The sequence below is a fragment of the Nomascus leucogenys genome, chromosome 22a, assembly GCF_006542625.1.
Source record: "Nomascus leucogenys isolate Asia chromosome 22a, Asia_NLE_v1, whole genome shotgun sequence".
Taxonomy (NCBI): Eukaryota; Metazoa; Chordata; class Mammalia; order Primates; family Hylobatidae; genus Nomascus; species Nomascus leucogenys.
This window is the reverse complement of record NC_044402.1, coordinates 123,058,285-123,316,889: the sequence shown is the minus strand read 5'-3', so window position 1 is coordinate 123,316,889 and position 258,605 is coordinate 123,058,285. Positions and strand designations below refer to the sequence as shown.

Genomic DNA, 258,605 nt, shown 5'->3' with positions numbered 1-258,605 from the left:
ACCAGCTAGAGAGAGGAGCGAGACTTGTTTCTTAGCTTATTGATATGTGTCCCCCGGCCACCTCCAATTTCCCCGGGGAGGGGGAAGAGGACCTGGCTTCCTCACTCTTGGGTCCTCAGTTCCCTACAGGAGCTCTGGGAACCTTTCACTCATTCATTCATTCAACCCACATTTATTGAACACTTGCCACGTGCTGAGCACCATCTGGGTGCTCGGATAACCAAGCTGTCAAGCGCATCCGTGTGAAGAGACCACCAACAGGCTTTGTGTGAGCAACAAGGCTGTTTATTCACTTGGGTGCAAGTGGGCTGAGTCCGAAAAGAGAGTCAGTGAAGGGAGATGGGGAAGGGGTTGCTTTATAGGAGTTGTCTAGGTAATGGAAAATTACAGTAAAAGGTGGTTATCTATTGTTAGCAGAGGAAGGGGTCACAAGGTACAGGGTGGGGAGATCATAAGACTCATTGTCCAGAAGAAGAATGTCACAAAGTAGATTGATCAGCTAAGGTAGGGCAGGGACAAGTCACAATGGTAAAATGTTGTAATGTTGGTTAATTAGTTAAGGCAGGAACTGGCTGTTTTACTTCTTTGCGTTTTTTTTGGCTGCTCCAGGCTTCTCAGCTCCTGCAGGCCACCTGGATGTGTATGTGCAGGTCACAGAGGTTATAATGGCTGAGCTTTGGCTCAGAGGCCTGACAAAAGCTATTCATTGTCTTGTTCTCAGAGTACAGGGAAAAGAGACATAAGCAAAACAACTACACAATTTGGTGTATAATTACAAGTAAGACCCTACTGTGAATGACTAGAAGATTCCAAAACCAAGACTGCTGCATGGTCAGGGAAGTGTCTGAAGAAGTGCCCTTACTTGAGCTATAGCCAAATCTAGTTAACCCAGGAGTCATCCAGGCAAAGGGAAGCACATATGCAAAGGTCCTGTGGCTGAACTCCAAGAAGAGCTCAAAGAGTGAGAGCTTAGGGGACAAGGGTGAGATTGGGGTGACATCAGACAAAAAAGGTGGGCAAGGTCCAGACCCTTGCAGACTGTGTTAGGGTTCAAGTTTGAACCCCAAGATCAATACAAGACACTGAAGGGTTTCAATTACAATGTGTTAAATGGATGGCTGGATTCTAAATAGTGCCTAGTCCTTGGGAGCAACACTGCACTTTATTTATAAATATTAATTACCACATAGTTGAAAAACTCAAAATGATGAGTAGCTGTCAAGTTATTGCTGGAGAGGACTTGGAACAGGGCAAAACAACAGAGTTGGCCCTCCCTTCTCCCCCATCTTATGCTCTTTTCTCCTTCAACCTTTTAATACAAAGGGAGTTGGATTAAAACAAATACCAGGGCCACTTGGAGGAGTTGTTTGTGATTTTTTGTATGCAAAACTTGTTTGGGTTTCTTTTTCCTCCTACTTAAGGAGTCACTTTCTTCTTTCCTTTTAGATTTCTCCGTCGAATCTTCCCCCAGTGCTAGGTGGGGACACTATGAACACACACTATGTCAGGCACTCTGCAGAGCCGTCACAGGCATAATCTCAAAAACCCTACAAAGTAAGCATTCACTTCAACTTTGCAGCTAAGGAAATCAGGGCTTAAAGTCACACAGCTGGTAAATGGCAGAATCGAGAAGATTCAAATTTCTATAAAACCTGGAGAGGCGAGTCATCCCTTCATTAACTGAACCAAACATAGAACAAACATTTATGGAGTGCCTGCATTGCCTTGGGCATTGTCCTTGGTACTGATGACACAAACGTGAATTAAGATGAGGTCTCTGTGCCTTTGAGAATTTACGCACATTTACTCATTGACTATTTGTGGAAAGCTTTCTATGTATTAGGCACTGGGTAGGGAAAGGAGATGAGCTACAATGGTGAATAAGAAAGGTCCTTGTCCTGCTGCAGCTCACAGTCTAGTGGGAGAAACAGAAAATACCTACCTATGTAGACAACCAAATTTGTGACAGTGCCCTGAAGGAAACACATAGGCTGATACAGAATAATGGGCACCTATTTAGAACAGATTGGAGGTAGCAAGAGTGGAAGTAGGCATATCCCCTAAGAAGGCTATTGTAGGATGATTGTAGAGGACATGGAAGCTTGGGAAAATAGAGATAGACTTGAGATATGCATGGGACATATAAATGGCAGGACTGTTTGATTAGTTGGATTTCGAATCTATTGGTAAAGAAGACCAAAACACCCAGAACTCCTGATCCTGATCACTTGGAGTTTGTTTGCTTAGTAATGTGTTTGTCACTTTCCCAGAGCACTAAGCTGTTAGATAAGAACTGTCATATCCTGTCACAGCCATCATAGCCAACTGACACAAAGCATGGACTCACCAGTACTCAGTCAATACAACAGTCCATCACGATTTTAATCAACAATTAAATTATTTACTCATCCTTTTGACATTCAACATGTATTTATTTGTTTACATATTGCGTGCCAAGTTACTAGAGTTAAGTGATCATTGGATTGACATAGTGGGAAAGTTTTAATTCATCAAGCTATTCAAAACAATTCTAAATGAGCCTAAGATTCCAGAGCCCAACTGCTATACTAGGCTGCTTCTCAAATAATATAAGGAAGAAAGGGAGTGTTGTCACAACAGAGGAACAAGTCATTGAAGGGTAAGTAGAAGAGTGCTGATGACTGAACCTGTCATTTGGGTTGAGGTGTAGTTATCCATTCAGTCAACAAATATTTTAGCAAATGATTACAGAAAAATACATTTGGTAGAAGCGTCAGCTTTGTTCCTATGGGCCTGGAATTGGCTAAATATGAGTGAATAAAACATATATATGTTTACAATAATTCAATGAAAAGGTATCAAGCACCACAGCTGTGGCAAGTCCTGGGGAAGGAACCAACACAGTCCCTTTGAAGATCTGGGATTCCACTGATAGGTATGGTTCCTCTTTCTACTTCTCAACTCTGATGAAGAAATAAGAAGGTCACAGGCCAGATTGTCTCAACAATTATGAAAGGCTACTCTTGGAATTGAAAAATAAGAAATCGTTTCCTTGTTCTACTTATTTCTTCCCGTGCACTTTACTAAAACTAACTTCTACTAGTAGAAAGGTGACAATGTCTTTCTATAACATGACGTTTTACTGTAACTTAAGTAAAAATGTTCTCATTGTTAGGTTAAAAAGGAAATAGTATTCTGTTAGTATTCTGTCTAGACAGAGTCCTTAGAGGGGATAGTTTAGGGCAAAGGTCATGGTTCTGATTTTCATAAGATGCATTAATCATAAAAGTAAGTATTCTCTCTCTCACACGCGCACACACACACACACACACACATAAACACACACCACTGAGAGCGACCAGCTCTGGTTAAAGTAGAATAGAACGCCATCACTATGGTAGTTTCAATGGAATGTCCTTTAAGAAGTTCTATTTTCAAGGCTCTTTGGAACAAAGTTTAAGAAATTTGCTGTGGTCCCTCTGCATTCTTATTGTCTTCTCAATTAACTATTTGATCAATCTGACAAGGCTCGGGTATGTTTGCTCTGGGGAAAGTTGCAGGAACCTTGCCTGAGAAGGTGAGGCTTCGTAGCCCCATGGTTACAGTCCAAGGTTTCCTTTCCTCCATATTTTCTTATTGCTACAAGTACATGCAAGGTCTTAGACCCCATGTACCATGCCTGCCTTCCTTCCTTTCACATTTTCCTTCGAAAACTCCATTCATAGAAGTTCAAGTGTTGTCTCTCCATTAGTTAATTTATGTTAATATGTGATGTTTTCTCTACAAAATACGTGCTTCCCTAATTGTTCCTTTTGTGTGTTTGTCTGTTTTTTGAGACAGAGTCTGCTCTGCTGCCCAGGCTGGAGTGCAGTGGGGCGATCTTGGTTCACTGCAACCTCTGCCTCCCAGGTTCAAGCGATTCTCGTGCCTCAGCCTCCCAGAGAAGCTGGGACTACAGGTGCAAACCAGCATGCCCGGCTAATTTTTTGTATTTTTAGTAGAGATGGGGTTTCACCATGTTGTTGCCCAGGCTGGTCTGAAACTCCTGAGCTCAAGAAATGCACCTGCCTCAGCCTCCCAAAGTGCTAAGATTACAGGCATAAGCCACCACGCCCAGCCCCTAATTGCTCTTTTAAATTGTTATAACATTATGACTGATTACTGTTAGAAATTATGAGGATAGTGACTAGTATTTATTAAATGTCCTTTCTCTTCCCATGACCCTCACCCACACCTTAATTTGCATTTGCCCTGGGACAGTAATTGGAGGTCCAGCAACCCACTCAAGGTAGGAACAAGAAGAAAGGGATTAAGAAGGTTTACTGCAACTGTCCTGAACCCAAGGCAATCTTATAAAAGAGGCAGTCAGCAACTCCAACAGCAGTGCCCTTGGGGACGTGACAAAGCAGTTTCCATTACTTAGTCCCAGTTTCCAAGAAGATCCAGGCTATGGTCTGAATGTTTGTTTTTTCCCCAAGTACCCCCAAATTTATATTAGGTGAAATCCTAACCACCAAGGTAATGGTATTAAGAAGTGTGGCCTTTGGGGAGTGATTATGTCATGACAGCTCCTCCTTCATGAATGGACTTAGTGCCCTTATAAAAGATGTTGAAGGGAGCTCTTTTGCTCCTTCTGCCATAGGAGGACCCAGCAAAAAGTCAGCTGTTGCAACTCAAAAGAGGGCCCTCACCAGAACCCGACCATGCCAGCACCCTGATCTTGAACTTCCCAGCCTCTAGAACTGTGAGAAATAAATTGTAGTTGTTTATAAGCCACCCAGTATATGATATGTTGCTATAGTAGCCTGAATGGATGAAGATAGTCCAATCCAGTGGATGTTTTGTTTTGCTTCAACACATGCCATCTCCCCAGTCCTGACTGCTGTCATTTCTCCCCTGCATTATTGCAACCTCCTAACTGATCTTCTCGCCGTGAGTTTTACCCTCCAAACCACTACTCCTTATCTCCTTTCTACAACGTGCCCAATGTCATCTTTTCCATTACTTTTCAAACATCGTTTAAAATCTTTGAATTTCTTCACAATTGCTGTCAAGATAAAGTCCAAATTCTTTAATATGGTTTTGGACTCTGCTTTATAGGTCATCTACATCTCACCTCTTGAGTCTCAGCTATAACTTTCCAATGCTCACACTCTAAGCTTTAATAATTCTGAACTTAATTTGTTGTTGAACAGTCAAGTTTCAGGACGAAGAAAGAGACACATGGGTCTCAAGAACAACCAGTCACTTTGATGTGTCTAGGCCCTCTCTCTCCTCTGTCTTCTCTCTTGCTGTGAGAGTCGTTTTACCTTGCTGGAGATTAATTTTCTCCATGGGGTGGGAAGCATGGCCACTAATGGCCCCACACTTGTACGTTACAGCTTCCACTATTAAATCAAATGGACTTAAGTTCCCTACGGTCCCAAGTCCAAAATCCAGCTGGCATCAGGTGTCAACTTCTGTATCAATTCATTCAAATGAGATACAGGGTCCCATTGCTGTAACATGGTGGCTGTCAAATTTGCCCTTGTGGCGGCGAATGAAAATTCTGGGCAGATGATGCCAAGCTTCTGCAATCAAAACGAATCAGAAGGGAGAAATGAGTGAGGAGGAGTTAAGTTGACTTCAGTATTTCCGATTTGGATAACTCAGTGGATGGTAGTGACATTGAAAAGGAAAGGCAGACATGGGAAAAAATGAATCTTAGGGGAAACTTCAGTTTTTGACATGTTGAGTATGAGATGCCAGCATGTTGGACAGCCAGGTGCAGATGTTCAGAAGCTGGTAAGAAATATGTACGGAAGAGGCTGGGCACAGTGGCTCACGCCTGTAATCCCAGCACTTTGGGAGGCCGAGGCAGGCGGACCATGAGGTCAAAAGATTGAGACCATCCTGGTTAACACGGTGAAACCCCGTCTCTATTAAAAATACAAAAAAATTAGCTGGGCCTATAGTCCCAGCTACTCAGGAGGCTGAGGCAGGAGAATGGTGTGAACCTGGGAGGCTGAGGTTGCAGCGAGCCAAGATCGGCGCCACTGCACTCCAGCCCGGGCAACAGAACTATACTCCATCTCAAAAAAAAAAAAAAAAAAAAAGAAAGAAAAAAAAGAAATATGTACAGAAGAGAGATAAAAGCTGAAGATAGGAAGGGAGCCGTCTGTGTTTAGGTGGTAGTGGAGGCTGCAGACCTCACTCGGGGAGAAGATTTCTAAGCACGTAACTCTGGATAGCACCCCACATAGAAGCAAGGGAAAGTGCAGTGTAGGAGGTAGAGGAGGCCGCAAGAGAGTTAATATTTATTCAGTGTTCATGATAGGCCAAACCCTACACAAACTATTTCTCTTAGAATTCTCACAACCATCACATGGTATAACTACAAGGTAGGTATTGTTATTCTTCACATTACAGATGAGGAACTGAGGCTCATCAGTATTCTGTCATTGGTCCAAGGTCTCAGTGAACAGTAGATCCAGGATTTAAATCTGTGACTGATAGAACTCAATACTATGTTGTATTGCTTTTGCCTATCGCATAGTGACAGTAGAAAAATCCAAGGAGCCAATCAGGAGCCTGGAGTCAGGAAAACTAAGGAAGGAGAATATCAGGAACGAGGGAATTGTCAATACTATAAAATGTGTAATGAGTTTATTTTAAAAATCCAATTTAGGCCAGGTGCAGTGGCTCATGCCTGTAATCCCAGCACTTTGGGAGGCCGAGATGGGTGGATCACGAGGCCAGGAGATCGAGACCATCCTGGCTAACACGGTGAAACCCCGTCTCTACTAAAAATACAAAAAACATTAACTGGGCATGTAGTCCCAGCTACTCGGGAGGCTGAGGCAGGAGAATGGCGTGAACCCGGGAGGCGGAGCTTGCAGTGAGCCGAGATCACACCACTGCACTCCAGCCTGGGCGACAGAGCGAGACTCTGTCTCCAAAAAAAAAAAAAAAAAAAAAAAAAAAATCCAATTTAAAATGACCATCGTTTTGACAAATTCCTTAGTGCTGATCAAACTGATTCTTGTGAGGTCTTGCAGACCTTCTTGATGCTAGATGGATCTAGCAATAGAAACCCAAAAAGATGTATGGACTGTGGTTATGTCCTAAAAGTTTCAGAGTAATCTACAGAGAGATTGGAGTGCCCTCACAAAATTTATAGGAAAGGCATATAAGATTATGGATAGAACAGAACCAGTTTTTGATACGCAGCAAGTAAAAGCAAGGCCAGTTACAGTAAATTGTATCATCCATTACCTGTATGGAAAGCCCTGCCTCACCCTCTGGGAGATAGCAGCTCAAGTTTGACTAAACTTCACACCAGAAAGAGGTCATAGTCTCAGATCACTTGGGTAATTTATACTGAAGGTAATATACTGGGTAATTACTTTCAGTATAAATATCTACTAATCAAATAGCACTTTGCAGGTTTCAAATTGTCTCCACATACTTTATCCTCACAACCATCAGATGGAATACTATCTCCATTTTGTGAATGAAGAAACTGAGGCTGCAAGCGGAGACTGTTTGCTTCTGGAGAGGAAAGCACTACACAGTATCAGCATGCCCCTTTAAGCTACCAGTGGCTCTAGTGTAAAATGTCATCTGATCCCATACTGCAATTTAGGACCTGTGTGAGAAGAACTTCAGACCTGACAGCATAGCTTTCACAGTTACTGGCCAACCCACAAGCATTACAGGAAAGTGGCACAATCATTTCAGAAATTTTCTCCGAGCTTATTACACATTTTATAGGCAAAAACAATCCACGGGTGCAGGCTCTGATTCCAGGTGATAATGAGAGAGCTGGACAATCTACCAATGTCTGATTAGTCAGGGAAAAGGAGTGAGCCTGATTGTGTTTTATGATAGCCTTGGTTTTATTTTCTCATAATAAAATAATACTTGCTAGTTACAATTCTGTAAAATATAAGATACAATTTTAAAAAATCTCAGCAATCCAAGAATAGTGACTGTTAACATTTTGTTGTATATTATAGTAGCCATTTTATTTTTGTTCACACTCATACATACCTGCGTTTTTTTTTTCTTTTTTTTGAGAGGGAGCCTCACTCTTATTGCCCAGGCTGGAGTGCAATGGCGTGATCTCAGCTCACTGCAACCTCCACCTCCCAGGTTCATGTGATTCTTGTGCCTCAGCCTCCTGAGGAGCTACGATTACGGGTGCCCACCACCATGCCTGGCTAATTTTTTAAATATTTTTAGTAGAGATGGGTTTTCACCATGCTGGCCAGGTTGGTTTCGAACTCCTGACCTCAAGTAATCCAGCCACCTCAACCTCCCAAAGTGCTAGGATTATAAGCATGAACCACTGTGCCCAGCTATACATGCATTTTTAAAACAAAAAAATTGGTCATTTAAAGTATATTGTTCAGCCCGGGCAACATAATGAGACCCTGTCTCTACAAAAAAGTTAAAAAATTTGCCAGGTGTGGTGGTGTGTGCCTGTGGTCCCAGCTATTTGGGAGGCTGAGGTGGCAGAACACTGGAGCCCAGGAGATGAAGGCTGCAGTGAGCTATGATCATGCCACTGCACTTCAGCTTGGGTGAAAGAGTGAGACCCTGTCTCTAAAATGAAATAAAATTAAATAAATAAAAATAAAGTATATTGTTTAGTAACTGTACTTTCATATCATAAAGTTCACTTGTTGTGAACTTTTTGCCATGTTAAAAAATGTAGATGGCTGGGCCGGGTGTGGTGGCTCACACCTGTAACCCCAGCACTTGGGGAGGCCGAGGTGGGCGGATCACGAGGTCAAGAGACGGAGACCATCATGGCCAACATGGTGAAACCCTGTCTCTACTAAAAATACAAAAATTACCTGGGCGTGGTGGCGTGTGCCTGTAGTCCCAGCTATTCGGGAGGCTGAGGCAGGAGAATTGCTTGAGCCTGGGAGGCAGAGGTTGCAGTGAGCCAAGATCACGCCACTGCAATCCAGCCTGGATGACAGAGGGAGACTCCATCTAAAAAAAAAAAAAAAAAAAAAAGTAGATAGCTAACATCATTTTTAATGTTTGTATAGTATTTTACTGCATAAAGGTATCATACTCTATTTAATCAAGCTCATCTTGTTGAATGTTTAGGTTGTTTCAAAATTTTCTACATTACAAAGAATTGTTTCATAATTTCCTTAGAATAATTATAGGAGTGGAATTTTAGGATCAAAGAGAAAAAATCTTTAATATGTTGATTTATATTGTCAAACTGCTACTTATATTCCTAACAGGAGTTAAAGTGCCAGCTTTCTAAATTTTTGCCAATACAGGGTTGGTATGATTTGTTTCTTTAATGCCTGCCGGTCTCCCTGGAGAAAATATCCATAACTTGCATTGTTGTTTTAATTTACATTCTCTTCTCTTCTTGTTTTTTTGTTTGTATTTAATTGGTGCTCACTTCCTTTGCTCATTTTTTTAGTTCTGAAGTATATATTTGTAAAAAGAAAAGGTAATATACCAAGTATTCCTAACATTAAAGCTTCAAATATTTATTGATGGTCTGCCCTCTGCCAGGCACTGTTTGAGGTTCTTGGCATGTGTTAGTGAACAAAACACAAAAATCTCTGCCTTTACAGGCTCATGTTTTAGCAGAGAGAGACATATCTATCTAATAACCATAACTAATAGTATAGTCAGGGATAGGCTTTTCTGGGAAGACTTCAAGGAGCCAAGGGATCTAGCTCTATGGGAATCTATGGGCAAGAACATTCAAGCAGAAGGCCTAAGGGGGACCACTACCTGGTACACTTAAGAACTTACATGGAGCCTGTGGTTCTTAGATGGAAAGATTCCTAAATTAATCCATAAATTATGTTTGATTCCTAATAAATGATAAAAGAATGTTTTCTAGAACTTGAAGAAATCTTAAAGTTCATCTAGAAAAATTAACATGAGATAAAAGTCATGAAAGTTTTGAAAAAGAAGGCATTGAAGGTACACTAACTTACTAACTTTTCCAACTATTAAAATGTATTATAGTACTATAGTAATGGAAAAAGCTTCATACAGACAATGGAATACATAGTTCAGGAATAACCCTAAATATATAGATATATATATATGGAAATTTAATAAAGAACATATTTCAAATCCATGAGTAAAAAATAGCTTATTTAATAAATAATGTATTAACTGAATTGTTTACAAGCCAAAATAAAGCTGGTTCATTTGCTCACTCCAAAACCAAAACAAATTTCAGAAAGATCTGAGATTTAAATGCAAAAGAAAAATAAAAACCCATTCAAGTACTCTGAGAAACATACTTAAAAAAAAATCTTGGGATTAAGAAAGACCTTTTAAAACATAACCTAAACCCCATAACATATAAAGGAAAAGAATAATAAATTAGACTAAAGTTTTTAAAAAGCCCTTTATCTGGGCCGGGCGCGGTGGCTCACACCTGTAATCCTAGCACTTTGGGAGGCCAAGACAGGTGATACACCTGAGGTCAGGAGTTTGAGACCAGCCTGGCCAACATGGTAAAACCCCATCTCCACCAAAAATACAAAAATTAGCTGGGCGTGGTGGTGGGCACCTGTAATCCCAGCTACTCGGGAGGCTGAGGCAGGAGAATTGCTTGAACCCAGGAGGTGGAGGCTGCAGTGAGCCAAGATGGGCCATTGCACTCCAGCCTGGGCTAGGAGTGAAACTCCATCTCAAAAGGAAAAAAAAAAAAGCCCTTTATGGAGGAAAAAGAACACCTTAAAGCGAAATCAAGTGTCAAGTATTCCTATTGTGTTTCTGCTCATCTATCTGCCACCCACCATTCATCTCCCCACCCCCGAAATAGAGTGCCACACTCATCTGTTGTTTCCCACCTTCATCTTCTCTTTCTTAAAATACATCCACAAAGGTATACCAGATAAAATAGAACATTACCAATATTTTTGAAACCCTTTGGGTACTGTGTTGGTTAATTTTATGTACCAACTTGACTGGGCTAATGGGTACCCAGGTAGCTGGTTAAACATTATTTCTGGGTGTGTGAGGGTGTTCCTGGAAGAGATTAGCATTTGTTTTTATTTTTTTGAGATGGAGTCTTGCTGTTGCCCAGGCTGGAGTGCAGTGGTGCAACCTCGGCTCACTGCAACCTCCGCCTCCTGGGTTCAAGTGATTCCTCTACCTCAGCCTCCCAAGTAGCTGGGACTACAGGCGTGTGCCACCATGCCCAGCTAATTTTTGTATTTTTAGTAGAGATGGGGTTTTGCTATGTTAGCCAGGTTGGTCTCAAACTTCTGACCCCAAGTGATCTGCCTGCCTCAGCCTCCCAAAGTGCTAGGATTACAGGCGTGAGCCACCGCACCCAGCCAATATTAGCATTTGAATGGATAGACTGAGTAAAGCAAATGGCCCTCCCCAATGTGGGTAGGTATTATCCAATCCATAGTGGGCCTGAAGAGAATAAAAAGGGGAAGGCTGAATTCACTCTCTGACTACTTGAGCTGGGCCATAGATCTTTCCCTGCTCTCAGTTCTCCTGGTTTTCAGGCCTTGAGACAGCATCTGTACCACTACCTCGTCAGCTCTCAGAGCTTCAAACTACTTCACTCATTTTCATGGGTCTCCAGCTTGCAGATGGTAGATTGTGGGACTTCTCAGTTTCCATAATGATGTGAGACAATACTTTATAATAAATATCTGTCTACCTATTTCCTGTTTATTTATCTGGAGGACTCTGAGTAATACAGGTATTCCAACACTGCAGGCTGCAGCCCTTCCATCTCACTCAGAACTAACTGGTCTCATATTTTGCGTTTGTCACCCTCTGCTTTTTATTACAGGCTTACCATTCTATTTATGTATGCCTAACAATATACTCTTCAGGTTAGCCTGGTTTTTAGTGTTTATAGTAACGGCATCAAGGATACATATTCTTCTGTGATTTACATTTTTCCCTCAAAATTACAATGTAAGATTTATCCAAGTTGATACATGCAGGTGTAGTTCATTTGTTTACATAACTGTGTGGTGTTTCACTGTATAAATTTATCATAACTGTCTACCCATTCTAGTATTGACAAACATTGGGTTGTTTCTAGCTTTCTGTTATAACGAACAATGTAACCATGAAAATTCTTATTTGAGTCTTCTGGTGCACATGGGTAAGAGTTTCTCTGGGGAATATTCCTAGCAGTGCAGTTGCTGGGTAGTAGGATATGGACATGCCCCATTTTTCTAGGTAAGGCCATATTTTCCAAAGAGATTATATCAATTTATACTCCCAAATTCTTGCCAAGATCTGATTTTTTTCAGACTTTAAGATTTCTACCAGTCTCGTAGGTATACAAACGTATGTCCTTATAATTTTAATTTGCATCTCCTTAATTTCTGCTGAGCTGAGAGTTTTTCCATGCCTTTTGTCCAGCTCGTCTTTCATTCCTAGGAAATGCTGCCACCTCATTCCTGCTTTCAGTCTGGCCCCAAAGTTAGATGAAAGAAGCATGTACCTACATTTTGTGATATACGATCTCATCATTTTCCATGTACCTTTCCTTTCAGTTAGCTAATGCCGTTTGTGATGAGCCCTAGTGGTCTAGTTTCCTCTTTTCCATTAGCATCTTCTAACAGTTTAGCTTCTCACAGAGAAGGGACAGAGTACCTGTAACATGTGCAATGATAAAAAGTAGGATGGGTCAGTTGGGGGATGTGAGAGATGGGAACAAAATGCCCTTTGGTGGTCTGAGACTAGCAGAAAACTAACTAGGAGGATTAAAAAAAATAATGACAGTTGCACTATTTCCAGGACCTCTGATATGATAAGAACTATACTAGTTATTTATGAGTATTATTTCAAATTCTTACAATAATTCTTTTTTAGTTTCTAAGACAAGGTCTCACTTTGTCACCCAGGCTGGAGTGCTGTGGCACGATCACAGCTCACTGCAGCCTCAACCTCCCGGGTTCAAGTGATCCGCGTAGATGGGATCATAGGTGTGTGCCACCATGCCTGGCTAATTTTTCTGTTTAGAGATGGGGTCCAACTCTGTTGCACAGGCTGGTTTTGAAATCCTGGGCTCAAGTAATCCTCCCGCCTCGGCCTCCCAAAGTTCTGGAATTACAGGTATGAGACACAGTAATTCTTTAAGGTGTATATTATTATCCCTATTTTATGGATGAGGAAACTGAGGTTCAGAGGCCACAGAACACTTTGGAGTGCCCAAAGCAGGTCAGCAGGAAGTCCTTTGGTTATTTATCATTATTATTTTGTTGTTGTTGTTGTTATTGTTTTTGAGACAGAGTCTTGCTCTGTCACCCAGGCTGGAGTGCAGTGGCATGATCTTGGCTCACTGCAAACTCTGCCTCCTGGGTTAAAGTGATTCTTAGCCCTCAGCCTCCCCAGTAGCTGGGATTACAAGTGCCCACCACCACACCCAGCTAATTTTTGTGATTTTAGTAGAGATGGGGTTTTATCATGTTGGCCAGGCTGGTTTCAAACTCTTGACCTCAAGTGATCTGCCCACTTCAGCCTCCCAAAGTGTTGGTGTTACAAGTGTGAGCCATCGTGCCTGGCACTAGTCCTTTGCTTATTAATTGAGCACAAAGCACGAATTTTCGGTGGAAAACTTTATTTTGCATTGGGGATGTTTGCCATTTATGGGGTGTTGCCAATCTGTTACGTTGGTCACTGGGAAGGGACTGCCTTCCCATGGAGGGGAGCTAATACCGTATAGTGAAAAACTGCTTGATTAAATAGGGTGGCTTACATCTGGCTCAGCTTTTCTCCCCTCATGTGAAGGACTTCGGAAGAAGCCCTTACTCACTGTACAGTAGAAAGGATTAGGGCAAAGCTCCCCCTGGAACTGCCTGTTTGTGCCTTAGTTTCATTACTTGTAAAACAGGGATAATGGTACCTATCTTAATGTATTAGTTTCCCTTGGCTGCTGAAACAAATTACCACAAACTCGCTGACTTAAACCAAAAATTCATGCTCTCACAGTTCTGGAGGCCAGAAACCCAAAATCAGTTTTACTGGGCCCAAATCAGCATGCATTATACGGCTGCCCCACGGGCTGGGCGTGAACTGTCCTTGTCTCTGTTTATTTCAGGGGTACATGTGCAGGATGTGAAGGTTTGTTACATAGGTACACGTATGCCATGGTGGTTTGCTGCCCAGATCATCCCATCACCTAAGTATTAAGCCCAGCATCTATTAGCTATTCTTGATGCTCCCCGCTCCTCCACCCCCTCACCCCCCGTGTGTGCTTGTCTCTTTGTTTCTGGTGGCTGCTGGCATCCTTGGGTTGTGGCTGCCATACTCCAATCTCTGCCACCGTGGCTAAATCGTCTCTCTCGACCTCCCTTTTATGATTTTATGAGGATACTGTGATTCCATTTAGTGCTCGTTTTTCGAATCCAGGATAATCTTCATCTCAAAATCCTTAACTTGATCTGTAAAGACGCTGTTTCCATACAAAGTTACATTTAGAGGTTGCAGGGATTAGGGTCTGATATTATTGGGGGCGGTTATTCAGCCTATTACACTCAGGGTTGTTTTAAGGAGGAAATTTAATGCTGGCAGAGAACTGAGCACAGCCCACTGACAGCAGAGAGCACTGAGCAAACAGACTAAAAAGAGGTCTCTTACAATGCCTCCCTTATAGGGCTGCCGTAAAGTTCAAACAAAACACAGGTATATCACTTATACGAGTAGAGGAAAGATTAAAGAATGAAGTAAAAACTGAGGTCTGTCAACAGCCCCTCTCCCGCTGCCAGGATTTGCACACCTTTCTCTGGAGGAAGCCTTGAACCCTCTCCACTCGCATTTCCACCACCTCCAGGCAAGATTTCCCACGTGGAGGCCCCGACCCCTCCCTGACGCGCCCCACTCTCGCCCCGCCCACCTGGTGGGCGTCCCCGGCCCTTAGCGCGCTGGAAGCATCCGGGACTTCAGGGTCAGTACATTACAATGCCTGACAAATCCTAGCAAGTTCTATCAAATTATATCTCTCTTACAGGCTTTTAAGCGATTAGTCCCAAGAAAATACATTTAGTCAGCGAGACAATGGCAAGGTGAGTGTTTTTAGGTTAAAAAAAGAAAAGGAACTGTTGGCAGCAGAATGGCGATATTCAAGACAACACGCACAAGAAGAGGCGGGTCCTACGCGCTTCACTAGGGAAGCCCGAGTCAGCTCGCCGCGCAGGCGCAGTGAGTTCGACCCGCCATGCCGACTGTCAGCGTGAAGCGTGATCTGCTCTTCCAAGCCCTGGGCCGCACCTACAGTGAGTGCCGGCCCTATACATTGGGCCCTACGCCTCTTCTCGGAGGCTGGGCCTCCCTCCAAAAGGGCATTGTGGCGACATTCATGCCTTCCTGAAGGTTTTGGCCCCGGGAGGGCGGGGTTTACACGGGAAGGCCGATGATGGTGGCGGTCCGGCTGGGCTGTGGTAGCCTCGGAACCGGCATCGCAGCGGTGCCACTGCTCGTGCCCGGCTTGCCGTGTCATTCATTCAGCGATCTGCCATCGAGTGCCTACAGCATGCCTGGCACCGACATCCAAGCCAGGGGATAGAACAGGAAGGAAACCCGGGGTTGCATCCTGAGCGTAGCCAGTTCATTGCAATAGCAGCGCTGTGGGAACTCAGTTTATAAGGGGGTAGGAGGAGAGATTTGTGCAGCGGGGTGGAGAACGGCATTCCACCTGTCTTCGTTTTATTAATGTTTCCTGAGCGCCTGTTATGTGTCAGGCACTGTTCTAAGAGCTTAGGACTAGAGCTGTGCACATGACACGTCAGGTCCACGTTCTGTCTGATGGAGGCAGACAATTAACCAGCACATTAATAAAATGATTTCGGAGAATGTTAAATGCCATCAAGGAAAGAAAAGGTGTTGTGCCAAGAACAACTTTAGATAGGGTGGTAACATTTGATCTGAGACCTGAATGAGGAGTATTCAATGGGCGTAGACTTCATTCTACATTTCATCTTTTATTCAGTTCTAAAAACACAACCATTGAAAAAAAGGAGGGAGATATTAAGTGCCGTTATCAGTTACCTCACAGCCGTAGCAGCTGTCCCACCCTATTTTTTTTTTTTTTTTTTTTGAGACGGAGTCTCGGTCTGTCGCCCAGGCTGGAGTGCAGTGGCGCGATCTCGGCTGACTGCAACCTCCGTCTCCCAGTTCAAGCAATTCTCTGCCTCAGCCTCCCGAGTAGCTGGGATTACAGGCGCCCGCCATCGCGCCCGAGTAATTTTTTTGTATTTTTAGAGAGACGGGGTTTCACCATCTTGGCCAGGCTGGTCTTGATCCGCCTGCGGCGGCTTCCCAAAATGCTGGGATTACAGGCATGAGCCACTGCGCCCAGCCCCCACCCCATAATTTTTGGCTTGTATAAAGGCTGGACCAACTGGTTCGTGAGAGCTGTTTTTTTGTTTTTAGGGCTCAGTGTGTTAACAAAGGCCTAATTGGTTTAATGACAGCCACCGCTTCCCAGAATAAGATATTACTGTTACAGTGAAAATAAAGCTGGCTTTTAAAAATCTTTCCTAAGTGTATGCTTTTAGATAGTAGCTATTCTCAATGTGATATTCTTCGTAAGTTCTGCCGTAAGTCCCCGAAAATAAAGTAAATACAAGGGTATTGTATTACTCTTACCCTTTGTACTTGGCTCTAATCGCCTAATCGCTTTGTTTTATAATGAGCTTATTTATATTTCTTAGCTGCCCTTCTAAACCATATTCTCACTAATGGGATGTGGTACAGGTTAATAATTCCTTATCCAAAATTCTTGAGACCAGAAGCGTCTTGGATTTTGGATTTTGGGATATTTGCATATAGATAATGAGATATTTTGGGGGTGGGACCAAGTCTAAACATGAAATTGATTTATATTTCATATATACCTTATATGCATAGCCTGAAGTTAATTTTATGGAATACTTTAAATAATTTTTTTTGCATGAAACAAAGTTTCGACTGTGTTTTTGACAAGTCACATGGAGTCAGGTGTGGAATTTTCCACTTGTGACATCATGTCTGCACTTTAAGGTTTTGGGTTTTGGAGCATGTCAGATTTCAGATTTTTGGATTAGGAATGCTCAGTCTGTATACCTGAATTGCCTAAGATGGTAGGTGGCAAATATTTGTTCAAAACATCTATAATCAGTTCCCATCCCAGTCTCCATTTCTAGGGAGGTAAGAAATAATCCAGATTTTTAAAAATGGTGAGATTTATAACCTATTTACTATCATCTGATGTTTTAACGTATTCTGTCTGCTTCCCTTTTTTTTTTTCATATTGTCAGTGATCAATTAAGATTGATTTTTTCACAAATACGTGTTTGTTAGCTACTGAGTCTTTTAAGGGCCAGGTACATGGCTGATGCTTGTAAATCACAGCACTTTGGGAGGACGAGGTGGGCAGATTGCTTGAGCTCAGGAGTTGGAGACCAGACTGGGCAACACGGCAAAACCCTGTCTCTACAAAAAGTAGCTGGGTGTGGTGGTGTATACCTGTAGTCCCAGCTATTCGGGAGGCTGTGGCCAGAGGATCACTTGAACCAAGTAGGTCAAGGCTGTAGTGAGCGGTGATCAAGCCACTGCACTCCAGCCCCGGCCACAAAGTGAGACCCTGTCTCAAAAAAAAAAAAAAAAATTCAGTCAGAAGGATTGATGTTATTTATTGAGATATACTTTCAAGAGGTCAGAAATGTTTCTCCTCATTAGTTTACCTTTATTGTGTTCTTTCTTGAAACTGTTAACTGGGTTGAGGTCAGAATTGAAAAAGCATGTTCAGCAAACATGTGGTTTCCAAGTAGTATGGATACATCTTGTTTCTTACCTTTTTTTTTTCCCCAGTCTTCCTCCTTTTTTCTTGTTTTCAGATAATGTCTCATTCACACTTTGAAAATCCACATTCTCTCTCTTTAGTCCCTCCAAGAGTTGCTTTCTATTTGAAATTCCATTGTTTCTACCAGTCCCCACCTTCCTTTTTACCACCTCTTTGCTTAGCAAGGATATTTCTCTTTCAAGCTGTTGGCCATTTTGGTTATTTTGCTCTTCTCTCTCCTTTGGAGCAGTTTTGTCTCCTTAGTCTACCTTTTCAACGGACTTTCTGCGCAGGTGGTTTCCTTTTGCCACTCCTTTTCTTGTTAACTGATTTATTATCACTGCTCTTCAATTATAGTCCTGTTCTGGCGTGGTGTAATAGCTGGCAGTAGTGGCAGAGCCTTCTGTGTATATCATATACACCCCTAAGGTGTGGTTACTTGATGTGTCCTTTCGTTAGAGGAAATTACTAATCACGATTTTATCGTTGATTTTTCTTTGTATAGAAACCCATGAAATACAGCTGAAAGGAATAAAACATGATAATTAGGATTCAGCATATTTTAATAGTTCTGTACCACTTAGTTATCTATTACTGCATACTAAATTATCCCAAAGTTTAGCATCTTAAAGCAACTATCATTTGTTATATAGTTTCTGAGGGTCAGGAATTGGGGACTGGCTTAGCCGGGTGGTTTTTGATTGCAGCCAAGGTGTTTGCCAGATCCGTAGTCATCTCAAGGCCTAACTGGGTCTGGAGAAACTGCTTTCAGGTTCATTCAAGTGGTTGTTGGCAAACCTCAGTTCCTTGCTGATTTTTGGCCATAGGCTTTAGTTCCTCCCACCTTATCCTCTCCATAGGACTACTTAGAACATGTTAGCTTGTTTGCCCCAGATGGAGAGGTCCGAGAGAGTAGGTAAGTAAGAGAGAGTGCTGAGGATAGACACCTGTTTTCAATAACAGCTCAGAAGTGATATACTAGCCCTTCTCATATTCTCTTGATCACAGACCAATCCTAGCACAATGTGGAAGGGAACAGTACAAGGGTGTGAATACCAGGAGGCCGGTATTATTGGAGGCCATCTTGGAGGCTGACTACCACCGTTCCCCCTCTAACCTCCACTGATTCAGGTTCCTCCCATATGCAAAATATACTCACCCCCTCCCAAGGCCCTCAGAAGTGTCATCCCATTACAGCAGCAGCTCAGAATCTAGAATCTCATCATCTAAATCAGGACCAGATGTGGATGTGGCTCCTTGGGTGTAGTTCCTTCAGTATAGCTTCTTTAGTACACTGTTGGCCTGAGAGACTTGAGAGACCATTTATCTGCCCCACATATACCTAACATACAGCGGTGGGATGGGCATAGGATAACTCCTGTAGCCCTTCCTCTTCAAAGGGGCGGAAATGGGAGACACAAAGGAGTCATTGGTCCATGGCAATTCTGGAATCAAGTGGCAAATGTTGGATGTTCTTGATTACGTCTGAAGGCTTGGAATAATTCTCCATGGCTGTCTGCCCTGCCCTCTAGGCTCTTGGTTTCCACCCCTCTGAGTGATCCCTAGGAAGCATGTGCTTTATAGCTGGTTGGTTTTCTCAGTCTACTTACTGCTAATAGAATTTTGAGAGTTCAAAGACTTCATTTTATCCTATTTCTATCCCTTTCAATTATAGCTGGCAATGCTTCTGCATATGTATTTCTTCTAAAAACTTTGAGGGTCTTTGGTGCATGTTACTGGCTTCCATTTTATTAGTTAAAAGCCACACCACCTACACATCTCTGAAATATATTGAGTTTCTGCTGATAACAGTGCTCTTAATTAAGCCCTATTGTGTGATTAATTGGATTTATGAGGCACATTCTTTATAATTTTTTTATAGCACCCTTTGTTGGAATGATTAGTGCCTTTGATCTTTCTGGGTCTTAAGATTTTATGGTCATAACATTGATTTTATCTTTGGACCATGTTTTCCTGGCAGTGCCTTGGATTTGGTCTTTGCTCAGAAGTTATTTCTTAATTTTAGCATTGTTTCACATCTGGAGAAGATGAGAATTTTTAAAATCCCCAACATCCTGGCTCATTTTTGTTTAACAGCCTTTCCTTTAGCTTATCTCTTTTTTTCACATAAGCACAATAAAAACCCAGGTGGCACTTTGAACACTGGTTGGAAATCTTCTTAGTTACATCACCTCACTGATTTTTTACAGTGCATGTAACTGCAAGGAATGGTGTTGCTAAGCCTTCCGCCTCTGCTTAACCAGGATTCCTCTTCTTCTGCTTTCTGATAACGTTACCTCACTTTCCCTCCATATCCTCACCTGCATCCTTACCAAAGACTATGAGGCTTCTTTAGGTTTTCATTTACACGCCTCAAAGCCCACTGCTTGGTTCCAAAGCCATTCCCATGTTTTTCCTTTTTGTTACAGCAGTACCCCACTTCCAGGGACTAAAGTCTTTATTAGTAATCTATTGCTATATAACAAATTATTCCAAAGTATTAGTAGTCTGTTGCTATGTAACAAGTTACCCCAGTACTTAGGAGTGTAAAACAAGCCTTTAATATTTTACAAAATTTCTGAGAGACAGGAATCGTGGAGTAGCTTAGGAAGGTGGTTCTGGCTTTGGGTCTCACCATGTTGCAGTCTAGCTGTCAGCTGGGGTTGCTGTCATTTCAAGGCTTGGCTGGGCTTGAGAATCTGCTTCCAAACTCACTCAGGTGATTGCTGCAGACCTCAGTTCACACAGGAGCATGAATACAAGGAGGCAGGGATCATGGAACAGGCCGTCTTGGAGGCTGGGTACCTATTACTACCTGCCCTAGTTAATGATACCCCCACCCACTTTTTTCCCCCAAACCAGAGATCGGGGAGTCATCCTAGACTCCTTCTACACACTCCCTATTCCTACCTCCCATCATTCGGCCATCCAGCCTTATACATTCGACCTCTTTAATGTTTTTCATAGTAATCCCTTCTTCCTCATTCTTGCTGGTGCTGCTTTAAGTGAAGTCTTCACTATATCGCATCTGTACTATTGCAGTAGACTCCTTGCTCCAATCCATCCTCTAATCTGCGAGCAGTCTTTAGAATGCAGATCTAATCATGTTTTTGCTCAGCTGAAGAATCCCTTCAGTATAATTTCCATTGCCTGCCTGTAAGAAAGAGGGCAAATCATTAGTTGACCTCTTTCTCCTTGTTCCATCATATCTTCTGATATGAACTTTATGTTTCATCCATGTTGAACTACTTAAGAGTTTCCAAATTTGCCATGCTGTTTCACTCCCCACAATCTCTGCCTAATGAACTCATCCTTTCTGCGAAGGTTTAGCTGACCATGAGAGAAACTGATTACTTCTTTTGTGTCAGCCCTGTACGTTGTACTTAACACAGTCATATTTATTTACACATCTGGCTTCTTTACTAGATGAGGAAGTAGTTAAGGCAGGAATTGTGTTTTATTTATCTTTGTAACCCTGGTACCTAGTACCGTGCCTGGTATAAGGTGGGTACTCAGTACATAGATGTTAAATTGAAATTTAGTGTCTGAATCAGGAATCTTAAGACCAATTTGCACTACAATATACTGCTAATGATGTTTTGTATTCAATTTTTGGTAATGTGAGAACTCTGAAAAGCTAAACGGTAGGATATAATATTAAAATAAGGAAGAGAACTTATTTTATTAATTGCTAATAAACTATTAATTATTGTAGACTCACTATGTCTCAGGGTACTATGCCAGGTCCATTTTATGCATTATCATTTAAATCTTTCCAATAGTACCATGCCATAATGGCTGTGAAATACCATTTTATATATGAGGCTGCTATAATGTTGACACAAGATACCAAGAAAGTTTACATAAGGTGCCAAGCTCTCAGATCTAATAAGTGGGATAGAATTCAAACTCTGATTGACTTGGCTTCAAAGCCAAAAGTGTCAGGCTGCCTCAGACCATTTTACATGATAGGACTTATGTGACATTGTGTTGTGTGAGATCTGTGATTTGGAGCCTACTTTATATCTGATCTCTACTTAACAGGTGTTTTTCTTCTGTGTACATGCAAACTTCCCAGTGCAGGTAACCTAAACTACAGTTGATATTAGTGTAGATTAATCAAAGCCTTTAATAGTTTTTTCTTTTTTTTATCTTAAATTTTTTTGGCCAAGCTTTTTTTCCTTTTTTTTTTTAAATTTTTTGAGACAGAATCTTGTTCTTGTCGCCCAGGCTGGAGTGCAATGGCATGATCTCGGCTCACTGCAACCTCTGCCTCCCAGGTTCAAGCAATTCTGCTGCCTCAGCCTCCCAAGTAGCTGGGATTACAGGCATGTGCCACCATGCCTGGCTAATTTTGTATTTTTAGTAGAGACAGGGTTTCACCATGTTGGCCAGGCTGGTTTCAAACTCTTGACCTCAGGTGATCCACTCACATCGGCCTCCCAAAGTGCTGGGATTACAGGCATGAGCCACTGTGCCTGGCCTGTTTGTTTTTAAATGATGATATGTGATGCCTGATATTTAGTAGTATGATTGGTGTAAGGCAATTAGTAATAAGAAAATGCAATTTGTATGTAGTTTTCACTTATACTAAACAGAGTAAAATTAACCATCTCCTTTTTTATTTTCCTAGCTGACGAAGAATTTGATGAACTATGTTTTGAATTTGGTCTGGAGCTTGATGAAATTGTATGTATTGGATATTTGTCTATTTTTCAAAGATTGTGTGCATAAGCTTATTTTTCAGGGGTGTACTATATTTCATCTTTGTTACCTTATAGTTAGACTAAGATGATAACATTTGTGGGCCATGATTTCTGTGTTCAGAGGGCTAAGCTCCAGTTCTGTCTGTTGCCTTGACTAAAATCTCAAAAAGAGTTCATGCCTTATTCCATCTACAATCACCTTGTTGTCAGGCTTATGCTGTGGAAATGGATAGAATGTGTGGATAACCCCAGTATGAAAGTAAGCTCCCTCCTTTGGCAAATTAATCACAGAAAGGGACCAAGAAGCAGTAGAAATGTTGCTTCAACCAGAGTTGCCCTGCCTCCTTCACTTCCAGCGCCTCCTCCTTCAGCTCCTCTGCCCCCACCACCTTCCTCCATGCCTCTTCAACCACTACTAATGCATTACTATATTCATTGATCTTGTAAAATGAGCTCATATTTTTTAAGGACTTGCTTATAAAAATGAGGAAGCATTTTCTTTGACTTTTGATTGTATAATGATTACAATATTTAAAAAAATCAAGTCTGGGCTATACATTTTAATATTGTTAATAATGATTATCTGTTAAAGACATACTTTAATTTGGTGGGGTTGGGGGTCTGAGTCCTTCCTCGCGGTGGCTCAGTGGGTCCTGAGCATCCTCTGGCCGGGGTTACTGATCTGTCTGCTCCAGCATGAGTTCACAAAGTACAGTCCACAGCCAGCAGCATCATCTGGGAACTTAGGAAAAAAACCAGCCCTACTGAATAAGAAACTGGAGATGTGGCCCAAGCAATCTTTTACCAAGACCTCCAGGTGATTATAATGCAAGGAGAGACGAGGTTTTACCATGTTGGCCAGGCTGGTTCTCGAACTGCTGACCTCAAGTGATCCACTGCTTTGGCCTCCCAAAGTGCTAAGATTACAGGTGTGAGCCACCACGCCTGGCCCAATGTGCTTTATATAGTTTCACTCTGTCGCCCAGGCTGGAGTGCGATGGCACGATCTTGGCTCACCACAATCTCCTCCTCTTGGGTTCAGGTGATTCTCCTGCCTCAGCCTCTTGAGTAGCTGGGATTACAGGAAGGAGTCCTTATCTTGGACCTGAGGCCACTTTCTTGAAGAAAACTTGACTTTATTTCATTTAGTGGGAAGAGCAGCAGCCCAGCTAATAAGTTCTAATATGTAATAGGCTGCAGGCTGTGAAGTCTGAAGCTAAGGAGCTGAGGGCTTAACAAGTTTCTAGAAGCTGCCATCAACATGCCAAGTCAATAAAACTGAAAGCTGGTCAGATTTCAAGGTCTGGAGAGGATATCCACTGCATACTGGGTCTTGAGCTCTAGAGAGCTAGGCCTGGCTAAAATAAAAGAATTACCTTACCTACCATCTTTGTTCAAGGCTCAGTGGAATTTGTGACAGCCCTGGCTGACATCCGAGCACAGGCTAGCTGTCCCATCTGTCTGGACTACTTGAAAGACCCAGTGACCATCACCGCGGGCATAACTTCAGTCTCTCCTGCATCATTATGTCCTGGAAGGATCTAGATGATAGTTTCCCCTGCCCCTTTGGCCACTTGTGCTGTCCAGAAAGGAAGTTTTTAAGCAATCCCCAGCTGGGTATTTTGACTGAAATTGCTAAGCAACTCCAGATAAGAAGCAAGAGGAACAGGTAGGAAGAGAAGCATGTGTGTAAGAAGCATAATCAGGTTTTGACTTTCTTCTGTCAGAAAGACCTAGAGCTTTTATGTCCAAGGTGCAGTTTCTCCACTGATCACCAGCATCACTGTGTTTGGCTCATAAAGAAGGCTGCCTCCTATTAGGAAAAAACTGGAGCAATACAATGCACTGTGGAAGGAGAGAGTGGAACTAATTGAAAAAGTCATAACTATACAAAACAGAAAATCCCTGGAACTGAAGAAAAAGGTAAAACATATGGCAGAAGAAGTCAAGTCTGAATTTGAGCAACTTAGATTATTTCTGCAAAATGAGCAAGAGACTGTTTTTGGGCAATTACAAGATGAAGATATGGATATTTTAGCACAACTAAATGAAAGCCTAACAAAATTTTCAGATTATACGTCCTCATTAAAATATCTACTAAAGAAGATAGAGAGCATATATGTGAAGTCAGAACTGGAATTACTGGCTAATGTTAAGGATATCTATCACAGATATAAGAATTTAAAATTCCCTAAACATTTTTTATTCAAATTAAAAGAATATGGTTACCATCTGCCTCCACAATATTCTGGCCAAAACAAAATTATCAAGCAATTTCAAGTAGATGTAATTCTAGATCCTGAAGCAGCACATCGTAAACTTACAGTCTCAGAAGATAGAAAAACTATGCAATATGGAAATACAACACAAAACTTACCTCATAACCCAAGAAGATTTTATCTGCTCCCAGCTGTTCTGGGTTCTAAGGGATAGAATTGTGGCAGGCAGTACTGGGAAGTAGAAGTTAAAGACAAGTCTGAATGGATTCTTGGTGTCTGTAATGACTCTCCTCCCAGAAGGAGGAAGAGTCAATCAATTTTAGTACAGGATGGATTATGGAGAATTTGATAATCTAGTCAGAATAATTATATTGTATTGGGCCAGCCATAAGGAAATTATTCTGCTGCCAAAAGTAACACCTAGTAAGACTGGCATTTTTTTAGACTGTGAAATGAATGAGGTTTCCTTTTATAATTTGAATGGTAGATCTCTTCTCTGTACTTTTAGTGATGATTTTACAGGAGCACTTTGGCCTTATTGTTATACTGGAACTGACCCAAAACCTCTTAAAATTTCTACAGTAACAGATTCTGAATGAACTATTAGAAGACTCATTTTATTTTCTTTCACCTAGTAGACGTAACTGAGCCAGTGAATCTAGTTTTGGCCATTCTGTGTTTTGTCCAGTTTTTCCCCTAAAAAAACAATATTTTTTATGTCAATTTCAGCAACTTCCAAAAAATGTGATTATGGGACCTACTTTATAATAAATTATGGCATCAATGACAAAGTACTTTAGAAATTCTACGGTAAAATACTTGAAAAATATATTACTGAAGAAATGTATTATATAAGAAAATCTATTACTTTTGTAATTGCCAATAAAAGCCCAATAATTTTTTTCTGTTAAAAAAAAAGACATACTTTAATTTAAAAGATAATTTTCTGGTAGTTAGTATTATTTTTTTCCTAAGCCTTCTATCTTCACCTATTCAGTGCTTTTATAACACTACCTTAGGTGTAAAGTTAAAAAATCTTCAGGCTAAAAAATTGTACATTGTCTTACCTTATTTTTCCTGCTGCCTTACTAATGATACAGAAAGATCATCTTCATACTAATCTATTTGTATACTTGAGAAATTGGCTGAGATTTCTGTAGTTTATAAGTTGCTATTCGTAATTTTATTACACCTCAGAATTATGTTTGAAGTTACGTGATATCTAAGAGTGTTGGACTGGATGTTAGATAATTTGCATTCTAGTTCTAACATTTACTAGCTGTGTAACTATGGACAATTACTTTGCCTGTCTGAACTCTATAGTCCAGATGAGTCTCTCTGGGCCTCCTTTTCATTTGTGAAATAAGGGGTTTGGATTATATGATCTTTATGGTTTTCTTTTTTGACTCTGAAATCTATGTGATTTTTAATTTCGGTAAGATTTTTGTCAGGTAGCACTGACAAATTCAGTCTTACATATGGTCATTGTCTGAGTTGAGATGCTGAAACTGAAAGAAGATGTAAGCTTCTGTGTCTTTTTTTTTTTTTTTGCAAAGGAATTAGATCTTTTTTTACAGTAGTTCCTCCTTATCCACAGTTTTTTGCTTCCACAGTTTTAGTTACCTGCAGCAAACTGTGGTTTGAAAATAGATGAGTATAGTACAATAAGAAATTCTAAGACAGAAAGAGACTACATTCACATAACTCTTATTATAGTATATTATTTTAATTGTTCTATTTTATTATTAGTCGTTAATCTCTTACTGTGCCTAATTTATTAAATTAAACTTTTTCATAGGCATGTATGTATAGGAGGAAACATGGTATATGTAACGTTTAGTCCTATCCAAGGTTTTAGGTATCCACTGGGAGCTTGAAACATATCCCCTGTGGATAAGGGGGTGCTGCTGAAAAATGAATGCAGATGCCTTCATTTCTCCGGTTATTGTATTATCTTGTCTGTTTATAGGTCCCTCCTGAGATCTGCCATCTCCTGGGAGGTGACTCAGCTTTCTTCACTATTTAAACAGTAATTTTATTAACCCCTTTGGTTGAACGTTGTTTAAACTCGAATTCTTCCTCTTCTCTTTTTGCCTCTCCCCATTCCCCTTCTTTTCTTTTCCCCCTTTTTACTCCTTCCTCCTCCTCTTCATTCTCTTGTTTTTCATTTTTTCATTTGCCCTAATTTTAAAAATTTGTCTCCTAAGTTTGAGATGCCCAAGGTAGATGTTTTTTGGAGCTCAGCACCACCTTGTACAGCCCCAGCATTGCATAGACTCCTGTGGTTCCTTGGGTGGGACGTTGGCACATAATACTCAGTGGCCAGAAGTGAATTCCTCTGCATACTGTGCAAATGTGGATATAATTCTTAATTTGGGCAAAAATTTGAACTACTTATATTGTGGCAGTGGGAGGGCATCATTACATATTTTCATAGAAATCCATCAGTTATTTTAGCAGGTTGTTGTTTGTGGAAATAGTAGGAATTCTGGTTAAGTGGAGTTTCCACATAATTAAAGGGTAACATTAACAGTTGGAATACAACTTTTAATCATTTCAAGTGAAAATTTCTTAAATATATTTACAGTTCCCTGCTGTAGTAAACATAAGGAATAGAGTGAAACTTCTCTGCAGTGGTTATGTTTAATAAAATCTGTTACTCTACTGTAGTGTGGTGCTTGAGGTATTCTAAACTCTTTGCCACTGCATTAAACGTGATTCTAGTGGTGTTTCTTCTGTCATCTCCCTCTTGGTTGCCTTCATTCTGCTGCACTATCCCTTTGCTATCACTAGTTTGCTTCCCATTGCACCTATTATCCCTTCTAATTTTTACCAGTGTCTGATGGTCTCTGACTGTTTTTTGTTTTTACACTACCCCTCTCATTCTCATGTGGACTTGGGTGCCCACAGGATTTAGGTTTTAGAGTCATCCTATAAGAAGTTGTGTTTCTTTTATTTAGTGAATCATCTTTCTTTTACCCCTTTGACACTTTCGTTGTTGTTACTTTATGTTCTTGGTGATGTTTTAATTTTCTTTTACCTTGAGATGGGAAAACTTTTTCTGTAAAGGGCCAGATAGTAAATATTTTAGGCTTTTTAGGCTCTATAGTCTCTGTTACAACTCAGCTATTGCAGTGTGTAAGTAGCAGTAGATAATATATAAATGAATGGGCCTGGCTGTGTTCCAATAAATCTTTATTTACAAAAACAAGTATCAGGTATGATTTGGCCAGGGGGCTATTGCTTGCTGACCCTTGTTTAGATGGATTTGTGCTTTTCTGGGGTGATTGAGGTTGCCAGATATCTGAACTCAGTTAAAGCTGAAGTATTTTTCTGTCTGCTATGATTATAACACTTAATATTTTCATGTTGTTTTTGTTGTGGATATAATAATCCCATGTTCTTGTAGAAAATATGTATAATGTAGTTACTGCCTTATAGGGCTGACAACTTTTACTTTTTAAAGAGAGTTTAAATTATTTAACTTTATCATTACTTTTCGGCTTGTTTTAGACATCTGAGAAGGAAATAATAAGTAAAGAACAAGGTAATGTAAAGGCAGCAGGAGCCTCTGATGTTGTTCTTTACAAAATTGACGTCCCTGCCAATAGATATGATCTCCTGTGTCTGGAAGGATTGGTTCGAGGACTTCAGGTCTTTAAAGAAAGGTAAGGAAATACGTTCCTTAAAGACTTTGCTAAGTTGGGTTTTCTTTTCTTTCCTTGTCATTATCAGCAGCCATGTTTAAATTTCTAGGAAAAAGCTTGTAGAGGAACGCAGCTTTAGCTCTCAATAGAGGGTTGATTTGAGGAATCAGATTCGTGTAGATTGTAGCCATTTGAAAATTTCCATGAAAATTTGAGTCATAGCCATTCATCTTTGAGAGCATATTTTAAAACTGGTGGTTAATGCTTTTATGGCGTCTTAAAAAATTATTTGGCAGGTTTGTGTGATTTCCCTCCGTGATCTAATTGGAATGAGTAGTTCACTGGATGTGTTAAAAGTTGAGAGGAGATGGAGAGCTAGCAATACCCTTATATTTGAGTTCTAAGGAAGCTCAGGAGTGAAGCCTCCTAACTGGAAAACCAAAGATCTTATGACGGCTCTGTGATCTTGGGCAAGTTAGTTGGCCCCTCTAGTTTCAATTTCCTAATCTATAATGAAGATTTATAAGGCCCCATCCAGCTTTTCATTTAATAAAGATAGAGGGGCTGGACATGGTGGCTCATGCCCGTAATCCCAGCACTTCGGGAGGCCGAGGCTGGTGAATCACTTGAGGTCAGGAGTTCAAGACCAGCTGGGCCAACATGGTGAAACCCCGTCTCTACTAAAAATACGAAAATTAGCCAGGCATAGTGGCATGCCCCTGTAATCCCAGCTACTCAAGAGGCTGAGGCACAGAATTGTTTGAACCCGGGAGGTGGAGGTTGCAGTGAGTCGAGATTTGCACCACTGCACTCCAGCCTGGGCAGCAGAGGGAGACTCCGTTTCAAAAAAAAAAAAAGAAAGAAAGATAGAAGGTAACGAATATATAGAGTGAAAAAAATAAACAGCTATTAAAAATTAATTGTTTTTGTTTTTGATTACTTCTACGTTATCTGGTCAGCTGCAAAAGAATAAGAGTTCTAACTTAGAACTCTTATTAGATTTCTAGTAATCTAGATTCTGAAATTATGAGAGTTTAGGTGAGTGATGGGTATTGGTGAAATGATGATAATTAGGCATTAGGTTAAGGATAGTTAAAATTTTAGAGTTGACCCAGTTGGTTTCCTGCAGGACAATGAGATGCTTTTATTTTAGGATCGAGGATAACTCCTAAGAGTTTGTTTCTCAAACTCCCAATGAGTTTGTTTCTCAAATCTGTATTTTTACCAGTCACCTTGTGATTTTTATGATCAGACAGAATTAGGAAAGCAACTTAAAATGTTTTCTACTTAAAGTGAGTCCATGGACCAGCAGCATCTGAATCACCTGAGAACTTACTAGAAATGCACTCTTAGTCGCCACCCAACACCTATTAATCAGAATCTGTGGTTTAACAAACTCCCCAGTTGATTGTAAGCACATTGAAATTTGAGAAGCACTGCCTTAAAACAGTAGTTCCCAACTTCTCCCTGTGATAAGAGTTCCCTAGAGATGCCTTCAAAATGCACTATTTACCAAATCTTTGTCTTGACTTATTTTATTCAGTAGGGCCAGATGGAACCAGGGAATCTGTATTTTCCATAAGCTGTTTTTTCCTAGAAGCTCAGAATCTCATGGTTAGAATAACTATCATAACTTAAAGGTTATCTAATCCAGTCCCTCAGCTGATGTTGAAATGCTCCTTAAACAATTGCTCAGTTAACGGTTTGTAGCCTCTGCTGGGATGCTAGCGATAGGAAATACATTATTATGAAGCATCCTGTGTCATTTTTGGACAATTTTAAATGTTAAAAAGTTTGTTAGTTTTTTTTTTTTTTTTTTTTTTTTTTTAGTGTTCAGCCAAAATTTGACTTGCTATAACTCAACCCATTGCCCTAATTCATTTTGTATACTTCGTACATACAGCATAGAATGTAATTATTTTATATAATGTCTTGATTAATTATAAGTAAATTCATTTAAATATTATTTTAGGATAAAGGCTCCAGTGTATAAGCGGGTAATGCCTGATGGAAAAATCCAGAAATTGATTATCACAGAAGAGGTAATAAGGATAAATTCTTATTTTTCTTTTAAAAAGTTTCTTTTGTACATGTCTGTATAAAGTGGGGAGGATAAAGAAACAAAGCTTACTCTTTTTGTTTTTTTTGAGACAGGGTCTGGCTCTTTTGCCCAGGCGGGAGTGCAGTGGTACAGTCTTGGCTCACTGCAACCTCTGCTTCCCAGGCTCAAGTGATCCTCCTACCTCAGCCTCCTGAGTATTTGGGAGTACAGGCACACGCCACCACACCCGACTAATTTTTTGTATTTTTTTAGAAATGGGGTTTCACCATGTTGTCCAGGCTGGTCTCAAATTCCTGAGCTCAAAGGATCCTTCCCCTGCAGCCTCTTGAGTATTTGGGAGTACAGGCACACACCACCACACCTGGCTAATTTTTTGTATTTTTTAGAAATGGGGTTTCACCATGTTGCCCAGGCTGGTCTCAAATTCCTGAGCTCAAAGGATCCTTCCCCTACAGCCTCTAAAGTGCTGGGATTACAGCTGTGAGCCTCTGTGCCTGATCCAAAGCTTACCCTTCTAAAAAATGTGATTTTCTTTGATCATTTGCTAAAATGAGTATATACTTAGCCCCTAGCCCTTAAAAAAACATTTTTTTTTAACCTAGGAATGAAAAAGAACAAAGCCTCTGCTTTCCATAAATAATTTTGGATAATAATATCCAATGCATATTTAAAACGCATTTGAGATATAATTGTTTAAATGTGGAACATCAATGAAATTTTAAAAGATTTTAAACTTTTCAGAGGGGTTGTTTGGTAAATGTATGAATTATGAGCAAACTTTTTCTCAATTATTTAATACATTTTCAGAAATCTTACTGAAATATAAATTCTGTGAAGGTAGTGACTTTTTCTGTTGTTTACCACTTTATTACTTGTTGACTGAATAAATTAATGTATACTTGTTTGAATGAAAATGTATGCCAGTGGCAAGAGTGCAGCTGCCTTCCTATTACAAGATATTACAAAGAAAAGCCTTACTGTTTGCTATCTTTAATGATATTATGAATTTCAGACAGCTAAGATACGTCCTTTTGCGGTAGCAGCAGTTCTCCGTAATATAAAGTTTACTAAAGATCGATATGACAGCTTCATTGAACTTCAGGAGAAATTACATCAGAATATTTGCAGGTTTGTGGTTGCATTTTCTTTCTTCCTTGCCTCCCCCTTTCCCTCTGTCTCCCTATCTCTTTTCTATCCTGATCCCTTTCCCTCTTCTCTCTTGCCACTTCTGCCCTCTTTCTCTCTCTCTCTCCTTCCTTTCTTCCTCTGCAGATTTTTTTACAAAGCATTTCTAAATCAATAGTATGCGACAGAATATGAGAATTTCATTTTGCTTTACCAGATACCTTTTACTGCTTGTAAATGCCATATGCATGGAGAAACAGGAGATATATTTTGAATACTGTATAGAGAAGAATTATCTAGTCCTAGAGACTTCCCTGCTTTTTGTTGTTGTTGTTTTGGTTCAGATCAGCCGTGGATAATACTACTAAGTATAAACCATGGTAATGAAGTTTGATATATCATTTTTAAAATGGAAATAACATTTTGGCTTATTCTCACTTTTTGAGTGAGAGTAATTATAAATTGACAGAACTTGAGTTTAAATGACTAAATTTTACTTATTCAGTCTTTACATTGCTATGCATAATTTCCTGCACAGCTCCCTTTAGGGCAATAATCTTCACATCTGTATAATTTCTGAACTCTTAAAGGTCAGTGAAGGTAGCAATGGGAATCCTTGAACAAATTTAAGTATTTCAAAATCCTAATGGAAACTGTATACTTACTGATGATGAGAAACATCAGACTTTAGCTAACATATTAAGCTTATTTGTGTTGGTTCTGAAATAGATCAGCATAAGTTACTGCATGTTGATCCAAAGGTATGATTGATAGTTATATATGTCTCAAATAAAAATAGAGAAAGAATTTTTATTTATTTATTTTTGTGTGTGAGATCTGCTGCAGTTATTTGCTAATAATTGTAGTTTACTAAACTGTAGAGCCTGGGAGGGGTTTATGTGTATGGGATGGGCTAGGGACAGGATAGAGGGAGAACCGTAGACATTTTCTGCTATGGTGAAAAACATCTTTGTGCATGTGGTAGTAGCAACATTTTTTTTCAGATTCCAAATAACGTTTATTCCCAGTCCTTGTATATAAAATAGTTTATATGTCAGCTTGTTAATATGTCATTATTAAGCAAAACAATAACAATTTAAATATAATTTCAAAATTAAGAACAAAACACAAGATTTCCGACAAGTATAGGTATAACTTAAGTGGTTGAGCCAGATTATCTGCTCTGGCTCTATTATCTGTTTATTTTAAGAAGCTATTTTAATCTAAACAGACATTTTCTTACTTAATTTAACTTTAAGCTCTGTTTCATTTGGTATTTCTGGAAATCATGAGCTTTTTCTAAGGGGAAGAATTGAACACATCCTAATACTTTGGTGTGCCAGAGTTCTTTTCTGTCAGTAAATCCTAATTAACCTCTCTAATGAGCTTTGGAAGTTTATGTATTTCAAGGAATATATCGATATTGTCTAAGTTATTAAATTTATTGACAAAGTTGTTCATAATGTTTCTTTATTATCCTTTTTAATATCTGTGGTATCTGTAGTGATGTCACCTCTTTCATTCCTCTGTCTTCTCTCTTTTTTTTTCCTTTGATCAGTGTGGCTAGAGGTTTATCAGTTTTATTGATCTTTTTGTTTGTTTGTTTTGAGACAGGGTTTTTCTCTGTTGTCCAGGCTGGAGTCCAGTGGCATGATCATCTCATTGTAACTTCAGAACTCCTGTGCTGAAGTGATCCTCCTGCCTCAGCTTCCTAAGTAGCTGGAACTACAAGCATGAGCCACCACACCTGGCTAATTTTTAAATTTTTTTGTAGAGATGGGGGTCTTGCTTTGTTGTCCAGGCTGGCCTTACAGGCTTCAAGTGATCCTCCTGTTTCAGCCCCCCAAAGTGCTGGGGTTACAGGCATGAACCACTCATTTTATTGATCTTTCAAATAATGAACTTTTGGTTTCATTGATTCTTCTCTTATTTTTTCCTCTATTTTTATTGATTAAGCCTCTTTTTTAGGCTAATTAGTCCCTACTGCTGAGGCAAGACCCTTTTGCCTACTATATCCATTGTTACGTGAGCAGTGAAGTTTTAGTCTGTGTGAGCGTGGAGCACTGTTTCCTCTAATTCCCTTGAGTAATTCTCTCCTGACCTTGGGTGATTTTCTCAGCTGCATGTTCTGATCAATACTGAACTCACCAGTATTCCAGCGGGACCCTCTGCATATCTTCAGAGTTCTCTCTCTGTGTAGCTCTCTGGTTTTCTCTGGGACTCTGCCCACCTTGGCCTCCCCAAACCCTCAGCTATGTCTCTTGTCTCAGGGAGTCTCCTGGGCTCCACTGGGCGCCCTTTCCTGCCCTATAGTCAGGGCTCACCTCACTTGTTTCCTGTGTCTCAGGGATTGCTGCCCTTCATTGCCTGCTGTTAGGTGCCATAAAACTATTGCTCCATATATTTTGCTCTTCGGTTGTTTCAGGCAAGAGTAAATCTAGTGTGTTACTCTGTCTTGGTTTGAAGTGCCTAGTGAGTCTTTTACTTCAGTTATTTTACTTTTCATCTCTGCAATCCACTGACTTAAAAAAATAGTCCCTTCTTTTCTGCAGATATTTCCTTGTCTATTTATTATGTGTATGTTCTTCCATAATTCTTGAACATTTTTTAGTAGCAGCTTTAAAATCTATGTGGCAGTATCAGAATCTGGGGCATCTTAACGTTGGTTTCTATGGACTGGTTTTGTCTGGAGTAAGAGTCATGTCTTCCATATTTCTTCTCATGTTCATTGCCTTTTGATGCATATAGAATATCATATTAGGGAAGAGTCTTGACTTTGCTATGTTTCTCTGAAGAGTGGTTTTTGTTCTTTCAGGCAAAGACTTGAATACTTAGCTAGATTCAGACTCAGCAGTGGTTCAGTTTTCTGCTCCGTTCTTTCAGCTTTCAGTTGCTGCTCTTTTATAGCAAGACTTTGAAATTTTTATCATTATGTCAGATAAAATCTTGATTTCTGAATATTTTTAGTTTTTTCATATCTTACTATATTTGGAATGTTAATCTTTTTACTGTATATATGTTGTAAACCTTTTTTTGTGTTTTTTGACTTTTAGTTTCTTTTGGACATGTAAGGTTTTTAATTTGGGTATAGTTATCTGTCTTCCTGTATGACTTTTAGATTTTATGACCTACTTAAGAAGTGGTGTCCTGGAAGTCGACTCTACAGTTTTAAGCATTTTTTTTTTTTTTTGAGACGGAGTCTCGCACTCTCCCCTAGGCTGGAATGCGGTGGTGCCATCTCGGCTCACTGCAAGCTCCGCCTCCTGGGTTCATGCCATTCTCATGCCTCAGCCTCCCGAGTAGCTGGGACTACAGGTGCCAGCCAACCACACCCAGCTAATTTTTTGTATTTTTAGTAGAGACGGTGTTTCACCATGTTAGCCAGGATGGTCTTGATCTCCTGACCTTGTGATCTGCCTGCCTCAGCCTCCCAAAGTGCTGGGATTATAGGCATGAGCCACCGCACCTGGCCTAAGCACGTTCTTCTATATTTTCTTATCTTTTTTTTTTTTTTTTTTTTTGAGACAGAGTCTTACCCTATTGCCCAGGCTGGACTACAGTAGTGCAATCACAGCTCACTATAGCCTTGACCTTCCTGGCTCAAGTGATCCTCCTACCTCAGCCTCCCAAGTAGCTGAGACCACAAGTGTTTGGCACCATAGCCAGCTAATTTTTACATTTTTTGTGGAGTTGGGGTCTCACCATGTTGCCCAGGCTGGTCTTGAACTCTTGGGTTCAAGCAGTCTTCCTGCCTTGGCCTCCCAAAGTGTTGAGATTTCAGGCGTGTGCCACCTCACCTGTCCTCTATATTTTCTTTGAATAATTTTTATGGTGTCTTTTGTATGTGGCCTGTATGTTTTTGTCTTTAGCTTTTCAAAATGCTTAGGTCTTTGATTCATCTGGAGTTATGTTTTTTTGTTGCTGATTTGAAGTTGAAATTTTGGTGATGTTTTGAGGTACTGTTTTAGGATTAAGGGACCAATATTAATATCTAAGAAAACAGACTTTCTTACCTGTGCATTTGTCAATTATTAATTTACCTAAATTTATCTAACCATGTATATTTTATCCTATGATAGTTCTGGGTTTATTATCTTCTGTAAGCATATGACTAATTGAGTAAAGTAGCACTCCCTTATTGCCTATTAGCAGTTCTTTTTAACCCTATTTATTAAAGTTGTAGTTCACCAGTCCTGCAGTCCTAGAAGTTGACCAAAATTTAATATTAAGCATTTTAAACTGATTTAGTGCACATACATTTTAAACTAAAGAATGTTAAGAACACAAATTTTGACCACGTTCCTCTCTTCAAATTGACTGTTAGAAAGCCAAACTTGTGACCTTTCCTGGTAAGACTTAGGCCTTTAGATTCTAATTCAGAATTAACATTTCCTGAAATCATGTATTTCAGGTAGTTTTGTGATTTCTCAGTACTCTTAATGGTTGTGAGAATTTGTTCATTATATGCCACTAATGATGCCATGTAGTACCAATATGCAGTTTCAGGGAAGTATCTGAAATAATTAAAAAAAATATGTAGTGTATGTTTATGTTATCTTTAGAATTTCGGCTTTAGAATATTCAAATCTGTCTCATTCTCCTCCTTTCCTTTCCTCCCTCCTTCTCCCTCACCCTCTCAACAATTAGGAAAAGAGCACTGGTTGCCATTGGTACCCATGATTTGGACACTTTGTCAGGCCCATTTACTTATACTGCAAAGCGTCCTTCAGATATCAAATTCAAACCTCTAAATAAGACCAAGGAGTATACAGCCTGTGAACTGATGAACATGTACAAGGTAAATACTCTTTTTGATTATGCAGCAGCTTTGCAAAAATCATGAAATTCCATCAAAGTCAAGCCTCGCAACTAGGGAAATGTAATCAATACTTTTAAAAAATAGCTGTGTCTGGGCTCCAACCTAGAGACAGTGATTCATCTGATCCAGAGTGGGACCTGAACATAGTTTTATTTTATTTATTATTAAATTTTTAACCTCTGATATGATTTCATTGTACTGCTAGGATTGAGAACCACTGAAGTAGACCATACCACATTGTAATCTTCAATTGAAACTCATGCAAGTATAAAGAACAGTAAAACTTAGCTAGTGTTTTTTGTGGGAGATACTGTTACAAGCTGTCTATCTCCCATTATTTAAAAGTCCAGCAGCAAAAATGAATTCAGTAGTCAGTGTGGATTGTATTTAACAAGTAGAAAAAATAGGTGTCATTTAGAAAAAACAGGGTCATCCTTGCCCTGATTTGCAAGTGACTTCTTTGTATTTATCTAAATAGTTTTGTCATGGTTTATGTTTCCTTTGAAATGATTCAGGCATACCAGTGCAAATCTGTTTTCACTCTTGAGAAATGACTCAATTGTGTTCATTGAATATTGGAATATTAATTTATATTAGAAAATCTTATAAATTTAGAGCTTTCTTTAATTTGGGTCTGTTTTAATGTTTTTCTGACTTTTCCCCTCTTTTTTTTTTTTTTTTGAGACGGAGTTTCACTCTTGTTGCCCGGGCTGGAGTGCAATGGCGCAATCTCAGCTCACCGCAACCTCCGCCTCCCGGGTTCAAGTGATCCTCCTGCCTCAGCCTCCCGAGTAGCTGGGATTACAGGCATGTGCCACCACACCTGGCTAATTTTGTATTTTTAGTAGAGATGGGGTTTTTCCATGTTGGTCAGGCTGGTCTCGAACTCCCAACCTCAGGTGATCCACCGGCCTCAGCCTCTCAAAGTGCTGGGATTACAGGCATGAGCCACCACACCTGGCGTTCTCTTCTTTTTTAATATTAGGTCAGTATGTGAACTATAGTGATAGAAATAAAAAAAAAAACTACTTTTATTTGACTTAATTTGTTTTCAGACTGACAATCACCTGAAACATTATTTACATATCATTGAAAACAAACCCCTGTATCCAGTTATCTATGATAGCAATGGTGTCGTCCTTTCAATGCCTCCCATCATCAATGGTGAGTTATTTTATAAGCATCACAGATCTTTGCTGTTTCCTTTTAATCTTCAGCATTTCTGTAGAATTCTCAATAGACTTGGCTGAATCAAATTCAAATAACTCATAATCTGAGTATCTCAGGTCTTTTGTAGATTCTAATCATTCTTTTCATTCATTTATTCAACAACATTTTATTGGTGATTCTTATGTAACTTATGTTCATACATTTATAAATATTTTCTGATGCTAGGTTTGGGTTCTGTTATATTTCTTCAAAGGTTATTGATGTTTTGGTTTTAGCAGGTAATTCACTTGGTTAAACTCAAAGTCAAACTCTGTCATGTCTGTAGTTTTTTTTCTTTTTTCTTTTTTTTTTTTTTTTGAGACAGGCTCTTGCTCTGTCACCCAGGCTGGAGTGCAGTGGTGCAGTCATGGCTCACTGCAGCCTTAAACTCCTGGGCTCAAGTGATTCTCCCACCTTGGCCTCCCAAAGCCCTGGGATTATAGATGTGAGCTGCCATGCCTGGCCTTGCCTAGTTATATAGTTAAACAAAAACTTTTAATTTAAATTTTGCCCTCTTAATTCCTTTCTGAAGGCTATTTTTATGAGGCAGTTTGAATGTGTTTACAAAACTTAATGATGTCTGAGACATAGATGTTTGCCTTTCTGGAGGTAAGAAGGAGGCTTAGCTAATTTGCTATGAGAAAGAGAAGCTTCTTCTCAAGATCTTGGACCCTAGTAGTTACAGTGGTTAAGAACATGGGCCCCAGAGTTAACCAGATCTAGACCCAAATCCTAGCCTTGCTGCTCGTGATCATGGTCAAATAGTTTAATCTCTCTGAACTTAGTTTCTTGCCAGTAATTACATCATGGGATTGTGGTAAAGATTAGAGGAGACAACCTATGTTAAGTGCTTGGCATAGCACCTGACACACTGTATGCATTCAGTAAAGGCCTGTTAATTATTTTATTTTTATTTGTCAACTTGCAGTAGGAGCTTTAAATAAAAGTTGTTTATCCCTTTGCTCTTAAGGTGTTAGGGTTTTTTGGTTTTGTTTTTTTTTTTAAGACAGAGATTTGCTCTTGTTGCCCAGGCTGGGGTGCAATGGCACAAGAGTGTGCCATTGCACCATGTTGTGCCATTGCACCATGTCGTGCCATTGCACCATCTCGGCTCACCGCAACCTCTACCTCCCGGGTTCAAGCGATTCTCCTGCCTCAGCCTCCCAAGTAGCTGGGATTACAGGCATGTGCCACTATGCCTGGCTAATTTTGTATTTTTAGTAGAGAAGGGGTTTCTCCATGTTGGTTAGGCTGGTCTTGAACTCCTGACCTCAGGTGATCCGCCCATTTCGGCCTCCCAAAGTGCTGGGATTACAGGTGTGAGCCACCGCCCCTGGCCAAGGTGTTAGTTTTTAATATGTTTTACCTTTAAAATGTAGTTTCTGTTTTGTTGAGCTTAATAGTGCACTTCTATTTCTGAAATTAGTTATTTTGATGTTTTGTGTTCATTGCAGGGGATCATTCCAGAATAACAGTAAATACTAGAAATATTTTTATTGAATGCACAGGAACTGACTTTACTAAGGTAAATAAAACTTTTACTCAATTTTTGTATGATCAGATGGGATAGATTTTATTTCCAGACCAAGACTAAATGGCTAAAATTTAAAATATGTGCAATTTTGTAGGTGGGAACATATTTTAGAAATTTAGACAATTAAAAAGATAGAGATATTCTACACTTTGGTTATGGTGCTTTCATTAATTCGACAAATGTTTAGTGAGCACCCAATGTCTTTCCAGTGCCAAGAATTTAATAATGAGTTACATGTTTCTTCACTTCAAAGAACTCCTAGTGGGAGAGTTAGTCATATACATAACTATAAAACACAAAATGGAATGAGTGCTGTAGCGAAATCCATATGAATTGTTTATCTAGTTGACTTAATTTATATGCGGAGTAATTTGGTACCTTTGTGTACTTGGTAAAATCTTAAAAAAAAAAAAAAAACTGGCATTGAAGAAGCTTTATTTAGTAAATTGATAGATGGTTTATGCCCACAAAATTATCTAGTATATAATTCCTCACCCACTTTTAGTCACTTCATCTATTGGAATGGATTGCTATGAAAGCTTTTTCTATGACATATGACTTCTTTACATATCTTAAATGAAGTGGCAGTTAAACAATTTTAAAAAGGTAACCTCAAATGGCAGGAGAAGGCTGGAGTATAGAAACGGGGCAAATAAATGGTATTCATGTACATCTTATAGGATTAGAGACCATTGTAAGGTACTTTTCTTTATAACTTTTAGGTACTCCTTGCCTTCAGAAATATTGTCAGGGTAGTACAGCTTTTAATATTAATTTTTAAAAAAATTTAATTTGTGCATTTATAGACCTTGAATGTCTTTCCTGAAGCCTGTATATATAGGAGTGAAATAAATATATAAGAGTAAAGCATATATTCCAATAAGGTCACTGTATTTTTTTTCTAAGAATTTTTTTTGAAATAGGAAAATTATTTAACAAATCTATATGGTCTTTACTACATGCCAATGTATTTAATCTTTGTAAGAACCAGACAAGATAGGAATTTTCATTATCTCCTTAACAGGTAAGAAAAGTGGCTTGCCTAGTGTCATACTGTTGGTAAGTGCTTGAGCCAGGATTCAAGCAATCTGGCTTCAGAGACTTAGGAGACTGTTAAGATTTATTCCAGTAATTAGCCGTTTGTCTCTGTTGAAGCCCAGTGAACCTGAGGTTGGGGGTGGGGGAACGAAATGATTTGTCTCAGTCATGGATTATAACTGTCAGAGAACTGCATAAATGCAGAACACCTGAAGATAAGGCTAGGTCTACTCATGTTTTTATTCCACTTCCTTTCTTAAAATGTATATGTGAAGGTCCATTAGATGTTTAAGGACACAATTATATTAAATATTAATTCATTTCCATCTGAGTGAAGAGAATATATTTATAGATTACTATATTTGTTTTTCTTTTCTTTGCAGGCAAAAATAGTTCTTGATATTATTGTCACCATGTTCAGTGAATATTGTGAGAATCAATTTACGTAAGTTCATCCAGCACCTTTACTGATGGCCCATTGTTCTGAAGGCAAGGCTTTGTGCTAAATGTAAAGATAGGCCAGGTGCGGTGGCTCACACCTATAATCCTAGCACTTTGGGAGGCTGAGGCGGGAGGATTGCTTGAGCCCAGGAGTTCAAGACCAGCCTGGGCAACACAAGAAGACGCCACATCTACAAAAAATTAAAAATACTTGGGTTTGGTGGCCTGCGCCTGTAGTCCTAGCTATTGGGGAGACTGAGGCTGCAGGATTGCTTGAGTCTGGGAGGTAGAGGCTGCTGTGAGCTATGTTTGTGCCACTGCACTTGAGACGGGGTCACAGAACGAGACACTGTCTTTAAAAAAATGAATGAATAAACAAATAAATATAAAGATTAAAAATGTGGTTCCTATAACTAGAACATATAATCTGTTCAGGGAGATAAGACATACTCATAAATATTGGATAAAGTCATAAGCGTTAAGTACTTTAAAAAGTTTTGGTGATATTCTGGCTGTTTGTAAGGGCAAGTTACTGCCAGCTGATACAATCTGAGAAGGCTTCATGGAGGCAATGAAATTTAAGCTGTGTTTGGGGATCATTGGATTTGAGAATATATAGATGGAGGAACAGCAAAACAACAGCTAAACAGAGGTAGAGAAGCATATATAAGAGCAAAGCATGTATCCCATATCGGTAAGATTACTGTATTTTTTCCAAAGCATATTTTTAGTTTAAAAAACTATTTAACAAATCTATATGGTCCTTAGTACTAACATCATAGTTTATTCTAGAATATTAATAAAATTGAAAATAAATATATAACTGTAGAAAGCATGATTGAAATTATATGGGCAGTATCAGTTTTTTTGTCAATTGATTTTCATTTCAGTGATTCTGTCAATTTTATTACATAACACACTGCCCTGGTAAAGCCTAGAATGTGTGTGTTAATATTGGCAAGGAGTCCCTGTAGGATGCATGCTTTGCAGTACTGGAAAATAAACCTTTCAAGTAGGTGGTGCCTGAAAAGGACATCAGAGCCCTAGGAGATGAAACAGTAGAGTAATATTGTTTACAGCAAGATCCATCCAAACAGTGTGGGAATGCGATAGATGGAATGTGTTGAGGCTGTAGTTGTAGCCCAAATGAAAGATTTGATAACCATACACATGTCTGTAATTTATGGCACATTTTTTTCTTAAGTATTTTATTTCTGGCTTTTGTTTTCAGGGTCGAAGCTGCTGAAGTGGTTTTTCCTAATGGAAAATCACATACCTTTCCAGTAAGTGCTTAAGAAATGACTTCATGATTATGACAACAATGCTAATAATAATGGCTAGAGCACTCATGTTCTGTCTGTCTATCCATCCCCTACCTACCCACCCGTGTGCCAGGTGCTATACTATGTGCATTACATGGATTTAATCCTCACCATAATCCTGTGAGGGTAGGTGCTATTATTAAGCTTTTTCCAGAGGGAGTCCCTGAGACCTTGAGATGTTCAATACCTTGCTTATTATTTTTAGGTGGTAGAGCTAGGATCTAAATTCAGACAGTTTGACTGCAGCTGTAAACACACAACATTATACAACAATATTGTGTGGTCATAATTCCTATGATTTATTCTCCTATTAACTAGTTAACAGTAGTTTTTTAAAAAATGTTTTTATTCTTTAATTGGCACATAATAATTTTACATATTTATGGGGTACAGTGTGATGTTTCAATACATGTATATAATATGTAATGATCAAATCATGGTAGTTGGCATATCCATCATATCAGACATTTATTATTTTGTTGTGTTGGGAACATTCGTAGTCTGCTCCTCTATATTTGAAAATATACAATAAATTGTTGTTAATTATAGCATCCTACAGTGCTATAGAACAATAGAATTTATTAAATAAGTAATTTGTAGTCTCACTCCTTTTAAGATTACTCAGCCCTCTGAACGTAATTAGTCTGTTCACACTTGAATTAACAGTTGCTGAAGGCCATCACTGTAACTAATAAATAATTTCAAATGTATTATTAAGACTAATTTAGTAGTAAGCACACAGTTTTGTCAAGACATAAGATCTTGGTAAAAAATCTCAACCAGTATTATTCTTGGGGGGTTTTGTCCCCCCCACCCAAGGGACTTGACATAAAGATGACTGTTCTAAAACAACAGTATCACAGTCACTTCATGGTTCTCATTCAGTGAGAGCATTCTTTTTTTTTTTTTTTTTTTTTTTTTTGAGACGGAGTCTGGCTCTCTCACCCAGGCTGGAGTGCAGTGGCGGAATCTCGGCTCTCTGCAAGCTCCACCTCCCGGGTTCACGCCATTCTCCTGGCTCAGCCTCTCTGAGTAGCTGGGACTACAGGCGCCCGCCACCACGCCCGGCTAATTTTTTTGTATCTTTAGTAGAGACGGGGTTTCACCGTGGTCTCGATCTCCTGACCTCGTGATCCGCCCGCCTCGGCCTCCCAAAGTGCTGGGATTACAAGTGTGAGCCACCGTGCCTGGCCAGTGAGAGCATTCTTTGATGAGCTTTTTCTTCCCTTTTGAATCTTTCACTATTCCTTTGTCATTTATGAAGTAAATCACAGCCTGAAATAGTTTCTACTATTTAAATAGCTTTTACAGTAGATGAAACCTGCCAAGATCAAAACCTCCCCACTCTGGAAGACATTAACATTTAGCATCATATTTTATTCTAGAGTGTTAATTATACTTCAAAAGAAACATATAACTGTATGAAGCATAACTGAAATTATATAGGCAATATTAGTTTTTAAAAGTTGATTTGGATTTAAGTATCTATTGTCAGTTAGCTTTTGTTATGTAACAAACTACCCCCAAGACTTAGTGGCTTAAAACAACAACCATTTATTTATCTCATGATTCTTTTGGTCAATAGGATGGTTTTCCTGGTCTGAGCAAGTCTGGCTAATCTCTGCTGGGCTTACCCATATGTGGTCAGTTGACTGGTTGGCTAGCAACTGGATGATCTGGGATGGCCTCACTCATGTCTGCTTCTTGGCAGTGGGGTCAACAACTCACGTGTCCTTCATCATACAGCAGGCTAGCTTGGGCTTTTTGAATTGGGGTTGATTTCAGGGTTCCTAGCAGCAAGAGAGCATGCCCAGTGCCCAGGTATTTTTCAAACATTATTCTGTTGGCCAAAGTCAGTCATTTGGCTAGATTTGACGGGTGGAGAAATAGATGTCATCTCCTGATTGGAAGATTGGCAGTGTCACATTGCAAGGCCGTGGATACAGAGAGGGGAGAAATTTGTGGCCATTTTTGCAGTTTATGACAGTAGCAATTGGGATTAGCTGGAGATAGCTTTTTAGATAGTTTTAAAATAATGCCAGAGAACAGTTTCTTTTTCTTCTTCTTCTTCTTCTTTTTTTTGAGATGGAGTCTCCCTCTGTCGCCCAGGCTGGAGTGCAGTGGCACGATCTCGGCTCACTGCAAGCTCTGCCTCCTGGGTTCACGCCATTCTCCTGCCTTAGCCTCCTGAGTAGCTGGGACTAAAAGCGCCCGTCACCATGCCTGGCTAATATTTTTTTGTATTTTTAGTAGAGATGGGGTTTCACCATGTTAGAGAAAATGGTCTTGATCTTCTGACTTCGTGATCCGCCCGCCTTGGCCTCCCAAAGTGCTGGGATTGCAGGTGTGAGCCACTGCGTCCAGCCTCTTTTCAATATGATGATTTGTCAAGTGTTAATAAAAGTGATTATATATTTTTGGGAAGAAAAGGAGAAATATATTTTAATATTTGGTTCACCTCCTCATATGGATAATCCCTTAAAATAATTTATTTGTAATATAGAGATCTTTTGTAAATTTGAAATGGTGGGCTTTCTGAAAAGGAATACTGCATGAGTGTTTTGGCATTTATTCATTTATTTCCTCCTAAACTTAAATTAGAACACCTTTTCTTAGGGAAGGATCCTCTGGGGGAAACTGATTCTTTCTCACATGAAATAGCATATTTTCTCAAACTCTGAAAATTTTTTTTCTTGTGTTTTGTTATTTCATAGAAAAGAATGAAGTTTTAAAATAAGAGAACTAGAGGAGATAAGTTGTCAGTAGTCAGACTAATGGTTAATGGTGTGTACTTTGGAAATTAGGTTGTCTTAATTTGTTTATTAATTCATTAATTTGTTCATTAGTTACTTCTTTTTTTTTTTTTTTGAGATGGAGTCTCGCTGTGTTACCCAGGCTGGAGTGCAGTGGCGCCATCTCAGCTCACTGCAACCTCCACCTCCTGGGTTCAAGCGATTCTCCTGCCTCAGCCTCCCGAGTAGCTGCGATTACAGGCTCGTGCCACTACGCCTGGCTAATTTTTGTATTTGTAGTAGAGATGGGGTTTCGCTACATTGGCCAGGCTGGTCTTGAACTCCTGACCTCAGGTGATCCACCCGCCTTGGCCTCCCAAAGTGTTGGGATTACAGGCATGAGCCACCACGCCCAGCCATTTGTTACTTCTTGTATGCATGCATTCACTCATTAAATACATATACCAAATGCTTATTATCTCATAATCATTTTCTAAGCACTGGGCATATAGCAGCACTTGGACTTGGCAGTTTACTATTCTGACCTGGAACTAGTTATTCGGCTAAAATTCAAATTCCTTACCTGTCAAATGAGAATACTAATAGCATCTGTTGTGAGGATTAAGTAAGATTATCTTTAAAATGCATCTTGTACTGTTCAGCTCATAATAACTATTTAGGTCATAGTAACTATTGAGAAAAGTTATTATTACTTTGCAATCTTCACCTTGTGCCTCCCAAACCCTGCAGTGCATTCTCATCACCTGGGGATCTTGAAAACATGCAGATTGGGCTTCGGTAGCTCTCGTGTCACTGCCACTAGCTATCAAGACCTGCAGTCAGCCTTTCTCACGAGCACTCAGGTGATGCTGGTGCTTCTGCTCTGAGGACTGCATTTTGAGTAGCAAGGTTCCGGACCATTGCCCTTACTTGAATCAAAACAGGTTTTAAAATCTATGGCCTTTTTGCTAGTGGCATGTTACACTTTTGAGAGTGAATGAGTGATAAGAAATATTCATAAGGACCCAAAGGTGTTGAAAAGCCTGGGTTTTATGTGTGTGTGTTCTCACCTCACTAATACGGTGGAGTTATGTACTGTTTGAAGGAGACTGAGTACCAAATTCATTATGGCATTTCTTCACCTGGAAACGGTAAGAAAAGGATATCTTCATCATGCTCTTAGACTTAGTATGATGCACATTGTGACATTGGAATTATTCTTTCTTGGTCATATCCATCTGCTTGCATAGGACGAGACTGAAAATCTTTAGCAGGATTTATAAACGTCTTTGGAATGATGTAGCACAACAGTGTTTTACTGTGGGGAATGGGTATTGACTATCTGAAAGGGAAAAATGTTTGGCATTTTATACTATTTCCAGGCAGTGCAAACTGTCTAGCAAGTAGAATGTTCATAAGTGAATCTAATGTAGCAAATTTATTCCTCATAATACTGTTTTTGAAACATCAAGCTTATTCTCAATGTGTGGCTCTAATGACAGTTTCTTGGGAACGTAATAGAACTGCAATAATGACTAATTTAATGGAAAAGAGTCTAAAGCTGTATCTGATGGGAAATGATTTACTTTTTAAACTCTTTCTCTTTAAGGAATTAGCTTACCGAAAGGAGATGGTGAGAGCTGACCTAATTAACAAAAAAGTTGGAATCAGGTATGCTCTGAAAACTTCACTTAATTCAAGAACAAAGTACACGTATGACTAATTTTTTTTTTGCGATCCTTCAGAGTTGGTTAAGGAATGATAAAACATCAGTTAAGATATCTGGTTTCTGATAGAACTCAAAAAGAAAGATACTATTTCAGCTAGTAGCATATGTTGAAATACAATGTAAACATTAAAAAAATAATCCAATGAAGTTTATGGTTTATTCATTCCTTTTTCAGAGAAACTCCAGAAAATCTTGCCAAACTTCTGACCAGGATGTATTTAAAATCAGAAGTCATAGGTGATGGGAATCAGATTGAGATTGAAATCCCTCCAACCAGAGCTGACATTATCCATGCATGTGATATTGTAGAAGATGCAGCTATTGCTTATGGATATAACAACATTCAGATGACTCTCCCGAAAACTTACACCATAGCTAATCAAGTAAGATTGCACCCTTAAATAAACACTCCTTATTGTTAGAAACTGATTATTTAATGCCAGGAAGGCTTCGAGAAAACAGAACGTAGGAATCAAGCAGTATTTGGACATGCTCTGCAATGAGAGGCATTTGCTATGGAGAGGATACAAAACAGATGCCCAAATGATTAGAGTAAGTTGAAAACCTGTGATGACTAGTTCTTTGAAGAAAGACAGGTTTCGAGTTTGGAGCCCTTGTTGAATCTCTCAGAGATTGATTTTCTCAACTTGGGCCTGAAGGCAGAAGCTGTGTGTGGGAGAGATGGAAGTGGGGGTGGTTTGTACATCTGTGTAGTAGCAGAGGGGTGGCAGAGCAGTGGGGAGGGAGGAGGTAATATTGGTAGGGAAATAGTGGCATTAGCAGTACGTTCGTAAGGGTGAAAAGGTTTTTAATCTTTTAAACATTTTTATTTAAAACAGTTTTAATGACATGTTCTATATAAATCTCCCTTTTAAAAAACAAGAAATAATTGAGGTGAAATCAAGTGGATACTTTTTTTTTTCAGTTTCCTCTTAATAAGCTCACTGAACTTCTCAGACATGACATGGCAGCCGCTGGCTTCACTGAAGCGCTTACCTTTGCCCTGGTACGTCTTACATGCTTTTTCTGCCTAGCTGATTGTTTACTTAGACTCCCTGAATTATTTATTCTATGATTCTTTATAAGAATTCATAAAATCTAGACTGTTAGAACTTCCAGATTCTGGAAGAATAACTTTGTTACTTGAGATTATACAATTCCTGGTAAAGTAATGTTGAAGCTTTTGTTTTTACAGCCACAAAAGAAAATGAAGGCCTAGAAAAAAATACCTTAAATGAGAGATGACAAAGTATTTTATAGTTTCATGTGAGTGTTGAGAATTCACAATGTATTTCATAACCAAATTTATTAAGTTAGAATATTTGGTCTTAATTCGGTTATGGCTGTGCCCACTAGATGCCGCCCTGGGTAAAGGCTTGTGGACTGTTCCACATTAAATTAATTTCTTTGTCTTTGAACATGTTCACAAACATTTGCTTTGAGTTGAAAAGCTGACATAAAAGGCCTAAATCAGGAAATGACTTTTATTACAAAATCAGAAGGAAATTTCCCTCCCCCACCAGATTGACCATTTGAAAGAATAAAATGTGTATGCAATTTGTAGTTCCGTTTTTCCCTCTTGCTGAGCATTTCTGCAGTGCCTACAATGTAGTTCTTGAGCATTCAAATATGTTTAATCTATGAGGGGAAAGGAAGCTACTTCTTTTTCTCCCCTGCAACTTAGCCCTAGCCCTGAAATTCTTAATCTTTTAGAGTATTTAAGGGACTCCACTTCTAGTTTGCTTAATATTTTGATTTTTCTGATTCAGGAGTCACTCATTCAACATTTGTTGAGCATTTATTATATGTCAGGTACTGCACCAATGAGGAAGCCTGAGGCTGAGAGAGGATAAGTACGTAGCACATTTTACACGGACAGCAGGAGAACTGCTGTGTTCCAGGCCACCATACCTGCATGATCTCATTATATCATGAGCAGGGTCCTGACCTTTGGCCTCCTAGAACAGTGCTTTTCCATGGTCTCATACCGTGTACACTAGGTCTGTAATGCCATGTCATTCATCTGTGTACATATATATACACACATTTGTAGTTGTGAGCATCCAGGATTTCATGTAAAATGAAGTACCAAAAATAACATTGAAAAATATATTTTTATTTTTTAAAAGATATGAGTGTCATAGGAATACATCTTATTTTAAAGGACTCATACTTTAACCATGTAGATTAAACCATAACAGTTCTCTTCCCCACTTCGAATCCTCTTTTCCTCCCCAGAAACAACTGCTGTTAAAACTTGGGTATGCATTTTTCCCTGCCCTTTTATATTAATGGTGCCAGTTTGAGAAAAGTTACTTATTACTTTATCCTTTTTATACTTATACTTTATACTTATTACAATATCCATTGCCAGTTTGATTTTGTGACCTTGGAGCCTCACGTGTCTTCGAAGGAGCACAGAGGCTGAGTCTTGACTAGTGGCTGCTCTGCAGGGAATGTTTACCCTGTGCCAAGGGCTTTGTGTACATGATTCCATTTCTTCTCAGTATACTCCTGTGAAATAGGCACTCCTGTCTTTCACAGCAGTTAATTTAAGTAACTTGTCCTATGCCATGGCTGTGGATCAGGGATTCCCGCCCATCCCTGTCTGCATCCAAGGCCTGTGACTGAATTGTCACACCAGGGATGTTAGAAACAGTCTGTTCAGCTGTCCAACGTCACTTTAATACATTCATTGTTTATCACTGGGGGGAAGAGAAAGGAGTGAGCTCCTAGAGGGTTTCAGATTTGTACTAAATTTTCCTGTAAGAGTTTCAACATTAAAGATGTTTATAAAGATGTTTATAGGCAAGCCTAAGCATCGCTGAGCAAAGATGGTCTATGTTGTTAAATCCAGTTTTGCACAAGAGTAACAGCCATTTTTTTTTTCTGAAACCTAGTCCCTGACTTCCCAAGTGTAAATAATTCACATTTCATCATATTGATTTTTGCTATATCTGCATAGTAGTTGTAATATTTTCTTTTAAATTGGCTCACTTTTAAGTTGGCTTATGTACTTCAGCCTTGTTATAGGAATAATATCTGTAAAAACTATAAGGTTCATTTACTTGTTGTATTTTTCTAACACATTAAAATAAATACATAAATATTAACATTAAAAAAAAGTTCCTGGCAGGCATGGTGGCTCATGCCTGTAATCCCAGCACTTTGGGAGGCCGAGGCGGGCAGATCACTTGAGGCTACAAGTTCGAGACCAGTCTGGCCAACATGGCAAAACCCCGTCTCTACTAAAAATACAAAAATTAGTCGGGTGTGGTGGTGCACGCCTGTAATCCCAGCTACTCGGGAGGCTGAGACAGGAGAATTGCTTGAACCTGGGAGGTGGAGGTTGCAGCAAGCCGAGATTCCACCACTGAACTCCAGTGTGGACGACAGGGTGAGACTCTGTCTCAAACAAAAAAAAAGTTTCTTACTGTGTACTAACTACTGCCACTTCAGGGTAGCTTAATTTAAATTGCCTCTTGTCACTATCCCTTATTATCCATTGCCATGATAAAATACAAGGTCACTCAGATACACAGCTGCATTGCCATGTGTCTGTGGAGTGTTTTTGTTTTACACAGAGAGGACTAGTTTCATTTGAGAATGGATTGCTTCATGTCAGTTGCATTTCCTAATTAATCAATCACATTATACCTAAGTCTTGCTGTAAAACTTCTTTACGCTGTGGGGAAAATGCTTATCCCCAGTGTGCGTGCCACCATTCTCAACCTCAGCAGCTGTCGCAGATCAAGGAGCTGTTTTCTGCTATGCCTGGATGTGGCTTCAGGATCTTTCTCAAGAAAGCATGGCAAGAATCACTAGAACTGGCATTGACATGAAATGAATTCTTTTTACCATTTCAGTTGATGTGTACCATTTTGTTTTAATAAGTGAAATACAGGCCAACTAGCCTTTGAAAACTAGTTGTAGAACAGTATAAAGAACAATATTGCCTAACATTGGACAATAGTACAATAATCTGATGCTATGTCAGCTTTCGTGTTACGTTTTAAATGCTTTTTCAAAAAGGTGGCATTAATACACATGATAATAATTTATCCTTGGTAATGATTTGTCAGTTATCATTGTTGATATTTTTTGAGCGCTTACTCTGTGCCAGGCACCATACTTGCATTATCTCATTATATCATTTATTATTAGACTTGATGTATCTAATCGTCAGTGAGTTTTTAATTTCATAACTTCTGCCTACAATGCTGGTTTCTGAGGGTGGCAAGCATCTTTCTCTTCGATTGGTGGGTACTCAGCAGTTTATTTGTTATGAGTTTCAGGCATGTGCACAGAAGTTAAGTGATACAGTAAAAGAATACTGGGCAGAGTTCCAGTCACTTGAATTCTGTTGTCAGTCCTACTGTTCTGCCACAAGTCAGTATGGATTTAGCAAGGGTTACAATGGTAGTCAAAATGGAAAGCCATGAAATACCAAGGAGGGAGAGAAAGTTTCTTACTAGAGTCATTAGGAATATTATTATGGAAGAGAGGTCATTTAAGTCAGCCTTAGGGAATGGTAGCAAGTAGGGCTGGGAGGGCATTTCAGGTAAGGTAGGGAAACATAAGGTTTAGGGAATGGCTAGGGCATCATGGGAGATTAGATTGGAAAGGTAAATGGGAAACTAGCTTAGGAAGGGCCCGAGTACAGTTTATACCATCTCCATGTGAAAAATTTACTTTAGCTCTGTATGATGGCTAGGACTCATTGTGAAAGAAGTATTAATGTTAAATTCCATCTGCTATGGGCCTGAGATTGATGTGTGTTTATGGTTAGCTTATTCTTTTTTGTTTATTATTATTATTATTATTATTACATTTACTTCAGCTCACACCAGGCCTATTCTTAACTTGCTGATATGTGTAGAGAATATAAATTGCTCTTAGAAGTTGACTTACAGCATTACTTTTTATTTTAAACTTAAGTAATTGCTTTTCCATATTAATCTGTTTTGTATGTACTTCACAGTGCTCCCAAGAAGATATTGCTGATAAACTTGGTGTGGATATCTCTGCAACAAAGGCAGTCCACATAAGTAATCCTAAAACAGCTGAATTTCAGGTAAGAATTTTAAGTAGGTGAGAATTCATGTAAAAACCGAGAGGCAGTACATGAGTTAGGAAAAGTCTCTTCAGTTATTATACCTGAGATGGTGAAATCTTAGAGCTTTTTAATAATATCTTCTTGGGTAAGTTTATAGTTGGTTATTACGTGCTTTGCTGCCAAAAATTCTTAACACTTTTAAAAATAGTATTTTCTTGATTAATTTCATACTGGGTTCTTACTTGCTTTGTATTATCTAGCCCAATCTGTCTTGTCTGAACTTTCCATTTCATAATTGATTTTTTAATACTATTTTCAGATTTCATCTGTTTTTTTTTTTTTTTTTTAATTTTTATTTTTTGGGACAGAGTCTTGCTCTGTTGCTCAGGCTGGAGTGCAGTGGCATGATCTCGGCTCACTGTAACCTCTGCCTCCCGGGTTCAAGCGATTCTCCTGCCTCAGCCTCCCAAGTAGTTGGGATTACAGGTGCGTGCCACAATGCTTGGCTAATTTTTGTATTTTTAGTAGAGATGGGATTTCACCATGTTGGCGAGGCTGGTCCTGAACTCCTGACCTCAAGTGATCTGCAAAGTGACCTCAGCCTCCCAAAGTGCTGGGATTACAGGCATGAGCCCCTGCACCTAGCCAGATTTCATCTCTTTTCCATTCATTTGTAATAAATGAATCAAAACCTGTCCCCAGTTCCTTCGTAAGTCATTCACTTTGAAATTGCCCATTATATCAGTTTTTGACTGTGCTGCTTATGTCTTTTATTGTAATTGTCTAAGTTTATTGGCAGTTTCATTTAGAGATTAGGAATATTTAAATAAGAATGATACTACTTTAATATTGAGTATTAAGTGATTTGTGTTATAGATTAGGATATTAACTATAAAGGGAGGGCATTTTAAGATTATAACATCTTTGCTTGTTAATAACTTTAAATAGTTCTCTTTTATACTAATAAGCTCTTGTTCTACTTCTCTTGCATATGCAAGTCTGTATGTTTTTTAACCTAGATTTTAGAGAAAATCATGTCTTCTTCTAGAATCCAGGGGAATCTTAGAACTGGAAGGTTATATATTAAAGAAGGTTAATGCTATTATAAATAATGTCTGAATTCTGATTTGAAATAGTTTCTTAGGATTTTGGTTTTTACTTCTATAAAAATAAGGGACTGGGTTAGTTCTAAAAAGAATTCTAAAAGTTCTAAAAGTGTTTAAAACTAAATTTAAAAATTCTAAAGTTTATCTATAGAACCACGTACTAATGTTGTAGATTAGAGCTAGACTAATTAAAGAACTAACTGGTAATATGTATCAAGTATATGAATTCTTTATCTATACTTAGGGTCAGAACTTTGAAGAATCCTTATACTAATTTTGGAAGGACTGTAGTAATGAATTGTTATATTTTATTTTCTGAGGTCTAGTTTCCTATTGCTTTTAAAGTTTGCCCATGGTGTTCTTTTTAATAAGAGGTATTCAAATTCATTTGCATAGAATGATTTTTCAGTAAATCTTAATGGATTTTTGTTTATTCCAAATGGACCTTTTTCTCCCAGTTTTACTTATCTAGCTTGATTACTTTTTAAAAAACCTTTATTGTATTTTTATTTATGTTTTGAGACAGAGCTTCGCTCTCTTGCCCAGGCTAAAGTGCAGTGTCCTGATCTTGGCTCACTGCAACCTCCGCCTCCTGGGTTCAAGCAATTCTTGTGCCCCAGCCTCCTGAGTAGCTGGGATTACAGGTGTGTGCTACCATACCTTGCTAATTTTTCTACTTTAATAGAGATGGGGTTTTACCATGTTGGCCAGGCTGATCTCAAACTCCCGGCCTCAAGTGATCCACCCACCATGGCCTCCCAAAGTGCTGGGATGACAAGTGTGAGCCACCTCGCTTGGCCTTTTGTCAACTTTTATATTAGATTCAGTTAGTACATGTGTAGGTCTGTTACAAAGGTATATTGCATGATGTTGAGGTTTGGAGTGTGATTGAACCCGTCACCCAGTAGTAAGCATAGTACCCAACAGGTAGTTTTTCAGCCCTTGCCCCCCAACTCCCTCTTCACCTTGTATTCCCCTAGTGAAGCTTGATAGATTTCTTAAGATGTGGTGACTGTTATGTTCTTCAGGATTTACATCCTGTCTTATCTATTTTATATAAGTGGGAGGAAAATAATCAGAAATGCATTAAATGTCACTATAAATAGCTGTGGTCTTAGCACACTTAAGAATCAATCTTTCTGCATAAAGTACCTTAAAGATCAAAGAGAGTGCCTGTCTTTTGACCTAACAGATTCTATATTTTACCTTGCTTTACCAACAGGTGAGTCCTACCATCACTAATTTGGCTAAGAGGTTTATATTTATAGTTAAGTTAAATGTAAAGTTCTTCATGGGCCTATAACTCAGTTTCTTGTCTAAATCCATTCTTTCTCCTGCATAATTCTTAACTTTGGGCTCTTTTCTGATAGTAAATTTGTTAGAGAATGGGCAAGATAAAAATGTAACTTGGCTAAAATATGTAAAATTTTATTATAGTGACAATAAACAAACTTACAGAATATTACCACACCCCTTCCAAATTAACAATAATATTCCTTAATCGCCTCACATATCCAGTCATTGTTTTAGTATTCCCAATTGTCAATTTTTTTTTTTTTTTTTTTTTTTTGAGATGGAGTCTCACTCTGTTGCCAGGCTGGAATGCAGTGCTGCAGTCTTGGCTCACTGCAACCTCTGCCTTCTGGGTTCAAGCAATTCTCCTGCATCAGCCTCCCAAGTAGGTGGGACTACAGGCACGCGCCACCACGCCCAGCTAATTTTTGTATTTTTGGTAGAGATGGGGTTTCACCATGTTGGCCAGGATGGTCTCAATCTCCTGACCTTGTGATCTGCCCATCTTGGCCTCCCATCAATTTTTTTTTTAACAATTTGAGTTGGGATTCAAATGTGGTTCATACATTGACATTGATTTATATGCTTTTCATGTCTCTGTTAATCTAAAAGTTGCACCTCTCATCCTTCCATCTTTCCTTTCCTTTCAGTTTATTGAAGAAATTGAGTCATTTGTCCTATAGAATTCTTACATTTAGGATTTTGCTGAATATGTTCCAATGGGCCCCTAAATTTCCAGTAAATTGGTAGTTGGATATAGAAGCTTGATCAGATTCAGGTTTAATTTTTTGTATTTCTGTAGGTTTTTAAATATGCAAATAAGGCATATCTATAAAATACACTGATAAAATTAAGAAAAGTTTTCTATAACAGTAGTTTATTGTATTTCAATGAGTTAAATTTCCTTTTAACTTTTAACATTGTAGTTTTGTTTTTGTGAATGGTTTGGGCACTTGCCCTCCAGTGGGGAAAATGAATAATATTTAAGAAGCACCAAGTTGGAGGCTAGTAGCAGCTTATTGGTATAGTGAGTGTGATGGGAAAGACGTTCTCTTTTTCATTCAAAACACAACCTAGCAATTCCATTTAGGGTCTCATGGTTACTTGTGCAGGATCTAAGAGTGTCTGTGTTTTAGCTTGGGTATTCAGGGCAAACTTCTGTAGGAGAGAACATTTGAGCAGACAGTTGAAGGAAGGAAGGAAGCCACATGTGAACCTAGAGGAAGAATGTATGAGCAGAGTAAGCATGGAAGCCCCAGGATGGAAATCTTCTTGCTGACTAGTGTGGCCTCCAGTGTGGCTGGAGTGCAGTAAGCCTGCGGGAGCAGCAGGGGTTGAGGGTAGAGAGGGAGTCAGGGCACATCACATAGGGCCCCAGGTAGGCCATGGATTTTATTCAAAATTTAATGGAAACCTCTTGGAGATTTTTGACCAGGGGAGTTGCATGATCTGATTTCCGTCTTAAAGGACCACTTCGTATGGAGAATAGGCCACAAGGTGGCAGGAGTGGAAGCATAGAAGCCAGCTTAAGAATGTTTTGCAGTAGCTTGGGGAAAAGATAATAGTGCTTGGGGTCTGACTGCAGAGCCCAGACTCTCACAATAATGTCACACCACTGCTTGTAAAACCCTTCTGGTAACATGTGTTGGAAGCTATATATTCTGTATAATTTACAGGGAGAAATTTATTTTACAGACAAAGCAGGAAATTTTTGCTTTTTTTTAATGTACCAGGGTATGTATTTCTTAGGAATAGGAAGAATGAAATGACTGTACATACTTTCACATTCGCTTTAGTTAATAAAAAGTTTAGAACTGTAGTTACAGCCTACACATAGCAGCTGTATATATTTTTTAGCACTTACATATTTGTATTCTGTTTTCCTCATTGTGATATTTTAATTGCATTTACATTTTTCCTGGTCCTAATTCTGATTAATTCATATTTAATTTATTTATGGTTTTATTTATTTATTTGTTTAGAGACAGGTTCTCTTGTTGCCTAGGCTGGAGAGCAGTGGTATGATTATAGCTTATTGTAACCTTGAACTCCTGGGCTCAGGCAGTTCTCCACCTCAGCCTCCCGAGTAGCTGAAACTAAAGGCATGTATCCATACCTAGCTAATTTTTAAATTTGTGGAGGTGGTGTTTTGCTATGTTGCCCATGCTGGTCTTGAACTACCAGCCTCAAGTGTTCCTCCTACCTCGGCCTCCCAAAGCTTTGGGATTACAGGCATGAGCCACTGAGCCTGGCCTATATTTAATCTATTTAAACATTTGTATTTCTTGTAGTCTATTTCAATTACTTTGTGAAATGAGGCAGGATATGAAAACTTGCATACATGCATTTGAAATCTTGAAAGCAAACTTTAGTTTTTAAAATGATAATCAATTAGCTGGGTGCAGTGGTATGTACCTGTAGTTCCAGCTACTTGGGAGGCTGAGGCAGGAGATCACTAGAGCTATTTGAGGCATTTGAGGCTGCAGTGTGCTATGATTGTGCCCATTGCACTCCATCCTGTGCAAAAGAATGAGACTGTGTCTCCAAAAAAAGAAAAAATGAAATAATGAATGATAATGAATAAAATAACCAAGCCTTAGATATGAGCAAATATATTTAGGTTGTATTTGTTTATTTATTTTTTAATCAAATTTGTGATTTTTCATTTTGTAAATTTGGAAGCCAGAATGTTTTCAGTTCTTTTCAGTTCAATTTCAGTGTCCTGCAATTGAAAATTGAAAGTGACTTGGATATTTTAGGGCAATGCATTTTCCAGAGGTGTCTTCCTATGAAGCCATAGTCTTTCTGCCATAGCCTTTGTCTTTAACCAAGTATGTTTGTTTGGGTCCTATTTGGTCAGTGCAATTTCATGTCTTTTCCTGTAGGTGGCACGCACTACCCTTCTTCCTGGCCTCCTGAAGACCATAGCAGCAAATCGTAAGATGCCCCTTCCGCTGAAACTGTTTGAAATCTCCGACATTGTAATAAAAGATTCTAATACAGGTAAGAATAAGTCACCTTTGATTTATTTGTGTATTTAAAACATTTTTTTCATTATGAAAACCTTAACTATACATAAAAGCAGAAAAAATAGTATAATTAGCCCCATGTACCCAGCACCCATCTTCAACAGTTACCAACACATAGACAGGCTTCTTTCATCTATACCACTACCAACTTCCCATATTATTTTAATATGAGTCATAGACATTGTATCATTTCATCAGCAAACACTTTAGTATGTATTTTTTTTTTTTTTTGGAGACAGAGTTTCACTCTTCACCCAGGCTGGAGTGCAGTGGCCTGATATCAGCTCACTGCAACCTCTGCCTCCTGGGTTCAAGTGATTCTTGTGTCTCAGCCTCCTAAGTAGCAGGGATTAAAGGCGTGTGCCACCACACCCGGCTAATTTTTGTGTTTTTAGTAGAGATGGTGTTTCACCATGTTGGCCAGGCTGGTCTCGAACTTCTGACCTCAGGTGATCCACCCGCCTCGGCCTCCCAAAGTGCTGGGATTACAGGCGTGAGCCACCGGCACCTAACTACTTTAGTATGTATTTCTAAAAGATAAGCGCTACCACTTCAGTTTTGTTTTATAAATTTAATTTTTATGATTAATTTATTTGAATCAGAATTTAAGGTCCAGCTATTTGGTTGCTATGTCTCTGATTTCTTTTAATGGAAAGCATTTTTCAACAAAGAATTTAATAATTAAGAAGATTACTGTTAAAACCTCAACTTGACAAGCATTGTGGAACATTTTCTTATATGGCGTTGATTTATATGCATATTGTCTTAACATACTTGATATCATGTCATTCTAGTTTAGCAGTGACTGTCCACCATTACCATTGTACCAGTGACTGCGAATGTGTTTTACCAGTTTTTGTTACTTTTGAGTAAGCCCTGGACTTGTTAGTACAGTGGGTTGCTTGGTCCAACACTTGGAATGTGGTGGTTGGTGATTATTTAATGAGTATATATTTAGTAAGTACCTCCACTTGATTGCCAAGGAATTCAGTGTTGTTCAAACTCCACATCTCCAGTCTCTGATACAAATCTGACTGTTCGAAGCTGAATGTGCATTGGTCCCTTGGTGAGCAATACCTTAAGTGACTCAGTTGCTGTGTTTCCTTGGTTTCTGGATTTAACAGATCAATTCCTAGCAGTGTTTATGCAGCAATGCTTACTCTAGACGCTGCAGAATTCAGAGTGTGTTCTTTTGAATCAGTTGACAAAAGCAGAGACCTTATTCTCAATTTCTCCTGAAGAGGATAAACATATTCTTAACTTTCCAAAGTAGTCACAACTATTGACTGTAAATCAACCTATCTTAGGAATTACAGAGGTATGACCAGAGCTAGTACTATCCACAGCAAACTCTCCAGCCAAGGCTGGATTCCATCTGTTCCCCAATATTGTCCCATTTAACGGATTGGAAAATTAAGACAGAAAGTGGTAATTTGGCCAGGGCTGCATAAAATATTGAACTTGGAGCTGGAGCCATAGTATAGATCTCAGTCACACATCCTTAGAAAATGAAAGTTCATGTTTAATATCACTATGTAGAATTTTCTTTAGGTGGTAAATTTACTATAATAGAAATCAGAAAACATGTTTAGTGCCAGCTGCAAATAGTTTTGAGTGTTCTTGTGCCTTAAATACTCCATTGGTAGAGATAACTGAGAATTTGATATAATTCCATTGTCAAATTTTTCTGTTAGCCTTGAGTTATTTCCATTCATCTTATTTCTTTGAGTTTTGTATTGTTTTGATCCTTGATGATCTGTTCATGTTTATAAATATAAGGTTACATTTATAAATCAGGGTTAGGTTAATTACACTAGGTTTCCTCAAAAGTTTTGTAATACTGTTTCAGCAGTAGGCCTCTTCCCTAATTGCTAGGGCTCCCTGAGGGCCATGCACGGTTCTGTGGGGCTGGGCATGCTCACAACCAGACAGAGGGTGCGGGTGAGGAAGCTGGGGCTGTTGTAGGGATGGGGCACTTGACAGTATTTTAGTCCTAGGTAGTGGTGCCTTTGCTATTTTTGTTTTGTGTTTGTTGGAAAGGCCCAGGTGTAGACTGTACTCTGCTTCTCTTTCTGGCCCGAAGGCTTGTGCTTGGGATGACTTCCTATTGAGAGAGCTGTTCTTAAGTGCTAGTGCTGTAGGCCATCTTCTAATAAATCACCTAGGTGGCCAGGCGTGTTGGCTCATGCCTGTAATCCCAGCACTTTGGGAGGCCAAGGTGGGAGAATCTTTTGAGCCCAGAAGGTTGAGTCTACAGTGAGCTATGTTTACACTAACTACACTCCAGCCTGGGCAACAGAGTAAGACCCTGTCTCCCCCTTCCCTGTCTCCCCCTCCCCCCCAGAAAAAGAGGAAAGAAAGAAAGAACAAATTACTTAGGTGATTATCCCAGAAACTCTGTTCATATATCTTTTAGATTTGCGTTTCTGCAGTACTTTGTTTCGTTGGGAAGGATAGTTCCTATTTCTGTAGGAAACCTTTTATATCTGTCTTTTGTTATAATTACACTGCTCTATTTTCTCCATTAATTCATTTCTGGTATTACTTTTGCCTGTTGTCTTGTACCATTCTGCTTTATTCTTTTTTTAAAAAGTTTTCCATCATCAATGGGATTTGAGAAATGAAGGGAGGTAAATGTGCTTAGTAAGTCTACTGTCTTGAAAACATAGGTTTGCTCTAGTTTATTTGGAGTATATTTTCTGTTTAGGTAGGCCTGGATTTTATTTCATAACAAAATGAGCTTTTCTGATGGAGTATTCTAAATATGTACATGTGGATTCCCTACTTGTCATCTGCTGTACATAGAGGGCAACAGGGGAGGCAGCAAAGTACCGCAGTTCCATAGACGGACTCTGCAGCCACAGTGCTTGGCTTTGAGTCATGGTTCTGCCTTTACCAGCTGCTTAAATTCGGACAATTTGTTTATTCTCTCTGTGGCTCAGCTTTCTCATCTGTACAGTGGGAATAATGATAGCACTTATTTCATTGATATGTTATAAGGATTAAATGAAATTGCAGTTTGAAAAGTCCTAGCCACGTAATAAGAACTGTTGGTGTTTGCTCTTGTTGTTAAGATATTTACAGTTCCTAAGCTCAGATAATTTAGCATCCTGGTTTATGGGAATTTTTTACTAGAAAGACTTGAAAGCCTTAGCTGTCCATTAAAGGACTAATGTCACCTTGCTGAGGCACTCGGGGCCAATTCTTATCCTAACTTTTGACTTAATTGATTCTGTTCTGCTTTTTTTAATTTTTATTTTTTATTTTTTTTATTTTTTATTTTTAGAATAAGAAAACCAAAACAGACGAATGTGGGAATTTATTTATGGAAACAGGAATGTTGTTTTTTGAGTAATTCGTCACCTACTTTTTTTGAGTGAATTAACATGTTTTTACTGTTTCTCAAACCAGTAACCATTTTTCTCTGTTGGATTCACATTAGCAATTTCCTTCTAAATAATGAAACTTTTTTGAAGAAAAAAGTCTAAACCATAGTTTTCCAGTTAATGTGAAAATTCCTCAGATATTCATTGGTGGGAGCAGTACCTAAACTACTGGTTCAAAAGAGTAGAGTTAGAGTGGCAAGAATGAGCAAGGCAGTCTCATTCAGCACAGCACATTGGTGGAAAAGATTTTTAAGTTCTTTTTCGTTGCTAGAGACTGCTTTAGAATATCAGAGAAAGAGTTGCCAGTCTTAAGGGAGACAAACCTGTGAGCAGATTCTTACAGATAATGCTCAGAGAGAATGTACCAGTTGCCCCTTGGTAGCTCAGAAGGGAGCAACAGTTGCCATTAACTTGTTTTCTAATATTAAGGAAAAACCCAACATTCCTAGCCTTGTATCAATTTGGGGTGGGCAAGCATGTTTTCCAAAATGAAAATAGAATCCATACTGGATTTCGATATGCCTCCCACACATTTTATGTGACCAGTATTCCTATAAGAGTAGATGAAAGACTGCTAGCCCTATTTTCATGCTTGACCTCGTTGGACAGTTTCTTATTCTAATGTAGACTTTTTTGACTGACCATCCGTGTTGTATGAGGCCGTCAGGCTGCCAGTTTAGAGACTGCGTCAGGCAGACTTTTTTTTTTTTGAGACAGAGTCTCGCTCTGTCACCCAGGCTAGAGTGCAGTGGCGCAATCTCGGCTCACTGCAACCTCCAACTTCCGGGTTCACGCCATTCTCCTGCCTCAGCCTCCCCAGTAGCTGGAACTACAGGCGCCCGCCACCGCGCCCAGCTAATTTTTTTTTTTCGTATTTTTACTGGAGACGGGGTTTCACCGTGTTAGCCAGGATGGTCTCGATCTCCTGACCTGGTGATCCGCCCGCCTCGGCCTCCCAAAGTGCTGAGATTACAGGCGTGAGCCACTGCGCCCGGCCAGGCACACTTTTTGAGCATTAAGACTTCCACTCTAAATCAGACACATTCAGGTTCTTTGAGGCTGAGCCAACCACTGCATTTATTGAGACTCTAGGTATGAAGTTGCTGCAACATTTTAAAAAATTAGTCATGACTCAAGGGAGTCAGCTGATTTATGCATTTTGTTGGGCAGAGTGGCATATGCTTTTGGAATGAGAAGTTGAATGCAGACTCTGCTGTGGGGTAAATTTTTCAGTTGATAACAAAGAAGTCAGCAGACAGCACTGAAGCTGCCATATCAGGCTGCTGTGTGAGCTATTGGTTGGTGATTGGTTTCAATCCTTAACATTTTAATTTCTTCTGTTAAATGTCAGGAACAACTAAACTATAAACAAAGTAGTTTAAAAGAAAAATGACTTCTGGGGAACAAAGGACCTAATTGTGAATTCCTAATCCTTATGCCCGGAAAAGCAACTGTATTTTGCAAAATCCAATATTCAGGCTTTTTCTTAAACACCGATTGACTTCTGCAATTGCAGTTTATTCCTTTATGGTCACTGAAGCTGCCAGTATATATACATAGAATCTCTCTGAAATGGCAAGAGAAAACATATCACTGGGTTGAGTGAGTTTAAGTGTAAAAGGCAACAAGAGCCAAAGAAAGATTGGTTTGGCTTTGTAATGTAAGAGGGTGATTTAGATTTAGTAAGATACAATCGTCCAATTGTCAATTTGACATATATCTGTGGAGAACCCTGAAAATCAAATTGCCATGCATTTTGTTTATAACTACTACATTTACAAAATGTTGGATTTTAATAAACATAGTAGATGGAATAGGATAGGTTAAAGCCTCTTGACCATTCATAGGGCTCCAGTTAGTGTCACTTTCTTTATGAAGCATGCTAAGCCTTCACTTTTGCTCAGAGCATTCTTAACTTTCTCTAAAGCATTGCTGTGGTCCTCGTGCAAGCTACATTTCCTCTACCCCTCAAATCACTGACAAAATAGTTTTTAAAATTTCACATTTTCCCTGAAACTTTTCTAAATGAGAGAATGATCTACTTCTTCTTACCCTGCTTAGTTTGGATGTAGAAATACAGAATTTGTTTTTTAAACTTTAGTCACAGTGTATGTTTAAGATTCTTGTTCCTTTCTCCTCCCTTGACCACCAACGCCATCACAGAACAAACCTAATTCACTGTTCTTTTATGATTTGGTTTGTTCTTTCAATTTGCTGTTGGTTTGTATCATATATATATGTTGGTGTTTGTGTATCTGTCTTATAAGTTACGAAAATACAGCGGTCAGATCTTTAAAGGTTTTTGTGTAACTCTATGCTTAAAAATAACTCAATAAAAGCATTTTCATTGTGGGCTTGTGAAATACTTCAGTTCTGAGAAATTATCCAGTAATTCTGGAGCCCTCAAATAATGGAGGATTATCTAGCGTCCACATGTGGAATGTGGTTTTCCGAAGAGCGCTTATGTCATCAGTCTGGATTAATTTAATTTCACCATTTTATATTTTTGGCACGTAGAATTTCCAATTAATAATTCAAAAAATATGAGTGTAAGGAGCATTGACATTAACAATTTTTGAAGTAACACATTTGCATACGTGATGGCATCTTAACTGTGTAAATACATCATTTTTAATATAGAAAGTTATTTTAGTACATTTGGTTCCACATAGTTAAGATCTGCTAACATGAGTATAATGTGTCCTGTCATGCATTGAATATTGTTTTTTTTTTTAATAGGTAAAAAATCCATTCCAGGTTTACATTAACTAAATAAAAGCCAGCCCACAAGGACGTACTTTTTCCTTCATGCGTTGAGAAGGTCACAGATTTTTCCTTATATTTGTTTCTTGGCATTTCAGCACTATTTTAAAAAGGAAAGTCTATACTTTGGTGCTATAATATAGGAGGGCATTTTAAGGAAAATTGTTCTTAAGCTTTATTATGTTTCTTTAAAAATTGAAAATATATTTGTGATGTTTTTAAGACCTTTCATGAATATGTATTTTTAATTTAAAAGCAATTGTAATCTTTTCTTATTTTTTTTTTTTTAAATATCCAACTTCTCCTTAGTCCTACTCTTAGAATTAGTTGCCGGCCCTTTTCTGTGCTTATACAAGCATATGTTATGTTTTTATTTACAGCCATAGATAATGGATAAATACTTTTTAGTGTTTATACAAGTGGGATATACTTTACCTGTCTTGTTCTGCACCTCGTTTCTCCTCTGAGCACATTCTGTCAACTTCATTTCTTTTTAATGGCTGGATAATCTTCCATCATATCAATGTACTATAATTTATTTGCTTAGATTGTTATGAATATTTAGATTTTTACCAAACTTTTGCTAAACTATGTCTGTTGCAAGAAATGTTCTTGTACCTTTATACAAATAGGTATTTTTAGAACTAGAATTGATCATTCCATAGGTATAAACATCTAAATGTGTGATAATTTGTTAAATTCTCTTCATAAAAGGATTTTTTACAAACTTAGCATCCTACCAAGAGTGTATAAAGGTTCCTGTTTACCCACATTCGATATGATTTTTGGAGGCATTATGTCTTCACAAGATTCTTGTTGCATTTGTGAATCATTTAGGCCTGCACTGAACTTCTTCAGGAGATATATAAAATTTGCAATATAAATTATAGTCTTGTGGGTTCCAATGTGAAATAAATTTGTTGGATGGAATAGATTTAAAAATCAAGTTGCTTTGTTTTATTTTCTGAATTTGGCCAGACTATTAACCTCAAGCTCCACATCAGCCTCTGATTATTCTAGAAGCTGTTTTGGTCTCCCAGTAGGCTTTCTCCTAGCATCTTTCTTTGGGCTTTTAGGTGAATGTGAGAATAGGAGTGGAAAGTTTCTGTGGAAGACTCTGCTGTTTTCCAGTCTGTGCCATGTATGATAACATAACCAAACACCTTAGTTTTTAATCATTGGTACTTTGGTGGAAGAGGATCTATACCGAACAGGAGCCTATTTGAAAAATTTGAGTTATATGTAATAGTCTTTTACTAGGGGACATCATGTACCATTCCTTTTTCTTTTCCGTTAAAAAATCATTTGGCGTATTCTTTCATCTTATAGAATTGTAGCTAGCCGCCCCTCCTTTGCGCAGCTTAGATCAGCCCTCTCCAGGCAGTACTTTGAAGTCTGTGAAATACATAGATAATTTAGGCTGACATACTTGCCAGGCCCATTTAAAAAGCAGAATTGTTTGATGGCATGACACAAGCAGTCTGTTAACTGAGTTATAAAGAACTGAGGCATTTCCAACAAACCCCAGCTTTGGCATGACTTTTAAATTGTTCTTATTTTGTGGTGTGTAGTCTAGTGGACTTTTCTATGATGTAGTATGGTCTCTTAGTGCAACATACTAGGAAATGGGAATGTTACTATACCCAGGAATTTCAAGGAGGAATGGGTGGAAATGAGTTTGTGGTTATTTTCTCCTTTGATTCAGTTCAGCTACAGTAGAGGGAGTATCTTAGCAAGATATGAGGAAGTAAGTCCAGAGAGAGCACTAACCCTTGGGAAATGTAAAAAGCCAGCCAATCAGTGTGGAGTTGGGAGGGGGCACCCAAATAATGAGGTTAATCTAATTATTACGGTGGGCTTAATACAAAGCCCTAGAAATCAGGCTTTTCTTGAAAATATTGCAAAATTAAATCTAAAAATATATAGTTCATTATTGTATGTGTATGCTGTAAATATCCTGAAACCTTTCTTGAATGAAATAGAGTAACATTTTTAAGTTCTCTTTTGTTTTTGTTTTGAGGCAGGGTCTCACTCTGTCACTCAGGCATGATCATAGGTCACTGCAGTCTCCAACTCCTGTGCTCAAGGGATCCTCCGACTTCAGCCTCCCAAGGAGCTGGGACTACAGGCACATGACACCACCACTGTGCCTGGCTAATCTTTACATTTTTTAAAATCATTTATTTGTAGAGATGGAGTCTGACTTTGTTGCCCAGGCTGGTCTGAAACTCCTGGGCTCAAGTGATCCTTCTGCCTCGGCCATCTAAAGTACTGGGATTACAGGCCTGAGCCACTGTGGCTGGCCTAAATTCTATATTTTTTAATCGTGATTTTATTATTCTCATCACAAGTTTACTTAATTTGTTTTTTAAAATTCTAAATTTTTAATCCAGATGTTGCTGCTCATATCAGAAATATAAAAGTTTTACATAATTTAGAAATCAGGAAAAAAATACTTGGAATTTGGCAAAGATTACCAAAATAAAGCTTCCAGTTTATGTTGCTAAGCTGCCTCTTAATGGTAGTATTACTGTTGGGCTCTTCTCTCAGCAAAAATGGAACTCCAAAGTTGTTTCAATACGTGCCTGTGTGTTAAAGTGGAAGCATGTGACATCCACACCAACAAATGGGTACCACATGGCAAAAATACCCAGAAGCAAGTCAGTAGTATGAAAGGGATAATTTAGTTCTGTTTCATTTCATTTTTTTCCTTTCAGAGGGAGAGAATGAAAGAAAGGGAGACACACACACACACAGAGAGAGAGAGAGAGAGAGAGAGAGAGAAAGTTTGTATTCCTGCAGTGGAATCAGGCTCTTCATTTTAGTTTATGAATATGGTTGGTTTAGTGAGGTTTTGTGCCTGTCTGATTTTAATGTCGACTTACAGCTTTTAGATACCAAATTTCTTTATCTTTAAAAATGGAAATGATGGAGGTGACAGTGGTATGCTACTCGCTTACCTCAGCTGGCGTAGATATGGCCCACTGTCTGCTCCTGGCCCTGTTTAATAGCTGTTTGTGTGTGCTTATCTTCTTTTTAGGCTTTAGGCATTTACTCAGAAAATAATTATTGAGATCTGGCGTGGTGGCTCATGCCTATAGTCTTAGCACTTTGGGAGGCTGAGGCAGGCAGATTGCCTGAGCCCAGGAGTTTGAGACCAGCCTGGGCAACATGGTAAAACCCTGTCTCTACTAAAAATACAAAAAAAAAAAAAAAATCAGTGGGCATGGTGATGTGTGCTTGTACTCCCAGCTACTTGGGAGGCTGAGTTGGGAGGATCACCTGAGCCTGGGAAGTGAAGGCTGCAATGAGCCAAGATCATGCTGCTGCACTCCAGCCTGGGCTACTGGAGTGAGACCCTGTCTCAAAGAAACAAAGAATTGCTGAGAGTTTAGGTTGTAGATGTCTTGTACTGGCTTTGACCTCTATCATCAAAGAATATCTAGAATAGAGTGCCTTGAATATAGTGTGTACTGAGAAATGTTAAATGGCAAGGACAGTTATTTCTTTGTATCTGTTCAGTCTGAAGTTCAACCCAGAATATACTTTCCATAAGTAACAATACTGTTCATGGCTAGAAACTTCACTGACTCTTAAAAATAATTTATTTCAGTTACTTAAATGGAATTCTTAAGTATCACAAAAACTTTTGAAAATTAAAACATGTTTATCATATAAAAAACATTTCAACAATGCACATCTTTTTTTTTTTTTTTTTTAAATGGAGTCTCACTCTGTTGCCCAGGCTGGAGTGCAGTGGCGTGATCTCGGCTCACTGCAAGCTCTGCCTCCTGGGTTCATGCTATTCTCCTGCCTCAGCCTCCTGAGTAGCTGGGACTACAGGCGCCCGCCACCATGCCTGGCCAATTTTTTTTGTATTTTTAGTAGAGACAGAGTTTCACAGTGTTAGCCAGGATGGTCTCGATCTCCTGACCTCGTGATCCACCCGCCTTGGCCTCCCAAAGTGCTGGGATTACAGTCGTGAGCCACCGCGCCTGACCTCAACAATGCACATCTTTGACCATATTAAGTGGATATATAGCCATACATAAGTTTGCCCTTATATTGTTTGTTTTCATTTAAATCTTTTTGGGTGTACCCTATAGTGGAAAGAGCATGGGTTTTAGAGTCAGTCAATTCTGGTCAAATCCTGGTTTTGTAACTTACTAGCAATATAATTAATTGTATTAGCTCCAGCCAATTAGTTTGACTTTGGGTAAGTTACTTAATCGTTCTGAGCTTTGTTTCTCCATCTGTTTTATAGGAATAATAATACTTACCTTGCATGGTTGTCTTGAGAATTAAATAAGATTATAGATAAATTAACAGATAGTTAATACCTAGCATGTGCCAGATAATCGATACCACAGATTAACAGTTTAGTTTTCCTTTTACTCCATTTATGTGCTTACTTTTATATTATTTTAATATTAGTGTACAGTGTCTTAAAATATTCATGTTTTACTTGGATATCTAGAAGATAAAAGGCATTCTGTATTTTATGTCAAACATTGCTAGTAGCTTTTACCTATGGGAGTAAATCCGTGGGAGAAGTTTTGCTCAATGTATGCTAACATGAAGCAGCTTTCTATTTTCAGTTTATTCCCTCAGATATTAGTTTGTTCTTTCTCTTTTTAATGTGAAAAGCAAAATGAGGCCAGCATTTGTTCTATGTTTGTGTTAGAGCAGTGGTCTCCAGAATGTATTGAAGGGCCACAAGTGTTATAAAGTTAAATGATGACTTTCAGTCTTCTTCTCTATACTGAGGTACTTCTTTTTAAAAATGAGTTTTGTTACAGGTTTAGATGATTATAACTATCACTACAAGATCAAAAAGTTCCATCACTCTAAAAACACCTTATTTTAGTCACATTTTTTTTCCCATACCTAACCCCAGACAACTACTATCTGTTCTCTGTTTCCCTAAGTTTGGCCTTTTCCAGAATGTCATATAAATGGACTCATACTGTCTGTAGCCTTTTGAGAGCCTTCTTTCTTTCAGCATAATGCCTTTGAGAGTCATCCAGGTTGTCAAGTCTATCTACAGTTTGTTCCTTTTTGTTGCTGAGCAGTATCCTACTGTATGGATGTACCAGTTTGTTACCAGTGTTCATTTGGACTGTTGGAATTCTTTTTTAAAATATTGACTTTAGCTGGGCACAGTGGCTCACTCCTTAATTCCGGCACTTTGCGAGGCTGAGGCAGGAGAATCACTTGAGCCCAGAGTTTGAGACCAGCCTGGGCAACAGAGTGAGACTTTGTTTCTGCAAAAAATTAAAAAATTAGCTGAGTGTGGTGGCATGTGCCTATGGTCCCAGCTACCCTGGAGGCTAAGGTGGGAGGATTGCTTGAGCCCAGGAAGTTGAGGCTGCAGTGCACTTTTATATTATTTGTGGTTGCGCCAGGATGGGCAACAGAGCGAGACCCTATCTCAAAAAATAAAGTGAAATAAAATGAAATCTTGAGTTTGTAAGTTTGTTTTAGTTTTCAAAGTAGAATAATATATACTAATCATGGAAAAATTGGGAAATAAATAAAAGTTGGAAAAAATTATCCTTGCCCAAACATAACCTCTGTTAACATTTAGGCATATTTCTTTTCAGTCTTTTTCTCTGTTCATGGGGGTTTTTTGGCTTATGGCTATATTTATGTGTCGTGATTCTCTTTTTCATCTTATTATTATTATTATTATTATTATTATTATTTTTGTAGAGATGGGGTATTGCTAGGTTGCCCAGGTTGGTCTCAAACTCTTGCCCTGGCCTTCCAAAGTGCTGGGATTACAGGCGTGAGCTGTTTTGCCTGGCCCTATTCTTCGTATACTTTTAAAAATTATTATTATTATTGTGGTAAAAAACGTATGAGAGCTACCCTCTTAGTAAACTTTTAGAGGTGCACAGTTACAGTAGTGTTAACTATATGCATGTTGTTGTGAGTCTCTAGAACTTTTCATCTTGCATGACTAAACTTTTATACTCATTCAATACCAATTTCCCATTCCCTTTCCTTCCAACCCCTGGCAGCTACCTTTCTACTTTGTTTCTCCGAGTTTCGTGACTTAGATACTTCATATAAGTGGAATCATGCAGTATTTGTCCTACTGCAAGTGGCTTATTTAATTTAGCATAATGTCCTCAAGACTCACCCATGTGGTAGCATAGCTTCATAAACTTTAGTATTCTTCTTTTTTTATGCTTTGTGAAGAATGTATTCAACATAAGTAGTTTTTAAAATATTACAAAGCACACACTAGTGTAACCATCAGCCGCATTAAGAATGGAACATTGCCAGTATCCTAAGCTTCTTATATGACCCCTCCCCGTCATAGATTCTTCGTTTTAACCTAGGGTAATTGTTAGCCTAACTTTGGTCATAGTCATTACCTTACTTGCTTCATAGTTTTCCAATCTATGTTTGTTCTTTAAACAGTGTAATTTAGTTTTGCCTCTTTTTGAACCTTGTGGTCTCTTTTTAATTTTCATTTACTATGATAAGTATTTGCTGTTGCTATGTTATGATAAACCATCATAAAGATGCTTTCTAATAGCCGCTTAGTATCCTGATGAGTGATTGCACTGTACTTTATGTAGCCATCCCTAATATAGGTTGTTTATAATTTTACTATTGGAAATAATGTTGTAGTAAATGTCTTTCTACATAAAGCCTTTTTGAATTTAGGATTATTTCCTTTGGGTAGTATTAATATTATGAATAAGAGAGTATGAAGCTTTAAGGCTCTGATATATTGGTAAATTGTTTACAAAGAATTTTACCAATTTATACCTCAGTGAAGCCTTATTTTCCCTGGTCAGCTTGAGGGTTTTTCACTCTTCCCCCCAAATAAAACACCTTAGGGAATTTGATAAGCTGAAAAAAGACTGTTTTATTTTATTTTGCATTTCTGAGGTTGAATCCTTCTCTGAATGTTTAGTATTTGGTTTTCTTTTTTGTTGACTTTTTCTAAGTTTGTATTGGGGTAAATCAGTTTCTTAAGCAATGGTTAATACAGCCTTGTGACCAGTTCCTTTATTTTTCTAGATGTAGGTGCAAAAAACTACAGGCATCTCTGTGCTGTTTATTACAACAAGAATCCTGGGTTTGAGATCATTCATGGGCTGCTGGACAGAATTATGCAGTTGCTCGATGTGCCTCCTGGTGAAGACAAGGGGGGATATGTGATCAAAGCATCAGAAGGTAAGACAGATGAGCCAAATCCAGAGTTAGTGACAGTGTCAGAAGAGGCTACACCTTGTTTTTGATGAAGTTGGTAGTTTTGATTTGGGATTTTAGAAAGAAAGGGAGATAGAGTTTTATTTCAATCAATTGTCAGTATTATCTAGAAAATATCCCCTTTCCCTCCAGCATTTTAAGAAAACACTTTTCAGAACTCTCATAAGTGCTGCACAGTATACTTTTGTTCCAACTGAGCTATGGTAACCCCTAGTTATGGCACCTTTAAGCCATCAGCACATGGTGAACCCAGAAGTTTTAACTGGAAGCTAATAAGACCTAAAGTGATGGTTTGCACTCAAAAGCTGCCTGTCTGATGGCTTTAAGGCAAAAGAAAAAAGAAAAAAAAAAAAAAACCTCAGAAGGTATTCTGAAAGATTTCACACATGTTAATCAAGTCATAAAGTTTGCAGAGCAAGGGTGGGAATCCTCGTGTATAAAATCCCAAGTACAGTAAAATCTTTGTTGGAGAGTTTAAGTTAGGCTGACTAAATGGTATATATGTGCTCCTAATATTCTATTAATAGTTTCTCATTATCCAAGGAACTCTGAAATTTTTGCTTTTCATATTTCTGCAGCTTCAATCTAAATTTATTTTGTTAGATGAAAGGTCCAGAAACAACTTGAGAGAAATATTTTACCACTTATTCCTACTGTTTACCTCACTGTGCTTTATAACTCTATTTGGCATCTTAAATTTCTAACAGAACATTTACTTTTAAAGTTTTATTTAACAGTTAGTAGTGAGATTTGGTGGGGTAATATTTTTGTTTTTTTCTTATATTTATTTTATTAGTCCTCAGGGATTGTTTTTGTTGGTGGTTGTTTAATTTTTGTTTTTGTTTTCATTTTGAGACTCCTTTGAAAATAACCCTGAAATCTATGGGTTTTTTAGATTGAAGATGTGTGTGGTTCTTTTTTTTTTTTTAAATAAATGAGAGATTAAATAGGCAGGAAGTTGTTTTTTACCCACTTTCCATGAGAAATAATAAAATGCAGACGTGTTATGCTTGTGGAGTTCTAGATGTTAGAACTGGATTTTGGAGTTCATCCAGCCCACGAGCCCGGCTTTATGAGTGAGGGAACTGGGGTTAGGCAAGTTAAAGAAGCTGGAGCCGGGTCATGCATGTTGACCCCACGGCTTCTGCCTCCCAGTATCCTTGCCAGTGTTGTCTGCCTTTTTAGTGCCTGTATGTACTCATTCACCAGTTTACTATCCTAGAATTTTGCTTTAAGACCAGGTCATCCAGGCTTATGGCAACCTTTAAGCTGATGTGAAGCATTTCTTTTCCTTCCATGCACAATCTTCTCAGAAATCTTACTTCTTAAACAGTTTAGCTAGATAAAAATTTGATGCAGATTGTGTCCAGAAATCTTATTTCTTAAACAGTTTAGCTAGATAAAAATTTGATGCAGATTGCATCCCACATGTGAGGTCCAATTTCTTTCATACTTGAAAGGTTGCAAAGAGCTGAAATGGTAAATGAGAGCATAGGTTGTAGTGGATGTGACGCTTTGTGTAACCTTTAGATGGATAATATTTCTGTAAACTGGTATCTTAATATTGTGACTTCTCCTGCTTCAATCAGTTCCTTAGATATTTATTTATCAGAAGAGTGTGAGTTCCTAGTTATAAGGCAGACTTCAGAAAAGACAATGATAAGTAGGACACAGGCGCTGCTGTCAAGCAACCAGCCAGGGAAACGACCACCACATACCGACCCTCAAACCAAGATGTTAAAATGATTGTCTTGATGTTTCCAAAGAGGAAGAAAGTGCACCTTCTTCAGGGCATCCAGAAGAACAATAGGGAGTTTCTGCAAAGTGAGATGGGCCTTTGGAAGAATAGGTGGAGACAGGGGAAGCAAGGCAAACTAACATGGGAAACACAGGCTGTGTGTTTGGAAACACAGCAGACAGTGTAGTGTGGTTTGGCTATAGGGTGACGAAGGAGCTTGAAACTATATTTGGAGTCTTGAATGCTAGGGAAAGGCTGCAGCTAGTTAGGAGAAAAGTATTAAAACTTCTTTTTTTTCTTCTTTTAAAGCAGGTAAGTGATATTAGATCTGTACTTTAAAGGGATTAATTTAGCTGCAATATGTAGGTTGGGTGGGATGGAGAGCAGAGGTGAAGAGAATGGTGGGAAGGGATTTTAGCACGTTGTAGAGGAGTGATAATGAGGACTTGGCCTGGATCGTGCTCATAGGATCCAAGGAAAAGACTGATTTAAGAAACCTTAGGAAGATAGAAGCCACGGCATTCATCATTTGGAAAATTTTGTGATATGTGCCACTTGGAACCTTTTGTGATACAGCTAATTTGTGTTGATCTTCTTTTTAAAAGTCAGGTTTTTCTAATTCTAAACTTATGATATTATAATTTGAATTCCATATAATTTAGCACCCATACAGAATATAATACTTAGTATCTAGTTTCCTAACATGTAGATGTCTGCTGTTTTTGTTTAGAATTTTTTTTTTTTTAATTAGGAAATACACATTCCTAAACTGTCACTACTTCTGATGTGGTTGTAGATCTTTGTGTTCAATTTTGTTAGGCCAGGTTGTTATTTTGGTTTTTGATTTAGCATAAATATTTACAGACTCAGACTTGTGGTTCCTTTTCAGTCTACATTGACTGTCATAGTAGAACATTGTAATCTTTTGAAGTTTTTCCATGTATGAAATGTCCAAGATTTATGAACATGAAAAGCTTTTTACACATGGGCAGCCTGAATCAGTATGTATTTCAGTATATCTAACGGGCTTTCTTTGGAAAAGGGCAGGAGATTTACTTTCACCGCCTATCACCATCATTGGCCACATTAGTCTCTTGGAGTCCTGGGCACGCACCTAGCTCTGAGTGCTTTTTTCTCAGGGTGCTTTCTGCAAGAACCATCAAGCCAGAGAGAATTGGTATCATTACAAATAATGGTTCCTCATTTCCAATAGGGATTTCTATTTTGATTATCTAATGGCAAGTATGATTATCCTTTTCTGTTTATGGTTGAAGAAACCAAGGTATAAAGAATGGCTTGTCAAAATAAGTCAGTAATAAACTTGGTATTAAGTTTTTCATCTAATATATATGTATGTGTTTGTGTGTGTGAATATAAAATACACACACACATACATACCACAACTAAGGAACAAAATTGTTTTACAGACTCCTAAGCAAATCAGTAAACACAGGAATTTTGTTACTGGGGCATGTTTAGCCGCATCATTTCCTCCAATTTATTGTTATTTTACATACAGCTTTTTCAAGTAAGAAAAGGTCTTCAGAGTATTAAAAAGTAGAGTAGAAGCAGATTAAGAACTACCGTTCCCTGCCATTCTTGATTACTGAGTTGTCTTATATTACTCTGGCATATGGCTTACTTTTTAATATTTAAAAATCCCTAGTGGCTTTGCAGTTATAATTGAGCTAAGTCTGTTCTCCAGAGATTCCTGCATATGTCAGTTACATCGGCACTTATACCTATTTCTTCCTGTCCTTCTAATGTATGCTACTAAGCTTTCTTTTGTGCTGCTTTGTTTGGTGGTAGGGATGAATGGAACAGAACTCGATTCACCTTTGAGAAACTTGGCCCTATGCGTTGTATGAAATCTGGAAATTCATCTGATTGATCTTCGCATTAACCTAAGGAGTTTTGTTGACATTGGAGTGTAACCTTGCCTGTTATGGAGGGGGCAGTCCTCTGCAGCGTGTGGAGTATCTGCAAAAGCACCCAGAAAGCCCGTAGTTGTAGCCAGAGTGAAAAGCCATGGTCCCCTGGTCTTACATATTTCTTATTTGCTGAGCATCCTTGCAGTTAACACCATAAAATGAGATAGAATGTCAAGTTGATGATAGAATAAGGTCAGTGTTGAGTGGGAAAAAAAGAAGAACCTTTAACTTTTTAGCAGACTTCAGAGCATTTTAAGAGTTTCAAAAGGGTTCAACTCCAAATATTTTAGTGGCTTTGGATCAGATTATTATGGCATATATATATATGTATATATATATGCTTTTTCTTTTTTTCAGGCTTCTTCCCCTTTTTTGTGGTTTGTTGCAAACTTAATTATGTATGTTAAGATGCATTTATCCTTTTCAAAAACCACTTCTGGGCAAGGAAAATTCTCCACATTTTTGTGTTTAGAACAGTTATGTGGTTGCTGGGCAAATCAGTGGCAAAAATTATTTCTTGTAGAATGTATGGGCTTTGTGTATGATTGGCTGCATTGACTTGAGCCTGTGATTTTTTTCCCCTTTAGCTTGTTACCTATTTCAGTTTTGATTATTTACAGTTCTACAGAAAACTTGAATTTAACTTGTGCCAAGATCCCTGTTGGAGAGACAGAAGGTTTAGAACTTTAGTTTTGACAATTCTAGTTTTCATGCTGCTCAGAATACATTTTGTGAAATGAAAAATAACCTTGTAAGTAATATGCACATTTAATCCTGTACCATATGTATACACAGTGGGTAGTACCTTCTGCTGTAGTAATACCTAATGACCTGGAGTTCATGACCTTTTTCCCCTTTCAGGACACCTGTGAAAGATTTCAGATGCTAAAAAATATGGGTGAAATTGTGATGTTTCCCTGGTCGTCACACTGGTTTTTAGTGTAACATGAGCTTGGAAATATATGACAAAATAATCTGTTGAACAACTTGTTGAAGTAAAAGTGTTCAATTTATGGTTTGATTTATACAAAACATTCTGGACTATAATAAAGGGAGATCTTTCTAGCATGCCCACATTTAGTTACCATCAACAAAGAAATTGTGAAGACAACAGGTTGAAAAAAATTGGAAGTTTTTAAGCTTCTGACCTTTGGTTAGTCTGTATGGAAACAGTTTTTATTCCCCTGGATGTCTGCTTTTTTGTGTGTTGAGGCAAGCTTTCAAATACTATCATTTTTCTTAGCTTCTTTGAAGGAATTAAAAGACAAAGCAATATTAAACAAATAAGCAGTGATTACCACACAGTTGGAATAGTGGTATAACACAGGCACTGTTTTTATAGAAGCTTCAGCAATCATCACATGAGTCACTTAGCCCTGTCTTGTTTTTACTGCTCTTGCCTCACTCTCTTGTATGCACAAGGCAAAGTTCTCTCCACTCATGTTCACTTAACTCTTTTTGAGGGGTAGGTGTTTTGATGCTTTCCTGATACTTTAGTACTTGTAGCAAATTGGAATAAAGTCCCAAGATGAATGGCTTGGTCAGCTTGGTATTCCTTCTGATAGATATTGTAGTAACAGTGTTTCTTAACCTTTTTAAAATTAATCTCTCCACTAAGGCCCTTTTTTAGATATTTTCTTTTTCCTTAATTGTTCCTTCATGAAATTTTAATACCACAGATACACTATATATATACTGTATGTATGTATTATGTACTGTATGTATAGCTGTGCTGTATACATAAAACTAGTAAGTGTAAAGCTTACTTTAAAAAATTTTGATGCAGGGTTATCAATAACTAAGCAAAATTTTTAAGTTAAATTTAAAAATGATTAACATTTCACTTTATGTCTGCTGGGTAACTTTTAATGTTATTTATTTACTTACGTAAACCGTAGTGTATCAAATTATATTTGCCAATCAGCAATTTATACACATATATGGTAATAGTAATAAAAAATTGTAAAAATCATTCAAAACTTATTTTAGCAAAAGTAAAACGCTTGTTATTTTTTGAGACAGGGTCTTGCTCTGTTGCCCAGGCTAGAATGTGGCATGGTCACGGCTCACTGTGATCCTCCCGCTTCAGCTACCCAAGTAGCTGGGACTACACGGCATGCCACCACGCTCAGCTAATTTTTTTTTTTTTTTTTTTGTAGAGGGGGGATTTTGCCATGTCACCCAGGCTGGTCTCAAGCTCCCAGTATCAAACAATCCACCCGCCTCGGCCTCCCAAAGTGTTGAGATTATAGGTGTGAGCCACCAACCACGCCCAGCTAAAATAATTTTTAGTGAATTTAACTTTTTTTTTTTTTTTTTTTTTTTTGAGACGGAGTCTCGCTCTGTCGCCCAGGCTGGAGTGCAGTGGCGCAATCTCGGCTCACTGCAAGCTCCGCCTCCCGGGTTCACGCCATTCTCCTGCCTCAGCCTCTCCGAGTAGCTGGGACTACAGGCGCCCGCCACCGCGCCCGGCTAATTTTTTGTATTTTTAGTAGAGACGGGGTTTCACCGTGGTCTCGATCTCCTGACCTCGTGATCCGCCCACCTCGGCCTCCCAAAGTGCTGGGATTACAAGCGTGAGCCACCGCGCCCGGCCGTGAATTTAACTTTTAACTTTTCCTTGATATAAGAAAATAACTTTTATCTAGTTGATAGTCAGATATTGTCAGCATTTTTTTCTTTTGTGTACTTTTTGTTGTTGTTGAGACAGGGTCTCACTCTGTCACCCAGACTAGAGTGCAGTGGTGCCATCACCACTTGACCTCCCAGGCTCAAGTGATCCTCTCACCTCAGCCATCAGTGTAGCTGGGACTACAGGCACATGCCACCATGCCTGGCTAATTTTTGTTCTGTTTTGTTTTCTTTAGAGACAGTTTCTCTATGTTGCTTAGGCTGATCTTGAACTCCTGGCCTCAAGTGATCTTCCTGCCTTGGCCTCAGGTGTGAGCCACCACGCCCACTCTTTTGAGTACTTACCATAACTAATGATGTGTTAAATAACCTTTTGAATTAAATAGTAAAATATAAACTATTTTTGTTTAATTCTCAGAGCCTAAGCTACGCACAAAAGCTCTAAAGATCAGCCACAAGGCAGTCAAATGGCATCCCATTCAATGTGACTTGGAGATCTAGCAATGGATAGAGTCTTCCAATCACAGCCATCTGTTGCCACAGTTTTATAGCAGTGTTCTTACACACATTTACTGTATCTTCCATATTAATATTGCTTGTGGGATACCCAAGAAAACCCAAAGAGAGGAATTAAATACTGAGGAGTAAGGTTTTTGTCAAGTAGGGCTCAGCTTTGGAGCAACGCAAACCATTTTAATATGGAAGATTTTTTTCATACCCCCCCGCCCCGCCCCGTTTCCTCTAAGAACCAGCTTTCACCCCTGTGGAAAACGCGTGCTGTAACACAATAAATACTTTGGAATTATAGTAGTCTCCTCTTATCTGCAGGGTATACATTCCAAGACCCCCGATGGATGCTTGAAACTGCAAATAGTATTGAACACTATATATATGATATGTTTTTAGTCTGTTAACCAAGACAGCTACTAAGTGACTAACGGGCAGGTAGTGTATACAGTGTGAACACGCCGGACGAAAGGAAGATTCATGTCCTGGGGAGGTCAGAGAGGGACAACTGTACTCAGTTTTTCATCACGCTACTCAGAGCAGTGCACAAGTTAGGAATGATTTATTTCCGGAATTTCCCACTTAATATTTTCAGACCTCAGTTAACCACGGAAAGTGAAACTGCGTGTAAATGGAGACTACTGTATTTACATCCAGCTGTATATACTGGGCAAAAAAAGAGGAAGATATTTTCATTTACCTCATGGTCCTCTCTTCTTTTCTGCATCCATACTAGATCTTGGCCTCCACTATTCTATAGAAAACGATGCTGTGGCCCAAATACAAAGAATTATAAAATAAGTTCATTTTTAGCTTGTGATCTTTCAAGGGCCCGGGTCCTGAAAGTTCAAAGGATTTTTAGGATGATTCTGATTACTCAATTTTTATCTTATACATATGAGACAGTTTTACTTTCCTTAGGTATCAGCAGTTTTATACATTGGCCAAAATGGGGCAGCACTTGGTTTTAGCACATTTGTGTGCTGCAGCATATTGGTTAAGAGTCACTGTCCTGGGAATTCCTAGAGCATGATGTATTTTGATAAACTATCAACACTCTAAGTGGCCAGTTCAGCTTTACTCCAGAAGGATTAGGAGAATGGATGGATGAGTGGCTGGAAAGAAGGAAAACACATTGAATAAATCCCTAGGTAGGGATGGTAAATATGGAGTGGTCTCCTGAGCACATGACCACAAAAAATAAAGGCCTTTTCCCCTGGAGCACTTACTATGGCTTTGACAAGAGAGAGAAAGAAAACTTCCATCTTGTTTAAACCATTGCCATTTGGGAGTTTCTTTCTTAAAGTTGAAACTAATCCTCACTTACAAATTATATTTTAATTCCTACTTGCCAGAACCCCTTGGCAGTATTAAGATGCCATCCAGCTCTAAACTGAATCAAGTTTCAAGCTAACTTCTAAGTTATTTTAAAATTAATTCTTAGTGAAATTGTTCATTCTCATTCATTCCCTGCCCCCACTATAACCCTTTACTTTTGAACACATTTAGATGGCTCATTCTTGTATCTACATGTAAAGTGTTTTCCTGGACACACTTTATCTTATTGCCTTTAAGGCTATTATTGGTAACCACTGGCATTTATTTCCAGTTTACATTTGCATTTTTACAGCTAATGAAGGCATTGGCCACTCCCAGGAAATATGTTTTAGAGGACTGGCTTTTAAAATGTCTTCTTGGTTCCCACTGATAAGCCACTTAAAGAAAAATTGTATATATGCTTCTAAGTAAGATTTGAACAAAGGGTTACCTGTCTTAAAAAAAGTTTGAAGCCTACCCTTATAGAAAATGAGGAAGTTTATGAATGCTATAGCAAAGATGATTAGGCATTTTTATTCTTCTCTTTCTACCTGACTTTCACTTGCTTTTCTTTTGTGTGCTGTGATTATGAGTACTAAGATTGTAGCAATACCAGCTCATCATATCACATAGAGGTGGTACATTGTGAGTGTGAAAAGTGATTGATATCTGTCTAGCTATTCATAAATCAATTAAATTTCAGACTTTGGGTGTTCTCTAGTTCCGGTTGCACACGAACACTAGGTACTTGAAGGTTTTTGACATTTCTGGATACTGGAAAATTAAGAGTAATTATTTTTCATTAACACTGACTTAAAAAGGAATGTCTGCCAGAACATTGATGGTTCAGCTCATATTTCTTTCTTTTTCTTTCTTTCTTTCTTTTTTTTTTTTTTTTTTTTTAAGAGACAGGGTCTCACTCTGTTACCAAGGCTGGAGCACCCTGGCTTGATGATCATAGCTCACTGTAGCCTCAAACTCCTGGGCAAAAGTGATCCTCACATCTCAGCCTCCCCAGGTAGCCAGGACTATAGGCACACACAACCACACCCAACTAATTCTTTTATTTTTTAAGTAGATATGTACAATGTCCAAGCAAATGAGTTTATTGAGTTTATCTATGTTCCAAAAGTCCCATCTTCACTGATGTGTTCACATTTAGTTATTTCCTTTTCTATCAAGGTGTAGGACTAGGACAATAATTTTTTTTAAACTTTGTTATTATAAAAAATTAAAAACGTACATAAAAATAAAGAGACTAGCATAATGAGTCCCGATGTCCCCATTGTCTAATTTCAACAATGATCAGTACAGAGTCAGTTTTGTTTCATTGGTAACCTCACCCACTTTCCACACTACTAAATTATTTTGAAGCAAATCTAAGACATTGCATTATTCCCAGTTGTAAATACAACAAGATGCATCTCTACAATACAGGAACTCCTTTTTTAAAGCATAACTGCAATACCATCACACAAAATTAACAATAATTTCTGAATATCATCAAGTACCCGGTCAATGTCCCCCTTTTCCAATTGTCTTTTTTTTTTTTTGGCCTAAAAGGGTGGGATATCTTTTTTTTTTTAATTATACTTTTAAGTTCTAGGGTACATGTGCACAATGTGCAGGTTTGTTACATATGTATACATGTGCCATGTTGGTGTGCTGCACCCATTAATTTGTCAGTGAGAACATGCGGTGTTTGGTTTTTTGTCCTTGTGATAGTTTGCTGAGAATGATGGTTTCCAGTTTCATGCATGTCCCTACAAAGGACATGAACTCATTCTTTTTTATGGCTGCATAGTATTCCATGGTGTATATGTGTCACATTTTCTTAATCCAGTCTATCATTGATGGACATTTGGGTTGGTTCCAAGTCTTTGCTACTGTGAATAGTGCCACAGTAAACATACATGTGCATGTGTCTTTATAGCAGCATGATTTATAATCCTTTGGATATATACCCAGTAATGGGATGGCTGGGTCAAATGGTGTTTCTAGTTCTAGATCCTTGAGGAATTGCCACATTGTCTTCCACAATGGTTGAACTAGTTTACAGTCGCACCAGCAGTGTAAAAGTGTTCCTATTTCTCCACATCCTCTCCAGCACCTGTTGTTTCCTGACTTTTTAATGATCACCATTCTATCTGGTGTGAGATGGTATCTCATTGTGGTTTTGATTTGCATTTCTCTGATGGCCAATGATGATGAGCATTTTTTCATGTGTCTGTTGGCTGCATAAATGTCTTCTTTTGAGAAGTGTCTGTTCATATCCTTCGCCTACTTTTTGATGGGGTTATTTGATTTTTTTCTTCTAAATTTGTTTAAGTTCTTTGTAGATTCTGGATATTAGCCCTTTGTCAGATGGGTAGATTACAAAAATTTTCTCCCATTCTTTAGGTTGCCTGTTCACTCTGATGGTAGTTTCTTTTGCTGTGCAGAAGCTCTTTAGTTTAATTAGATCCCATTTGTCAATTTTGGCTTTTGTTGCCATTGCTTTTGATGTTTCAGTCATGAAGTCCTTGCCCATGCCTATGTCCTGAATGGTATTGCCTAGGTTTTCTTCTAGGGTTTTGATGGTTTTAGGTCTAACATGTAAGTCTTTAATCCATCTTGAATTAATTTTTGTGTAAGGTATAAGGAAGGGATCCAGTTTCAGCTTTCTACATATGGCTAGTCAGTTTTCCCAGCACCATTTATTAAATAGGGAATCGTTTCCCCATTTCTTGTTTTTGTCAGGTTTGTCAAAGATCAGATGGTTGTAGATGTGTGGTATTATTTCTGAGGCCTCTGTTCTGTTCCATTGGTCTGTATCTCTGTTTTGGTACCAGTACCATGCTGTTTTGGTTACTGTATCCTTGTAGTATAGCTTGAAGTCAGGTAGCGTGATGCCTCCAGCTTTGTTGTTTTTGCTTAGGATTGTCTTGGCAATGCAGGCTCTTTTTTGGTTCCATATGAACTTTAAAGTAGTTTTTTCCAATTCTGTGAAAGAAAGTCATTGGTAGCTTGATGGGGATGGCATTAAATCTATAAATTACCTTGGGCAGTGTGGCCATTTTCACAATATTGATTCTTCCTATCCATGAACATGGAATGTTCTTCCATTTGTTTGTGTCCTCTTTTATTTCGTTGAGCAGTGGTTTGTAGTTCTCCTTGAAGAGGTTCTTCCCATCCTTTGTAAGTTGGATTCCTAGGTATTTTATTCTCTTTGTAGCAATTGTGAATGGGAGTTCACTCATGATCTGGCTCTCCCTTTGTCTGTTATTGGTGTATAGGAATGCTTGTGATTTTTGCACATTGATTTTTGTATCCTGAGACTTTGCTGAAATTGCTTATCAGCTTAAAGAGATTTGGGCTGAGACGATGGGGTTTTCTAAATATACAATCATGTCATCTGCAAACAGGGACAATTTGACTTCAGTTTTCCTAATTGAATGCCTTTTATTTGTTTCTCCTGCCTGATTGCCCTGGCCAGAACTTCCAACACTATGTTGAATAGGAGTGGTGAGAGAGGGCATCCCTGTCTTGTGCCAGTTTTCAAAGGGAATGCTTCCAGTTTTTGCTCATTCAGTATGATATTGGCTTTGGGTTTGTCATAAATAGCTCTTATTATTTTGAGATACGTCCCATCAATACCTGGTTTATTGAGAAATTTTAGTATGAAGGGCTGTTAAATTTTGTCGAAGGCCTTTTCTGCATCTATTGAGATAATCATGTGGTTTTTATCGCTGGTTCTGTTTATGTAATGGATTACTATTGATTTGCGTACGTTGAACCAGCCTTGCATCCCAGGGATGAAGCCCACTGGATCGTGGTGGATAAGCTTTTTGATGTGCTGCTGGATTCGGTTTGCTAGTATTTTATTGAGGATTTTCGCATCAATGTTCATCAGAGATATTGGTCTAAAATTTTCTTTTTTCTTTTTTGTTGTCTCTCTGCCAGGCTTTGGTATCAGGATGATGTTGGTCTCATAAAATGAGTTAGCAAGGATTCTCTCTTTTTCTATTGATTGGAACAGTTTCAGAAGGAATGGTACCAGTTCCTCTTTGTACCTCTGGTAGAATTCGGCTGTGAATTTGTCTGGTCCTGGACTTTTTTTGGTTGATAGGCTATTAATTATTGCCTCAATTTCAGAGCCTGTTATTGGTCTATTCAGAGATTCAACTTCTTCCTGGTTTAGTCTTGGGATGGTGTATGTGTCAAGGAATTTATCCATTTCTTCTAGATTTTCTGGTTTATTTGCATAGAGGTGTTTATAGTATTCTCTGATGGCAGTTTGTATTTCTGTGAGATTGGTGGTGATAACCCCTTTATCATTTTTTATTGCATCTATTTGATTCTTCTCTCTTCTTTATTAGTCTTGCTAGTGGTCTGTCAATTTTTTGATCTTTTCAAAAAACCAGCTCCTGGATTCATTGATTTTTTTGAAGGGTTTTTTTGTGTCTCTATCTCCTTCAATTCTGCTCTGATCTTAGTTATTTCTTGCCTTCTGCTAGCTTTTGAATGTGTTTGCTTTTGCTTCTCTAGTTCTTTTAATTGTGATGTTAGGATGTTGATTTTAGATCTTTCCTGCTTTCTCTTGTGGGCATTCAGTGCTATAAATTTCCCTCTACACACTGCTTTAAATATGTCCCAGAGATTCTGGTATGTTGTGTCTTTGTTCTCATTGGTTTCAAAGAACATCTTTATTTCTGCCTTCATTTTGTTAGGTATCCAGTAGTCATTCAGGAGCAGGTTGTTCAGTTTTCATGTAGTTGTGGTTTTGAGTGAGTTTCTTAATCCTGAGTTATAATTTGATTGCACTCTGGTCTGAGAGACAGTTTTTTATAATTTCTGTTCTTTTACATTTGCTGAGGAGAGCTTTACTTCCAACTATGTGGTCAATTTTTGAATAAGTGTGATGTAGTGCTGAGAAGACTGTATATTCTGTCGATTTGGGGTGGAGAGTTCTGTAGATGTCTATTAGGTCTGCTTGGTGCAGAGCTGAGTTCAAGTCGTGGATAGCCTTGTTAACTTTCTGTCTCGTTGATCTAATGTTGACAGTGGGGTGTTAAAGTCTCCCATTATGATTGTGTGGAAGTCTAAGTCTCTTTGTAGGTCTCTAAGGACTTGCTTTATGAATCTGGGTGCTCCTGTATTGGGTACGTATATATTTAAGATAGTTAGCTCTTCTTGTTGAATTGATCCCTTTACCATTATGTAATGGCCTTCTTTGTTTCTTTTGATCTTTGTTGGTTAAAGTCTGTTTTATCAGAGACTAGGATTGCAACCCCTGCTTTTTTTTTGTTTTCCATTTGCTTGGTAGATCTTCCTCCATCCCTTTATTTTGAGTCTATGTGTGTCTCTGCATGTGAGATGGGTTTCCTGAATACAGCACACTGATGGGTCTTGACTCTATCCAATTTGCCAGTCTGTGTCTTTTAATTGGGGCATTTAGCCCATTTACATTTAAGGTTAATATTGTGTGAATTTGATCCTGTCATTATGGTGTTAGCTGGTTATTTTGCTCATTAGTTGATGCAGTTTCTTCCTAGCATTGATGGTCTTTACAATTTGGCATGTTTTTGCAGTGGCTGGTACTGGTTGTTCCTTTCCATGGTTAGTGCTTCCTTCAGGAGCTCTTGAAAGGTAGGCCTGGTGGTGACAAAATCTCTCAGCACTTGCTTGTCTGTAAAGGATTTTATTTCTCCTTCACTTGTGGAACTTAGTTTGGCTGGATATGAAATTCTGGGTTGAAAATTCTTTCCTTGAAGAATGTTGAATATTGGCCTCCACTCTCTTCTGGTTTGTATAGTTTCTCTTGGGAGATCCACTGTTAGTCAGATGGGCTTCCCTTTGTGGGTAACCGGACCTTTCTCTCTGGCTGCCCTTAACATTTTTTCCTTCATTTCAACCTTGGTGAATCTGACAATTATATGTCTTGGGGTTGCTCTTCTCGAGGAGTATCTTTGTGGTGTTCTCTATATTTCCTGAATTTGGATGTTGGCCTGCCTTACTAGGTTGGGGAAGTTCTCCTGGATAATATCCTGTAGAGTGTTTTCCAACTTGGTTCCATTCTCCCCATCACTTTCAGGTACACCAATCAAATGTAGATTTGGTCTTTTCACATATTACCATATTTCTTGGAGGCTTTGTTGATTTCTTTTTACCCTTTTTTCTCTAAACTTCTCTTCTCACTTCATTTCATTCATCTGATCTTCAATAACTGATACCCATTCTTCCACTTGATCGAATGGGCTACTGAAGCTTGTGCATGTGTCACATAGTTATTGTGCCATGGTTTTCAGCTCCATCAGGTCATTTAAGGTCTTCTCTATGCTGTTTATTCTAGTTAGCCATTCTTCTAATCTTTTTTCAAGGTTTTTAGCTTCTTTGCGATGTGTTCAAACATCCTCCTTTAGCTCGGAGGAGTTTGTTATTACCGATCTTCTGAAGCCTACTTCTGTCAACTTGTCAAAGTCATTCTCCGTCCAGCTTTGTTCGGTTGCTGGCAAGGAGCTGCATTCCTTTGGAGGAGAAGAGTTGCTCTGATTTTTAGAATTTTCAGCTTTTCTGCTTTGGTTTCTCCCCATCTTTGTGGTTTTATCTACTTTTGGTCTTTGATGATGGTGACCTGCAGATGGGGTTTTGGTGTGGATGTCCTTTTTGTTGATGTTGATGCTATTCATTTCTGTTTGTTAGTTTTCCTTCTAACAGTGAGGACCCTCAGCTGCAGGTCTGTTGGTGTTTGCTGGAGGTTCACTCCAGACCCTGTTTGCCTGGGTATCACCAGTGGAGGCTGCAGAACAGCAAATATTGCAGAATGGCAAATGTTGCTGCCTCATCCTTCCTCTGGAAGCTTCGTCTCAGAGGGCCACCCGGCTGTATGAGGTGTCAGTCGTCCCCTACTGGGAGGTATCTCCCAGTTAGGTTACTTGGGGGTCAGGGACCCACTTGAGGAGGCAGTTTGTCCATTCTCAGATCTCAAACTCTGTGCTGGGAGAACCACTACTCTCTTCAAAGCTGTCAGACAGGGATGTTTAAGTCTGCAGAAGTTTCTGCTGCCTTTTGTTCAGCTATGCCCTATCCCCAGAGGTGGAGTCTACAGAGTCAGGCAGGCCTTGTTGAGCTGAGGTGGGCTCCACCCAGTTCCAGCTTCCTGGCCGCTTTGTTTACCTACTCAAGACTCAGCAATGGCGGGCGCCCCTCCCCCAGCCTTGCTGCAGCCTTGCAGTTCGATCTTGGACTGCTGTGCTAGCAATGAGCAAGGCTCTGTGGGCATGGGACCCTCCGAGCCAGGCATGGGATATATTCTCCTGGTGCGCTGTTTGCTAAGACCATTGGAAAAGGGCAGTATTAGGGTGAGAGTGGCCTGATTTTCCAGGTACCATCTGTCACGGCTTCCCTTGGCTAGGAAAAGGAATTCCCTGACCCCTTGTGCTTCTCGGGTGAGGCAATGCCCCACCCTGCTTCAGCCCACACTCCATGGGCTGCATCTACTTTCCAACAAGTCCCAGTGAGATGAACCTGGTACCTCAGTTGGAAATGCAGAAATCACCTGTCTCCTGTGTCACTCACGCTGGGAGCTGTAGACTAGAGCTGTTCCTATTTGGCTATCTTGGACCCCAAATTCAGGGAAATAATTTTTTAAACTTTTTTGGGGGGAATTGGATGAAAACTCCCTTTAAGCAACTTCTGTAACTGAAGTCCCCATTTTGTTAATTTTTTATTTTGAAATAGTCAAAATTTATTTTAAAAATGCAAGTGGTATGCAAAATTTTTTTTTCTGAACTGTTTGAGAGTTAATCTGATATTGCATTACCCCTGAATACTTTGGTGTGTATTTCCTATAAACAAGGACATCATTCTCTATAACCGTAATAATCATCATCAAAATCAGATGAACATTCATGTTTATGTTAACCACCATTTAACCCTTAGGCCCTATGCAAGTTTTATCAATTGTCCTTTTTAGCTGTATTAGTCCGTTCTCATGCTGCTATGAAGAAATATCCAAGACTGAGTAATTTATAAAGAAAAGAGGTTTAATTGATCATAGTTCTGCATGGCTGGGGAGGCCTCAGGAAACTTAAAATCATGGTGAAAGGCACTTCATCACAGGGCGGCAGGAGAGTGAGTAAAGGGGGTGAGAATGAGTAAAGGGGGAAATGCTTCTTAAAAAAACATCAGATCTTGTGAGAACTCCCTTACTATCACAAGAACAGCATGGGGATAACTGCCTCCATGTCTCAATTACCTCCCACCCAGACCCTCCCATGGGGATTATGGGAACTACATTTCAAGATGAGATTTGGGTAGGGACACAGCCAAACCATATCAATAGCAAAGAGTCACTTGTTTTCTTCAGCCATCATGTCTCATTAGTCTCCTTCTGGAGACTTCTAGAGTAGTCTTTTCTTCACTTTCATGACCTTGACACTTGAAGATTACAGGCCAGTTATTTTGTAGCATGTTCCTCAATTTTGGTTTGTCTGATGTTTCTTCACTAATTAAATTCCTGTTAGGCATCTTTGGAGGAATGGTAGAGCAGTAATGCTAACTTCCAAATGCATGCTATGAAGTGGCACACAATTTTCATTTATCCCATAACTGATACTGTTCACTGTAATCACTTAATTAAGGTTGTAGCTACCAGTCATCTTTATTGTAAAGTTATTCTTTTCTCCATTATAATTAATAAATATCTTGTGGGGGAAGAGCTTTGAAATTATGTAAATATACTGTTTCTAATCAGTTTTCCTATATACTTAGTTATGTCAGTATGGACTCATTGTTGCTGATTTTATTTAGTGTATTTAGATCCATTACAGTCATTTATTTTGATGCTCAAATTGTCCCCAATTTGGCCAGCAGGAGTCCCTTGAAGCTGGTTTCAGTTTGCTTTTAACATGTTCCCCTCCCTGTGTCCATGTGTTCTTGTTGTTCAACTCCCACTTATGAGTGAGAACATGCAGTGTTTGGTTTTCTGTTCCTGTGTTAGTTTAGCTCTTTTTCTTTATTGAGAATCTTGGTTCCTAGTGAATTTACATTATTGCTCTTTTTTTTTCTTTTGGAGACATAGTCTTGCTCTGTCCCCCAGGCTGGAGTGCAGCGGCACGATCTCGGCTCACTGCAACCTCTGCCTCCTGAGTTCAAGCAATTCTCCTGCCTCAGCCTCCCGACTAGCTGGGATTACAGGTGCCTGCCACCACGCCCGACTAATTTTTTTGTATTTTTAGTAGAGATGGGGTTTCATCATGTTGGCCAGGCTGGTCTTGACTCCTGACCTCAAGTGATCTGCCTTCCTCAGCCTCCCAAAGTGCTGGGGTTACAGGCGTGAGCCACTGCGCCTGAATTTACATTATTACTTGTTTGCTCATTCTGTTTATTTATCTATCATAGTTTCAAAATAAAAATACCAGTACTATTATCAACAATATGATTATTGAAAGCAGTTTAAAATTTATCCTTACTACTTTTTGTACTTAGAATATAGGCTATAAATAAGGGACGTAGAGAGAACTCTGGCTTCCACACCGTTCCCTCCCTGCCTCTACAGGTTATGATTTTTATTAGTTTTCAGTTTATCCTTCTGATGTATGTGTGCACACACCTGTGTGTATGTGTTCATATTCTCTTCCACTTTTTCAGCTGAGGGGCTGATACTTTACACACTGTTCTGTACCTTGCTTCATTTTACCTGACAGCCTACATTGGATTGTGTAGCAGCATATAGAGATCTTCCTCCTTCCTTTTGACTTCTCTGGGGTACTTCATTTTTTTGGAGTTCCACAGTGTAATCAACTAATTTCCTGTTGATTAACATTGAGTTGTTTCCAATCTTTTGCTATTACAGATTGTGTTACAGTGCATAGTCTTGTGCGTATGTTATTTGGTAATGCCAGTGTATCTCTGGGACAGATTCCTAGAAGTATGGAATCATTGGGACAAAGTAAATAAATTCATATTTTCACTAGGCACTGCCAAACATCCCTCCATAGGATTTCTAGTTCCAACGTTGTACAAACGCGGCAGCAACACTTGAGAGGACTTATTTCTCCACAGCCGTGGTCACCAGACTTCTTGTCTTTGCCAGTCTTTCAGATGGGAAATGGTATCTCACTATAGTTTTAATTGAATTTCCCTTGCCGTGAGCAAGTGTAACATGTTTACATGTTTACAAGGACATTTTTATTTCCTTTTCTGTGATCCACCTGTCTTGTTCCTTATTTCTTTAGGTTTGTCAATCTTCTCTAGTTTTAGGAACCTTCTATGTAGTGTGGCTGTCAACCCTTCGTGATATACATACGCTATTTTTTCAGTTTGTCAACTGTCTTTTGACTCCAACTGCTCAGAAGCTAATAGCATATCTCTATTTTTTTTTTTTAATACTTTAGGTTTTAGGGTACATGTGCACAATGTGCAGGTTTGTTACATATGTATCCATGTGCCATGTTGATTTCCTGTACCCATTAACTCGTCATTTAGCATTAGGTATATCTCCTAATGCTGTCCCTCCCCCCTCCCCCAACCCCACAACAGTCCCTGGAGTGTGATGTTCCCCTTCCTGTGTCCATGAGTTCTCATTGTTCAATTCCCACCTATGAGTGAGAACATGCAGTGTTTGGTTTTTTGTCCTTGCGATAGTTTACTGAGAATGTTGTTTTCCAGTTTCATCCATGTCCCTACAAAGGACGTGAACTCATCATTTTTTATGGCTGCGTAGTATTCCATGGTGTATATGTGCCACATTTTCTTAATCCAGTCTATCATTGATGGACATTTGGGTTGGTTCCAAGTCTTTGCTATTGTGAATAGTGCCGCAATAAACATATGTGTGCATGTGTCTTTATAGCAGCATGATTTATAGTCCTTTGGGTATATACCCAGTAATGGGATGGCTGGGTCAAATGGTATTTCTAGTTCTAGATCCCTGAGGAATCGCCACACTGACTTCCACAATGGTTGAACTAGTTTACAGTCCCACCAACAGTGTAAAAGTGTTCCTATTTCTCCACATCCTCTCCAGCACCTGCTGTTTCCTGATTTTTTAATGACGGCCATTCTAACTGGTGTGAGATGGTATCTCACTGTGATTTTGATTTGCATTTCCCTGATGGCCAGTGATGATGAGCATTTCTTCATGTGTTTTTTGGCTGCATAAATGTCTTCTTTTGAGAAGTGTCTGTTCATGTCCTTTGCCCACTTTTTGATGGGGTTGTTTGTTTTTTTCTTGTAAATTTGTTTGAGTTCATTGTAGATAGCATATCTCTTATGGTTTATCTAGGAAATTAGAAAATTGTTGAAAAACCACTTTTTGGACATTTCCTGTATTTCTTTCTAACAAGCAAGATTCTAGAAACCTTTAATAACTAAGTGCTTGCTCTGATTTTTAAAAATATGTTAATCCATATCTGCTTTGTTTAAAAATTGGAAATGTTTCTTTTACTATGGACTTTTGGGGCAGTGGGGATGCAGAAACATAACAGAACATCCATTAGAGATCTGTCTTCTCCAGAGTTTCATTCATCTGTCAGTGCATTTCTTCTCTCCCCATATTATTCCTTTTTTGAGAGACTCCTTTCTGCTTTTTAGCTTAAATTACTCATATATATATATATATATATATATATATATATATATATATATTACATCATTGCAGAAATCCAGCAGATTGACATTCATTTAAAGTATTCCCAATACCTTCATAAAAATGATAGGAGGCCTGTTAACTTTACTGGGGTCTCAGTTGTGGTTTTGACTTTGACCAATTATTTTGTTTTACACTGGGGTTGAATAGCTGTGGCCTAACCTTGGGCTCTTTGAGAAGTGAATGCTGTCATTCATTTGGGTGACTTGGGCAACCTTGGAAATACATTTGAGCACCTGTTGGCTCGTGGGCTGTGGGTCAGGAATATGATCTTCCTGCTGAGGGTCTTACGAGGCCAAGTAAAATGACTCAAGGCCCCCTGGCCCTTCCTGTCTTGTAGGGTTTTTTGTGTCATAGTTGTACTTTCCTCTACTTCTCCCCTTCCAAGAACCAGAACCCTCATTTTCCCCCTTCCAAGTCACTATATTTTGTCATTCACCTTTCAGAAGATAAAGGTTTCTAGTCACTTTCATAATTCCTAAGGTCCCTTAGTTTGTGAATTGCATTCTCTGAAAAAAGGTTTCCTCTTGGAATTATTTTCCTATGTTGATTTGGGGCATTTTTTTTTCCTACCAGTGGAATTTTTTTTAAAGGCAGTAGTTGTGTTATGCAGGAGAAAGTTTTTTATTGGTGTTGTGCAAGATGAGATCAATATAATCTTCTATTTGTGGTTTGTTGCTAGTACCACTACTAGAAGTGCATTGTTTAACATTTTGCTATATAAGGAGCTATACAATGATTCATTTTCTTTTTACCTATGTAGTACTATTTTTTTTTTTTTTGAGATGGTGTCTCACTATGTTGCCCAGGCTAGTTTTGAACACCTGGTCTCAAGCCACCTTCCTGCCTCAGCCTCCCAAAGCACTAGGATTGCAGGTGTGCACCACTATGCCTCACCTTTAGTACTACTTTTAGAAAAGGGAAGTAATCCAAGAAAGACTCTATGCTTATAGAAGCCTTATTTATACTAATGAATAATAGGAAACAACTTCAGGATGAAATACTTAAAGAATAAGTTGACAAGCTATGACATATAAATATAATGGAATGTGATTAAAATGTCTTTAGACACGTGAATATAAACTCACTTGAAAAAGCAGTCCCAAGATGGAATAGACATTAATTCATTATATATAATATTTATTATGTATAATATTCATGTATATAATATTTACTTATATGTAATGAATATGTTGTTTGTAAAACCCTAGGATGCATGCTAATCAACTGCAATAGAGTCCGTATAACACTGAGTGTTGTGGCAAGTCATGCTGTCACTAATCCATGTGATTAAAGACTTAATTCCTTCACACCAGTTTCTTCATCTGTAAAATGGCAATGACGATATCTGTCCCATCGACGCCCTAGAATTGTCAGGGGAGGTAGTTGGAAGAATTTGTGAAAGCATTTTGGAATGTGTAAATCTCTTCAGAGTAAACTTGGAGTAGATCTTTGGTCTATCTGTCTTCAGAAAAGCAACGTTGGATGAGCTGCAGACTGGGTTTCAGGAAAACCTGAGTTGTGATCTCAATTCTGCTCTTACCTGTTTTCTTAACCTGTCTAGTATCTATTTTTTTCGTATATTAAGTGTAGGAAATGGACAGGATTGCTTCCAAGGTCATTTCCAGTTTTAAGATTCTGCAGGAGTTTAAATTCAGAAGGAGTTTCTGCCACAGGTTCTAACATTTCAGCTCTTTTTCTTTGCCTTTGTAGATGTTGTCCCTGTGGTACTTGTCTGCTGAAATAATTCCAGTTTGTTTCAAGAATCTGAAATTTATTCATACAAGTACCTGTGTTATATGGGATTTAAAAAATAAATAGTTCTGTTTTCCATGGAAGGCTCTAGATTTTGTCAATATTGTGCTGTATTAATATTGCAGAGCCTACTTGGGTATGTCCTAAGGTGGAAGATGATGAACTGTCAGTCTTTCTTATTTTCTCTTAAGTTTTGTTTGTTTATTTAATTTTAAACCAGAAGAAGTTTGCAAACATGAAATGGACAGCTTGACCAAAAGCTTAAAAACATTCTGCTTTAGGCCTTATGTGCCTGTGGGTCACACACAGAGGAGCCAATTCCATGGCCCTTCTTCACCTTTTGCTTACTCTCCAGCCTCTACTATTGCTTGCCTAGGGCGAGCCTTCTGATCTCCTTGTGCTTCACTTTTTCCCATCTGTAACTTGTCTGTCCCACAAAGGGCTTAGCCAGGGCTGCACTGGGAATGAGTGATGAATAGAAGGCGAGGTGCCATGTTTTTGCAATTTCATTATTCATTTTTCTTTTCTTTGTTTTTGAGATAGAGTCTCACTCTGTCACCCAGGCTGGAGTGCAGTGGTGAGATCTCAGCTTACTGCAATCTCCCCCTCCCAAGTTCAAGCAATTCTCTTGTCTCAGCCTCCCGAGTAGCTGGGACTACAGGTGCCCACCATCATGCCCGGCTAATTTTTTGTGTGTTTTTTAGTAGAGACAGGGTTTCACTGTGTTAGCCAGGATGGTCTCCATCTCCTGGCCTCATGATCCACCTGCCTCGGCCTCCCAAAGTGCTGGGATTACAGGTATGAGCTATTGCACCCAGCCCCAGCTAATTTTTTTGTATTTTTAGTAGGGACAGGGTTTTACCATGTTGGCCAGGATGGTCTCGATCTCCTGACCTCATGATCTTCCCACCTTGGCCTCCCAAAGTGCTGGGATTACAGGTGTGAGCCACCGTGCCCAGCCTCCTTTTTCTTTTACATGCCCTACTTGTCACCTGAAATCTTACTCTGAAACTAAAACAGCTATCAAAATTACATGTTTAATGTTATGTTTGCACTAAGTTAGCTAAAGGTCTCAATTGAATAAGTTAACTAATTGTGAAATTTGGATACAATCTCATACAGTCGACGTTTCCATTCTTTCCTTAATTAGCCCTACCACAGTCTCTTTTTAATTATTTCACTGTGCTTGTGGAGGAAGTAATAAGTTATTCCTTTTGATTTGAGAAATAATCCCCTTAAAGATTTTTGTCAGGTGAAAGACTGGGTAAAGAACCATTTGTTGGGCCAAGAAGGCAGAGTGATTTATTTTTGAAGTTGTTATTCTAAATATATTCTATACATATTGAAGAAATGTGAAAATTTTGGGGGAAAATGATATGTGTGTCAGACAAATATAGGATGATGGCATTATTTAAGAACAGAAGTTTTCAAAACAGACTGACAGTGAGGGTAGTTTTTAACCTAGAGGCAAAAATCCTTTGTTTTTACACAGTTTGAGAGTGATTTAAAGTTAGAATTAGCTGGGTCATCTTGAAGCTCTTCCAACATTCCTGATCTCCTTTAGGTTTTAAAATACGAGTGTGCATGTGTGCATGAGAGACACATAGTTAAGATTAGACTTTAAAATAGATCTCAATGTTTCCCGAGCATTTTCTATTTAATCATTTCGTATTTGCCCTAATTAACTAAATGTTTCGTAAGAAATGTTAAAAAGTAAAAACCACAGGAATAAATGATAAATGATAAATTTCTCTACACAAATTAAGACTGGGAAATTTTGGATACTATTCTAAATATTTAGTCACAAAGAGATTGTGGTAATTGTTAAAAGATGGTTGTTTATTGAAGACATTTCTCCATCACTTAGAGGACTAGGTAGTGTGGGTTTTGCTGATTTCTTTTGAAGCATAAGGTCCTACAGGATCCTGTCCAGATTTGTATAGTATGCCCTGCCCTGTGTTGATGGAATGTTGCTGCGTCATGGGCTCCCTGAGTTCCATGCTGTGGGGTTAAGTAGGTACCAGTTCCCTCACATCCAGTTGCCTTCACTTTAAGAGTTAATGGTGTCTGCAGGTGTGTTGGGATTAGCACTGTAAAGTTGTGTGAGGGGGTTTTCTTTCTTTTGATCTTCAGAAAGGGATGAAAGATGGCCATTAAACTCAAGGGATTAGGTCCCCTCTCTTTGCAGACTTTAGGTACCATAAATATTTCACTTCAAATGCAAGATGAAGAATTGTATACATCAGGGGAAAATAGGTGTTTTATATTACCAGTTGGAAATTATTCAGTCTCCACTTACAGATTAAATGGTCTTTGCAGAGACATTTTCTCCCAACTGAGTGTACTAGGATCTGAAAAAATGTTTTTGTGTTTTTGTCTCGATAGTGATTTTTTTTCCTCCTCATATTCCTAAACCTTTTTCTTTCCTTTTATAAGCTCTAATGTCTTACCTACATTGTACCATTTTCCCCCTTGAGTTCTCTCCCCTTGTTGTAGTCCATTGGTGTCCTCAAAAAACTGCTGGTTCCAAAACTTTCAGAACAGCCACCTTTAAGAATGACACCATGCTCACGTGGGATAAGTGTGTGTTTCGTTTCATAGCCTCTATATGCTGTCTCTTCCTTTAAATCAACATTGTTTAGAAAAGGAAGGTGATGTTGATGGGCTGGCAGCAGAGTCCTACAATTCCTGTTACTGCATTCTCAGAAAACTAGTGGGAAACCAGGAGGAAGTTCCTCCTCTGTAGGAAATTATGGTTCCAGTGTCATTCCACACTTTGCCTTGTCACCCACCCTATCAATTTCACCCCAGAATGGAACACTGGAGATGTTTTTTTCCCCTTTTCTGGGAGGAGAAGGGTTTGGGTAGATGCCGGCCCCCGAATCAGCCTGTGAAATGATTATTCCTCCCTTCACTCCATAGTACATAATTAGTCACTTAGAACATATTTACAGTACATTCAGTTGGCCCAGTGGCTTACAATATCTATGTAATTTTGTATTTATTTTATCCCTGAAGTTGGAGACTTATGTATAGTTAAAACTCATGATGATAGTTTCTGTTGTTTGCTTTGACATATGTGACATAGGGACATTCCTTTTCCAGTGTTCCCTGCCCCCCCTTTATATTTTGTTCTTATCTGTTTATTGCAGAAATTTTGGGTGGTTAAGTATCAGATTGCAAGCAGTACAATATGTGGGTTCGAGCCTCACATCATGTATTAGTAATGTTAAAAAAAAAAAGGAAAAATAAAATTGTATGAGTAGATGACTTTTTACAGATGGGCCAAATAAAATACCAAATGAATGAGTTGAATATAGCCAGTGGCAGGGGGATTAAGATCAGGAATTAAGACCCTGATTAAGAAGGTGCTTGATAACACCTTCTAATGTTTTCAGATTAGGGGGTCTGCTCAGTTACCCCCTTAAGCTTCTACTCCCGATGCTCCCTAAAATTATAGGAATGACTCTATGTGTAAAGCTTATCTAAACTTTGGGCCTATAATATTTCTCTTAAAAAAAAAAAAAAGATGAGGCAAAAAGAAACTGTGAAAAGTGTTTAGCAATGAGCAAGAGAGGGAGCTTACAAACTCTTTGATGGTCAATTAGCCAGAAAATGTGCTAAAGACTGGGTGCTGTGCTGGATTACAGGCCCAGGAATTACCCCCAAGGTCCTCAGAGTGGTCCTGCCGTTTGAGCACAGCGACAATTACAGACCTCTAGGAGATGCTACAAAGGCTTTAATTAAGGGACTTACTAACACCCCACTAAGTTTTGGAAATTGAATTCTTTTTTGTGCTTACCTGATGTTTCTTTTGTCCAGACTTTCACATGTATTTCAACAGAGAACACTATTTCCCCTACATCTGTTTTATGTTGGAAGCCGTTTACTGTGATAGCAGCAAAGCTGAGAGTTTAACCAGTATAAGGAAGTAGGTAGAAAAGTGGGCTGGGAGGCTTTTTGCTGGGGAGCATTTTGGGCTCAGATTGAAAATTGTAATACTACGCATCTTGAAACATCAGTAAGAGAAAACTAATATACTTTATAGAATTCGAATTTTAGAATTCCCATTTCACAAAGCAATGTCATTTTCTTTGAAATGGCAACTTTATGTTTCTAGACACAGCATGCTGCTCTTTCTCTAAAAATATGTTTTTGTTTGTTGATGCTATAAGGTTAGCCTTTGGCTACCACCCAGGTCTGATTTTTCACTAGCCTAGCCTCATATTTTGTTCCATTTAGATGTGACTGTTTTTATTTCTGGAAATACTCTGCTTTAAGATGCATTAGTCCTAGCTAGAGCACTATGATCACATTAATCTACTGGAGTTATTGTGCTCAACTACCCCCTTTCTGCCAACAGTGGAGAGAGATGCTCTCATCTTTGAACTCTAGGGCCTAATGGTTGCCCAAGTCGGCTATATCTCCCTTGTTTTCTTAGTGAAGTAGTTATTCTCTCTTCTGTCCTTTGAAGCAATTCACTTCTGCCTGCAAAGTTCGGTTTGAACCTTAAAGGTTTTCAAAAGCACTAATAAATGCTTCTGTTTTAGTAACGTTATATTTTCCTTCAGTATTTCTAGTTTACATGTAATATCTGTCAAGTGGCACATTTTTTAGGTTCTCTCTGTTGTACCAATAGACAACTTGAAGGACCTTTTGTGTGCGTACCACTTAATTTGTGTATGAGGAGGACAGAACCTTAACCTTGCTGAAAAGAGGAGTCGATAAGAAAATCACAAGCAGGGTTTAACCTGTGATGACAATTTTAACTTGCCATTTTTTCATTTTTCACAAGGTCAGATAAAGTGTGCAGTTTCAGCAAAGTCGAGTTTATACAGGAATCTTATGACTGGGCTTCATTTTTACATGTGCGTTGGTAGGGAAGGATAATTTGCATTGGATGATAGGGCAGCAGGCTTCCTTTTTACATGTGAGTTGGTAGGGGAGGATGATTAGTATTGGACAAGAGGGCAGCAGGCTCCTGTATGTGCTATCAGCTCCATTGGACCGCTGTGAAGGCCTTCTGACCCCAGAGCAGTTTGAGATGCTGCAGTGGCCTGGATGGGTCTATGTGCCCAGGTGACAGGTGAGAGCTTTTGATATTTATGTTATGTAGAATACTCATATACTTGGATATGTTTTAAATAAAGCATAATGTGAATTTTAGTTCTTTTTTGCTTTTCTTTGGAAAGAGGGAAAATTATACTTAGTGACACAAATATTTTTGTCTGATCAAGTACCTAACTGATTAATGAGCTAAAGCAAAGTTTGATCCCAACTTCTGGAGAGAGGTAGAGCTGGCAGCTGAAGAAGAATATAACTGAATTTTGCTTAAAAAAAAAAGTGCTGATTCGGAAAGTTGTTTTATGAAGTAAAAATTCTAAGCTCTTATCTCTTAGGCTTTATTTTGCTAACATTGTTAGAACTAGCACATCTGGCTTAGATTCTAAAATAGTTTGGTTTTATGCTTCCGTAAAAATGAAACCAATCAAATTGGAATTGAAGATAGATGAAAGGATGGATTTTGGTACAATGAGGATTCTTAAACACAGTAGTTATCAGGGAAGATCCTGAACATTGCCTTTCTGAGTGTCCCTTAAAAATAGACTGGTGTCAAACATTAGCATCACACAATATACCCAGGTAACAAACTTGAACACGTACCCCTTGAATCTATTAATGAGATAAAAGTTCATAAAAACCACAGCAAGCTGGTGTCTTTTTTCAGGTAGTGTTGTTGTATTCAAGTCTAGCTCTGTAAAGGGGTGCTGGGGTGCTGGGATAAATAATTCCCAGCAGTCCTTCCAGTTCTGCAGTTCTTCATTATATTGCTTACCATCAACACCTTATATAATCTTCGCTTACATGTCATTTGAAGATTTTTCTTTTCCTTTGGGGAGTCGAGGGGAGCAGGGTTTTGTCTTTTAAGTTAGATATTTATTTTGATAGAATTAAAATGTACCATCTTTATCAGATGTAGTAATATTCATATGAAAGTAAGGCTCTATAATATTAGTTGGGTTTGGTTTCTGCATTGTTTTATTTGGTTTCCCTCCCTATCCCTCACCCCAGGTGTGGATTAGTGCACAGAGCCAGATAGTTAAATGCAGTCACTGAAATTCTTGCTTTAAAAGACAGTGAGGCAGAATTGTTTAGTTTGGAGAGATGTGAAAAAGAGGCCACCTTAATATTTCACCTCTGTTGCTTTGGGTTTACTTAAGAATGACAATTTAGAATGTTTTCCAGCTCTTTCCCCAGAAATATAAACAAAAATCCTTCTCTGCTGGTCAAGAAATATATGTAATTGTCCTTCGTCTCTATGATACTAACTTGACAGTAGTGGGTTCACCTCCCCTCCAACCTGATTCTGTATTTCTTAAGCATGCTGACCTTGGAACCATTAGTAGAGACTCAGCAGTTTACTCTTTCATCAATAATGCACTCACTCTGAAGTGGCAGGCTGGACGCTGTGGCTCAGCTCTGCATGGGTATTTATACTTTATGCCAGTAAATGTTTCTGTTGAATCGGTCGGGAGCTTCAGGCCTGATCCTTTTCAAGTTGGTGGTGAGAGCAATGAGTCAGCATATTTGTAAACTTCAGGAGAGTACAGAACATTGATAAATTACTGTGGCACTGGTAATTTCGTGAATATGGAGTGGGCCTATGTGTTCATTTTTAGCTCTGTAAATCTCAAGAACTGTTACTGCCTTGGTAAACTGTATCAGTGCATTGGCATCCAGATAAAGACAGAACTTTCTGCCTGTCTTGAAGTAAATGAGGCATCAACCCAGACTTGTGTTAGGCTGGCCTTTGCTGTGGTTTTACAGTAGATGCTCCAGAACTGCTTAGAAAGCTCTTTTCAGATGGGAATGTGGGTTGCCTTCTGGTAGCATGGCCTGTCATCAGAGGTGTGGTTCCCCCAGTAGCCGGCCTGTGACACTGCGGCTCCAGTTTCTTTATGTAATAAGGTGAGAGTGAGGAAGAGTTGTACAGAGCAAATGAATTCAGTGTCGATGTCTTATCCAGTGAGCATTGCTGTGGAAAAACCTGTTTGAAAACAGGTTCTTCCCATGCAAGTTCATCAGTTTTATGTTTCATTTTTTTCCTTTTGTCCTTTTTAGGACCGGTTCCAAGTGCAGGCAGAGTTCCTCTAGGACTTCTGACTGTGGACCTTCAGCAGACTCCATGATTTCATCTTTCCCGCTCGGGCCCCTGTTACCAAAAATACAGGGCCCTTATTTTCATATTTGCCCTGGATTTTTTCCTTGCAAGAGTTTCTTGATAGCAAATCCTTCTTTTAAATACTAGAAAGTATGAGGAAGCATTCTCTTTTCATAGCCAGTGGTTTAAAGAAGAATAGTTATTTTTAAAGTAGACTAGTGGGCTTTTAGTGTTAAATGTCTATTGACGTTTTGCCAGAAGAAACATTGATTTTTCTCTCACTTTCTCTTTTTCAGGTCCTGCTTTCTTCCCCGGGCGATGTGCAGAGATCTTTGCCAGGGGTCAAAGCGTCGGGAAGCTTGGGGTCCTTCATCCTGATGTTATCACCAAATTTGAGCTGACCATGCCCTGCTCCTCCCTAGAAATCAATATTGGACCCTTTTTGTGAAGATTGGTCTCTGTGGTGTGATTCTCTTCCCAGGTGTCCCTTTCTCCTCCCCTAGTGTCCTTAAGTCCTCCTCCACAGGGAACATCTATTTGGGCTTTAATGTTTAATAAAGTAGAAAGCACTGTCTGGCTGTGTGGGTAGAGACCACCCTTTCCCTGCATTAGGCCAGCTTGTGCCATATACGAATGTGGTGTCTGGGTGTGAAGGTGCATTGTTGGGTAAAAGCCCCGTGGAGTGCCGGAGAAATGCACTAGCAGAGTGCAGGATCTGTTCTGAAAGGCAGACGTACTCCTCAGACATCAGAACATCACATTGGAATGGATTACTCCTGCATAACAAGATCCCATTTCTTTCTTTATTGATAAAACAAGATAATTGATGAGTTCATGTTGCATGAGTTCGAGATAACTGAGGGGTTTAGCTTTGATTTTCTACATTTGACTTGTATTAATCATTGAGAAACACTAAAATAACAATATTTTTAGGAAACGTTTAAGAATCAATTGTGGTCCAACAATTATAGCTTCTGAGGTCAGTTTAAAGTGAAAGAAAAATCTGTAATACAAGGATTCAAAATATGTGAGGGTGCATAGGTATTTTTTACTCTATCTGTGATACTCTAAGATAGAGTACATGCAACAAAGATCTGTTCTGCTGTAAGAGTTAAAATGGACAAGTATTGATATCAATGCAGTATGAACATTAGGAAACAATGAGAAGCTTATTTTTGCCATAGGCCATACATGTTACTGTAATCAGTCAGTTATAAAATCATGGTTTTAAATACTTAATTGAGCTACTAGTTTCTCTCTTGTAGGGAGATATTAGACCTCTCTTTTTCTGAAGCTAAGCTTCAGCCAATCCTCCTTGTTTTATATCCTAATTTCCTTTCTTACTTCAATCTAGAATTCTCCAGTAGGTACCATCTCTGGAAAAAAGCTGGGTCTCATGTTTGAGAGGAGTTCCCAGGTACTATTGAAGTAATAAGAAATATGATAAAATATAATACTTTAAAGTCCCAGTAGAAATAGCTAACAAAGGCCGGGTGTGCTGTGGCTCATGCTTGTAATCCTAGTGCTTTGGGAGGCTGAGGTGGGCAAATCACTTGAGGCCAATAGTTCGAGATCAGCCTGACCAACATGATGAAATGCCATCTCTACTAAAAATATAAAAATTAGCCAGGCATGGTGGTGTGGGCCTGCAGTCCCAGCTACCTGGGAGGCTGAGTCAGGAAAATCTCTTGAACTGGGAGGTGGACGTTGCAGTGAGCCCAGATTGTGCCACTGCCCTCCAGCCTGGGTGACAGAGAGAGATTCTGTCTACAAAAAAAAAAAAAAAAAAAGAAGTAGCTAACAAAGATAGTGAAATAAGAATTATGTTTATGGATCTTTTGCCGAGTCTACTACTAGGATAAAACCTGACCATATTACAACCTTGAATTGGGGCAGCAGTGTCTAACTCTGTAAGATTTGTGAACACACACACTTCCAGCTGACCCTCCACATCTCTGTTGTAAGCAGATCCTTACAACATTTTAAAAATGAAATATGCCCTCTAAAAATAATGTGTGCCAAAAGGACTTGTATCCAGCATGCATAAAGATTTCTTAAAACTTAATAATAAAATAAAACAACTGTTTTTTAAAAAGGTGCAAGAGTTGAACAAACATTTCCCGAAAGATGATATATGAATGAGCACTTGAAAAGATCTTCAACATTGTTAGTCATCAGGGAAATGCAACTAAAATCCACAATGATAAACTGCATACCCATTAAAATGGCTAAAATTTAAGACTCATAAATCAAATATTGCTGAGACTGGAGCAAGTGGAACTTTCATGCACTGCTGGTGAGTCACAATGTAAAATGTTACGTTGTGACTTTAGAAAATAGCTTGGCAGTCTCTTGAAACATACACCTACCATCCAGCCATTCTATTCCTAGGTTTATCCATATGGCCAAAGATTTTTATACAAGTGTTCATGGTGTTACTTATAGTAGTTACAAATTGCAGTATATCCATACTATGAAATACTTCTCAGCAATAAGAAGGGATGAACTACTGATCCTCAAAACAATATGAATGAATTTCAAAACAGTATGCTAAGTGAAAGCAAGAGACTCAAAAGACTCTATTTAATTCTATTTACATGACAGTCTAAAAAAGTCAAAAGCAGGTTGGTTGGCAGGAGCTCAGGAAAGAACTGACTGCAGTGGGTTAAGAGAAAACTTTTCGGGGTGATGGAAATTTTATCTTAATTGAGGTGGTAGGCGTACTTCAGGTGTAGGTTATACCTTCGTAAAGCTGGGAGAAAAGGAATTTAACGTAGTATTTTACTGATTTTAACTACATAACACCAGTTGATAAATGCCTAGAGAAATAGCCTGAACTGTAGAATTGGCAGTTCTGCTCAAGATGGCTCACTGGTCCACAACTATTAATGATATATTCTCCCTTAGTTTCAGGTTCGCTCTAGTTAAAATCATGGCTTATGGATCATCGTATGATAGCCATTGTTGAAGTAGGTGGAACTATTTGTTCTGTCAGCAGCTACCCACCTGGATATTTTTGGGGGTGGCCAAAATTACTTGTAATGAAAAACCCACTAATGCCTAATTGTGTATCCCAGCATGAAAGGGGAAAGATCAACTCCATGCATCGTGTAGATGTTTCTGCCCTCGGAAGCAGGAAATGGTAGGAAGAAAAACAGTGTCGGCTTCATTGGAAGAAGCGAACTTCAGCTCATGAGTTGAGGCTCTGCAGCCAGATCATCTTACACGTGTCCCTGGTGAAGCATTTGAACGGGAGCCAGGGCAGTCTGTGAGTACTGCCAAAAGTCTTTATTACAGAAGATGCACACCTTCTTAGTAAAAACTGGGAGCTCTAGTATTAAAGTGAAAATTAAATGGAAGTGATTTTTGTTCTAGCTTAGAGAAAACTTAAATTCTACCACTACAGCCTCACAGTCCTGCAGTGCTCCTCTGGTTTTGTTTTTTTAGACGGAGTCTCGCTCTGTCAACCAGGCTGGAGTGCAATGGTGCAATCTTGGCTCACTGCAACCTCTGCCTCCTGGGTTCAAGCAATTCTCCTGCCTCAGCTTCCCGAGTAGCTGGGACTACAGGTGTGTGCCACCATGCCTGGATAATTTTTGTATTTTTAGTAGAGACGGGGTTTCACCTTGTTGGCTAGGCTGGTCTCAAACTTCTGACCTCAGGTGATCTGTCCACCTCTGCCTCCCAAAGTGCTGGGATTACAGGCACCCAGCCTGCTCTTCTGTTTTTAAATTATTTTTGAATTGATCTTTTTTCACATTTTAAATTTTTTTGGTTTAATAACGGTATGAGAGTAGGAATTCTCTGATGGGTAGGGTGAAGACAGTTGAGTTTCAGAGAGATGAATAACTTACACAGAAGTCACATAGCCAATAAATGAGTTTGAAACACTATATAAGAGTGACTTGGAGTCCACAGACCACTCACTGATTTGCATTATTTACTTATTTATGTGAAAGTAAATAATGGGACTTTCTACACTTTTTTTTTTTTTTTTTTTTTTTGAGACGGAGTCTCGCTCTGTCACCCAGGCTGGAGTGCAGTGGCACAATCTCGGCTCACTGCAAGCTCCGCCTCCCGGGTTCACGCCATTCTCCTGCCTCAGCCTCTCCGAGTAGCTGGGACTACAGGCGCCCGCCACCACGCCCGGCTAATTTTTTGTATTTTTAGTAGAGACGGGGTTTCACCATGGTCTTGATCTCCTGACCTCGTGATCCACCTGCCTCAGCCTCCCAAAGTGCTGGGATTACAAGTGTGATCCATTGCGCCCGGCCTACACTTTTTAAAAATATAAAAATAATGGAAAACAAAGAGTTAAAAATTGTTAAGTCCAATACTTTAAAAAAACTGTGCAAACTATGGCCTTACTGAGCTAATCTACCTTTCTTCCTCCTGATTCCCTGAAGTAACAAACCGCTGTTAACAATTTAGCCTGTATTGTTTCCTTAGTTTGGACATTTTCCTTGATTTGTACAGTCAGCCACACACACCTGCTCACATTTTTGGGGGGTCATGCTCTACTTACTGGTTTGCGACAGGTTTTGTTTTTTATTTTACATATATCTCATGACATTTCACTTAATATGTCCCATTTTTTCAGGTCAATGCCTATAGACCTATCTCATTCTTTTAAATGAGGTAATATTCTATTGTACAGATGTCCATAATTGTTCAATTATTCCCCTGTTGGTGGACATTCAGTTGTTTCCAACTGTTTGCAATTATAAACACTGCTCCAGTGAACTGCCCATCCTGCTAAATAGCACTGGCTTAGGGCCCCAAGGAAAACCAGTCCTAATGGGTGCAAGACTGTATAAATATTCACATTTGACAGACACATTCAGAGATGCATAGAGTTCATTAGATATTTCTTTGATGTGACGTTTGTACTTGAACTATATATTATTCCAGTACCTTACATTTTAGATGTAGGAGTCGCTAGGTCAAAGGATGTGTTTTGAATTTAAAACATGTTGAATGACTATTCTCACATTTTAAACAGGAGTAACCTACTACAAACCAGACAGCCTAACCACTGCCCCTGCTCTCAGCAATGATGGGCTCATCAGCTTGGTAAGAGAGAACATTACTCACAATCTTGCTTCTCAGTCTTAATCTGTTTGTGCTTAGTGTTTTGTATAACATCACTAACCCTAATACTAGAGTATTGACTTTGGCCCTTCTGTCCATTTTATCCAAAAGCAGACAGATAGCCTTCAAGGCACACCATTGCCTTAAGTAGAATATGCCTCCTAAGCAATGAAAGCCTTTGACCCATCTGATATCCAAGTTCTGGCTTATTATGTTATTAGGGCCTTGAATAACTTTATGTATATTATTATGGACTGAGTGTATCCCCACAAATTCATGTTGACCCTCTGACCTCCAGTGTGATGGTCTTTGGAGATGAGGCCTTTGGCAGGTGATTAGAGCTAGATGAGGTCATGAGAGGGGGGCCCTCATGAGAGGCTCAGTGGCCTGATAAGAAGAAACACCGGAGAGCTTGCTGTTTCTCTGCCTACCTGGCACACACATACAGAAGAGGTGATGTGACCACACAGCAACATGGTGGCCACCAGCAAGCTAGAAGAGGGATCAGAATGAAACCTATTTTGCTGGCACCTTGATCTTGGACTTCTAGCCTCCAGAACTGTGAGAAATAAAATTCTTTTATTGAAGCCACTCAGCCTGTAGTCTTTTGTTGTGACAGTCCCAGCAAACTAAAACACATTATTGAAAACTTGCATTCAAAAAGTAGAGAGTGGCATGCATGATAAAATTCAAGGCAGCAGTACACCTCTGGGACGGTCTGCAGCAGTTCCCTAATCTTAACTGTATCCATGAGTGCAGATAGGAGTTAAGCCTCCTAGGCTTCCAGTCTGCAGCGTTTCTGTCACATGGAAACCTGATGGGTGCCACTGTGAGGGGGGCCAATTACGCACAGTGCACAGTAAACACAGATCATTTTAGCCTTCCTAATTAGCCACTAATAAAAAGACACTGAAGTATCCTGAAGATCAAAGAGAGATTTCCACCATGCCTCAGTAAAAACCCCAGTCTGGGCCTCCGCTTGACAGGTGCTATGCCTAGTGTTTTGCCCTGACCAGAGTCCATGTAGGGAACACAACCTGCTTGAATAAAAGAAGAGCTGCCAAATGACTGTGCTTGACAAATGGGCCAGGCAGCAAGAAGGGCAACACAGAAGCAAAGCGTTTTGAGTCTCCACAATGTCTACTTCGTGTTCAGGTATTCTCTGCTTTGGCTTTCTAGTAGGCAGAAAGGATGAGTGAGTATTGTAGCTAGACTGTGGGTTAAATAAGTATCTCCAGCAAAGGGTCTAATTGAATTATGTCCGACCAAACCCTGTAGGTTTTTTTCTTCTGAAGTGACTAATGGAGTGTGCTAAGAATATACTCAAGGTTCACACTCAGGCTTTTCATTCTTCATCTGTAAGGTTTGGCCTTCCTTGTTTCTGTTGAAGAAAGGCAGGAAAGAGGCATGAATCTCCAGGAGAAAACATTGGAATCCTGGGTGTGGTGGCTCATGCCTGTAATCCCAGCACTTTGGGAGGCTGAGGTAGGCGGATCACCAAAGCCCAGGAGTTAGTGACGAGCCTGGGCAACATGGCAAAACCCATCCTTACAAAAAAAAAAAAAAAAAAAAAATATATATATATATATATATATACACATACACATACATACATACAAAAATTAGCTAGGCATGGTGGTGTGCGCCTGTAGTTGCCATGTGAGCCAGGATTGCAGCCTGGGTGACACGGTAAGATCCTGCCTCAAAAAAAAAAGAAAAGAAAAGAAAAAACATTTGGAAGAATGTTCTTTTTTTTTTTAATTTTATTATTATACTTTAGGTTTTAGGGTACATGTGCACAATGTGCAGGTTTGTTACATATGTATCCATGTGCCGTGTTGGTTTGCTGCACCCATTAACTCGTCATTTAGCATTAGGTATATCTCCTAATGCTGTCCCTCCCCCCTCCCCCCATCCCACAACAGTCCCCGGAGTGTGATGTTCCCCTTCCTGTGTCCATGAGTTCTCATTGTTCGATTCCCACCTATGAGTGAGAACATGCGGTGTTTGGTTTTTTGTCCTTGGGATAGTTTACTGAGAATGATGTTTTCCAGTTTCATCCATGTCCCTACAAAGGGCATGAACTCATCATTTTTTATGGCTGCATAGTATTCTATGGTGTATATGTGCCACATTTTCTTAATCCAGTCTATCATTGATGGACATTTGGGTTGGTTCCAAGTCTTTGCTATTGTGAATAGTGCCGCAATAAACATACGTGTGCATGTGTCTTTATAGCAGCATGATTTATAGTCCTTTGGGTATATACCCAGTAATGGGATGGCTGGGTCAAATGGTATTTCTAGTTCTAGATCCCCGAGGAATCACCACACTGACTTCCACAATGGTTGAACTAGTTTACAGTCCCACCAACAGGGTAAAAGTGTTCCTATTTCTCCACATCCTCTCCAGCACCTGTTGTTTCCTGACTTTTGAATGATGGCCATTCTAACTGGTGTGAGATGGTATCTCATTGTGGTTTTGATTTGCATTTCTCTGATGGCCAGTGATGATGAGCATTTTTTCATGTGTTTTTTGGCTGCATAAATGTCTTCTTTTGAGAAGTGTCTGTTCATGTCCTTCACCCACTTTTTGATGGGGTTGTTTGTTTTTTTCTTGTAAATTTGTTTGAGTTCATTGTAGATTCTGGATATTAGCCCTTTGTCAGATGGGTAGATTACAAAAATTTTCTCCCATTCTGTAGGTTGCCTGTTCACTCTGATGGTAGTTTCTTTTGCTGTGCAGAAGCTCTTTAGTTTAATTAGATCCCATTTGTCAATTTTGGCTTTTGTTGCCATTGCTTTTGGTGTTTTAGACATGAAGTCCTTGCCCATGCCTATGTCCTGAATGGTATTGCATAGGTTTTCTTCTAGGGTTTTGATGGTTTTAGGTCTAACATGTAAGTCTTTAATCCATCTTGAATTAATTTTTGTATAAGGTGTAAGGAAGGGATCCAGTTTGAGCTTTCTACATATGGCTAGCCAGTTTTCCCAGCACCATTTATTAAATAGGGAATCCTTTCCCCATTGCTTGTTTTTATCAGGTTTGTCAAAGATCAGATAGTTGTAGATATGTGGCATTATTTCTGAGGGCTCTGTTCTGTTCCATTGATCTATGTCTCTGCTGTGGTACCAGTACCATGCTGTTTTGGTTACTGTAGCCTTGTAGTATAGTTTGAAGTCAGGTAGTGTGATGCCTCCAGCTTTGTTCTTTTGGCTTAGGATTGACTTGGCAATGCGGGCTCTTTTTTGGTTCCATATGAACTTTAAAGTAGTTTTTTCCAATTCTGTGAAGAAAGTCATTGGTAGCTTGATGGGGATGGCATAGAATCTATAAATTACCTTGGGCAGTATGGCCATTTTCACGATATTGATTCTTCCTATCCATGAGCATGGAATGTTCTTCCATTTGTTTGTATCCTCTTTTATTTCATTCAGCAGTGGTTTGTAGTTCTCCTTGAAGAGGTCCTTCACATCCCTTGTAAGTTGGATTCCTAGGTATTTTATTCTCTTTGAAGCAATTGTGAATGGGAGTTCACTCATGATTTGGCTCTCTGTTTTTCTGTGATTGGTGTACAAGAATGCTTGTGATTTTTGTACATTGATTTTGTATCCTGAGACTTTGCTGAAGTTGCTAATCAGCTTAAGGAGATTTTGGGCTGAGACAATGGAGTTTTCTAGATATACAATCATGTCATCTGCAAACAGGGACAATTTGACTTCCTCTTTTCCTAATTGAATACCCTTTATTTCCTTCTCCTGCCTGATTGCCCTGGCCAGAACTTCCAGCACTATGTTGAATAGGAGTGGTGAGAGAGGGCATCCCTGTCTTGTACCAGTTCAAAGGGAATGCTTCCAGTTTTTGCCCATTCAGTATGATATTGGCTGTGGGTTTGTCATAGATAGCTCTTATTATTTTGAGATACGTCTCATCAATACCTAATTTATTGAGAGTTTTTAGCATGAAGCGTTGTTGAATTTTGTCATAGGCCTTTTCTGCATCTACTGAGATAATCATGTGGTTTTTGTCTTTGGTTCTGTTTATATGCTGGATTACATTTATTTATTTGCATATGTTGAACCAGCCTTGCATCCCAGGGATGAAGCCCACTTGATCATGGTGTATAAGCTTTTTGATGTGCTGCTGGATTCAGTTTGCCAGTATTTTATTGAGGATTTTTGCATCAATGTTCATCAAGGATATTGGTCTGAAATTCTCTTTTTTGGTGATGTCTCTGCCAGGCTTTGGTATCAGGACGATGCTGGCCTCATAAAATGTGTTAGGGAGGATTCCCTCTTTTTCTATCGATTGGAATAGTTTCAGAAGGAATGGTACCAGTTCCTCCTTGTACCTCTGGTAGAATTCGGCTGTGACTCCATCAGGTTCTGGACTCTTTTTGGTTGGCAAGCTATTGATTATTGCCACAATTTCAGAGCCTGTTATTGGTCTATTCAGAGATTCAACTTCTTCCTGATTTAGTCTCTGGAGGGTGTATTTGTCGAGGAATTTATCCATTTCTTCTAGATTTTCTAGTTGATTTGCGTAGAGGTGTTTGTAGTATTCTCTGATGGTAGATTGTATTTCTGTGGGATTGGTGTTGATATCCCCTTTTTCATTTTTTATTGCATCTATTTGATTCTTCTCTCTTTTCTTCTTTATTAGTCTTGCTAGTGGTCTATGAATTTTGTTGATCTTTTCAAAAAACCAGCTCCTGGATTCATTAATTTTTTGAAGGGTTTTTTATGTCTCTATTTCCTTCAGTTCTGCTCTGATTTTAGTTATTTCTAGCCTTCTGCTAGCTTTTGAATGTGTTTGCTCTTGCTTTTCTAGTTCTTTTAATTGTGATGTTAGGGTGTCAATTTTGGATCTTTCCTGCTTTCTCTTGTGGGCATTTAGTGCTATAAATTTCCCTCTACACACTGCTTTGAATGTGTCCCAGAGATTCTGGTATGTTGTGTCTTTGTTCTCGTTGGTTTCAAAGAACATCTTTATTTCTGCCTTCATTTCATTATGTACCCAGTAGTCATTCAGGAGCAGGTTGTTCAGTTTCCATGTAGTTGAGCGGTTTTGAGTGAGTTTCTTAATCCTGAGTTCTAGTTTGATTGCACTGTGATCTGAGAGACAGTTTGTTATAATTTCTGTTCTTTTACATTTGCTGAGGAGAGCTTTACTTCCAACTATGTGGTCAATTTTGGAATAGGTGTGGTGTGGTGCTGAAAAAAATGTATATTCTGTTGATTTGGGGTGGAGAGTTCTGTAGATGTCTATTAGCTCCACTTTGTGCAGAGCTGAGTTCAATTCCTGGATATCCTTGTTAACTTTCTGTCTCGTTGATCTAATGTTGACAGTGGGGTGTTAAAATCTCCCATTATTATTGTGTGGGAGTTTAAGTCCCTTTGTAGGTCACTCAGGACTTGCTTTATGAATCTGGGTGCTCCTGTGTTGGGTGCATATATATTTAGGATAGTTAGCTCTTCTTGTTGAATTGATCCCTTTACCATTATGTAATGGCCTTCTTTGTCTCTTTTGATCTTTGTTGGTTTAAAGTCTATTTTATTAGAGACTAGGATTGCAACCCCTGCCTTTTTTTGTTTTCCATTTGCTTGATTGATCTTCCTCCATCCTTTTATTTTGAGTCTATGTGTGTCTCTGCACGTGAGATGGGTTTCCTGAATACAGCACACTGATGGGTCTTGACTCCTTATCCAGTTTGCCAGTCTGTGTCTTTTAATTGGAGCATTTAGTCCATTTACATTTAAAGTTAATATTGTCATGTGTGAATTTGATCCTGTCATTATGATGTTAGTTGGTTATTTTGCTCATTAGTTGATGCAGTTTGGAAGAATGTTCTTTCCAAGAACTCCACATTAGGAGTGCTGGCAAAGCTATGAGAGAGAGCTGCCGCATACACTGCTGGAATCAGAGGACTTGCAGGCATGAAGTAAATTTGGCCTTTTAGGTGGGAAGCTGAAGATGTGGAGAAAATGTGCCTGGTTGATATCAAGCCTGATAGCAAAGAAATGTTCTGCTTTCCACACGTCACAGCTTTTTGTCAGGAATAAAATATGCCTGTCCCTACAATAACCAACTACTTATGGCTGACAAGAAACCAGTCGTGACACACGGAATAAACAGTCACATTTTGTGCTGGAAAAGTCAGAGAAAAAGCCCCAGTGGAGATAGGTGGGATTAATTAGAGATTTTTTAGCTGTGAGTCTCAGGCAGAACATTTAAACAAGGAGCACTTGGGTGACATTAGGGCAGATGAGACAAGAGAGCCAGACAGAGAGATGCCCCTTAAGCAAATCATGTAGGTGAGATGACTTGTGCAAAACACTAGGCACAACACCTGTCATGCAGAGGCCCGGACTGGGGTTTGTATTGAGGCATGGCGGAAATCTCTCTTTGATCTTCAGGATACTTAAGCGTCTTTTTATTGGTGGCCAGTTAGGAAGGCTAAAATGATCTGTGTTTAGTGTGCACTGTGCATAATTGGTCCCGCTCACAGTGGCACCCATCGGGTTTCCAGTGACAGAGACATTGCAGACTGGAAGCCCAAGAGGCTTCACTCCTATCTGCACTCATGGATACAGGTAGATTACAAGACTCTTGCAGGCATGGGCATTAAGGCAGCACCCAATTGTCACCCTGGCTCACCCCGAATGATCTGAGGCCATCTTTGTGTATATTAAAGAGGCATTGACATTTGAACACTTGCGTTGGGAAGAATCTGGCTTGCCATAGAGAGAGCAAGGCCAGCAGATGTGTTGAGTGTGTGCGTTAAAGAAGCATTACAGTGGAACTCCTAGCTACATCCTTACTTTTCTTGGTTTTTTTGCATGCCATATAGACAGGTGTGGAAAAAGAAGAATTATTTTTGGCTTTATATAGCTCCCTGTCTCATGTGGCTACAGTTTTAAGAATTTAACATTCTCTTCGTGGCCTACATTTAACTCTGATTCTTCTTAATGTGCATTCTGTAAATAGCCAGGTCTGTACTACAGGTGTGTCTCATTTTAAGAAAACAGTGGCTGCATGGTGTACACAGAGTCACCCATTAAAGCCTTATGTTCACAGAAATGAAGAATCCAAATTTTAACTTGAATTCTAGTGGCAAACCCATACGTGCAGTTAAAATTCAAGTTAAAAAAAATCAAAACACAAGCAGCTGCGAGGAAAACATCTCTTGTCTCAAATGAGATATGTGTATATTGCTGTTCCACTTGGCTCTTGGGTAGCTTCTTACTAGAGGATGAGGGCTTCATTCACAATCATTAAAGAAAGACTTGGAGCATTTTGAAGCATTTTGAAGTTCCCTGAAGAGCCAGGATCATGGTAAAATATTTTGAAAATGAAGTTTCACATGACTAGTTCAGGGAACTGAGCAAAGAGAAGACGGAGGAAGGGAGTGGGCATGAAGGACACAGAAGGAGGTCCCAGCTGTTGGTCACGTCCGCCAAGAGAGGAACAAGAAGGATGGGAATGATGCTGTGCGTGCAGAGATGGCAGACAGGGAAGGTGCTGTGGCTGACTGGTGAGTACCGTTAACCCTTGAACAAGATGGGTTTGAACTGTACACATTTAGTGGTATGTGGATTTTCTCCTGCCTCTGCCACCCCTGACACAGTAAGAACAACCCCTCCTCTTCCCTCTCTTTCTCCTCCTCAGCCTCCTCAACATGAAGATGATGAAGATGAAGACTTTTGTGATGAACCTCTTCCACTTAATGAAGGGTAAATGTATTTTCCTTATGATTTTCTTAACATTTTCTTTTCTCTAGTTTACTTTATTGTAAGAATACAATATATAATGCCATAACATATAAGATATGTGGTAATCTGCTGATTGTGCTATCAGAAAGGCTTCTTATTGACAGCAGACTATTAGTAGTTAAGTTTTGGGGGAGTCATAAGTTATATGCATTTTTACTACATAGGAGGTTGGCACCCCTGAGCTCCGAGTTGTTCAAGGAGCAACTGTATTTCAATGAGGAGTGATGAAAGGAGTCTGTGAAGTTACCTCTGGACGTCACCCCCTCTGGGAGGGCCTTCTCACACTTCTCGTTCATGTGGTTTGATTTTGCAGTGTCACAGCCCTGTGCTCATCCTTTATTTCACCACCACCACCACCACCACCACCACTGTTATTCTTACGATTACCAACATGGTTTGGTTTTTTTCTTGTAAGAGCTGGGGGTGTTTGGGAAGTGCCTCAGACAAGCTGTTCTCTAGCCATGGAGTACCATCTCCTACCTACTTCCCATCACATTCCCTGTGCAAACCTCATCTGTTCTCTACGCCTCGCTCATGCAGTCTGCCCCTCCTCCCAGTTCCCATGTCGTTGTTTTCTCTTCCCTACAGCCTTAACCATTTGGCTCCTGAATTGTAATTCTCTGCCCCTGTGTCTTCTCTGTCCTGCGAAAACTGCACAGATAGGTTGGAGCTTTACATCTCATATGTCCTGCTCAAAGTACAAATAGAGTCCTAGGTCTGCCCTTGCAAATAAGGTGCAGTGTCAACTGTATGTACCATCTCAAATAGCAAATTTGGGATGCTTAAAGGCAGAGCATATCATTGCAGTGATATGCTGTGAATTTGAATTACGTTATGTTTATTTGGTTCGGCAGATAGAGAACGCATCTCTAAAAACCTTTTACTTACCTTAACTAGCAAAACTTACAACATTTACCTTTCAAAACATAGTGACATATAAAGTAAAAGGAGGTTCTTTAGTATCATGGAGTAGAGGAGGGGATTTAAGAAGTGGTGCCACTTCTTTCCTGTTACCACACCTGTGGGTCCTCCAAGGCTCTCCAACATTTGCACATGATTGGATTATGACAAGAAAAGAGAATTATGTAGCCTGGCTCTTATTTTTGTCCCCTTTTCAACTCAGGTCCAATGAATTCAGAGAAAAAGGTCTACGTTAAGAAAAAAATACAAAGAAACAGAACACTGGCTTTTAAAACATTTAATAAGTCAAAATCAAATAAAAGTGATTTTAAAAAGAATAAATTTACATAACGGTACATAAGCAAGACAGCTGAAGGTTTCTAAAATAGAAACCTGGCACATATGGCCCCAAAACACCACATGCTTTGGTTACACTCAGGAAGCATGAGTTGCCTATTTGGGTGAGAAAATCCCATGTTACAGTGAGATCACCTGGGCATGTTTTGGAGTAATTCCAGCCATTGCTATGTAAGTGTTTTTAATTCAGGGGTGTCTTCTACGTTTTCATCTTCTGAATATCTTGTGACGGTGCAGGTTTGAGCAAAACTGGCATGAAATGAGAGCTGTTTTAGATGAAGATTGCAGGATGGATGGCTTGGCCCACAGTGGCAGTGGGCTGGGGGTGGAATGTGGACAATTAGGAAAAAGGCATGTCATTCTATCTGGCTCCTGGAGAGGCAGATAATCCTGGGGGCTTTGGTGTCACAGTTCCCAAAAGCAAGGTTGGCCAGACCATAGGTTTACATTGTGTTGAGCTTGACTTTTAAATTAATTTCCAAGACGCCAGATCGAGAGGGACGGTGGACCTAGACTGAAGCCAAACCAGTAGGGGGCGCTCTTTCCCCAGAGAGAAACTCCAAATGTCTTGAAAGGAGCCTGAACCATACCCTTTGAAGGGGCATGCAATGGTGTGAGACTGAGAGAGGATTTAACAGAGCAAAGTGCTGTGTGAGAAATGAATGGAAGAGGGCTAGCAAGACAAGGGTGTGAATCAGGTAATGCCTTTTTTTTCCCCCCAATGAATTTTTGTCTGATTCTCACCACAGAGCAGGAGTGCTCAAAAACTGAGGTTGGTGTCACCAATATACACTTTTCATTCTCCAGTTGCAGTAATCAAATGCTTTAAAAAGTGACCAACCATGACAAATCCTTGGCTCATTCTTTAATGTGCTGTGGCTGATACATTCATCCTCAACCCAAATTAGTTAAGTACAGCCTTAAATATATCAATATAGCTGATCGGCCTTCCTATTGTTGGGACTTAAAACTAGAGACAGCAGTAAAAATTATGTATATGATATATATATCATATATATGAGATGCCAGCACCCACTCTGTGACAATGATCACAATCTCTCTTTTTAAAAAATACAAGTGGGAAAAGCTGATCCTTTTGTCAATTGGCTTCAGACAAGTCAACCACAATTATTTGGTGTAAATATCCAGTGTTGTGAACTCTGGCTGGGCAGCTGTGTGGATGAAAATACAGAAAAGTGCCGCATCCAGCTGACAGCCACTGCTCTGCAGGGGCAGATGAAGGCTGGGAGTACCTGCAAGCTAAGGCCCTTCCCCTGAGTTGTGCTGCAAATACTGGGCAGAGTTTGATGTAAAAGCAGTCAAATGGCAGTTCGTCTTGATCTTTGCCTTCTAACTATAATAAATATGAGAAGAATTTTAAGTAAAAACAGGATGTTTTGCTAAAAATTCTTTTTTTTTTTTTTTTTTTTTTTTTGAGACAGAGTCTTGCTCTGTCGCCCAGGCTGGAGTGCAGTGGCGCAATCTCAGCTCACTGCAAGCTCCGCCCACCAGGTTCACGCCATCCTCCTGCCTCAGCCTCCTGAGTAGCTGGGACTACAGGTGCCCGCCACCACGTCCAGCTAATTTTTTTGTATTTTCAGTAGAGACGGGGTACCGTGTTAGCCAGGATGGTCTCTATCTCCTGACCTCATGATCCGCCCACCACGGCCTCCCAAAGTGCTGGGATTACAGGCGTGAGCCACCGCACCTGGCCTAAAAATTCTTGAGAAATTGGAACGCTAAGTTACATACTAAATATCATCCCAACAGTAAGGCTGTAGAACATATTTGAAATCAAGAAAAATGTGATTTTTTCAGTTTTAACATGTTAAGAGTCTCTGTAACTTTTAAGGAAGCTATTTTTTTCCAGAGTATGCACATGGCGATGATGTGTTGGGTTGATAAAGCACTGGCTCAGTCCTACAGGCACTATACCTTAATGGATACTTTGTTAACTATGGTTACGCTAACTTTAAAGAAAGTTCTTGATACCTGTTCTTTATTCTTAGGAACTGAAGAGGAGGGAACTCTGGTGTTTGCATAATCATCACCTTCCCATGTTAAGAGGACTCACCCTAGTAGGCTTAATGGGTTTTGTATTTGGTTGGCTTGTTTTCCCAAGAGACACTAAAGTTGTTCTTGCATTAATTACCCTTAAAATTGCCAAGAAATAAGAGGTGGGAAGACAAAAAGGGCGCCTGATTCTATTCAGTAGATGAGAAAATAGATTTACAGAAGGTAACTGTGAAATTGGAGGAGTAATGTCAGGGAGGGCTTGTCAGGACCAGGCAATGTCAAGGAAGCCTATCCCTTCTTTGTCAGGCTCCAGAAAGGATTGACTTCATCTGTTCTTCACGGATCCACTTTCCTAGGCAGATGCCAGTGCCTTCCAGGTTTGTATGAAAGCAAAAAACTGCTGACGATGGGCAGAGGGCCTGTCCCAAACCACTAGGAAGCAGAAGAGGGCAGGAATCTCAGTGAATCCCAGATGTATCCACCTGTGCTGAAGGCTAACCCCCAACCTGTCTGGTGACATGCGAGCAGCCAGTTTGTTTCATGGGTCAGAAGAGTGTGGTAATGGTACCTGGAATCCTGCAAAATGCATGGAAACAAGGAAAAACAGATCCTTATTTCAACATGAACACCAGGACTTATAAGGAAAGCAGGCTTTTCCCCATGACCTCACAGCTCTGCCTCCACCTTTCATCTCTTCACAGTGAGCTTTCTTTCAGCGTGATCTTACCACCTAACCAGGCACAGTCTAATTTGATCATAACAAGGAGGAGGCCGGGCACAGTGGCTCATGCCTATAATCCCAGCACTTTGGGAGGCTGAGGTGGGTGGATCACTTAAGCCCAGGAGTTTGAGACATGCCTGAGCAACATGGCGAAACCCTGTCTCTACAAAAATTAGCTGGGCATGGTGGTTTATGCTTACAGTCCCAGCTACTCAGGAGGCTGAGGCAGGAGGATCACTTGTGCCTGGGAGGCAGAGTTTGCAGTGAGCTGAGATTGTGCCACTGTGCTACAGCCTGGGAAACAGAGCAAGATCCTGTCTCAAACAAAACAAAACAAAAAAACACCAAATAAACGATAAGGAAGTCAGCCTGTCCAAGGAATGCAGTTTTATATGGTGCCACCCCTTCTCTTAGAGCAAAGTTCCCATTTTAGAAATAAGACTCCGTGCTAGGCAAGGTTGTAACGGAAAAGAAAGGCTCTACCTCCAGCCTCCCAGATCACTCCATCTCTATTGGCTCTCCAGAACCCAGTGGGGCTCATAGCTCTTCCTAAGCCAGGCCACAATTCCTACCAGCCCATGACTAGGTCCAAAGTCCATGCAACAGAAAGGAGCAGGGGCCGGGGTGGGGGTGTGCCTTTAAAGATCTGGATTATGGTTTTTAGCCTGGGTTCAACTGTAGCATAACCATTACAGACTAATGACCACTATGAGACAGTTTTTCCTTTCACACAGCAGCAGCATTTATCTGGTAGTAGCAAGACAGCCGTATGACTTTTTGTTGTTGTTGTTCAAGAAAAATAAGTTGTCAAGATTTGCCTACCAATAACTTTCCTATGTCTTGGCTCTCATGTCCAGTGGGCTAGTTTCCAACTGTTTGAGACTCAGGGTAATCCCAGAAACCTGTGAAGCATCGGCACAAACGTTGTAGCGCAGATGCCAACAGATGTGTAGGTAACAAACTTGTAAGGCACTTCAATCTCCAGTCTCCGCCTGGCCTCCTTGTTCCTGGTGACCACCTTGAACCATGAGTATAATACTTGCAGCGAGAGATTTTGTACAAGCTGACGAACCAAGAGGATCAACACAATTCCCACTGCAAATTTGGTCAGACCCAAAACTAATATGTAGGTGGTGAGCGGTGGGATGTTCTGAATAACAGGGAGAGATTCAGCGGGCTTGGATACAAGCTGGAAGAAATGGTTGATCCAGAATCCTATGGTCACTCCAGCCCCAGCAGCCAGAATGGTGGTGGTGTCCGCCCGGGTTGGGCTGTAGTAATCAGAAACAGGGTAATTGTAACACAGGAAGAATGGCACAACTATGACACACACGGGGAAGAGGGGGCTGGCCGAGTCCAGGCAGTCGATGAAGGTCCAGGCAGGGTAGGTGAGGACGATGAGGAGTGTGGTGATCAGGACGCCACCCAGCACATCCTTTGGGAAGGAGAGAAAAGAACAATGTGAACCAGTGAGTGTTTCCTTGTATACAGGTATAATTTGAATCAAGTATGGTTAATTTGATATTTAAAACACAATTTTTGCAGTTTTATTTTACAGTACATGTTCAAAGAAAGTGTAAAGTTCTAAAAATTTGAAGTGAAAATACGAAAAAATGCTCCCAACAACCATACTACTCATGTTACATATCTTCTTTCACCTTTTTACCATTTGGAATAAATTCTGTATTTGTTTTCTTAATGAATAATTGCAATCTCATTGTCCTTCAAACTTACATAAATCTAGTATTTTGACACATATCACAAATACTGTCACCATCTTCACAGAGGTGTCACCATCCTTTCATCCACCTGGGGGTTGGGCTGCAGGCTGGCTGAAGGAGGAAGCTCGCTTCTGGGGGAGCCAAATGTACACAGCAAGCACATCGTTGGGGTGGTTTGAAGAGACATTTGGATGTGGTAGCACCAAAGTTCTTCTGCATCAGCCTTGACACTACTACCCCGCCTTCAGAGACAGGATTTCAAACAGTGTGCATACAATTTCATTGAGCAGTTGTACCATGCTTTATTTAATTAATCGCATTCTTTAGAACAGTGGCTTGCTTTCTTCCATCGCCTCCTCCCTTCCTTCCCTGCTTAAAATATCTTTAACTCCTTGATGTCCCACATTTCCCTCTTTCCTTAGTCTTCTCTTTGCACAATGTAATTAATTGATTCTTAGTTTCAATACCTAGAGTTAAGCACTTTCCCTAAGTTTGCATGTTTCTATAGATTCTTTTTTTCCTATATGTATAATTTCTAAGACTTGGTCTTGCTTTTTCTAATAACTTCATTATTTATTTCTCTTGCTTAGTGTCTAATACAATGACATCTGATTTGGATAAACAATGGGTGAGAATTAGAAATAATCACTAAGGCAACAGCAAGTTTCACAGATTAGTGGGCATCCATCCATCCTTCATACAGTGGCCATGTATGAGTGCCTACTGTTTGCCAAACACAGTGCTAGAGGATCCAGGTGAACCAAACACACCATCCCCACCTGTCCTGGACCTCACAGTCTGGTAAAGAGACAGGCAGTTACCATTATTATTTCAGAGGGAAGGAAGCCAGTGAGGGATCTTGATGGTCCCTGGGGGCTGGAGAGAGAGTGAACACAGGCAGGAGCCACTTCACACAGGGCCCTAAAGTCCAACCCACGCCATGAGTACTATGTCCTGGGAGCAGCCTGAGGCCCCGAAGTAGCTCTCACTGGGTAGCAACATGACTGGGTTTTCACTTTAAAAAGATTGACTGCAGTGGGGAGGGTGGACGGGGGTGGGGAGAAGTCAGGGTGGATGGGGAGGATAGGGTGGATGGGGGAGGAGTGAGGGTGGATGGGGAGGAGTGAGGGTGGATGGGGGAGGAGGAGGGTGGATGGGGGAGGAGGGTGGATGGGGGGAGGGTGGATGGGGGAGGAGGGTGGATGGGGGAGGAGCGGGGGTGGATGGGGGAGGAGCGGGGGTGGATGGGGGAGGAGCGGGGGTGGATGGGGGAGGAGCGGGGTGGATGGGGGAGGAGTGACGGTGGTAGGCAGGAGTGAGGGTGGTCGGGATGAGTGAGGGTATGGGGGAAGTGAGAGTGGATGGGGGGGTAATGAGAGTGGACAGGGGGTAGGGGGAGACTGCCTCTCAGAGGAAGAGTTGAGTGTCCTCACCGCCTGCACCTGGCTCCAGGGCTTCACCAGTACGCACTTCAGTTCCCCTCCACTATCCCCTCAGGCTTCACCATCTCTGCAGCCTCCCTCCCTGTGGTTTCTTTTCTTGGGTGTATGAATATGCACTGATACTGCCTTAATTTTGGGGAAAAAAATCCTTCATATAGGCTTCTTGGTTACCAAAATTGAGCCAAACTCTTTGGGTTTTCTACACATGTTGCCTCCAGTCTCTCAACTTAATGTGCAGCTGCTTCTAAGCTCCTGCACTCAGATGATACGCCACTCTCAAAGGCCACTCACTGGACATTCATTGGCTGTTTCTTCAGCATTGAAGTCTTCCAACAGCCCCATGTTTCCCCTTGGGGATCCATGAGGTTCTGGGAAATTATGGAGTTGAAGCACATGACCTAGGTAGGCCAATCAACTGAATTCCTTTCATAGTGAATAGTGCAGGGGTAATCATGTGACCTTGCTACAACAATCAGAATGAACTGCAGGCCCTGTTATTTGGAATTCTTGGAGAAAGATATTCTCTCTTTCTCTTGACGTTGTGCTCTGGGATTTAAACCCTTTACTTATCAGACCTTTAAAATTCAGCTTTTATTAATGTTACCCTGAAATAGCCTGGTTCTTCTGTGACCTCTAAGAAGTCTCTTTCTTGGTTTCTTCCTTTACATCCTCCTCTTTCCGCATCCTAAACATGGGCATTTGCACAGATTCTGTCTTCAAGCCTTGTGTGTTTCTCTTGAGTTTACATCGCTCCCTGGCTTCAACTCTCCATTCCCTATCAGTGTGCCTCTCAAATCCACATCTTTGAGCCTCTCTCTCAAAATTGAGGCCTGCATTTTTTAATTGAATGCTAAACATTTCCATCTGGATGTCCTATCAACTCCCTTAAACCAATTTTTCTAAAATAAAAATCAACCACCACCAAAAAGAAAAATGGATAAAAGAAATGAGCAGCTAACAGAAAAGGAAATATAAATGTCTCTTAAATGTATGAAAATATCCCTAAGCTTACTCATAATAAGTTATGAAAATTATGCTAGGGAGAAATTAAAACTTATGTTCCCACAAATAATGGTACATGCATGCTTATAGCAGTTTTATTAATAATCAGCCCAAACTGGAAACAACCCCAATGCCCCTGAATGGGTGAATGGGTAAATAAACTGTGACACTTCTCGCAGTAAAAAGCAACACGTTACTGATGCGTGCAACAGCTTGGATGAAACCTCCAGGAAATTATGCTGAATGGAAGAAGTCAAGTTCCAAGGGATACATACTGTATGGTTCTATTTAGATAACATTCTCAAAAAGATAAAACCATAGTGATGGAGAATTGATTAGCAGTTGCCTAGGGGTTTCAGGGTAGGGGGAGGTTGTGGCTCCACAGGGATGGGAGGAGGGAGGTTTGAGGATGATGCAACTGTTCTTTATAGTGGCGGGGGTCACTCAGATCAATACATGTATTAACATTCATGGAACTTTATGCCAAACATAAAGTCAATTTTACTGCTAATTTTTAAATTAAAATTTCAAAATATTTCAGACACGTAAACACAAACTAAATAGCTGGTGGGCTCTTTTGTTGCCACTGAATGCCCGCTGCTGTCTGCAAAGCAGGCTCTGGACCCCTGGCGAGGTTCCCAGTATAGCTGCTCCCTCCTCCACCTTCCCACACAAACCGTGCAGAGAATCGACTCCTCGCCTGTCCCTGCTGACAGAGATGCAGAGGTTTAACATTCTGTTAATGAAACTGTAGGGGTGAACTGGGACTCTTTCATTAATCATATGAATGCAAAATGGTATAACATTTATGGGGAGGAGCCTGTCAATAGCTTTAAAAATTACACATTTATTTACCCTCCAGCCCAACAATCTCATTCTGGGACTTGACCTTAGAGATATAACTGCTCACGTTTAAAAGGAGATCTTTACAAGTTATCTGTTGTAGTAGTATTGTTTGTAATAGCATCACACTGGAAATAACCCAAGTTCTCTCTATAGAGGACTAGTTAAATTTAACTATGATATAGCAACGCAGTGGAATACTATGCCGCTGCAATATAGCAACGCAGTGGAATACTATGCCGCCGCAAAAAGAATGAAGCTCTGACAAAAAATTTTAAGAAGCAAGGTGCAGAACAGTGCATACAGTATATTACCATTTGCTTTTTTTTTTTTTTTTTTTTTGAGACGGAGTCTAGCTCTGTCTCCCAGGCTGGAGTGCAGTGGCGCAATCTCGGCTCACTTGCAAGCTCCGCCTCCCGGGTTCAAGCCATTCTCCTGCCTCAGCCTCCTGAGGAGCTAGGACTACAGGCGCCCACCACCATGCCCGGCTAATTTTTTTGTATTTTTTGTAGAGACGGGGTTTCACCGTGTTAGCCAGGATGGTTTCGATCTCCTGACCTCGTGATCCGCCTGCCTCGGCCTCCCAAAATGCTGGGATTACAGGCGTGAGCCACCACGCCCAGCCTACCATTTCCATTTTTAAAAGCTGGGCAGATACAGAGATATCCTTTCACTTGAATACACAGAGGTGCTGCTTGGATGGCTGGGGACGGGCAGGAAGGAGACTTTTCACAGGATGCCATGTGTACCTTTTGAATTTTGTAATCATGTGAATATAGTACCTCTTTTTAAAAAGTAAGATAAAATTCAGTCTCTGCTTTTCCAAACACATCTGCCTTTCAACTTCCACATGAGTGGGATCTCAGGACCCTCACTGTGTCCTCTACACAGGACAGTGTGATAAAATCTCACCCCCAAAGCTCTGAGGGCATTTTGTTTGTGCGTTTTTAAAGGCATAAGAATTCTGAGGGCAGGAGGAGAGCCAGGTGCAATGAGCTTCACATTGCTAACAAGCCTCTCCTCTCTCGTGGGGGACAGAAGATTCTGCCACTCAGATCATCCCCCAGGCAGCTCCACTGGACTCAAGTCTGAGCCCTAACGAAGCCTGGAAGATAAAAACAGTCATTTTACCTAAATGTATAATGCACAGAGCTAAAGAATGCTGCTTTGAGACTTCCCTGGCAGAGGGACGTCTAAAAGGACGAATGCTTTCTTCCTCATACGTCTAAGCCACACTGCCCTGATGGTTATTTGAATGGCAAACGTTCTCAAATTTTAGTGTGCATTGGAGTCTCCTAGGAAGACGGTTAAAATGCAGATTCAGGGTACTGCCCCCTGATTCTGATCAGAAGTGTGGCCCAGGAATCTATATTTTAACACCACCAGGTAATTCTGATGTCGAGAGTCTAAATAGAAAACTCGGAAACACTAGCGCAGAGGTTTACAAAGTCTTCTATGACATGAGTTTCATTAACCTATCTTCCATTTTTTCTTTCACTTTCCCATTTGAACTTTCTGCCCCACTCACATAGGTCTATTTGCTTTTCCCAAATACGCCTAATACAATTTTAGGGTCAAAATTTTGCATTTGTTTTACGTACAGCACACTTTAATCGCCTCCATTAAGATCTTATTGGTGCTTCTAAGGCTAAATTTAAAAGCTACTTCCTTTCCAAAATATCTTCATGTATTAACACAGTTGGAACCAACCTTTCTCTCGCTTTCTCCCTGAACTGAATGTGAAGGCACTTGCTGAATGTGACTCCAAAAGCCCTTCCTTGCATTGCCTTTTGCTATTGTTGTGTGTTGCCTGCCTTTCTTCTAAGTTGATTATAGGGTCTGCTCAGCAAGGTCAGGGTCTTTGCATTATTCCACAAAGCTCCTAGCCTAGTACCTAACATGTAGCAGACATTGAGTTACAGGAATTGGGACACTGGAATGCATTTCTTTTTTTGTCCTTTTTTAATGTTTTATTTCGCTAGGTTATTGGGGAACAGGTGGTGTGGTTGGTTACATGAGTAAATTCTTTTTTTGTTTGTTTGTTAGTTTGTTTCTTTGAGATGGAGTTTCGCTCTTGTTGCTCAGTCTGGAGTGCAATGGCGTGATCTTAGCTCACCACAACCTCTGCCTCCCGGGTTCAAGTGATTCTCCCGCCTCAGCCTCCTGAGTATCTGGGATTACAGGCATGCACCACCATGCCCAGCTAATTTTGTATTTTTAGTAGAGACAGGGTTTCCCCATGTTGGTAAGGCTGGTCTCAAACTCCCAACCTCAGGTGATCCACCTGCCTCAGCCTCCCAAAGTGCTGGGATTACAGGCGTGAGCCACCGTGCCCGGCTTGAGTAATTCTTTAGTGATGATTTGTGAGATTTTGGTGCACCTATCACCCGAGCAGTAGAACTGCACCCAATTTGTAGTCTTTTATCTCTCGCCCCCTTCTCATCCTTTCCCCAAGTCCCCAGAGTCCTTTGTGTCATTCAAAACCATAATGCAATACCATCTTACTCCTGCAACAACGGCCATAATCAAAAAATTAAAAAATAATACATGTTGTCTTGGATGCAGTGAACAGGAAACACTTCTACACTGCTGGTGGGAATGTAAACTAGTACAACCACTATGGAAAACAGTGTGCAGATTCCTTAAAGAACTAAAAGTAGAAATATCATTTGATCCAGCAATCCCACTACTGGGTATCTACCCAGAGGAAAAGGAGTCATTCCACGAAAAAGATATTTGCACACTCATGTCTATAGCAGCACAATTCACAATTGCAAAAATGTGGAACCAACCTGAATGTCCATCAGTCAACTAGTGGATAAAGAAACTGTGGCATATATACAATGGAATACTACTCAGCCATGAAAAGAATTAATGGCGCTCACAGCAACCTGGATGAGATTGGAGATTAGTATTCTAAGTGAAGTAACTCAGAAATGGAAAACCAAACATTTTATGTTCTCACTCAAAAGTGGGAGGTAAACTATGAGGATCCAAAGGCATAAAAATGGAATGACTTTCCCTTATCCCAATTATCCATAATACTTAGTACCCATTGTTTCAATATATAAATAAAAATTTGTCTTCCTTTCCTCTGTCTTCCTTTGTAATTGCTGATTTGTAACCAAATTCTCAGACATCTGGTTGAAATATTTTTTATAAATGAATTCTGTTCATCTTCAATGCATCAGGAGACTAGACTATTTTGGTTCATAGCCCCAGCATTTGAGGCAAAAGTAATTTTAGTCAAAGTGGCTGTCGGTGAGATTTTCAGCCATAAAGGTGATACTGTAATAAAGACATGTAGGTATTTTTGTAAGGAAAATACTTGGACTCTAGCTAATGAGCTTTCTAATATAAGTCTCTAAATTTCTTATAATAAAATTATTCCAAACAGTTTCTAAAAATAAAGACTGTAAATACTTGAAAATTTGAAAGTAACTTTTTACGTTAGTTTTTTTTTTAAGCTACTAAATTCACAGAAACTGTGAAAGCTCACAAAATATCTGTCTCTGAACTGGATCTGTTGTTTTTATTTTTTATTTTTTTTGCATATTCAAAGTTAGGAGGTTACTTCTTTGGAGCTGCATAGTGCTTGGCACCGTATGTGAGGCCAGAGAGAAAACGGTTCACAGTTCTACAGGACAGCAAGGGCAAGCTGTAGGGCAGATGACCGTGTAACAGAGGGCAAAAAATGGGGATAACTGTCCTGAACGGGTGGAATTGAGGGATGGAGAGAAGAGAGAAAAGACTGTAGATGGTTGATAGGGAAAATATGAAATATATGGAAGACAGGTAAAGAGAATGAATGGTGCAAAAGCCATGATAAGGGAAAGACACGAGAGCAAAAATGGTGAGAATAACTATTCTTTACTTGGTAAGGAACAAACGTAAAACTCCTTCCCATAGAGAAATATAACTAGACTACAAAGTATACAAAATACACAGCATATTCAAACACCTAGACCCAGTGATTCCACTCCTAGGAATTGATTCTAAGAAAATAACCAGAGACGATAATAAGGCTGCTCATGAAGTTACATACAGGGATGATTCCTGTTGGGTTCTTGTTGGGTTATTTCAGCTCATGCCATTTAAGTCCAAAAAGTAACACATGCTCCATTACAGAAACATCAGAAAGAAGCAAAAATGCATAAAGTATGGAACATACATCATAATAAGAATCTAGAACAATAAATCAAGCATATTATGCTGCTTACACTAAAAATGAGATAAAAACCATGCTGCCTTCTTATTTAATAATATAGCAGGAACATTTTCCATTTGAAAGACAAATTTCTGCAACCTCCTTTTCTATGGTTTCAAGGTAACCATAAGTGAGATGTTTTAAACAGAATACAAGCTTTAAAGAAAGGATAATCCTAATTTTATATAAAGATTTACTTGTTAGCATGGATAAAATGTCAGAAGGAAATAAAAATGTTAAGAGTAATTTATTCTCTGTGTTGTGACATTACAGATGACTATTATCTTCTCTATACTCCAGGATCTTCCAAGTTTTCTAGAGTCAATATCTGTTATTTTATTATAATAAAATGAAATCAAGGAGGAAAAAAAATCAGAATGTAAAAATCAGAATGTTTCAAAACAGACTAAACTAGAAATGATTGTTTATAATTTTCATATCATTCCAAAAAAAGAAATATCCCTAAGAATCTATATAATAATCAACATACCATTCCTCCATGATCCAAGTAACTTTTAAAATAAAGGCATACAGGCCGGGTGCAGTGGCTCACACCTGTAATCCCAGCACTTTGGGAGGCCGAGGGGGGGTGGATCACGAGGTCAGGAGTTCGGGACCAGCCTGGCCAATATGGTGAAACCCCGTCTCTACTAAAAAATACATAAAAATTAGCCAGACGTGGTGGCCCGTGCCTATAGTCCCAGCTACTCAGGAGGCTGAGGCAGGGGAATCGCTTGAACCCAGGAGGTAGAGGTTGCAATCAGCTGAGATTGCACCACTGTATTCCAGCCTGAGTGACAGAGTGAGACTCTGTCTGGGAAAAAAAAAAAAAAAAAGCATGCAAGATGTGTTTCCAGCCTTACCCTATGTATTGCATTGTTTGAAATACAGTCAACCTTTAATTCAGTGTACCATCCAAGGTTTATATGTAGCCTTTTAAATTATTTGGAAAAACAAAGAATCATTACACAAAACTAACATTTTCCAACGTTCAAATGCAGAAAGTTCTAAATCCCTTTGATTTTTTAACCTATTCTCATTTTCAGTTATAAAACTTAATATTTAGGGTAAAAGCTTGAGCTTTATTATATCTCATTACAGGAAACAATAATAGAGGCAGACAAGCTCCAGTGTGTAGAAAAGAATGCTAATAGAGCTACCCCAGGCATCAGAACAAATTTTAAAAGTAAATGCTTATATAAACACATAAAATAGAGTGTTTTCATTCTTAGCCAAACAGAAACACTCCTTTTTTTGGTAAACATCTCTGGGTATCTCAACAGCAGACCCTAAACCTGAAAACTCCTAGCATTTACTAATTCTGACCCTACATCACATTCCCATATGCAGTTTACTGCGACAAATTTCCATTCTATCTCCAAACCTCTTCCCTGAAGAATGCTATTGAACAGGCCAACACAACACAAGGTTAGCTAGTGAGAAAGAAGGGGAGAGAACAAACCCATTCAGTCAATTGTTAGGAAAGAATGCATTCAGATCTTGAAACTATTTATGCCGAGAACTCTATGATTCTGGCATCTTCCCCTCTGCCAGGTCCCCTGCTGAGAATATGAAGGGCCTTCTCTGCCCTTGGCTGCCTTCACAGAGTAAGCTGAAGCCAGGAGCAGAGTAGAAGCCAAGACCCACTTCTTTGCAGATGCTGCGAATGTTTTGAATGCAAGCAGACACTGACATTAAAACAAACTGAAACAAACCAAAACACTGCAGTTATTCTAGAAAATAACTTTTAGTCATAGATCAGTCAACGTTTCCTAGTTAACAGACTCAGAATATTTATTCTTTTCTATGCTAGCTCAAAATGAATTCAATTTCTGAGAATAATGCAGATGAGATTCAATAGCAGCCAAATCACAAGGAGGAGGCAACATTATTCATGAATATGAATATAAATGATTACAGAGAGAAACCTACATGTAATTAGCATATGTATAGGGGAGAAAAGTGAATGCATAAGTTCATAAATACTAATTTCCTATTGAAAGCACATCAATGTCCGTAGGGATCAATCAAAAACAGGAAGCTGATTTACCTGTCACATGGTATGAGCAAAAGCAGAAGAATCGCCTGATACAAATGGGTCTTTGAGTGGGCACTCTGTCACTGAAAGCATGTCCTTTCCATGTCATGACTATCCTCTGAGCCACCTTAGATATCCCAGCATTGTTACAAGTCTAGAACTAAAAATCACTAGGTGTGGAAAGAGAAGGCTTTGAAAAAGACTGAAAACTGACTAAGGCTCAGGAGTAACTACATGAGGTAGAAAAAAGTGTCAATGTGCACCTTCTGTAATTTTAGAATAAATGTCCACTTGGAAAATGAGGATATCTAAACCTGCAGTTGAAATTGACATTTTTAACAGAAGATGGTTTTCTATAAGTGTGTTAAGAAAAATTATACAAAACATGGACAGAAGGTAAAACCTGATTTCTATGTCATATGGGGGCAAAGGCCACCCGAGGATTATAAAAGGGAAAGTACTTTGTTCAACTTATTGTTTACTATTGATTAATGATCTCAGACTTAGTGAAATGACAGGTTAGCTGGTAGATTTTTGTCTGGATGAAATGCAAATAATTTCGATTTGGTGGAAATGAAACCTACAAAGGTTACAGTTTGTTGCCCTGTAGGACAGTAGTAACCCTGAAGGACATGTAACTAGTTTTGTATATAACCCAGAAATCTCAACGTAATATTTATTAGATTGTCTATACATATTTACTAGTTCCTTCATTAAATCTTACTGGTACTTTCATTAATTAATGAATTTAATAAAATCTTTGACATATTCATTTTATATTTGGAAGGGAGTTATGATTTTACCATTTAAAAATTATACCCTAGCAAGTAGATAATTAGTTCAGTCTTTATTTATATGACTAAATATTTATAAAGAAAATTATGTTAGATGACTGAATATGGATATTGCATGTAAAAACAATTATAATTTTAATTTTGCTTTCCTTTCTATGTTCTCTTTAAATGGTGCTGGTTTGCTAAAAGGTAAGTAAGGCAGGTATTATGTTTCTCGATGTGATAATAGTATAATAGTATAATTTGCATACTTTGTATAATATCAATATTAACTGGAAAAGTATTTGAGTATACTATATATTTCTAAACTTTATTTCATATCGAGCGTGATTTAGGATATAATCACTTGCTTGTCTTGACTTCACAGAATCTAACAAGTCCAAACAGAGGTCTTCATGAAACAGACAAAATTTCCCCACCCAATATGAACCGTTCTAATTATAATGAATCACAGGATTTGGCAGATCAATAGGATTGTGACATTAGATCAAACAAGCCACCAGGCAGGTTATAACATCATCTTTGACAACTGCTAAGCAGCTTGCGAGAATGACAAGCCTAGGGAAGGGCAATCTGCTAGAAGACACAAAGACACTGCCAAATATTCAAGCGATTTTGCTCAAATCTGGGTGGGCAGAGGGGCCTCTGAGCAATAAGAGAACAGAAAAGAGTTACGTTGGATGCAATATAATTGTTAAGCAGGCCCGTGCAGGTTGAAATGTAATTGGCATTGTCACCATATTTGCTGGGATGTGCATCTACACTGTTTCAGTGCTTTTCAAACTGTATATTGCATTCAGATCTCCCAGGAAGTTTGTTAAAATGCAGGTTCTAATTCAGTAGGTCTGGGAGGGGCCTGAGAGTCTGCATTTCTGACAAACTCCCAGGTGACGCTGAGGTTCCTGGTCAGAGGATTCACCTCACTAAGTCACAGAGGCCAATGTGAGCTCTTCATGCTAAAGGGGGCACATCAGAGCTTCTGGAATGTTCTTTTTTTTTTTCTTTTCAACGTGTGTAAAAGAATAAAAACATCTGAATTATATTAGTGCTATTGTAGTCTTTGAAAGTCCCAGAGTGATATTCCAATATAGTAATACATAAGCACAAATAGGCACAAGAGAAAAATCTGGAAATTCTTTGTAGACCTGGAGACATGGGTGTTCTCTTGCAGAGGAAAGTAAATCTATCGCAGCCCTTTGTCACTGACCTTGGGAAATGTTGCTTGAGCTGTTGAGTCCTGGCTCCTGTGCAAAAGCAAAACTCCCTGGGGAAATACTTTATATCCCTTCTACATACTAGGAACTAGAGGTTACTGGAGATTTTTAAAATGTTAGTTGTTTTTTGCAGATTGTTCCAGTGAAGTCAAATATGGCCATGTTCTCTTTTTGATGAGGCTGGACAATCTCACAGAGATTGTGACATCCTTGTTATTAAGTATGTTTCAAGTGAGCAGAAGGTTAAGCCATTTAATTTTATTACAATGGGGAGGTGACATCCAAGATGTAATGAGGCACAAGATTGTGGTGCTTGGATGACCCTTTGCTTTCAGAAATGTGGTGAGTGCTCAGGATTATGGTATGGAAATCCAACTATGCCATAGGCCTATGCACATCAATTAATTTTATGCAGGTGTCACGGCTTTAAAAAAATCAAATAAATCATAGCACTTACTGGAAACCCTGTGTGATTTTAAACATATGATACATGACATGTTTATTTCCTTACCCAAGTGAGCATGTTTTAAGGACCATTCCCACAGGAATACGTAAACACAGACCTCAGCAGTGTTTTGAGATTAAAATGAAGTTCCAGACCTTTAGCTAATTTTCAGAGCATAGCTGCAAGCCAGCTACTTTGCTGTTCTACGTCCGCTGTATCCAATCAGCGTGCATCAATTCACCAACAGGATATACTTTGGTAACAGATCAGTTCTCAGGCAGTTTTATGGCTGTGATGGATAAACCATCCATTTGCCCTTTTGTGATGGGCTGGAATCTGCTATTTCTCTTGACAGGCTACTTGGCCCGGCTCAATTCTAAACTCTTTAAGGTGGAATTTCTCATTTTGAAACAGCCACCACAGAGAAGGGAAGGATAGATATTAATTCTTTTGAGAACATGGTTCGCTTTTTCAATTGTATTTGGGAGGTAGGGTTGCAATGATTAAGAGAAATCTTGCAAATCAATAGTTTGAGAGTTTTAAAATTGATTCCTAAACAATAACAGACAAAAGACATAAGCTCTTTGAAGGCCAGGTGTGGTGGCTCACGCCTGTAATCCCAGCACTTTGGGAGGCCGAGGTGGGCAGGTCACTTGAGGTCAGGAGTTCGAGACCAGCCTGGCAAACATGGTGAAACCCTGTCTCTACTAAAAATACAAAAATTAGCCGGGCCTGGTGGCACATGTCTGTAATCCCAGCTACTCGGGAGGCTGAGGCAGGAGAATCACTTGCACCTGGGAGGAGGAGGTTGCAGTGAGCCAACATTGTGCCACTGCACTCCAGCCTGGGCAACAGAGTGAAACTCTGTCTCAAAAAAAAAAAAAAAAAAAAAAAGACATAAGCTCTTTGAAACCCATGTACTTGTTTGATTGCCAAAGTTTACATTAAGTGTTGCTCTATTTTTAAAAAAGAAAAAAAGATACAGAGCGACAAAAGAAATCATAATAAATGCAAGTACCAGTGGAAAAAGTAGAGCTATTTTTCATCGCAATAAAGTCTAAAATCTTTCCTCTCTTCCAAGAAATCCTATGTAAATAATAATAGAGCTCAAAAAATTACTTGTTCAGTCACTCAATAGCTATTACGTGCTTTTATTTTTCATTAGCTATTACTTACCGAGAAATATACTTAGATAGGAGGAGAATAAGAGTACTCTCTGTCCATTAAATAAAAATAGCTTTATTATTTAACAATAACAAGTCAGGCCCGCTATTAAAAATGCATTTCGGAGCCCCTTGTCCATAACTAACGCCCCGTACGTGCTCACAATTTTACAACAGTGGCACCATATTGTACAAGCTGTTCTGTAACTTGCTTTTTTAAAAAGATTAATAATATGTCACAGGCACCTTTCCAAAATCACAGAGCTGTATTATAGTCGGCCCTCCATATCCATGGGTTCTGCATCTGTATTCAACCAATCTTGGATCAAAAATATTTGAAAGAAAAAATGGATGGTTGTATCTGCACTGAACATGTACAGACTTTTTTTCTTGTCATGATTCCCTAAATGATAAAGCATAACAACTATTTACACAGAATTTACATATTAGAAACTGTAAATAATCTAGAGATGATTTACAATGTATAGGAGGATAGGCATTGATTATATGCAAATACTATGATATTTTATATACGGGAATTGAACATCTGTGGATTTTCATAACCATGGAGAGTTGTGGAATCAGTCTCCCACCTATACCATGGGAAAACTATATTTTAAGGCCTGTATAATATTCCACTCTATGACTTTATTTAACAAGATCTGATTGATGGATATTAAATATATTTTCATTGTTTGCAATTAAATGCATTCATGAACATGTTGGAGGCATAGTACAGAACAGTAATTCAAAGCATGCATTCTGAAGTCAGCCTGCTTAACTTAAAATCTCAGTTCAGCCTTTTAACAGCTACATGACCCTGGTCAGGTTACTTAACTTCTCTATGTCTCATCTGTAAAAATGGGATAATAATAGTGCCTCCTTAGTTTTCTGCTAACTACCCTATGAGGTAGTTAATATATGTAAAGCACTTAGAATGGCACTTAGCAGATCAAATGCTTAGAGATACATCTAATATATGATATGCAAGACCCCTATACAGAAAACAACAAGATTAATAAGATAAACTAAAGACCTAAATAGAGGGATGTGCCATGCCCATGTATTGGAATAGTCAATATTACAAAAGATACCAGATCTCTCAAATCAATCTGTAGATTCAATTTAATCCCAGTAAAAAGTCCAGCATTGGAGAAAATGAAAAGCTGATTCCAAAATTTATATGAGAATACAAGAACAGTGAAGATAATTTTGAAGAACAAAGTTGGGGGACAGTCACTACCTGATATCAATGCTTATAACAAAACTGCAGTAAATAATGACAGTGGCACTGGCATGAGGATAGACAAATAGACTAATGGGAAGAGTACTGAGTACAGTCCATGATTTTGTCTTCTGTGGTTTCAGTTACCCATGATCAACTGTAGTCCAAAAATAGGTGAATACAGTACAATAAGCTATTTTGAGAGAAAGAGAGACCACATTCACATAACTTTTTTTTTTTTTTTTTGAGACGGAGTCTTGCTCTTTCGCCCAGGCCAGAGTGAAGTGGCGCAATCTCGGCTCACTGCAAGCTCCGCCTCCCGGGTTCACGCCATTCTCCTGCCTCAGCCTCCCAAGTAGCTGGGACTACAGGCGCCCACCACCGCGCCTCACATAACTTTTATTACAGCATATCGTTATGATTGTTCTATGTTATTATTGGTTGTTGTTGTTAATCTCTTACTGTCCCTAATTTATAAATTAAGCTTTATCACAGGTGCATATATATAGGAATAAACATAGTATATATAGGGTTTTGTACTACCTGCAGTTTCAGACATCCTTTGAGGGTCTTAGAATGCATACCCTGAGGATAACAGGGAATGACTGCATGTATAAAGTCACTTGACTTATGACAAAGCCAATGTTTCTGTGAAAGGATAACGGGTAACCCTTTCAATAAATGGTGCTGAGTAAATTGGGTATTCATGTAGAGCAAAAAGGAATCACAGATCAATTCAATGTAGATTATAGATCTAAATAAGAAAAATAATAAAACCTCACAAATAACAGAATATCTTTATGACCTTTTAGTAGTCAAAAAATATCTTACACAGGACATAAAATTTGTAACCCTAAGGTAAATATTGATGAACTGGACTACATTAAAATGAAGAACTTCTGTTCACTGCAAGATGCCAACAGGGTGAAAAAGCAAGCTACGGAGTAGGAAAAGCTCCAGGTTAGGCGACATAGCAAGACCTCATCTCTATGAGTAATAATACAAATTAGCCGGGCATGGTGGCACACGCCTGTGGTCCCAGCTACTCAGGACCCTGAGGTGGGAGGATTGCTTGAAGCTGGGAGGTCAAGGCTGCAGTGAGCCTGCATGACAGAGTGAGACCTTGTCTCAAGAAAAAAAAAAAGAAAAAGAAAAAGAAGTTTGGAATATATGTATCTGACCAAGAACTCACCAATAAATCAGTAAGTGAAAGATAAGCAATCCAATAAAAAAATAGGTAAAAGACAAATCGTCACCCCATAAAGGAGGGTATCTAAATGGCCAATGAACATACAAAATGAAGCTAAATGTCATTATTAGGAGAAATTGAAACCACATGAGATACAAAGATGTACTCACAAGAATGGCGAAAATAAGAGTTATATTCACAAGTGCAAATAAGGATGTGGAGAACTGGAAATCTTAGACACTACTGGTGAGAATGAAATTGTTATAATTCTTTGGAAAACACAATGGAACATACTAAAGCTGAACATATGCACGCCTCGGGACCCAGTAATTCTACTTCTACATTCATACTCAAGAGGAAAATATACATATTTGCTCTAAAAGGCACATAAAAGAAAGTTTGGGGTAGCATCATTTATAGTAGCCTCAAAATGGAACCAGTTCAAATATGCATCAATATCAGAAGGGATAAAGTGTGGTATATGGTCATGAGTTAGATGCTACACAACAACAAAAATTAATGAATGAGAGCTACATACAGCAACATGGTGAATTTCACAAATAGAACAGGGAGTAAAAGAAACCCGATACAGAACAAAGCATACTGTATGATTACATTTAAATGAAGTCCAACTAATCTATGGTTTCAGAGATTTGGGGAGCGGGTACCTTTGGGGAGAGGCACAGTAGAGGGTATGAGAGAACTTCTGAGGTACTGATAATGCTGTATTTCCTAACATGGGTGGTGGTTACTTAGGTGCGTGTTTACTTTATTGGAAATTAACCGAGCTGCACATTTACAATTTGTTTACTTTCCTCTACGCACACCACAGGTTAATAAAAATTTATAAAGTTTTAAATTGTTTTTCTTGCTCAGGCACAGTGGCTCACGCCTGTAATCCCAGCACTTTGGGAGGCCGAGGTGGGTGGTTCACTTGAGGTCAGGAGTTCAAGACCAGCCTGGCCAACCGTCTCTACTAAAAACACAAAAATTAGCTGGGCATGGTGGCGCATGCCTGTAATCCTAGCTACTCGGGAGGCTGAGGCACGAGAATCGCTTGCACCCAGGAGGCAGAGGTTGCAGTGAGCTGAGATAGCACCACCACACTCCAGCCTGGGTGACAGAGTGAGACTCCATCTCAAAAAATAAATAAATAAATAAATAAAATATTTTTCTTATTTTGAACCAAAAAAGTGGGGATGCACATTTCCTGTCTTATACAAGTAAGCCTCTAAAAGTCTCTTCTTAATCTCTAGGCACTACTTACACACCTATATCCAGATAAAGACCTAGGTACCAGGCCTCTATGAAATTCTCAATTCCATTAGGAACTGTAGAACTTTCTTCTCCTTCCCCGGCTATACTGTCCTTCCATTTATTAAATGAAGTATGCAAAGCATAAAACAGCATGTCTTGAGATACTCCTGCCAGCAGTCTTCCCTCTGTCCTAAGAACTGGTGCCTCAAACAGCCCCAAAGCCTCATGCTGCTGACACACTGCTCCATGGTCGTTTCTTACACAACTCTGCACTTGCCACAGTTAACTCCTAGAGTTTTAGAAACACAAAAGTGGGCATCCATGCTTGGATGGTATTTGCTGTTCCAAGACACTCTTATTACATTTTCTACAAGTCAAAGTTTATAAGCTGGCCGGATGTGGTGGCTCACGCCTGTAATCCCAGCACTTTGGGAGGCTGAGGTGGGTGGATCACAAGGTCAGGAGTTCGAGACCAGCCTGGCCATCATAGTGAAACATCGTCTCTACTAGAAATACAAAAAATTAGCTGGGCATGGTGGTGGATACCTGTGTCCCAGCTACTTGGGAGGCTGAGGCAGGAGAATCACTTGAACCTGGGAGGTGGAGGCTGCAGTGAGCCGAGATTGTGCCACTGCACTCCAGCCTGGGTGACAGAGCAAGACTCTGTCTCAAAAAAAAAAAAAAAAGTTTATAAGCTAAACAAAATTATGTTGAAAAAATAATAAATGTATGATGTGGCCTGGGCTCCCATGTTAAATGCAATATTCAGACTAATGGATGAATCTTGTCAAATCTGACTCAATAAAGTGCAGATAAATAAGGGAGAAAAAATAGATTTATCAACAGATGACAGATAATATCCATTGCAATCCACTTGACATTTACTGTGCACTGCTGCCAGGTGTTCTGCTGGGAACTGTGTGCTGGGGGAGAATGTATACAAAGGTGAATAAAATAAGATTCCTACCTTCAAAGGACTCACAACCTACTGTGATGAACAGACATGAATATAACCAATCATATGCTTATGCAATAGCTTGCTCTGATTGTTAATAAACTGATATTTATGCAGTACAGGTTCAGCATCCCAAATCTGAAAATTCACGTTTGAAATGCCCAAAATCCAACACTTTTTGGATACTGACATGACATCACATGAAAAAATTCTACACCTGACCTCATGTGATGAGTTGCATATGTGATTAAAAATATTGCATAAAACCTTTAGGTTATGTGTATAAGGTGTATACGAAACATAAATGAATTTCATGTTTAGGCTTGGGTTCCATCCCCCAGATATCTCAGTTGGTACTTTCAAATATTCAAAAATCTGAAAAAAACCCCAAATCCAAAACACTCCTAGTTTCAAGCACTGCAGATAAGGGATACTCAACCTATGTGACCGAAGAGACTTTGGAATGAAAATCTCTTAAATGTCATTTTATCTACTGAACTAGAAATATTTGTGTTAATATTAAAATAAATAAACATCAGGAAATTAACATTCTTGTCTTTTCTGCTGGTAAATTGTCATTTTTCCTAGGAAGTCCACTCCTAGGAAATTATCCTAAGCATAGTTTCCCATAGTAAGCTGAGAAGAAACTAGACGACACTGGAAAAAGGGGTCCCAAAGCGTAATGGATGTGAACAACTGGCACCCTGTTAGGTATCCATTCCTACCTCCCAGCTGAACTGAAGATGTTGGAAAGATAAAAATGGCTCCCTTGGAAATTAGGTTCTACAAGTTTGATGCCTTCTTGCAGAATCTAGAAGGTGGCACAGAGTCTGTAGAAGCCATCTTCCTCCTGCTATTTCTGTGATCTGGCGAAGCCTCAGAAACGTGAGCTCCAACAGCAGGACTAAGGATTCCAGTGTCTAGTCACTGCTCTCAGTTTTCTAGAGGCAACCAAGGCAGCTACAGTGGCTGAGTTCAGCCTAGTGTCTGGCCATCTGATTGGTGAGCACTGAGAAGTGGGAGGTGGAAGACGGAGATCTGGCAGTGGTGCTGGACACTGAGCATAGCAATGATCTCTGTGCTCACCAAGCTCCTCCAACACTTTGTACGCACCACATTCCCTGTATTAAATTCCATTTTGCTTAAATACCTAGAATAGATTCTATTTTCTCCTCTAATATACAGCATTTAACAATGCTAAACCAGTTTCTTTGATTTGAAAATATTTAAGAACCTTTATAATTATTTTGGAGCTTCAAGATTTAATGGCTGCCCTGATGGGTTTTGGACTCACATGGAGCCAGCCTGCGGCCCCTTTCTTTTGGTCAATTTCTCCCTTTTTGAATGGAAGTATTTACCCAATCCCATTGTTTCTTGGAAGTAACTAACTTGTTTTTGATTTTACAGGTTCCTAGATGGAAGGGACTTGCCTTGTCTTAGATGGGACTTGGGACTCTGAACTTGTGAGTTAATGCTGGAATAAGTTAAGACTTTGGGGGACTGTTGGGCAGTCATGATTATATTTTGAAATGTGAGAAGGACATGAGATTTGGGAGGGGCCAAGGGCAGAATGATATTATTTGGATCTGTGTTTCTGCCCAAATATCATGTTGAATTGTAATCCCCAATATTGGAGGTGGGACCTGGTGGGAGGTGACTGGATCACGGGGGTGGATCCTTCATGAATGGTTTAGCACCATCCCCTTGGTGCTGTTCTAGTGATAAGAGTTCTCACAAGATCTGGTCATTTAAAAGTGTGTGGCACCTCCCCACTCTCTTTCTTGCTCCTGCTCTGGCCATGTAAGATGTGCCTGCTTTCCCTTCCCCTTCCACTATGACTGTAAGTTTCCTGGGGCCTCCCCAGAAGCAGAAGCCACTATGCTTCCTGCAGAACTGTGAGGCAATTAAGCCTCTTTTCTTTATAAATTAAAACAAGGAAGGTTTATATACAATTGCACTGAGGAAGGGCAGAGGACTTGGCACAAACTGCTTCCAAATCCCTTTTTTCCTCATCAGAGAATCTCCCGGGACTGCTGTTTTATAGAACACTGTATAAAATGCAACAGAGAGGATCACCTTGCTTTTTTTCACTCAATGATATAACAGATTTCTATGCAACAAAATTTTTAAGTTAGAGTCTCTTTAGAGTTTATTTTTTATTTCTCTACAAGAGATCTCTCTCTCTCTCTCTCTCTCTCTTCCTCTCTCCCTTTCGTATGTAGGAGTACAATTTAATTTTTAAATTTATATACACTAAAAGTTACTCTTTTTTGTTTACAATTCAATGAGTTTCAACAAATGCTCAGAGTCAGGTCAAAACCACAGCAATCAGTTGCATAATTCCCCCCAAAACTCCTTCATGTAGGAGGAAGGACCAAGCCCTCCTACCACCCCAATTCCTGGCAACCACTGGTCTCTCCATCACTATGGCTTTGCCTTTCCCAGAGGTCACAGAAATTAAACAGTATTTAGCCGTTTGAGTTGGCTTCTTCCATTTAGAATAATTCATAGGGGAACCATCAACATGTTGCATGCAACAGTTCAGTCTTCATTACTGCTGAGTAATGAATGGATTACCATTGAATGGATGTACCATAGTTTGTTTATCCGTTTACCAGTTGAGTGACATCAGGTTGTTTCCAGGTTTTAGAGATTAGGAATAAAGCTGCTACATCAATAAAAATTACATAATATTAGATAGCTAAATATCATCCCATATCTTGATACACCATTCATTTAATTGGATAAATCCTTACTGTTGTACATTAGATCATTTCCAATGTTGTACTATTTTAAATAACACTGCAACTTCATTTAAGTGTCTGTATGTATTTGTTCCACTATTCTTTAGGACAAGTTCTTAGAAAAAATTCCTGGGTCAAGAGGTATGCATCATACATTTTACTACTTTTGATACATATTGCATTTAAATGTCCCTTAATGAGAATGTCCCTTTACTCACAGCCCCTCATCAACCTTGACTGTTATTCTTTTTTTTAAAACCAATATCACAGGCAAAAATTTAAAAATGGTATCTCACTTTTATTTGTATTTATTTTATTCCTTCATATCTCCATACATACATGTGGAATTGTTTCCTTATATTTATTGGACATTTTTATTTCTTCTTTTAGGAATTATCTGTTCTTGTCCACTGGTATGCTGGGCTTTTGCTCATTGATTCATTGTATTAACCCTTTGTCTATCACCTATTACATTTATGGTTTTCAAGACGACTTTCAATTTTTTTATAGGCAGAGATTTCTTTAAAAATGTATGCAGTCAACTCTTCTAATCTTTTCTTTTGTGGATTATTCATTTAATATCACGCCTAGAAAGGGCTTTTTCTATTTTACATTTATACAACTATTCACTCACATTTCCTAATTTTTCCAAATGGTTTTGGAAACAGCATGAAGAGTACAGGAGGCTTCCTGGCTGAGGCACACAGTGTACCCCTGACACATTGGATTTGTTTCTGCCTCTCCATGGCTTTGAGCTGCTGTGCTGTCATTAAATACTTAGGATTCTTCTTTTCTAAGGAGTTCATTTGCCTTTTGAAGAAGGTGAATTCTTTATTGAACTAGGTTGACATTTTTTCTTATGATTTGATTTAGAAATAAGGCTTTATTCTCAGATTTCAGTGTTAGCTAAGGAATTATAGTAAATCATTCTATTTCTCTTTCTTTTTATTCCACTATTGGGACAGACTAGCAATAACTTAGAGGCTTACAAATAAAAATAAAGTGCAAGCACATGCCAATATTTTCCTAAACATCATAACAATGATCTTGCTGGCAGAAATTTGAATTTATATTTTCCCAAGGGGCCAAAGAAACAATTTTTTATTCTATTTTTTTATTTTTTTTGGAGACAGAGTCTTGCTCTATCCCCCAGGCAGGAGTGCAGTGGTGCGATCTCAGCTCACTGCAACCTCTGCCTCCTGGGTTCAAGCGATTCTCATGCCTCATCCTCCCGAGTAGCTGGGACTACAGGCGCCTGCTACCATGCCTGGCTAATTTTTGTATTTTTAGTAGAGACAGGGTTTTACCACGTTGGTCAGGCTGGTCTCGAACTCCTGACCTCAGGTGATCCACCTGTCTTGGCCTCCCAAGGTGCTGGGATTACAGGCGTGAGCCACTGTGCCCAGCTGAAACAATTTTTTAAGACAATGATGTAAACATCCTTCCTTGGCCTTTCAGCTAAAATAGAGTATATTACCTATTCATATCATTTTAATTAAAAAGTGATGCAAATAAATGGGAAGGTCAGGTTCGTTTTACAAAAGGTGACTTCACAAATTTTGAAGACAGTGCTTTTTGCATTAAGAGAGGCATACAATTATAAGCTATGGAAAAACTTCACCCTTCAATGAAACTACCTGTAATACACTATATAATCCAAAAGGCAAGCACCTAATAAAAGAAAGAAGCAAACGGAGCCTGGCTGCTATGGAAGATTTCATCAACCCCTTAGTCTTAAGTAGAAACTGGAACTCACCTAGAAACACAAATACAACACGCAGTAGTGTTAGATCTCAAATCCGTGCTGTCCCTAAATGTGGCTGCTTTTTATTTATTTGGGAAAAGTGGATGCATTCTCAGTATCACCCAGACTTTAAGCCTTTATCGAGCTCCCTGCTCAGCATGCTGGAATTTAATCGGCACTTCTGAGTCTTTTGAGAAACCAGTCACTTCCCAATGAGTCCTAGCCCCTTCGGCTACCTGGCCATTAGCCTCAGGGAGGTCCCCACTTCCCCTCCCAGTCAGGCTAATTGTCAGTTAATTGCAGGCTCCTCCAGGTCTGACCACACACCATGCTGAAGCAGCCTCCGAGGTGCCAGGCCGCAGAACGTCAGGGGCCAACTGGTTCCTCCACTGCGGCAGAAAGGATGCGAGTGGCTTCTGGTCTGAGGCAGATGGACCCAGTGCCTGCTCCAGCCCTTTCGACTGTGGCTCTCTGCCATGCAGGGGCCTCTGACCTCTGCATCACTCTGGTGCCTGACCAGCTTCTGTCTTCGTCCGTCTCCTGTGGTCTGCACTCAAGGCTCGTCCAGCTCCCATCCTAGATTTCCAGCCCTTCCAGCAGCGGATTCATCCCACACTTGTAAAAAAGATGAAAACGGTGCCCCCACTGTGGCATTTATTTATTTATTTATTTTGAGATGGAGTCTCGCTCTGTCACCCAGGCTGCAGTACAATGGCATGATCTTGGCTCACTGTAACCTCCGCCTCCCAGGTTCAAGCAATTCTCCTGCCTCAGCTTCCTGAGTAGCTGGGATTACAAGCACCCACCATCATGCCTGGCTAATTTTTGTATTTTTAGTAGAGACGGGGTTTCACCATGTTGGCCAGGCTGGTCTTGAACTCCTGACCTCAGGTGATCTGCCCGCCTTTGCCTCCCAAAGTGCTGGGCCACTGTGCCCAAAGGCTTGAGCCACTGCGCCCCCGCTGTGGCTTTTTGAACAGTGTTGGGAAAGAAGATACAAAAATTAATTTGCCTGTGTTTGTGGTCAGTAATACACATGAAAGTTCTTGCTGGAAAGTGTGCTAAGGCCTAATCCCAACAATGGGTAGCTGAACTTCTCCTTTGGTGGTTAAATAATAATGATTTATTTTGTCTTTTAAAAAAATTAAAACCAAGAGGGAGTGAATGTTTTACCATGAGTATTTATGACTTTTGAAACTAGAAATAATTCCCTATTTTTACAAAAGGTAAAAATATGTCTCTCTAGGGTAAAGAGAAAACAATGGACATACTAACATAGTGACTGATGCTCAGAAACATAACGAAATTCCCATTTTGTCTCAGTAACTCATCCAACAGGGCGTAACAGAAAGTAAGGCTTGGTAGGGTGTAATTTATATTGCCATCGGCTTTTTTTCCCATGTTAAGTAAGGCAGTTTGAAGTAAGTTTTTTTAAACAACATGAAAAAATACAACAAAAGTGCTCTAGTCCAAAGCCAGAACACAGTTTTGCATGGTCTGCAGATAATTCAGTATTTGAGAAACCTTTTCAACATTCTCTGACTCCAACCAAAACTAAAGCAAAACTTGGGAGGAAAAAAAATAAATGAATAAGCAAATAAAACAGTATCTGTGTAATTATCCCCAGATCAAACAATTTAGGGACAATAAAATAAAGCAGCATTTCAGCTAGGTCAGGTGCAAAATAATGGAACAAGTATTCACTGTTTGTTCATATTTCACACATTAACAACAAAAATTCTGGCTAGTTTTACTGTTAATATATTTGGGATGGTTGTTTTATTAGTCAAAGGGCTTAAAATCTGTTTTGTGTAGGTTGAATAGTCAGGGCATCATAAATATAGTCTGATCAGCCTATACTAGATCAGTTTGCTCTAGCCCTCCTTCCTCCACAAACACAATATTAGGTCCACATTTTGAGCCTTCAAAAGAGAAGAAAAAATGCCATGCTATAGAAGCAGAGGGCATATCATGGGGCTTTGTCTGCCCTGCTCCTGCTGCCAGGAGGCACTTTATTTTAGAGAACTGAGCCTCCTGTATGCCAATCCCAACCGTAACCTTTGCTGTCAATCAGAGCCACTGCTCGCACAGGTTGGCTCCAGACCTGGCTGGTTCCATCACAGTTCTCAGCACCCCTGGGATAGCATTTGATGCAGCCACGGACTTGTTATCCAGGTGCAGCCAATGTGAGATCTTCCCTGAAACTCTCCTCCCTGAAGTCCTTTAAGGAGCGAAATAGAAAAAAAAAAAAAAAAAAAGAAGCCCAGAACTCCAATCTCAGGGAGGATGGCAGCCTGAGAGTATGAATCCACCATGCAGAGATAAGCTTGGGGAAGAGTGGTGAGGGAAGTTTCTGATGAAGGTCAAGGGCGGGGGTCCCACTCTCCCAATGCCAGCTGTACCTCTAACCTCCTTATACTATGGTTATAAACATCAATACATTTCCCTGTAAGCTTAAACTAGTTTGAGTTGATGTCTGTTATTTTCATTCAAGGATTCCTGACTAATGCATCTGGTAAGCACTTGATTTGGGGCATACTCAACTGTGGTGAACTTATTGGGCTCTTTCCAGTCCCTGTTCCCAGGACACTGCCTTCACATCCTACAGGGGTGACTCCCAGGTTGCATTTCTGCTCTGCGACCTGTCCCCCTGCCAAGGCTCACTGGTCCAAGGGTAGTGCTGGGTCCAACCGAAGTCTCACCTGCATATGTTTTGATCTGACGGAAGGGTTGTCGGGAGCTGGGATACATGAATGGTGGCACTCCAAAGGGAAGGTGATGACACTCCTCAGAGCCACCCCTCTTCTGATCCCTCCTGAGGCTTTTTTTGACAGCTTCCTGAGCTCCATGAGCTACCCCAGTCCTTCCAAGACATTCTATCTTCTCTCCTTTCCCTTTTTCTCTCTCTCTTTTCCTTCAGCTGGATGCAACTGGTTTATTCTTCAAACTAAGAGAACATGAAATTATACACCAAAAAACTGTTTTCATAAATTATCACTTCACGTAGGACGCCTTTCACCATGGGAAAATGTAAGACCTCAGTAAAAACTGGCTTCAGCAATAAGGAACTCTGTTTTACCTTGAATGGTGAGCCCAGAGGTAGGGTGGCCCCAGGGGTGGTACAATCACTCAGTGATGTCATCGGGGCCCCGTGTTTTATTTCCATGCTTTGGCATGGACAGTACTGATTTATCTCAAAGGCCAATTCCCCAAACATTCCCAAATGGCTGCTGCTCACAAATGGGGCTGTGTCATCATTCACGTCCAGCAAGAGATAGAGAAACTTCTCCTCCATGCATGGAATAGCATAATCAGATTTGGAAATAATTTCCAAGCAGTGGTGTAAGAGCAGCTGTGAGACATATTTAAGAGCCAGAACGGATTCAGCTTGGTGACTACCTGACTGATGGAGGTGTGGGAAGGGAGGAGCTGGGGTGTTGCCCATGTTTCTTGCTTGGGTGTCTTGGTAGACAGGTACGCCCTCCCTGGGGTGGGGCCAGATCTGGTTTGGTGAGGATGATGACACAGCTGTGCAGGTTTAATGCCTCCCCATGCTTCATTTGGGCCTGCCCAGGAGACTAGCTGGAGCCTTTCAGCAAAGCCTTGACAGGGGCACCAAACCACATCTGACGAGGAGTGACTTCCTAAGAGGTGGGATAAGCAAATTATTTCTCTCCTTAAATTGCTCTCCTGCTTATGCAGAGAGAGCCATTTTTTTCTTTTCTTTATTTTCTTTTTTCTTTTCTTTTTTTTTTTTCTTTTGAGACGGAGTTTCACGCTTGTTGCCCAGGCTCGAGTGCAATGGCGTGATCTCGGCTCACTGCAAACTCCGCCTCCCAGTTTCAAGTGATTCTCCTGCCTCAACCTCCCAAGTAGCTGGGATTACAGGCATGTGCCACGACGCCTGGCTAATTTTTTGTATTTTTAGTAGAGATGGGGTTTCTCCATGTTGGTCAGGCTGGTCTCGAACTCCTGACCTCAGGTGATCCACCTGCCTCGGCCTCCCAAAGTGCTGAGATTACAGGCATGAGCCACCGTGCCCAGCCTAGAGAGCCTTTCTATCAAGTAGGCAGCCACCTGAATGATGTACTTATACGCCCTGAGCATCAAAGCTGTGTGCCATCAGAGTGGTTCATGTGGATGCTGGGTGCCTACAGAGTATCTGTCTCCACCTTCCAACCCAGTTTTGTTCGGGGGCATGCCCATATCTAGCATGAAAGACAGATCATTAGTCCAATCAATGACTCTCAACTCCGGCTGCATATTAAAATCAACCGGGGAGCTTAAAAAAATACCAAAGCTCAGGACCCACCTCCATATATCTATTAATATGTATACACACACACGTAACATAAAATTCACCACCTTAACCATTTTAAAATATCCAGTGGTATTAACAGGATTTATGTTGTTGTGTAACCATCATCATCATCCAATTCCAAAATGTCTTTCATCTTATAAAACTGAAACTCTATACACAATAAATAAGAACTCCTCATTCCTCCCTGTCTCCCTGACAGCCGCTGGCAACCACCATTCTAATTTTGGTCTCTATGAATTTGATTACTCTAGGTATCTGATGCAAGTGGAATCATATAAGATTTCCTTTTCTGACTGGCTTACCTCACTTAACATAATGTTTTCAAGGCTCATCTATGCTGTAGCAGGTGTCAGAATTCCCCTCCCTTTTAAGGCTAATAATACTCCATCATATGTGGACAGGCACACCTCATTTTACTCTGCTATCCTTGACTGCACTTTGCAGATACTGTGTTTTTTACAAATTGAAGTTTTGTGGTAATACTGTATCTAGCAAGTCTATCAGTGCCACTTTCCCAACAGTCTGAGCTCATTTTATGTCCCTGTGTTCTCTTGCTTTCCTCTCGCCTCCCTATGCTCTGAGACACAACAATATGAAATTAGGCCCATTAACAACCCTAATAGCCTCTCAGTGTTCAAGTGAAAGAAGAGTCACATGTCTCTCACTTTATTTATTTATTATTTATTTATTTTGGAGGCTGGATCTCATTCTGTCACCCAGGCTGGAGTGCAGTCGTACAAGCATAGCTCACTACAGCCTCCAACTCCTAGGCTCAAGCAAACCTCTCTCCTCAGACTCTCAAAGCACTGGGATTCCAGGTGAGCCGCTGCACCTGGCTGTCATCTCTTACTTTAAATCAAAAGCTGGAAATGATTAAGCTTAGTGAGGAAGGCATTTCAAAAACTGAGACAGGCCAAAAGCTAAGCATCTTATTCCAAAGAGCCATATTGAGAATGGAATGGAAAAGTTCCCGAAGGCAATTAAAAGTGCTACTCCCATGAATACATGAATGATAAGAAAATTAAACAGCCTTATTATAAAGTTTGAGTGGCCTGGTTGGAAAATCAAACCAGTCACAACATTCCCTTAAGCCAAAGTCTAATCCAGAGCAAAACCCTAACTCTCTTTAGATCTATGATGATTGAGAGGTGAGGAAGCTGCAGAAAAAAAGTCTGACACTAGCAGAATTTGGTTCATGAGGTTTAAGGAAAGAAGCCATGTTCCAAACATAAATGTGCAAGGTGAAGCAGCAAGTTCTGATAGAGAAGCTATAGCTAGTTACCCAGAAAATCTAGCTAAGGTCATTGATGAAGGTGGCTACATTACACAACAGCATTTCAATGTAGATAAAACAGCCTTACATTGGAAGAAGACGCCATCTAGGACTTTCACAGCTAGAGAGAAGTCAATGTCTGGCTTCAACACTTCAAAGCACAGGCTAATGCTCTTGTTAGGGGTTAATGCAGCTGGTGACTTTAAGGTGAAACCAATGGCCATTTACCATTCTGAAAATTCTAGGGCCCTTAAGAATTATGCTAAATCTACTCTGCCTGTGCTCTAGAAATGAAATAACAAAGTCTGGGTGACAGCACATCTGTTTGCAGCATAATTTACTGAATATTTTAAGCCCGTTGTTTTGACCTACTGCTCAGAGCAAAAGATTCCTTTCAAAATATTATTGCTAATGGACAACACACCTGGTCACCCAAGATGGAGATGTACAAGATGTACAAGATTCATGTTGTTTTCATGCCTGCCAAACACAACATCCATTCCACAGCCCAGGGATCAAGGAGGCATTGCTACTTTCAAGTCTTACTTTTTAAGAAACACATTTTGTAAGGCTATAGCTACCATAGATAGTGGTTCCTCTGATAGATCTGGACAAAGTAAATTGAAAATCTTCTGGAAAGGATTCACCATTCTAGATGCCATTAAGAACCTTTGTGATTCATGTTCGTGGGAGGAGGTCAAGCTATCAACATTAACAGGAGTTTGGGAGATATTGATTCCAGCCCTTATGGATAACTTTGAGGGGGTTATGACTTCAGTGGAGGAAGTAACTGCAGATACGATTAAAATAGCAAGAGGCCGGGCGCAGTGGCTCATGCCTGTAATCCCAGCACTTTGGGAGACCAAGGTGGACGGATCACTTCATGTCAGGAGTTCAAGACTAGCCTGACCAACATGGTGAAACCCCGCCTCTACTAAAAATACAAAAATTAGCTGGGTGTGGCAGCGCATGCCTGTAGTCCCAGCTACTTGGGAGGCTGAGGCAGGACAATGGCTTGAACCCGGGAGGCAGAGGTTGCAGTGAGTAGAGATCATACCATTGCACTTCAGCCTGGGTGACAGAGTGAGACTCTGTCTCAAAAAATTAAAAAAAAATATATATCAAGAGAACTGGAATTAGATGTGGAGCCTGAAGATGTGACTGAATTGCTGCAACCTCATGATAAAACTTGAATGGATGAAGAGTTGCTTTTTATGGATAAACAAAGTAATCTTTTCAGATGAAATCTACTCCAGGTGAAGATGCTGTGAACATTGTTAAAATGACAAGAAAGGACAGAATATTACATAAACGTAGTGGATAAAGCAATTGCAGGGTTTGAGAGGATTGACTCTAATTTTGAAAGTTCTCCTCTGGGTAAAAGGCTATCAAATATCATCACGTGGTTTGGCATATGTAAAGGGGAGAAAAATAAGGAAAAAAACAGCACTGGCATTCTACAAAGAAACCTTTCCTAAAAGGAAGAGTCAATTGATGCGGCAAACTTCACTGTTGTCTATTTTAAGAAACAGGACACGGTGGCTCATGCCTGTAATCCCAGCACTTTGGGAGGCTGAGGTGGTATGATTGCTTGAGCCCAAGAATTTGAGACAAGCCTGGGCAACATAGTGAGACACTGTCTCTACTGAAAATACAAAAATTAGCCAGATGTGGTGGTGCATGCCTGTAGTCCCAGCTACTCGGGAGGCCGAGGTATGAGAATTGTTTGAATCTGGAAGGCAGACATTGCAGTGAGCCAAGATCTCACCACTGCACTCCAGCCGGGGTGACAGACTGAGATGCCTCAAAAACAAAAACAAAAACAAAACTTGCCACAGCCACTCCACCCTTCAGCAATCACTACCCTAATCAGTCAGCAGCCATCAACACCGAGCCAGACCCTCCGCTAGCAAAAACATTATGACCCACAGAAGGCCCAGATAATTGTTAGCATTTTTTAGCAATAAATTATTTCTAAATTAAGGTATTATATGCTTTTTTTAGACATAATGCAATTGCACACTTAGTAGACAACAGAATAGTGTAAACATTTTTATATGCACTGAGAAACAAAAAAAAATTGTGTGACATGCTTGATTGTGATATTCACTTGATTGTGATGGTTTGGAACTGAACCCGCTATGACTCTGAGTTAGGCCTGGGTGTCACACTATGTTTATCCATTCATCTGTCAGTGAACACTTGGGCTCACCTTTAGGCTATTGTGAATAAGGCTTCTCTGAACATGGGGTACAAATATCTTCAGAGAGATTTTTTTAGAAGCTCCCCACGGGGTTGGAATATGCAGCTATGGTTGAGAGCCATTATAAAAGACATTCCCTAGAGATTGTGAGGGGCCCAGGGAAGGGGTATGCTATCATAGTTGGCTCAATCTAGCTATTCCATCCTAACTATATCATCATGTCAGGTAATCAGCAGTGTAGACATCTGTCTCCTTCAGTAGACTTGGACACCTGAGGGGTGGGGTAGGTTTCTTTACCACAAGAGCTCCCAGATCTCGTTCCAAGCCCAGGGGCCTGTAGGAGCTGATTAAGTTGCTGCTGAATAAAGACTATTAATCCATAATTCTACCTTATCCTACCATTAAAACCAACTGTTCCCTTGTACTAGAAATTACTCATCATTGCACCCTAGGCCATTCTCTGGTCCTGTAGCCTGACTGGTACCTGGGCCTGAGCCTGAGTCAGGGTCTAAGATCTTTATGAAATAAAATTATGAGCATGAAAGAAGCCCTGGGTCCTGACAGAACAGATGGGGTTGGGGACAATGGTTGCTGTGGCCTCTTGCTGCAGCTTCTTCTGGGACAAGTGCTCCCAAAAGGGGGGCGGTACCCATTCCTTGCATCTGAATGAAAGGCCTAATCTATCTTCCCTTAAATACCTGCTTACTGTCCCCACAACTCACTTTAAAAAGAAAAAGCTGCAGCTGTGTTTCTGTTGAGGTGGGTTTTGTGTACTCTTTATTCATCTCTGTAGCTCCACATGCACATGCTTACTTTCATTTTAACTTTAACCTAAGTTCTCAAGATCATTCTTTTTTAAATTTTACTTTAAGTTCCAAGATCCATGTGCAGAACATGCACGTTTGTTACACAGGTATACGTGTGCCATGGTGGTTTGCTGCACCTATTGACCATCCTCTAAGTTCCCTCCCCTCACCCCCAACCTCCCAACAGGCCCTGGTGTGTGTTGTTCCCTTCCCTGTGTCTGTGTGTTTTCATCGTTCAGCTCCCATTTATGAGTGAGAACATGCGGTGTTAGGTTTTCTGTTCCCGTGTTAGTTTGCTGAGGATGATGGCTTCCAGCTTCACCCATGTCAAAGGACATGATCTCATTCCTTTTCATGGCTGCATAGTATTCCATGATATATATATACCACATTTTCTTTATGCAGTCTATCATTACCAAGATCATTTTTTATTAAAGCCTACAGAAATTAAACAGTAGCCCCAGATAAAAAGAGATACCAGAGAATCCAAGAGTTCTTCATTCCATATTGAAGTCTATGAACGTATTTGGAGAGAACCTCTTTGTAACACGAAGCAGCAGCGTAGCAAATTGAGAATGCCCTCCTCCCCTCCTTCCCTCCATCTCAGAGGCCACCAGTGTGGTGTGATGTGGGATGGGGACAGCAAGGATGTGCCTTGGGAGGTAAAATTACAGGCCTGGCCCTTCATTGCTCCTTTCTTATTTCCGAGATCTGAGGCCCACCTTCACCCAGACAGCACCCAGGTCAGGGCCAGGCTGAGGTGAAACAGGTGAGGCACAGCATGCAAATACAGGGTCAGATCTTGTCTTCACTTAAAATTTGACTATTTAGCTCATCATGGGGTTTTGTAGCATGAATTTTGATTTTTTAAAAAACTGCATTCAAATTATTTATCTTGATTCTGAGATTTTTAGCACTCTTTAACCTGGAGACTTGCCTGCCTCTTCTGAGGCCTGGCCTTGAGTCAGTTGCTGTCAGCACCTTCCTTTGCATTTTAAGAGGAAAGCATAACGTTGCTCTCTGATAGACCCTTGGCAAGCCGTAAACCCCCTTCTCTGAGTTACTTCGGCCTCTGTTCATTTTGACAAATGGTCTCCCCAATCTGTTCACTCTGCGGCTTCTGCCCTTCTGCCCCCTCTCTCCCACGTTGCCCATAAAAAACCCACACAAGGGACCAGGGAGAGAAGCAAGAAGGCCTGTGTGGGGTGTGGGCCTTTCCCTCCCAGGTTTTTTGCTAACTTAACTTTTGAGCTTCAGAATTGAGATAAACACACAATGAGCAAGGGCCCATTTCTTTTTAAAAAAATCTTTCTCGTACCCATTACGATGATAAATAGCGCCCCTGTGGTCAACCATGGCCAGCCTTATGCTCTGGAACTTCAAGGCAGCTGTGGACACACTGGGAAATTGAATTCTCAAGGAATTTTAACTGTGCCAATCATAGCAGCCCTGAGAAATATTTCTAATATAGTAAAAGGGTGGATGGACCTTTAGATGCTGATGGGACTCTGTGTTCCCACCACTGCCTCCAGCCTAAAACAGTATGGAAGGAAACAAAGCCATGATTCCGGGCTCCTCTGACCTGGTGGGACCCTTACCTTGCAAGGGCACTGGAGACCCCTGATTTCAGGCCCCTCTCTGTGAGGGGCCTCACTCGTGCCTGTGAGCCTGGGGGCTTTTCCTGCACTGCTTGCTGCATCGTCAGTAAACTGATGTGAATATAAATGACCGGAGTCTCCAACACTGTTCTAGCCCATTTTCAAAATCTTGAGGGTTCAGCGTAGCTCAGCCTCATTGATATTACCTTAATGTTTCATTACTATTATCATACATGCACCCGAACATAATAATTACTTAATGCACTGGCATGATGAGAAATATAATTACATATGCAAATAATTTTATAAATAAGTAGTATGAGAAACATATTGACACAGTGACACAATACCATTCAAACAATTGCCACAACACCTGACCACAAAGCCTTACCAGGACCGTATGCATCCCAGTGTAGAGCCTGCTGAGACACACCAAGGTGGAAAACACCACGGCCATCACCAGTCCCAACAGAAATGGATACTGTGGGGGGAGGAGAAACAACAAGGGAATTAGATCACACTCAGACATATATGATTTGATGTCACAGGTGGAAATAGGATTCATTAATGCAAGAATTGCTAGTGCAAGTCTTGCATGCCCCAGACCAGCAATCTGATTATCTTAAAACATTTTTTAAATGGGGAGACAGAAGAAAGAGAAGGGGAAGATACCTAGGTATACAGTTCTGGGAGGAAGTTTCACAACATATAAGCATGCACGTGAGACATAGTAGGACTTGGCTTTAAGACTCATGACCACAACTACAGTGCTGGCAGTTTTAGTGAAATGGATAACTTTGATTTCTACCTATTCTTTTTTTTTTTTTTTTGAGACGGAGTCTTGCTCTGTCACCCAGGCTGGAGTGCAGTGGCGCGATCTCGGCTCACTGCAAGCTCCGCCTCCCGGGTTCACGCCATTCTCCTGGCTCAGCCTCCCGAGTAGCTGGGATTACAGGCGCCCGCCAACATGCCCGGCTAATTTTTTTGTATTTTTAGTAGAGACGGGGTTTCACCGTGTTAGCCAGGATGGCCTCGATTTCCTGACCTCGTGATCCGCCGGCCTCGGCCTCCCAAAGTGCTGGGATTACAGGCTTGAGCCACCGCGCCCGGCCGATTTCTACCTATTCTTAAATTAGAACGATAAGAAACAAACAATTTGACCAAGAAGCAAGGTAGACAGATAGCCAGGGCTATAATCTGAAAATCCCAACAAGCGACTTCTCCTCCTCTGTAGAAGACGCAGGGGCAATGAGCCCAAAGTCAGAATCGGCATATTTGGGTCCAGATGTCAAAAGTACTTGTGCAGATTCTACTGACTGTCAACATTTGCTGCCGAGTAATACTAGCGGCTAGAGGAATCTGGCTAATGCTGAATCATATAAGGAACACACAGATACTCTGCTTATAAACTAGACATAGGCGTATAATCTACCTGCTTCAAGCACTAGTGTCTGTGGTATTCTGTAGTAAGAAGATCAAAGACAATAGAGCACTGTCTGTATTAGGCAAAGCACTTTATACTATCTCCTTTAGTCTTCACATAGCCCTATGAAGTAGGCTCTGTTATTAGCCCCCTTTTACAAATAAGGAAGCCCTTACCCATGATAATAAATGACATTATTAATAAACTGTATCACAAAGGCACTTTCCCCTCAGTGCTCCCATTTGACCCTCACAACAGGAGCTCGGGGTTCAGAGAGGTGAAATGATCTGCCTGAGGTCACACAGCTGGTAAGTGAGAGTCAGAACTGGAGGCATGCCTTCTGAGTCCAAGCCCAGTGTGTTCTTCCCCTTGTAACACATGAGTACCGTAACACCTGGTTGTCATGTCTGTTCTTAAGGTTTATCATTAACTCAGTCTCAGATTTTAATTTAAGAGTGTTAAGAATTAATGAGTTAATACATTTGGAAATTAGAGTATCGGCAGTAGCCTCAACACACATTTTTAATATTTTATTTCAATAGTTTTTGGGGTACTCAACACACATAAACCAATATATAATATATATAAATATATATAAATAAATGAATAAATATAAAATATATAAATAAACCAATATTTAGAGCTGTTTATGAGCAAACAACTCAGCTAGCTAAATACATTCACCATTAAAAATCAAATAGGAAAGAAATTCACAACATGACTCCAACCTTATGAAAACTGCTACATCATGTAAGTTGACAAGAATTTTTTAAGGAGGACTGGGTGGCTCTGCAATGGATGTGTCTGTGGTGACGGTGGTGGTTTTCCTGCTGCAAGCCTCCACTTGCTGCTTTTCTCTTAAGTAACATTAGCATGTTCACAGACTTCTCTGGGCACCAAGATCAACCCACTGGGAGCTGGTGCTTGGCCCACTACGTTCTTCTAGGGCAGCTGACATTGGGTACAACATGGCTCAGCAGCCTGCACTAAGTTAATTCAGACAGTGCCGGGAGCTCAGACTTTGTTTGGCCCTGGCATGACATTTAAGTAACTGATGACAAAAGATGATATCTAGTCAAATGTATTCCTTGTAACTGTCCCTTTCTTATGTAAGAGAGGTCTAAACCCAGATGACCAGGTAGAAGGCTACAGCGGTAGAGCTGGGATCCCACACTAGTCCTGGTCTTTCCAGCTACATGAGACTTCCTGCTTCTGCATAACCTGGAATATGGAACATCCCTGGGCTTCTGGGGTAAAGGGACAGGGCAAAACAATACTGCCATTTATCTACAAGACTGCTAGATTTAATGGAATCTAAAACTTCCAGTGGGGCTGGGTACAGTGGCTCATGCCTGTAATCCCAGTGCTTTGGGAGGCCCAGGCAGGCAGATTGCTTGAGGCCAGGAGTTCAAGACCAGCCTGGGCAACATAGCAAGACCCCTTCACTAGAAAAAATCTTTAAAAATTAGCTGGGTATAGTGGTGCATAGCTGTGGTCTCAGCTACTTGGGAAGATGAGATGGAAGGATCGCTTGAGCCTAGAAGGTCAAGACTGCAGTGAGCGGTGATGGCGCCACTGCACTCCAGCCCCAGCAACAGAGACCCTGTCTTAAAATCAAACAAACAAATAAACAAACAAATAAAACTTCCAATGGGTAAAAGATAACACTTATAAAATTAAACATAAGATTAGATCCATAGGTCTCAAATAGGATAAAAATAACTTCCATTGCTGTAATAATATAACTGTTTAAGTCTTAACTATAATTGGCATTTAAGCAGATATTAAGTAAAATTCTTCTATTTTCAACATTTATTAATCCTCTGCCATTTAGACTGTTCTGGAAAACTTTGAGCCATCATTTCTAGTGGCTGAGCCTTAACCAGGGCAGAGACATCCTTAGAGGCTAATTTGAGGCACAGACTCTTTGCTGCCCCAAGCCCTGGGGAGTCTGGCAGAGGGATTTGGTGGAATCATCTCAGCCCTGGAGAATCATTTACTAGGACATAAACTCCTCTTGCAAACAGAGGATGAGAACACTAATTCAAGCACTGTCTCATCAGGCAGCCCAGGGTGATAATACACGCTGGTCTCCTGGGATGGCCCATATTATGCTAGCTGTCCTTGTGTCATTATTAATATGGTGCTGATGTTCACACTCAGGCATAACCTGATTTAAATGCTAAATTATATAGTCACTTTATTTATGATGCAATTGTCATCTGTTTAATAGGTTTCAGTTTCTCTTAATCTTTATTTCATAAACCTTAAGGTCCCTCAAAGCAGCTTTAAGAGAAAATTCACAAGTGCAGCCTCTATTTGCTGCCTCAGTAGGTGGGTAGGAAGAAGAACCAGGCCACCTTACCTGGTATCTGTCCATAGTAGAGATAAGGAGAGTGAAGGCAATGGCGGTGGCCGCCATGGCGTGGGTGGACGGCATTCCATATTCAGCAATCAGTCTCTTTTCCAGTTTCACAACTGGAGGGGAGGAGGGACGGGGCCACTTCAGGATATCCTTGGCCACTTGGCCAATATACATCACCAACTGCAAAACCAAAGGACCGAGGTAAGTCTAATCAAATAAGGAAAATGAATGCATTTCCAAGTGTCATGGATATATTTTGGGGTTCTCAGGTTGTTGATTGAAGGCTCCTTTCTCTCTGACCAGCTACTTGTTGGCAAAGTCTTGTAGGATATTTTAGTTGGTAAAAGGAGAACAGGCTTTCCGGATTCCATAGGACCACTGAGCAACTAAGATATGACATTAATGCATATATTATTTATTTTAATCTTGTATTTAACAAACACTTACGTAGCTTATATATGTGTTGGACACTGTTCTAGGAGCTTTGCAGATTTTTACTCAATCTAGTAAGACCTGGAGAATGCAGACCAATTTTACAGATGAGTAAACCATTGCACACTCATCCACAGGCACACAGTCAGCAAGTGGCAGAACTGGGATTAGAATCTAGAAAGTCTGACTTCAAAGTCTGTGCTTAAACTACCACATGATGCTACCTCCAAACCACGATGGTCCTGCACTAAAGATAACCTAATACTCAAACCAGGCAGCACTTGTTTTCAAATTTTAACCACAAAAGTGACTGTTCTTACTTGAACAGCTAGTAAGATACTTTTTGAATGCCACTGTTGTATGAAGGCAACATACTGGATTTACTGTAACTTCTTTAATAATCAGGAGCATCAGTCAAATAAATGGTATGGGTATTTTCAGTCTTCAAATAAAGACTCAGGTTGGATGTAGTGGCTAATGCCTATAATCCCAACACTTTGCGAGGCCAAGGCGGGAGGACGGCTTGAGCCCAGGAATTCAAGGCAAGCCTGGGCAAGATGGTGAGACCCTGTCTCCACAAAAAACTTAAAAATTTCTCAGGTGTGATGGTGTATACCTGTGGTACCAGATACTTGAGAGGCTGAGGCGGGAGGATTGCTTGAGCTCAGGAAGTCCAGATTGGAGCCACTGCACTGCAGCCTGGGCAACAGAGCAAGACCCTGTCTCAAAAAAAAGGGCTCAATACGGAGGTTTTTTTTTTTTCTTTTCAGAGTCTCACTCTGTCGCCCAGACTGGCATACTGTACCCAGCACACTGCAACCTCCGCCTCCCGGGTTCAAGTGGTTCTTTTGCCTCAGACTCCTGACTAGCTGGGATTACAGACATCTGCCACCACGCCTGGCTAATTTTTGTATTTTTGTAGAGACAGGGTTTCACCATGTTGGTCAGGCTGGTCTTGACGTCCTGACCTCAGGTGATCTGCTGGCCTCGGCCTCCCAAAGTGCTGGGATTACAGACGTGAGCTGCCACGCCTGGCCTAATATGGAGTTTTTAAAAATGATTTTTCCATGAGGTCATTAACGAAGAAATATTCTCCCTCCTTTTTTTTAAAGCAGAAGATAGAAATCAGAATTCGATGTACACGAACATGTTCTCAAAAGAAGACATACCACTGTTCATATCTACTGAAAGAAGATGAAAAAATGCTCAGCATCACAAATCATCAGAGAAACACAAGTCAAAAACCACAATGAGATACCGCCTCACACCAGTCAGAATCACTATCATTAAAAAGTCAAAAAACAAAAGATACTGGTGAGGCTGTGGGGAAAAGGAAATGCTTATACACTGCTGGCGGGAATGTAAATTAGTTCAGTCACTGTGGAAAGCAGTTTGGAGATTTCTCCAAGAACTTAAAATCAGAGCTACTGTTCGACCCAGTAATCCCATTACTGAGTATATACCCAAAGGAAAGCAGATCATTATACCAAAAAGACACATATGCTCATCTGTTCACTGCAGCAGTATTCACAATAGCAAAGACATGGACTCCACCTAGGTGCCCATCAGTAGTGGACTGGATAAAGAAAATGTGGTACATGTACACTATGGAATACTACACAGCCATAAAAAAGAACAAAATCATGTCCTTGCAACAACATGGATGGAGCTGGAGGTCAAAATACTAAGCAAATTAATCCAGGAACAGAAAACCAAATACCACATGTCCTCACTTATAACTATGAGCTAAACACTGAGCGCACAAGGACATAAACATGGGAACAACAGACACTGTGGACCACTAGAGGCGGAGGGAGTAGGTTGAAAAACTATTGTTTATTATGCCCACTACCTGGGTGCACTATACCCCTGTGACAAACCTGCGCATATAACCCCCATATCTAAAACAAAAGTTGATTTTTTAAAAGAAGAATTGGATGTCCATACCCTCTAAAAGTGAATAGGATTATTAACAATGGACTAATTTACTTTGTCAAAGAAATGTACAGGACAACTTCATAATCTAATATGCAAGAGCAAGGTATTTACTTAAGTACCTGCCTTTGCAACTTAAAGCATTGTCTGAGAACTGGCTGTACCAGCCCCACCCAGGAGCTGCTTTAACATGTAGTCATCTCAGGATTCTCCTTAGACCTACTAAATTAGAATCTCTGTTTTCACAAGCTTGCCAGGTGATTTGTGTGCACAGGGGAATTTAAGAAGCACCGCGCTGCGTAGTCCTCTTGTACAAATCACTTTGTTGTGGGCTTTAATCATAAAACATATTTTACCAGGACTGTGTTGACCTTACCAGGGTTTTATTTAGCTCGTGATGGATGGCATTACCTTGCTTGGAACAAAACCCGCTATGAAGAACTATTTCAAAATAATTTTGGTTAGTCAGCTGGATTGCTGTAGGAGTTCCCACATTCTTGTGCTTTCTTTTAACTCCTTGAGTTGCCGGTTAATTCCGTGCATAATTCCAGCAAACCCAGTAACCCCCTGAGAAGGTGTTGCATATGTGTTTGTGCTTCACTGCCACTTTGCTCTGGGCTAAAAACCAAGAACCACTCCCTGTGCACAGCAGGCCAAATCCACAGGCTATAAAGCCTCAGCGACAATTACCCTGAATTCCATAGCTGCAATTTCGAATTGGACTTTGAAACTTAACTTCTTTACCATCCACTTAACCACCAGGAACTGCTCTCCTGGAAATCAGCTCACTCTTTTTATGTTTCTGCCTCCCTCCTGTGAACCTGTAAAAACCACAACTAACTGACCATTATCTGGGGAGTTGAAAAACTGGCAGGTATTACCGACTACTGGGAATTTCTCAGAAACTGCTTGAAATACACTTCTCAGTCCTACTTCTTCCTCACCCACCAACATAAACAAAATATCATAGGCATAACTACTAATCCTAGTTCCCTCAAAAATACTTAAAATCCTCACACCCTAACATAGAGGATAAGGGTAAAAAAATACTTAAAATCCTCAGAAACAGGAAACCTTAAAATCATAAAAATAATGATTGGGTGACTCTCCTTCAGATAAAGTTAAATTTCTTTGACGTTCATGAGTTCCTTTGTCTTCATTTATATTTCCCCTTCTATGTTTGAAGAATGTTTTGTGGAATTAGGAAAATTATTCATTTTATTTAAAAATATTACAGCTGCATATTATGTCTCATTAATAATTTTCAAATAACAATGACTGTGATCACAGCTCTCTTTATACAGGAGAAAATAGTTAGAGCTACATTTTTCAAGTTGCAGAGGAAAAGTATCACTCTCAGAAGGTTGTATCCTGTCTCTGGCATTGCCATTTGTGACAATGATGCTATGATGAGCCAAGCCTTGTATTAGGTCCCCATCCTTGAGTAGGGAAAACGGTAACACAATAAGAAGATTTCAGAGGATAATGTGAAAAGGCTTTGAAAAACAATCCACAGAATATGTGTATATATATAGAGAGAAAACTCTGGTTCAACCTGGATGGCCAGAGAACCTGTGGTTGGTTAAAGTGAAATAGGAGAGTTCCCTGACTTCCCTCACAGGATGTGCGACAGGGGTGTGGCTCGTCTGTTTGGCTGCAGCTGCTGCTGAAACCCCTCACGGGAGAGGAAGCACGCAGACGGGCAGGGTGCAGGGAGCCGGGGCAAGTGCTTTTGGGGCTCTGGCCCCACGTTAGGAGTCTAGGGATGTGTGTCTGCAACTCTCAAAGCCCCAGTGGGCATGCTACAGTGCTTTTTTAGCTCTGCTATCACAGACAGCTTAAGTGTTAACCAGCTCAGTGCCATCTTGGTACCCGGGTTCTTGTCCAGCGTTCAGGAAGGCCTTGAAGGATGGTGAATACAGAGGTTTTATTGAGTGGTGGAGGTGGCTCTCAGTGGAATAGATGGGGAGTTGGAAGGCGGATGCAGTGGGAAAATGATCTTCCCCTGGAGTTTGGCTATCCAGCAGCTGATCTCCTCTCTGACTGTCCCCAGTGGAACTCCTCTCAATGTTCAGACGTTCTTCCTCTTCTGTCCTTCTCTGCTGTGCCATTCGCTGCTCTTCTGCTCTTCTGTTTGTCTGCCTGTGGAGTCTGGGATTTGAGGTTTATATGGATACAGGATGGCGGGGTGAGAAAACAGGAATGCCTATCCCTATTTAGGGCAGTGGGTTTCCAGGCTGGAGGGTGGGGACTTTGCCAGGGGACCACCCTCTTCTACCCAGTATTTCCCTGTCTCCTGTCTGTATCAAAAGGAAGATGGTTTAACTAAGGGATGGGTAAAGAAGCATCCAGGTTGCAAGAACAGCCAGAGCAAAGGCTTGGGGAAGTGATGCTGGATAACAGGTAGTGGGAACTCCTAGGAGGTTAGGACCACTAGAGTTTAAACTGTGAGGCACACCGCTACACATCCACTAGAAGGGCTAAGTTTCTCATTTCCTAAATGAAAATAAAATAGTGCTCATCTCCTAGATTTGTTAGGAGAATTAAATGAGAAAATGTATGCAAAACATTTAGTATAGTGCCTGGCACATAGAAAGTGACCGATATATATATTACTATAATAGTCAGCATTTATATTTTTATTAAACAAATATTTATTGGGGACCTACTGCCATGGTCTAAGTGTGTTCCTCAAAATTCACAAGACTGACACATCAAGTGATGGTGAGGACATGGAGCACCTGAACCTCTCATATGCCTCTGGAGGAAACACAAAAGTGGTTCCACCACTTTGGAAAATAGTTTGGTAGTTTCTTAAAAAGTCTACCTATATACTTATATGGTAAGTTTCTTAACATATACTTATCATATGATCCAGCCATCCCACTCTTAGATATTTGCCCATGAGGAACAAAAGCAATATGACCAAATACTCACATATGAATGTTCATAACAGCTCTTTTTTGTAATAGCCTCAAACTGGAAACAACCCAATTACCATTAACAAGTAAGTACACAAATTGTGGTATAATCACACAAGTGAATACTACTCAGCAACAAAAAAGAATTAACTATTGACATATGCTTACAACACGGATGAATCTCAAAATAATTATGCTGAATGAAGAGAAGCCAGACCAAGACAAATGACAAAGTAAACAGTACATACTACATGAGTGGTTTATGTAAAATTCTTGGAAATGTAAACTACTTTATAATGACAGAAAGCAAGTAAGTGGTTGCTAGGGAGGGGAAAAGAAATTACAAATAGGCATAAGAAAACTTTAGGGGGTGATAAATATCATCTTGATTGTGGTAATGATTTCAGGGATAGGTACCTATCTTAAAGTGTGTCAACTTCTATATATTTTTCTCTTTTTGAGACACAGTCTCGCTCTGTTGCCTGGGCTAGAGTGCAGTGGCACAATCTTGGCTCACTGCAACCTCCACCTCCCAGGTTCAAGCGATTCTTGTGCCTCAGCCTCCCAAATAGCTAGGACTACAGTCGCACGCCACCACACTGGGATACTTTCTGTATTTTTAATAGAGATGGGGTTTCACCATGTTGGCCAGGCTGGCCAGGCTGGCCTTGAACTCCTGACCTCAGGTGATCCGCCTGCCTTGGCCTCCCAAAGTGCTGGGATTATAGGCATGAGCCATCACGCTCAGCCCTCAACTTACATATTTTAAACATGTGTGAACCCTGTGGCTACACTAAAAGTTATTGAATTACGTGCTTAAATGGGTGAATTGTGTAGTACACAAATTATACCTTGATAAAGTTGTTAAATATGTGCAGTTTACTGTATGCCAATCATGTCTTAAAAAGTGGTTCAGGCTGGGTGCGGTGGCTCACGCCTGTAATCCCAGCACTTTGGGAGGCCAACGCAGGTGGATCATCTGAGGTCAGTAGTTCGAGACCAGCCTGACCAATATGGTGAAACCCCATCTCTACTAAAAATACAAAAATTAGCTGGGTGTTGTGGTGGGCACCTGTAGTCCCAGCTACTCAGGAGGCTGAGGCAGAAGAATTGCTTGAACCCGGGAGGGGGAGGTTGCAATGAGCCAAGATCATGCCACTGCACTCCAGCCTGGGCGACAGAGTGAGACTCTATCCCAAAAAAAGAAAAAAAAAAAGTGGTTCAACATTTTTCTGAAACGTGAGAAGCAGATGTTTGGGGAGAACCTGGTGATGAGGCACCGTGTTGTAGAATGGATCTTTAGCCTACTGGGAGATCCTGGGCAGAGGCCTGGCCTGACCTGATCTACATGTCTGATGGCACCCTTTGATACCAGGAGTAGAGTGGGGATGAGGACATCAGGACTTGAAGGAAGGACATCAGTTAAGATAATATTGCAAAATCCAGGTGAGAGATGCAGTATGATGTAAGTCAGCAGTAGGGCAGAAGACAGATTTGAAGAATGTGTGTTTTTTTTTTTTAATGAAAGAATGCTGAATGGGTTGATGAATGTACGGAGAATAACAAATAGGGAGAAATTACATATGGAAGAGAGGAGAAAGAAATTGATGGAATATGGACTCAGAGGTGATCAGGCATGTGGAAGTAGTTTTGAAGTTGAGAAGGGCTCAGCCCCTGGTCCACAGCAGGGATGGACCTCTCCTGGGGGACATTCTGGTCAGTGCAGTGATTGCAGTCACTATTGGCATTTAGAGGGAGGAGGCCAGGGATGCAACATGCCTTTCAATGCACAGGACAGTGCCACTCTATGAAAACTGGTTTTTGTGTCTAACATGACTCTTGAGTGTTCTGCCAGATATCCATGTAGGTGAAAAACTCATCTGTAATCCTCTGAGTTGAGAGCCTAACTCTCTTTTACAAGTAAACACCAAATATTTTCTTGCAGGTTATGAACATACACTGAAGTTTCCAAGGCCATAACTACTGTGTAGACTGAGAGAAAATTGAACTTTGGTTTATTTGAAACTTTATCAAGAACTAGCCAGGTATAGTGAGTGGTTCATGCCCATAATCCCAGCACTGTGGGAGGCCGAGGCAGGAGGATCACTTGAGGACAGGAATTTGAGACCAGCCTGGGCTACACAGTGAGACTCCATCTCTATTTTATTTTAAAATTAAACATTAAAAAAAAGAATTGTTCATCATTTGGAGAAATCAGGTTATCATCAAGGGAAATGCTGATTATTGTATTTGACTGCATATTTGTGTCCCAGCTACCATCACTGGCACATTCATAGTGATACTGCTGCATAAATAGTAAAGCAGGTTCAAGGCCCCTATCCTATGAAATAAATAGCCTAGTGTAGACATGTTACAACATATAGTTATTTTAAAAGTTATTTTTATTATAAAGCACGTTATTTAAAAAATTGTATGTGTTAAGTAGGTCATATTATCTATGAATTTTAAGAAAGTAAAAGGAATATTACAATATATTTAGAATATAACAGGAGGTGCTATTATGCTAAATTTAGTGAGCAAGACGCAAAAGATGACACATTGTATGATTCCATTTATATAAAATGTCCAGAATAAGCAACTCCATAGAGATGGAAAATTGACTAGTGGATACATAGGGCTTAGAGGCCAGAAGTCTGAAATCAAGGGGTCCACCGGGCCACACTCATTCTGGATGTTTTAGGGGAGGGTCCTTTCTTTGCCTCTTCCAGTTTCTGGTAGCTGTAGGTACTCTTTGACCTGTGGCCACATCACTCTGATCTCCACCTCTGCGGTCACCTTGCTTCCTCTCTTCTATCTCTTCTTCTGCCTGTCTCATCTCTCCCTCTGCTTTTTTCTTATAATGGTACTTGTTATTGGATTGGTCTATCCAGATAATCCAGGATGATCTTTCCATCTCAACATCCTAAACTTAATTACATCTACAAGGACCATTTTTCCCAAAACAGCAATGTTCACAGATTCTAGGGATTCGAATGTGGGGATATCTTTTTGGAGGCCACTACTTAACCAACTACAGTAAATATTTAGTGAGTGAATCATATGGACCAGGTACTGTGCTGGTTTGGGGGAATACCACTGAGAATAAGATAGACAAGATCATTGTTCCCGCACAGCATAAAAAATGAAACATTAGCAAAAAGCCTGCTTAGCTCCTTTGCATGTTATTTGTCCAATAAAATGGGATCATCATGCTTTAAGAAAAAAAGAGGTACTGGGTCTGGCAGAATCGAATAGTTTTGTCTAAGATTTAAAAACATTACTATAAATGTTCAACATCACATGACATTAGGGAATTCCAACTTAAAACAACAATGAAATACAACTACACACCTATTAGAATGGCTAAGTCCAAAACACTGACAATACCAAATGCTGACAAGGATGTGGAACAATAGGAACTCTCATTCATTGCTTATAGGAATGCAAAATGGTACAGCCACTTTGGAAGATGGTTTGGCAGTTTCTTATAACACTAAACATACTCTTACCATATGACTCAGATGTCACACTCTTTGGTGTTCATCCAAGTGAACTGAAAACTTACCTCCACAAAAAACCTGTGCAAGGATGCTTATAGCAGCTTTATTTTTAATTGTCAAAACTTGGAAGCAACCAAGATGTCCTTCAGTAGGTAAATGAATAAATAAACTGTGGTTCATCCAGACAATGGAATATTACTCAGCACTAAAATATGAGCCATCAAGCCATGACAAGATATGGAGGAGCCTAAATGCATATCACTAAGTGAAAGAAGCCTGTCTGCAAAGGGAACCTACTGTATAATTCCAACTATATGACATTGTAGAAAAGGCAAAACCATGAAGACAGTAAAAAAGATCAGTGGCTTCCAGGGACTGAGGAGAGGGAGAGGTGAACAGGCAGAGCACAGAGAAATTTTAGACAGTGAAACTATGCTGTAGGATACTATAAGGGTAGATACATGTCATTCTACATTTGTCAAAACCCATTAACATACAGCACCAAGAATGAACCCTAATGTACACTATAGACTTTGAGAAATAATGATATGTCAATGTAGGGCCATGGATTGTAACAAATGTATCACTGTGGCGGGGAATTTTGGTAGTGGGGGAGGTTGTGTGTATGTGGGGTGGGGAGAAGGTATATGAGAACTCTATACTTTCCACTCAACTTTGCTGTGAACCTAAAACTTCTCTAAAAAAAAATAAAAGTTTAGGCCAGTCGTGGTGGCTCACGCCTGTAATCCCAGCACTTTGGGAGGCCGAGGCAGGCAGATCATGAGGTCAGGAGATCGAGACCATCCTAGCTAACACGGTGAAACCCCATCTCTACTAAAAATACAAAAAATTAGCCGGGCGTGGTGGCAGGCACCTGTAGTCCCAGCTACTCGGGAGGCTGTGGTGGGAGGATCACCTGAGCCAGGGAGGTCAAGACTGCAGTGGACTGCAGTGAGCCATGATGCACTCCAGCCTGGGTGACAGAGTAAGACCCTGTCTCAAAAGAAAAAAAATTACTGTGGCAGCAGAGAACTATTTCTTCATTTAATTATCAGTTAAAGAGCATAATGATTAACTCAATGTGTGGCTTGCCCTAAGTGGAGGGCTTTTCTCCGTATTGTTGAAGGGGCCACTTTCCAAAAAGGACCCAATTAAGTTCCATCATCCATCATACTTCTTTGGGCTGAGGCCCCAAAGGCCTGTGCATGAAAGCAAAAACCCAGAAGGAGGCAACACGGGAAGTAATTACAGATCATTAACACCTTAGCAAACTGGCTGGGGGTCCCCACATGGTATTGAGGGATGGCATGGAAATTCCATAGGTTTTCACAAAGGGGAATTAGCCTATTTTCTTCTTCTGCTCTGAATGCAGGATAAATGTAATACGCAGATAGAAAGAAAATCTGGTTCTCTAGATAGTCTACCCTTCATCCCAGGTAGACAAAAGGTTTTCCAGGGAACCAGTGTGGTCAATATGAAACTTGTCCTTACAGTGTGGAAAAGCTTCCAGCATGGGGTCTGTTCTGGATGGCTGTGCTCATATGGGGATGGCAGAGAAAACGGCATTTTTTCTCTTAGTGTAGTGGCCCTTTCTAGTTATTACAATAAAAAATGGCAGTGTACCATATCTAACACATTTCCAGTTAGCCAGACTTTATTCTTTACACTAGCATAAATAACACCTAAATAGTTTTGAAAACAACATATTTTGAAATAACATTATTACTAGTAAACCAGCCACAGGATTTTAAAAAGCCAAGCCACACTTTCATTTTTGGCCCACATTAATATAAGACACTTCTCCTCCTAGCTTCTTCTAAATGTCTGCCTTCAAACTTTTCTCTCTGTTAACATCTTCCATTCCCTGAAGGAAAACAGGATCTGACGAACTGTTTTACATTTTTGTTTACATTTTTGCATACGCTACAGAGCTGCCCCTGGTTGTCTTCATCCCCGCAAAATACCCTCATCTCAAAAGAGTGAAGGCTCCATGTGATCATAATAAAACCTAAGTCCTCTGCAGGATGAACGGAGCACCAAGAGGCTCTTTTCAAATTACACCCACCATATAAAAAAAATTGAAAAATCCCAATATCTTTTTTCCTTCCCTTGGCTACACTCACAGCCCCCTCCACCATGGAGAAATTGCCCAAGTGGTGCGCTGTTAACTAACAGGAGTGTATGATTATTCCTCATGTCTCATCGGGTAGAAACACTGCAAACCGCTGGGATTTATAGTCTATCTACGGGTTTGTTTCCAGAAAGTCAGGAACTGGTTATGTCATTGACTGTTGGAGGCAAGAGAACAATGAGCTGTAACCCAAAGACCACAGCCTCTCTACCAGTATGTACCTATCTTGTTTCTTAATTTATCCAAGTGCATCTCATTCCCTTCTTTTCTCAGCTTACCAGTAAGATGACTTGGATAAACAGACACCAGACTCTCATCCATTTCACTCCTAGGTGTATCCCTAACAGAATGGAAAGCACGTGTCCTCACTGGAGCTTGTATGTAAATGTTGTTAGCATTTGTTAGCCTCATTCTTCTCAGTTTCCAAAAAGTTTAAACAACCCAAGTGTCCATCGACTGATAGGCAGATAAACAAACTGTGCTACATATTTACAATGGAATATTATTTGGCCATAAAAAGAAAGAAAGTACTGGTGAACATAGTAATGCTGAGTGAAAGAAGTCAAACACGAAGGACACACATTGTATGATTCCATTTACATGAAATGTTCAGAAGAGGCAAATCCATAGAGATAGAAAGTAAATTAGCCCCATTGCCTAGGGTAGTGTGCGCTAATGGATATTGGGGTTCCTTTTCAGGGGGTAAAAATGTTCTGAAGTTAGACAGTGGTGATGGTTACACAACTCTGTGAATATGCTGAATTGTATACTTTAAAAGGTTGACTATTATAATACGTGGATTATATCTCAATTTTAAAAAGAAAGAGAAATGAGACATCAAGATAAGTCCTGGTATATCTCTTCTATGTGTTCTTGAAGTCTCTTGTTCCAAAATGTTATTGCAATGTGTTCACATATTGATTTCAGAATAGAAGAAGCAGCAAACTATTAGAACTATTGATAGTCTTTTCTTCAAAAATCCTGTTCAACTCTGCCCACCCACAGGGCACTGAAGTGAGTACATACCAGAGAGCTGCCGAAAATCCACTACTCAAAACCGTAAGTACACAGGATTCATTTTCAGAACAATTTTTAGCTTTGGAGGCTTTCTTTAAAAGCTACATTATATTTATTAATGTCTAAAATATTGCTCTTATCAAAATTAGTATATCATTATATTATATGCCATAACAATTATACTGATTTTTTTTGTTAATATATAATAGTTATACATATTTTGGGGGGACATGTGATATTCTGACACATGCATACAATGTGTAATGATCAAACCAGGACAACTGGGACACCTATCACCCCAAACATTCACCCCTTCTTTATGTTGGGTCATCATGGAAGCGTCTCAAATCAACACTCTTACAAAACAGAGATTGACTACACTAGATTGTGTTTTTGTTTATTCAATGTTCAGTCTTTTTTTTTTTCTCCTTGGAATACAAAGTGCTCTGTGGTCTCCTGTTTAGCATCTGGGAGTGAATTAAAAGCAATTCTTGGTGATGGTTATTTGGAAACACTCTAAAGGCTACTGTTTACCATCCAATGTGAAAAGCTATTTCCAACTGGTGAATAGCCACTCATACTTCTGGCATGATTTTTATTTTTTAAATTCAGAGCTTTTTTGCTTTTTTTGCTGGGTGTGATGTGTGTGTGTGTAACGCTGGGAAAAGCAATTTTAATTTCAAACTAGTACAGTGCTAGTCATGTCTAAACCACCAAAACAAAGCAAGCACCATAAATCATAGAAGATAATCAGAAAACTGAAATTTATATATTTCAAGTTTTGTAAAAACAGAGATGAAATAACTAAAGCACAAATAGTAGATGAGAAAAATTAAGTTACAACATTTTCTCATTCTTTCCAATGTTCCCTCTTTTTAAAGCTCAGCTCTGCTTTTGAAATTTTTGAAGACAAACACTAAAGGTACAAAGATTGTTAAATCACAGACGTATGTATATGCCTAGGAAAGCCACTTTCCACCTCTTGAGCCTCCCTTTCATTATAAGAAAGGATTTGGGTTAAATAATAACTGACGTTTGTGCAATGATTGTTTTTAGTGTATACTTTCACAGACATTATCTATTTCTCCACATCATCCTTATTTTACAGATGAGGAAACTGATGCATAGACAAGGTGAGTATCTTGTCAACAATAATGCCAGTGTAGAGAAGTTGGGCTTGAATTTGGTTTTCTGATTCCAAATTTTATCATCGTTTCACCACACCACGCCATCTAGCATCTCACAAACTCACTACCAAATCTAAGTTAGTTGAGGGCATATGTATAATACATGAGAATAGATATCTATGCCTTAAAAACCCAAATTCTATTATCTTAATCCTTTAGATCCATCTGGAGCTCAATAGAGGATGCTGAGTGTCCTTGGGACTGAGAGATTAAGATGTCACATCTGATGAGAAAATTGCTTATCCCTACCATCCCACCAATGAATAGTCCAGAAAGCTAGGATCAGTGTCCTTGCCATTAGATGGACATCACATCCAAATGACTCCCACTGAGGGAGTGGGTGTCTTCAGTCCTAGGAAATGTAGAGCACACTCAAACATGAAAAATCATGCATAACCTCACCCTCCTTCAAACAAATGAACAATCAACCAACAGCCCAAATCTGAGAGCAACTCTAAATGTTCATGACAGGACACTGGTTAAATAAATTATGTAACTGTTAAAAAAATTATGAGATATACTGTTAAATGAGAAAGCAAGAGGCTGAAGAGTATATTTTGCTTCCATTTATATTTTGAAAAGGTATTTACATACCAATGCATGTAGGTACATGGGAAACTGGATGGCAGATTCACTAGGGGATTAGAACTGAGATCTGGAGTGGGCAGGAGACATGCTTTGCAAACAGACCTTGTGTGATGTTTCAATTTTTCATGCAAAAACAAATAAAAATTTACTTCTGATAGCAACAGAAGCATTGCTAAGAAAATTCTTTTCTACTAGATTCCTCCCTCACATTGCTATGAATTTTAATTGTCAGTCCTACTGACCATGAAAAGACTAAGCAATAATATTAAAAGATCAAAACCTTTATCTTTACAAACCCCTGATGGCGACAATGCAATACATGTTAGTCATACGCTAGGTCCAACTTTCTCTTCTGATTAAAACCACGAACGATTCCTGTCTCTAAATGTGATACCACAAATCTTAAAGATAGTCTCAGAATATGCAATCTGGAGAGAAGTCCCTCTTCAGTTTTGGCCAATTGATTACTAACCAAAGACTCTTTCTTCTTTTACTTGCATCCAAAACAGTAAAACCTGCACCAGGACTTTTTCATAGGTTATAAACTCCAACAAACTCAGGAAAATCAAACCAAGCCATTTGCGCTAACAGCTGAATTCTATACCAATCACCTTCACTAAATCACCAAGCATTATCATTCCTCTTTATTAATGACTAGTTCTTTAAAATTTTCAAGATGGAGTCAGAATAGTTTAAGTGGAATATGAGTGGACCTACACTGGCACACTTTCTGTGGGTCTCCTACCAAGCTGGGCTTGGAGGTTTTCTCTGTGCTGCCAGATCACTCTGCCCAAGTGTTTTTCAAAGACAGTCACAAACCACCTTCCAGATTCTGCCACACTCATGGTCCACCCATGTTATTATTTCATATATATATATATATATATATATTTATACTTTAAGTTCTAAACCATGTTATTATTTCTTTAACACTGGTCTTTAAATTGGTTTACTTCCTTTTAGTGAAACACTTGTGAGATAATGATCTGATCATTAGTTATGTTTTGTAATATACAATTGACCTTTGTGCAACTTGAGGGTTGCGAGTACGAATGCCCTGTGCAGTTGAAATCCATGCATAACTTTTGACTTCTCCAAAACTTAACTACTAATAGCATTCTGTTGACTGGAAGCCTTACCAATAACATAAACAACTGATGAACACATATTTTGTTATATGTATTATATACTGTATTCTAGCAATAAAGTAAGCTAAGCCAAAAAAGTTATTAAGAAATCATAAAAAAGAGAAAATACATTTCCAGTACTGTGTTGTATTTATCAACGCATCATCTGTTTACAAGATGAATCATCTGTATGAAATGGCGGCAATCGCAGAGGCAGACTTCAACCTACGGTACATATAAAGTAATTTCATAACTTTTCTTGTAATTGCATAGCTTTTTCTGCTTCTTGGCAGCACTTCCAGCATCACTAGTGGCACTTTGAGTGGGTCCCATGGTGTTATTCAAAGTTTACAGTGTTACAGTAAACATGATGAAAAATACATCAGAACTTTAAGAGATCACTTTTTACTGTGATGTAATTTACTGGAGAGACAACTGTTCATGTGGAGATGATTAGCGTTACTCAGTGTTTTAAGTGGATAATCAGAACACTTGTGCTCACCACAATAAACAGATAGCTATAAAAGCATTACAGTAGCGCAGTATGCAATACAATGAATTTATGCCATTATAATTTAAGACTGCATCTTTACATGTTTTTAATTTCCCTAAACCGTGACTGGTATCATATATAGTTTGATGTGTTTATGTGCATAAGTTTTGGTAAGTTTTCACTACTTTTTTTTTTTTTTTTTTTGAGACAGAGTTTCACTCAGCAGCCCAGGCTAGAGTGCAGTGGTGCGATCACAGTTCACTGCAGCCTCGACCTCCAGGACTCAGATGATTCTCCTTCCTCAGCCTCCCAAGCAGCTGGGACTACAGGTCCCTGCTGCCAAACCCAGCCACTTTTTGTATTTTTATATAGAGATGGGGTTTTGCCACGTTTCCCAGGCTGGTCTTGAACTTCTGAGCTCAAGCCATCTACCCTCCTCAGCCTCCCAAACTGCTGGGATTACAGGTGTAAGCCACCAGGCCCGGCCTAATTTTTATTTTAACTTTTCATAATAGATTAATGTATATTTTATGGTAGCAAATGATAACATACATAGTATTGACATATGTTTTATGCATTAATGACATACCTAACTTTTTCTTAACTTTTCCAATATTCCTAGGCTACACCTTTCATCTGTGAGTTTTTCCAAATTGTTGCAAATTTACAGAAAAGTTTTCAATATATTTATTTTTAAAAATTCATGTATAAGTGGACCCACTTGATTTAACCCATGTTGTTTAAAGATCAACTGTATATTCCATCCAATATGTACATATTTAAACTAAACCAAAACAAGTTCATCTCACATACTGGGCACTTTGGGAATCATAGTTGTTCTTTTATAATTATGCAGTTACATATATCCACTCACCTTCATATGATTATCTCTAGTTTAGATGATGGTTGTTTAATCTCCCAGCTCTTGCAATAAGCCGAGGTCCTAAATGAATGAGTGAGTGAATGCATGCATGTGTGGGTGCCTGTAAGCAAGCAGTAAATATGAATATCTCTCACTATCCAAATTTTTGCTTTCTGGAATCTGAAGCTGAATATATTTAGATAAACTTTTGTATAAACTCTTTGCTATCAAAACTCATGTTACTTGCTATCTGAAATTCAGGAATCAAATGGCTTTGAACAACTTGTAAGCCTTGCTATCCAACCTTGCTTGCTTCCTGGACTTGGCCTAAAATGTATTACTTTCATCTTCATATTTAAAACCCATGCAGCTCTCTCAGTTCGTCTCCACTAAATAGAAGCCTCACCTTTTTTGCAGTGCCAGCCTCCTCACCTTGTCATGACTGTAAAAGTTGGATTAAATGGGTTTGTCTATATTGGGTGCCTAATTACCAGGCTGCTTCCAAAGTGGATAGATACTGTGGCCATCAGTGACTCCTTCCTTGACCTCAATAACAGGGACTACACGTCCAGAAATGATTCTACCCATGGCAAGTTCAACGGCACCATCAAGGCTGAGAACAGTAAGTGCAGTCAATTGAAATCCTACCTTCATTTTCCAAGTTCAAGATCCCCCCAACATCAAATGGGGTGACATGATCTTGAATACATCACAGAGCCCACCGCACTCTTTACTGTCTTAGACAAGGCTAGCAATCACTTGAAAGGTGGAGGCAAAGGGTTATTATTCCTACCACCTGCACCAATGCTGCTGTGCTCAGAATGGGAGAGAACTGTGAAGATGACAACTCCTTTGAAATTGTCAGCAGTGTCACCTGCATACCAAGTGCTTGACTCTCCTGGCAGAAGTCATCAATGATGACTGTGGTAACGTGGAAGAATCTCAGACCACAGTCCATGCCATCACTGCTCCCCACAGATCATGATTACTCCTCCAGCAAGCTGTAGTGTCATGTCAGTGGTCATTATCTCTCAATCCCTGGCCCTGCCAAAACTGTGTGCAAGACAATCCCCAAGTTGAATGGAGAGTTCACTGATTCGGCTTTCCAAGTCCCCACCCCTGGTGTGGAAAGCGTGTTGAGAATGAGATTTGCCATCTGGAGAAAGGTGCCAAATATAACAACATAAGGAGGCAATGAGGCAAGCATCGAGGGCCCCTGGAAGAGCATCCCGGGCTACATTCAGGACCAGTTGGTTGCCTTTGGTTGCCTTTGTGACAACCACTATCCCACTTTTGATCTGGGGAGGGTATTGTTCTCATTGATCAATTAATCAAGCTGTTTTTTTGGTATGACCATAAATCTGGCCACAGCAACTGACTGGGGGGATCTGTCTTATGGTCTGTGTGATCTCTAAGGTGTAAGAGTCCTGGAGCACTCACTCCAGCAAAAGTATGAGAGCGAGAGTGAGGCCCTCGGGAGGGTGAGGTCCTCGGTCACTGAGGAATCCTTGTCCCAATTCCACCCCAACACATTGAGAGCCTTCCTTTCTCTCTATACAGGTCCCATCCAAGACCCATGAAGAAGGAAGGACCTGAGAGTCTTCCCTTGTTGAGTACCATTGGTGCCATCAGTAAAATTGCCACTGTGTACAATACGGGTGCAGTTAAGAAAATAAAACACATGGAGACACATGAAATAGACATTATAATCACTGGCATTATAATTCCACACACTATACTGAAAAAAAAGCATGATGGCCTGTAATTTACACATTGATTCAAAGCAATTGTTACCAGGGACTTGAGATCTTTGTCATTTCGCCATGGGAACAGCCCTACAAGTGGGTCTCACATGTCCCTTGAAGGTGGATTTGAATACTGAAAGAAAGTTAACCTATACAAATAAATCTATGCTCTTAACACTTTAAAACAAGAATTCACCATGCTCTCTTCCCTTTATTTTAGCCTTAATATATTTGAAATATTTCATAACATATTTAATAAAATTTAAATTCATCATCATTTTAATATATAGTTTTAGCTACAACCGAAGGACTTTCTGATCATCTCTCATCCTTAGCAACAACTCTCTTGGTTTTTACCCTTTTTGGTTCTACTATTTGGTTGTTTTTCCTGAATGGGCTACATAATCTAAATAGAGATCCTTTTATCAGGAACATACAGTTTCAGTATTTCCTTAGGCCTCCCAAAGCTGAATATTCAACAGCAGGTGATTAGAGTAAAAGGATAGTCTAGGTGATGTCCTTAGAATGGGTAACTTTTCTTCAATTAGAAATAAACCAGTTATATATTACCTAACAACCAGCTTAAAACGAAGACCTAGAATACTTCAAGTTCTTATTTCTTCCTATTCACATTTTTAAAAGGGAATGCAACTCTCTAATTGAAGCAGTGTTAATGGGTAGAATTTCGTACACAGTGTCAATGTTCTCTCAGGAATGGTGACATTTCCAATATAAACCATTCCTGATGTTAGCCTCCAGGATGAGCTGCCATTTCCCCCAGCACTGTTGGCTTTAGCAACAGCAAGCTAGAGCTTCTCAGCATGGCATATTGATAATAAGCAGCTGCTGCCTTTATCTAAACCATCACTTATATGTGTACCTGCTCAGGAGTCATTTAGATGTTAGAAATCAACATTGTGAACAGCAGCCTATCTACAGCGCATATTATAAAGAAATATAGGTCAAGCATCCCTAATCTGAAAATCTGTAATCCAAACTCCAACATCTTTTGAGTGTTGACATGACATTTAAAGGAAATACTCATGGGAGTTCTTCACATTTTAGATTTTCAGATTAGGAATGCTAAATGCAAATATCCTGAAATCTGAAAAAATCTGAAATCCAAAAAAATTTGAAAACCAAAACACTTCTGGTCCCAAACATTTTGAGTAAGGGATACACAATTTGTATGGAGTATGCCTGGCAATAATTCAAGCAATAATAGTCTTTACCTTCAAAGGATCCTGGCTATCTTCAGATTACTCCAGAAAGTCACTCTTATTTTTCTCTCCATAGATGTAACAAGAAGGGGATATGGTTTAAATCTAAATTATAAACTTAGGTAATTTTCTCAAGACATTGTAATGTATATATCCTGATTCCTGGTGGTTTAAAAAAGTTTAATTGGGCAAATTTCCCAATTCACCTAGGCCAGTTTCCTTACTTCACACATATTTTACAAAACCAATTCTATCACTTGTATTCTATGAGTGTGCCTAACAAATGGGAAAATTTGTGAGGGTGGCATAAGGAATATCTGTCCAGACTTTTCTTAAAGCTCCGGTCATTCTACTGGTACCCAGGTAAACTTGTGTTTCACCATAAAGATTGAGAAAGCATTTGTCTTAAAAATGATAATCATAAAAACAAATATTTTTACCTGTCTCCTCCAACCGCCACCATCATAAAAAACCCCAACCCTTAACAAAACAAAAACAACTCTGTAGACTATTTGGATTTTTCTAATATGTCTCACAATTTGTGGGGAAAAAATTTAGTTGAAAAAAGCATAGATATTAAAGTGAGATTCAGGCTCAGTATATCTTGGGGTAGAGATCTAGCCTCAGAGGGTATCTATTCTTGACTTACCCTGAGACAAGAGAAAATGTGAATGCTCCTCACTCACCTGTCCTTCTATGGCAGTGTCTGTTTATGAGGAAGTCTCCTGATGAGGTGAAGTCAGGTCTGCCATTTTGCTGACCAAGAGTCTGATTTTAGGCTCAACATCATTAACATCAAACACTTAATTTTTCAGGCAACTGCCCACTCTCCTTACACATTTGGTCAGAGTTGGGTCATTTCATGTTAAGCTCCTGTAAAAAGATGGCTTTTGAGGTTGAGAACCTCCCTATGTAGTGAGCTGTTAGAGCTAGAAGTCACCTCAGTCGGTCTGTCACAGGTTTTTGTTCTTAATAGAATTCAGAAAAGATCTAAGTGGTGATCACTCAAAAAAAATAAGAAAGATTTATTTCTGGAGAGATTAAAGACTCCAAGAAGCCAGGCAGCAGCAACCTCATCTGTCCAGGTTCAGAATGACAGTCACTGACCTCCTCTCCCATGAACAGTCAGCTGGACTGCAGGAAGGAAACCTGGATTTATGAGGCAGGCTCAAGTGACTCCTGCTCAAGCCCTAACGCACTTGTGCACTTGTTCTAAGGGTCCTTGGTTGAGAAAGCCCATGGGTCACAGGCTTTCTGTTTGTCTGAATTTGGTTCTCTTTAGAAAAGACGAAATCTCCCCACTCTTCTTACGATGGCAGGTAAATTAATATTGAACCAAATGGTGGTAAGAACAGCAGATAATTGTCCCCAAACCCTCAGATCTGAGTTCTTTGTCTCCAAAGGCTGATATTGCTGGTTCTATTTCCTCACGCTAGAACAACTGCACACACGTAGGGGGAAGCACCATTTCATGGTGAGATGCTTTGCTACGAAGCAGTCCATGAGCAAACTGAATTACCAGTTAAGATGCTTGGAAGGAAATGGAGAGCTGAGGAAATGCATGAGCATAAAAACTCAATATGAAGGCTAACAAAGTTATGGGAGCCATAATCACAGGATGCAGGGAAGAAAATTCACTTAAAGCAGACGATGCCAGTTTTCAGTGAGGGCGCCCTGGATGTGTATCTGCTAATCTGGGGGAACAGCCAAACGGAGTCTTCCATTTTTTCGCACAACATATGTTTCCATTCTCAGTTTGATATCACAGGCTATTGCTATCCACACTGGAAAAGCCAATTTCATACTCTTTCCAAACAACTGCCAACATGGTGACCATCATCAGCAGGGTGGCTTCCGACAATATGTGGCAAACTAAGTCCAAAGTCTAGAGAATGAGTGCACTATCTTCTTAAACACCCTCAAACTGGCTGTGTTTGTAACAACACCCCCACTTACTCCTCATTGCTCCCTCCCTTTTTTCTGGTTATTGCTTCTTCTCCTTCAAAACTGAAAACGAGATATCCAGATGGAAGTCAGAATCAAGACCGTCATGACTGAACTGCTTCCCTCCGTGCTTCCATCCCCCACCCACCCCTCCATCCCAGTGGTGCACCATCACTACCACTGAGAACCACAGTCTCACATCTCAATGTATCATAACACTGGCTCCAACTTTAAGATTTAACCTCTCTCCTAGGAAATTTCTCAACCTTCTTCCTTATGTGACAGAGTATCCGAGCCTGGAAGCACAGGTGGTGGCTATCATACCTCTGGGATGAACACCACTCAGCCAGACTCACTGAAAGAACAATTCGTTTGGCCTTAATGCATAATTCTTCCTGCTGGTAACACCCTTCTGCCAACCAAAGGGTTCAGCTGTACTTCTAGTCAGGCCCAAGGTGAGAACTTAACGTTGTGAGTTCCAGTCCAGAACACTGGCAACCTGACTCTTTGGGCTCTTCTGCCTGGGGACCTCTGGTCTAGTCAGTTCCATAGAAGGCCTCATTTAGGGTAAACATGAAGACATTTACACTTAGAGCTCAACCACAAACAGGCAACTCACCATTTCCTTAATGAAAAGGTTCTAAAAACTCACATTGGAAAAGCTTCCGGCCCATCATCTATGGACATTGTTTCCTTTTCATTTTGGTTGCAAAGATGTCTTTCCTCAGAAAGACTGTCTTTCCCCAGCCCAACTTGTTCCCCAATGCCCCAACTTGTGTTTCCCCCAACACGCCCTCTTTTCTGCTTCCTCCGCCTCTTTGGCAATAAGGCTTCATTATAAGGTTTCTCCCAGGTAGGAAAGAACATGCTCTCGTGCCCTAGGGTTAGATGACTCTCCTTCTGAAGAGCCAGTCTTTGAGTAGGAGGGGAGAAGAATCCTGGAGTCCTCTGCCTGACGCCAGTTCACTGCAGGGAGCAGGGGAGCAGGCTGGCCGAGCACAGGCAAAGTGTAGGAGAGAAAGCAGGAAGCCATTGATTTTCCAGTTGGCCAGTGAGTGATTAACTCTGCTCCATTAGGAGGGGCGGTTGATCACACCATCAACACCTCCCAAACCTTCGTATAACCTCCCCATGACCCTTTTTAATGAGAAAGTCTTGGCTGGAGCCTGTCAGAATCTGCCTTCGGGGCAAACAGGCACATCCCTACTCTGTGCAATGTCCACTTTCCACCGTAAGGCTGAGGTTCAGCAATGCTGACAATGGAAGTCTTTACAGAATCGTGTTTGATGAAATGTCTTACCAGATTTGAATTAGAGCACATGTTTTGTTTTAAAGATGAAAAGACCAATTCAAAGATGGCTTTGTAATTTTTAAAATTTAGCTATCTTCTCAGAAGGCTTGCTTGCTGGAGAATTTAGACTTCTGAGAAATACTGGTTTCCACATGAACACAGAAATCAACCAGAAAGGATGACAGTACATTTCAAACATTCTAAACTCGCCATAAACAATTTAAATAGGAGTTATAAGTAAATTATAAGTAAAGTCGGTCCTGTACACAAACACTGCCTCTGAAAGGCCTTCTCTGACCACCTCACTTAACACGGCATGCCTCTCGTTACTCTCTCCTCATATCCTATTTCTGTTTTTCTTCATACAACTTTATACCCTGCCTGCATTTAGACTATATATTTTTATTTTATCAGCCTCATCTTCACCCTGAGTGGATGCTCTGCCTTTGTGTGGCCCAGAGCCTGGAACAGTATCTGGCAGTTTAAGTGCTCAAAATTTATTTTTTTTGAAAAAAAAAAATTCATTCATTCATTCATTTTTTTAAATGTTCAGAATACAACATTTTTTTAAATGAATGAATGATGCCTGTTAAGATTCAGTGATCCTTTAGTAATTAATGTTTTCTTTGGGCCAGGAGACCATGTTGGCTTCTTCAAATGTCCCAGATATATTGGCTGCCATTAAAAAAATGGAATGCTCCATGAATTGACATGTCATCCTTGCTGAGGGGCCCTGCTAATCTTCTCTGTATCATTCCAACTTTTAGTATATGTGCTGCTGAAGTGCTCATACTAATTAATGTTAATAGCATCATAGTATACAGAGTTGAGGGCACCTCATCCAACCTCTGCTTATTACATATGAGAGAACCCAAGTCTCAATCAGTGAAGTAACAATCCATGATCTCAGGGTGAGTTGATGGTTGAGGCAACACTGAACTCAGGTCTCCCAAAGGGGCTACACTCTACAATCGCACAAGGGCACTGAGAAGGCGTCCTGTGTGAAGTAACCCAGGAGCCTGTGGTCTCTTGGAAGCTTCTAGAAGAAAGTCATTTCTACCTCTGTTGAGTCATATCAGCTTCTCTTACTCCTCCACGGGATAAGTTTTCTCCTGCTTTGAGATTTTCTTGGCCTGGGACTCTCTCCCCCAGGGACCTCATGAGGCTGGCTCCTCATCCGTCAAGACTTAAGTTAAAGGAAACTGGTACAAAGTGCCCCTCTCCAACCACCTTCTTTAAAGTAGGCTTCTGCTCTTCCCTGATCATGTCCTAACAGTAGTTGTACAATATTTAATTCCTGTATTGATTACTTGTTATTGTCTGTTTTGCCTACATATGAACCCCAGAGCAGGATGGAGTCTGTCTTGTACATTGCTTAATCTGTACCACTTGACATAATGTACCAATGGCATAATCTGTACCACTTAGCACATAGTAGGCCCTTGCCAAGTATTTGTTAAATGAATGAACAAATGACTAAATATATTTAAAGGTTGTTGCTTTAAATTTATTTTTTTAAATTTTTTAAATTAATTACAAGGTTAAGAAAGAGATCTGCTACGTGCAGTGGCTCAGGCCTGTAATCCCAGTGCTTTGGGAGGCCAAGGCAGGTGGATCACTTGAAGTCAGGAGTTTGAGACCAGCCTGGCCAACATGGTGAAACCCTATCTCTACTAAAAATACAAAAATCAGCTGGGTGTGGTGACATAGTCCCAGCTACTCGGGAGGCTGAGGCAGGAGAATCACCTGAACCCGGGAGGTGGAGGTTGCAGTGAGCCGAGATTGCACTATTGCACTCCAGCCTGGGTGACAGAGCAAGACTCCGTCTAAAAAAAAAAAAAAAAAAAAAAAAAAGAAGAAGAAGAAGAAAGAGATCTGACGCTCTTTTCAAAAAGCAAATAAAAGTTGGTTTCTGGTTTAAAGACTCCTGAGCAGTTCAGGAATGTGTAGAATTTCTATTTTCATTCTGCAAACACCTTGAGAGAACCTTGGCCAAATTTGTTTCCCAACTTTCCATCAGGGCTAATGGGGAGCCATTCCATTAAGATGGAAACAATTCCATTTTAAAAAGACCTCTAGGATGCTACTGTAGTACTTTATAGATGATCTCCATATATCTTTATCATCCTGAACTGCAATGACCTCTTTACCTGGGTGCTTCTGTAGGGAACATCTCTTAAATCACCTTTGTAGAAATAGCCTTTATTTATGTTACCCAATATTTATTTATTGAATTGCTGCCAGATGCCAGGTTCAAGAAGCAATAAGAAACCAACTGGGAGGGAATGCAGATACAGGAGGCAGAGTGGCTTTTCTAGAGATGATGACTGCACTGAGACTTAGCAGGAGTAAAGCGGGTAGCAGGCAGGAATGGTGAGAGCATGAAAGGCAGAGGAACACCAGAAAAGGAGCACAAAGTAGAATATGTACCTATTGGATATGTAGGGGATGGTGGGGGGTCTCACCAGAGACAAGAACAGGCAGGGGAAAGAGCTAGAGGTGGAGACTGAGGCAGAAGTCTGACTGCGAGAGGCCTTGTAGTTAATTTTAAGGTGCTTAGACATTACATGTTTTTAAAAGTTCACATCTGCATTTGAGATAGATCACTAAATGCTGTGGGGAGGATGGATTTGAAGGCATAAGAATAGCCCGAGGGAGACTGATGAGAACATCTACCGCGATAGTGCAAAATAAAGATGATGCAGGCCTGAACGGAGGGAATGTTTCCAGAAATGTCCAGAATACAAAATTACCAGGGTCTGTCGACGTCCAAGTCTTTATTAAATGAATAAATGCAACAACCCTGGCTCCCTGGAGAATAAGGCTCTGCTTACTACTTTGGAAAGCGTCTCAATCTGAGAAGTGAAGACCTCCTGGACGGGAACTGTTTTACATCTGTGTTTCACGTTGCCCTGTGTTAAGAGACATCTCCACAGGCAGGCACAAGCACTGTAGGGTGGAACTCTGTGCTTTATTTACTTATTATCTTTGTCAAATAAAAAGCAAATCTGGATTTAGGTAAGGAGAGATGTCATTCGAAAGGATTCTTGCACGAAGGGAGTGGGGGCACTCTGTGTCTCTTGACACAGAGACCAAGAGGTCTGCAAGTGTCTCGAATGTAAAGGAGGAACGGGCTTTTCTATTACTTAGAGAAGAATGAACAAGGCTCAGGAGAACTGGATGTGGGGAAGTGAAATGGAAGGTGAAGGTGGGTCAGGATACTAAAACCATGTGTACCCTGACGTCAGCCTATTCTCAGAAGGGGCAGTTTGGTAAGGGTGGGTCAAAGTTCAGGGGTCTACAGGTGGAGAGAAACTTTAAAGTTTGGTCAAGTCAAGGTGGCAGGTATTTCGTCCAGACTGACCGGGGGGACAGAATTCAGCTAATCATTTATGAGCCAAAGAATGGGAATTTGGAGAGTCTGTGTTTGGCCTTGTCACTAATAAACAAGGGAGGCATCTGTGGGTCTTATCTAAGGCACAGGGAGAAGGGGGGTTCCTTGTAGTAAATCCTTTCTTGGAACACAAAAAAGAGTGGGAGGATTATCTTCATGGTTTCTGTTTTCTAGCAGCATAGAGAGCTCAAGGAAAATTCAACAAGGCCATTTTTCTTCCTCTCATTTTTAAGCCAAGAGATCTTGAGGATATTCTCTAACAGTTTTTCATTTGCAGGAGAAAATTTGAATATAAAAGGACTTCGGTGCAGATAGATTTTTTTTTTTTTAATTTTTATTTTTTTTGAGACGGGGCCTTGCTCTGTTTTCCAGGCTGGAGTACAGTGGCATGAATATGGCTCACTGCAGCCTCAACGTCCTGAGCTCGGGTGATCCTCCCACCTCAGTCCCCCAAGTAGCGGGGCCCATAGACACATGCCACCACACCTGACTAATTTTTTAATGTTTTGTTGAGATATGGACTCACTTTGTTGCCCAGGCTGGTCTCAAACTCCTGGCCTCAAGCAATCCTCCCACCTCAGCCTCCCAAGGTGCTGGGATTACAGGCATGAGCCACCATGCCTGGCTAGGTGCAAATAATTTAAAGTAAGCTCTGACATCAGCAAATTCCTTCAGGTTTTCAAACCACCAGCAACTTTTTTTTTTTTTTTTTTTTTTTTTTGAGACAGAGTCTCACTCTGTCACCTGGGCTGGAGTGCAGTGGCGCGATCTCACCTCACTGCTACCTCCACCTCCTGGGTTCAGTCAATTCTCCTGCCTTAGCAACTCTTATATTTTAAGGGAAAGTTTAAGGAAAGCCTTCAGGAACTTTCTGAGAGACTGATGCTAGGCAAGGCCAGGACTTCTAGCACAGAGAAAAACACAAACTTCCTTTTAAAATGAACAGGGGGAAAAAAGAGAGATACAGTCCTTGGCAAATGTTTAAATCCTGCTCTCGTTGGCCTCATATATCTTACAGTGACTAGTTATACAATTGTTTTGGGGGTGAATTTATGCTCTTGGTTAGCTCCCCTTAGAGAAAGCCTCATGCCAAGATTTTGGATACATATGTGACTGTGGACCACTTGGTGACAGTCATGGAACTGCACACGCAGGGCTGAACTGGTGCCCTCAGTATGTCTCATGTGAAGACATAGCTATTCAGTGAAGACACAAGTGAAAGTTGGGCAGCCGTGGGCTGGCAAGGTGACCTGGGAGACCACCACTGCCTCCTCCCAGCATTTCCCTGACTAGTCAGTCTCATTACCCATTTCTCTGAAATTTCATAAGGAGTATATTTGCTCATTCGTGAACATTCTCTCTATCTCTGCCGCCTACAGTCCAGCCTTTTGGGCCCTTTCCAAAACTCCTCATTTCCTCCTGTCAAGAGACAAAATTACAACAAATTTAGCTTAAGGATTTTTTTAAAAAAATCTTTTTTCTTCCCAGTGCTCAGTGCAGCTGGGATCCTTTGAAAATCTTAATTGGCTTCATTTGCGATTCTAGAATTGGGCAACATTTCATTCCATAAAATAGAAGGAGTGTTCCAATGGGCTCAGCAGAGGAGGCTGGTTTTACAGACAGGGAAGGGCTGAGGAAAGCCAAAACAGAGAACAAAAAGCAGTTTGGTGGTTTTGAAGTTACTTTCCTTGAAAGGTGAGAATAGCGAAATAGAATAATAGAAAAATGACTGATTAGTTGACATCAGGTTGCTTTTTTATATGGATTAAAATAGAAGGAAATTAATTATCTTGCCCATTGAAACTGGCCTTTATGGCTATTCTCTCTCTCAGAAGGTCAAATGAACAGATTAGTCTTGATTTGGTGATGTGGAACTTTAGCATGAGTGACTCCATTTAGGTTTGGTCTGTTGGGCCAAACCAATAGCCTCCTATAAATCTTATGTAACACTCCAAAGAGATCATTAATTTTAGGCCTAACAGTACGATGAAGTAAAAAGAAGCCTGGCTTGAGAATGAGCTCTGATGTCATTAATGTCTCACCTTCAGTTTCATCATATGCAAATGCAGATATTAATGCTTTACAAAATTAATATTAGACTTAGTTAAGAATACATTTAGGCTGAGTGCAGTGGCTCATGGCTATAATCTCAGTGCTTTGGGAGGCCAAGGCAGGAGGACTGCTGTAATCTAGGAGTGAGAGACCAGCCTTGGCAACAAAGTGAGACTTGTGATATGGTTTGGCCCCTTTGTCCTCACTCAAATATCATCTTGGATGGTAATTCCTGTGATCCACACATGTGGAAGGAGGGCCCAGGTGGGAAGTAATTTGATCATGGGGACAGTTTCCCCCATGCTGTTCTCGTGATAGTGAGTGAGTTCTCATTAGATCCAATAGTTTTATAAGGCAGTTTTCCCTGCTCTTGCTTCCCCTCTCTCACCTGCCACCTTGTAAGATGTGCCTCTTCCTTTTCCGCCATGATTGTGAGTTTCCTGGGGCCTTCCCAGCCATGCAGAACTGTGGGTCAATTGAACCTCCTTTGTTTATAAATTACCCAGTCTTGGAGAGTATCTTCATAGCAGTGTGAAAATCGACTAATACAGTAAGATGGTACCAAAGTAGTGGGGCACTGCTATAAAGATACTTGGAAATGTGGAAGTGACTTTGGAACTGCGTAATGGGCAAAGGTTGGAACTGTTTGGAGGGCTCAGAAGATGACAGGCAGACGAAGGAAAATTTGGAACTTCCTAGAGAGTTGTTAAATGGTTTTGACCAGAATGCTGATAGTAATATGGACAATGAAGTTCAGGCTGAGGTAGTTCCTACGGAAATGAGGAACATCCTGGTAACTGGAGCAAAGGTCACTCTAGCTATGCTTTAAACAAAGAGACTGCTGGCATTTTGCCCCTACCCAAGAGATCTGTGGAACTTTGAACATGAGAGAGATTATCTGAAATTGGAACTTATATTTAAAAGGGAAGCAGAGCATAAAAGTTTGGAAAATTTGTAGCCTAATGATGCCATAGGAAAGGAAAACCCATTTTCTGGGGAAAAATTCCAGCTGGCTGCAGAAATTTGCATAAGTAACAAGGAGCCAAATTCTAATTGCCAAGACAACAGGGAAAATGTCTCCAGAGCATGTCAGAGATCTGGGCCATCCATCACAGGCCCAGAGGCCTAGGAGGAAAAAATAGTTTAGTGGGCAGGACCCAGGGCCTCCCTGCTCTATGCAGCCTCAGGATTTGGTGCCCTGTGTCCCAGCTGATTCAGCTCCAGCTGTGGCTAAAAGGGGCCAACGTATAGTTCAGGCCATTGCTTCAGAGGGTGCAAGCCCCAAGCCTTGGTGGCTTCCACATGGTGTTGGGCCCATGGGCACACAGAAGTCAAGAACTGAGGTTTGGGAACACCCATCTAGATTTTAGAGGATGTATGGGACTGCCTGGGTGTCTAGGCAGAAATTTGCTGCAGGGGTGGAGGCCTCATGGAGAACCTCTGTTAGGGCAGTGGGGAAAGGAAATGTGGGGTTGGAGCCTTCACACAGAGTCCCCACTAGGGCACTGCCTAGTGAGTCTAGGAGAAGAAGGCTACTGTCCTCCAGGCCCCAGAATGGTAGATCCATTGACAGCCTGCACCATGTGTCTGAAAAAGCTGCAGGCACTCAATGCCAGCATATGAAGGAGCTGCCCAAGGCTGTGGGAGTGCACTCTTACGGATGTGAGACATGGAGTCAAAGGAGATCATTTTGAAGCTTTTAAGATTTAATGATTGCCCTGCTGGATTTTAGACATGCATGGGGTCTGTAGCCCCTTTGTTTTGGCCAATTTCTCTCATTTGGAATGAATGTATTTACCCAATGCCTGTACCCCCATTGTATCTTGGAAGGAACTAACTTGTTTTTGATTTTACTGGTTGATAGGTGGAAGGGATTTGCCTTGTCTCAGATGAGACTTTGGACTGTGGATTTTTTGATTAATACTGAAATGAGTTAAGACTTTGGAGGACTGTTGGGAAGGCATGATTGTGTGTTGAAATGTGAGGATGTGAGATTTGGGAAGGGCCAGGGGCAGAATAATATGGTTTGGCTCTGTGTCCCCACTCAACTCTCATCTCAAATGGAAACCCCCATAATCTGCACCTGTTGAGGGAAGGACTAGGTGGGAGGTGATTGGATCATGGGGGAGGTTCCCCCCATGCTGTTCTCATGATAGTGAGTTTTCATGAGATCTGATGGTTTTATAAGGCAGTTTCCTCTGCTCTTGCTCACTCTCTCTTGCCTTCTGCCATGTAAGATGTGCCTGCTTCCCCTTCCTCCATGATTGTGAGTTTTGCCTCCCCAGCCATGCAGAGCTGTGGGTCAATTGAACCTCCTTTGTTTATAAATTACCCAGCCTCAGGTAGTATCTTTACAGCAGTGTGAAAATGGACCCTGTCTCTACAAAAAAATTAAAAACTCAGCCAGGCATGGTGGTACCTATCTGTAGTCCCAGCTGCTCAGGAAGCTGAGGCAGGGGGATTTCTTGAGTTCAGGAGTTTGAGGCTGCAGTGAGCTATGATCACAGCACTGCACTCCAGCCTGGGTGACAGATCAAGACTCCGTCTCAAAAAAAAAAAAAAAAATACATTTAGAAGTGCTATGCCATCTTAAAGATTATTTTTAGAAATAATAACTGACTCATGGTTCCTAGGGGTGAAGAGCTGACATGAGACAATTATTACTGGAGTACAATCACATCATCTTACTGGGCAAGCACATTAAAATCTTCTTTTACATGTTTTACAGACTTAGTGGCACACCCAGACACAGCTTAGGAAGAAAGTGTTGCTATAGATAATTAATGAATTATGTTCAGGGTTACAAGACAGACCAAAAAACTACAAGTGGAAACCTAGGCTTGATGAATCTATAAGAATACAAGATTCAGAAGCTGTTTTATGAGATGCTTTTAAAAAGATTACTAAGGCTCATGCCTGTCTTCTCACTCATATCAACCTCTAGTGTTCAAATGCACATAACTGCTGGGTGCAGTGGCTCATCCCTATAATCCCAGGACTTTGAGAGGCCAAGATGAAAGGATCTCTTGAGCCCAGGAGTTAGAGACCAGCCTGGGTAACATAGTGAGACATTGCCTTTACAAAAAAAAAAAAATTAGCCAGGTGTGTTGGCTTGTGCCTGTGGTCCCAGCTACTTGGTAGACTGAGGTTGGAGGATCACTGAAGTCTAGGAAGTCTAGGCTGCAGGGAGCTGTGATTGCACCACTGCACTCTAGCCTGGGCAACAGAGCAAGACCCTGTCTCAAAAAGAACTCAAACAAAGCAATAAATGTACATAATCTCGGAATTTTGGATTTCAAAGGCTGATAAATGTCCAAGTGATCCTGTAAGAGTATTTGTCATTGCCTGGGTTTTGATTTGAGTGCCTGTTCCCCTTAGCTTTTGGGATGACCTCACTCGGAAAACCCCTGTTCCACTTACCAAGTATATTTCCTGAACCAGGGTCCATCCCATGCATGGCTCTTTATATTTTAATCTTAAAGGTGACATACTAAAAAGGTTCTAGGTGGTTTTGTATCTCCTATATAAAAGTATGTTTCTCATGAATATAGAAACTTACTCAAAATTAACATCCACAAGGGCTTGATATAGTGAGCACATCCTTAAACACATCCTTTTAGGTAGCTGAAATGTTTTAAACAAAGACAGGCACCTGGTTTTCTGCAACTCAGGCTTTCACAGAGTTTTATTTTTTATTTCATTTATTTATTTTTGAGACAGAGTTTTGCTTTTGTTGCCCAGGCTGGAGGGCAATGGCATGATCTTGGCTCACTGCAACCTCCATCTCCCGGGTTCAAGTGATTCTCCTGCCTCAGCCTCCCGAGTAGCTAGGATTACAGGCATGCGCCACCATGCCTGGCTAATTTTGTATTTTTAGTAGAGATGGGGTTTCTCCATGTTGGTCAAGCTGGTCTTGAACTCCTGACCTCAGTGATCCACCTGCCTCGGCCTCCCAAAGTGCTGGGATTACAGGCGTGAGCCACCACACCCAGCCCACAGAGTTTTAATGATTTAATCCTTTCAGTGTTAAAGACACACCCTTTTGATTGCCCTGTAGGACAAATAGTCAATCATCCTTTGTAGATGAGAAGACTTTTTTTTTTTTAAAGCTCAGTCTCTAACATACATTCTAAAAGCTTTCTATGGTATAAATTTAGGTTTAAATTTCTAATTTCAGCCTCCAAAAAGACAAAGGCCTGAAACAACCTTTAGTTTGTTTAAAATGCTTACCCAAGTCAATGAGCCCTGATCTTTTTTTTTTTCTTAATACATTCTAATTAACAGCCAACATACAGTCCTCGCTGGCTACAGAAAAAAATGGAGACTTTTAGTCCATCACCTTGTGTCTATTCCTTCATGCTAAATATTTTTTCCAGTTATGTAGACAAACATTGAAAATTGTTCAACCTCTATTTATTTTGCAGAATTTGTTTAAGAAACCCTTGAGGGTGGGCTTGGATAGGCTCATCCTGCTGGCAGTAGTGTTACAGGTGTGCAATTACTTGTAGAATTTGTAGTAAATACAAGGTTTAATGTTTTCCTTTGTCTAGATCCTCAATTATGGCCTAATAAAATAAATCAACTCTCTTATTTTACTCATTTAGCCTTTGTTTGTTTCACTAGTATTAATTTAAAAGGAAGCAAGCTTACTGCTGCTCACAACTTGCTAATTTCCAAGTTACAGTTTTTGTGGAAAACCTTCAGAATGTCATTCCCCAACCCCCAGAATCAAATTGCTATGTATTCGAAAAGCATTTTCAAATTGAACAAAACATTTTCCCCCTCTGATTTCAGTGTCTGTGAATGCCAGAAGTAATTTAAGTTTAAAAGGAACAAAAACCTAACATCTGTTTCTATTAAGTCTGAGTATATGCTATGCAAACAATGAATTTGTATGTGTGTCTATGTTTGTACACACACACACACACACACACACACCCCTAAGCTGAGAGTAAGGCTTGCATGTTTGATGTTCTTCATGCCTTTGTGCCTGGACTAGGGGAGCCCTGAACTCACATGGAATTCCACACCCTTTGGGCTTGTATTTGTAAGGCCACATGATTCCTAGTGACTCAAACTTAGGATAGTTTCAACCAGTATCTCCTTGAGCAGCAGTTCCCAGGCTATTTAGCACTGGGATCAGTATTACAGAAGACAAGTTTTCTGCAGATAGGGGCTGGGGGAAGATGCTTTTAGGATGAAACTGTTCCACCTCAGATCATCAGACATCAGTTAGAGTCTCATAAGGAATGCACAACCTCGATCCCTTGCATGCACAGTTCACAATAGGGTCCGTGCTCCTATGAGAATCTAATGCCACTGCTGATTGGACAGGAAATGGAGCTCAGGCAGTAATGCTTGCTCACTCGCTGCTCACCTCCTACTGTGTGACCCGGTTCCTAACAGGCTACAGTACCAGTCCCTGGCCCAGGGTTAGGGGACCCCTGTCCCTAAGGACCCCTCTCACAGAGGACCATTAATGATTGTGTCCCCTCCCTATCATGGGGGACCACAGGAAAATTGGTAGAAACCAACCCAGTCAGTTGTGTGGGGGTCACCCAGGAGAGATTTTACAGGGTGCAAGGTAAACGCACCTGATAGCAATAATTTAGGTACACATTTAGAATGACCCTGTAAGGCTGATGCACCTGAATGTATGTTCTGAGCTAGGGAATCCAGGAGTGGCCAATGTGCAGATTCGTTTATTCTCTATGATAAACATCTGAACCCCACTCCTGTCCTGTGGAGTATGGGTTGTACAGGGGATTGAGGCCCTGAGTTGAGTTAAATGAAGGTTGCCAAGCGGAGCTCTTCTTTATTGGTGGAAGGGAGGTGGGTGTTAAGTGAAATGCTATATAAACTGCATGCTATTTGCAAGTGGTTGCAGATTTTCTGTCCAGCCCACCGCCACTGGGCTGCACGGTTATGTTGTCCAGCCTGCCACCACTGGACGGGAGGAGGACGGATATGTTGCCAGTGCACTGCTGCCGGACTGTCCCTCCTATGCAAGCCCCTAATAAAACCCCATGTCTCGTTTGCTCACTCCGGGTCTCTTCTTTGGCCTCTTGAACCTGGTGTCTTCTCTACTGAGGTTAATAGGGGTTTGGCACAACATATGGCAGATGCATGGTTGAAGCTATGGCGTATGATGAAAAAGACTAAATATCCTATAAGATGCATCACCACCAGTATTTTTATCATCATAAAACTTTCCAAATGAGAGGGGCCCTGTGGTCATTTTGTTCAACTTCACATTTCACAGATGGTTGGACTGAGGCCCAGAGAAACGTCAATTTGTTAGTTATTAGTAAAGGCTGAACTACAATTCATTGCACACTTGTAACATCCAGCGGGCTATAAGTGCATCCCAACCTGGCTATGTCTTCCCTTTGGATTTCCCATTCTACCTTACCAGAAAAACATGGGCTAGGTAAAATAAATAGAGGCTGAGCAATTTTCAATTGGATTATAAACCAGGTCTCCTAATTCTTAAGAGGAACAAACCATCCTTTGATTCAATTATTCCTTTTAGGTTAAAAGACTCGTGAGTCTTCTCCAATGTCCATTCCATTTCTCACACATTCATCATGAGTTATAAGTCATTTCTAATCTTATGTCAAACCACTTATCCTGAGCATGATATAAACTGTATGCTGAGATCAAACACAACAAAGGACAGAGAGACAGATGGCAGGAAAAGGTGAATTACTCTCAAATCAAACAGTAGGATTTAAGAAAAAAAATTTAATTTTTAAAAATTAAAAATGTTTAATTAATTTGGTTTACTACCTGCAAAATGAAAAATGAAATTTATTGGAACATGTTGAATACAGACAAAAAAAGCCTTAATATATACCATAATTAAGGGAAAAGGTTAGAGCAGAGTACAGAAGTTCATAGCCAGGATTCTGGAATCAGATAGTTACTGGTTCGAATCTAGGCTCTACACCTCTGGCCATGTCAGCTTGGCTGGCCTTCTCACGTGGTTTCCTCCCCTTAAAATGAGAGTCATAATAGTAGTGCCTACACGTCGCTCAAGAATATTTATAAAGGCCACAGCCCCGCATCTAGCACGTAGTCAGGACTTGTAACTGATGGCTCTTGCCACACAGAGAGTGAATATCTTGAAAGCTGGCAAACAGTCCATACTCATTGAAGGAATAGCCAAACTATGGCCACACAGCCACATGTGGCTCATGTTTACAAATTCTATAATGTTATTTATTCATAAGCAGCCATATTGTGGCTCTTTGCAAATTATTTATTCAAGACCCTTCATTCCACCTCATGGAGGATGGAATAATAACGATGATGATAATAATAATAAAAACAAGGGTACGCAAGCAAGGAGACCACTGGGGCCGGGGCCTCAGGCACCAGGAGATGGTCAGGAATGCTGGGGGAGGGCAGACATCCAGAGAGAGGGGCTGGCACCCACGGAGTCAAATTCAGAAAGCCTCAGTTTCCCAGAGGTAGCCTCGGCTGGCTAAGGCCCAGCTTCCGCATAGCAAACGCAGCACCTCCCTGCCACCGTGCAGCCCATCGAGGCCATTACACCAAAACAGCCTGAGAGGCATCTTGTGGCAGCCAAACCCACAAGAGAGGAATGGAGGTCAAGGCCAGTTCCCTGAGGCCGGGCCCTCTAACTAGAGAGGGCTCCCTGGGAAGCCCCACTCTGTGCTGGTGAAAGGAATGGGAAGAGAAGCAATAACAGCAGTTAAGTTAAAGACTGCATTTGTTTTGCAGTTCTCAAGCTTTCAGAAAATCCCAGAGGCCAAAATAAACTGTGGCCTCTTTAGCTGTGAACAGATAGAGCACTTAACCAAGGAAAGCCTCTCCTATCCCTTCCCAGCATGGGGAACACTTGCTAATCCTCAAATGCGATGGGAGTGCTGGTGAGGGGTTGGAGGCTCCTTGTCACTCACACGGGAGCTGGACAGGCCTGGGGTGTGGGGAAGATGAAGGCAGGCAGAGGCAAGAAGCCTGGGAAATTCGTGTAGGGGGAGGAATTGACAAGAAAAATACCCAGTCCCCTTAGGTCAAATCCCTAGCTCCTAACAGGGACAAAGGGCCTGCTCTTTCCTTCACTCCTTCTTTTCCACTTGGCTGCTTTGCAGAATAGGATAAGGAAGTAGAACATGGGCCCAGGAATGACAAGCCCACAGGATCTGCAGGCAGCCCTCTGCAGGCCTCCAGCTCGGAAACAAAAGTACCAAAGCCCTTCTCCGCCCTGCTAGGTCCGTCCCTGTGATGCTCTGGCCTTTCGAGTACGTGTGAAAAATCTGGGACACACAATCTGACAAATGCGGGGGTGGGAAGGGGACACACCAGGACCAAGGCATGGAGAACTGGAAGGAAAATATCTAGAAAATCTGTAACATATGGCTGCTGTAGATATAGGCACTTGCAAATGAGACTGTGATGCTAAACAGAGCCTTTCCAACCAAATAGGCAAAGCACATTTCTGAATAATTGGACTGGGGAGAAGAGTAAAGTTTCACCATCTGAGGCAACATGGCACAGTGGAAAAGAATGGATGGGGTTTAGAGAGAGCACCAGGGATGAACACTACCTATTCTATTTACTGGTTGTGTCCCTTTGAGCAAGCCACTTCATCTCTTTGGACTTCAGTTGTACTCATCTGTAAAACGGGTTCTTGCATGTAAAGTACTTATACACGCAGCGGAGGGGCAGTGAACAGCTTCCATGAGAACCATAATAATTCAAGACGGCAGCTTTGCAAATGGAATTGATTGGTTTAAAAAAGAGAGAAAATTAAGATTTTGTTTGAAAATTTTATCTGAAAGGCCTCCATGGCGTACAAATTGGTTCATTATCTTTCCTCTTGTTTTACAAATGAGTAGGAGAGAACCTGGAACAAAATCTAGTCTGGAATGGTGCCTTTGTAAAGAAGCCTCTATGGGGACCAATTTGCCTGCAGGCAGTAGAGGAGAAATCAGGTTTAGCCACAGCAAGAGAGAAACTGAGTTCCTTACCCTCTGCCATATCAGGATGCTCCTTGGTTTGGGGTCTAAATGTAACTTGGCAATGACTATTTGTTTTTTCTCAGTAAGACATTAACAGCTAGCATAAGACCAAAAGGAGGAAAGAAGGATTAACTCCACAATAAAACTCTGTATGAAGTGTTTAGTTCTTTGCATCATTTTAGCAGATCCAATCCAATTTCATCTTTAAAATTTTCCTGCCTCCAGGATCCTGATGATCCAAACAATTTTCTACCTGACAAAGCTTTAAAGCCATCACCCATCCACACGATACAGTAAATGAAGCATCAGAAATGGTCCCGGGGTGAGGGGAACAACAGGCTCTATCTGGGACAGCTACAATTCTACTCCACCAACAGCATTGCAGTCTTAGCAGCTGTGGGGAAGGGGCAGCAGGAAGGAGAGAGGGACGGAAGAATGTGGGCACGTTTTCCAGTCATCATCCTAAAAAAAGATAATCATTTTTCTGGTAATGATGGTTGATAATTAGAGAGATCTAAACTTATTTGTTCACCACAAATCCAGTTTTAAGAGTTTTTTTTTAAACCTACACTAAAACCAAACCTTTTCCTTATTGTGTTTCAAAACCAAACCAATGCAGTTTTTATAATAAACCCCCTAGAGACATTTACTTAATATTTAACTAAGGCTAAATTACAGATTCCACTTCAGAGGGACTAGGCAGAATCTCTGACGCCTAATTCTATTCCATTCAATGCAAGTTAGTGAGGGTGACAATCTGGCCATTGTTGAATACTTTTAAAGACTCATTAATCTCAAGCAAGAACCAACTTAACAAGCAGGGCAATCTTTTGAAGTGTAGGGGTAGTGGTTTAAACAGAGGATTAAGGGATAATCACATTTAAAGTCATCTTTTGGCACTAAGACTGACCCCAGTGTAAGGATTGTGAATTATAGGGATGGGACAGGCTTTTTTCCTCTTGTCTTTAACCAGGTGACAGACTCCCTTATGAGACAGCCAGGTGGCAGCCTGCCCACATCCCAAAACACACTAGTCCATTTTGATACATTATCACAAAATGTTTACCTCTTAACCAATTTATGACTGTTGCATAAAATAATACCCTAAACTCTATAGCAGTTAAACACTATCTAAATAGTATGTCCAATTTAAATGTAAATTTTCAGTGTAGTTTTTACTGTAAGTATCAGCTAGCTAGCTGCTGATAATCAGAATGTGAAAGATATGGAAAAACCACCATTTTAAACTTGAGCTCTTTAACATAATTTGTCCTAGAAGGATAGGAACAGAAGAACCTGCTAAAAGGAATCTTCCACTTTTAAGGCTTCCTTATCACCAGGACTTTGGCTCTACAAAAAAACGAAATTTATATTTGCCAAGCAATTACGCATTTTCCTTTAAAGCATTCCTTCAGTCGTGTTGAATACAAAACAGCAGACAAGCTAGCAATTATTTAGCAATGGATTTGATATGCATTTCAAGTGTACTGTCTCATACTGAGGCAATTCAAAACACAAGACAAAATAAGTAAAGCCATATTAGCATTCAGTCTGCACAAGTGATGAAATACCTTCTATTCTATTTTTTTAATGTTGTCCCGCCCAACTCTCCTTCTTTTCCTTTTTCCTCTATACCATGGATGAACCTCTTTTAAGTGTCACATAACAAACATATACTGAAGAGTCATGACATCACAAGCCTCCGAAGATCCTCTAGCTGGGTCCTTTCACTCTGAAGCTAGGAAATCTGCAGGGCAGAATCTCCAAGTTCCTTGAAGAAGGTTTCACTGCTAGGATTGCAGTCCAGATCTCCTGATGTTTCAGAACCTGGCCCATGGCTCTGTGGCCCTAGTTAGTTGTCCATCCTTACCCAATACAGCTGTTTGGACCAAGTACAGCCAATCTATGCATTGGCCAGAGACGGATGGATTTTTGCTACCAGGCTACACCAGGGGCTGTGTCTTGCTGTCTTGAAAATCTGAACTGAAAGACAGTTGAGGGGTGGCCCATGCCTATAATCCCAGCACTTTGGGAGGCCAAGGTGGAAGGATTGCTTGAGGTCAAGAGTTCGAGACAGTCTGGCCAACATAGTGAGACCCCAACTAAGCCAGGTGTGGTGCTACATGCCTGTAGTTCCAGCTACTTGGGAGGCTGAGGTGGTAGGATCGCTTGAGCCAAGGAATTCGAAGCTGCAGTGAGCTATGACTGTGCCACTGTACTCAAACCTGGGTACCACAGCAAGACCCTGTCTCCAGTCAGTCAATCAATCAATCAATCAATCATTCAATCAAATAAAAGACAGTTGAGAAAGTTACCAGCCAACAGAAGGAGATAAGAAGAAATTCAGGAAAATCACAGTTGAATTATAGCAGACAGACAAACTGTTCACTAGCATTTGTTCCTGTGAGCTTCTGGTTCTTAGATTTTCCATCACTTCACAGCAAACTCCTACTTTCCTGAGCTAGCTTGAGTGGGTCTCTGTTTCTGAAAGCTAAGAAACACTACCTATATTACATCAGCCTGGTGCTCCTTTCATGGTATTATAGGACCAGAAACTTCTGACCAAACCTCAAAGCTGCTGGTGAAGTAGAAGCAGCCCCACCCTCTTCTCACACAGACACTCCTTGCTTCCAATCTGGGAGACGATCAAAAGCCAATAATTATTAGAAGAGAGATTAACCCTGTCTGGAAACTCTCAGGGACAACCAGAGCTTCAACATAATCAGAAAAGCCATAGTAACAATTCAGTTACGATAACACTTACTTAAAAATAACCATGCTATGTTAGAATGCTGGGAAATATATCTTTTGATGTGAGGTGAAAAAACAAATCTTACAAATGGGAAAAAAAAAAGTAAGAAGAAACTCAGAAACAAATTTTAACGTTATTGGAGTTCAGACAGCATGGAGCAAGTTTTCTAAGGGCTGGTCACCTCCCCCGCCTCCCCATGAGTAAGCTCTTTTATGCTAGGAAAACTATACGCCAGAAACATTATTAAGTGCCTGAGGACAGGAGACCCACATTAAATGGCCTTTAAATGACCAGGGAGGTCATAAAGTGTAAGACAATTGGGAGTGGTGAGGTCTGTGCCTAAAGTGAGCGCTCAGTATAAAAGCATTCAAATTCCATTTTAAAGGATTTTCCTAGGTCACTATTGATGATACTATAGAATTAAATACCGCTTCTCAAAGTCTTGAACTTCTAAACATCTTACATATAAAGATACACTGCCTCTGAGACACAGAAAATTCACTATCATTCTATGTTAACAACTGGTGGAAATCAATAAAAAATGAAAGCCCCTTTTAGAAAAATACTCACAAGGCAGACTGACAATTCATACAAGTTAATACAAATGACTAACAAAAGTATGAAAAATGTTTCCATCTTCACTAATTATATATGAACTGGAAGTCAACTGAGATATCATTTTTTTTCAATGTTTATTTTAAGCTCGGAGTACATGCGCAGGATGTGCAGGTTTGTTGCATAGGTAGACATGTGCCATTGTGGTTTGCTGCACAGATCCCCATCACCTAGGTATTAAGCCCAGTATCCATTAGCTATTCTTCCTGATGCTCTCCCTCCCGCCAACCCCCAACAGGTGCCCAGTGTGTGTTGTTCCCCCTCAGGTGTCTGTGTGTTCTCATTAATCAGTTCCCACTTATAAGCGAGAACATGTGGTGTTTGGTTTTCTGTTCCTATGATAGTTTGCTGAGGATAATGGTTTCCAACTCCATCCATGTCCTGGCAAAGGACATGATCTCATTCTTTTTTATGGCCGCATATGTACCACATTTTCTTTATCCAGTCTATTATTGATGGGCACTTAGGTTAATTCCATGACTTTGCTATGGTGAATAGTGCTGCAATGAATATGCGCATGGAAATACCATTTTTCTTTGGTTAAATTAGCAATGATTTAAAAATGAGAACACAGACAGTTCAGGAAAAGGAGCCAGAATGAGTACTCTCACACAGCGGGTACTGACACCAGATATTTCTGAGAAAATAATTGAGCAACATGTATCACTAGCCTTGACAATTCTGTCAATTTCATGAGGCAGGAAAAGGTTTGCTCTCTTAGAAATGGGCTTATGATTTCCTAGTGGATAGTGTAACTTCATTTTGGTTGGTCAAGAGAAAGCTCAAATATGAATCTGTGGCTCACCTTTGAACCAGCATGCCACATTTCACTTTAGTCTGGGCTTTCATCTTCTACTGTATCTATGCTCCCCTTACTTTCACTTTTTATCTGTTTATCTCATTTTTTCTACATCTCATTATGAATGCCATGAAGTATCCATGGAAAGAAATATCTGTGTAAAATATCATAAGAACAGAGAAAATGAGGCTTCCAAACTCCCAGGATCAGTTGTGGTATCAATGCTTGCATTGCTATTTCACAAAATGAGGAATTTAGCAAAAAAGTGAGTGAGATTTTGCTTCATGTTACAAAACTAAACACCTCCCAAGTTCAAAGAAGTTGCCTCTAACCTTTTAAAGATACAGAAATATAACTTTAAAGCTTTTATATTTTTTGTTAGGTCTGTCACCATGCCAAAAGGAAAGTGAAGAGATTAGATAATCATGCCATGGGGCAGTGACTCATCTTCTGAAACATCATCCTCAATATCTCTTTATAAGCATTCTAATCAGAAAATCCATTTGCTGTCTTTTTTTGGCCCAATGTCTAAAATTCTTTTGAGTCCAAAGATAGGTTAAAAACCTTGATACAGGACAGAGGAGAGAAGTAGTGAATTGATTGATGTGTTTCAGCTAATTTAACAAAAGCTTATTCCATACAGTGTGGTTTGTTAAGGTTTGTTAACCCATTTATGCTGGAGGTTGCAAATTTTTGTGTGTGAAAAATCAGACCTTGGCAATGACCTTGAGCGGTAGGGTATAAATAACTCCCACAAGCTTCACGTTCCAATAATGGAACACTAGGCATAAATGGGTTAAGAAGGGTAGATAAGAAACAGTTAAGTAGAGTATAGGGTTAATAAATGCCATAAGGGCACCGCTGGAACACAAACCAAAGCAAATATGCAATAGAAGAAAACTCTGGGCAAATCATTTTAATGCTTGAAGCCCAAGTTTTAGCATCTTTAAAAAAATATTGTGCTCCTTATGCTACTTAGCTGTGTTCTTCTAAGAAACAACCATGGCAGCTTCCCCTGGTAGACAAGGCCTGGGCGCAGGATCAAAGCCACCTTGCCATGTAATCCAGTGTGATCTGGGGCAAGTTATTTAACCTTTCTACATTTCAGTTTCAGGATCTGTAGAGTGGGCTGGTAATAATTATTTCTCAGGATTGCTGGTAGGATTAAGTGAAGTAAAATATGTAACGCACTCTGACAGTGAATGGCATATATACTAAATGCTCAATATAGGGTATGGCTTATCAATATTTGAAATATTACTATTCCAATCTAAAAAATGATACTGCCCATTGTTATGAAGCTCAAATAAGATAATGAACATAGATGCCTATAAAAGCAACAAAAGATGTACAATACAGTTGAGGACTAATTATGATTGTGAGGAGACAGCACTTGATGCAACCATAAATTCTGCTAAGCTACTTCAGACAGTGTGAGTCACCATTAAGGTAACAAAAGATTTTTAAAAGCAATGAAACCTGTAGGGGTTTCATCCAGTGACAATTCCCAAATTAATATAAAATGTGCCAAGCTTTGGCAGTCCTGAACAAAGCTGCCTTCCAGTGAGTTTTGGGTGAGGTAAGATGTTCAGTTACAAGACTTCAAGCTCTGTCCCTTATGTAATTAACATTTCTTAATCCCTATCCCTTTGAAGAAGCAGCCACTAATTTAGGGATATCCTTTTCTGAAGAAAGGCTGCCTCAGCAGGAAGCTGATTGCCCTGGCTGGCCGGACTACCAGAACCTAACCCTTATCCACCCCAGGCTCCCAACTCCGCCCCAACCTCCGGGACTTGCCCTTCCTTTCGTCTGCCTTCAACTCTGGAGCCAAACCAAGTATCTCTCATTATTGTCTCTGTAGCCCATCAGAGAGCACCCCTAATCCCAACACGCGTACACACACACACACACACACAGACACATGCATGCACACACTCGCAGATATAGGTGTGTATGTATATTACACGCAGATGCACATGCAGATGCACAAACATGCGCAAGCACACCCGCACCTCCCTCTCCCCCTCCCTCCCTCTCTCCCCTTGGAATGGCCTCCACTCTCTCCCAGGCATTGGCAGGAATGCACACACTACCTTACACTTCTCACACCGACTTCTCACAGCACCTTATGCTTCTCACACTTCCTTACAATGACCACACAGAACTCTCGGCACAGGGGGACTGGTGAACCAGGCCATGCACCCATTTTAAAAAGTCAAGTAACAGGTGGCCAAACCTCAGGACAAACTGCATATTCAGAGGTTATTTCTTCCTTTCTCGGGCAAAGATTTTATTTGCCTCACTCTATGACAAAAGCTTGTCATTTTGCCTCAAACAGGCACTCTGATGCTTTGAAGTGAGGAATCCAAAGCATAAAATAACCACCAATAATGGCAACCAGAGTGTCCCCTAGCCACAGCCTTCTATAGAGTCTAGAGGTCTTCCCAGCTCTCAGGGAAAGTTTCCACCCTCAGTGGGGGAGGTAATTGGTCATGAATGGATCAAACACATTATAAGATATTCCTGTGTAATGTACTTCTCATCATCTACCCCACTCAACCATTATTAAGGTTTTGGGATTTAGAACACACACACACACACATATACACACACCTGTATACATATACTCACACATATATACACACCTATAAACACACACATATATACACACATATATATACACACCTATATACACACACACATACACATATATACACACCTATATACATATATTCAATATATACATACCTGTAAACACACACATATATACACACCTATACACATATATACACACCTATACACATGTACACATATATACACACCTATATACACACATAAATACACACATATATACACACACCTATATATACACATATACACACTATACACACATACATACACACCTATATACTCCAATATACATATATACACATCTATATACATACACACAATAAATACACATATATACACAAACCTATATACACACATATACACACCTATATACACACATACACATATATACACACCTATATACATAAACATATATATGCACCTATGCACACACATATACACACATACACGTATATACACACCTATATACACACTTACACATATACACACACCTATATACACACACAGATATACACACACTTGTATACACACATACACATATATACACACCTATATACATACATACACACACCTATATACACACACATACATATATATACACACTTATGCCTTACACACACACACACACACATACATCTTAGAAAATAAACAACAGTGGGAAAGAAACTCAAGCCCATAGATTTTCCATGGGTTTTCAGATCTTAAGAACAGAAGGACCACTCCCATTCTCTCTCTCCTGCCCCCATCCTGCCTGCTCCGCGGACACAGAAGTGGCCTCAGAAACCGGGAGGGACAACTGGACTAACGTTCTCTTTATGATTTGCAAGATGCCTATGCTTTTGCAGACTCTCAGATTATACTTCTAGACAGAAGCTAGATTTCAAAAGAGGGCTATTGGGAGACAGGGATGGGGGGTCCCAGGTGGAGCCAGGGGCAGTTGCTCCCTAGTCCCCCTGTTACAAATCCTGGTGAAGGATTTGTGTGGATACCTCGCCCTTGCCACCCCTCACCCTGACCCAGGACATTGCTGCTTTATTTCTGTCCCCTGCCCCTGAGAACATTCGAATTTATGACCCCTGATCAAGTCCATTCTACTTGTTCTACAAACGAGAAAACATAAAGCTCACCATAGGAAAGTCACTTGCTGAAATCTTCTCTTTTATACCCAACCAAGTGCTTCTGAACCTCTATTTCTAGTGCAGAATCTTGAGTCAGGGAAACAGTCTTGTCTGGAAATTCCCTCCACCAGCTAAATAACCTTTGACCTTAGAACTGGTTGATCTTCAAGACTCCTTCGCCTTCATGCACTAGTCACTATGCGTTATCATGGTCAAATAGCAACCTGCAGAGTCCTCAACATGCCAGGCCTAGAGCTCTGTGCACACTCGAGATATTCCCATGATGATTCTGAGGAGGCACATTATTTACACAATTTTACAAATGAGGAAGGTAAGGCTCGGCGCAAGGGCACACAGATGGGGCCTGGACTGTACTTGAGCTCAGGCCTCTCTGATACCAAACCTACATATCTGGAGTATGTCTGGCTGCCTTGCAAATGTCTACCATCTCTTTCAATGAGACACAAAATCAGAACTCATTTGGCCCCGAACAAAATTAAATGCCAGGGTTACCAGTGAAACAGCAGAAAAAGGCTCTGCCTGTCTACCTGGGATTGTCATATGGTTTCTGTGTATTTGTAGCTGCTCCTGCTACACTAGACGTTCCCTCAAGGAAAGCGCTTTGCCTTATGTGTTTTGGCCTCTCCCATGTGTATAGTCACTTAATACTGCTTGGAGGTATTGCTCAGCAGCTTCTGATTTTAGTTTCTGGTCAAATTTTACTAAAATAGGCCTCTTGGGAGGATGCATTTCATATCACTCTATGGGTCCTTAGAAAGGTCCTTTCTTCTCTGGTGATCACTTATGCCCTCTCGTACTTTGATCTACCCTTGGGAAAGTATATCTCAAAGTACACAAAATCACAGGTTTGGTTTTTGCAAATAAAACAAGTTGTGTTCATAGCAGTAAGAGGTAAGCCTGGCCAACATGGCAAAACCCCGTCTCTACTAAAAATACCAAAATAACTGGGCGTGGTGGTGCACATCTGTAGTCCCAGCTACTCAAGAGACTGAGGCAGGAGAATCGCTTGAACCTGGGAGGCACCTGACCTCAGGTGATGCACCCACCTTGGCTTTTAGTTTAGTTTAACTTTGAAGCAAGGATGATAATAGTCCCTCCCTAAAACTGGTCCTCTCCCTGTTGGGGGATGAAAACCACCTTTGTAAGACTAATGAAAGGCCACAAGATTAGAATTTTGGGAGAGTCCTGAATTCTGAGAAGATGTAGGCATCATTAAAGGACAACCAGCCACTGTCCCCCAGCTTACCTTTCTACAATTCCCTTACTGTTCAGGGAACACAAGTTGTGTCCACTGCTTTCTAATTTTTCCAAAGTAAATTAGGCAACAAATTCAACTCTAAGTGGTAAAAAAAAAAAAAAAAAAAAAAAAAAGAAAGAACATATTTGCAAAGTACTTGAGTATCAAAGGAAGTAGTTGTTTTAGAAGTAGCATCAGTTAATGAGTAGTAATAATACTTACAACCCATATGATGATCAACCTTCTGGATAAATAGGGGTCAATATTCCAGTGAGTGAATGGAAGAAACGTGATGTAGAACACTTCTTGGCCCAAAGCAGCTGAAAATTGGAATAGGTAATAGTAGAAATAATTCTTCACGACGTACTTCTGTACATAAGCCTACAAGACAAAAGTTAGAAGACTCTGTGAGTTCATGCAGTATGTCAAGTTTTAAATATCTCTGTCTAAAACTCACAGGTCTCAATTGCCAAGACGCTGTCTCCTCTCCCATTATGTTATTAAGGTATCATTACTGTGGTTGAACACTTTTCAACCTCAATTTATTCAAACACGGAGGCTGTGAATTTTTTGTAAAATTAAATAAGTAATATCCAAGACAGAAGTACCAGGAGAAGACACACAAATAAAAGCCAAAAACTTTTTTCTTGTATATGCAGAGAGCTAGAAACCCGGAGAAAGTCAATTCTGTTAGGACATTATATGGGTCTCTGCAATAGGCAGAGTAATGATTTCCTCAAAGATTTCTATGTCCTAAATCCTAGAACTGAATATATTACCTTACAGGGCAAAAGAGACTTGAAATATGCAATTAATGATCTATTTTAAAATTTGTATTGATATATAATAATTGTACACATTTATGAGGCACATGTAATATTTTTATACATACGTATAACACATAATCATCAGTCAGGGTACTTCAGATGTCTGTCACCTCAAACATTTATCATTTCTTAGTGCTGGGAACATTTCAGATGTTTTCTAGCTATTTTGATATTCTTTTTTTTTTTTTTGAGACAGTTTTGCTCTTGTTGCCCAGTCTGGAGTGCAATGGCACGATCTTGGCTCACTGCAACCTCCGCCTCCTGGGTTCAAGTGATTCTCCTGCCTCAGCCTCCCAAGTAGCTGGGATTACAGGCATGCACCACCACATCCAGCTAATTTTGTATTTTTAGTAGAGATGGGGTTTCTCCATGTTGGTCAGGCTGGTCTCAAACTCACGACCTCAGGTGATCCGCCCACCTCGGCCTCCCCAAGTGCTGGGATTACAGGCATGAGCCACCGCGCCCGGCCTGACAATAACATATTCTTAACTGTAGTCACCCTATTGTGCTATCCAACACTATAACATTTCTTCTAAATGTATATTTGTATGCACTAAACAACCTCTCTTCATCCCCTCTCCTTCCCAGCCTCAAATTAATAATCTTGAGATGGGGAGATTATTCTGGATTTTCTGGGTGGGCTCAACCTAATCACAAGAATTTTTTTTAGAAATGGAAGGAGGAGGCAGAATGGTCAGAGTCAGAGAACGATTTGAAGATGCTAAGCTGCTGGCTTTGATGATGGAGAGAGTGGCCCTGAGTCAAGGAACTGGATAGCAGCCTCTAGGAGCTGGAAGAAAGCAAGGAGTCAGATTCTTCCCTCCAGGCTCCAGAAGAAATACCACCTAGCTGACACCTTCATTTTGGCTAAATAAGATCCACTTTGAACTTCTGACCTATAAGAAAATAAATCTGAAACTGCTTTTGCAAAGATTATGAAAGAGAAGAAGTCTAGCCTGGCTGACGCTATCTTGCTTCTAGCCTCACAGGCTGGCTGTATTCACTCGCTCCTGGGCGTAGGCCAGGCTACCCATGGGAGGAATTTAGTTTAGTTTAACTTTGTTTATTTTTTATTTTTTGTTTGTTTTTTTTTTTTTGAGGCAGAGTCTCGCTCTGTCACCCAGGCTGGAGTGCAATGGCACTATCTTGGCTCACTGCAACCTCTGCCTCCCAGGTTCAAGTGATTCTCCTGCCTCAGCCTCCCCAGTAACTGAGACTACAGAAGTGTACCACCACGCCTGGCTTATTTTTGTATTTTTAGAGAGATGGGGTTTCGCCAAGTTGGCCAGATTTATGTCCAACTCCTGACTTCAGGTAATCTGCCTGCCTTGGCCTTTAGTTTAGTTTAACTTTGAAGCAAGGATGGTAATAGTCCCTCCCTAAAACTGGTCTGCTCCCTGTTGGGGGATGAAAACCACCTCTGTAAGACTAATGAAAGGCCACAAGATTAGAATTTTGGGAGAGGCCTGAATTCTACTAAGATGTAGGCATAAAGGACAACCAGCTACTGTCCCCCAGCTTACGTTTCTACAATTCACTTACTGACCAGGCGTGTGACTTCCCCAATTGCTCCTATATCTATATCATCATCATCGTCATATAACATCAGTTCTGCAGAACCTAAGATTTGTCTATTGAAATGTTTTCCAGACTTTTGCATTCTGGTGACCAACTGACTCCACCTGGACCCATGACTCATGACTCCACTGGTCCTGCGGCCCCCACCCAGAGGCTGATTAGAGTAATAAACTCTCGTCTTCCACTTGGCTAGCGGGCCCTGCATTAATTTAACTCTTTCTCAACTGCAATACAACTGCCTCAGTGAATTGGTTTTATTTATGCAGCAGGAAGAACCCATTGGGAGATTACAAATTTGCATTTTAAGCCGCTAAATTTGTGGTACTTTGTTACAGCAGCAATGGATAACTAATACAAAGATGTTAGAAAAATCACTTGCCTCCGAACCTTACAAATTCACCTTTTAAATGGGACTAATTAAGTTAACCCATCACAATGATGGTGTGAGAAACGCTTAGCAGAAAGTACACACAAGACCTGTTAAAATGCATTCTCATTTTTTATTATCCTTTTCTTCCTACTTATCCTGGTAGTGGGCAGAAAAGAAAGACTTAGGGAATTAAAACAGAAAATCAGCAATCTAGTAAAAAATATGGTAAACACCTTTATATTATGGATGTTAACAACTCACAAAACAAAAACATGGTCACCCTGTTACATGAAACTAAAAAGGATAATTTTAATGCTACTTAAGGTAGTCATAAACTTTATAAAAATAAAATCAAAGTAAAATGCCAACACTAAAACAGGAGAGAAAAAGAGGCAACACTGTTACAGGGAGATTTTTCTCAAGACTCTTGGAGATCTGGATTTTTGTTTTGTTTTGCTCTACACAAAGTCTGAGGTTCTTGAATCCCAGGGGATTTCAGAGAACAAGTTATATTTGTTTATGTATTTATCCTGTAAATATTCATTCTGTGCCTATGATGCCCATTCTGTGCTAAGTGCTAAGCATATTTGGAAGAGCCAGGTGCCATGTCTGCTTCAAGAAAGTCTTATGGGAGACGGGGGAAGAGCACAATTTGGGGGAATAAATTTTTAAAGGATCATTGTTGTATTTAAGGCCTAAAAAAGGGCTGAGAGTACTTTTTACTTGAGAAATAAAAAAAATGACCTTGGAAACTGCAAGAACGTAACTGTACTTGACACTATTGGCTATCAAGTATGCATTCCTCTCTTTTACTTCCCTAAAAGGTTCCCAGTTTTGTTCCAGCAGCTCTACCTTTCCAACATAGCCCTGAGGGAAAGTTGACACTGCTCTCTGGGAATCCATCTAGATTCATCCAAAGGAGTCATGATAAGCATAAGAATTCAGTCTCAAGCCGAGCAGTGCACAGGACTACCGGGAGACAGTTACTGGTCAGGGGTAAGTACATGTAATCTAAAAAGGGGTCTCCCATCAGGGATAAACTTTACTTCCAAGTGAATTCGATTGAAAGAAAATGGCAATACATTCATCCTAAACAGGAATGACAATAATGCACAAATGAATTAGATAAGGAAGTGTATAGTTTCACCTCTCTGCTAAGATATCATGGTTGCATTTGCAAAACAAGGACAAGGGTCTGAGACAAGTAAGTGACAAATGCCTTTCTAGAGCGGAATCATGAACTGCCTGAGGTAAGGACTAATCTCTGCAGGTTCTGTTTACACATATACAATCCAATAGGCCTGACCTTGAGGCACACCCTATAAAGACCTCCTTTTTACATAAAGGTTAGTTATTTTAGCCCACCAGCTACCAGATACACCTGGTAATCTTTCCAGCCTTGAAGCTTTACAGGGATAAATTTTGCCGAACTCTAACAAAACCCTCGCTGGTATCATTTCATGATACCCAAGTGTTATATGACATTATAAGTACTCAGCAACCATCATTTCCCTACTCTAGAGATCGACCTGAGACCACGTTCAATATCTTAATCCTAGTAAACAATTGAAAAGACCACCAAAAGTGACAGCAAACTGCTTTAGTGCTGCATATCTCTAATATCTTTAGACAGGCTTTATTATAATCTCTCAGGAATTTGTTTTTTGAGGGAAAAGCTAACTGTTCTCCAACTCTTCTCAGGAACAGAATAACCAAAGGTGAAGTTTAAAATATCAGCATATATAGATGACACCCCAAGGATTTCTTAGATAACTTCTCTGTATATATGATTAAATAGCTTGAGAACCAATACTTCCCTTTAAATTCTTGGGGGCTTAGACGTACCTAAATAAAACAACATGTACTTGTCTTTTTTATTTTATTTTTTAATTTTGCTTTAAATTCTAGGATACATGTGCAGATCGTGCAGGTTTGTTACATAGGTATGCATGTGCCATGTTGGTTTGCTGCACCTATCAACCCATCATCTAGGTTTTAAGCCCCACATGCATTAGGTATTTGCCCTGATACTCTCCCTCTCCTTGTCCCCCACTCCCCGACAGGCCCTGGTGTGTGATGTTCCCCTCCCTGTGTCCCTGTGTTCTCATTGTTCAACTCCCACTTATGAGTGAGAACATGTGGTGTTTGGTTTTCTGTTCCTGTGTTAGTTTGCTGAGAATGATGGCTTCCAGCTTTATCCATGTCCCTGCAAAGGACATGAACTCATTCTTTTTTATGGCTGCATAGTATTCCATGGTGTGTATGTATCACATTTTCTTTCTCCAGTCTATCATTGATGGGCATTTGGGTTTGTTCCAAGTCTTTGCTATTGTAAATAATGCTGCACTAAAACATAAAACAACACGTATTTGCCTTTTTAGAAGAAGGATGAGTTTCCTTTGTAGTAAATCTCAGTGTGTGTGACTTCAATACATCTTTGGAAATAGTAGGAATTTCAGTTCCAGTGTGTGTGTTGTTCCTACTGGGAACAATTAGAAAAGGAAGAAATAGTGGTTAGAAATGGTAGGTAAAATAGAATGGCAGAGAAGAGAGGAGCAAAAGCTGAGAGCAATGAAACCAAGTTCCAGAATTCTACCTCTACATTTCTGACTAGCCAGCAAAAGAGCTGATGGCCCAGGCTTTGATGGCAGGCTTTGAGGAGAGCCACTCTTAGAAATAAAATGCTTCAGTCAGGCACGGCGGCTCACGCCTGTAATCCCAGCACTTTGGGAGGCTGAGGCAGGTGGATCATGAGGTCAGGAGTTCAAGACCAGCCTGGCCAAGATGGTGAAACCCTGTCTCTACTAAAAATACAACAAATTAGCTGGAAGTGGTGGCACGTGTCTGTAATCCCAGCTACTCCGGAGGCTGAGGCAGAGAATTGCTTAAACCTGGAGGGGCAGAGGTTGCAGTGAGCCGAGATCATACCACTGCACTCCAGCCTGGGCAACAGAGCGAGACTCCATCTCAAAAAAAAAAGAGAAATAAAATGTTTCTTAGCAGGCATCTCATCTGTCACACAGCAAATGAAGAAGTGTCTGACAAACAAGAAATGATAAAATGAAGATTACCCACATACCCATTATTACTAGCCGCAAAATGTCACTGATGTTCCTCATAAGAGGCTCTTATTTATTGGTTTATTTTTCTGAAAGTTTTTTTAAAAAAAGGGTTTTCCTAGGGCTCCTTATTATCTCAGGCTCCCAACCCCATATTCCCTTTTAGGTCATAAGTTCTTTAAATGCACATTTTCCTAAAATGGGATTTTTTCAGCCATTTAACCTTGTGGTTGCAGAAAAGCTACTCTATCTTGCTGATATTGGAGTATTAAGTGTTGTTTGCAAGGCTGCCTTCAATGTTTAAATAAACCAGGGAAGAAGGGGAGGCATGCAGATTGACTGCATAGTGGAAGAAAAAGAACACTTACTGACTAAACTCTGCCAATGAACACCTGAACAGCTCTTTGCTTTCCAAACACATACAAAGGAGTCCTAAATGCAAAGGAAATATACCCAGGTCAGCGCCACTGGACATAATAAGGGCTGATCCACACAGCAGAGGAGCGAATGCCCAGCAGACTTGGCGGCCAGCCCAGCTTTTGAGCTTTCAAAGGAGGAATACAAGAAATAGCTTTCAGTCAAAACAACATGTGACCTTGGGGAAGTCAATTTGCCTTTCCCAGCCTCAACAGCCTCAACTGCAAAGAATGCGACGAATGGAGAAGGATTAGCTCAGTTGCTTTTTAATGTATAATTTTTTTTTTTTTAACAAGGAAGGAAAGCCTCATTAAATAAAATGTTACCCTAGGGCCTACTATATAAAATGATGTAAGATTGAAAGTACTCATTGAAAGTACTGTACTAATTGGCTGAAAATGAAGAAGGGTCCACCAAACCTCTATCTCAGGCCAGCTGCACCCCACCATGCCACAACCGCCCCACGCCCCAATCCTTCTCTGGAGGGAGCATCCTCTCAGAGCAGAGTAGTTCAGTAATCAGTTTGAAAATCACAGACCTCAACCTCTTCCAGATACCAAATATCACCTCCCTGTAATTAACTTTTGGTCTCGAGTACACAGGCTATAGCTATTCTGACCTTGAGGTCTTTAAAGAATTTGATAAACTGTAGACCAATGTCATTGCAAGGTCATATTACTTCCTCCTTTTTTTTTTTTTTTTTTTTTTCAGATTAGAGCTTTAAATTTACATTTGCTTCCAAAGGTCAAGTCCAAGATACTCCACCACTTCAACAGAGCCAGGAGTTCACATCGTGGGGGATGGTAATCTGCAACTCTAAGCCATCCAGTTTAATTGGAAGCAGCAGAAAGAGCTTGTTCTCTGGGTCTGAGAGAGATAAAATCTACACAGGGTACAACTCAGTCTTATTTTAAGATAATGTTAAGATTCAAAGCTCTTTTATAAAACACACCAAGAAGCAGCCTTCCCTCCACAGTGGCTTTGCTTTTGGAGTTTTGCAGACTGACTAGAAGGAAGCAAATGAAATAAATATGGAGTGAGTTGACCTGGCCAGCAGGGAAGAGGGAAGGCCTAGGGGTGAGGGAAATGGATGCTGGAGGCAAAGTGTCTCAGATTGAACTCAGGCTACCTACGCTTCCTACCTGGATGATTTCACATAAATGACTTGATCTCCCTGAGCTTCAGCTTCCTCACCTGCAAATGGGAATAATAACAGTACATAGCACACAGAGACCTTGGGAGGATGAAACAAGATCGTGTTGATGGTGTGTGCAGGGTACTCAGATCAGAGCAGGCAAAGAAATGTCTCAATAGGACATGGCTGTTGATGATGATGATGATGGTGGGGGTGGTAGCAGTGAGGATTCTAGAAAGCACTTCTCCATTGTAATATGCATCCGAATGACCTTGGCATCTTGTTAATGAGCAGATTTTGATGCAGTTGACCTGGGACAGGGGTGAGACGTCTCAGGAGCGCAGGTGATGTTGATGTTGCCATGTTGCTGGCCCATGGACCTCACTGTGAGTAGCTTTAGGATCAAGAACACCCCAGTGAAGGGTCTTTCAACACAAAAGTAAGGCTCTCAGATTTAATCCTCAGTATTAGAGGTTGTCTCAACTGGCATTAAGAGAGTAACGTGATCCAGGTGATAGATTAAAATGCCAGTGACAAACCAGAGGGGAACAGTGAGGAGATTCCATGGAGGATCCTGCAACGCAGGAACTGAGCCCAGACAAGCACCTCAACCCTAGAAAGTACCAAAGGGAAGGCACAGGTAAGACATGCCTCCCTGAGACAGCAGCCTGATCAAATGACTAACTGACTGATGAAGCCAAAAGAAATACGCTACCGCACTTCTTGCCTTGATTTGAGAGAGGTTTACATAAATGCTGGAATGACAAATTTGAAATCAGTTAAGAAGGAGTAATGAAGTTTGAAAGCCTTTCCTAACTTCTCAGAGCATCACAGTACCAAAAAAAAAAAACCCAAACCATGTTTCCCTAAGGGCTTTCGCACTACTGTCAGAATCCTGGCTTAGAAACAGGTTTCTCAGGCCTTTGCAGGGAACAACTGTCGTTATGTTTTCTGAAAGTAAAAATTAAGGCTGGGCACAGTGGCTCACACCTGTAATCCCAGCACTTTGGGAGGCTGAGGCGGGTGGATCACGAGGTCAGGAGATCGAGACCATCCTGGCTAACACGAGGAAACCCCATCTCCACTAAAAATACAAAAAATTAGCCCGGTGTGGTGGCAGGCACCAGTAGTCCCAGCTACTCGGGAGGCTGAGGCAGGAGAATGGTGTGAACCAGGGAGGCGGAGCTTGCGGTGAGCTGAGATCGCACCACTGCACTCCAGCCTGGGGGACAGAGCAAGACTCCATCTCAAAAAAAAAAAAAAAAAAAAAAAAAAAGAAGAAAGAAAATAAAAACTAAAAGGGGAGAAGCTCATTAAAATCAATGGTTTCTGGAAATTCCAAACTTTTTTTTTTTTTTTTAAACCAAACCTGGCTAGGAAATTGTCATTTTTAGCTACATCTGGAATAATCTACATTTGACCTAAATAGGCCTGCACACTCGTTCTCATCAGCTTCTGAGGGTTGTCACATATCACATGCTTGTCCGAGATCATTCTCAAGGTAGGCCTGAACATCTTGGGGTGCGTGGGATTGTGGAAGGTGACAGGAATCAGTCTATGGTCTGTGGATTGATAGCCACTTATGAAGACCAGCGCCTTCTCCAAAAAATTCCTTCCAAGGTTAGAGTGATGTCCCCGAAGGGAGATTAAGGACTAGAACTCTACATTGTCTTGTTTGCTGAATTTTTTTGTTTGTTTGTTTTTGAGACGGATTCTTGCTGTGATGCCCAGGCTTGAGTGCAATGGTGTGATCTTAGCTCACTGCAACTTCTGCTTCCCAGGTTCAAGCGATTCTCCTGCCTTAGCCTCCCGAGTAGCTGTAACTACAAGCATGCACCACCACGCCTGGATAAGTTTTTGTATTTTTAGTAGAGACAGGGTTTCACCATATTGGCCAGGCTGGTCTCAAACTCCTGACCTCAAGTGATCCTCCCGCCTCGGCCTCCCAAAGTGATGGGATTACAGGGGTGATACACCACTCCTAGCCTTTGTTAGCTGATTCTTATACTCAGTGTACATTCAGCCAGAATTTCAAATCTGTAGCCTAGAGACAAGGAAAGACAAATCTTAAGAAATTTGGTGTTTCTTCTAATAGAACCTATCCCTTAAGGTTTTGATTCCACTACCCCTTTCTGAAAGACTGGGCTTTGGCAGCATGCCATCACATACCACAGAGATGGAATCACGAAAAATAAACACTCCCTCCAAGCTAGTAGAAGACACCAACTAGCATGTTAACACACCAGGTACAAACTAAGCAATGCCCAACATTTCAAAAAAATTGAAGGCCAGGTGCAGTGGCTCACACCTGTAATCCCAGCACTTCGGAAGGCTGAGGCAGGCAGATCATGAGGTCAGGAGATCGAGACCATCCTGGCCAACACGGTGAAACCCTGTCTCTACTAAAAATACAAAACATTAGCCAGGTGTGGTGGCACGCACCTGTAGTCCCCGTTACTTGGGACTGCCTCAGTGAATTGGTTTTATTTGTGCAGCAGGAAGAACCCAATGGGAGATTACAAATTTGCATTTTAAGCCACTAAGTTTGTGGTAATTTGTTACAGCAGCAATGGATAACTAATACAAAGATGTTAGAAAAATTACTTGCCTCCGAACTTTATAAATTGAGGCAAGAGAATCGCTTCAACCCAGGAGGTGGAGGTTGCAGTGAGCCGAGATTGCGCCACTGCACCCCAGCCTGGGTGACAGAGAGAGACTCTGCCTAAAAAAAAAAAAAAAAAAAAAAAAAAAAAAGTTGAAAACAGCAGTTTTTCCAAACAGGGGCCATGTCTACATAGAATATTCATTCACTGTGTATGCTTCAGTGATGTAAGGTTGACAATAAACAAGACTATTTTTAAAATACTATTTTTAAGTAGAGACACAGTCTCACTATGTTGCTCAGGCTGATCTTGAACTCCTGGCTTCAAGCAATCCTCCTCCTTTGGCCTCCCAAGGTGCTGGAATTTCAGGCATGAGCCACCACACCCAGCTAGCAAGACTACTTCATTTAGCAATAAGTGCTATGATGAAATTAAAGCAGGATAATGGGCTACAAAGTGATCTATGTGCGTCTGGGGATGCTCGCCACAGAGGAGTCATTTGAGCTGAGCCCTGGATAAGGAGAGGCATAGCTTCTTTGAGGGTCTGCGGGTCAGAGAGAGAATACTTAGTGAAAGGCCCCGAGCAGGAGGCAGCTCTGCTTGTTGGGACATGTGTGAAAGAGACAGAGAGGAGATGACGTCAAGAGCAGACGTGAAACCCAGCCCACACTTGGGACTGAGGCTGGAAGGAGCAGAAAGCCACGGGAGAGTTTTAAATGGGAGCACAACTGGATTTACACTGGCGAGACTAGAACACATTTTGGCTCTGAAACAGTGGGATGAAGCCCTGCTTTAATTCTTTTGTTTTTCGATTTCTTAAACTTGGTGAGAAAATATCATTAATTCCCAGTTCTGAACTGAAATGCCACTGGGGTGAATCATTTCTACCATGAGGGAGACCTGTGATGTCCTGAATTCACAAATCTATTTACTAACCTGGCCCGGTCACTTTTAATTACTCTCATTTTTTTTTAAGAGAATCAAGACTTTCCAACCTATAAAGAAAATTAAATGATAATTACTCAGGAAGCCTAAGAAAGACTGACAGTGTCCCTTGAAGGAGAAAACAGAAGGAACAAAAATGCATGAGGACTTCTTTCATCTTCAAGGCCAGATAGAATTACAAGTTGGGTGATCTAGCCAATGTGTAAGCAGCGCTCAGGTGATTAAAATTTCAGGATGGCGAGACTGAAAGTCAATAAAATGTAAGGACGACTTCTTGGAGTCAGAGAGCTTGAGAGGGAACTGCACACTCATCACTGTCACCCGCTTAGTGGGCGTTTGTTGGGATCCCTCTGCTGCGTCCAAGGATAAGAGGGAGGGTTGAGGGGACTGAGCCCAATGTGGCTTTCATTTTACAGTGGAATTTCAGTTGTAGTCTTTTACACAATTTGAACTGTTTTCCTCTTGACAATCTATCATATTTCAGCTCATCCTCTGAACATCTAATATCTTTTCTTCCTTTTCCTCAAGGTGGACCAGGACTACAAATTAAGAAATTCTTGAAATTGTGAGACAGTGACCCATGGTGGCAACAATGCTCTTCTTGACTCTAGAAAAGGGTCTTGTCACTAGAAAAAACACTCTCTCATCATCGCTTAAAACCTGTGCCTGTGCTGGGTGCAGTAGCTCACACCTGTAATCCCAGTGTTTTGCGAGGCTGAGGTAGGAGGATCGCTTGAGGCCAGGAGTCTGAGAAGAGCCTGGGAAACATAGTGAGACCTGTCTCTACAAAAAATTAAAAATATTAGCCAGGTATGGTGGCACACACCTGCGGCCCCAGCTATTTGGGAGGTTGAGGTGAGAGAATTGTTTGAGCCTGGGTGGTGGAGGCTCCAGTGAGCCGTGATCGCACCACTGCACTCCAGCATGGGCAACAGAGTGAGACCCTGTCTCAAAAAAGCAAAAACCAAAAAACCCCTGTACTTGAAGGACACAGCATTTGCTTAGGAACCAAATCTGGGCATAGGATAAGGAGAGGGTTAGAAGCGAGCCTTTATCTGGATAGGACAGAAATTTGCAGTCATCATTTCAGAGACCAGGAATGTGAACTTCTGCTAGAGAATTTCTTCCACAGACAATAAGAGAAATTGGCATCGATGCAAAGAACAGAAATAACCACTGCCGTTTTTAAAGACGGTGGGAGAGCCAGCTGCCCTTCAAATAATCAAAATGTCTTAAGAACTTAACTGTTTTTCAAAACATCTTGGATCCGCTAAAACCTGAAACACATTGAACCTAACATTTTTCCATTTAATTGTTAAGCCCTTGTATGTGCGGGGGATTTGGCGGGCAGATGCTTCTGATTCATTTATATTAACTTATCAAAATGATACTTGGAAGAGCTGTATGATGTTCGAGAAGGAGTGTTATAAACTTCAGTTTACTCGTTTTCATCCAGGCATTTCCCCTCACCCCAACACACGTACAGGATTCAGAACTTGGGAGGGTTGATTCAGTCTCTTCTATCCTGGCAGCATGTCCTCACCCATCCCTACCTTCCTTCAAAAAACATTTTCTGAAGCATTAAAAGGCACTGCCAAAAATGTAAGAAAATTATTCAGGCACATATAAAGTTTTTTCTTTGATAATCTTTTATGTACCAAGATTTTAAAAGCAAATAAGTAAATCATACAAAAACAAAACTGAAGTCTGACAAATTTGTCACCAAAGGCAAGGTGGTTTTATACAAGGGCTTTCCCACTTCGCTCTTTGTTTATTTGGGCTAAATGGCCACAAAATTTTTAGCTTGGAATTTTCCTTCAGGACAGTCATGTTAGTGGGTGCATGTGTACGTGGAGAAGGAGGCTGAAGCAAAACGGTATCTTCATGCTACCCCTCCCATTTCTTTCTTTCATTTTTTTAAAATAGAGACAGGGTCTCACTCTGCAGCCCAGACTGGGCTCAATTCTCAAGAGACCCTTCTGTGGCACCATGATCAACTATATATTTTTTTATATTTTGTAGAGACAGGGCCTTACTATGTTCTTGAACTCCTGGCCTCAAACAATCCTCTCGCCTCCCAAAATGCTGGGATTATAGGCTACTGTGCTCAGCCTCTTCTCCACTTCTTGAATCCAGCCCTTTGCTTTTCAGAGCTCTAAAGGAATCCAAGATGGTAAAGACAGTGCTTGGGAAGGATTTTCCTTTCTTGATCCTTCCCAGTCCCTGGGGTGACTGTGGACATGTGGTAGTGGATATCCGTGATCAGTCAGGGATGGAATAGACTAAGTGGGGACAGAATGGAAGAGGGAGGACATTTTGCCAAGACAGTCTTGCTGTCTCCACGCTCCTCCTAAAGTCTTGCCTAGAGCAGAAATTCTTGAGAAGTTCCATCAATTTCCGTCACATTTTCAAACTGTAGCTCCCCAATGGGAGGCTGTTGCTGAGGAAGTTTAAAGCCATTCGTCACAAAAATAAACTCAGGAAAGCTTTGAAGTTGGGTGCACACACATGAAAGAACATTAATAAGAAAACCATGCTGGGTGGGAACAATGGTCCTTCCCACCCAGACTGCCTCCGACCCTGCTTGCTTTGTGCTCTGAGAATTTTTTTTGTTTTTTCTGATTGTCTGATTATCCATCTTTTTTCTGATTAACACGTTTTACTTGAGAACATCATGGAAGTTCAAAAACTATATAAAAATAAAATAAAAACTGCCATTGTCCCACCCCTCAGACAATCCTCTGGAACATTCCTCCTGGTCTCTTTACTATACATAATCGTGAGGGCAGGTGGTGGTATGTATCTTAACGAAATTGTGGTTGAGATTAAGATGGAAAATCTTAAATTTTAAAGCATTATTACATTGTGAGCATTTCTCTAGGTCCCTAAATATTATTTCAGACCATTCTTTTGTCTGAGCTTAGCTTTTTACCTGTCTAGATCCAGTTTTGCTGCGTTTCACTTCCTCACCCACCCATTCTCACAGCAGATCCAACAGCTGACCCCTACAGCAAACAAGCCCACCAGATGACCAGTGTTGACATGAGCATGAGTCTTGTCACCCAAGAGTCTTCTAACTCCCTGCTTACTCCCTGCTCATTTTTGCTCTAACATGAGTCTTGTCACCCAAGAGCCTTTCTAGCTCCCTACTCACTTCTGCTGGGGTGCATGGAGACCCCATTCCCATGGACCTCTCTCTACCCTGCTCATTCCTTAACCTGACCAAATAAGCATCTGTGTTGACCATGTTCCCCGCCACCACCTGCTTGAATTTCTTGGGCTTACGATGTTTGCTTGTGTTATTTTCCTGAGGACGCAAGATCTCTCTGTTATGTTTTGCAAAAGCTTCAAGCATACCCTTTAAGGCCTCTCAAGGACCACAGCCCAGAGATACACTGCTGAAGAAATAATGACCTGGGGACAGGCATGACTCATGACGGTCACTGTGCTAAGGCAGAGGGACAGTCCCCTAACCCATTTCACACAGGTAAAGCCAAGTTCTCTATACTTTGGAAGTCACAGGGGTTTATACACAAGCTGGAGACTTCCTTTGTTGGCTCCAGCCAGCTGTGGTTGACATAAATGAATATGAACAGAACCTAAGAGCAGGTCCCCAACCCCTGGGCCATGGACTGGTTCCATTAGGAACCAGCAGGAGATGAGTGGAGGGTGAGCAAGCATGACCACTTGCGCTCCACCTCCTGTCAGATCAGTGGCCCCATTAGATTCTCATAGGAGCACGAACCCTATTGTGAACTGCACATGCGAGGGATCTAGGTTGTGCTTCTTATGAGAATCTAATGCCTGATGATCTGTCACTGTCTCCCATCACCCTTAGATGGGACCATCTAGTTTCAGGAAAACAAGCTCACGGCTCCCACTGATTCTACATTATGGTGAGTTGTATAATTATTTCATTATATTACTATATTACAATGTAATAATAATAGAGATAAAGTGCACAATAAAGGCAACATGCTTGAATCATCCTAAAACCATCCCCCCACCTGCCCAGTCCATGGGAAAATTGTCTTCCATGAAACTGGTCTCTGATGCCAAAAAGGCTGGGGACTGCTGCCTAGGAGGGTCTGGGTGTCATCACCAGCCTTGGGACCAATGCTGGACCTGCTAGGTAACTCTGGGGAAGTCTGAACTTATAACTTCACCTTGCAGTGGGTACAACACCAGCTTCTTTACTAAGGCATTTGGAAGGGGAAATGGAGTCACTTATGTAAATCACATGCTACCCCATCAGGCACACAGCATGTGTTCAATAAACGGTCATTGTATTTGCATTTCTATTAACAATGTAAATCACAAGACAATGTCAAAAGAAAGTCCAGTTGGAGTAGAACACAGAGGAGAGAAAGACAGTAAAAAGATTCAAAAACAGCCAAACGTGGTGGCTCATGACTATAATCCCGGGTCTTTGGAAGGCGGGAGGAGTGCTTGAGCCCAGGGGTTCAAGGCTGCAGTGAGCTATTATCATGCCACTGCATTCCAGCCTGGGCAACAGAGTGAGATCCCATTTCTTAATTAATTTAAAAAGATTTTTTAAAAAGGCATCATGAAAGGAGAGGAAAGGAATTCACCCTGGAAGGAAGACTCAAATTTTAACGGAGAAGGGAAAGAAGGACATTCCAGCGGAAAGGAACAGCAAAAGGAGAGGCATGGAAGCTGCGAGGCACCGTGTTCCTGAAACAGTACATGGTCCACAACAGAGTAGCCAGGGTGTGAGGGATTTATAAAGGGAGTTGTAGGCAGCAGAGCTAGAAGTGGAGGCCAAAGCCAGAGAGGAGAGCCCTGGAGGTCACAATAAGGAGGCTGGGTTTAGCACTTGGGTAATAGGGAGCCTTTGAAAGTGCTGGAGCCAAGAGGTGCCATGATCAGAGATGTGCTGCTGTAAACGGTCACCAGTGGATTCACATTCTTGTCTTTTCTAAGTAATTTTGCATTGTTTTTCAGATTCAAATGTTTCTTAAGAAGAAGTCACAGACATGTTGCCATGAAGCTCAACCGCTTATGTTGTGTTCTCAGGGGTTTTATACACAACCCAGCCTCTGCCATCCACAGCCCAGCAGCCCCACCAGAGCCTCCCCGTGCTCCGACCTCACATCTGAAATAACAGCTGGGTACTCAGGGAGTCTCATGGGCCATCCTGGAAGATGAATAAAGCTTGGTTTCTGTGTTTGGCCTTGGCGCTGCCATGTGGGATCTGATGATACAGTTATTTAGCAAGAAACCACAGGAATAAAAACAACGTGATAAAACCCAGAGAAAGTGAGTCCTTCTTCTGTGGATGGCAACTGAATGCCACAGGCTGTGCAATCCCCACCCCGAACAAACCCGGAGGCCCTGGGTTTTGACTGAGCCCTGACATCGAGGGCTGCGTGCTTCAGATTCCTGCTCTGTAAACAGGGACTGTGGTTCCTATGCCCAAGGAAACAGAGCTTGTCAAAAATATTAAAGTGTGGGAAATGTGGTTCTCATTTCTTTTCACAAGAATGCAGTTTCCAGAAAGTGCTGTGTGACCAGAACCAATGACCCTGGTGCATCGGCAATGGTCAGAGGAACATGGTTTTGCAGTCTTGATAAAGAAGGGAACCAAAGTTGAACAACCTACAGTATCTCAGCTTTACAAGGAGGATGGTGAATCAGGAAGGGCATGGAGCTGAAGGCCAGAAGGGAGAAAAGAAATGTACAAAGTCCTCACAGCCCTCATTTCAGAATGGTAGACAGAGGTCTATGTTCACGGAGCCTCTGCCCACTGTCCGTCTCTGTCTCTCTCTCTCTCTCTCTCAGACACACACACACGTGCCCATGCATGCACACACACATGCATGCATGCATACCACTCCCCCCATGCTTTCTATGCTATAATGGGACCCTGCCATACTAAACCAGTCCATTGTCTGAAATGGAGGCTGCTTTGGTTAAAATAATGACTTCAGCATCCTGTGTCTTTGTTCTTTAAAATGTGGCTTCCATGCTGGCTGTGGTGGCTCATGCCTATAATCTCAGCCCTTTGGGAGGCCGAGGCAGGCAGATAATTTGAGCTCAGGAGTTTGAGACCAGCCTAGCCAACATGGTAAAACCCTGTTGTCCCTACAAAAAATATAAAAATTAGCCGGGCGTGGTGGCATGTGTCTGTAGTCTTAGCTACTTGGGAGGTTGGGGTGGGAGGATCACTTGAGCCTGGGATGCGGCTGCTGCAGTGAGCCAAGACTGTGCCACTGCACTCTAGCCTAGGAGTCACAGTGAGACCCTGTCTCAAAAAAAAAAAAAAAAAAAAAAAAAAAAGAAAAGAAAAAAAAGCATGTCTTTTAGACAAGCAGCAGCACTCCTTGAGAGAAATTCAGAATTTCAGGCCCTACCCAAGACCGGCAGAATCAGTGGGAATTTTAACCAGGTTCCCGGAGTGATTCTCTTGCACATTAAAAGTTTGAGAAGCACTAATCTACATCTATTGAGAAAACACAATATCTGGACGTAGTGAGATTTTGCTATTCTATCTGGGCCTACTTAATATGTACACATGTATAGGGAAACCACTTTAAAAGTACGAAAGCCCTCAGTGAGGAAGAGGCAAACTAGAGAGACAAAGTCGATTAGTGCCTGCCCTGGGCTGGGGGTGAGGTGAGGAAAATGGGAATGCTTGCTAATGAGCATGGGTTTCTTTTTGGGGTGATGAAAATGTTCTAAAATTGATTGTGGTGATGGTCACAATATACTAAATTGCGAATATACTAAGAACAACATAGGTAAATTGCATGGCATGTGAACTGTATTTCAATAAAGCTTAAAAAAATTTAAAAGCACTCAGAAGCCTTGGAAGTGGCAAACTGAAAACTTCTGACTGTAAAAGAGACCACCTGTAGAGCCAGATCTTAAGGATGCATTAAAGGCCATCTCACCTTTTCATAACTTCATACATAATAAATATCAGTAACTTATTTTTGCTCTAAAACAATATAGGACATTTTAGCCCTCAAATAAGTGACTGCTCTGCTGTCCTGGCTTGGTGAAATGTTATCAGGGGAATGTTAAGGAGCAGAGTTTCTCTCAACAGAGGCACTGGGCCAGGCACGGTGGCTCACACCTGTAATCTCAACACTTTGGGAGGATGTGGCAGGAGGATCACTTGAACTCAGAAGTTTGAGACCAGCCTGGCCAACACAGTGACTCTCCATCTCTACAAAAAATAAAAAAATAAAAAAAATAGCTAGGCATGGTGGCACTTGCCTGTAGTTCCAGCTAATTGGGAGGCTGAGGTGGGAGAATCACTTAAGTGGGAGGTCGAGGCTGTAGTGAGTCATGATCTCTCCACTCCACTCCAGGCTGAGTCACACAGCAAGACCCCATCGCAAACAAAAACAAAAACAAAACAAAAAACACAAAGAGGCACTCAATGGTCATTGGCTCCTAGAACCAGGTAACTAGGGTTCATATCCTGGACTTTCTGATTTAGGCCCCCTGCTCTGACCCTCCTCCAGCCATGTCCTTCCCTATGAAGCAAGAGAAGATGCTCAATTCTCTAGACCATTCATTGGCAATCCCATTTCCTACCCAAATGCCTGCGCCTGCATCCCAGGCCTGCACAGGTCTCTGCCCCAGGTCTACCCTCCCTGGGGTGGAGGACGGCACAGATGTGCACTACCCTAGACTGGAGGCCTGGCTGAGGATGGCTGTTCATGCGGGAACATAGACCCAGACAGAGCCCTTCTGTAGTCCTAGACAGTAGACAGGCTGCCTCCCTTACTTTGCTACATTTTAGTGTAAATCTCTAGGCCGAGAATTCTAAATTTGAACCTAACTTTCCAGGTCACATGAAGACACAGATGTGAAGACAGGAGGCCAAAACATTATATTTAATGGTTTGTTAGTTTAACAAATAACATTTAAATATTTTGACCTATGGAATCTCAGTCTACATTTGTGTGTTTACCTTAAAAGCTTGCAATTTTAGAAGTCACCTGATTCCTTTTTTCCTTCTACATCTGTCAGGTAAAAAGAGAGTATTTCTGGTCTTCTCCGGAACATGACATATTTTATAGGCATATATTAATGCATAGGCCTTACACATTAAAGGCCATCTCATCTTTTCATAACATCATACGTAATAAATACCAAGAATTTATTTTGGCTCTAAAACAATATAGGAAGTTTTAAGACAAGAAACATCTTAAACTTGTTTACCTTCATGTATGCCTCATATTTGCAAAACATGGTAGTTAAAAAAATAATACAACAGGAAATGAACAACAAAAAAACCACTGAATATTTTACAATATTAATAAAGTTTAAGGCTCCTCCTGGGCTACTTTTCTACTTATGAAGGATGGAGAAGCAAATCCTCTAGACAAAAATGCAAGGCTCTGGAGATTTTTTTTTCTTTTTTTTTTTAAATAACAGAAACAGTTTAAATGGAACTTGGGGAGGGCAGGGCTTAATGAGTTTAACCATGAGAGTTTGGAGTCTTTCATGGCGCTTTGAAGCTTCTTAACAAATAGTTCAGGGACATAATCCTAGAAAGGGTGATTTTGTTACTGTTGTCACATGCAACCCATAAGTGGAGCAGGAGAGATAACCTAACTTTATTGCCCTCTTAAAATATTCTGCTTTGGGAATTATTTTTATTCGTTGTGAGTTGTGAAGCTGGGGCTGAGGTCATCACTTGCCTTTGCCTTCCATGAGCATACAGATGTTACCCATGTGTTGACAACTGGGTTGACTCCCACTCAGATCCTATTCTACCCCAGAAGATGCTTAGAATCTGCCATCCATCCTTTATGCCTCTTGTCATCTAGATTCCTTGTGGGAACTCTCCAGCTTTTTCTTTGTACTGAGGATTAGGTATAAATACAATAAATATGCTTCAACATTTCAATCATTTTAGACACTGGGGAGGTAGGAGAGATGGGGAAAATGATCTCGGATAAGACTATGAATTTGTAAGCTGCCATAGAGCTGTGCTGTTCAATATGGTATCCGTATGTGGCTATTTAAATTTAACAAAATAAAAGATCCAGGTCCTCAATAGCACCAGTTGCATTTCAAGTGCTCAACAGCCACGTGAGGCTGGTGGCTCCCAATATGGACAGTGCAATATAGAACATGTCCATCATCACACAAAATTTCCATTAGATGTGTGGAATGGGAGAGTCTGAGTGTTTTCTCCATCATCCCAGTCAAGCTTTCTTTTATTTACTCTAGGATCAGTACTACGATTTCCTCTACCATCGCGTTTTTTGCAAATTAAAGCAATTTATTCTTAAATTCTAAAAGCAGATAATAGTGATGGTTGCACAGCTTTGTGAATATACTAAAAACCTCTGAGTTGTACATTTATTTATTTATTTATTTTAGAGACAGGGTCTTGCTCTATTGCCCAGACTGGAGTGTAGTGGCACAGTAACAGCTCACCATAGCCTCAAACTCCTGGGCTCAAGTGATCCTCCCACCTTAGCCTCCCAAGTTGCTGGGACTATAGACACATGTCACCACACCCGGAGAATATTTTTTAATTTTTAAAAACTTTTGTAGAAATAGGGTCTCGCTCTGTTGCCCAGGCTGGAGCACAGTGGTTCAATCATAGCTCACTGAAGCATCAAACTCCTGGGCTCCCAAAGCGTTGGGATTGCAGGTATGAACCACTGCACCTAGCCGAGTTGTACATTTTAGAAGAGTAAACTTCACGGTATGTGAGTTATATCCCAAGTTAAGAAAATAAAGCCTAATTAGTCAAATATCAAGTAATAATTTTATAATCACCTTGGCAGGTATCGTACAGAGCAGCCCAAATGGTCTTACTCAAATGAAAATCAAGAAAATCAAATGAAATGTTTTCATTTCTGAAAACAAACAATCTCCATCCTCCAGTGGCTCCTAATCACACTCAGAGTAAAGTGCCAATGCACAGCCATGGTCAAGGACTGAGATCTGACCTCTGCTCCTCTCTCCTACCTCCCTACCTCTCCTTTTTTATGTTCCAGCCACTCTGGCCTTCACTTGCTGTCTCTTACTCAAGCATTCCAGCCTCCCGAGCTTTGTCCTAAGCACGCTCTCCTCCTGGTTGGCGCCTTCGCATCTCTGAGATTCTATCTCCCCCACACGTCTCCGTTCAGAGATGCCTTCTCTAGCCCTCACCTCCCTGGCTCCACATCATGACCCTGTTCTATCTTCTTCATATGTTTTAGCCCATCTGAAATGCTCTTAAACTTTTTTTTTTAAGAGATTGGAGTGGTGGGGGTCTCACTATGTTGTCCAGGCTGGTCTTGAACTCTTGGGGTCAAGCAATCCTCCCACCTCGGCCTCCCAAGTACCTGGGATTACAGGGTTATGCCACCATGCCCAGCCTAATTCTCTTACTCTTGTACCTGTTAGTTTTTTTCATCTAAACTAGACTTCAAGCTCCTTGAAGGCAAGGACCCTGAGCACCTTGTTCCTGCAGAATTCCTGGCATCAACACAATGGCTGTTGTTCTGCCCACCACGCAGTAAGCATTCAACAAATGCTTGTTGTCTGAAGAGACAGAGAAATAAAAGCAGAGCCCGCCGTTAGCACACACTCTGGTTAGAAAGTAGCCATCTACGGGTTCTTAATGACACCCAAGGAGCTTTGAAAAATACACATACCTGGACGCTACGCCAGGAGCCTGATTTACTAGATCTGGAGTGAGGTTCAAATTGGCCTTTTTTTTTTTTTTTTTTTTTTTTTAACAGCTCCACTGTTTGGTCCAATTGCCTCATTTTCAGAGAAGGGAATGAGGCTCACACTTGCCTGAGTTTTCAGCTAGTCAAGCAGAAGTCTGCTTGTCAAATCTAAGAAACTCAGTTATCCAGGAACAAGTCTATGTGTGTTTCTGGTCCTCCATTACACTGTATCTGTGAAATCACTGTGGTTCACACTAAGGAAAATCTACTTTGACCCATAGGTCTGAAAGGGACTTTCATAACAGACCACTTCAGAATTTATCACGAGATAGAGTCAAGTTATCTCTGAACTCACTCCTTCCTCATCCAAGCTCTCCTATTATAGTATTGAGGTTTTCACCTTGGCAGAGAGTTGTAAGCACATTTTACCTTTTCTCCAAAGTCAAATCCAGACAGAAGATATAAAACACTGAACATCAGCAATGGGAACAGCATCTCTCAAGAGCCACCTGAGTCATATTTTCCGTTATCTTTTTGAGAAAGATAAAAACCACCAGGTTCTCCTCTCTTTATCTTCAGATGCTGGCAGGTTAGAGAGAAAATTTTCTGATTTGTATTGGCAAAAATAATCATGAAGTAAAAATGCTTCAATGCTTCAATTTTTGAAGGATTCAAAAAGACCTCCTTGCTAGAGAGGAAAATTAAATGGTAATTGTTAACAAAAGAAAAAGATTACAAAATGCATCTACACTTTTGGAAATAAACCAAATGTTCTCTAGCATGCTTATCAAAAGAGGCAGGTCAGTACCATTGTTAAAAACCTGGGTTTCAATCCTTGCTTTACTATTCACTAGCTGTGCGGCCCTGGACAAGTGAGTTAATCTCACTGTGCCTCAGTTTCCTCCACTATAGAACATAAAATACAGTTGACCCTTGAACAATGCACGGGTTGGGGTGCTGACCCCCATGAGGTCAAAAAATCTGCATATAACTTTTGGTTCCCTAAAAGCTTTACTACTAATAGCCTACTGTTAACTGGAAGCCTTACTTATAAACATAAACAGTCAATCAACACATATTTTATATGTTCTATGCATTATATATTGTATTCTTATAATAAAGTAATCTACAGAAAAGAAAATGTTATTAAGTAAATCATAAGGAAAATATATTTAATACTGATTAAGTGAAAGTAGATCATCACATTTTTTTTCCTTGTCTTCATGTTGAATAGGCTGAGGAGAAGGAGGAAGAGGAGGGGTTGGTTTTGCTGTCTTAGGGGTGGCAGAGGTGGAAGAACATCTGTCATCGACATTTTGCTGGACTGAGCTGGTTGCCTCCTGTTGTGGAGGTGACTCACTTCATTCCAACTTCTTGATACTTTCACTTCTGGAGGTCACATTTCTCTAAGATCTTCCAGAAAAGTCTTAACGCTGCCTTAGCCTTTTTTCCAGTCCAGCTCTTAAATTTTTTCCTTCTCTTCCCCAGAAATAACATGAGTGTGGATCCAGCTTGTCCCCAAACCTGCCTTGCTTCAAAGCATCCGATTGTAAAGAATCTTCACCTATGCCTGTCATTTGTGGGCCTGAAGAAAACTATCCATCCTTGCAAATGTCTCCCGCTGAGATGCCTCACACTGAAACTGTCTCTCCTCTTCCTTCCTCCATGGATCTGCGTATTCAGGACAGTCCTGAATCTCCCACCAGTCCCAAAGGCAAACAACCCACTGCTGCAGAGAATAGTGCCACAAAAGAAGGAAGACAAGGTCCAGGTCAAGAAACAGAAGACCAGAACTGTGTTCTCTTCCACCCAGCTGTGTGTACTCAATGATAGATTTCAGAGACAGAAATACCTCAGCCTTCAACAGATGCAAGAACTTTCCAATATCCTGAACCTTGGCTACAAACAGGTGAAGACCTGGTTCCAGAACCAGAGAATGAAATCTAAGAGGTGGCAGAAAAACAACTGGCCACAGAATAGCAACGGTGTGACTCAGGCCTCAGCACCTACCTACCCCAGCCTCTACTCTTCCTACCACCAGGAATGCCTGGTGAACACGACTGGAAACCTTCCAATGTGTCCAGTCCTGGAAGCAATTCAAGCTGCAGTAACCACAGCCTGAACATCGAGTCCTGGAGCAACCACTCCTGGAACACTCAGACCTGCTGCACCCAGTTCTGGAACAATCAGGCCTGGAACAGTCCCTTCTGTAACTGTGGAGAGGAATCTCTGCAGTCCTGCATGTAGTTCCAGCCAAATTCTCCTGCCAGTTTGCCTTGGAAACTGCTGGGGAAAGCCACAACGTAATAAAGCAGACAACTGGGTATTTTAGTACTCCACAAACCATGGATTTATTCCTAAACTACTCCACAAACATGCAACCTGAAGATGTGTGAAGGAGAGTGAAATTGATATTACTCAATTTGACTCTGGGCACTGGCTGAATCCTTCCTCTCCCCTCCTCCCCTCCCTCATAGGATTTTTCTTTTTTGGAAACCACATGTTCTGGTTTCCATTATGCCTATCCAGTCAATTTGATGGAGGGTGGGGTATGGTTGAAGCCTAATCAGAGAGGTTTCTTTCTTTTTTCCTATTGGATCTTCCTGGAGAAAAGACATTTTAATAACCTTGGCTGCTAAGGACAACATGATAGAAGCTGTCTCTGGCTATAGATAAGTAGATCTAATACAGTTTGGATATCTTTAGGGTTTAGAATCTAACCTCAAGAATAAGAAATAAAAGTACAAATTGACGTGGAAAAAAAAGAAAATCTGTTATTAGTGATCCCAAACAGTTCAAATCCATGTTGGTCAAGAGTCAACTGTACTTACTTTACAGAGCTGTGAAAATTAAATGCATCTATGCCTGAGAAGCATTTAGACAGTGCCTGACATACAGAAAGTGCTGAGTAAAGAAAAGTTGTTGTTGATAATAATAATGATTACTCCATCCATCAGCATTAAACAACTGCTAGGCCATAAGTTTCCATGTATCTCTGCTACCATGCTCAGCAAACATGAAAAGATATTTTTGAATGTATAGATCTTTTCCCTTCTCTTCCTTCCTTTAAGAGTTTGACATTTATCTTCCTTTACTTTTAGTCCCCTTGCATTGCCATCAATCTACAGACCGAGGCACAAAGCTGCGGGGAGCCTGTGGTCAGTGGGGAAGTCTAGCAAGTGTTGGATAAAAGCAAGGCTAGCTGGAGGTGGCTGTGCCTCACGACACAGCCCAGGGCTCAGCACATCAGCCCTTCAGACATCTGCTCCGCAGTTTCTCAGTCAGCCACACAGAGCGTGTAGGGTTTAGGTGCCTTGGGCACATCAAAATAATTCTGTACACACTTATGAGACCAGACAAGGAGGCAGCTGGAGTGTCTCGTGTGTGGTCACATACTTTCTAAATGATTGATATGACTTTCAAAGTATTCGCCATCAATGGGGTGAGAAGTAGATTACATCCACCTGCCCTTTTTTAGGTCACATGAAGAAACTAAGCTAATCATTTTACAGAGCACTTTTTTCCCTTCAAAATATCCCTCCAGATGATTGATTTCATAGGAACTTTGAAAATTGTTTCTGGACAGTTTGGTTTTAGTGGGGAGTTTTGTTTAAGTCTCTGATTACAATTTTTTTTTCTCTCTTTTTGCATGGTTTTTATTCATTTGCTACTTTTCATTAAAAGCAAAGAAATGGGGGGAAGGGAATGTTGGAATTCCAGTTAATTAAGACAATAAAAATGTATTATGCATTTGGTCAAAATACATTTTCTATATTATGAAGGAAATTCACAAAGAGGTTGTTGTTTATAAATCAATATGAAGTAAACATTAAATAGCTAAAAAAGATGCAGAAAATAAAAAGAAGCCCGTTATCCCATTCATCCAGAGAGTTCTTGGAACAAAAGAAATGCTTTCACCAGAGTTTGAGTTCTAGGATGCATGGGAAAGCCAGTGAGAAAAGTGAAGCTCTCTTCCTGTCTTTCTCTCAAACATGGCAAAGGTTTGGTACCAACCCCCTTTTCAAACCCCAGGATTTGGTCTGGGAGGGGCAGGGAAGCTATGGCATCCAAGGTAGAACCTCCCCTCCAGGTTCCCATTAGGTCATCTGCCAGCTGTGTCTCTCTCAATGCACTTTTTTGTTTAAGAGAATGCACCATCAGTAAGCAATCCAATTCACAACTGAATCACTGAAGTTGCAGATCCTGGATGAAACCGATCTTACTGCTTTTGGAGGTGGAGTCTGTCCACCAACCTGAGGATAACAATTGTTTCATCCTCAGCTATGTCCAGTTGACTTCTGCAATGATATCTATAGAAACTAACGATATCTGTAGAAAATGATAGCCTATAACTAATTGATGGAAGGAAAGATAAAAGAAGAGAAAGATGATTATTTGGAAAATTTCCAGAAATGGCTATGCTGCTGCTAAAAGGAGCTTCAACAATGTTAAAGCCATTAGTCCTAGGAAGGGCAGACTCTTTAAGCTGCTTGGTGCAAATGAGAAGATGGATGTTATTCAGGCAATGGCTGATGTCACCTCCATCTGCCAGGCATGGTCTGCTAGTAAATAGCGTGGGGTGCTGGAACAGTGAGTGAGTGCTTTCTTCGTCTCAGAGGAGGCAGAAATGTTTGATGCTGCAGAACAAAACACAGTCTATATTTCATATTCTAGTTTCTCTTAAGTGGATGATTCCTTTTAGATTGAAGCACATGAAATTGACAATATTTGATTATTGTTGATACACAAAAATGTCAGTTTCTTATGGTTCAGCTCATACATATAAATATAGAGGTTTTCCATTTTAAAAGACAAATTCTGCCACCTCAAACCCGTGTCTGAACTTGGAGAGACGCTCATTCCCATACTTGCCAGCAGGGCCAATGGACCAAGGTGACCTCACAGATCAGAGGTCACAAACAAGCGCCCTGCACACGGAATTATGACCCACAGATCTACGTTCCCCTTGATACACACATAACTGGCTTTTAGAAAATTAGTTGCCAGAATTTTAAAACTCCCCAGATTTCATACTGCTTTTGAAAATCAGCTTGGCAGCAGTGTGCATTCCCACAGTCCTTGTGATAAGAATTGGCTAACATGGTGAAACCCCATCTCTACCAGAAATACAAAAAATTAGCCAGGCGTGGTGGCGGGTGCCTATAGTTCCAGCTACTTGGGAGGCTGAGGCAGGAGAATCGCTTGAACTCGGGAGGTAGAGGTTGAGATCACACCACTGCACTCCAGCCTGGGTGACAGAGCGAGACTCCGTCTCAAAAAAAAAAAAAAATTGGCTGACCTGAGTAAAAGCTGCGTCCTTAGGATGGGGCACGTGTTCTCCAAGTTCATCAGAGTTGTAAACCTGACCATTTTTGTTTTCCACCTGGCCCAGGTGGGCTTTTCAGTCCTGGGTTAACTAAATGAATTTGTGTCCGTGCGTCCTCACCCAAAATGCCAAAGCCTGCAATCAAAATGTCAAAAAGTGGATGATGTTCTGACCAGTTAACCGTGAGGCCTTTTCCCTTCTCCACATAGCAGCCCCACCCTCAATGTCTTAGAGAAGGTTCATTTGGTTTCAAGGACCAGATGGGTAGAAAGGGAGAGAGACAAGACAGAACGCACAGTGGGAAGGCAGCATCTGTAGTCATCTCGCAAACAAGAGCATGTTTTCGGAATCTCCACAGACGGGAATTCTACACCCTCTCTCTGTAATCCAGTCCTAATGTTGAGCAACCTTCACGATCAGGAAATTCGGCCATAAATAACCCAAATCCTTCATGCAGCTTAAACCCATTTCCTCTTCCTCGCTGCTCACTGGAGATGGGGAACAGCTGGTCACCGTTCTCTGTACCAAGTCCTTTGTCAACTGGATGACTGGATTCTGGCTCTGGACTGCTGTCATAATTAGGAGCCTGACTGGTTCCATATTGCGCTGTCTGCAAAAGCATGTAACATGGGAAGATAAAATTTTGAGCATGCTGTGCCATCAGGGGAACACAGTGCCTTATCATGTCACCAGGCTGTTCGCAATTTATAAACTTGTGAATTCGAGATTTCTGCATGGAAAAGCATGTCTGAGGCTAGCTCTGCAATGTGAGCATAACAAAAAATAATGCAAAGAGTTTCTAAACGCTACCAACAAAAACAACACAGCGTTTATTAAGCATTTCCTGTGCTCCCGTTATCTGCCTTATCTCACATGCTCTCCACTATAACACAGTAGAAACTCTGCAGGTGGGGAAACTCAGTCCCATAGAGGCTAACTTGCCCGTGTTTATGCACCAACAAGTGGGGGAGTAAGTGTGCAAACCCAATCAGTCGGAATCCAGAGCCTGTGCTCTTTTCAACCATCCCTCCAGCTTGCACACAAAGCAGGTGCTGGTACGTCCCACATGGCTCATGGCATGGTGGGGTACGGTCCTTTTGTTTGAATAACCACACTTGGCAAGCAGAGACCAAGAAGTCATGGTAAAAATCATGCATTGAGTGTTCCTGATGTAGAGCAAAGATAAAACTCCAAAGAGCTTTATGGTACAGAGCTTGAATTCTTCTCACCGAGTCCCATGAGAGACTCCAGCTCTCCACTTAGATGCAGACACTAAATGTTTCCCCAATTCCCAGCTGCATGACGTATTCCCAAGCATGTGCTTCAGAGTCCAACCTAGATCATAAGCGAGGTTCTGCCGAATACCACCTGGTCACTTGGGATTCTGGCTGGCCTGCCTCGGCATCCTTGGCAATAAAATGGTGACAAGAGAAATTGCTTTGTGGTGTTGGAGATACACCTCTCTTGCTCTCTCTATTCCCTTGTTTAGCTACAAGTTTTCTTGCTGTGCTTATTTCTACCTGACATTATTTGTTATGTGCCCCTCTGGTTATTTTTTTTACCTCCTTCACTAACCTGTGAGCTCAGCATTGAAGAGGCTTTGCCTGTTTTACTCACCACTGTATTCCCAGTGCCTAGCTCAGTGGCTGGCATATAGTAAACATTCAATAAATATTTGTAGAATGACTAGGTTCTCAGTAGGAAAATTACATGAATTAAACGAAACCATCTATGTAAAATGTAGTAAAGCATAGTTTTTCTCACTTCTCATAGGGTTCTCTCCTTCAAATGGAACAATCTGTTACTTAACTTTTATGTGTCTGATTAGTCAACCTCTGTTCCCTCTATGGTTCTGCAACAATCACTCTAATTTTCTCTTTTATTATGGATCCTCGGCCCAGATATCAGGGGTTCTTTACTGCCCACAACAAAACCTCCTGAATGCCCAGGAACTCAATTTCTCAAAGCATAGCACACAGACACTATTAATTGCTTACTGGACACTACCCACTTTCTTGTGGCTTGTTAGCAGAACTCAAACTCAGGCCAAACCTCAGGCAATACTGCAAGTCAGTCTGGCAATTCAACTTCCCTCTTTCCCAACCTCCTTTGCAATTAGGGGTGGCCATGACACTCAGTCCTGTCAGTGAGAAGTAGGGAGGTGGGTGGGTCAGGGGCAAGATCTTCTGGATATGCTTTTGTTTTCTTTATAAAAAGGATACAGGCAGCCATCACTACTCCACCTTGTTCCTAGCTGGAACATGGTTCTGATGTCAGAAGCAATAGCAGCTATCTTAGCATATGAGGCAACAAGCCAACAGGCAAAACACAGAGGAGCATAAAGAAAGAGGCAGCTTGAGTCTGATGATATTGTGGAGCAGCTGAACAAATGTCAGCATTCACCAGCCTCTAACCTCTTGTTTTATGAGAAAAAAAATTAAAATTTCAAGCAACTATTAACAGGGATTACTGTCACCTATAGCAGCAAAAATTTCTTTACTACTGAGTTTACGGACTTCCTTTACAACTTAATCCTTCTTTTTTCCATATTTTCTCATCTATTTCAGTAACATTACCATCATGCCCCAAATCCTTCAGGCTCCAAATGTTGAGTTATCATTGGATACGAAGGACAAAGAAGGCATCCATCTCTGAGTCCTGTCAATCTGTTCAAAATGGCTCAATCAAATCAATAAGGATATCCACATTAAATACTTATTCCAGTGTTTACATTAGCCAAAAATGGAAAGGATTTTAATTGGCTGGCAGAGATAAATCATGATGAATAACGAACAGCCAATGAAATAGTGATTAAAGTTTTGTACATGAATGCTTATGGATGTGGAACAAAGCTAAAGATGGACTTATACATTAGAAAATTAAGCTGGAAAACCATATTTTTATTAAAGATGGATATAACCCATGCATAGAAAACATTATCTAGAAAGATATTCCTCCGGATAGCAACAACAAGTAACCCTCAGGGTTCTGGGTACTCGGATTGACTGTTTCATTTAAAACTTTTGACTATTTATAGTTCCTACATTAAAAACATACTGCTTGTGCAATAAGAAAAATGGTTTTCTTGGGTTGTTTGTTTGTTTTGTGTTTGGTGTCTCTGACTCGTCCCTGTCTCTCCACTCTCCTGCCATTACCAGCATCCAAGAAATCCAAGGTGACTGAAGTCACCACCTTCCAATGGCTCCTCCACCTCTTATCTCTCACTATTTCAACCTACACCATACTCAGCTCCCTCATCACCAACACTCTTCAGGCTACCCCCCGATTTAAAATTAACAATGACCGGTTTCTCTAGGTATAAGCCGCAAGAGTGTTCATCTAGCATTCAAGGGCAGATTGAGTAGACCTGTGACTTTATTTCCACTCGTTCCTCTGCTCTTGTCAGTCCCGAAATGTTCCTTCCACATGGCACATTTAATCCCACTTCTGGTTCTTTGCTCTGTAGTTCTGCCCTTCTGGAATGTTCTCTCCAACTCTTCTGACAATCTGAACCCTTTACATTCTGCAAAGCCCACTGTAGCCTTTCTCATCAGCCTAGGCCAAGCAGGAAGCTCCTGGGATGGTACCCAGATGATGAGGCAGGTAGTAGATCCATCTAAGCCTGGCACTGGGAGGATTCAGAGGAGAGGACATCAAAGGCTTCGGGGTCTGCAGAGCAGGCACAGAATAAAAAGACTTCACACCTAATTGCTGGTCATCAGCCTTTTCCACACATCCTCCCATCGAAAGCCGCAGCTCCGTATGGTCTAATCGTTCCAAAGTGATTCTAAGCCTCTCCTCTGGGGACTGCCCACTACATCAGGGAGCATTAGACAGGGGCATCCTAGTCCCAAGGGTAGCACAGTCCTTCTCCCTCAGGAACCATGGCTATTCTCCTTCTCTCTGGAATTTTCTAGGCCAGGAGTAGTGAATTCAAATGCCTATGTGGGTCAAGCAAGTGGTGTGAGTCAGCAAAGCAACTGCAGGTGTGGGACAAGAGGGAGCCCTGGGGACTGAGGGAGTTGCTGTGGTGCAAGGAAGCAACTGAAACTGGAAAGCAACCTCTTATGGTTATGCAGGAATGCAAGCCAGTGCTGCTACAGCTCCCATCGTCTCAAAGAACAGAAGGCAGAAAGTTTAGAAAGGCTCTACTTGTAAAGCTATGTGTGAACAAAGTATGTCAGTGGTCAATGTTTGGTTCAACAAGTCCTGGTTTGTGACCCCCTGCTCTGAGGTTCAAGGAGGTCCACCAAGTTCAGCAAGGCCAGGTTCCAGCAGCAGCAGCAATTAGTTACTATCTTCACCTTACACAGGATGATCGTTACCCACGGGGGCTCCACAGAAGTGGCCTTATTCTCATAACTTTGCTCAGAGTCAAGGACCTCTAAAGGATCCTCTCTTCCTGGTCCCTGGACAGTTAACTGTCTCCTGGGTCGGGGTCTGGCCAGGGACTAATTGGAGTCTGGATGCTCGCATGCTCAAAGCTTTATCTTATTACCCACGCTCACAATTTATTTTCCCATCTTAAAATACTCTTAACATAATATTTTAGTCTTATGCATGAATCCATACTTCATATACTCTAATAAAAAAAACTCCAAGGACTTTTTTCCCCAAAGCCGCAATGTATTGTTTTCCAAAGCCTGAGACCTTCTGCTGCACCTAGTTCTATCCTTGATAAGTTTCAAATCCTCTTAACATTTCTATCAGGAGTCTTGGAGGCAACGGCACTCAAAATTGTTGGTTTGGTGTTTTCTTATGGGGAATCAAGGACTCTGAGAAAAAGAGATCTTGTTCAGATGAACTTTGAGAAAGAATTCGTCCTTTTCCCTCATATGTCCTGCTCACCTGTTTACCTGTCTCCACCAATGCACTGAGAGCTCTTCAAGAGCAGGGACCAGCAGGTGTCTCCACCCCAGAGGGTTCACAGTCTAGCACCTTGTATCCACTTGATAGATACTGGCTGAATATTAATAGTGTTATTTCAGAATAAGAAACTCTCTAAAAATTTCCACAACTCAGTAAGTGTAGATGAAAAGAAGCAGAACCTGGAAAAGTATTTTTATGGCAAATGATTGGGTGCCACAGACCACCAGAAAGAAGGACTGCCAAACTCCTACCATGCAAATCCTGGAAAACAATATGGCTGAATGCTTCCCTATGCCACAATGCAACAATTTAAAGCACATGATTAGCTCAATCTAGAGTCTACCCTTATGAAGTGGCATAAGAAAGTAGATCTGCACCATCTGTATGGTCCCAAGGTCCCTTGTCTCCCATCACCCACGCTCTACAACAAGAGAGGAATTTCTTCTTGGAAAAGACACCTTGTCGGATTAAAATAACAGAAGTGCCATTAGTAGTAGTAGCAGCAACAGCAGTGTTGGTGATGGTGGGATGGTAGAGACCATAGTAAAAATAACCTTTGAAGCCTGACTTGACACCAAATACCATGTGTTCAGCACTTCCACAGGTGATCTTATTTACAGCTCAGAACTCTAGGAGGTATATGTGATTATTTCTCCCCATTTCACCGATAAGGAAACCAAAGTGGTAGAGGTTACAGTAGAGGTTACATGACATGTTTTAGATGTGTAAGAAGCCAAGCACCATCTTAGCCTATGACACTGCCTCCCCTGCAAAATACAGCACAGACACGGAACACACAGACCTCTGTGAGGGGCCATGTGAGGCCCTGAAGGGCTCACTATAGCCAAGATCCCTGTAGCACACAACCTAAGTCAACAGCAGCAAAACCAATGGTTAAAAAAACAAACAAGTGGAAAACAGACAATATCTACTCTTGGCACAACACAGACCTGCAAAGAAAATACCCGAGAGAAGAAGTGCCAGAGGGAAGAGCAACAGGAAAGAAAATTGTCATTATTCCTTTTCTCTATGGTAGCCCCTCGTAAATCCTTTTCTTCGGAAGTAAAATAAGCTAAAGAAACCCAGATACTGCATGTTCTCATTAATATGTGGGAGCTAAACATTGGGTACACACAGACCCAAGGATGGGAACGACAGACACTGGGGATTTCAAAAGCGGGGAGGGAAGGAGAGGGACAAGGGTTGAAAAATGACTCATCAGGTACTGTGGTCACTACCTTGGGCGATGGGATCGTTAGATACCCAGACCTCAGCATCATGCAATACACCCATGTAACAAATCTGCATATGTACTCCATGAATCTAAATTAAATTTTAAAAAATAAGTAAAATAAAGCTGAAATTAAAAAACAACATGATTCATAGGGCAAAGCCGAGAATTATTTCAATCCATGATGCAGCACTTCTGCTTCACCAGACAATTGCCATTCTGGTAATATTTCCAATTTTAAGATTGTGACAATTTTTTAGAGGAGGAAACATTAAAAATGTCACTTTCAAGCATGGGTATTTTATAAAGGTCACTACAAGCAAATGTGACAATTACTTCGGAGGCATTCCTTACTATAATGTCATGATTCAATATTTGATCGTTCTGATTTCAGGTTTGTTCAGCGAGGCTCCACTCTGACTGATCTATTGACTCCTGCTGAGCTTGTGGTCTGAATCTTAATACTGAGAGCTATAAAACTGTCTGCTCTGAGGAAGGGTAAATTCAAGGGTCCCCTGAGACAGATCTTTCCAATGTTACACCATTATATTAGAGTGGATTCAAAAACCATTAGATACTTCAGAGTTCAAATACTAATACAGAAACACGTTGCAAAAAGAAACTACATTTTGGTTTCTTAAAAATCATTTTAGATTCTTAGCCAAAAGAAACTCATTTAGTAATCACCTAGGGGACTAGGCATTTTATATGTTCAAGGATATTTGCATAATTAGTCAAATTTTATGATACTGGTATCTAACACAGACATGAAGATGAATTACACAAATAAATTGTTCAATGTTTTTCTGTACTTAGGAAAAACATCACCCAACAAAGCCAAAAAAGGGAGAAGATAAAAAGATACTTTTAAAACACACCAGTATAAAAAGTCTACCAGATAATATTTTATGTCTGCTATAAGTACTAAGTATTGTTATTTAATCCTACTTTAAAAATCCCTTTACTTCAACCACTGTCACCAGATGAAGAGAAACCAAGATCCAACACAAAGCATGCCCAAGATGTTGCCTGCAAGTGAGTAAATGGCTAAAACAAAGACCTACAACAATTAAAAGAGATATTCAAAAGCAACTTTTAAAGAAACAACAGAAGATACATGCCAAAAATATAACAGAGGGAAGAGGAGATATAACATTCAACATCTGCATCTCTTAAGATGTTCCTGAGTTCTTTAAGGATATATTTTTGCTGAAGGAAAGATATTTTTAAGGCTGAAATCTTTCAGTGAATTAAGAAATTCCCATTAGTGCAAAAGAACATTATGTATTTTAAGTTCTTAGCATTTCACGTGGTTGCTTGGACAGAACAGGAAAAGATATACTGTAATTCCATGTGGCGTCTTCATGTGGAGACATGGGGGTACCATTTTGTTTCGTTTAAGAAAGCTACTGGAGTACTTCACATAGTTTAATAAATATTTCTTCAAGGTAAGGATCATAATCAATACAGTTGATATTTGGCACTTTATTACAAAACATGTCAATGATAATTTACTTAAGGTTCTAATGTAGATCAATGGTAATAATCTCAGTAACTAATATTCCTCAAAAGTATAAAATGTCCTCAGAATCTTTTTATAAAATTAAAATAATTTAATTTTTTCTAAACATAAAATTCCTACCTTCATATTGTAAACAATGCAAAGTATACAGAAAATTGCAAGTAAGAAAATAAAAATGACATTTAAATCCTCTGTGCCCGAGAACAATCCCTGGAAACATTTGTTTCGTCACTCCAGATCCTTTTGAAAAAATATATTCAAAGACATGCTTTACAGTTTTAAAATGTGTACATTTAAACTTCATATTATAAACTCTACTTTTTAATCTGCTTTTTCTGGTTGAACAATAGATCATGAATGTGTTTCCATGTCTAGAAGTATATGGAATTTTAATTACTTTTATAATATCCTTTGGATATTGTGATTAAATTTTTCCCTTTGTAGAGCACAGTTGAACAAACCTTTTACAATTGGATATTTGACAAATACTTTCTGATGATGAAAACTACTTGTGGGAGAAGAACATAAATCTAACTATTAAACAAATGTAATGGTTCTACCATGTGAGGAATGGCTATTGTTGACCTTGAGTCCAGGGAAAGAAGCCACTGAACCATGAGTCAGCCTCCCTGCCAAAGCCCCAGGCCTCACCACTGAGAATACAGTTTAAATACAGAGGAATCTACTTTCTATGTACATCAGAAGATAATTAACTATTTTAAAACTTTTCATTTAAAATTAGACAGCTACTCTCAATGAAATTACACATGGACAAAGTAACCCTCAAAAATGATCTCTTATTCTGAATACACTTTCCTGGTTTTATTTTCTTCTAGTTCACACTATACCAGCTAGAGCTACGCAGCAGGCACGAAATGTGTGAAAAAGTAGAACGGAGTGTAGATCTCAGATGGCTCTTTTAAGATGTTCCATGGTTAAAGGAAGCAGAGAGTATCAGATACCAGGGCTGCTAGGCTGAAAGCTGATGTTCTGCGGTGGGTGAAGAAGGGGATTAATGACTTGAAGTATGTAGACTGAGGAGGAAAAAAAGACAACTGGAAGAGAGACTGAAGTCGTCCTGATGTGCAAATTTGATCTACTTGCAACAGCAGTTTAAAGTAGCTTAACAAAATGTTAAAAAACAGTATTTTAAAACACAAAAAACAGCCGGGTGCAGTGGCTCATGCCTGTAATCCCAGCACTTTGGGAGGCCGAGGCGGGCAGATCACAAGGTCAGGAGTTTGAGACCAGCCTGACCAATATGGTGAAACCCTATCTCTACTAAAAATACAAAAATTAGCCAGGCGTGGTGGTGGGCGCCTGGAGTCCCAGCTACTCGGGAGGCTAAGGCAGGAGTAATCGCTTGAACCCAGGAGGCAGAGGTTGTAGTGAGCTGAGGTTGCACCCTGCACTCCAGCCTGGGCGACAGAGTGAGATTCCGTCTCAAAAAAAACAAAAACACACAAAACATGAGGCTATAAAACAAGTCTGTCAAAATAAAATTAAGGACAAATGTGCTTTTCTGACACTCAAACACTTCTCTGTGCTCTCCTTGGCACATAGCAGCAGTCAGTGAGCAGAAGGTTGACAGCCAAGCCCTGAAGTTCTGGAAACAGCAGCACGGCAGGCTCAGAAGCCACCTTCTCCCAGATGCTATTCTACATTTCCTTGTGCAGAAAGTACAAATAATGCCTGCAGTAAAAGTTGTGAGAAAAATGGCAGAACCAGTTTTTATAAGGCAGTATTGATTTTTTAACTTTATTTTGAAATAATTATAGATTCAGAGGCAGTTGCAAAGGTAGTAGAGAGTTGTCCCATATACCCTTCACCATTTCCTTCCAATGCTTCCTTCTTACATAATTATACCCAACAGCAAGACCAGGAATATGACCTTGGCACATGTGTAGAGCCATTTTATCACAAGTGCAGACTTGTGTAATCAAGACAGACCATTCTATCACCACAAAGATCTCCCTCAGACTACCCCTTTATAGCAATCCTTCCTTTCTTACCCTTAGCAACTACTAATTTGTTTATCATCTTTATAATTTTGCCATTTCAAGAACGTTATATACATGGAATTCTACAGAACTTGATCTTTTGAAATTGGCTTGTTATTGCCCGTGAGATACATCCAAGTTGTCATGTGTATCAATTGTTCATTCCTTTTTACTGCTGAGCAGTATTCTATGACATGGATGTATTGCAGTTGATTTAACAATTTATCTCCTGAGGTACGTCTTGGTTGTTTCCTTTTTTTTTGGAGATGGAGTTTTGCACTGTTGCCCAGGCTGGAGTGCAATGGTGTGATCTCAGCTCACTGCAACCTCTGCCTCCCGGGTTCAAGTGATTCTTGTGCCTCAGCCTCCCAAGTAGCTGGGGTTACAGGTGCATGCTACCACACTTGTCTAATTTTTGTATTTTTAGTAGAAAATCACAGCCTCTTAATCAATTTCCAGACTTGAGCCAGTTTACAGACCCAGAACCCCTTGAATGAAGGGGAGACCAGGTCTCCTTGAGGAAGGACCCCATTACATTACTGACAATTTATGCAGTGAATCTTTCTCCCATCCTTCCCCAAGGAGACCTCTGGCCTTTCACCAGGGTAACTGTGCACTGGGGAAAGGGAAATGATCAGACATTTCAGGGACTACTGGACACTGGCTCTGAGCTGATGTTGATTCCAGGGGACCCAAAAGGTCATTGTGGTCCTCCAGTTAAAGTAGGGGCTTATGGAGGTCAGGTAATTAACAGAGTTTTAGCTCAGGTCCAACTTACCGTGAGTACTCATCCTGTGTTTATTTCCCCAGTGCCAGAATGCATAATTGGCATAGACATACTTAGCAGCTTGCAGAACCCCCACATTGGCTCCCTGACTGGTAGGGTGAGGGCTATAATGGTGGGAAAGGCCAAATGGAAGCCATTAGAGCTGCCTCTACCTAGAAAAGTGGTAAATCAAAAACAATATCACATCCCTGGAGGAACTGAGGAGATTAGTGCCACCATCAAGGACTTGAAAGACACAGGGTTGGAGATTCCCACCAGATTCCCATTCAACTCTCCAATTTGGCCTGTGCAGAAGACAGATGGATCTTGGAGAATGACAGTGGGTTATCGTAAGATTAATCAAGTGGTGACTCCAATTGCAGTTGCTGTACCAGATGTGGTTTCATTGCTTGAGCAAATTAACACATTTTCTGGTACCTGGTATGCAACCATTGACTTGGCAAATGCCTTTTTCTCCATTCCTGTCCATAAGGCCCACCAGAAGCAACTTGCCTTCAGCTGGCAAGGCCAGCAATATACCTTTACTGTCCTACCTCAGCAGTATATCAACTCTCCGGCTTTGTGTCATAATCTTATTTGGAGAGACCATGATCGCTTTTCACTTTTGCAAGATATCACACTGGTTCATCACATGGATGACATTATGCTGATTGGATCCAGTGAGCAAGAACTAGCAAACACACTGGACTTATTGGTGAGACATTTGCATGCCAGAGGATGGGAAATAAACCCGACTAAAACTCAGGGAAATTCTACCTTAGTAAAATGTCTAGGGGTCCAGTGGTGTGGGGCCTGTCAATATGTTCCTTCTAAGGTGAAGGATAAGTTGCTGCATTTGGCCCCTCCTACAACCAAGAAAGAGGCACAATGCCTAGTGGGCCTATTTGGATTTTGGAGGCAACATATCCCTCATTTGGGTGTGTTACTCCAGCCCATTTATTGAGTGACCTAAAAAGCTGCCAGTTTTGAGTGGGGTCCAGAACAGAAGAAGGCTCTGCAACAGGTCCAGGCTGCTGTGCAAGCTGCTCTGCCACTTGGGCCATACGACCCAGCAGATCCAATGGTGATTGAGGTGTCAGTGGCAGATAGGGATGCTGTTTGGAGCCTTTGGTAGAACCCCATAGGTGAATCAGAGTGGGAGTCTCCAGGATTTTGGAGCAACGCCCTACCATCTTCTGCAGATAACTACTCTCCTTTTGAGACAGCTTTTGGCCTGTTACTAGGCTTTGGTGGAAACTGAAGATTTGACTATGGGTTATCAAGTCACCATGCAACCTGAACTGCCTGTCATGAACTGGGTACTTTCTGACCCATCTAGCCATAAAGTGGGTCGTGCACGCAGCATTCCATCGTCAAATGGAAGTAGTATATATGTGATCCGGCTCGAGCAGGTCCTGAAGGCACAAGTAAGTTACACGAGGAAGTGGCTCAAATGCCCATGGTCTCCACTCCTGCCACCTGCCTTCTCTCCCCCAGCCTGCACCGATGGCCTCATGGGGAGTTCCCTATGATCAGATGACAGAGGAAGAGAAGACTAGCGCCTGGTTCACAGATGGTTCTGCATAATAGGCAGGCATTGCCCAAAAGTGGACAGCTGCAGCACTACAGCCCCTTTCTAGGACATCCCTGAAGGACAGCGGTGAAGGGAAATCTTCCCAGTGGGAAGAACTTCAAAAAGTGCACTGGTTTTGCACTTTGCATGGAAGAAGTGGCCAGATGTGCAATTATATACTGACTCATGGGCTGTAGCCAATGGTTTGGCTGGATGGTCACGGACTTGGAAGAAGCAGGATCGGAAAATTGGTGACAAAGACATTTGGGGAAGAAGTATGTGGATGGACCTCTCTGAGTGGCCAAAAACTATGAAGACATTTGTATCCCATGTGAGTGCTCACCAATGGGTGACCTCAGCAGAGGAGGATTTTAATAATCAAGTGGGTAGGATGACCCATTCTGTGGACACCACTCAGCCTCTTTCCCCAGCCACCCCTGTCATCACCCAATGGGCCCATGAACAAAGTGGCCATGGTGGCAGGGATGGAGGTTACACATGGGCCCAGGAACATGGACTTCCACTCACCAAGGCTGACCTGTCTACGGCCACTGCTGAGTGCCCAATTTGCCAGCAGCAGAGACCAACACTGAGCCCTCGATATGGCACCATTCCATGGGGTGATCAGCCAGCTACCTGGTGGCAGGTTGATTATATTGGACCTCTTCTATCATGGAAAGGGCACAGGTTTGCCCTCACTGGAATAGACACTTACTCCGGATATCGGTTGGCCTATCCTGCATGCAATGTTCTACCAAGACTATAATCCGTGGACTCATGGAATGCCTTATCTACTATCACAGTATTCCACACAGCATTGCCTCTGACCAAGGCACTCACTTTACGGCTAAAGAAGTATGGCAGTGGGCTCATGCTCATGGAATTCACTGGTCGTACCATGTTCCCCATCATCCTGAAGCACCTGGATTGATAGAATGGTGGTATGGCCTTTGAAGTCACAATTGCAATGCCAACTAGGTGACAATACTTTGCAGGGCTGGGGCAAAGTTCTCCAGAAGGCCGTGCATGCTCTGAATCAGTGTCCAATATATGGTACTATTTCTCCCATAGTCAAGATTCATGGGTCCAGGAATCAAGGGGTGCAAGTAGAAGTAGCACAACTCACCATCACCCCTAGGGATCCACTAGCAAAATTTTTGCTTCCTGTTCCTGTGACATTATGTTCTGCTGGCCTAGAGATCTTAGTTCCAGAGTGGGGAATGCTGCCACCAGGAGGCACAACGATGATTCCGTTAAACTGGAAGTTAAGATTGCCATCTGGACACTTTGGGCTCCTCCTACCTTGAAGTCAACAGGCTAAGAAAGGAGTTACAGTGTTGCCTGGGGTGACTGACCCAGACTATCAAGATGATACTTCACAACAGAGTTAAGGAAGAGGATGCATGGAATACAGAAGATCCATTAAGACATCTCTTAGTATTACCATACCCTGTGATTAAGGTCAATGGGAAACTACAACAGCCCAATCCAGGCAAGACTACAAATGACCCAGACCCTTCAGGAATGAAGGTTTGGATCACTCTACAAGGAAAAAAACCACAACCTGCTGAAGTGCTTGCTGAAGGCAAAGGAAATGGGTAGTAGAAGGTGGTCATCAATACCAGCTATGACCATGTGACCAGCTACAGAAACCAGGACTGTAATTGTCATGAGTATTTCCTTATTCTTTTGTTAAAACACGTTTGTACTAAGAAAATAACTTAGTGTATACACTTGTACTAAGAAAATAACTTCATTTTATTTCCTTTCTCCTTTATCATGTGACATAAGATTTATTGACTTCACATCAGCATTTAAGTATTGTTAACTTTATGTAATAGTACTTGCGTTGGGGCTTGGTGAGTTTCCTGTTGTACGAAGGGTAGTTGTATTATGTTAGACATAATTATAACCTTATTGTTGTCTGTATATGAAGATTACATATGATCTCAGGAGCTGTGCATTGGTTCAAGTTGACAAAGGGTGGACTTGTGATGGTTAATACTGAGTGTCAACTTGATTGGATTGAAGGATACAAAGTATTGATCCTGGGTGTGTCTGTGAGGGTGTTGCCAAAGGAGATTAACATTCGAGTCAGTGGGCTGGGAAAGGCAGATCCACTCTTAATCTGAGTGGGCACAATCTAATCAGCTGCCACCTCAGCTAGAATATAAGCAGGCAGAAAATGTAAAAAGAGAGACTGGCCTAGCCTCCCAGCCTACATCTTCTCCTGTGCTAGATGCTTCCTGCCCTCGAACATCAGACTCCACGTTCTTCAGTTTTGGAACTCAGATTGGCTCTCCTTGCTCCTCAGCCTGCAGAAGGCCTATTGTGGGACCTCATGATTGTGTGAGTTAATACTAAATAAACTCTCTCTCTCTATATATATATATACTCCATATATATATATACTCCATATATATATATACACTCCATATATATATGTGTATGTATGTGTATATATATATATATATATATATATCCATTCCATTAGGTCTGTCCCTCTAGAGAACCCTAACACACAAACCAACTTCTAACAGAGGCTCCTTCCACTTGTCAAGGCTTTAAACAAAATACTTGATGTTCTATTTCACAGTCATCCTTTAGTTATCTTTCACCTAAGGCCTTTCTCCACCAATTAAGGCCTGGTCTTTTTTAGCTGCCGACACATTACCCCAGGAGTCTGTGCATTCACCACTACACCTCTTTCTCCTACCTACAGGAATCTTTGCTTTGATGGGCAGTATTTCATAAAATTTTATGGAAACAAAATTTTTGCCATTTGGACGAATCAAACATACCCTGAGATGACAGAAAGGGCATTTCTTAGGAAGGCATTTGCCAAATTAACAAAGTAACGATGAATCGGGTGTTTTGTTTTTTCATTAAACAATAGAGGTATAGCACTGCCAATGAGCATTTGGGGGAGGAAGGAATAGTATTTAAAATAGTTGAGGGAAACCACTGCCCCCTTTCCCAGGACTCTGCTTGCTCTCAAGATCTTAGGTGGTTGGTGCCTTCCCTTTTCACCCGCTCTGGCCCAAGCCTCAGGGACTTTTTGTTGTGCTTGAAGCAAGATTGAGGGGACAAAAAACATGAGTCACACACCTACGCACTGAGATATTGCGCTGTGCCCCATAAACATATACAATTATTATGTGTCAATTATAAAATTAAAAATTAATTAATCAAAAAATACAAGTCACAGTCTGGCCTTGATTTTTCAATGTTTCACTTTCTCAGTAAATGGAATGCATCTCACCAGGCAAGAAGAATAATAAAGACCTGCGGGTGCCCCAAATTTTAGTATTTTCATAGATTCCTAATATAGACAGGAACACTCTCGATGCGTTGCCTGGAAACCGTGACAGTGTTTTCTCACAAGAAAATCTCCTGCTAGATAAAATGCAAGAATGCCTTTGTTCAGGACATAATTCTTATTGGGACCACAGAGGACTTAATCATTAACAAAAACTGTAAAAAGAGGAAGTGAAAGTGCTATTTGAAAAATGCAAATGTCTTGACATCTTAATTAGAAGTCAAAAAAGTTAAAATCACACCAGGCCCGCTGTCCACAGCCTTCCTAAAATATAGTAATTGAAATACATTTTTAAACTTGTCAGATGTTTCACCGTCAACTAACTTTTCAGCAATACCTCCCTTCACGGCATCCATCAGAAGAAAGCAAAGCAATTAAAAAGTTATTCATTAATCAAAACCCTCTATCAGTTTCCTGGATAAAAAGAAAGGAGCCAACACAGGGGAAAAAAAAATCATCAAGCTACAAGAAGACACAGCCAGGCCAAGTGTCCAGGGATAAGTTACCTCTGTTGTGAGAGGAAAGGGCAGGTGATCGAATTTCTGCCAAGTCAGAAAAAGGCGAGTTTAACACACCCTTCAAGCTTCCATTCACCAGGTAGGATTAAATACCTGGCTGCTCCAGGCATGTCAGGCCCTGAGGGTACACAGGTGAGCAGAGGGATCTAACTTCCTCTCCCCATTATTCTTCCTCACCAGCCACCATTCGCAACTACAGTGAGAGAAATAATGACCTACTTGCAATCGTGCAAATCCTTCAAAGTAGTAGGGATCAGCACATTCTGGTTGCACTGGGAGATCCCCACAGGCTCCTTCCACTGAGAAGCGTTTATAATATAATTCCTCAAGAACTAAGAAAACTGCAGCAGCCACACAGCCAGCTTCTTTCCTAAGGTCCTCTCTGAGCCATTCTATCCTGAAACACAATAGTTCCTCTAGCTTCTCACGCTCAGTGGAATCTGCCATACTCAAGTCTTAGCTTCTTTTTCCATTCAGAATTTTTTTTTTCTGCTTTGTTTGGCTTTGCCTGTCCACTCCCCTCCCCTTCCCTTCCTTTCCCTCCCCTCCCCTCCCCTCCCTCTCTCCCTCTTTCTCTCTTTTTTTTTTTGAGACGGAGTCTAGCTCTGTCACCCAGGCTGGAGTGCAGTGGCGCAATCTCGGCTCACTGCAAGCTCCGCCTCCCGGGTTCACACCATTCTCCTGCCTTAGCCTCCCGAGTAGCTGAGGCTACAGGCGCCCGCCACCACACCTGGCTAATTTTTTGTATTTTTTAGTAGAGACGGGGTTTCACCATGTTAGCCAGGATGGCCTCGATCTCCTGACCTCGTGATCCGCCTGCCTCGGCCTCCCAAAGTGCTGGGATTACAAGCGTGAGCCACCGCGCCCAGCCTCTCTGTCTCTTTCTTTCTCTCTTTCTCTCTTTCTTTCTTTTTCAGAGTTAAGCTCTTTTTGCCCAGGCTGGAGTGCAAAGGCATGATTTTGGCTTACTGCAACCTCTGCTTCCCAGGTTCAAGTGATTCTCCTGCCTCAGCCTCCCGAGTAGCTGGGATTACAGGCATGTGCCACCATGCCCGGCTAATTTTGTATTTTTAGTAGAGACAGGGCTTCTCCATGTTGGTCAGTCTGGCCTCCAACTCCCGACCTCAGGTGATACACCCGCCTTGGCCTCCCAAAGTGCTAGGATTACAGGCGTGAGCCACCGTGTCTGGCCTATCTTTTCTACAGACTTTTCACTCCCCCCTCCACCTCTGGCTTCTGAGTTCCTATTGTTTCCTGCGTCTTGAGGCTTCTGTTTCTTTACAACCTCCCTCTTTTCTCTGAGGTTTGTCAGAACTCTAACATTTATGTCTGGGTCTTGCATTCAGACTTGCTGAGGGAGCAATTCGATTGAGTCTGTTAGTCACTACACAATATGCATGATCTTAATTGGATGATGTCCCCATGCCAAGCCATGTCATAAAATGCTGACCAGCCTATAGAAGGCTGCCTTTCACTCCAGGGCTGAGCCCTGGCTCAATCAGCTTGTAGTCATAATGATGGGATCCTATGATTCAAAACATGGCAACCTCTGTCTTAAGAAACCATTTGTGCTTTTTCCTCGTAAAGCATCTGTGGGTGAGAGTGACAATAGAAGTATCATGAAGAACCCAAAACAGACATTAAGGTTTGATTTCATGTGAGTCCTGCATTTGTTGCTGCTTGAATCTAACATCACTATTTCTTAAAAGGCTTCACCACTGGGCTGCCTCCATACTCACACAGGCATCCCCATCAATCCTGCACAGAGACACCCTGAGATCCCTTCTTAACACACTGCTCTCAGTTGCCAATTCCGATTTGGCACACAGGATAAATTGACTGCTGTCTTCTTGTCTATAGGATAAAGTCCAAATTCTGCAGTAAGCCACATTAAGGCTTCAGCCTAAAACTCTGGCTGCAGCCCAAAACTGCAGCTGTATTATCACACCAATTTCTTCATGCAACCTGCACTGGGTGGGTTCCATTTCTCCTCTCTGGTCCACTCTGCCTTTCTCCAGGGAGGCTGACCTTGATGGACTGCTTCAGCCAGCTCCCAAGCTCCCTGACTATGGGCTAAATTTGGTTAAAAGGCGGGGGGCACTGGTAGGACATGAGAAAGAGGCCATATGGAGAATGAGCTTGAGATCTGATCCCCACCCCTCAACCTCTTCCTGCCTGGCTGTGGCTGCCTTTCTTTGCTAAGGGCCTCAGCTCTGGTCAGGGGATTCCCTCTGCCATCTAAGCTCTCACTGGGTCTGGGGTTACCCGAACCCTATTCCCTGTTCTTGCTTTTTTAGGCTGAAGTTGCTTGCTCCAAGATGCTTCATCTTCCCATGTTGGTTTCCTTCCAACCCTGCCCACATCTCTGTAAATAGTCCTTCAATCACCCCCACCTTGTAAAATTTTTAATTAGACTTGGGGCAGGGGGGCAAGGTCTCTCTCTGTCACCTAGACTGGAGTGCAGTGGCATGATCTTGGCTCACTGTAACCTCTAACTCCCGGGTTCAAGCAATTCTCATGCCTCAGCTTCCCAAGTAGCTCGTACCTCAGACGTGTGCCACCACACCCGGCTAATTTTCGTATTTTTTGGTAGAGACAGGGTTTCACCATGTTGGCTAGGCTGGTCTTGAACTCCTGACCTCAAGTGATCCGATTGGCCTCCCGAAGTGCTGCGATTACAACTCCTGACCTCAAGAGAGCCACCATGCCTGGCCTAAATAGACTTTTTTTAAAGAAAAGTTTTAAATTTATAAAAAGACTGAAAAGATAATACACAATTCCCATATACTCCCAGCCTTCCTTATATTCTGTAGCCAGTTACCTCTATGATTAACATCTTATGTTGGTATGATACATTTGTTACAATATTGATACATTATTATTATTATTAACTGAAGTCCATACTTTACACAGGCTTCCTTATTTTTTACCTAATTTTTTTTTTTGTTCCATGACCTCATCCAGGATACTACATAACATTTAGTCATGCCTCCTTAGACTCCTCTTGAGTTGTGACAGCTTCTCAGAATTTCCTTGTTTCTGATGACCTTGACAGTTTTGAAGAGTACTGGTCAGATATTTTGCAGAATGTCCCTCAACATGTAACAAGAATGCATAATTTTAATATGCATCAAGAGAACATGATGTCAACATGACTTACCACTGGTGATGTTGACCTTGATCATCTGGCCAACGGAGTGTCTGTCAAGTTTCTACACTGTAAAATTACTTTTTTCCCCCTTCTCTTTCCATATTGCACTCTTTGGAAGGAAGTCACTATGTGCAGCCCATGTTTAAGAAATAGGGAGGCTGGCTGTGGTGGCTGATGCTTATAATCCCAGCCCTTTGGGAGGCCAAGGCAGGAGGATCGCTTGAGCCCAGAAGTTCAAGACTAGCCTGGACAACATAATGAGACCCTGTCTCTATTTTTTTTAAAAAAGAAGAAAAGAAAAGAAATAGAGAGCTATGCTTCCTTCCCTAAAGGTGGAATAGAGCCTATGTTCTTTAAGAAAATTAAGGTAAAATATACATAAAGTGTACCATTTTAACTATTTTTAAGGGTTTCAATCACCCTTTTTAAGTAGACCAACTATTTCCTGCTGACACTCTGATGATACCCAAGCTGAACTTGTCATCATTCACCAAAAATGACATGTGTCTTTATGTTCTAGCACACGAGAATCCAGGTAAAGAAAGAGCTTCTCCCATTTTTGCCTGTTTGATTCCTACCCACTCTTTAAGCCCCAACTCAAGACTTCATGGGCTCCCCTGGGAAGGTGAGTTACTCCTGCTATTGTCTCCCTGTCCTTGTATTCATCGTTCTATTCTAGTATTTTTTTTTGCACTGTACCCTTTTATTTGGGCTTTCACAGGGAAGAAACTAAATTGTATTGATCTTTATGTCTCTAAGTCTGAGGACTGTCCCAGAAACATGGTAGTGATCCATAGATGTTGACTGGAAATGAAGAAAGCAAAGATGAGATAGAAGCCAAAGTGGTTTATTTTCTCCAAAGATTAAAGAGAGTATTAATACCTAACATTGGTGAGTGTGTGAGAAAACCTGCCCTTGTAGTGGTTTGCCCTAGTAGACCCTTTCTGTGGGGCAGTTTGGTAGTAGCTATTAAGAGCAATAATATATGCATTTTTTTCACTCAGCAATTTCAAGTCTGGACATTTTATTTAGAAGATAATCAAAGACAGGTGGAGAGACACTTGTGCAAAGATGTTATCATTTTTAATGCAAAAACTGGAAACAACCCAAAGGCACAGCACCTAACTGACTAAATTACAGTATATCCATCCTGTGGAGGAACATGCGGGCATTAAAAATTGGGCTGAACATTTACTAAGTGATTAGCAATGGGCGGTGATATAATGGGCATGAATTTAACTTTCTCTTCGTGTGTTTCCAAGTTTTCTCCTGTGAACAATGATGATATTTGTAACTAGAAAAAAAGATCAAATGTGTTCTTTTGAACTATCTCATTTTGTCATTTCAGACGTAAGCATCCAATAAAGGATAATAAAAACTAGCAGTCTTATCTGTTGGCCAGTTTAGTTATGGTGAAGCCAAAATGTCACAGCTGCCGTGACCACTGCCTGCAGCCATCACCACCCTCCTATTGAATATACTAAGGGTGGTGGGTCCCAGGAGAAGAGAACTCAGAGCTTCCCAACTTTGCTGGCCAGCTTCTCTGGACCCCTCTTCTAACCTGGATCTTGGATATTGGTTTATGTTTGTTTTATTTTGAAAGCTTCTCTAAGTGACTACACTGCACAGCCATGGTTAGAAAACCATGGTTCTTGGCCAGGCGTGGTAATCCCAGCCTGTAATCCCAGCACTTTGGGAGGTGGCCTGTAATCCCAGCGCTTTGGGAGGCCGAGGCGGGCAGATCACCTAAGGTCAGGAGTTCATGACCAGCCTGGCCAACATGGCAAAACCCCATCTCTACTAAAAATACAAAAATTATCTGGACATGGTGGGGCATGCCTGTAATCCCAGCTACTTGGGAGGCTGAGGCAGGAGAATCGTTTGAATCCAGGAGGCAGAGGTTGCAGTGAGCTGAGATGGAGCCACTGTACTCCAGCCTGAGTGACAGGGTGAGACTCCATCTCAAAAAAAAAAAAAAAAAAAGAAAACCATGTGTTTTTTTTTTTTTTCTCCCACTCTGCTCATTCTGCAGATGGGACGACCGAGGTTCAGAGAAGTCCAAAATGACATGAAGGTAAAAATAGATCCTGGTCTCCTGGTTTCCAGGATGTAGTGTTTGTACTTTAACACACCAATGAAATCAAGGTTTCGTAGATTAACAGATTTAGAGCCTCAAATGTTTCAAGAGGGAAACTAGGAGTCTAAGATTTCTAGAAACAACTTATCTTTGAACCTCTCCCTAAGTCAATGTGAGAACTATGTCTGAGCAGTTATCAAAAAGTACTGGACGCAGGGATATTAGAAAAGATGATCCTTAGTCTAATGTAATGCTGAGGAAGGCACTGCAGAGTCTAACTAAATACAACTGTATTGAGTAAGCAAAAATGTTAGAAATCAAAATACCATTATATCCGAGGCTGGCTTGACCTCAGGACAAATAAACGAAATTCTCTTCACACCTTTACTTTCCTGGCCCAGTCCTAGGATCCTGCATTTTGCTCAGGGCAGTGCCTTCCAAAGCAATAACCAAAAATGGCTTCCTACAGTTACTCTTGCGAGTCAGATACCCTTGCAAACTGAAAGCAATACCACCTCTTTTCACACGATCTCCACCCTGTCCCAGCCAGTACCAACAGGACACACCTCAGTGAATCAGATGCAGTGAGGCCCTGGAATTTTCCCTGGAATCTGCACAGAGGAAAGAAGTTTAGACTTGGGAGTCAAAAGATCTGACTTACCCTGACTGTGTGGATATCCTGGAGGTCTTCAATAAATCTCTTAAACCTTCAGGACTCAGACTTTCTGCGAAATTCATGACTACTGGGCAATTTCTAAGGCCCAGTCCAATTTATTCAATGACAGGCTTGTACAAGCCAAACCCACTCCTAGTTTGTAAAAGATGCAGTTAATCTTTAATCTAGCAGTGTGTGGTGTAATAAGAACTTGTAGAGGAAACTTTTAGTCACTTGAAAACAGGAAACACTTGTCCTGTTTCAAAATTAAAACAAATATAGACAATGTGAAAGGTGGGAAGGTAAATGAGATTCATTAAGATCTAAAGTCACTCAAATGAAGAAGAAAACTTCTCTATTGTTTGAAGGGTCTTAAATCAATGTCCTGGTGCTACCTTCTAGGCTATGAGGAAAAATCACTTGTGTTTCAACATTCACTCATTTTCTTTTTTAAAGAAAAACAAAACATCGCCAGTCACAGTGACTGACATCTATAATTTCAGCACTCTGCAAGGCTGAGGCAGAAGGATCACTTGAGGCCAAGAATTTAAGACTAGTCTTGGCAACATAGTGAGACCCTGTCGCTACAAAAAAACAAACAAACAAACAAAACCAACAACAACAACAACAACAACAACAAAAAAAAAAAAAACAGAAGATGGCATGCATCCGTAGTCTTAGCTACACAGGAGGCTGAGGCAGGAGAACCGCAGGAGCCCAGGATGTGGAAGATGCAGTGATTTATGATTGTGCCACTGCGCTCCACCCTGGGTGACACAGCAAGACCATGTCTCTTAAAAAAAAAAAAGTTTTAAACTATAATTTTATATTGCAATCTACACGCATGTATTCACAAAAGTCACTAGCTCCTCCTATATGCCAGGCTATGGGAAAAAAATAAGGACCATAACAGCCAAGTTGCCTGCATTCTTAGAGTTTATCATCCTCTGGAGGGGCTGGGAATAATCAGATATCCACACAAAGGCACATTTAAACAATGTGATAAATGCTGTAATGAAGAAATGCAGAAAGCAAAGAGAAACTACAGCAGGAGGAGCTAGGCTGGAAGGTCAGAGAAGGCACCTATGGAGGAACTGACCTTTGGAAATAGAAGGATGAGAGGGGAGGATGTTTAGAGAAAAGACATGCAGCTCAGGCAGGCCAAGGCCTGTACAAAGGCCTGCAGAGAGGGCAGCACACTTTTCACAACTGCTCCCTTAAAGTCCTGTAAATTACCTGAGTGCAGATATGAGATCATTTTTGAGGGGGGTACTCAATGTGTGTATGTAAAGGATTAATGTTCCCAAGTCATTTGAAACCAACCCACCTGTAAAAACATTAATTAACCTTTCATTTATCAAGCACTCTCAAGTTTATGATTTCCCCCATTATATACCAACACAATGATTTCTTATCTTGGGCATTCGGCTTTCTTGCTTTTACATGATCTGTGAGCAGAAGTCCTGTGTTAGCTGGATGGGTGTGGGGAAACCCCCACAGTTTCACTCACTGAAGACCCAGGATTGTCAAGCAGTAAGAAGATAACACAGTGTAAGAAATCTGCTTATCTTGCTTTTAAAGGTCAAGAAGATCCAACTCTGGAGTTTAAGTTAAGTTACCAGGGGTGATGTTTAAAACAGTTGGAGAAGTACTGGTGGAACAATTCACTCTTTTTCAGCTTACTGAATTAGAGAAAACAGGGTAGAAGCTTGTGAAGAGAGCAACAGAAAGCAACTCACGTGTCTACCTGTGTGTGTAAACAGTGTGTGCACCGAATATGTCACGGCATGTTTCAGCCATGGGACTGTTTTTTTTTGTTTGTTTGTTTTGGTGGTTTTTTTTTTTTTTTTTTTGAGACGGAGTCTCGCTCTGTTGCCCCGGCTGGAGTGCAGTGGCGCGATCTTGGCTCACTGCAACCTCTGCCTCAAGCTATTCTCCTGCCTCAGCCTCCCGAGTAGCTGGGACTACAGGCCATGCCACACGCCCAGCTGATTTCTTATCCCCCCTACTCTGCCCCGTTTTTAAGACAAGGCAAGAGAAAAAAGAGGGGTTCTCATACTCATCTATAAGTTACCAGAATGTCACATGGGATAAAGAAGGAACAACAAAGAGGAAAAAATACAGAGGGGGATTTCTCTGGAATGGAACACAGAACCACCCTCACCCTCCCAAACTAATTCTATAATCCAATGCCTATAATATTCCATCCCACACAGAAGCCAGGTTCTTCATAATTCCTCAGTTACTACATCTAGAAATTTACACGTAAATAAAGGCCACCTTTCTTACACCAAAACCTTCTAGGAAGAACAAAATATGGCTGTGTACAAGGAATTTGAATTATTAATACGTTTACTTCTGTTCTCCTGCGCCACACTTTTGACTTTGCCGAGGAAAAGGGCAGGTGCTGCCAGTGCTCCCGGTAGACATGCGTCCCCAGAAGCCAAGTGCAGCCCGTCTGGTCCCTCCTGCCTGAAGTCCCTGTGCACTGCGACGACGACGCACGCTGGTTCCCCACAAGCCGCAGTGGGTTGTATAACCACGCTCTGAACACCTAGCGGGAGCGTAGCGAGCTTCCCTCCCAGAAGCATCTGTTAGAAGTCACTGGTGTCGGTCCATAAAAGACCCACCAGGCAGGAAGGACCCCCAGACTCTGGGGGAGGGCAAGCGGGAGGTGCTGTTAAGACATCATCGCCGGGGGTAGTCCAGGGAGGTTGTAAATCTCTCTAGGAGCTGTGTGAGCCCCAAGTTCTGTCCCCAGAGCTGGCGGTGCAGCGCGGTGAGGAGCGCGCTGAGCCCGGCTGTAGCCGCACTTGTGCGGATCAGGGAAGGGGGATGGGCGGAAATGCAAGAATACGGGGGTGGGGGGGGAGTCTAAGAACGTCTCCCCGGGGAAGTGCCAAGGACATCCCCGCTCCTCTGTTCCATTACGTAACTCTTACATATTTGCTGGCATCTACGTGAATTTAACTACTTTGGAAAGTGGGAAGTCTCTAAATGGACTGCATTGAAAGCGTCTGGGGATATCTCAATAGACCCGGTTGCCCCTGGCAGCGTTGGAGGGTGGCATCCTGGTTACTGGAAGGCCAGGCCTCCCAGTCCGCTCGCAGCGGCGGGAGCCGGGTCACTGCCGGGGACGGCGCCCTCTCGGCCCGGCCGGCCCCGCGTGGCGGAGTCGCCGGGACCCGCACGTCCGCAGCCGCCCCCTCCCCGTCCCCGGCGAACACCTGCCCATGGTTACCTCTGGCGCCGCGGCTCTGCGCAGCCCGTTGGCCGGGGCCTCGCTGCCCTTGCCGTTGGCTGCGGGGAGATGCTCGACCCCGGGGACCCGCGCCGCGCGCTCCGTGGGGTCCGCGCCGTTCTCCCGGGGGCCTTCATCCGGAGCGGGGAAGAGCCCGCAGCTGCGCTGGAAGCGGGCGACGAGCTGGGAATCCTGCAGGCTCCGCAGCAGCTCGGCCATGGTGTGCCCGGGGCCGCGCTCCGCCGCCGCTGCCACGCCGGGCCGGTGCCCTCCGCTGGCACCGCCACTCCCGCCTCGCCCCCGCCGGTCGCGCACTCCGGGCGGAGGCCGGGCGGGCGGGGCCCCGGGCCCAGCCAACAGGTGCGCCGCCCGGGTCCTAGCGCCCGCCCAGGTGTCTGCCTCCACCTTGCGCAAGACGCGTCCCCCTTTCTCTCCTTCCCGGAGGGCTTGGGCGGCCCCGGCCGGCCAGGGGGGTAGGACCGCCTGTAACCGGGCGGAGGAGTGCCGATGTCCGAACTGCGCCTCTCTTCTCCCGGCGCCCCCAACCCCCCACCCCACTTTCTCCCCTCCCCCCCCACCCCGGCAGACGTGACACTAATGGGAGCGGCCGAGCGCGTGCACCTGCGGCCGCTCCCATTAGTCCATCCTTTCGGGCTCAGGCTGATCCCACAGTGACCTTCCTTGCAACTCTGAGCCCAAGGTGAAGTCGGATTTCCCCCCACGCCAGCTCCCCACAGCCAGCCACGTACTCCCACCTTCCTGCAAGACTAGTTCCCAGTAAATACAGCGAGCCCCCTAGGGAAAATTCCCAAGTTCTTTCCAAACTGCGTGATGCAACGTCTCCCTAGAGGTCCGAACACCCTTGAGCTTGCTCAAGTACCCAGGAGGTTCAAAGTGGGCCCTGAGTCATCTTCCGCGTCGCTGCCCCCGCCCTTCTGACTTGGCAATTGGGGAACACTTTCAGGTGGGTGAGGAGGAAACTCCCTTCTGGGTTTTCCGCATTGAGAACAAAGATGCTTACCGCTCTCTCCTACTTCTTTCTTTCCGCTCTGCCTCTCTTTAAGCAATGACACTGGGAGGACCGCACCAGACCATTTAGGGAGTTTAAACAAGAAGAGAACAAAGTGCTGGAGGACGGGACAGGATTAGGTATCTCACTGCACCTGCACCTGCTTTAGAGCGCTTAGCAGAAGACAGCAAAGGAAACATCCTGCAGGCCGGCCTTGGTTTTCCCTCCTCCCTCCTACATTTCCCTCCTGGGCTCAGGCAACAGTCAAATTAGGCCCAGGTGATCGGTCTGCAACAAAATTGCAATTCAATCTCGTCAGAAACCTGCATGTTTCCTGATTGTCCGTGCAAAGCCTAGTAAGAATTTGGTTACACAAATGATTAATGCACACCTGTCATTGCCTTATTTTTTCAGTTGTCCTTTTAGGCCTGAATGTCTTTGGGATGTGACTTTCCAGGATGATGTAGTCCCCTTCATGCCCTAGTTTCTACTTTTCTTGCTTCTCAGTCCTGTCTGGAGAACAAAGTCAAAGGGACTGAGAGAATGCTGAAGCTCTTAAGGGAAACCATTTTCCTCTTACAGAAGACACGCAGAGTTATTGTCATGTCTGGCGGGATCACACACGGAAATGTCCGGCCGAGGAGGTGGAAGCATCTCTCCACAATGCTGCTGGCTGTCATTTACAGGTGTGAGGCAAAACCCTGTGGTTTGGTTTTAGAAGCTGGAGCTGTGATCGTTGGGGACCTGTTCTGCCTATGTGTTAAAGAAATACGTTGGCACATATTTCTGTGAAGGCACTTGCATCATGTGTCTCCCAAATTTAGTGCTTCAATTTTTCTTTCTACCAATTAGGAAAAAGAGGCAAAGCAAAACACAGCACACGTAGCATTAAGTTAATTGCCAAAGAATTGTATTTGTAGACAGAGCATTTTATCTCCGTGGAGGATCAGTTACTGATTCCAGCTTCTAGTGGCTCACCAAGTCACCTGATGTAAGTCACCGTATGTCTCAGTTTATCCCTGTAATGAAATGATAATCCTCACTTGTCTTTCTTATAAGGCTCTTGTTAAAATAATCTTGAGACAAGCTCTCTAAGGCCTAGTGAGATCGTGATAAGAAGGTGTATTGTGCTGGAGCCATTCAATCTAGGAAGGAATCCTCAGGAGAATTTAGCTCTGAACATCTTGAGTGGGACATCTTGAGTCTCCTGGGCAGTGGTAAAGTACATTTCCCCAGAGCCTTTTTTTTCCTAAGGCGCAGTCTGATTATTCTGAACATGAATTTCCCAACCAACCTAACAAAAATCAACATCTTTGAGAAGTGGTAGGGCTGAAAGACTGCTGTAATGGTGCAGAGATATTAAATAGTAGCTTGCAGTGCTGTGATGGTGCAGAGATATTAAATAGTAGCTTGCAGTTATGCAAAAAATTTTTTTCTTGATGCCAGAGAAATACCTTGTAGTTCTTTGATCATCGAACACTAGTCATACCTGTGGGAAATTCATTTCACATCCCGCCCCCGTGCCTTTTTTTTTTTCTGCCAGGGCAGAAATGCAGTTATTTGTACTTTGCTCACTTGTATATATATAACAATTACAAAATGACATATTTAAAAGGAATCGATGATGGATATATTAATATTAGTTCAGATAAAGTTTAAGCTACTGTAACAAAGAGACCCCAAAATACAGTGGCTTAAGGAACACAGAAATGTATTTCTCTTTCATAGACTGGTTCTAAGGCAAGCAGTTGAGGTTAGTAGGAAGCTCTGCTCCATGGCCCTACTCCATGACTGGTTCTTTTCATCTTATTGCTCCACCATGCCCTGAAACTGAGCCTTAGGCCATCGTCCTCTTTTGCATGGTTGAATCTGGGTTAGGGCACATCTGAAGTTCAGCTCCTGAAAGGGTGAAGAGAGAGAGTGTTCTGAGCAGCAATGTCTTATTAAGCAAGTGAGGCAGAAGTTCACACATCACTTTCACTGACATTCCATCAGTGAGAAACAATTGGAAATGTTATCTCTAGCAGGGCAAACTTATGTCAAGCTTAAGCTATATTCCTGCGGAAGAAGTGGAGGACAGAATTTTTGTGGGCAACCAGCAGTCTCCACCAGTATTAGGAAACTAATGTTGGTTAAAATGTTGTACAGTAAAAATCCATGTTATAATTCAACCATAATCTACACATTTTATCTAGGCAGGTTGTCATTCACTTGGCATGTTATAAATACTCATGTGCAGATACAATTTTTTTAAAGAAGCCACACTAAAAATAAGTTATTCCAAAAGATAATTGGCCAGGCATGGTAGCACATGCCTGTAATCCCAGCACGTTGGGAGGCTGAGGCGGGAGGATTGCTTGAGGCCAGGAGTTCAAGACCAGCCTGGGCAACACAGGGAGACCCCATTGCTACAAAAAAATTTTAAAAGTTAGTCAGGCATGATAGCATGAACTTGTAGTCCTAGCTACTCAGGAGGCTGAGGCGGAAGGATTGCTTGAGGCCAGGAGGTTGAGGCTGCAGTGAGCCATGACCACACCACTGCACTCCAGCCTGGATAACAGAGGGAGATCTTATCTCAAAAAAAAAAAAAATGGGGGCAGGGACAACTGGTAACCTTTAATAATTTAAAGTAATTTTTTAAGTGTTGTTAAAATACCTTCATTTTAAATGAAAAATTTTGGTATTAATTACATTATTGCATTTTAAGTTCTGATTTAGAGTTATTTCTCTGCAGAGCATGTTACTTCCAAATTACAACTAACTGTTCAGTTTTCAATTGGGCAATGTTTCCTGGATCAAGACAAGTATATAGAATTTGGGTTCTGTCTTGATTATCTATTGCTGCATAACAAATTATCACATAAAAATAGTAGCTTAAAACAACAACATTTATCATCTCAAAGTTTTTGCGGAGCAGGAATCCAAGTGGTTTTAGCTGGGTCCCCTGGCTCTGGTTTCTTACAGGGTCACAGTCAAGGTGCTGGTTGAGGCTACATCATCTCAAGGCTCAACTGGAGGTGGATTTGCTTCCAGGATCACTCAGACGATGGTTGGTAGATTCAATTAGCTGCAGACTGTTGGCCACAGGCCATTCCCTCTTTTTCAACACATTCACCATTTCATAGAATAGCTCATTATACGGCCACTTCATAGAATAGCTCATTATACAGACCTTTACTTCACCAAAACAAGCAAATGAGGAAATCAAGAAATACAGAGAGTCTGAACAGGACAAAATAGAAGCCTTTTATAGCCCAATCTTGGAGGTAACATTCCAATAGTTTTATCCTATTCTACTTCATAGAAGCAAGTCCCTAGATCTAGCCCACACCGAAGGACAGAGGGAGTGAGACAAGAATATGAGTAGTAAGAGGTAGGGATTCTTGGGAGCCTTTTCAGAAGCTGCATACTACAAGTCTTCATGTTCACATTAATTCTCTAATTTCATAGCCACGATATCAATATTTATTGGCCCTAAGAAATACAATGCATAGTCTTGGCCTCAAGGAGCTTCCATCTGTTGCACACATATAAGATGCATACACAGAGAAAAATGCGTGCAATAATATAAAAACAATACTAAAAGGAAAAAAATGGAGCACCAGATGACAATTTCTATTAAAAAAACTACATGTATCACAGCTGTAATTCTCAAATCTGGAATCAGAATTATCTCAAAAATCTGCCAAAATTACAGACCTCTTCAAAGAAAGTATAAATTCTTCAATTAGAAAAGAGAAAATCAATGAAACTAACAAATGCAAAATAGAGTTATTGGAAAAAAATGCAACAAAATAGACAAACCATTAGCTAATCTAATAAAGAAAGAACAAGAGGAAAAACAAAAGCACAAAATTTTAAATACTGAAGGAAAAATAATCATTAAAAGCAGAGGAAAAATTTTAAAAGCCTTAGAAGCTACTTTGTACACCTGTACGAAAATAGGTTTTAAAAACAGATGAAACAGATATTAGTTAAGGAAAATACAACTTACTAAAATTGATCCCAGAAAAGAAAGTCTAACCAGACTGATTATCATAAAACAGCTAGAGAAAGGGGGTTAAAATACTCCTCTATGAAAAGCATCAGGCCTAGCTGGCTTCACAAAAACATTCTATCCATCATTTAAAAAATGGGTGATCACAATGCTAATTAACGTATTCCAGATCATAGATGAAGACATTTTTCAAATTTTCTTTTATGAAGCAATATATTGATCTTGAAATCTGAAATAGTACCAAAAGAAAACGACAGAATACTATCACTTGTGAAAATCATTCAAAAATCTTAAAATATCAGGAGTCAGACTTCAGCAGCTCATTTAAAAAAATGCTTTTTAATTAAAAAAGTGAGATTTATTCTAGTAATGCAAATAAGTTAAGTATTAGAAATCCATCGATATTATCTATCATATTCATAGAACTAAAGAGAAAAATCATACGATCTGTTAGGGATTGAGTTGTGTTCCCTGCCCTAAAAAAAGATGTGTTGAAATCCTAATTCCTAATATTTCAGGATGTCATCTTATTTTGAGAGAGGGTCACCACAAATATAATTAGTCAAGAAGAGGTCATACTGTTACAGGTTGAGTATCCTAAATCTAAAAATCCAAAATTCAAAAATGGTCCAAAATTAACACTGTTTGACCACTGACATGACACTCAAAGGAAATACTCATTGGAGCATTTCAGATTTTGGATTTTCAGATTAGGGATGCTGAACTGGTCAATGCAATGCAAATATTCCAAAATCTGAAAAAATATGAAGACTGAAACATTTGTGGCCACAAACATTTTGGATAAGGCATACTCAACTTGTAACGGAGTGGACCCCTGATCCATTATGACTCAGATGCTTACTCACTTAGACGACCATATGAGGACAGAGACACAGAGGGAGACCACCATGTGATTATGAAGGTGGAGACTGGAGTTTTACAGCTGCAAACCAGGGGATGTCAGGGATTTCCAGTAAATCACCGGAAGCCAGAAGAGGTTAGGAAAGATTTCCCTACAGGTTTCAGAGGGAGCATGGCCCTTGATGTCTGGTCTCCAAAACTGTGAAACAATAAATTTCTATTGTTTTAAGCTACCCAGTTTGTGCTACTTTGTCATATCACCCCTAGGACACTAATACGTCATCCTTTTGATAGATGTAGAAAAGCCATTTGATAATATTTTACACTCTTGTCAAGGCTCCTCAATAAAATAAAAGTGTTTAATGTGTCTGGGGTCAGTGAGCACATGATTTCGGTTGGATGGAGAGTTTCTGTATTTTAGTAATAGAATATAATGTGGGAAGGATAAATTGTGTCTTCCCAGTAGTAAGTCCTGAATGCTGAGTTATGAGTTTTATGGTATATGTTTGAGGCAATGAGAAATCTTTGAAAGGCAGACCAGGTGCAGTGGCTCACATCTGTAATACCAGCACTTTGGAAGGCTAAGGCAGGTGGATCACTTGAGGTCAGGAGTTCAAGACTAGCCTGGCCAACATGGTGAAATCCCGTGTCTACTAAAAATACAAAAATTAGCCGGACATTGTGGTGGGTGCCTGTAATCCCAGCTACTTGAAGGGCTGAGGCAGGAAAATCGCTTGAACCTGGGAGGCAGAGGTTGCAGTGAGTAGAGATCATGTCACTGCACTCCAGCCTGGGCGACAGAGTGAGACTCTGTCTCAAAAACAACAACAACAACAAAAAAAAACAAAAAAAAAAAAACAAAAAACTTTGGAATGCAAATAAAGGATGTGAGAAAAGCAGTGTTTCCAAAAAATTAATTGGGAAGTTTGCTATTTAGTAAATAGTGTCTGGAAGCAGGGAAATGCTGGAGATATGGATATCCATTATAGGCCCCCATAATTCAGATTTAATAGGACTTTTTCAGATGGAAGAAATTTCACTTAATTGCATATTAAAGCAAACATGAATCTACTAACTTTTCCTTTATTTTTCCCCACACAAATGGTAGCATTTGTTACCTGCTGTTCTCTGCCTTGCCTTGCCCATTATGATATACTTAGAGATTATTCCATGTCATTATTAAAAGACCTTGTTCACTCACT

The 258,605-nt window shown here is 40.7% G+C and overlaps 2 protein-coding genes, 1 long non-coding RNA gene, 1 other non-coding gene and 2 pseudogenes across 4 annotated transcripts; 4 read left to right on the top strand and 2 right to left on the bottom strand.

The window, feature by feature from the left end:
- Positions 1-15,119: 15,119 nt before the first annotated feature.
- On the top strand, positions 15,120-99,449 carry FARSB (phenylalanyl-tRNA synthetase subunit beta). The gene is made up of 17 exons (XM_003272421.3): positions 15,120-15,212; positions 22,392-22,447; positions 28,197-28,351; positions 30,303-30,372; positions 31,405-31,520; positions 36,165-36,315; positions 37,392-37,500; positions 39,000-39,070; positions 40,501-40,562; positions 41,790-41,841; positions 46,222-46,283; positions 46,517-46,724; positions 47,267-47,347; positions 51,323-51,415; positions 56,682-56,799; positions 70,013-70,168; positions 99,171-99,449. Exons 1-17 carry the CDS (start codon positions 15,155-15,157, stop codon positions 99,320-99,322), a joined length of 1,770 nt encoding a protein of 589 aa, XP_003272469.1. The 5' UTR covers positions 15,120-15,154; the 3' UTR covers positions 99,323-99,449.
- Positions 23,833-25,467, top strand: LOC105739371 (annotated as a pseudogene).
- Positions 99,450-100,792: 1,343 nt separating the features above from the next.
- Positions 100,793-104,556, top strand: LOC115832307. Its single transcript, XR_004027712.1, has 2 exons — positions 100,793-102,142; positions 103,877-104,556. It is a non-coding gene; the product is annotated as an uncharacterized LOC115832307 (long non-coding RNA).
- Positions 104,557-116,448: 11,892 nt separating this feature from the next.
- On the bottom strand, positions 116,449-252,067 carry SGPP2 (sphingosine-1-phosphate phosphatase 2). The gene is made up of 5 exons (XM_003272420.3): positions 251,537-252,067; positions 199,925-200,083; positions 153,704-153,883; positions 150,307-150,396; positions 116,449-117,166 (listed from the first exon to the last, which is right to left on the bottom strand). Exons 1-5 carry the CDS (start codon positions 251,753-251,755, stop codon positions 116,615-116,617), a joined length of 1,200 nt encoding a protein of 399 aa, XP_003272468.2. The 5' UTR covers positions 251,756-252,067; the 3' UTR covers positions 116,449-116,614.
- LOC115832549 lies at positions 176,780-176,883 on the bottom strand. The gene has a single exon (XR_004028081.1). It is a non-coding gene; the product is annotated as a U6 spliceosomal RNA (small nuclear RNA).
- Positions 222,784-223,684, top strand: LOC105739292 (annotated as a pseudogene).
- Positions 252,068-258,605: the final 6,538 nt, after the last annotated feature.

Coding starts and splice junctions, on each gene's coding strand:
- FARSB (XM_003272421.3), top strand. CDS start 15,155: ATGCCGACTGTCAGCGTGAAGCGTGATCTGCTCTTCCAAGCCCTGGGC. Junction 40,563..41,789: donor TATTGTGAGAATCAATTTAC/GTAAGTTCATCC, acceptor TTTTGTTTTCAG/GGTCGAAGCTGCTGAAGTGG. Junction 46,725..47,266: donor CTTACACCATAGCTAATCAA/GTAAGATTGCAC, acceptor TTTTTTTTTCAG/TTTCCTCTTAATAAGCTCAC.
- SGPP2 (XM_003272420.3), bottom strand. CDS start 251,755: ATGGCCGAGCTGCTGCGGAGCCTGCAGGATTCCCAGCTCGTCGCCCGC. Junction 200,084..251,536: donor GCAGAGCCGCGGCGCCAGAG/GTAACCATGGGC, acceptor TTTGTCTTGTAG/GCTTATGTACAGAAGTACGT. Junction 153,884..199,924: donor GGTTGATCATCATATGGGTT/GTAAGTATTATT, acceptor TTGGTTTTGCAG/TTGGTGATGTATATTGGCCA.